Source organism: Anser anser (genome assembly GCF_964211835.1).
Source record: "Anser anser genome assembly, chromosome: 3".
Lineage (NCBI taxonomy): Eukaryota > Metazoa > Chordata > Aves > Anseriformes > Anatidae > Anser > Anser anser.
The window spans coordinates 17,129,217-17,417,574 of record NC_139722.1 but is presented as its reverse complement, the minus strand read 5'-3'; the positions used below and the strand labels follow the sequence as shown (position 1 = coordinate 17,417,574).

At 38.8% G+C, this 288,358-nt stretch overlaps 1 protein-coding gene and 1 long non-coding RNA gene across 5 annotated transcripts; one reads left to right on the top strand and one right to left on the bottom strand.

The window, feature by feature from the left end:
• Positions 1-94,203: 94,203 nt before the first annotated feature.
• LOC310896234 (uncharacterized protein) lies at positions 94,204-288,025 on the bottom strand. 4 transcript variants are annotated; one of them, XM_083828278.1, is made up of 5 exons: positions 287,890-288,025; positions 285,953-285,997; positions 280,972-281,066; positions 240,502-240,588; positions 233,994-238,253 (listed from the first exon to the last, which is right to left on the bottom strand). In XM_083828278.1, exons 1-4 carry the CDS (start codon positions 287,936-287,938, stop codon positions 240,532-240,534), a joined length of 246 nt encoding a protein of 81 aa, XP_083684404.1. In that variant the 5' UTR covers positions 287,939-288,025; the 3' UTR covers positions 233,994-238,253; positions 240,502-240,531. The 4 variants fall into 4 exon arrangements, with proteins under 4 accessions (XP_083684402.1, XP_083684404.1, XP_083684403.1 ...); XM_083828275.1 differs by lacking the exons at positions 233,994-238,253; positions 240,502-240,588 and adding exons at positions 254,269-260,654; positions 261,213-261,272; XM_083828276.1 differs by lacking the exons at positions 233,994-238,253; positions 240,502-240,588 and adding an exon at positions 94,204-97,758.
• LOC310896422 lies at positions 129,774-142,131 on the top strand. The gene is made up of 5 exons (XR_014581470.1): positions 129,774-129,941; positions 131,549-131,624; positions 134,751-137,702; positions 138,602-138,671; positions 138,837-142,131. It is a non-coding gene; the product is annotated as an uncharacterized lncRNA (long non-coding RNA).
• Positions 288,026-288,358: the final 333 nt, after the last annotated feature.

Below are 288,358 nucleotides of genomic sequence, written 5' to 3'. Positions count from 1 at the left end.
CTTAGCAAATAATAATTTTCCTGCCATGAAATTGTAATAAACTGACATTATGTATGAAAGACATGTATGTATGTATCACTGCTTCTGATACAGATGCAGTTTATGGATGAACCTGTTTTACAATATTGGGGTGGGGGGGGGGGGAAGCAGGGGGATAAATAATTTTTAAAAAATCACTAGTTTAAAGGTCTTTTTTCGTGGTTGAAATACAGAAAAAAAATCAATTCAAATTTACATTAAACGAAAATCATTTATAGATTTTAACATCCAGTCAGGTGAAAGTATGGCTCTCTTGGCTGAATTTGTATTTGTATTGGTTAGTTTGTTTGCAGTGAATGTTGAAGTGGATGAAATGTGCCTGTTTCTGAGAGAATGTCTCGATGTCTTGCTACATTTTTAGGAATTACGTATTCTGGAAGAGTGTCTTCTATCCAAATCCTAACCTAGGGGTTTTGGTGGGGTCTTTTAAAAATGTTTCACCATGGAATTACTATTCAGAAATGGCCAGATTTGTGGGCTGCAGTTAACTTCATTCTTCTAGCTTTTGAATTATCTGAGGATATTTTGATTTTAATTTAAAAATTGTAACTTTGGGCATTTTCAAAGCAGTGAAATGCTGTGCTATTTAGTTATGAGGAACTACATGTAAACAGTCCACAATTATCTAAATTATCTATATTAAGCCGGGGGAAATAAATTAATCTCTCTGCAAAAATGCAGTAAGTCAACCCACGACCAAAGCAGCCATGTTTGAAGGAGGCAGGTCAAATGATACTAATATTTTCTGCTAGATTTTCATAGATGACTGTTTTTATCCTAAATGTACAAAGGAAAGGTCAAAAAATATCTGTTAAACTGTGCGGATGATCACCATTTAGAATTAAGAATTTGGTTCCCGGAGTTCACCCACCAATTAAGGAAGATAAACAGAACCATCTACATAATAACAAGTGTATAGGGACAAAGATGAAATAAAAGAGTGGATGTTGGCTACGTTTTGTAGTGCAGGCTATAAAAGGCTACAGTATGATCTGAAAAGAAGTTGGATCTCCTTTCCTTGCTGTTTTTCTCTGAGCTTCATCTTTTACTGTTCTGTTTCTCATTGACACATTAGCTGCTGCACCAATACATCACATGCACACAGCTAAGTCAATCCTGAATTAGATGAGCCATGGAAAACCATAGAACCTGCCAACAGTGAAGAGATTTAGCCAAATATTTCTAAGTAAAGCTTGAGTATGCTCAAACTGCCAAAGAGCAGCATTTGCAAAGACAGCGGGGAGGTAGACGGACCCATTCTGCACTGATCTAATCAACTGATCTTAAACCTTTGCTAGTCTGACACTTCTGTCTCATAATACCATGGAAGAAAGATTACAGAAATGAGTTATGTTGAAAAACCAAAGACTTTAATGGCTAAAGAAACTAAAATGAAAGAAGGCCTTAGAGGCAAGTTTTGTATTTCTACTGATTACAGAACAGGCAGCGGTATTTTATCAGGTCTAAACAAACCAGAAAAAGTAATTGTTTTTTTGCTTTTGTTTTTTGATTGTTCTCATCCTGTCCTATGCAAGTGCTTCACTCATTTTTACTGCTAGCATAAGGTAAATGCGATATAACATGCAACTTTTTTTTGATCAACCACAAAGAAGTTTTCTAGCATCTATGAAGCTCAGCTAGTAAGCACAATTTATAAAACAATGAATGACTAACCCCTGTAACCATTTTAATGACCCTAAAATAAAGTGCTTAGAGCAACATCTGTCTCAGCAGCTGGGTTCTCTGCATGAGTGGGCAGAGCGACACATTGGGACAAATTCTGTTCTCCCTTTTGACAGAAACAATTGCAGCAGATCATTTTTATCGTAATCAATTTAGGTACAGTTTCTTGGAAACCATCTGTGTAGTGTTCATAGATTGTGCTTAAGAATTTAAATGTGTGTATTTTTGGTTGCTTGATGTAGCATCTGCTAATGACCACATAAGTTCCACTTTTTATGCATAAAGCTGTTTCCTTGTAAAGGGATTAGTAGAATGACTACTTGATTTTATCCTTTTAACTACCCAATAAGCTGTCGCAGCTTGAATGACATCCGCCACAGAGTGTAAGTTACAGAATTAATTGCATTTTTGAGCTGGAGTTGAAACCATAAGGATAACAAAGCATTAGCAAAACATTTTATTACATTTCTCTCTCAAGTTAGTAATTTAAAATTAATACAGGTTTTGTCTGAGCATTTTAAACTGAAGAGGAAAAAATGTCTTTTTAGATAACAGTTTTTCAATTCTTTACTGGTTTTCATGTTGTCCTTTATAAGCTTTTTTTAATTTAGTAACATTCTGAACAAGTGGAAGAGTGAAAGAATAAAAACATATTTTATTTCCCAGGGCTATTTGAGAACTGTATGAAAAGAGAATGATTTGGAAAATGCTGGGAGTGTACTGGGGAGGACGTGCTTTTTCAAAGGAAAATGGTTGTCTGCCCCACCTTTTGTAAAATGTCAAACTTTCAAAAAGAATAACAGTGAAACTCAGGTCTGATTCTTTTTCTAGTTTCACACAAAATGCAATACCTTATTATGCCATTATTATTGATGATGATTTCATATAAGTGTAGCACATCAGATCCACACACCAACCCTTCACTGTGTGGATGGATGCACAGGTGGTCCCTGTAACTGCACATGGGAGACTGGGCTTCAAAGAACTCTTGCTTAGAGTAGAATTAGTTAAGAGAAGCTTAGAGGAATTAAACAAAACACTTTATAGATATTTAAAATTTTCTCGCTTCAAAGACATTTTGTTGATGGGGTTCTGGGATGCTCATTCCCAAACTGGCCCATACAGGGCCCTTCTCAAAAGAATTAAAGGACAAACACATTTTCTCTCAAGGACTGAGGAAAAAAAAATCCTAATAGTTCTATGGAAATTTCCAACAGACCGGTGAGTGCAAAGCTCGAGAAGTGATGTATATATGTGTGTTTGTGAGACATATTAGCCATTTTATACTCAAAGTCCAAAGTAAGTGTAAACTACCAGTTAATTTAGCCTGCTTTGAAAAATGGACACAATCCCTGAGAAGAATACAGAAGTTTCAAGAGAGTACATTTACCACTGCTTGTGAAAATTCATTGGATACAATTCAGCTGTGAACAACAAGGAAAAGGTTGCAAAGTATTGTTATGCTTTCAAAAGTAGCTAAGAATCAGAAAGCAGGAGAGGCATGATAATAAACCACTAGCAACAGAAGGTTTTAAGGCCGCATCAGAGATTCAGAATGATTTAATGTATTTACTAATTATCCAGAAATGAGGTCAAGCAGTGAGATACTAAAGTTTACAGATAACATGAATTTATTTAGATTTTATTGAAATCCAGAGGGACAGTAAAGAATTTCAGAAAGGATAAGCCATTCTAAAATAATACAGTGGCAGATTAGCACACTTGATTAAATTTGAAGGCAGCCAACTGAAAATGCATAAGGGGGGGGGGGGGGGGGGCGGAGAAGAGCAGACAATGTGCAATTAAACTTCGTAAATCATTGACAATAGATACCACCAAGGCCAAAAGTTTAGCAAAAATCCATGGGGAATTGGGCATTTATATGAATGCTGAGAATACACCATGTTACGATAGTGAAAGCTAAAAATAGATGGTGAAAAGGAATGTAAAACCTCATGTTCATTGTTTTAAGCCAACTTCCAACTATTAGGAATAGAAAGAAGAGAGAATTTCTTAAATTAATGGGTGACCTCATGCTGATGACTGTGAGACCTGTTGTGCTGTAGTCCAAATGCAGGGCTAGACACCTGTGGAGAGGGCACAGAGAGAACGCTACCGGAAGCCTGATCCATCTTATGTATCCCTGAATCACAGCTCTCTGTGCTGCACTATGTCCCAGAACAAACCTTCTTCCCCAGGGTCTGGAGACACTAACTGTATTCTTCGAGAGTTCCTAGACAAACTGGCTTTACAATCGAACTTTTCAACTCTTAGGGAGCTCATCGAGTGGGGGGTGTGTTGTATGTTTTACAGGAGGAGGATTAAGGTGGTGAGTCCCCAGATGAGGGAGGATCTTCATGTAATTAAGACCCAGGCCAAACATGCACGAATAGCCCTGAATGACCTGATGAAGACTGTACATGAATCTCCTTCCAGAGCTGAACAAGACACTTCAGAGTGAACATTTTCCTAATTAGAAATGGCTGTGGTATCAAAAAGGCCATCTAGTCTGAGCTCCTAATAAGCCCATCTTCTATGTCCAGTTTTATTGTCTAGGTGAGTATGCATGACTGTATTTCTCTAAGGGTGCTATTATTGTTTTAATTATTCTTTTTGATCCTTTTTTTTATTTTCAACATAATGAGAAAATGCAGATAGAATGTTAACTGTTAGCAGCACAGGAGACTGATGGTATGGACAAACAATTAGGTTACTGAGAAGTAAAACATAGTCTGTGAGAATTACCTGTATACAAGGAAGCTTACTTTACTCTTCAATAAAAGCTGGGTGACCTACCTTGCCTTTGCTCTGTGGTAAGACCATGCACTGAAGCATCCACCAAAGCAACACTTGAAGCTGACAGGTTTTAAAATCATGCCATAGTTTAGCTTGCTGTAACTTTTGTCATGAACCAGTGCCCTAACTGTCCAGAAGTGACTGAAAAGCTTTTTATAACCGTGATCTGTATCGGGGAAATAAATTCAATCTCCTATCAGATTTCTGAGGTAGCACAGGATATGAATTTGATATACTCCTTATCTGAGCTGCTTTATTCATCTCTGCTGCATAATTATTGTCCTTTGTGCGAGGAACACAAGACTATCATGCAAAATATTCCCCTGATAAAAAACATAAAACGGTAACCAGCTGCAGAAATGTCTCAGAAGCATCTTCAGCTGGTAAATGGTTAGGCCAAATGCAACTATCATTTTAAACATTGCCTCCCATACACGCTGAATGCATGCAAACACACTGAGGTACAGAACCATTTATGATAGTCCTCCCTTGAATTTTTCCACTGCAAATTAGAGGGAGATTTTATTTTATTTTATTTTATTTTCCATTCAGCCTTACAACCCTGAAAGATTTCATTACAACCTGTTACCATTAGCTGGTATTTCCAGTGTATTCAAAATACCACAGCGTGTATGCTAGTACTGCAAAGCACTTTCTTCTATTCCTTGCGAGCATATCAATCTATTGCTCAACAAACAAGGAATTGTGCCAAAAAACACACATTAAAAGATGGATGCACAGCACTGGTAGGTACAGGACATCATCTGAAGTCAGACAAAGCAATAGTGTACTCAAGAGGATAAATGTTTTGTTTTAATAATAATAGCTGTATCCACAGATTAGAAACCTAATTTGGCATGAATCAACAGTAATGCTTAAACCATTCTCATGATCTCTCATTTGCTTTTCCTTATGAACAGTGCCTTGGAAACAGTGAATAATGACCTATGTTTTATACTTTAATGCACATTTTACTAGTGTTCATCCAAACAAGGGTAATTTTAGCTAGATCACCTGCACAAGCTTTTGATGAATCCAATAAAACCTTTGTTTTCTCAATGTTTTTAAGAGATAATTTTGCAGTTCACAGTGTTTTGCTTTATTCTTTGCTATATGTATTACAAAGTGTTATGAGCAATGGGTTATTACAATAAAGTTTCTGTGTCTTTCCCAGTAACGTGGATGATTTCTTCCAGGAGAAAAATTAACAAACAGTGTGGCTTGAGCTCCTCAGTCTTTTCCCTTTCTCATTCCCTTCAGCCACAATTCCTATATTTTGTGTCATGGACAGAGATGATTTAGTCCACTCTTCTCAGCATTTGATACCTTGTGTCCTCACATTTCCATTTCTATGGCTCTGTCTGATCGTGTTTTCCAAATTCCAGTGTGGCTACTCTCATCCCTCACTACTTTATCATAGCCTCTTTCTCCCTTTATCTTATAGTTCTTTCTTTTAGCAATAAAAATAAGCTTCACGTTTCTCCTTGTTTAATAAATTTTAATGCATATAAAAATAAATTTTAAAAACTGTCAAGTGAACTCCCCTGCTTCTCCAACTGTTATTCTGCCTCCTTTCAATTTTAAAAATACTAAATATATTCTCAACATTAACTGTGAAGAGTTGTTCTTTCATTTTCATCTCTCTTTCTCCTCTTTCCCTCTCCCCACTTCTTAGGCTTTACTGGGTCTGCTCTTAACAATGTTTCTAGTACTTTTGACATTTTAGTCTGTACTCCACTAGAGTATTTTCTTCTCATGCTGACCCAACATCAGCCCTCACCTTTCTTTCAACTGGTAATTACCTCTCCCAAAATGTTACCATCGGTTGACATCCAGGACTGTATTACTTAGTTTTACTCTTCCTGTGTTTTTTTTTGTTTGTTTTGTTTTTCCTTTAGAGCATCCCAGTGCAGTCACCTTCAGCCTCCTTTAGAGTCCAACAAGTCATTAGAAATCCCTTCCTCTCCTCTCCTCTCCTCTCCTCTCCTCTCCTCTCCTCTCCTCTCCTCTCCTCTCCTCTCCTCTCCTCTCCTCTCCTCTCCTCTCCTCTCCTCTCCTCTCCTCTCCTCTCCTCTCCTCTCCTCTCCTCTCCTCTCCTCTCCTCTCCTCTCCTCTCCTCTCCTCTCCTCTCCTCTCCTCTCCTCTCCTCTCCTCTCCTCTCCTCTCCTCTCCTCTCCTCTCCTCTCCTCTCCTCTCCCTCTCCTCATTCAAATACATATTCAACTGCTGTTTCTGTGCAAAGATCTGTGTCTCTCTTTCAGACCATTGTTTTTCTGTTCATGCTAAAATCTCATCCTGAACAGCTCTTCATGTATTCCTAGTCATCTATTCTGTTCAATGACAGTAAAAAAAAAAAAAAAAAAAAAAAAAAAAAAGGAGTTCTTTATCTTTCTTATTCTCCTACAAGGTCTTTCCACTTTTTTAAAAAGTCCTCTCAAAATTTGTTTAATGCAAATGTATTAAATATAACCTATTAAGCAGAATGTTGGTAGTGGAGAAACTATTTGTTAGTAAAAATCACCAGCAATATTTGGGATTAGTGCGGTGATCATAGGACATGAAGATGGAGTTGGATTTGTGACACACTACAGCTATGTTATCCAAAAGAAAGAGCTTATTGCTGTTCTGAATAGAAAATCTTGTTTGCTAACAGCTAGTCACAACAAATTTATCCCAGATTTTTGATTCTGTAAAAAAAAATAACTGTAATAAAAAGGCTTCAGAAATTCTTTACAGAAGCCTTCTGAAAAGAATAAACAGAAGAGCCACCAGTGCTCTCTACCAGAAAATCTGGACATGAACTTTGTTAATATTCATAATAAGCAAAAATAATTAGTGGAGTAGCATAGTTACATTGGGATTACTGTTAAGTGGAAATAATACACTTTTTTTCTTGAAGTTATATGCATACATTTTATAGCTAGAAAATATGCATGAGTGTTGTGCACAGACCCTCAGTACAAAACTGGGCAATTGTCTGTGCCTGCATTCATTTGTAGATAGTATAGCCAAGGGTCATTAGTTTAATAGGATATTGTTTTTTTCTGTCTCTCTAAAACGTCTGTTGAAACATCCTCCCAGGAGCCAAATTGAGGAGGTGAGGAAATAAACAGCAACTGACAGCTTTGATCACTGACAGCCAGAGATCCATTCAGTCCAGAAAGTACCATCATGTAGGAATCAGAAAAAGCACTCAGAGCAAGGAAGTAATGACTGTACAAATGATGATGTCCAGTGCCCGAGGTAAGCACACTCTGAACAGAGGGCACCTGGAAAGAAGACTCTACAAAGGATCACAGACAAAAAGGAATTAGGGGGAGTCAACCTGTAGGTCACACAACGAGAGAAATGGTACCCACAAGAGTAAATATCTGAGGTGTGGAGAGGTTAGAAACATTAAGAAGGAACTGCTGGGTTATATATATACATTGGGTAAAAAGTGAAGAAAGTATTTCAACAATAGCTCGCTTGCTTAAATGAGGGTAGTGGATAGTATATGAGTGATTTAATTTGGTATTTGATTTACCAGTCATCTTTTTGCAGCCAGCAACATAGTTTGAGCTCCAGTACAATGCCTATGTGTCTGTGGAGAGATATAAAGGGGATTGATTGTTGCAGAACTTGTTGCCTAACCTACAGTGATGTACTGAAGGGGAGATTTCAGGGACAGCTGGGAGCAATTTATGATTGTTATAATTTCATTGCCAAACTGAAGGTAAAATTGGGATGATTCCCCTTCCTCTGATACATTTCTAGCTTTGTCTAGATACTACTAAATAATCCCTGCCAGAGATGAGTTACGTCTCAGGGACACAAAACGTTTCTGAAGAACCTTCTCTGGATTTCAAAACGGATTGCTTTGCATTGATGATAGGTATTTCCAAAGTATTTTGGATAGGGATATAGCTGAAAGACTTCATCCAGTTTTATTCTCATCCCCAGTTCAAGACTTACAACCAGTGAGACTGAGGTATACAATAAATATATATCAAAATATATCAATAATATATCAAAAGTAGGCTTTTCTTCAAGTATTGACTTAAAGCCTAAGCATCTCAGACAAGTTCTGTTCACTCTTTTCTCCCTACTTTTAGGAGAAAGGGGTTTTGTTGGACCAGGAAAAGGGACCTAAAATTCAGGTTTATTTTTTTTTTCCCAAAAATTAAAGCCATTTCTTCCTCCTGAAATAATATTAAAGATTGAAGGAATGGTATTTTTTTTCTGTTGAAATCCTCTGTATTAAAACACCATTAGCATATCACAGTTTTTCTACGTTATACCTTCATGGGTGAATACTGATTTCCTGAAGAATAACATAGGTATCATTTAGATGTGATATTTTACATTGTTCTGTTTTGGTTTGCTCTGTTTTAGGAGATAGTCCTCAGATTGGTCTTCCACCTTCACAGTTTCAGTATAACTCTCAACGCAATACACTCAGCTCACAGTCTTCTTTTAATATCACATTTTTAGGAAGGACCTTTGGTCTTGTTACCTTGGTTACATGGTGGCCCACTGAACATCCTCATCTAAGGCAGAGTATTTTTTCCCTGGAAAAGCAGTGAAATCGGCGTTCATACATCAGAAGCAATGCAAACAGCTGAAAGATGTCTCCTGCTGCAGACACAGTCAGCACAAGGAGTAAAGCTGCTGATGTCACCTGTGGGAGGGAGTATAGGCACTTTTCCCTCACTTCCTCAAAAACAATTCCTTTCTCTTGCAGCAGCAACACCAACTGAATGTCAGTGCCAGACAATGTCAGAAGCTGCAGCTCTGAGGGAAAGAACATCACATGCTCAGTTGGAGGGCCCAGAAAGAAAGGTCCATCTGACCCTCATTGTTCCTAGGATTAGACCACCCATGATTTACATAATTAAAAGTAAAAACTTTTAAAAGTAAACTTATGAAGAAGCAGCATAAATAAACAAATGAATGTCTACATAGCATTCTATTTTGCTTCCAAATGCATTACTTTGACAGTATGCACCTACATTTACTTAAGGGTCTTCACATATATGAGATTGTAAATGACCTACTGGGGAGGATGAAATTTTACTTTGGTAGAATTAGGAAAAGAAATAGACCCCAAACACTAGCATCAAGCTTAGAAGCAATTACAAGAGTCACATAAGTATTATACGGTAAACTCCTTATTTCTGTTTTATCTTATCTTTTAATTAAAAAAAAGCAGCTTTCCATTATTTATCGGCAGTCCTGGCTATCAGGGGAGGTCCCAGTCAACTGGCGGCTAGCAAACGTGACGCCCATCTACAAGAAGGGTCGGAGGGTAGACCCGGGGAACTATAGGCCTGTTAGCTTGACCTCAGTGCCAGGGAAGCTCATGGAGCAGATTATCTTGAGTGTCATCACGCAGCACTTGCAGGGCAACCAGGCAATCAGGCCCAGTCAGCATGGGTTTATGAAAGGTAGGTCCTGCTTGACGAACCTGATCTCCTTCTATGACCAAGTGACGCGCTTGGTGGATGAGGGGAAGTCTGTGGATGTGATCTACCTTGACTTCAGTAAGGCTTTTGACACCGTTTCCCACAACATTCTCCTCAAGAAACTGGCTGCTCGTGGCTTGGACTGGCGTACGCTTTGTTGGGTTAAAAACTGGCTGGATGGCCGGGCCCAAAGAGTTGTGGTGAATGGAGCCAAATCCAGTTGGAGGCCAGTTACCAGTGGAGTCCCCCAGGGCTCAGTGCTGGGGCCAGTTCTCTTTAATATCTTTATCGATGATCTGGATGAGGGGATCGAGTGCACCCTCAGTAAGTTTGCAGGTGACACCAAGTTAGGTGCGTGTGTCGATCTGCTCAAGGGAAGGAAGGCTCTGCAGGAGGATCTGGATAGGCTGGACCGATGGGCTGAGGTCAACTGTATGAAGTTCAACAAGGCCAAGTGCCGGGTCCTGCACCTGGGGCGTAACAACCCCAAGCAGCGCTACAGGCTGGGAGATGAGTGGTTGGAAAGCTGCCTGGCAGAGAAGGACCTGGGAGTACTGGTTGATAGGCAGCTGAATATGAGCCAGCAGTGTGCTCAGGTGGCCAAGAAGGCCAACAGCATCCTGGCTTGCATAAGAAGCAGTGTGGCCAGCAGGTCTAGGGAGGTGATTGTCCCCCTGTACTCGGCTCTGGTGAGGCCACACCTCGAGTACTGTGTTCAGTTTTGGGCCCCTCACTACAAGAAGGACATGGAGGTGCTTGAGAGAGTCCAGAGAAGGGCAATGAAGCTGGTGAGGGGTTTGGAGAACAAGTCTTATGAGGAGCGGCTGAGGGAACTGCGGTTGTTTAGCCTGGAGAAGAGAAGGCTCAGGGGAGACCTCATCGCTCTCTATAGGTACCTTAAAGGAGGCTGTGGAGAGGTGGGGGTTGGTCTATTCTCCCACATGCCTGGTGACAGGACGAGGGGGAATGGGCTAACGTTGCGCCAGGGGAAGTTTAGGTTGGATGTTAGGAAGAACTTCTTTACTGAAAAGGTTGTTAGGCATTGGAATGGACTGCCCAGGGAAGTGGTTGAGTCGCCATCCCTGGAGGTCTTTAAAAGACGTTTAGATGTAGCCCTTAGTGATATGGTTTAGTGGAGGACTTGTTAGTGTTAGGATAGAGGTTGGACTAGATGATCTTGGAGGTCTCTTCCAACCTAGACGATTCTGTGATTCTGTGATTCTGTGAATTGCTTATGACTTTAAATATACTTAGTTTGTCTGCTTGATAGTTTTTACTGTTTGACATGTCTCTCCTTATTTGAGTTTTAACGTGATCTTGCCTGTCTCTGCTGGTCACTTCATTTTGCTCATGGAGGGAAGTCAACAATTATCCTATGATATAAATACCAAAATGAGCACCAACCTGGAAAACAGTAAGCCATCAACAGTTGCCTTACTTCTTATTATTTGGCTCATGTTTCTGTAAATGAAATAAAAATAACTCCTTTCTTAGCCACATTAAAGTGCAATATAGAGTGTGTTCACCAAACCCTCCCTTCTTGGCTGTGGTTTGGAGAAAGCAGCAGAGAACACAGATAATCCCCCACCTTGAAAGAGCTGGAGGGGAACCGTCCATCAGAGCCGTCCATTTACTGTTGTATTTACCACAACTCTGTCAGTGAGAAAACAGTTTCAGACTGCTGACATCCAGCAAAACTGCACTGCGTGTGCAATATGAATTGATCCTGAAAACGCAGAGCTGACGCTTGACTTTGCACACACCTGCATGTTCGGGGAACAGAAAGCCTTCCTGTCCTTGAGTGTGCCCACATCCTGTGCAGGTGCCTGGAGAGGAATGTGTACACAACTGATCTTCTCCAGGGAGACTGGAAAATTAGCTTTGACGGAGAAGTTTGTAGTTGATACCGCTGATCTTCAGCTGATAGAGCCATCTCATACACCCAGACTGTTTGGGGGATACCATCTCTTTCTTTTACCCTTCATGTAACACAGAAATGGTTTCCAGCTCTACTTATTTCAGAGCTCAACGTCAAAACGTAAAGTAAAAAGGCTGAAAGTCAATTACTTGATAATGTCTAAAATAATCCCTTTTCAGCTCCTGAGTTTGGGAAGGATTCCTGACTGTTAGCTATGGGAAATTGCAGGACTTAGGCTGACAAGGTTAAGACAGCCTTTTAGTCACTAAAGTCTGACAAAAAGCCACCTTTGCCATAAGAAGGGGACAACCTCATGGACATGAACCACCCTACTGATTTCCCTGTGTGTTACTCACATATAACCATGATGTACAGGAAACACCTGTGCACCATCTGTGTGAAATTCTGCCCCAAAAGAAAGGAATTTACTTTTTCTTGCTGCGCTAGCGAGCAGTGCTGGCCTTGTCTCCGTCTTCTACTCTGTTATCTCCACAGAATGAAGGTGACTTTAATGCTTTGGTAAGAACAAACAAAAAAACTTGATGCAATCTGATTTCTTGAAATAAGATCACCCATAACGTTCACTATGAAAACACCCAGAGGCGATGACCCACTCAAACTGCTAGTTATTATGCCACCATCGTTAGAGTGACTCATTATCTCCTGCTCAGTGCTGGATTGTTCAGAAGACAAAGTTTTCCCTGGGGAGTGCTTGTGTGCAAAATTCAGAAAGGGCTTTTCCCTACAGTAAGCAGGGATTCTCTCAAAAGAAACAATACTGTATTGTGTATCAGTCTGTAGTAATGACCAAGTAGCTGGTCAGCTCCTTGCCATTTTATCCGTGTCCTGAAGGCAGTGCCGTGTATCTCCATTCTGCTGGAGCTCATGACTTGCCAAGTCCAGCTTCCTGCAAAAGGAAGACACAACATGCCAGAGAGAAGGGAGATTATACGGATTTTTTCCAGGTCACTGAGAGTGTATTACTCACCTACCTGCTGTCTGCCACAGCTTCCCAAACACTGTACAGTTTGCACATATGGGTGCTTCTCTGGAACTGGGGTTCTTGTTCATGAAACCCCTTAAGCATGGGTAACTTTCAGAGGATGTTTGAACACTGCTGGTTTGAATGAGAATAAAGTGTACGCTGATGCTACCAACTTGGGTAAAGACTCCTGGTTCATCTGGGCCTTAGAGAAATGGGAGGACAAGGTAGTCCGTCACATTGCATAATCCTGACAGGGAACTTTCCACTCTCCCTGCATTATCTCTGTGCAGACCTGCAGCTCCCTGTAAGCCAAAGTGGGTCTGTGATGCTCTTAATTATTATATGCAGTTCCAGCAGGTCTTAAACACTACTACAACAAAGCCACTAAAATATTAGCATTTGTAGTATTTCTGCAAGTGCTTGAAGATAACTTCCTCCTGAAAAGTACTTCATAAAAATAAATGTTATTCTGCTTTACCCACTATCCATCTATTTTTGGCTTGTAACTGTAGATTATATGACTTCTACCTGACTCATTGTGGGGGTCATAATGAGAAGAAAACACTCTCTGACATACTTTTTAATATGCTCTTCACTTAATGTAGTATTTAGATTAACACACCATGACACAATACACCCTGTATAATTTCTTCCTTTTTTTTTTTTTTTCAGAAAGTGTTGAGAGGATGATAGGGAATAGAGTGAAGCTTATCATTAACAGAGCTAGCAAATGCCCCATATGAAACCCAGGTGGGTTTGGCAGATGGATATAAAGTAGTAAACGAAATATATCAGTAGAGTGTGCAAGCTGGTGAGAGCTAACTGCCTGAGTTATTTTTGTGCAGTTGAGCCGATTGCTATTTTCTATAACGATAAGTGAATTTTGTCTTCCAGATTTTAAATTGATATATTTTTCTGAATTTTCCTCATTTCTGAAAAAAATAAAAGAGCCATTTAGAAATTAATGTAACCAAGTCAGTGAAAAAAAAAAAGTGGAAAAGTATAAAAGGTTATTTTTATTGTACATAAAAAAAAAACGAATATTTAAAGCTGCAACATATTATGTATTTGTCAATATATAGTGTATAGACATTTTGTTATCATTTTTATAGATATGTTAGGAACTTTCAGTCTTGTGCAGAACAGTGGTGTAAAAAGTACAATCCACTTATACTGAAAAGAATCTCTGAAAGAGCAAATCATATTTTTTCCTTTTTTTTTTTTTCACACAGTGGTAATATTCAGCTTTTCAAACAGCAGTTTGCTTATATATCCAAAGCAAGTGTTATGGACATAACTGAAGTAGATTTCATATGAAAATTAAAAATAATAATAAAAATATAAATAATTTTTTAAATGTAAGTTTTTTGACATGCTCTATCTTTCTCTCTTGTTCTCAGCTCTGACACCTTCCTGTGCTCAGGTACCTGCTATTTTTATTTGTATGAGTTTGGTTTCGCCATATCCTAATGTGAAGAGTTATACCTCCAAGAAGTGGGCGTTGTCTGATTTATTAAAATGGTAGAGTCATTATGGCAGTTTAGAAGTAAAGACTTCAGATATAGGATAGGCATGCACTTACATGCATAGCCTTCTCAGGCTGGGGATTGGGAGAGCATGTAACCACATCCTAGTATTATCTGCTTCCTAGAATCATTCAGTTTCTGTTCAAAGTTCATTTGTTTTTCCCAACTCATGCCTGCCTCTACTCTGTGCTGCAAGGTACAAGCAGACCAACTGCAATGCATGTGTTTTTGGGAAGGGCTACTCTTGGATTTCTTCAGGGTCAGCAGAAAAGAGCAAAGGAAAGCCTAAGAGATTTGGATTGAGCCATCTGCTTATGCATATAATAAAATACTGTCCTGCACTTCAAATCCATCTTCTGACTGTTTGTTAAGCATTGAATGCCTAATATGTACTCTTCTTTGATGATGAAACCCGTGAAAACATTCTTACCATGTTCCAAGGCTGTTAGCACACTGATCTTATTGATATATACGTCATTGTTTCTGCACTGTCCAGTCAGCCAGCAAGCATGCATGAACTGCCAGTCTTGTACCAGTTGGGACCCGCTCCCCTTTCCCTACCCTGAGACAGTTGTTGGGTTTTAAGGCAATTAATACAGATTCCAAGAGTTCCTTTTGAAAAGTGGGAGAAGAGAACAATCCCCTATTAAATTCCAAAGTCTGTCACTGCTGGCGAGTGCCTTTGCCTCCTTTGTGCTCCCCTCTGAATTCATGCACAGCTTTTGTCTGTTCCAGGAGTCACTGAAGCATAGACTTCGCAGACTTCCAATCAGTGCATCTTGTGGCAAGTTATCTCCCACTGCAGCCTGAACAAGGAGATTTCTAGCCCTGCTTGAGTGACTAAATTGGCCATAGATTTTTCGTACTATACCTAACATTATTTCAAACTCCATTATAAACAAGCTAATCCCTAAAAATAAAGTTTTAGCAGTGTGCACACTATGACAACTATATATATGCATAGTATTTTGTTCTTTTTCAGCTAGAAACTGTTTTGGTTTTAGTTTGTTTGTTTGCTTTCGTGGTGGCGTAATTGTTAATGAGAAGGACATTTTAATTCAAACCTCAAAACATATTTTTTTTTTGTCCTACAACGAGATGTGTCTCTGTATCCATTGTGGACTCTGTCATAATTTTTCTAGCACTGAATTCTGCTTGTTATTTGATGGTGCATTTCATAAGAATACACACAAATCTGTGTGGGCATGAGGAAGAAATAACACTAGCATTGTTGGAGGTGGGTGATATGGAGCAAATAATTGCCATAGCAAAGCAGAAGTGCATGTGGTGTTTGTACAATTGCTTCAGCACACAAGAGGCACAAGAGACTCTTGAAAATTTCTGGAGATGGTGCTTCCAAAATTTGCAATGGGAAACAATGGAGCCCCTGATGATACTAAAGTATTCAGGATGAATAAACTGACTTCTTTACTTGAAAACAGAGACAATAAATCTTTAAAAATAAACACAAGCCAGTTTTTTTTCTTCCAAAAATATAAGACACTTAAAATAACCAGGCTCAGAAACAGAAGTCAGACCTTAATTATTATTATGGAACCTGCTATCTTTGTTCATAGTGTGACATTATTATAGATTCCCACAGGATAACAAGTTTTATGCCAATAGGATGCACTTCTTCCCAGCAGTGTCTCTACTCTGACATGAAACAAAACTGTAAATGTTTCTTATCAAACTTTCTTATCCTGCAGCAGTGCTCTACAAACCAGATGTGCACTGTCTCTGATTTCTTCTCTCAGATGAACCATTCTCCCTCCCTTGCATTGCTTGAACATGAAAGTGATATTCCAGCATTCAAGGCAAGAATATACTGAGTAATACTTTCAAATTTTGTGGTTTTCTTCCAGTAATTAATAGAACACAGACTAGAAATTTCACTTTGATTACTGAAATCTGCTACCCATGTGAGCTCTGGTTATTACACTGAAAAACTTGTGTTTTTCAGTGTTTGCATCCACAATCCACTGTGTAGAGTCCTCACCACTAATGGAAACCAACTAGCTCTATGCTGAAGACAAAAGCAGCCTCATCTGAGTGTGAGTCCTTAATAGGTCTGGAACCTCATGGTTCAATACCTCTCAATTTGTACGTCCATGCTTTAAGTCAGATAAATTTGATATAAATCTTTTGGTTTTCCTTTTACTTTCTTTTTAAGAGTTTTACATTATTTTGGCTCAAGAAAATCTGTAAATAGGTTGTATGCAACCCTGCCCCTGTGCACAGTACACCAGTACTTCAGCAATGGCATGTCATTTGTAGCTCATGTTGTGAGCTGGATTGATGAAGAATTCTGGCTTAAAAAAACAAACAAACAAACAAAAAAAAACTGTAACAGAAATTTTGAGGGGGGCCTTATTAAAGCTCGATCAGATAAAGAGATGACCTAAAGATAGGTCTTGCAAGCGATTATGTTAAAATGGGGACAGCACAACTCAGTGCAACCACTGAAGATAGCTCACTGGTGAAGGACCACCCAACAATAAAGATAAAAACTAAAATGTGAGCAATTAATTGAAATCTGATGTTCATTTCCAGAAATTGAACAATTCTTAAATTCATTTTTTAAAAATATTCACCTTGGTTTCTATACAGGGTGCCTGAGGATCAATGGAAGTATGCATCACTTTGAACAATTTACCAGCCTGTTGAATGGAGTTCAAGCCAGTTGGAGGCCAGTCACCAGTGGTGCTCTCCAGGACTCACTATTAGGGCCAGTTATGTTTAATATTTTTATCAACAATCTGGATGAGAAGATTGAGTGCACCCTCAGTAAGTTTGCAGATGATACCAATTTAGGTGGGACTGTTGATCAGCTTGAGGGTAAGATCTGGATAGGCTGGATCAATTGGCTGAGTCCAATAGCACATTTAATAAGACTAAGTGCTGGGTACCATACTGGGGTCATAACAACCCCATGCAGAGGTATAGGCTTGGGAAAGAGTGGCTGGAAAGTTGCCTGGCAGAAAATGACCTGTGGCTGATGGCTGACATCCAGCTGAACATAAGCCAGCAGTGTGCCCAGGCGGCCAAGAAGGCCAATGGCATCCTGGCCTGCATCAGAAACAGTGTGGCCAGCAGGTCTAGGGAAGGATTTTTCCCCTTGTATGCAGTACTAGTGAGACTGCACTACAAATATTGTGTTCCATTTGGGGCCCCTCACTACAAGAAGGATATGGTTAAGGATATGAAGAGAAGAGCAACAAAGTTAGTGAGGTGACTAGAAAACAAGACATATGAGAAGTGACTGAAGGATTTGGGTTTGTTTAGTCTGGAGAAAAGGCGGCTGAGGGGAGACCGCATCACTGTCTATAACTACCTGTAAGAAGATTGCAGCAAGGAGGATGTCAGTCTCTTTTCTTGGTTGAAAAATTGATAGGATGTGAGGAAATGGCTTCAAGTTGTACCATGAGAGGTTTAGATTGGATATTAAGAAGAATTTCTTCACAGAGAGGGTTGTCAAGCATTGGAATAGGCTGCACAGGGAAGTGCAAAGTCCCCATACTTGGAGGTATTTAAGAGATGCATGGGTATGGCACTAAGTGATATGACTTAGTGATGTGACTCGGTAGGTCAGGTTGATGTTTGGTCTTGATGATCTTGAAGGTCTTTTCCAACCTAGATGATTCTATGATTCTATGATTTTATGCTCAGATATTTTGACTCTGAGTGGTGCACAGATGTCTAAGACAGGCTATGTTTGTAGCACTTCCTTTCCAGGGTGTATTTAAGACTGAACATGCAGAAAACACAGTATATAAGAGCTCAGATAAATAAGCAGCACGGTTACCATCAGTATAGGTGCTCCTCCAAGTCTCTGTTTCTCTGAGAAAGATATTCAGTCTTGGATGTTTGACCCTTCTTTTGTACTAGTCAGATACATTACTGAAGCATCACTGAGTCCAATTTATACTTCGATTGACCTCATTTGAATTAATAAAATTACTTTGGAGATTGCTTTGGTTCATGTAGTTATTTATAGCTGTCAGGTTTTATGTGGAAAACCTATGCACTGTAAGAAACAGACCACCAGCAAAATAAATTTGCTAAGTATATTAAAAAGTTGTTTTCCCTTCCCCTGTGATAAAAAGAGGATTGCAGCCAAGAAGTCATAGAACAATCAGTCACTTACCATCTATCAGCCAATGATCATGAGTCTGTAATACTTTTTCAGAACACAGAGGAAAGGTACAGTATTCCCAGATATATGGGAACTGTTGGCAAAAGATACATTCTTAAGTGGTATATGTATGTTCCTTATTATAAATATTGCATCCAAATGTGGAAGAACATATAGAGCTGTTTGAACACATGGAATACATTTTAACACTTTCAGCCATCCAGAGCTGGATGCCTTAGCCAGGTACACCTTTTTCTCATAAAAAAAAAAAAAGAGAGAGAACAGAAGAGATCTTTATACCAGCATTTACAGCACTGAATCGGTATGTGGAAGGGTTCAGGTCTCAAGTTCAGCGTATCCTATCATTTTACAAAACAGAACAGTTTGTACAGGAGACAAAGACAGAGATTCATGTGAAGAATTGCCTGGTCTGGTTGATAAACACTCAGCTCAGATGTTAATGACTGACATTTGAATCTGTGCTTCAGATCATGTTCAAGTGAAATGTGAAGGAAAAAATAATAATAATAATAATATTTTGGCTTCCAGGTAAATGCCTTAACTTGTTTGTCAAATGGGTGATGGGTGGACACATCTTTTTCCTCATGCTTTTTCCTATGGTCCCAGCAGGTTAAGATGCTGTGAGGAAATCTCAGTGTTGAGACCACCCTGTTCTCTGGAACAGGGTGTCTGGCAAGTGTTTTGCCAGGGTTACAGTGGGAATAACTTAACCTCTCAAATGTTTTAATGGTTATGTATACATAAACTGGCAAACACTTAGCGCATAGGTTGAGTTACATAGTGGAAGGAATGTGCTTCACAACATACTCCTGAATTTCATCCAATGAACATCCAAGCTGGACAATCTGCTGGAACGTCTACTATTTCCTTCCTGGCATGGGACCCGTGTTTGTTCTGCAAGAAACCAGTTATGGGGGAGAGGTGTGAAAGAAGCAGACTCACGTGCCCCTCTGATGCAGCCACGATGCCCAGTCAGACGAAAGAAACATTCCCAGGTTTCACAATCTAGACATGGTTCTTGCCTTCAGGGGAAAGAAAAGACTGAGGGACTCAGTCTTGGTGACTAAACTCCTTAGCGGACTTAGTGTTAAGTTCCTTTCTCATGCAGGGAGCCTACAGTAGTGGCCCTGTATAATTTGTACCTGGGCATCCCAAATTACTGACTGCCACTCCACTGGCCACATCACATAGACTCAGCTTGTCCAGTCAAATCAGAGAAGTCCCAGCTGTAAATGAAATTGATAGCATAATCACACTGCTGAAATACCTTACTCACACTGGAATTTTTGTGGGTAGTGCCATTCTGTTAGACCTTCCCAGTTCATTCCAGGTATTTTAGCTCAGCTCTAGTCTTTTTATCTAATAGATAGTTAAAAATCAACTCTAAATATAGTGTAGTGTAACTGTGTAATGATATGTTTATGTTCAGCTAGGGGAAAAAAAGTAAGTGAAAAGAGTAACAGTTAACAGTGTCACCTCCTGTTGTGCCCAAACTGTGAGATGCAGAAACTGGAGACAGCCTGCATAAAATTAACAAATAGCTGATCTGCGGAACCATAGATTCAAACCTGTCTACAAAAGACTCCTCTCTCCCTGCTCTCCTGCTATATCAAGCTGTATTACAATTGAATCTGACAAAAATATTTTAACAATGTAAAGTAAATCCTGGAACTATTTAAAACAGGTAATTGTAAAGAAATTATTACCATCACAAATCCTGCTCGTTTTGACTACGATAATGCCATTAAAGAATAGCAACACAAGGATGGAGAAAGCTGCTTTGTTGCAGCTGTGTTAGAAAAATTAGTGGCTCCCCAGGGGTTAACAATTGATTTTGTTCCAGTCTGACTGAAGGGTGGTGCAGTTTGTGTTTTCTTTTCTTTCTTTCTCTCTCTTTTTTTTTTTTTTAAATTGGTTTGTCATTACACCAAGTATCTGTGAGTTTAATTTCTCACAATGCCTTCTGCAAACTGAACCAACAGAAAGCCAGAAATAGGTTCAAACCACAGACTTTGAATCTGGATTTCAGACACATGAAATCTCAATCTGGTGTTTTGATATAGACTTTGATACAGATAAAAAGATATTTCCAAAACTGATCTTCAGAGTACTTAGTTTTGTAACACTGACAGCCCCATAATCCAGGAGCATCTCAGTGCACAGACTTTGTTTAGTGGCTATTTCTGCCTTTCTGTGTCTTTTCTTTCTAAAGACCTTGTAAAGATGAGAACCAGTGGATAGCAGTCCAGAACCTGTCAATATTTTGATAATGGTATCTGCATTAGTAAGGAGTTACAATTCTTGGCCAAACAGTGTTCTGCACAAAATAAAAATAATAATAATAATAATAAAATAAAAATAAATTAAAAAAAAAAAAGAGATTAGAGGAAATAGGGTGGCCTGTTCTGATATTCTTATGCATTGCACAAATGTCTTTTGTGTGCTTTGCCATGAAATGAGCCAATGGAATCTCACTTATTAGAATATTTGAAGATTTGGAAGTAAGTAAAAGACCTCATATTCTGGAACCAATTGCCTGAAAAAAAATCAATTTTGTAATGCCATAGTTGAGCTGATCTGACATAAAGACTTGTGCACTCATATCTCTGATACAAATACATACAAATACAGAGCTAATGTAGGAAACAAAGAACAAATTTTCCCAAACTGAGCAGTCATCTTTTTGGTCAAGAACTGACATCCTTCTCAATAGCCAAATGATCTCTCTGTAAATCTGAAAGTGTTGAAACTAGTTGGCATCTAAATATTCTGTAGATTCTATTTATTTATTTATTTATTTATTTAAATCATGAGTTTTAGATTTCTATATCAGGAGTTTAGATGTGTTTGTACCTATAATTCACTGCCTTTTACTTAAAAACAATAGCTTGTTAATCCTTTAGACTGAAGACCTCCCTGTAGTTCTTTCGTGGCAATGGATCACTTAGAAATTTGTAAGTAGACAGGTGACGTGAACTTCTTTAGGCAATCACATGATTTGACATGCCATAAAATTTATGGGGTTAAATGAAATTGAAGAAGTGTCCCGTTTTCTCAGCAAAGACAATGCAAGCATCATTTGCCACATATATGACGCTAAGGTAGATGTTTCAAAGCTCTTCCACTTTGTGCAGTGCAGACGAGAAGTAACAACCAGTACTTCATTTATGCCTACAATGAGAAGCTTAAAACTCTTTGTCTGAGTTGGTAACTTCATAGACAGCCGTTTGTTGTAGTATGATATTACTCTAATCGATGTGGAAAATTCCCAACAAATTAAAAATTTTCACAAGTAATGAATATAATGTTTTGTGAAGTAAATTGCCCAGTCATATATTTTGAAGATACATTTGCCCTGTTCTGAACTTTCCATGTATGCTCAGTAATTTAATTTTTATTCACATTTTTGCACATTGCTGTGACTACGCTCTACCTAAGAATGACAAAGTACTGGAAGTCAAAATCTTTCTCAGAAGAGGTTTCCAATTCAGGTTGGACAATGCAGATTTGAGAACTGAGGATAAGCTCCTAATAACGTCCAGAACTTAGATATGTTTAATGTAAAACTACGTATTTTCTCAAGGATTAATCTCAGTCAAAAACACTTCAGTCGCTAGAAAACTTTAAATAAAACCAGCTGTTTTATTTTTGACTTGCTCTGTTACTAAAACTCAGCAGAAGATGCAACATGTCTTTACACAGCAGAGAATACTACCTCTGAATGGTTTTATTTGTGCTTCTGTTGGACAGTCCCGAGGCTGAATCTGACATATCTTGTGTTTGGTGGACTGGATCTCTTTGGTGGCTTGCCAGAGCGAGCAAGTCTTTGTGCTGGGTCAGAGGAGCAATTTGGCCAATTCACAAGGAGAGATGCAATGGGGTGAGCAGTTGACGATGTCTGTACATACCCCAGAATCTGCAGCGGCTGCTTCAGCACAACAACACGTCAAATGCTGATACCAGAGAGAAGGGCTCCGGCTTTCAGCGTCTGTGTTTTATGTGTATTTCCCTGAGAGTGCGTCCCCTCTTGCTCAGGCTGCATGCTGATTGAGTAGGATTAAGCTATATCTTCAATAAAGACTAATAATATTTCAACAGTATATTTTAAAATGGTTCAGTCAGCCTGCTTGAATTATCAGAATCAGATGTAGAGCCTGGAGTAACTGCGACAAAAGCACTGTTTGCTCTCGTGCACCTCAGTCACCTTCCAAGCCATGTTTTGTGAAATAAATTTTAGCTAATAGAGTTCTTGACCTTGCAGCTAGAATTTCTAATTAAGTGAAGTTAGTCAGTGAGCTTTTATTTTCCTAACATTGCATTCTCTGTGTGATGGCTGTTCAACTCACTACTCAGACATGTTGGTTATTTTAACTAAAAACTTGCTTTAATATACTCCACAGCACCTAGAACAAGAAGCACACACACTGTATATCCGTCATTTCCATCTCGATGAGGAGAAAACAAAGGGATAATTATAAACTGCATCTCATATTGTTACACTTACACTCGACATGTGCATCTATTTTTTTTTTTTCCACAGTAAAGTGATTCTGCTGTGGAGATAGCACCAGGTGCATGGGGGTGACCTCACACACACACCAAATCGGGAGCTGACATCCATCACACTTTGAAATTTTGGATTTCATCATTTCCTGATCTTTCTAAAGGGATCACAGCACCTGGCCCTCACAGCTGTAGTTCATTTAGAAAGCAATTTAAAAACCGAGAAAAAAGCAAATGACATCTTGCTGCCTCAGCCTTGTCATTAAGTATAGCAGAATGGCCTTCATTTATGAGACACATGGCTAAGAATTAATATCTTTCAGTGCTTTCTCAAGTCGAGATTACAAAAGGTTTGAAAGACCACTAAATAATTAGTAGTATGACTGAGGCAAGCAGGAAAAATAAAAAATAAAAAAATACAACCCCTCTTCTTCATTATGAAGAATATTGAGCATCACACTGACTTCAATGTGTTCCAAACGCTGCGGCCTTTGAGCATTGTGTCCTCACTATAGAGCAAACCTTCAGCTTTCATTTCCTTCCCCTTTTCATCCTCTATAGCACTGGAAGCTTTGTACGTGCATGGATACCTTCTCTGTACAGTTTAAATGCCTTGATGAACACAAACTGTTTCTCTGCATCTGCAGGAGCTGGACTTAAAACACTGAAGTTAAAATATTTTAAAGTTTTTCACAGTATTGTTTCTTGCCCTTCACTGCTCTGTTACATTGTGGTCCCCTTTTTTATTATTTTATTTATATTATGGCTGGCTTTAATGCTTACGAAACGAGTGGCTAATGACACTGGCTGGAGCCAGACCTCGTGCAGGCAGGTGCTGTGCAAGCTCTCCCCACACAGCCCTGCCAATGCGTCGCAGACGCCCAGCATCCTGCCTCCCTCCTCCCTGTGCCCCTGTGCTCACTCCACCCTGCCAAGCTGCACCAGGGCTTTTGGAAGGAGAGCTTGGAAGGTTTTGTTACCCTGAGCAGAATCTGGACTTTCAAGTGCTTAGCTGGTCCGAATGAAAGCCCCTAATCCTGGATGTGTGCCCATGCTATTGTCTGTGTGGTTCGAACCTAGGAGAAATCCTACCTAAGTTGTTTTGCTGGGAACCTTAATGTTGGGTTCAAATCTGGAAGTTCCTTCCATCCTTTTCTTTGGGTTAAAGACATCATTTTCTGGAAATGTGTGTAAACACAGGACTGGGATAGGTGTAAGCAGAGTTGTTTAACCCTTCAGGCAACGTAACTGGAGCAACGTAACTGGAGGCAACGTAACAAGTTAATATCTTTCAAGTGCCGCCTGATAACAGACGTCGTCTTTAATATTTACCCCATAGAGTTAATACGGCAGCAAAAATCTCATGTATTCTGTAGCATTTTGTTTGTTGACTCAGCATCCTTTGATGAGTTTGAAAAGATTGTACATGTAAATGAAAATAATTCACATAATTCAATAACTCAAATAATGACTAATATTTATTTTTCTTCTTTTGTAGCAACTCATTGCACTACTAGCTGTTATGATTAAGTGGCTCCTATTTCAGCTGAGGGAAGTGCAAAGTGGCACCCTGGGCTTCCAAAGTTACCTCTGGATCTTTCCCATGGGGAATGCCTGGGAGGTGAGTACTAAAGGTAATGTGAAGACCCTCAAGTTTTGGGTTCATCTCACTGGAGAGAGTAAAACACCATGTTTGCAGATAGGAACTGGATGCTGGAATTGCGTGTGTGTGTGAGAATGTGTGTGGGCTTAATAGCTCAGTACTGAATATCAGCCTCTTCGAAATGATACCTAAATGAATTCTTATTTAGCGTATCGCTAAAATCTTCTGGGACCGAATCCACTTACACTCAATTAATATTAAACTAAATAATTACAGCTGTATATTTAAAACCATTTTCACTGTGAGGTAAACATTTTGGGCCTAGAAGAAAGCCCACTGAAATCAATTAACCCTTCTGTGGATTTCAAAAGGATTTGTACCATTCCCTTTCCACTACTACCATGCTCTATTCTCCCGTCTCCAAGAAAATCCTCTGCCCAAAAGGTTGTGCTGCCTTTCAGTTAAACTATCCATTGCCTTAGGGCTCTGCTGATCAGAAATGCCTTTTCCTCTGGGCTTTCCTGGGCTGCCCTGCCTTGACACGTGGCTTCAGACAACAGCAGGACACATCCTTCTACTTGCCAAGTGGTATTTCTGTCTCCTCTCATAACTCATTTCCCAAAATGCCACAACCACACCCAGCTCTTTCCTCAGAGAGTCGTATCAGACCGACTCAGTGCACGCGGAGTTTTCACTAGTAAATAATCTCAGGGAGCCAAACGATGTGTTCAGGAGGGGGTAGTGCTCTCGGAGGCTATTGGCAGTCATTCAGATGACAACCAGCTGCAGAGAGCTTTAAGAACAGTGTTATACACATACACACGCACACAAAGAAAAGAAAGAAAGGGAAAATTGTTGACTGAAGTCATATTGCCCTTGGTTGAATAGTGAGGAACCTGCTGTCAAGAAAAGAGATATTTGGGAATTCTTAAAAAAAAAATAAAATTAAATTAAATAAAAATAAAAAGATTTGTCCATTTTACTGGGTGTGGATCAGCCTTCAATTGTCAGCCTTCAGTTGCCGAGGATAGACAATGGTGATTTCTGCTTGATTAGCCCCTCAGCTGACAAAAATTGCTTTTCCAATTGCCTGTTGATTTTGACTAGAGGACATTGTTGCTTGCAGTTTTGTGAGTGGAGAGCTCGCTATGGGGAGAGTAACTTGTGAGAGCTCCAGTTTTCATGGATCCCTGCAGAAGATACCGACACAAACAGCAGCAGGAAGGCTGCATGTCCTGACTATTCACTGTCTGCACAGTGGCCTTCCAATTTTTGATCACACAGTTTTACAAAGGTAGTTATGGTGCTAATATCTTTGATCAAAGTTCCACTACAGGTAACTGGTTTCTGAGTCCCTAGGAGAATAGGCCCTATAGTGTTTCTGTTTCCATTTGAAAGGGATGGCGATGAAATATAAATACAGCTGTATAACCTCTGTGTGGGACAAGTCGGTCCCTATCATTATGGGGAAAAGCCAAATGTTCCTCAGTGTTTCAAGAAAACAATACAAAATTGTTTTGCAAGAGGAACGGCTTAAAAATTAAGCAGAGAAACAGAAAACTCCCTAAATATACAGCGCATGCAAATAAAGCTATTTTTTATTGTTCCAGGCACTTCTGTGCAATCATCCTTTCAGGGTTATACCATCTTACTTTTTTTGTTTTCTAAGCTCCCATCCATCTCATTCCTGTAATGATAAGAAATAGTTTCCCTCTCCTGGATATTCTAGACAACGCTCTATCTGTGAGCTCATTTCCCAGCTGTTATTTGTGCATGTCACCATTTCTATGAACTCTTTGGGAAGGGAATGACAATTAGGATGAGGATTTAAGAGGTATCTGTCAGGTCTAGGCTCAACAAATAATCACATCAGCCCCTTGAAACACTGGAGCTGTCTACTGGAAGTGCTATCTCTGCTTCTGGACTGCCGACAAAGCCCAGAAAGATCTCAGAGATGAGTGAAGATACCCTTACGACTGGCATATAACCACGTTACCATAGTCTAAGTGAACAGCAGCCCAGCTGTTGTATTCACACTTGCTCTCAGAGTCTGCAAATGCAGCATGGTTGGAGCTACTTTATCCCGCAGTCAATACCAGTTGCAGTGAATCACATCATGTCATGCACACAACGTGGACGCTCACTGTCAGCAGCATGGGCCAGGGAGGAAAAGGATTCAAAGATTTTTCCTCACCTGAAGATATTTCAAGAATGTCAGCAGAGAAACAGAAACAGAGAAACAGAAATTTACCCAAATTTTGCTGAATCTGTACATCAGCAGAGGCCTGAGGAATGTCAGACTGTCATTTCCAAGAACACTATAATTTATTATGTTTAAAAAGGCCTTAATAACACTGTTTATATTCTGAAATATTTAAATTATGTACTAGCACAAAGAACAAACCTATCATAACACCCTGAAATGCAAAATTTGTCCCTGAAAATTCTTCTGCAACCCACAAGCTACTTAAATTCCTATCAGAAAAAAAGTTTAAGATTTTTTACACATACATATATATTTATACATGTATATATAAACACAGAGAACATATACTGATGTCCTTTTCAACTGTTGTGCTTTGCATATGCCTGCATTTAAAAAATGACAAGGTTTTATGTTTTTATCTCTGCATGTTTTCCATTTGAGTATCCATTTTACTGTGCTGTGAGAGTTAAACTATACAATAGTTAAAAGTTAATTTTCTTTCCTGCCCCCAAAAAACAAACAACAAGAAGGAATTTAACCTCATATCCTCACTCTGAAATTAGCTCTATTGTCAAAAGATGACAGCTGTATCCTGATTTCAAGAATTTCATGTTGGAATTAAGCAGCATTTTTGAAAGCATTGTGTTACTTCAAACAGATCCATAATGGTCCCTCAGCAAACCATTTTCAGAAGACTTGTGTAAGTAAGATAAAAAGACACCATTTCTGAAGAGATGCTTTTATGGGCTAGGTCAGAGTGCTCTTTCCATGTTGTTCATTCCCAGTCGAATTTCCTAATAGCCTATCTCCTCAGCTAACAGATGCCCAGCCTCATGTCGGAACCAGATCGAGCCACCACTGAGATGATATCCAGCTCCTTTCTTATTGAGCCGTTTCCCTAGCAGATGGTGCAATGCTGCAGGCACACTCCTTCCTGTTAATTACCAGCCTTCGCTACAGATGGAAATGTCAGTCAGCCTCACAGGTCCTGGTTCCTGCCATTGCCTCAGTCCATAGCCCTCTACCTAGGCAAGATGCTGCCAACACACACCATGTGTTTTGTGACTGCTGACTAGGCAGGCAACAAAAAACAACTTAGTTCATGAATATTCATGGAGGAATGTTTAGAGTTCTGTTCATCTGCAGTGCTTATAGATCTGTTTAAAGGAGATTGCACTTTCCGAAGAGCCCCGTGCCCCTTGTTTTACTATGGTGCGGGTAGATGAGTTATCAAAGTGGGTTGCTATAGTAACATATAAAGGACTATTAAATGTCTGTCGTTTGGAGACTTCTACAGGCACATCAATTTCTAACTGCCATTTTTTCCATACCTTAAGTGCCCTTTAATTATTCTTGTCCTGCAATAACAGACCAATAGTCACCAGGCTGAACTGATTATCTAATAACTGTTGATTTTCATTAAAGCCTGATTGCCTCATTATAAGTAACCAATATGAATTCCTTGATCTTTCCCAGTATCTAAGCATAGTAAATCCAGATAGATGAAATTCTCTGTAATCTTTTTAAATTCATTAGACACATTTATTTTAGCGGCTATAGAAAACCTGGTAGTAATCAAAAATACATTTTCAGAAAGATTTTACATAAAGTTTGACTTAGAAGATAAGGAAAATATCGACTGTGTCTTTTTGTGTGCGTGTGTGTGTGTGTGTCTGGAGGTAATTCATTCTCTTGTGAGAATCTGTGCAAGTGTAATGTGTAGATATTAAAATAGCAATATGACTCAGAACGTGCCAATAATATTCTTCAGTTTTTGACTCATGACTGTTCATGAAGTGAGAGTTTACATGTTCCAAATCAGAAAAGCAGGCATCTAGTTTATGTTAAGAACACACTTTTCAAGAAAAAGAGGGATTGTATTCCATTTCCAGCATGCAGAATGAGCAATATGTACAGAAGTAGGGTATGTTTAAACAACAGTATTTTAAATCTGCTCTGTACTGATTGTTGTCAGTTTGCTAATGCTTCAGAAACAGCGCAGAGCACCCAGAAATACCTGAAAAAGACACATGCTGTTTCTTTAAAAAAAGCTGCAAGCCTGACCAAAAAAAAAGGTTTCTACAAATCAATCATATGTACTTTTAGAGCACTGCTTTTTTCCTGCAGTTTTATCCCCACATGAGAGTTGACAGTGACTGCTGATTTTTTCTCTCTTTCTTGCTTTCCTTGTATTGTTTTAATGGTTAGGATTATACTGGCTATCAAACTGTTAACTGCTGATGAATAGTGGTTTTCAAGATGACAAAGTCCTCTTTTATAACCCTAAAGAAGGCAAAAACTAAGTGATATTTGTTCATCCTCTATATCTTGTCAGTGGTTTGTTTGTCTGTTTGTTTGTCTCTCACAAAAATATATTCTGATTTTATTTTTACCTTCATTACTATGAATCCAAAGAAGCAATGTAAGGTATTTCCAAGGTTTATTTTGATTTCTAAGTCCTACAACATTGTTTTATTTCAATAATAAATAATAAAATGTAATGCTATAACCTACTTATTTCTAAAATATATTTAGCTTTATCCCTCCAAGTTAAAACTACAAAACATATGCTACTACCAAATTTCTCTCAGCTGCACTGGGGAACTGAAATTGCAAAATAACAAAGAGTTCAAAAAGGGTACAAAAGTTTGGGGATTACATGATGTGCTTATAAAACTGAATCTTGACTTCATAAAGAATTATCTGAAACAATATATAAGCTACACATGCATAATATGACTACATGTTGCAAACTAATTATTGGGCTGTTAAAAAAAAAAAAACAACAACAAAAAACCTACAATATGAGAGGATATGACATTCCATAAGTTCAGGTCTTATGTGGAGCAATCACAGAATTATTAGGGCTTACAAGCTTATAAATAAATAGTTGTATATTAGTCTTCTTCTGTGCAAATTTGATAATATTCTACAATAAGATACAAAGGGCAGTGCTCACCTCAGTGTCCAACAGTTAGCTGGCTTTCAGCTATTCATCAGCTTCTGTACAGACAATCAATATTTTTACTCAATGGAAAGGGATTTCATCCCAAATTAATTTTCAGAGCCTTTCTCAACTCCTACTCTTAGAGGTACTTATTTCCATTTATAGGAAACACTTTTTTGATATTTTTTTTATTTTTTATTTTTAAAGGGCGAGGTATGACTTGCTGAGACTTAAACAGTGGACAACTTGAGTTAGTTGGAGCACAGCTGCTCCAAATGCCCAGCATATTGGGCTGTCCAATACACTGTGGGGCAAGTGCACTCAGTGGTGACTGTATGGGAGCCCTGCTAATGCATATGCTCTTCTCACGCTGACCAGGGCATGGGGATTGGTGGGGGTATCTTACTACAGTCTGTTGCATGGATAATTTATTCACAATAAGTTGAAAAACTATGCTCTAAGGGAATTCAGAGAACTGTGGGACAGTGGCAACACCATTATGGTTTGGCTAGTGGGATCTAGCAGGCTGTCAGAGTAACATCCTGATCTGGTGTGCCTATCTTGGTGCTGGCAAGCACACTGCCCAGCAGCAAAAGATTTTGCCAAGGGTTATAAAGCTCTTGTGGGGGCAGACCCCACAGTCCCCAGGAAGAGCATTGTCCCTGCTGTGGGTGCTGCAAGTACTATGAGAGTTTAAATGACAAAGTCAGCAAGTTCTACAGCAACACAAGGAAATCATTGCTAATAGTGTGGTTAGATGAATACAGAAAAGGTCTAAAAGCCAAATTACAACATTCATTCTAACAAAATGTTGCTCTTATTTTTACACTCCTAATCACTTGAGTAATTCTATTGACATAAGTGGGCTATTCAAATAAATGGGTTTTCAGACATTATTCCACATTACACCTTGTTATTTCTTATTTTCAGCAGAAACTGGGTTATATTCTTCATAGCTTCTTGGGGCCTAAATATCCTAATGTTTCTTTCATCATTAAGTGAAGATGGCAGGCTGAGGAGGATGACAAAGTTGCTCTGGTGTACAAAATCAAGATAAATATACAGATAGACAAAGTTATGCACATGTGGGTGGGCACGACATCACAACAATCATATTTTTGAAATTAGCCATGACACGTTTCAAATGTCATCTCATTTTATAAGCCCTAAATAATTCAAGTTATAACCACTGTTCAGCCACCTGCACAAGTGATCTGCATCTTAGCTAATGGGGAACATAACAGCCTCACATGGAAGTATTCAGGGACCATATACATCAACCTCTCATAATACAACCAAAAGAAAAGTAATTCTTGATCAGATCACTCCTGGTTATATGAAAAAAAAAAAAAAAGGAAAAAAACAAACAAAAAAAACCACAGTTGATGAATTGTGACATGCATGACCATTTTCATCCCATGACTTCCACATATCTGTTGGATATGACCTGTTAATACCTTACAATAGAGTGAATAAAATACAGCAGAGTTCTCAGAAAGAAAAGGAGAAAGAAATAGGTATTAGAACAATTCATATAGACAATTAATTGTACTTCCTGATTTAAGCTAGCCTACTAGCAACACATCCAATCCTACATCAGTCATATATCAAATAGCTGGGTTAGATCAAACTGCCACAACTATTTGTTCTGCTCTTCAAACTTTTTACAGCCCTCAGGGACTCTAGCTTCACGCCATCTCTTTGGTATGTTCTGAGTTGCATGGTTTGTTTGGCTGGAACTAGTGATGTAGGTATGCTAGTCTGTAGAATGTGGAGTTTATATTCTTTTTTTTTTTTTAAAGTATCTCCAAAAGCATTTGATTGCAAATACATTCAATAGGAGGGCACAGAATTAAAATTAGAAGCTATGAATAATCTGTCTCCCATCAGGATGTTTTTCTGCAAGGACTTGACTCTCCCTTGCATTGAAGCAGACCTGAAGCAACCTTTTTTTTTTTTTGATGAACTCTCAGGAAGATCAAAAGGAAAATTGTTGAACCTCTGAACCGCTGTTACCTGGTAATACTCATTTGTTACTCCAAGACACCTCCTCTGAGCTTATGTTACTCAAGGAAGAGAAATGAGGAGTCACAGCTTGCAATATACAGTGCTGAATAATAGATGGGTAGTAGAGAATGGGTATGTGCAATGAAGCAGGAGGATGCTCTGTAGAGTGGAGAAATGAGATCATGTTAAATGCTTGTGATCTCAGAGGTTAACAGCCCATTACCACAGGACCCATGCTGACACAGGGTTTAAAACTCTTTCCTAACCAAAGCTCCACAGCATCAGGGTTGAGTGCTTACACTATCCACCTAACTGCAGATAAACAGAATCCTACTTCTTTATAACTTGTTATTTTTGGCTGCCTTTGCCACCTTTTCTACTTATCCCCTTTCTCAGTCTAACTGCTGCCATGGCAACATACAACCTTACTCGTTCCCAGCTGGAATGGCGAAAGAGTAGGTTTTCTGGAGTCAGAAGGGACTTACTGCGTCAGCTGGTGTGAGCCTGTGGTCTACGAAAAAGGTGAACAGACTTTTAGCATGTACCCAAGAGTGCTTGAGTACTTTGATTCTTGTGCACTGTGGTTAAGAATCCTTAAGTACTGCAATTATGGGTATGGGTGTAGCACACAGTTTGTAAGGTCACTATCCTTTTTATTTTACCTGTCTTTTCCAAGAATTGTTACCGATAAGCATGCTAGTCAGACATACTTTCACACTAAATGGAAAATACACCTTCCTTTCTCTCACTATTGTAAACTTACACGAGCGTATAAGTGTGTGTGCATGCCTGTAATTAAAATACCAAACTAAAACAAAACAAAAATAACCGTAAAATGAAGTTGCTTGGGTTGTAAAGTCAATTAATTTTTAGGAAATGCCAAATATATGGGCATCCTAATTCTTTCTCTGGTATTTCTTCAAAATCCTGGGAAAGGTCAGATTTTCACATATATATACATAATCCACAGGACTTTGATTTTGCAACCTAAGCAATAATCTTTCAGGAGTATTTTTGCATAGATTCTGGTACAGAAAAGATAGAATTCAATACTGTTATATATCAGAGAAGCCTGATGGGACGGCACCACAGACTGCAAATACTTGAGCTACTGGACTCAAGTCCTCTGGACTGCATCTAGCTATCTATCAGGCAGCATGGAAAGGATGCAGCCTTAGGAAAAAGGCCCCAGAGGAGCAGGCAGCAGATCCTTGATTCAGAAGGTGGTAACGTAGCCTCCTGCCTCTCACACTCCCTTTATTCCCTCTCTGATACTTAGGGAAGAGACTCCTGATACTTGCTTGCAGTCCTTCCAGACCATATGGGTGTAGCAGGGATAGAAGACTATCAGTCAGTCATATGTCTGTCCAGGAGATCAGCCCTCTGTCCCTCAGCAGTAGGGTTCCTTTTCCAGAAATTTCTCCAAGGATGTGGTAATCATCCTGACACTACACAGCAGTTGAAAGATGTGAAGTCTGGGCCACTCTCTACCACGTATGACAACCACCCTTCCTCTTCAGTGTTCCCAGAACAGTGCTGTTGGCTGCAGTTGTCCAGGTGTATTTTTGGCACTGTCTTGCATGAGGTTCTCTGGAATGTTCCAGATTTTGGCAGTCAGCAGCATTTTCCTGTAAAAGCTAAGGACAGCAATCCTCAACACTATACAGCTCAGCCAATCCATGTAGAATTTCTTCTGAGAAAGAAAAGATATTTTTCTCACCTATGTAGCTATCACATGCCAAATAACAAAGCCTTGCTGCAAGCAGTGGAGGTACCACAATTTCTCAAAGCAAAGACCACAATAATTCCTTTAGGTGATCTGCAGAATGAGATTTCCTGGCAGCTCCTTCATTAATGATTAGTGAAAACTTCCCTTCTCCTGGCATCTCTAGCAAGCCCATCATATAAACTCACCCAGAAGCTGATCAAAGTTTATAATTATTTTGTGGTAACAGCTGAAGCTGTGGTTGAGAAAATTACAATTCTTTAATAAAAGCTTCTCCAATTTATCTCACAGATTATTAAAAGGTATGCAAATACATAGCAAAATGAAGATGAGGACAAGAACATGTCCAGAGATGATCAGCTTCAATAAAGGACTAAAGGTCTCTAGCACTAGGACTGTCCAACCTGCTCTGAGTTGTGTGATGGCAGAAAGACTCTTTAGTCCTGCAGCCTGTTCACCTTCTCCTTATGATAGCGTTTACCTGGTTTTCATGTATACAGTAGAAATATCAAATATGCTCACTTCTCTTGACAAATGCAAGAAGGCTGTGACGTCTTCTTTGTCCTTGGAGTCCCGTTTTATTTTGTGAATACCATTCACAATTTCAGTTTCTTAAATGAATTTCTGTAATTTCTTTCTCTATGATTCACCACTTTTCTCCAGGGTTCATTTTCCTCTCCATACTACTGGAGAACTGAGACTGTATTATCTGTGTTTTGTGTTTTTACATTCAGCTTGCCAACTACTAATTACTCTGAAGCCATTTTCTTGTATGTCTCCCACTTTTAGCATTAAGGCTTTTCTTCCTAGTATGTCCCAGGAAGCATCTCTTTCCAACCCAGCATAAGTATGAGTCAATAAGAAAACAGCTAGAAGGCTTTGCTGTTTCCAGCAAGCATTATTGATCTTGTTCTAAGTTTTCCACTCACTTCTGAAGAATATCAGTACAGTTTTGGTTAACATGATAGCCCACCAAGACATATAAAGTACCTTGCAAGACACTGCAAATGAATTGTGAAATTAGGATTTATAAGAACTCTTAAAAGTACAGTTGAAACAACAATTCTGCAGGGTCCCAGGATGTGCAAGCAAAGGGGGAAAAAAAAAAAAAAAAAAGAAAGAAAATAAAGTGTGACTAGATTCCTGAACAAATACTCCGACAGTTTGGGGTTAGCTCCTAATTTCCTAATTCCATCACAGACTTTCACTGAACCTTTGCATACAAGATTTATTTTCCATGCTTCATCCTCTCACTGTAAAATAGGAATAAAATTTCCTTTTGCCCACACTTTATTTCTCTTGTTCATGTTGAATGTATATTATCTGGGGAAAAGTGTATGGGGTTTTGATTCATAAGATTTAACTTCAGACATCTACAATGCTGATCAAAAGTAAAACTCGTCAATGGAAAGACAGGGTTCTTAGGGAAGTTGCTGGCTCATTATTACGGAACCCCCCTTTGGGAATAAGATGAATCACATACAAGAAATGCATACTGACTATATATACTGACTTCTACTTTTAGTTGTAACTAATTCTCTTCACTGTCCCAAACATGCATTTTTGTGCACGGTGGGGTATATATGTGTTTTTACTTAATTATAATCTAAACTGTTGTATGACTCATTGTAGTTAAGTCTACTTCAGGCAATAAGGTTCCTCAAGAGGAAACATGAAAACATCTTGACTCAAAAGTTTTTGATCTTTCCTTCCTTTTTTTTTTTTTTTTTAGACTTTTTTTAAAGCTGGAGGAGAAAATGACTGATTATGACTGTTAAAGTGCTTTGTCTGCTTGTGGTTAATTAGCAGGTGTCATTTCCCTGAAGTAGTGTGAATTATTCTAATGTAGGGGCAAAGCTTGAAAATAATGAAGTTATTCAACGTGTTTACATTCAGCGACAGACAAACTAACTTTGCCTAATTATGATTCTGCTTTTACAGGTCTGGGTTGAAAGTTCAATCCTAATGTTTCCTGGATTTATGTTTGGAGAAAAATGTACAGAATGAACAGATACCCTTTCCAAACTACAAGAAAAAAAAAATGCAAAAATAGACAAGCAGAGAAAGATTATAAGAATGAGCCAGGGAGGGAAGGAAAATAATAATTATATGAGTAAAACCCTACTAATAGAATTGTTCTAATAAAATACTCATTTTCCATCTTCTGAATGCAGTTGTTTTAAATTAATCAAATTTTTATCTTCTAAATGTATTAGCAATTATCTTTTTGAATACTGCATAATATAATATTTATCTGTGGCATAGCTTTGCATTTCTTTTAGTTGCACTATCTTCTCAAAATAAAAGAATATTTTTTGTTTAAATGACAAGAGGGTTGTTCAGAAACTTTGCAATCTTCTTCCTCAAGGTCAGAAACTCTCGAGATCTTTTGTTTATCCACCATTTAAGCTTTTCTTCTTCAATAATTTAATGGACTCAGTCACTCAATGACCATTTCTCTGGTCCCTCTTGTCAGAGCTGTATCTTCCTGAACTGACAGTCTCAATCTTACTGCCTTCTTCACTTTCATTGCTGCTGTTGGGATTTACTGTGATCCTTTCTCAGTGCATGAAATGATCTCCTGCAACAACTGAGGAGCTCTTTAGCTCTCTGCATATTTTTGCCAAGTTTATTGTTTATTGTATCAACAGATCAATATTAACATCTCCAGAGGTGAAAAAGGCTTTAATTATGCTACAGTAATCTCTATTACACCAAAAAGTTGTTTTAACTGTGCCATCAGGAATTACGTATGCTTTGGCAGATGCAGTCAGATATGGATGAGTTTTTTTTTTTCTGACCTGATTTAAGACAGGTTTGATTCTTTTTTCCTTTTTCTTTTTCTTTTTTTTCAATGATCAATCTTGCTTAGAGAGCATTAATGTGCTTTCACCCCTTCTTCCTCAGTGATGGTACCAGAGAGCTCCTCATGAAGCTTTTATCTTTCCCTGCATCAGTGTCCATCCTAGCTACTGCTCCTGTATTTGTGATCACAAGTTAATGTCTGTCTGATGCTTCCTTAGGATACATCAACTCTTTAAAGAATCCTAAAATATTATATTTATTCTGAAGGAAATGAGTACTGTACCAACACATAGGACAAGATTGCCTTGTGTCAGAAAACATCTCTGTCCAGACAAAACGTTGAACCAGTGTGACTTGTTGGAGACAACATAGCAAGTTAGGAGCAGAGAAAGAGAAAGGTGGAATTAATCTTAGTTAGCTTTAGGTGCCTGTATCTGAACAAGTTGACCAAAATTCATTTAGAGTTAACAGATAACAATAAGCACAGAATGGGACATAACTTAGCTGAGCTATAATAAATAGCTACTTTCAGATTAGAGGAATCAGACCTGGAAATGCCCATTTCTTTCTATAAGCAGTTAGAGTATTCTAGATAACTAGGATTCAGAAAGACTTTTTTATTCACCATGATTGTTTAAGTGAATCTCACCTGGTATTCTATTCCTTATGCCAGTGCTTTAATAAGAAAATCAGACTGCTTATGGTAAAAGATTTTGTAAACCTTTTATATATATGTTTTCCTTTCCTTTCCTTTCCTTTCCTTTCCTTTCCTTTCCTTTCCTTTCCTTTCCTTTCCTTTCCTTTCCTTTCCTTTCCTTTCCTTTCCTTTCCTTTCCTTTCCTTTCCTTTCCTTTCCTTTCCTTTCCTTTCCTTTCCTTTCCTTTCCTTTCCTTTCCTTTCCTTTCCCTCATCAAGAACCTTATTTTAAACTTATCAAAGGTCAATACTTCAATAACCTTTCAAGTAAGCCTTCTACTGAACTTAGAGCAGTAGTCAAACTAATCAAGCCAACATCTTACTGAATCTGCACAGATATTTCCTTTTCCATCTCCTGCTCCATTTCTAAAAAACAGGAATAAAAAGTATGCCGGCCACATAAATGAAAAAACTTTCAGCGGGATTTTTGTGAACATTTTTTAAACAACCAAATATTTGCCTTAAAATATCAGCAGAATTAGAAACAGTTTCTTAAAAAAAAAAAAAAAAAATTGGAAACGGCTCCTTAATAAAATAAACACCAAATTAATTTCACAAGAGGCCCTTTCTGTGTAAAGCTGCCTCTTTCGCTGTGGTGCTGGTGATAAGTATTCTTTTAACATGGAAATTACCACTGTGGAACTGCCAGTATGCGATCTCAGATCACTCTTTTGGCTTTGAAATTCAAACCTAATAGAAATCCTGCCAAGTTATTCAATGTTAGAATCCAAGAAAACTTAGCCCCATGTTAAGCTATTGCTAATCAAGAGCTATCCCTCGACACCTGAATGGGTGGATTCCACAAAGAAAAGAAAGGAGAGGTGTCTTTGCAACTTTGCTCAGTTTGCTGCCCAGCTGCAGCAATTTTGTTCTATAAGCAGTCAAAAAAAGAATAAAGTGAAGAAAGCAGCTGTATGGGATTATAGGCACATTTGCAAGATGCTCCATGTGTGGGTTTTTTCCCCCTTTAAATGCAGTGTGAGTGCAGTGTGACTAATTATACCAGAGAGGAAAGCAGAAGCTCTCTAGTTAAAGTATTTGGGTAATCATGTTTACTGCAGGGAAAGTATGTCTGCATTAAATAAGTCAAAACACGGTGCGTAAAATGTGGAATGACTTTGTAAGCACTGCAAGAAAGAGGAAGATGTAGAAATGATATAAGTCTCATTTGTCCAACTAGAAGCACTACCAAAAAAGATAAACCATCTGCTTCAACTAACTCAGCTCCACTTGAAAAATGCTAATTGTACAAGAGGAGGAGGTTTAAACTTATTTAAAAAAAAAAAAAAAAAAAGAACCAAAAACTTTGTCAGCTAGTGAGTAGCTAAGTGGTTTGACAAGAATGATATCCACAACTCAGTGACAAGGACTGGATCTACCCCTTCCATGTCTCAATTTCTATTTCATTGTTTAGGTAGGTACCATCTGCCCCAAATATACCAGACAGCAAATGCTTAGTCAGGGAAATAAATTCTTTCAGTTACTTATTGTCTTTCAAATCCATCTTAAAATTCTCCTTTTCCACGATGCCTGCCAGAGCTTGGCAATGGTTCGGCAGCAGCATGCCAAGATCACCATCTTCCCTGATGACCAATGTGGTTTCCTTGTGCTCTGCCTCTGCCTGCTTGTCTGTGTCCACCTGCTATCTTTTCTCTAGCACTTAGATCACTAGCTGTTCAGAAATGTTTTCTGCTAGCTGTTAATAAGGCAGAAGAGGCAAAGGGGTAGTAAACAAATTTGGTTTCTGTTTGGAGTGAAGTCGGATAGAACATGTGAACTATTTCCTAGTCCATTATCAGTTAGTACCTACCAAGTTTAAACACCTTTAAATTGATAGACTTAGTTTTAATTCTGTACCTAAGAGTCCTAAAAGAGCCAGGAAAACAACTTCTGGACTTGTTAATTTCTGCTGCATTTTTGAACAGAGACGAATTATGAGTAAAAAGGTTGGGGCAGTATTTAAAAGGGCAAATGAAATGACCTGGATAAGCATAAGCTGTCTTGCTGAATCTAATTCTGAGTTAAATAATGAAAACATATGTGGATACAACTGAGAGGGAATTAATTCATAGGTATACTATATTTATGATTTTATGTCAACATATTTTTATGGAAGACAATATATGAGAAAAAAAAGGATTTCATTATTTGAGTGAGGTTATAGTTTGGCTGATACAGACAACAGCATAAATGCAATATAGTTTCCTAATATATTTGGGATTTCTGATTTAACTTTCTGATATAAAAAATATTAAAAATAAATAGGTGTATGTTATGTATATTGGGAGCCAATATACCAAGAGCCAATGAAATTGTTGGATGTATGAAAGCGATGTCATGAGTAAATTAGTGGATTTATTTTACCTTGGAAAACAGAGCAAAACTAATGAATCAGTACTGCACCAAATTCTAGGTTTCATATTATCTACAAGACTATAGGACGACTTTAGACAATTTTACATCAATTTTAATTGTACATCATAAGCATGACCATTCTCCTCTGAAGTCTGCAGAGAATTCATTCAAGAGTTTGGTCTCATTTTTCAGAAGGAATGAGAGATGATGTGAATGCTATGTAGTAGTACATTGCTGGGTTAACAAAGTTCCAGATATCTCTAATTTCATTATTCCTTAAATTTCAGGTATTCTTAAAATTTCAAATTCTGTTATTATTTATCAAGAGAAGGAAAGGCCCAAATTGAAGCAACAGCTGGAATTTTGCATCACAGAATTTCCAGTTTGAAATCAGATACAAATCTTTAGGGGGAGAAAAATAATCATGGGAATAATATAACAGTTGATGAATCAACCATATGTCAATTCCCTGAAATCAAAACTACATGGAAGCTATGTTTTAATCATTTGTTTTTGTAGAGGGATAAATAGGTGAAAGTTTACAGCCTGTTTAATGCAGAATGCCAAACATAATACAAAATGGACTTTTATAAAACCAAAAGAAACACGAGTTCATTGTTATTTTCCAATAGAAATGGGGGTTTAAATACTACACGATTTGTGTGTCCTATAACCCCAAATTTCAGATATAAGCTTGCAAGCAATTTCATTATTTTCTGATACCAAGGTGTTGCATGTCATTCTTTTTTTGTAAAAGCTGCTTAAGTTTCTTCTCTTGCTAGTAAGGGTTAGCATATCATAGACTAAAATAAAATAAAATAAAATAAAATAAAATAAAATAAAAAATTCATAATGACAGGAAAGTGTTTCATATTAGTGAAATAAGAAAAAAAAATGTATTAGGGAGAAGATTAGTTTCTTGTACTCATTGAATGGATATTTCTCTTTTTGACCATAACTAAATTTAAGTTTTCAAGGACATTGACATATTTACAAACTGACAAAAAGAGAAACACTTTTTTTATCATTCCTTTAGTTCCTGTGTTTCCCACTCCTCACACAAGCATATCACATAGATTTTAGTTGAGAGCTAGGTCTTACAAAAAAGAAAATCCTGCTATAATGATTTTCACAGGCTGAAAATCATAACCCTGACCAGCTGTAGGGGGGACAGTAAATAACCTATGTGTGATCTTTAGGGAAAAAAATTCAGTGACGAATTTTCAGCCCCAGTCATTGTTTTACATCTGGCTATGTTTCCAAGGATATCTTTCTGTTTTAAAATAAATTCTTTACCAGTAATACCAGTTTCTTTTTTTTTCTCCTAAAAATAAGGCTTAATTTCCAAAAACATATGAGTGTGCATGATAAAATATCATATTATCATACTATATGCTAAAATTCACCAGATTGCACATTAATATCTCCTGTGGCTTATTTGGACAATGCATTTGGACAATGGTCTCTTGCAAAATGTTAAGAAAAATATTAGCATCTATGTCCAGACTTCAGCACAAACAGTTGGGCTCCAGCTCTGCAGCACATTTACAGCAAGAAAAATAAAGTTTCATGTATTTATAGATCAGGATATGTTCTCAAAGAACCTTCTTGTTAAACCTCCCTCATACCTTTTTGCTGACCTTACTCTTTGTGGTTTGATTATAAAAAAAAGAGGCCAGTTAAGGATGGGGTGGGGCAATAAAAGCTTTCTTCAAAGCTGTACTGAAAAATGCTATCAGGGACTTCTGCATATATAATGACCAGGCTCCCCAAATTATGACCACGTTGTTACAATGGTCCACTAGTATTATCAACAAGAAGCATACAGCTGGGAAAAAAAAAAAAAAAACACTCTCTGATGACATCTGGCACATGGATTTGCATGGAAAGTCAAGGCAAAGAGCAGTGCCAAGATTCTTAACAATACTTACTACGTCCGAATGAGAAAGCAGGAATACACATGAATAAAAGGATTAGCTTCCTTGCAATCTAGTTCTCAGCTAGCAATAAGGTTGTTCCTAGGCATTCAACCAGGAACACAATGCAAAATGACTCCAACAGCATGGAGTCAGAGTTTGGAAGTTTCACAGAGAAAAAATATACTCTATTTCACATTGAAAACATACTGTGCGAAAAAATCATGTACTTCTGCAGTGCACAGCACTGAAATCTGAAGCCCAATAGGAACTGTGACCTGGTTCCAAGAAAATGGGGGATGGAAAGAGGAAGGATTTACTGAACTGCATGTCTGCCTAAATGATGCAATAAGGATAGCATTCCTTTGCTATCTGCTGTGCTATTAAAATCATTTTTTTCCTTTTTTTCTTTCTTTTTTTTTTTTTTTTCAGTTCAACTCTATCAGATTGTATTACAGATTCTGTTTAAAATGTTGATTGCTTAACTGGCAAAACATAACCAGAAGATTGGAGACTTAGAGGGTGAAAAAAAATACGTTAAAATAAAAATGGTATGGTTGACATGAAGATAGGAAAAAAATGGACAATTTTTATGTATTTTTTTACTTAAAACCTATGGTATCTGTGTGGCAATGACCAGAAACTTTACTTCATGAGGAATTATTTTCTTATCTAGCTGGCAATCAAGAATTTCTTCTTACTACAAATTATTTTTGTAATTGTTTTCAAACTTCATCTGAAGAAAAACTGAGATTCGGGTTTCATGTTTATGTGGAAGAAACCTAAACGCAAGAAGCTATAGATTTGCACTCAGCTGAACTGCACTACAACTTCAGATTTCTGCCTTACCACATTCAAAGCAGAAATTTGAGCCTATGCCTTGCATATACTGAGACATGTAATCGCTTCATTTACAGGGTTCATCTTTCTACCTTGTTTCCAATTTACTTTCCTATTTTCTCATTTATGAAAAATACTATACCTCCTAAAGAACCAAAAGCAACCTAAAGTTTAGCACACTTTCCTGTGAGACCGTGACTTAGGGAGTGAAGCTGCATCACTGTGGCATTCTTCAGTCTCCACATGAGATCACAGTCATGTCAGAAAAGGGAGACAACTGTATAAATATCTGTATATCATAAACAAAACAGCTCACCTTGCACATATATACTTAGTAGGCAGACATGTTACTAGCAGATTGTTTTTGCAAGACTAGAAAGATAAAATAAATAAATAAATCAAAAGACTGCTTTTGTCCACATAGTTTTATACTTACCTCACACAGGCTTACTTATATAATCGTAAATCAAAGACTATTGTAGTTGCAAAGTTAACTTCTCAGCATGCAGAATGGACAAAAATCATTCAATGTACAGCTGTTTGATATGCTTTGCCCTTCTTACTGCGCTACTTCTTTATACTTCTTTTAACCTCCTTACTTTGACTATTTTGCCCTCCCTTTTCTGAGGGAACAAGCTGTGACAATTCAATATTTTTGCACATAATGCCTCACAGCCTCAAGCAGGCAAAGATGTGACGGAAGCAAGGTAGTGTTTGCCTGCTGCGTCTTAGGTCCCTGTTACAATCAACAGAAAAAAATAAGCACCTCCAAATCAATCTCATCCTTAGGTAGCTTAAAGACATATCTGCTCAAGGTGTCTGTCTTCACTGAATTAAACAGGCACCAGTAATGACTAACTTAGGTTTAGATGCCTAAATGTTTAAACCTCTAAAGTGAGTTGAAAAACAATCTCTTCTACAACAGCCACCCTTCGAGGGCTACTTTTAAATAACTTCCCTAGCACTGCAGGTCTTTTGGGATATTTCTATCACTACCGGATCTCTGGTCTGCTTTCTGCACTGACAGGGAGTGAGTCCTCATGGAAAAACAGTATGCCACCAAGCAGCTGCAGGCCAGGGCAAGCCTAGGGAGAAGCAAGTGAGTCAGGATCGCCTCAGAGCACAGCATCACAACAGCTGCTTTCATGTGTGGTTTCCTAATGCTCTGAAAAGCGAGTGGAATAGAAAGCAAAGCCGTCACGTGGCATTATTTTGACATTGCTATGAGTCAGCAGCTACTTGAAAACTTTATATCTGCTGCAGGGACCTCTTCTATGTGAAAAAAAGCTGCGGTAATTGAGAATGCATTGACTTACACTTTGTGGGTCTGTTCTTGTGCTCTTCCCTTGGCATTTACTGCTGGCTGTGGGAGGAGACAGGATATTGGGTTAGATGGTCTGACCCAGCGAGTCAGTCTGATGTACTTACCATTAACAGCAGCAAAAATGCAAGAGGTTTCATGAACATTGCTGGCAGCTGAGGAATGGTAGGCCTCAAGACTCACTGGCTTCGCTGCAGGCTTGACAGGAGTAAACGCTGACATGCACGGAGCTGCCTGACTCTTCTAGCTCTCCTCTGTCTCCCTGCCCAAGAGCCTTGTTCCAGCATGAGCCTCCAACCACAGCCAGTTCCAGTTACAATCTCCTACTCCCAACACTTATTGCTTCCACTGCTGGTTTCCCATCCAGACTTTAGCTCTAAGAAACTAATGCTAAGCTCCCAGTCCAAATTATCAGTCTTCACTCAGCCATTTTTCTTCTCATTTTTAGCTCCAGCACCTGGTCCAGAGGCTGTAAATGCTTCCTTATTGCTTTTAACAGACTGCTCCCACACCAGCAGCGTTCACAAAAAATAAGTCTAATACTTTTTACTGTTGTATACTAAGCTCTGCTGCAGAGGTTTCTTATGCATAGGTTTGTCAAGGATGAGTGAGAGACTCACAGTTAATGTATATTGGACACCATGGAGTCTTAAGCTGTGGACTAAGATTTCTTTAGTGGGAATATATGAACATAGTGTGAATGTGAGTCATTTTACTTGGTTGTCTGCAGTTCTCTGTGTGTTTCATGTTGTTTCTTTAGCAGGCTGTGACCACTTAGCTTGATTTAATTGCTCTGCTCTAGTTTGGGTGAAGTCCTCCATAGGGGGTGGAATATCTTGCTCCTCCTGAGACCATCCATGAGCAACCTCCACTTCGGGAACACACGGTGGGTCAGGCTCAGACATGCGGCAAACAAGGAGGGGGTAATATCTGGAAACAACAAGCACTGGACATGGCCTGGCCACAAAAGTGACAGGCAGGAAGAGATTTTTCATAAGGCAACTGGAGGAAGGAGACTGCAGGAACAGTGTAGGCAGGCTGGGATTTGTATCTCGCCCTTCTTTCTTTCTTTCTTTTTTTTTTTTTCCATCTGAGTTTCTCCACCATTAATTAGTGAAGTGTTTGTTCAAAATATCTAGCACCAGAATTTATCTTCTCCCCTCCCTTCTCCCCATGTTTTGGTTTGTTGTTTTTACCTTTGCTGTGTTTGCTCAAGGAAAAGCTGAAGACCAAAACCTCAAGGCTCTGGTCTCCTTAAGGCTCCATTACATTGACATTTTTTTCAAATACATATTTCTGGCTAAATCTGAAAGGTTCCTGTGAGGGCAGAAACTGTCACAGGTCTAATAACGCATCTCTTCTCCCTAGTCCTGCCTTACAATACTATTAGCTCCAGCTGATGTGAATTTGAGTGGTATTCCTAATGCATTACACTTTTTTTCATGGTAAATTTTTGTTGTTTTTAAGTAAATCTTGAAAAATAGCCAGATATTTTGATTAGACCTTTTCAAAATTCTCTATCTTAAGGATGTCTGAATACTCTGTATGAAAAATTTCAGACCAAATAATTCAATTTTCATAAATATATAAACAACCCAAGCCAGGGTCAGATAATGATAAATATCAGGCTTTCTTAACAGTCAAAATTACCAGCCACCACTATAATTATATGAGATAGGATTTGAAGCTGAGATTTTCGTTATAAACAATGTGATGAATAATCAGGTCTGAGAGGAAGAAAAGGAAATCACAATTGTTTCCTTGCTGGAACAGATCCACTCACGATAATTTATGCTTTATCCTTCATTTCATCCAGTCATATCAGCCTTCCATCAGTCCTATCCACCACAGCTTGAAAAATCCCATTTCAAGTGAATCCCATTCAAACCCAAATGGCAAGGCCAGGTGTTCATCTTAAGAGCAATGGCTTTAGAATTCCCGAATTTTCCTTTCAGAAAGCCCCACAGAAAACAGCCCAATTATTATTGTTGTTATTATTCAAAAACTAGTTCTGAGAAATACTTTAAATAACAGAGGAAAGCAAAAATGCTAATCCTCTTACATAACACAAATCCCAGATGGCCTTGTGCGGAGGGGAGGAAGATGCCATAATAGCAGTCACCATTATCAATTGTGCTTGGTGACAGATGTTAAAATGATGCAAGTGCTTGTGCTCACTCGCAGAACTTCAGTAAGTCTTTTTCTGTCATATTTCCCATAGAATAAAATCATAAATAAATAAAAAGTCAGGTGCAGTCAAGCACTAATCTTCACTGCAAGTGCGCAACTCATTCCAAATAATGTTTAAAGTAAAGCCTTTACAGTCTCTTCATTTGCAGTTCTGCTCCTTAGCTGGAGAAAAATGCCACAGTAGCAGTACTGTCCTGTACATCTTGATTCCTTTGCTCTCCACCACTCTATAATATAAATCAAAATATAACATTGATTACTAGTGATGTCTATACTAGTCCTGTCACCACCTACTACATCACAGACTATTTTATATTTACATGGAAGAAGCTTTCTTTCTTCACCTTGCATAAAGCCTGGCCCTAAACTACTTCAGATTAATGGCAGGTTCGTGTGACTTACAGGGTGCACAGGTATTCATTTTCTAAAGGGTTTTGTCACAGTGATCACCTTGTTGTTAAGGATAACGGGGCTGCAGGGGAAGGTGGAGGAGGTACCCATATGTCATGGGGTACCACCTGCTTTAATAAAGCATACTGACACCCCGTGTACAAATGCTCGTTTAGCAACCCTGATATTCAGGAATAGAAACATTTATATGTAATAGCTTCATTCTCCTGTTTCACTTGTCTTAGTTCAGATTGTGCAAGGAGCCAGGCTTGCTGAGAGCTTGCCAGCTCTCAGAGTCACGTCACCAAAAGTCACAGGGAACCAGGCACCAAACAAGAAGAACCTGTAGTATATGAAGTTGCTCACAAAAAACTCTGGGGACCATTTGAGGTCAACGCAAGAAACCTCCTTGTCCATCTCTCCTGGACATTCTCTTATTCCCATAACTCTACAACTGTGTTTCCTCTCCTCCCGGGGATTTGTGAGAATGACAGAAATTTCCCATCGCACTTCCCAGGCACTGGTGCAGCTGTAAAAGTGCTGGTCGCAGGAGTCAGTCTTTCACAGAGAACCAGGGAGGAGCTCTTGCCCTAAAAGCCAGTGCTATGTGTTTGCTCAGCAGCTGTCCCAGAAAAACTAGAAACCAGTTCATGGCTGTCCTGCTATTGCCCCTTAAGAATCATCTACTCAGTGTGTTACTCCTGATCCACTCCATCCCCCTACTAAAAAGAAAAATGTGGATATTTTATACCATGTGTATTAGGGGACAAAAAAAAATAAAATAAAAAAATAAAGTCCCTATTCCTCAACAGAGGCTGAAACCTCATACTTATTGCCCCTTTCTAGAACAAAAGGGATGTCAGACTTCCAGTCATGCCATTGGTCTACATCTGCATGTGTGCAGAGAGAAACATATTAAAATATGTCTCTGAGAATCTGTTCCAGTGGAGAAAAAAAAAAAATCCAGGAAAGCAGTCTGACTGATGCACGTGATTTGGGTTCCAGAAAGGAACCTCTCTTAGATTTAAATTATAGTCACTCCTTTGCCTGCCTGTAGCCATTATCATGAAACAAATATTCCCAAGCACCAAGTCACAAGCAGAATTTAAGAATTTAAGAAGAAGACAAAAAAAAGAAAAAAAAAAAAGATCCTGTTAGGGTATGCAGACTACAGCCCATTTGCTGCCCTTCTCTCGTCTCCCACTCTTCCACTTCTCTTTTTCCCTTGAATAGGTGCAGGCAGGCCAGTACCCCCTACATCATCTGGTCACATAGGAATTCCTGCAAAGGCACAGCAGGATGACAGCAGTGGGCTCCTTCCCCTGACCCCACTGCATCCCACTGAGGATCTGAGCTCTCCCAGCCAGGATGGAGATGTTGAGAAGCAAGGCCATACCCAGAAAGGAAATGAGAGGTCATCTCATTATTCCTCTGGCAAGCCCGGAGAAGGCTTTCTGCTTCACTTCATTTCATCTTCCCTTGCAGAGCAATCACTTATTCAAGCTCCAGTTCTAAATGTCTCCTCAAAGAGTTAACTTATTATAAATGATCATGAAAGAAAAATGCCCGTTTACACCCAAATTATAGAGAAGTCTCTTGTCTTTATCAAGTCTCAAGTGTATTTGCACTTAAAAGCTTCCCCCCCACACATGCTAGAAACAATAGTGCAGGTGCATTGCCCTTCAGTGTACAATGTATTTATCCTGGGAGGCAGGAAGTTGGTTTCACACCTGTTTCTTCTTTTTATTTGTTCTTGGCCTGGCTAATTTGCCGAATGTCATGATTGGTACAGCTGAGGCTGTCAGAAAGAATTACCACTTTGTAACATGACGGCCTAATTCTGGCAGTTCAGATTTTACAATGATTTGCCTTTTGTTCTTTCTTTCAGTAGCGGTCTGTTTTCTGTATTGTACACAAACGGAATCTGATCAGCAGCAAGAGAAAATGTAAAAGTAAGACAGGCTGCTTTATCAGATGATTGGACCTTTTTATTATTATTATTCTTAAAACTATTCTAAAGACTATGAAATTAATTCCCTGATATGGTGAGAGAGGATTTTGCCACTGGGTGAAAAAATATTATTTTGCAGGAATTCATGACCTAGACTGTGGAAATTTTTTGGTCAGAATTGAAGCACTACTGAAAATTGAGACATATTGTTTGCACACAAACTTTAAGGAAGTAACAAAATGTGGTTCATATATTTCTTCAGGTTTCAATTTTATTACCAGTCCTCCATTTTTTATATCTAAATTGAAGTGGGCACTTTTAGGAACCATGTTCTCATGTTGACACAACCATTTAGACTCTGCAGTTTACAGCTAGGAAGTTTTCTCTAAAAGCCAAGTCAACCTGAGAAAGAACAATTTATTATTCTTGATTTTAAAGATTTAAAGAAAGATTATTTTAATACAGCTCTCTTAACATCCTCTTCCCCTGTCCCCAATTTCTATTTTTTACCAGAAGTAAAGAAACATCAGACTATTGATAATTCTTATTGTCTATGCAGTTTTATTTCAAGGACTATCCCAATGAGGACACCCCTTCCCAGTTTTTTTGTGTTTTTTCTTTTTTTTTTTTTTTTTTTCCTATTTCTGTACTGCAGACCTCTAGGGAACCTCCACTGTGTTGCAGCATATCTGCACTTCATGGAGCATGGGCAGCCTTCAGGCACAACACCCACGACCCAACAGCCCAGTATACAGAAGACACCAGCCCTGGACTCACCCACACCATGTGTACCACCTGCACCAAGAAGTAGTCTGTGGTCTTAGGACTCGCACTAATCCTGTTAGGGTAGCAAAAAGTAGTAAACTACAGCCTGAGAGGATGAGGATGGAGAGTAAAGGGAGTAGGACTGGGTCATGGCAGGATTACCAAGATGAAGCCTTTTCTCATAAACCATGATGCCATGAACAGAGAGGTTGTCAGATGTTTCTCAGCTTCTCTGTAGAACAGAATCATGATCTAAACATTGGATGCTATCAATACCAGGATCAAGACACCTTTCTTTAACTTGTCCAGGGCATATATCATTGGCACTCACATGTGAAAAGACACCATCCTGTAGACACAAGGCTGATGGTTTCAGGCTGCAAAAGGCCACTCAGCTGGCTCTGTGCCAGGAACTGGTGACAGCTCTAGAGTAGCAACACACTATTCTGGAGCCTTAATAAGTTCATTAGCTTTATTAAAGTGACTGTATCAGACATCTATAGAGCTGAGGCTTAACAGTTCCAAGTTAGGAAATCTTTTATTGCTATCATTATCAAGGAGCTTCTGCAGGGCTCTTCTCCATCTGCTACATCCTTGACAAGATTTCTGATAGCTCAGGCATCATCGCCATGTTCCACAAGAATACCATATCCAGCCGCTCCAAGACTATCAACAGAACACACTACCCCCGCAGTATTCACTGAATCTATATGAATTTATTATAACCATACAGGGATGCTTCATGATTGTAGGCCAGTTGCATGCATCGTCTTCACCAGCTATGCTCATATTGCCAGTCTATTTCAAATCTCTGGCAACATTATCCTTCTGTGACTAAAAAAAAAATAAAAATAAAAATCAACATATCTTCTTATCTTAAGGAAGATACTAAATCTGCACCTCAAGCCAACCTCACTTAACCTCAACCAAGAATTTTTGCCTTCTGATTATGACCTTTTGACCATTGCACTCACAGAGAGGATACAATATTTTCAGCCTCTTCCAGACATTTGTCAGATGTGTGTTTGGTTATTTTAGGACTCTGACAGCGAGAATGGTTCAATGCTAGTGTGGAAAAGATCACCCAGATGCTTTCTGCACATTTAACATCAGAAAAATGGAGCCCTTACAACCTACGACGCTTCCAAGAAGATCACACAAAAGAAAGTGAGTGGGCCACTGGCACACCTGGTGGGGAGTAAGTTCATTTTTCCTACCAGACACAGTCAAGAGAACCATTATGTGCTATCAAAGGCCAAAATTTCTTGTTGCTGTCTAAGAAAAAAAATCTTTTAACATTCTCAAGCAAATACTTATTTGCTGTTTGTACAGCTATACTGGCCCTGTAGAGAGACTGCTGAGCAGGGAAATCTAAGAGCAGCAGTCTGTACTAGAAATGTCCACCTTTGCACACCTTTTATTGAAGGACAAGCTTACAGACCTGTCCTTTCTACAGAAACAAATTCATGAGGGGAGCAGTTCAGTCACAGTCCACCTACAGAGAAGATAACCTGCTCCTATCAGAACAGTCATAGCTTATTTGGGTCATTTAGAACAGATTAAGTGCACACAGAAGCCCTTTTAAGGCCACAGATGGGGGACAGATTACTCAAAGGAAGGCAGGCATTTCACAAACAATCTAGTATTAATGCATATCCATAAAAGGACAGTCTTCAAATTATGTACTGCCTTTCCATGTACTTGATAAAAGTATCTGGTCCATAAGCTGAATAAAAAGAAAATCAAAGAAAACAAACAAACACACAAACATACAGGCAAACAGGAATCCCAGTTTATCCCTGGTAAAAGTAAATACTGTCTCCTTCTAACCTTTCTCAGAAAAGTAGCCCAAACAGAAGAGAATTCTAGCAGATGAGAAATATCCAGTCCCATGTACTAGAATAATTTCCAGAAACTCTCTGCTTCAGTGATAGGCCAGTCACAGGTAGGTTCTTCTTGGTGATGTTGAGGGCACTGTGCTAATGCTTCTGACTTATTTTCAGCAGGTCCAATCAACCACCTTGGTGTGGACACACAATGATATCACAGGTCAGTTTGCTCCCTAGATGCCTGCCATTGTAGAAATGCCTGCCACTAAGGCAGGGGTCTATGACAGAATTATAGATGCCATGAAAATCTGGCAGTTTTGGTTATTGTTATTCACTGACAAAGATTATTTGTATCACCAGTCTTGTACCTCTTCCTATTCCCAGCTGGAGTCCTACAATGAGACTGGATATTCCTCATGGAATTGTTGTCAATCACTCCTCTTGGCCTTGTCTTTCATGATTTATGTTATCCCAGAACCTCCAGGTGGAAGACAGACCTTAACATCAAAAAAATGACAGGCTGCTGCCCCACTACTGGGGCATAGCAATGAGATGCTCCTGCACTGCCAGAACTAGAGACCTCAGCTGCTGAAGTGCTTACTTACTTTCAGAAGTAAGATTTTAGAAAATTGCAGCGATATAGCCTTGCATAATGGTGGAACTTCAGTACAAAGCTCAGTCTGTGAAAAAAAAAAAAATGTATATATAAATGTAAAGTGAACCAGAAATCCCATGAATATTGGTAGCATACATGGACTATATGGAAAGATTGGACATAAATGATTAAAAGAAATCATCACAGAGATTCACCAGAGATTTACGGGATGTTGAAAATAGAAATGATAAAAAAGTATTTTACTATATCTTAAATTCTTGTTCATAAATAATCTTTAAATGCCAGCTGAACACTCCAGCAGAGGGCTGTAGAGCAAAATAACTGCTTAATATAAAAAGCAGTACTGTTGCTAGAACCTGTTGAGGTCACTTTTGCACATGACCTGCAGAAATGGAAGTCCTTTAGACTAGTGTTATTTCAGAATTAGATTTTAGCAGCGTAAACTAAGTTGCATGAGATTATTTTGGAAAGGCAATAGCTGAGAATTTCATTGTGTGGACACAAGAAGGAAGGATTCAAATTCTTTTGAAAGAATGACTAATACTAATAATTGCAATCACCTTTCCTGAAATAATCAGAACCGGTGGAATTAAATCCTGTGATTCAGTCCCAAGGAAACAATTAACTGATTGCAAATTATTAAAGTCCATGGATTAGTTTAAGATAATTCTTGTATTCCGTATGCATTAGTGCCATAAAAAGCACAAGGGGTAAACACTTTTGTTTATTTAATGGAAAATAGCATTTACAAATGGCACAGATTCAGTGAATTTAGGGCTGGAGCAGACTGTTTTCATCCTGAGGTTTAACTTAGATAAAGCGGCCAAAGAATTTAACATTTCTGTCGTGAGGGAAATATTTTTTGACTGTATATATTTTATTTAAAGATATGAATAGTCTTTTAATGTTAAAAATGATTCTTCATGGCCATAATTATTTTAATAATATCTCATTTTTCTCTGAAAGAAATAAAAAAATGAAGTTCCCCAAGGATCTAGTGACTCTGAACTTTTAAATAGTAAGAAATGTCACACCTGCTAAGGACGTGGGTTAAAACAAAAGAGGTTTAGATAAAATGTTCATGGATTTGAGCTTTTCATGCTTCATCAGAGTTCATGCAGACTAAAAGTTTTCATGTAATTCAATGCTAGCAAAAGCTCAGCTGGCTATAGGTCAGCCAGCGCTCCATGCGGGTTCAAATCCAGGATTTGCTCTTCCAAGTTCTGTCTCCAAATTCTGAAGAGGTTCTGCCATATTCCATAAAGATATACAAGAAACCCTCTTCTTGTCTTGCAATCCTGTTTTATGACCACTAATTATAGATCATTACCATTTTAATTTCACAGTGTCACCTGCAGCTTGTTACCTCTGTTCCCTGAAACCATTCAGCCATACTAAACAGCAACCGTGACAGGGCTCATCCTCTAGTTTCCCTTCAGCTGTGTATTTGCTCCTTTTTTTAATACAATAAACCTGATGTTGGATGAGCAATTTATCACTCCTTTCTGACAAGGTGAGATGGAAACATCATTCACAAGGCTGTTTGACACCATTTCCATACACAATAGTTCCTTCCATTGTTTCTGAAGTACCTAAAAAGGTATGATGGGAATCCATAGGCCAGATACTCTTCAGAAATAATGAAGGTGTCTGAAAAAGGGAGGGTTTAGAGAGTTTTCTTATTTGTGCAGTGAAGTAGGAGTAGTTTTTCCATTGCATTCTCACTCTCCAATAGAACTGAGTGCAGACTACCTTCATCCCAAGACCTCTGTACAGTTTCTGCCTCAGGTAGGTTAGAGTCTTATTACTGTAGGCCGCTTCAACAATTCTTGCCTTTGATGTCTGTGCAACGTTTCTCTTTTTATTGAAGATTTTCAGCCCTGATACGCTGCTAACAGGCTTAAGAGACTCAGCTATGTGGTATATCTGCATATATCAAGGCCAGGTAGAGAATTTTTGAAGGGGAGAGATGCAAACAGTGATGTTTATATACAGAAGAATGGAGGATCAGATAAACGGCATGTTTGATGGCTCATAGATTCTGTCATAGTGAGGCTAGGGATGACACATTATTTGTTTTGACTTCTTGGTGTCAGGAGCTCTCTTTCTGACTAAGCCCTACCTAAGCTTCCTGTTCCTCACACCAACTTCCTTTGTGAAATCTGGTTTAAATGCATGAGGGGAGTAAAGCTTTAGGGCTGAAAATATGGCTCTGTTTTAAAAATTGACTTTATAAACAGCAGAATAAGGTTTCTCAATTGTTGTCTGTCAATAATGGTCATTTAAATGCATTCAGCTTACACGTAAAGAAATTACTTCTGAATATTATGTCTACAAACTCCAGCTGGACTTGGAAGATCATTGCCATTTGTAACAATATTAATGATGGCTTCAGAGCTCTGATGAGCCCCTTGAATACAATCAAGTAGTTTTTGATTAAGCTACAAGATTTTCCACTGCTTTTCACAGATTTCTGAAGATATAGAAAGGAACACTTTGGCTGAGCATCAGCACAAGAATACATCTTATTCTTTCTTAGGTACATTGTCTTTCCAAAGCTAACAGAACATTATTTGAAATGTATATGCTATCCTATAAGCTTTAGAAGATGTAAACAAAACCAGTTAAACCAAAACCAACAGAAATGCATTGCTTCATACTACCTGAAAAACTGTCTCACAATTTTCACTAACTCCAAACCACAAGTAAACAAAATCACGTGTTCTGTAATTGATGCAAAAATATATATATATTATGTGAAGTTGAAAAGAAAACTGGCATCATCTTTGTGTGGTCTTTTTGCATGCTAATGGTTTTCCTTACATTCACCATTCTTCCAGTTTTATGAAAAACACATCTGGCCTCTTATAAAACAATCAATTATTGTGATTAAGACATGTACACTGTTCCTTTAAAAAGAGAGAGAGAAAGAGAGAGAGATAAGGGAGTAACACAATGGTTCAACAGACACTTTTTACAGAATTCAAGTTTTTAGCATGTGAAGCCAGAAAGGTAACTCAATCTATCATGCTGAGATAACCATCTAAATAACCCCGTGCAGTACTGGAAAAGGTAAACAGTTCTTGAGAGCAGACAGGTGGCATAAAACCATAGCAACAGAAGGTCTGGACAATGCGGTACAAATGCAAACAGAACTCTCCATATGTATTGTTTTGTCCTCTGCCTTATGTAAAATTGTAGTTTAACTATAGAGTATTTCAAATTTGAATTTATTTCCTTGCACTTGCCATGTCGTCTTTTTCTTCTTTGCACCTATCTCCTTCTCATCTTTTGGTTTTGGTCAACTTTTGGTGATCAGGTACTATTCAGGTCTCCTCCCAGCATCTCAGCTCAAACTGTTTTTTTTTTTTATTTCCCTGCCATGTTATTCTCATAAAGAACAACTTAGCCCTGTTTTTAATCCCATCAGACCTGACACACACAGTTGTGTACTGCCAGAGTGGGTGCCAGGCTGCTAGATTTTCCTCACGTGTCCTGTATAATCAACAGGGAACGAGAAGTGCCTGTAAAGTCTTCCAGAGGAAAATCTTGTCCTCTTTAGTTCATCTATCAACTTGATCTGGCAGCTCTCAGAGATATGTACTTCTCACCACTTCCATCAGGATTTTAGGCAGTTATGTCAAGAGGACTGTTTCATTACAATTTTAAATTTTGTATGCAAAATGCCTGTCTTAGGTTTCGTTTACATTAGCATATTGGTTCAGAGCAGTTGTGCAGTCTTGAAATAACTCTTTCAGTCACCCCACTTACTGCACATTGGCTGACTTCATGGAGAGTTTTCAGTGTTTACAAACCAGATCCCTCTGGAGGCTGTGTGATAGGTGCACACCAAATGTGCCTTGGCCCTTCATGTGGATATAGGAGCTGCAACCAACTATTGGTCCTTTAGTTAACTTGGAAATACATTTGTTACAGGGATGTTCAGTACAGGGCACACCACTAAATCTAAGCTGAAGTAAAAGCCCCAGTCTGTATACAGTAGAGATATAAAGATCTCATACTTTTATCTTGTATTCTGTCAAATTCTTTGCTAATATAATCATATAGTCATATCTTTATGCCAATTGAATTCACTCAGACTTTCCTTCCCCGTTCTGCTGTTTTGCTACTTCTGCTTTTCTTCCATTGCTTCAAACACCTCCTTTGACATTACTTTTCCTGTAATAGCTCTCTATTATATTTTTCCCAACCCGGATCTTTCCATCTTAGTAATACAATCCATTAGCAGCTACACAGCACATCTTTGACCAGCAACAAAAGTAAATGTAGCTGTCTACAACTGAGCCATTGTCAAGACTCTCCTTATAGTCAATAGAAAGAAATAGGCACTTTTAGGGTATGATTCATCTTAACCCACAGTAGACACTGAATATAGGTCAGATGAATCATGTCTTTAAAGTGCCTACTTCTCCTTATTGACTATAAAGGGAGCCTAGCGCGACTAGATCAGATTTAGATCTCCACACTGCAGCCGTCTTAGATCAGCTGTTTTCCAGTCTGTCTTCTATCATTTCCAGCTTGTTTTTCCTTTAACATGAGTGACAGCAAAAGCCATGCAATCTGGATGAAACTAGATAAAACAAGAGCCCTCGGGGCCATGCCTTCCTGGGAAGAAGGGGGAGAACTGAGGAAACAGTACCCAAACATGGTTTCTGTAGTGGGAGCTTGAGTAGATTATCTTCCAAGTGATATATATTCTACATGGTTTTTGTACTCACCTATTCTGCCTGATTCAGATGAAAGAAGGAAAAGCTCACACTTACTTTGAACTGGTCTCATTTGAGAGGCAGCAAGGAGCAGCGTTTATATCCCACCCAGATTCAGTGCTGGCACCTTCGTAGATGAGACAGCTGCCTGGCTGTGTGAATAGTTGTCTTCCCTGTCTCTCTTCCAGTGGAGAAATAGATAAAATCAAGTAAAATCATTAGTGAACACCGCAATAATTAATCACTTAGAATCAGATTATTCACCTATTGACATAAAGGAATGACTTCACCTTTGCCCAGAGGTGAACCAGGGCACTATTTCGATGCAACTACCTCTCTATGAAATGTAAAGTGGGTAAAATGTGGGGTTTGGTTTCACATGCAGATTTCATTTACAGGGCATGTTTAGTACTTCAGTATTTAATAACAAAACAATTAGTTATTTACACAGAGGACAAAGAGACTCCTTTGGAAATATCCATCTCATTGTCATTAAAAGCAAATAAAGTGATTATGAACAGTGTAACCGTACAATTAACTGATTAAACCCACACTGCTCTCTATACCAGACCTGCTTTTCAATATGACTTTTATGATTAAAAAAATAGGCTAGTACATGGTGACGCATATGTAAGCCTTCTGAGCATAAGTGAAAATTTTAATTAAAAATGTATGTTTCAAGATAAAACAGCTTTCTCTAATGTAGGGTAATGAACAGTTCCTGACAGAGGTGTAGAGCCCACAAAAATGGCTTTGGAGAGAGGAGGAGGTAATTAAATGCCAAACAAAGCTTAAGCATTTGAAAATTTAAAAAAACATTTATTGTAAGGATACTCCCATTCTACAGATATGATTCCAATTATACTGCACAACAAAAGGCGGTCAACAAACTGCAGTGTTATGAAAAGGAAAGAAGGGAGAAAGCAACCATGTTTCCTGTTTCCTAGAGATTTCAAAATATTGTATTCTTCTTGCCTGTTGAATTTTCCATGATGCCATATTAGAAATATTCCAAACCTAACATTCTTCACAGTGAAATAAATTAGAAAATCTGTGATCATGTGATGACCACTCCAGACTGCAGGGAATTTTGACACAGAAGAAAATATGATGACTGGACAAAGGAATAGTCTGTCCTCTAGGCACCAATTATAGTTTTGGCTGCTGAACAGTAGGGTATTTCATTTTTCAAGTTCCTTAGTGTCAGTTTCCACATCGTGGTTAAAAGTTATTTTTTGTTCAAATGTACTTTGGTGTGAATAATGAAATTTATTTTCCTGATAAAGGCACCTAAGGAAAAATATATTTTATGGATATTACATATAAAGGCAAAGTATTCAATTTTTAACATATAAAGATCAAAATATCTCCCCATCAAACATTATAAAATATTATATTTCCCAACTAAATAGATGTTGACACTGAAAATCTGAAACTGGTTATACAGAACGCTGGGTTGATATAAAAGGAGTCTCATTCATGCAATGAGTTATTTTTATTTTCTCACATCTTACTGTATATATTAGTATAGAGATCAATCCAAATAAAGAATGAGAAACACCAGGGTTTGGAACATGCTAAAACCTAATGAGACATCAAACTTATCTACAGAGCGAATGAGAAACACATTCTAAGTCAGCTGCAGAGAGACTAAAGTTTTAGAGGTAATGCCATTTTCTTAGTGTATTCACAAAAGGAGAGTTTTGCAAATGTTTTGCACAGAAGCTTTGGGAATAATTAAATGCATTTCACTGAAAACAATCACCAAACCTAGCAAAGAAAGATGCAAGATGCAGAAAAAATCTATCTCTTGACAACACAGGATATTTTTTTCCAGAGGTATATTTTTCATGCACTAGTCAGTCTGTTTTAAATTTTACAAGTTGTAGTACTAGAGATTATCTGAAACTTATAAGTTTAGGAAAAGAAGAGCTAATAGCAAATTGTTTGGGGTGTCTGATAAAAAAAATAAATAAAAGACAGCTCAGGCTTTCTCTGTAGAGAAAGCAGGCCTGAATTCCCAAACAAAGTGAAATACATAAGTGGATTTTCAAAATGTGTGTCACAAGAATGTGTATTGGTTGAGGAATGAGAGAGGTTTAGCAAATATTCAGCTGAAAAGCAGTTAGTCTTGTTTTCTGATAAGCTGTCAGAAAACAGCTTTATATTTTGAGCTTGGATGGGCCTAATAGTTTAGTCACCATGTCAAGCATCAGTAAAACTTCATTCTGTCAGCAGCAGACTTGCAGTGTGCCACTACATTTTAAAATGAAGAGTTGGCGTGAACTCTGTTAACCATAACCTCAGGCTCTTCCTGGAACTGTGATACACCCACACCATGCAGCCTTCACTGAATATCATGTTAACACTCCTCCCCCATGCACGGCTGTTATACTGTATGTGAACAGCAACAGTCAAATATAAGACTAAGAACCAGCTGCACCCTATTATTCAGTTCACTTTCAGATTTGCATACTTACCAAATATTCCCTCAGTGGGATATTCATTATTTCTAGTATTTTACTTAGCACCAGTACAGAACTTCCCACTAAAACAGGTTTTCATCAGAGAAGACTTTTATTCCTTGATAAGGCATTGGATCACAGATATCTGTATTACTTCCAATGAATTTCCACTGAAGCAAAAGGGAATTTGGCCTAGAATTTCAAAGACTGCAGTTTCAAGGCAGATCCATCACGATCAACTCTTTAAGTTCAGGCACTTCAAGGCTTCAAGGGCACTTTTATGCAGAATTAAGAACCTGAATCCTAAAAGCCTCAACTCCCTCTTTTTTACCTAGTGAGCATGTTAGAATTTAAGCAGCAAAAGCTCACACGAAATTTTGAAGAAATTGTTCTGTCTGTTGAAAATCTGTGAAAATCCACATAAAAAAAAAAAAAAAGAGCAGGCTTCAACCTTCAGGAATGAAAATTCTTTGTTTGCATGACCTTTACTTCTAAACCAGGAAAAGATACATTCTCTGACTGGGACGGCTTAAACTGAAACTGAATTTTTCATTGAAATCCCTCAGAGACTGTCCCCTGGGAGCTACAAAGTTTGCTAGATTACATAGTTCAGTACACTTCCAGTAAAGCAACACTATATGCTAAATTATACAGTCAAGGTACTTCCTGTAGCAAAACAACAGTTTTATTTTGTCACAAATCAGAACAAAAGGAATCTTCAGATTCACTTTTTAGGCAGTGACATATCTTTCAGCACTGAGAGCAGCAGTAGTTGAGTTTACTTTTATGTGTTTGCTTCTTTTGGGGGGACTGTTAAAAATGGCCATATAGTGACAGGGTTGGAGGTCTCCTAAGCCATCAGCCTGGGCATGACATCGGCTCTTACAGCTACTATGACAGCTGGCAGGGTTCACAACAGAAGTAATCACCTTTAGATTGCATCTGCTGAAGCCCCATAGGACTTAATTTGACCACTGATACAGTTTGTGATTTTTCTTAGAAAGGCATTAGAAAATAAAGGAGCTGGGGAAAAGTGAAATTTAGAGGAAGGCAAGAAAAAGGTGAAGCCATGAAGCAACCAAAGAAGAAAAAGTGAGAGAAAAAGATCCGGAGGAAGAGAAAATGGATCCCAGTGAGAAAAAAAAAAAAAAGAAAAAAAAAAGTATTGTTTTAATTCATATCACCTACCTGTGACTCCATAATTGACAGGATAATCACATCTATTCCTACAGGTTCTGCCTTATTTTTAAAAGCTGGAGTTGGGCTTGATTAAGTTAATTGCTCTAGGGACTGAAATGAATGAAGGATATGAGTGGCTTGAGAGAAGTAAAAATAAGGATTCAGTATACTGCAGCACACTTATAGAGCAGGGAAAGGGCAAGAGGAGACTCCATGGTAACATCTGTAAGGGAACATTCACTTCACCAAGTGCTGCCAACAGGAAAGTCCTGGTCTCCTTTGACTTCTTGCTAAATGCAAACTTGGTAGAAAAAAGGTAAGGGCAGTGAGCTCTGTTGTACAGTCATCAGAATCATATCACGATGGTATCATCAGGTCAATGCATCAGTTATGTGAGATAGTGCAAAGAAATAGGAGGTGGTGGGATGAGTGAAATGGGATTATCTTAGTTCACAAATACGTTAGGAAAGCAGTGTAAAAGAATTCATCCTGAGACAGTGTGAGAGGCCTTCAGACCTTCATTTAAATCTGAATATAGCTTGAGCTTTGTAGAACACTCAGATACACATGCACACACACAACACATACAGCACACTGCTGGGAAACACGATTATGGGGTAAGCAAGTGCCACTTGGAATGCCACAGCTGACCAACTGTGGCCTCCAAAGGCCAGATCCAGAGAAGACACTCAAACTGTTTGAGCTAAAGTTCCTCTAAGTCAGGAAGGTGAAAAACGCCCTTCTAGAGAGAGAGTCAGACCTTGCATGGGCCAACTCAACCTCTGGACTTTTCTGTCTCTCCTCATTGACTGCAGAGGAAGCCTACCACCTAACAGATTGTTTTAGGGTTATTTTTTGTAAACAGCAAAGGCTTTATAGAAACCCTAGTCACAGAAGAAATCTTGCCCTGAGTAATGATAAGCTGATTCAGTTTAAATTAAACAAATCTACAGTTAAGATTTTTTAATTCAAGAAACAGACTGTGGGAAATTAAGGAAATTAGCAAGTGACGTCAACTGTGCTGAAGAGCTCAGAGGCTCATATGTGAGGCTTGGAATTTCTTTGACAAAGTTCTGCATTTGACTGTCATTCAATTTGCAAGCAAGGAGATAACGCTTTAGGTATAACTAGAGGAATATTTACCGTAGAAGGGATATTAAAGGTAAGCAAATTCTACAAGTGACTGAAAAAAAAATAAATAAAAAATAAAAAGAGTGAAAAGAAATGACAAATATATCCTGAAGGTGAGAAAGTGGAGGGACAATGTGAGAACTGCCACAGTACAGCTGAGTTACATATCACAGCAAAAAGTAAAACAAATTAAAACAAATACCCTCAGCCACATAGGCAAGAAGAGATGAAGCAAGAAGAAACAGTTCTCATCACTGAGGACAAGGGGTGAGATAGCAGAAGAGAAATTAAATAATCTAGATAAAGTCCAGGTATCAAAGGAATATTTTGTCCCAGTTTTCAATGAAATTAACACTGAATGGGAAGAGGTGAAGGCAAGAAGGCAAAGAGAAATGAAAGCATTCAAACAAAAATGAAATCTGAGGTAGACACAGAAGTCAGAGAGTTCAGGCTGAAGAAGGTATGGGAGGGGAAACATTTCAGAATATTGAAAAAGCCATCAGAGGAAATTGCAAGTCTTTCTTCAGGGATATTTACAGAATTGATCAAATCAAGTAATAAACGAGGAAAGATCTACAAATAAGCTACTAATATTTAAGAAGGGAAACATTAGGATTGCATTCATATTGTCTCAAGAATTTGCATTGTTCAGAACATAATTTGAAAGAAACAATAACTTGCCATAGAGTTACATTGCAAATAGGATAAGGCAGTAATAGATTTTCAAGAAATGTCTTTTAGTTGAGCAGTATATTTCTTCCTTGATTTTTATTATAAAAAGAAAATTTTTCTAAAACATGTATCTCATCTACCTGGACATTGCTAAGTCATTAAGCTTCTCTTACACTGCCAGTTAATACAGAAGCTAAGCATTAACGGAGAATTGTATTGTATGTTTAAAAAGGAGCCAACTATGAGATGGCAACAGTTTGTACTGAAGGTGACACTTGTATTTGAAGGACATTAATCTTAAAGTTTCTTTAAAAGCTGTGAGGGAGCAAATGATTGAAAGCTTTCATGAACAGCACAAAATATAGGAGCCTAAAAATTCAATCTGGGTGCTGACATAAAGCTGAGAGACACTGCCAGTATGGAGGAGAAATGGAATATAACACAGGAGAAGTGTTATATTAACCCTGAGGACCAGGCTAATAGAAATTCATGAATTACCTAATTAATACAACATATGGAAGCTCCTGCAATTACAGGTTCATAACAAGAATAATTCCTGTAAGTTAGAGGCTCTTAGGTGCTACTGACAGCAAAGAGGGAAGGTCAGGGTGATCATTTCAGTATTGATCAATCAGGAATTCATCTGACCTAACTTCAGGTGTCTACAGTGTAGACATATTTCCCCTTGCTGCTCAACCCAGCCTGCATTTGCAGTCAAAGGAGACAAATAGGCACTTCCAGACATTATTGATCTGACCTTTTTCAAACCTTTACTTCAGAATGAGATGAATCACTTATTTCTCTCTATTGATTATGAAAGAAGTCTAGACAACTCCATGAGTTTGGGATGTCTACATGGCAAATAGGCTGGCAATGAACTAGGTATGTAATGCAAATATGAAAAAGACAAATGCAATACCTTGATATGTTAGTCAAGATCTTTCTCTAAAGCAAAGCAATTATTAATGTTTTACTAAGCACCATGCAAAACTTTACCTGCAATACTCTGTAAAAGTTCAGTAATGCACATTTAGCAAGGTATATTAAAGCTGTTCATAAAGGAGGGATAATGGGATGATTTGGGCAAAGGGGAGATTGTTATTAGAGAGGAGACTAAAAGAGTCTGTATAATTTCATAACAAAACACAGCCTAAGAGGGAATATGATTGATTTCTACGAAAATTTGGTTATGGTGAAAACTAGCAAGGTAAATAATGATGCCAAAGCTAAAGGCTATGGTACAAAAATAGCCGGATAGCTCAGTTCCCCACTTCCCTCCTTTGCACTCATTGCCTGCTTATCTGCTGATATGTATTGCTTCACTTCCAGGATCTCTTTGGGAGGAAATCAACCAGTCACCACCAAAACAAAACTCAGGAATCCTCAAGAATTTGCAGCACATCCATGCCGTGGCTCAGAGCAAGAAACATCTAATCTGCAGTTCATACCACAGAAAAACTGTTCTGTGGGCTTGCAACACAGCCCTCACATTTTTAAATACAATGAACTGAACCACCCCCACAAACAAAAACAGACATGTTTTAGATGTATGTGAGCACCATATGGGCAACATGGCATGGCTGGGATTCATCTGCTCTGTAGAGGATTAGCCTTGAGTATCAGCCACTCTAGGCTACTTGGGTCACGGAACCAGATATCACTCTGTTGGGTGGACGTGCCTTGTAATGTGACTACAGCCAATGTTAAATATAGGTGGGTATGGAATGGCCATGAAAAGATTTCTGATAAATAGTTTCTAAACACCCCTGGAATGCAGCTAATAAACAGCTTTGCCTCTGCTGCTGCAAGGACAAGAAAGTAATCAGCTCCAAAAAGAAGCTGATGTGCTTTGTGATGCCTGCCACAGCAGAGGACGATTCTTAGGATGGGTCTGAGCTCCCATGTCTTGTCCATGAATCACCTACAGTTCCAGCAGATTATTTCTTTTATCTTACTCTAGTATATGCCAAATGACACCTCTGTGGAACTGTTCAAGTGCAAAACAGAGTCCAGTTTGCTTTTGCATTGTGCCCTTTGCAGTGAAGTATGTGTTCTTTCACTCTTGTTTTCCTCTGTAGTATGCTCCCACTTCCTAGGAAGTTTTACAAAGAACAGTCTTTTTTCTTTTTTAATGTGAAGAGTAGTCTGAGAGGTTCAAAGAGTCTCAAATGCCAAGAAATCAGCCCTCACCTAATTAAGAGCTCATTTACTCCAAACAGAATTGCCACAGTAAGCTACAGACTGTTTCTGATCTGATTGGAAAACACCTTTTCTGATGATGCCAGATGAAATACCATACAGAAGATATTTTTTTTCAAGCCACACTCTTGGTTCTCTTTCACATGTAATGAAGATAAAAGCTCTATCTGCACACAGGATTTCTGAATATCTAACCATATGCACTTGTCTACATCTATATACACAGAGACATGTATATACAGGCTACATTAGCAGTCCATGAAGAATGTGACCAAAATTAACATATTGTTCTTCCTTTTTCATTTGATCTCCTAATTTATTTCCTTTTCACCATCCTCTTCTTTATTTTCTTAGCTATGTTTCTTACAACCATGGGGTAACAAGACACTTAACAACACTCTTAACACTGTAAACCCACTTAGGTGCCCGGATCATGTATTCATGCAGAATATATATGCTGAATACATGCTTCTAAACACACACAGAGGTGCAAATCTTACAGGATAGGGTAAGGAACAATAGCCCTCCTCCTTCCTTCCCTTCTCCCCATTACCTATACCATCCTTCACAGCATGTTCCTATCAAAGCCATGCAGTAACGTGGAGGTATGACTTTCCCTGTTCACGTTGTAGCTGACTGAATAGTCAGCTTGAGAGTTATACGAGCAACCCTAGTCTTTGGGCTCAAACTGGTGTCAGAGCATCACAGTGCCTTATATGTACTGTTTGTAACACACACTTTCTGGGATTTACCTGTATCTGCCATAGACAAGCTTCTGCTAATGAAATCTGAGCTAGTGTCAAAAAGGAGAGGACTCCCTTAGTTTGTTTATCACCTCATTAGCAAAATTAATTAGCAAAAACACTTCACCATGACAATCACAAATGAATCCCCAGGATATCTACCTGTAGATTTGGGGATGAAACCTTTTCCAGAAGGACTATATTTTCTCAGAATCTGAAGCTAACACAAGCATTATCCCCTTTCATGTCTTCATTTCGTATGTGTTCACAAGGATGTAAGGAAGTTCTGAAAATAATTGGAAGTGTTTGATGTTTGTATATTGCAGTGTATTGCACTGTTTGAGATACATTGCAAAGGTTCTTTAGGATTGTGCATTTCAAACACAAGGATAACATTCAGCAGTATAAAACCTTCAGAAATAGTTAACTTATACTTTTTGCACTCAGAAAAATATGTACGATCCTCTATTGCATGAAAGATAGCATGATGCTAAAACCACAAACAAACGAACAAACAAACAATAGCAATATATAGATTATGTGTTTGCTGGCCACATTTAAAAGCAAAGCGTAATTACATTAATAAAATGAAAAGGAAACCTGAAAGTAAAGTCAGGACTCACACAGTAAAACAAAACAAAAAATGTGTTAATTAAATGCCAAATCAAACTGGTGCATTTTTAACAAGATTTTTGGTCTTGCAATGATTTGCTTATTCTGCTAAACAAAAGGGAAGGAGTTTCACAGCGTGGGAGCAGAGAAGAGAAACACCCTAAAACCGACATCATCTATTTAACAAACAGAGCTGGAAAAAGAATTGTTATTCAGCTAATAAATAGGTATTGTTTTCTTTAACTACTGGTAAATGTGCACCAGAAAGAAATCGAAAATATTTCAGTTTTACTGTCTTATTCTCAGCCCCTTGCCATTCTGCTCTGTTCCAAACATTTTGGCAGCTGCTAAGCAGCCAGCAAATGCAAGTGAGTGACGTTCCAGAGAACGGAATGACCTTGCCACCAGTAAATCCATGTGGACAGGTTGGAAGAAAGCTTGTGTCTACAGGGCAAGACAGACAGATGACAGTTTTTTCCCAGGGTAAGACAACTCACTTGGTGGACACAACAGACAATCTGGCTACTGCATCTGTAATCCAGATGGTCATTAGTATCTGAGAATGGCTCACTATTACTGAGCCCAGTCTAGTTCATTTAATGTAGATGACCTTCTTTGCATCACCTCCAAACCAGACAGTCACTTCTTGCCTAGAGGACCCCCAGCTTTAAACATGATGAGCATTAAAGAATACTCCTGCATGCAGACCCAGACATTCAGTTTGTGCTGGTATTTGTGCATTTTATAAAAGGCACGTCAGGAATAATACACTGTATTTTGAGCCATACCACCCCACTCCATGACATGTTTCCAGTATGCATAATTTGGGAATAGTGAAGTTTGGGGGATTGTTTGTTTTTGTGACAACATTTGAACTTCAGATTTTTAAGTGATAAGAGCGGGCAGAGTTTCTCTAAGGTTATCAGCTGAAGAGCTGAATCTTAAAGCTCTGTTTAAAAAGCACACAGAGAGGGCTTTCCGAGGTATGAAAGAATGTATACTAGAAGACTGGATGCAAAATAGATCTGTCTTTCCTTCGATTTTAGATCATTACTGCTTGAAATTAAAAACAAGTATTATGTTTTGGGTACGTAAGATATTGTTAAAATATTTGGGAAGAGATTAAAACAAAGTTTACCTCAAACTACTCCCTTAGTAGTTTTCTTTATTTGTTGATAAAGTTAGTTTACTAGTCAGAAACACATTTTGGAGACTAAACACATTTTGGAGACTAAAACTCTGTAATCCTTTTTTTTTTTTTTTTAGTTTTTAGTTTTTTGTTTGTTTTTAGTTTTTCACTGATCTTACAGTTCTTCTCAATAGTTCATATATTTCAGCAGATTTGAGAGGGTATCTCTAAACCTCTTCTTTATTCCTGAAAGAATTCATGCATGTCTTTCTTCATCCTAGAAATGGGAGCTAAGATTTTCAAAAAAGGCAAGTAATTGTAATTGGGTCAGTGTTTACAGCTCACAGTTTACAGTGTAAACAGATCAGAGGGATGTTTCAGTTGTCCAGAAGGGGATATTTATCCACCTATCACTGTTAGGTGAAATGTAAGGTGTCCTAGAATTGATACAGAAAAATTGAGATCCTTGTGTCTGCCATTTATTAAAAAAATGCTTCTCATTTAATTTATGTGAAGCACCATTTTGGGTTTAAGACTCTTGGGAAGAGTATGGATAATTCGTTTCCAGTTCTTACAGATTTTCATGATGACTTGGGACAGGCAACGTAAGTTAAGATATTGAAAGATATTTTGACACTTAAGATTTACTGTGGATTTACACAGGATTCAAGACACCTAAAAAACTAAGCTGCATCTCCAAGGATGTCTTTAGGCTGATCAGAAAGATTTTAGCATGACTCTAAGACTGTAAAACCTCAACCATTTGGATTATATGAGAAGTGAGTAAATGCCACGTTGTTCACTTGAGAAGGGAATAAACTCTCAGTTGCATCACTAGCTGTGATGTCTGCTCCATTGCGGTTCAGGAAAAAGCAACAGCTACATACAGCCTGCTGGAGTGCCAAAACAGCTATTTCAGCTGACACTTACACACCCTTGAAAATGACACAAAGCATCAAAATCAGCTTAAAATCAAGCTAGAGGTAGTCCTCTCCATTTTAAACATTGTTTACAAACTTTTACCTAGAAACTGGGTCACCTTCTCTTCAACCAAAAGACTTTCCAAACAATTTCTCTCCTTACCCAGAAGGAAATTCACCTGATTAGACAGGAGTCTCATTCTCTGTCCTTCCTGTTGAAAGTGGGCCACTGCATCCAAAAGCAGGCATGATTCGTGCAGAAAGAGGAAGCATAAATGAAATGAGACTGTTTTATAGCCCACTACCAGAAAAACCCTAGAAAAGGAATTGTCCTGAGTTCTGTTTCTTGCTTCAGGGGTGCCAAATGTATTTTCAAGTAAAGAGTCTTTGGATAAAATGCTTTTAAAATGTAGTATGAAGTCTGAGTGTTGTTCCATATCTCAGCTACCCCTCTATAGAGGGGGTAGGGCAGGGACAGCTCTTTGTAAAATGTGTGTGAGCTTTGCTCCACTTAATAAGGCGTGCTGTACACTGAGGAAGGACACCTTGTTCACAGCTGCAGACCCACATACCTCTTTCCACGTGACACCCAAGAACAACATCTCCTCCTATACCTTGTATCTGTTCTAGAAAACAAAACAAAACAAAAATGAAAAAGAAACTCCTTTCTGTAGTTACCTACCATGTTTACAGCCCCGTTCCTTGCCAAGCCATGCAGCGTGGAGGCACAGCTGCCACCTCCTGTGTCAGCTGGGCTCATTGTCAGGAGGGAATGCCCCAGGAGGCACAGCTGATGTTTGCACTCCTGCACAGATGGGCACTGCCCTTCCTGCCCCGCTGTACGCTGCAGTCTCTCCATAGGGTCTGCTGCAGGGTGGAGCTGAACCATGATGTCCCCCAGCCATCCTTGTCCTCCACTGTCCTTCTCCAGTGCCCTTCAGCTGGGGAGCTCCTCTCTCCATCCCCCCTGGACATCAGCACTAGGGTGAACTTTGCAGCCCTCAACCCTTTTGCAACAGGCACCAAAACCCCTGATATGTTCTTAAAACTTCAGTTCAGAAACCATCAGCAACAGCAAGGCAAGGACTGTTCCCCAGCTGTCAAGGTTGCAAATGAAAAAATAAAAATCCACAACTGATATAACAATGAAGTACTACAGTACCGATGGATTTCATTTCACTTCTCTTTACAGCCTTGACTAGTTCTCTGTCAGTGTTTGCAGAGTTTCAAGAGGGGGAGCTAGTCAGCTAACAGAGTCCAGATTGCTACAAAAACTTCCTTGACGGCGGCACATAGCTTTAAGATTTTAGGTGAAGCAGAATGAAAAGCGAGTTCACAGCTTCAGACTCATCCCCGAGAAGTACTTTGTATGGCATTGCTGCTCCTGCTTTCCCCATAAACCTGACTGATTATTGAACATATCACATAGACACAGCATGAAAGCTGATTATGTCTTGACAAGCAAAAAAACATAAACAGATTTTTTAATCATGAGACACACAAATGAGCTTGTAAAAAGCTTGAGAATGTATAATATACAGATCTAAATAACCAAGGGAATATAAACTTACATACAGAATGACCTGTGACTGAAATTCCTGCATCAAAGGATTTTAACACAGTGCAGAGTTTCACAGAAGGAGTGTCAGGGAAGAAAAGCGGCTCCCATCTATCCAGACGAGGTCTATCAGTCTTAGCGAGACAAAGTGCATTCAGTTGTCCTTAAGAAACGTGAAAGAGTCCTGGGCCTTTGCGAAATATTGTACCAATTTGCTCGTTACATGGGAACAGCAAGTAATTTTTACAGCTCTTGCTGTCTTTGAGTTTTCAGAACAAAGATCAAACAGGGCCCCTTTGTGTGGTTTCGCTCTTCACTCGGTATTCTTCCTCAGCTATAAACTCCCCACCCACGCACACACCTGTGTTCTTGCCTGCCCTCGAGGTGCTGTAAGTGGCAGAGCCCTGACTTCTGCTCCTCCCTGGGCAAACATTCGCCCCAGTGCATGGTATGTGTGGGGAAATGTTGCTAGCCCTGTAAGAGAGCATGCTGTGAAACGGCATTAAAGGTTTTGTGCAATATTCCTGTTCAGCTCTCCAAGTACAATATATATATATATATTTTTTAGGTATACTCTTTTAATTGAAAACAGTTTGGCAAAATTGTCAGTGGTTGCTTCAGTCTCTGGAAGTGTTCAGCAGGCTGCAAGTGTTATATTGCGTTTGTCCCATCCAACTCCGCTGAGCCAGGCAGTTCAAGTGGCGAATGACTTCTATAAGCCCTTCTTCCCACCAAGCTCTCGCTCTAAACGTCGAGACCTGGCAACAGTGGAGCTGTAAAAGGCCCATGTTGTGCTTTGGAAGTCACACGTGGCACCTCTTATTCTAAAATCGTATTTATTTCTCGTTCTCGCTACAAAGTGATATGATGACAGGTCAGGTCCCACTGCACATAACTGCTGCCAAACGCTGACTCCATTCCCCTTTACTCCATTCCTGACTCTAGCTCTTCTAAACAGCATTTCATGGCCAAAATCATTTGCTGAGCTAAACCAAGAATATCACACTGCTATTGTCAACGTCCCTTCACAGCTCTGTGAGGAAAATCTCCTGCAGGTCATATATTAGCTTTTGGTTTTTGTAGTACTACCTTCTGTGAGGTGACAAACCTTTTGTTTCATTGCAAAACTGATGCTATTTATGTGCGCCTCTTGCTAGGCACGTAGTGTTGAAATCAGTGGAATCATTGTCACTGGTTTCTCTCAAGTCTTGACATAGAATTGTAAAGATACAGGTTCTAGAAATATGGAAGAAATTGCATAAAACTCCAGAATTTCATACTCTGGAAACACAAACTCATTTTTCTTTTGTTTGCTTTATTTCATGTTTTCATTTTCATCCCTTTTTCTGAACCATACGATGAAATATAGTTGCTGCTTTACCGATCAACCTTCCTCACTGAGACACATTTAAGTAGAGTAAGAGACAACTGCTACTCACATATATGACAACATTTTTGGTATGCCTGTCATCAAATTCCACTCCTGATATACATGCCATAAAGAAGGAGATCAGATCAGAACAGTCTGGCCAAGGCTAGCCACTGTAGTCACTGCATCACAAATGCCTTTGTGGCTCTCCCCAGCTGAAAACATGAAAGGTGAGGAAGGTTCAATTACCCTTTGGTTCCTTCGTAAATGCTAATCACTAGGGAAGGATCTAATAATAATTGGAAAGGTGGGGAGGTGTGTAATATGCCCTCTACAAGAACTACAGTAAAGAAGATAGTAAAATTAATAAATTGCATTAGTAAATCAAAATAAATAATATTATTTTTTATAGTATTTTACCACTTGCACGTTATTCCTGGTGTCAAAGTAATTGTGGGCTTACAGAGACTACTCAATGATCAATGTCTGTTAAGCTAATCATGGTATGTTGCAAACCTGTAAGATGCAAAAACACTGATGCAGTTTTATTCAGGTATGATGCTTAAACTTGGGAGTGTTTAGGTCTCCTAATGGAGTAAACATAATCCTGTTCTTCTGTCTGTTGATAAAATTCACAGTCCTTTGTTGTTCATGGGAGCTTGCATAAGTGCTGCGGAAAAGGCAGAAGTCTACCACTATCCAGCAGACATACCCACCAGCCAGATGGATTGTATGACAATCTTTTTAAAGGCACCACAGGTACAGAAGCAGAGGGTAACATGGATAAGTTCTGAGCCCAAAGTGCAGCATGTATCAGCAGTCTTTGCAGATTACCTTTTGAGTAGATACACTTATTTTAATCATTTTTGCATGGCAAATTGCATCACTGTGTTTGCCCACCATGGCTTACAGTTAGGAGGCAAACACTCCCTGAGCTCTTTATGTTTTCAAAGTAGAGAAATGATCTGAATTGCTATTGTCTGAAACTTTTCTGAACCAGAATTTAGTATTGCTCCTATGAACATCAAGCTACTGGACTGAAACCAATGTGTTATTTCCCTCGTTGTTAAGGGTTTCCTACTCTGGGAGAATAATGTTCTCAATTTCAGCTGAATGGTTTCTTTTAAGATATAAGATAAGTCCAACCCTGTCACAGTGTTTTGTAATTATTTGGATTGTCTTTCCTGCTTTGATGGAGATACTGTAACTATGAAGTTAGCTGGTCGTAGAGGTAGAGATAGAGCTCATCATTTCTCCTTCATTCCTTCTCTCCATGGATGAAGCTGAGATGTCTCTAGGTTCTGAAAAAGGGCATTCAGAACATAAAACCTCAGGTGAATTTGCTTGGTACTCAGGAGACCAAAATCTTTCCATCCTTTGGGATGGGAAAGGCACATGAATATCTGGTCCTAAGATCCCCCTTTCCTGCCTGTAATGCTTGCTCTAGCCAAATACAGTAGTCACTTGGGGGACTAGAAATAAATAGTGTCTTTTGTTCATAATGTGGTATTTCAAGTTGCTGTCAACCCTGGCTTCAGAAAATAAAGCATGGTAAGGGAAAACATGACATATAGAAAAAAATAAATAAACTTTTGGATGTTTCTGTCTCCATCTTGCTATACAAAATGTTTCCTAAATTAATTCTCAGTCTGCATGGCAGTAGGAGAAGCATGAGTTCATAACAAAATCAGGCAGAGGAGCACTTTCTAAGGCCAGGTTGCTCCTTTCTGAGTCTGGTTCCCCCAGGAATACCTGGGTGGGGTCATGAGGAGAAGGCTGGAGTCCTCACTCCAGAGGTCTTCTAGGACAGACTGCCCCAGAGGTGCTCACTACCTGGTTCCTCACTCCTGCAGCACTTGCCACAACAGAGAGCAGGGTATCATAGCACATAGGTTACTGGTCTGATTCACTTCAGCAATTCCTAAATATTTACTGTATCTAGTCATCTGGTTAAAGATAATTATCTTGTCTTTTACCACTGCATTTTTTTTTTGTAAAAAAAAATACATAACTTAGAAGCAGAATTCAAGACACCCTGACAGTATCTTTTGTCCTGTATCAAGAGTTTTGTAACACTTTTTACTGTTTTCTTGTTTGTTTGTTTTTGTTTTTGTATTTATTTTATTTAGATGGCTTTTACAATTATATCAGAACAAGACCATCAGCTGAACAGCAAGGAACTTAGTAGCTGAAGCTACAAGCTTTGTAGGACTTGTTTACCAGGCTTGTGAATTCTGGCAGAGGCAGCTGTAGATTTTCAATTAAATTAACAGATTTACACAGAGCCCTAATACCTGACCTGAACTATGAGCTAGTAGGAAACTTACTGCATTCCTGTTTTAATTCCTTACCTTTCTCAGCTCTTAATAGATGCAGGTAAAACAACTGCTTTAAAACCCAAGGGCTACATTCCTTCCTCCCTTCTCCTGTTGTAAAATTTTTGTGATGTTCAGAAGTCTTTCTACAGAGCAGTATGCTTGACCATAAAGGAGCCATTTGGAAAATCCTGTCTAGAAAATCCAATTGATCTTCAGCGAACAACTCAGATATCAGGGAGGTAGATGTCATGTGTTCAGAGATCCAGACTCCTCTGTTTGGCCTTCTGGCAACCTTCTTCTGGCCTCTGGATCTGTGAATCTGTCAGGACATGATGCCTCTTAACTGTTTTGCCCGAGGACCTTCTCTGTATATCAAGTGTCTCCATGCAGATAAGGGATATTTTATTTTCCTTTTGGGATTTCTGTTGGTCTGGAGGAGTCACGACCCACCACATCCTTAATTACTTCATTGATGTGCTTATTTCTCCTGTGAGATGACTGAATTCCCCAAATAAGTAAAAAGCCCAGTTCTGTTCTGTGAAGTCCTTCCCACTGCGTGGATCCTAACAGAAGTGATTTGTGGGGCCAAGCCTTCAGCTGCAGTTCAAGCTGAGCGGTCCTAGAGGAGAGGAGGAAAATTCAACCCTTCAGATGACACTGACATGGTTACGACAAGACAAATGGACAGTCCTTTAGCACTTTCTGTATATGGAGTTCAGAAGGCAGCTGGCTATTACTGAAATGCCTCCTGGCTTGTGTTTGTAGGTAGAGTACCAAATTTCCAGCTGCCTGGGTGGCATTGCTCTAATTGCCAACTGGCATTGGGAATTTGTACGCAAAAGGTGTCCTGTGACTGCCTGTCAGTGATGTCACAGCTACGTCAATAACCTTTAGTAAATACACAGAGTTTGGCTTTTATCCTTTCCCTTACAGTTTCCATTACATAATACACAAAAAGACTCTCCAGGCATTGCATTTCTAAGGTGATTAGTGCATTTCTTGAGAAGCTAATGTCACTTGGACTCTGGCTGCATGCCTCAGAGCTCCACAACTGGTGCAAATATTAACCATCCAAATGGCCCTGCTTGTTGTGCCTGCTGTCTAATCAAACTGCTACATAAATGCCTTACACATAAATTGCTTTAGAGACACTCTAAATGCAGGAAAATACTGCAGAATGATTGGGAAAAAAAAGGATTTTCCCCCTTTGATCTTCTGATAAAGAACATGGGAAGCCTCCAAGCCAAAGTTAGTTTTCCTGAGAATTCACAATTAAAATCTTAAGTCTTCTCCGTGTGATAAAAAAAATACTTATTTTCTTTTTCATAGACTGGGATTAAATAGACCGTGTTTACTGTGTCTCCTTATAGACAGTACAAGCAGACCAGAATCTGGAGTGGCAATAGTAAAACCTCAGAATGAAATAATGTGTTCACTAACTGAAGTGCTGGATGACTCTCTGCGGTAGCAGAAAACAACATATTCCGTTTCATTTACTGCCAAAAATATGTACATAAAAGCAATGGGACTAGCATGCTGTTTCAGCTCAGTTATGGGGAAAATATCTGCAGTTTCCTCATCCTCACAGCCACCTTTCTGCCCTCAGTCTCAGCTAGCATTGGGTTTGCTGTGAGTTGTCTCGTCATGGGTGAGAGATTCACTGGGGCAAGAGGTGCAAGATGAGATTCACGCTGGCTGACTTTCGGGGACGCAGAGGTCTCATTGTCACTGGCAGCAGTTCTGAGGTAGAGGAAAACACAACGCATCATAACACCCCAGGTCTTGGAAAAGTGGATTTGAATGTATTATAGTACAAGAAGGCAGCTGGGGAATTTATTAACCATGATTTTAGAGAATTGAAATGGTTTTATAAGGTGTTGTTGTTGTTGTTGTTTTTTAATTTTTGTTTTAAAGAGTAAGTTAGATCTGAGTTTGGTGCTCACTGACTGAACCTTCATTATGAAATAGCAACATAATCTCCTCCTATAAAAGAAATGTTTTTTCATTCTCCTTCCACACCTCTGCTAGCTCCTGAATCTGAAGTATGAGCCTGAAGAACACAGGGGGTTTAGATGTGGAGGAAAAGAAATGAACACTGACCTTGAAAAAGAGTCTTCCACAGCATGCATTTTGAAACACCGATACTCTTTTTCCAGTGTGGTAATTTTCCTGATTCTGTCTTGGGGGTGGCAGTTTGTGTTTCACAGTGAGGATGTGATCGGTTATTTCAGCCCTTTCAGTCACTAAGAGCTACAACCAGCAATAACAACTGCCATTTTGTGAGGTAAAGCTGAGTGTCTCAACAAACAGGAAGGTGCTGAAGACTTTAACATTTTTAGTGGGAACTTCCCGAGGGTCTGTTTTTCTCCAGGCTCTTACAAAGCAGCACGTTGTGCTTGCTGTTCGGTGTAATGCCATTGATTTTAACTCACGGCAATATATGTATATAAGCATTACATTCAGTAGAAAAGGCTGAAAGGATCAGTCTTGCTTTCTAAATGAATGAACGTTTCAATCTGTTTGGGTTTTGGTCAATCATATTAAAAGAATTGTTCATTTGTATTTTATTTCCTTAATGCACTGCTTAAAAATTACATTATCCTCCAAGATAGTTCTATGATAAACCAATTTAAGATAATGAACCTAATTCTTCCTTTTGTTTAGCTACGCTTAATGCTCCTCTGCCAGAGATAATGCCATTTTGTAGGTGGCAGCTATTAAATATAGAGGCACAGGGATATGAAACAAAAAGAGCTGTCCTGTTGCTAGCTGCTGATATGATTCCTCTTCTGTCCTTTACTCAGAAGTTTTGCCACACAGATTTCCTATGGAATGCATTCAAGGAGCACACCGTTGCACTGGAAAGTTTATAATTCTCTTTTCATAATGTAAAAATATTTTTTTTTCTTTTTTGCTGTTGTTGTTGTTGTTGTTGTTCTGTGCAAGTGGGATATCCCAGCAGTTATAGATGCAGACGCCTTCCTGTCAGGCAGGCAGGCATGTAATATTGCTACGAAAGAAATAATTGCATTATTTGGAGGATAACTAGGACACTCTCACCACAAGGCAGTAAATTCCCACTTAGCTGAAAGGCAACTTTCACCCTATTATAAGGTTCAGTTGGTCAGAAAAATTCTGATCAAATAATTTTTCTTTTTTTTGAAACTTGCAATATTTCACAGAAAATAGTGAACTTCACTAAAGTCTGGTTGCCCTGCATCACCAAGACACCTGCATCACCTGCATCCTCTGTGCAGACTCCTTCCATCAACAGAGGAGCCCAACAATCCATTGACCCAGAATATCAGGGCAAGCATCCACACAAGCTGCCTTACTGCAGGTTGTTCAGGGCTTCCCACACAATCTCAGGCCTGTTCCTCATGTGAACTCCATAGTCCTGAAAGACAGGAAAGCAGACCTAGATGCCAGTTATACCACTTTCATTCCAGCTCGCTATGTAGACTCATCTTTCAAGGGTTTCTACATCTGTGTCACTCAGCCAGGAAAATGCAATTTTTTCATTATTTTCCCTTCTCCTTTTTTCTTTGATAGCTCTACCACAGACAAAAAACAAGCAGAATTAATTCTTGGTGGAAATCTAATGATCACGTTATGTTATGTTAAAAAAAAAAAAATAATAATAATCTTGCTAGCCTAATTTAGCTCATTTACTTTATGCTCTCCTCCACTTTGCTACTTTTCTGCAAATTAATATATACAATCTGAATATCCAAACATCCTTCAGTCCCTGTAACATTCTCTGCTGATAAATTAGGACATAATTCAAGAAACCTTTTTCTGCATAACAGCTAAAATAAGGCAACTGTGAGCAACAGCACATTGGTAAAGGTAATATCAGATCTCGTACGACATTTTGCAGAAACTGCCAACACAATTTGCATAGAAAGAGGAAATTATCTGTCCCTCTTAACCCTAGAAATATACATCTAAGTAGCAGTTTTCTAGGGAACATGGAAGACTTTGTCCCATATACATCACATGGTTTTCCATCTACACAGACCAGTTTCCTTATCAAAGAATAGGCTTGATCAATGTGTGAAATCGGAAGAGCTTGTCTCTAATTCCTTATGATTTAGCTATGGGGTTTCACTCTATTTTGATTACCCGAGTTATGTATTTTTCAGCTGACATAAGTACTATATTGGATGCAAAGAGCAGAGGCTAAATGTTAACTTCATCTGACATGTAACAAACAGAAAAGAATAAAGGGGAGGCAAGGGAAGGGGGATGGGAGGAGAGCATAATATGTGACGTATTTCTGCAATGTCCCTGAGAGCAGCTCACAGCTGCATATCACCAAAACATTCTACTTGGTTACAGCAGTTTCTGAACTGTACTAAACTAATCCCATATTTTTTATAGTTTAGCTTTCAGAATTCATTTTCAAAATCAGACACATGCATGGAAATATATTGCCCTGAAAGCACTTTACATAACTGTTTCAGTAATGACTGTAGGTAACTAAAGTGATATTCACGGTGACTCAAAGCAGCTAACAAGGAATCCATTTAGAATACCATCTTTCCAGTTTCACAGGCATCCATGGAGCTATAAAAAATCTGTACTGTAATATGCTTGTCAGGTGACTAATGACCAGAATTAATTTGTTTTCACATCCCAAGATTCCTTTTCTGTTTTATCAACATTTAATTAAAACAATTCAAAACCCTTTGTAGAGTGCAAGTTGCTCCACAAATTCAACTATTATAAAGACTGTGAAAACAAGTAATAATGAACCTTGCTGCACAGTGATGTTTGTCACAGCAACGAGATCTGGTCTTGATCTGAGCTTCTAGCTTTAGGCTTATCTCTGAAAACAGCAACATTTTTCGTGATAGACTTGAAGCATAGGTGAATTATCTTACTCAGGGATATAGTCAAACCAAAAACGATTGCTACCATCTCCAGTCCTAAAGAAATTGAAACTATTTCTGTACTCAATTTATACATATATATATATACATATATATATTTAAATTTATTTGGAAGCAATAGTTTCAGTTTAAAGAGAAAAGTGAGAAGAAAGAATAAACTGGTTAGTGGTAGTGGAGATCCCCTGCTTCCATTCAATAATCATCTATGCCATGAGGTTTATGGTGAAATTTGAATGTTTGCTGTGTAAATTCCCCCCCAGTGGTACTACTGAGGACATTGAATTAGCTCTCCAGAAAGCAGGAATTTCATACAGCTCTTACAATGCTAGATGTACTTGCTCTTGTACTACCAGCCATACTCTAGCAGCATGTATCTGTCCGCGTCAAGGAGGATCCTACTGTAATAATGTAGAGAGATGGCTTTTGTCCATTAGAATTTGTGATTCAGGGATGTAAAGAGAAATACTTCTCAAAAGCGGCTGAGTCAAAAGCATGAAAAAAGCTTTTTTCCAGTACATCATATCGAAAGACTATGATTAAGTGATGACCTATCACTTAGAGAAGATACCTGTTCAAAACGCTCTATTTGCTAGCATGCCATTAACATACAACACCATCTTTGTACAAAAGCATTAAAATGATCGACTGGTCAAGCACTCAGTCAGATACCCACTTTAAAATCTCCTTTCTGTTCTTTCAGCATTATGGGAAATGAGGGAGCCAAGCTCTAAGTCACTTGTGCATTTCTTAGGGTGTTCCCCAAGGAAGACAAATTGAGTATCATCACCTTATATCCATAAAGAGGCAAACTGAGATGAGATCAGTTCTCAAAGTTCATGCAGAAATGGAATGTCACCCAAATTTCACAAGTTCTCATCCAGAATCTCATCCTCCCATTTTATTTTAATGAATTAATATCTGAATGAGAAATTCCTTAAAAGTTCGTTTTTGTCTTCTTAATTATATGACATCACTTTGGAACTTCCTGATAACAGTATTATATAAAAACAGTGTAATATATATATATATATTATAATTATAATTATAATTATATATATAATTATATATATAATATATATAATATTATAATATATATTATTTATAATATATATAAATAAAAAACATCCAATTTTTAAGATTTTGTGCATGTATATATGCATATATACAATATGGGAAATTATATGAGTTAATTCAGACAGCCATAGCCAGTATTTATCTCATGAGATATTTATATTGGTTTTGTCTTGCACACATTGTTATAGTTCTGTATGATTATGCTTCCTACCAGAAATGGCATAAAGTCTCAAAAGATGCCAAATTTTTGCTTAAAATGTTGCACCAATTCCCAACATTTGCTCCCTGGAGACAGGGAAAAGTCTGGCATTATGTATTGCTGTCTTCTAAATACAAGCATCTTGAACAAAACAGTGTTTCTCTGTGATTGTTGTCATGTCTGTATAACTCATATTTCAGCATGAAGCAATAGGAGTTCCCAGTGTACAGATTAGGATTAGATTTATTTTAAAAAGATGAATACAAAGAAATATTCTTGAAACAGGAAAAAAACAGAGAAATATTGTTTTTTTTTTTAAGTTGGAGCACTCATATCTCTTTAAGTCACTGAAAATCATCAAGTAAAGTCAGGATATTCCAAAACTGACTCAGAACAGGAGAGAAATTTACAGTTTCTAGTCAAATTATCAATTTCATATCTTCTCTAAGGAAGAATAATATTTTCTTCTAATTCTAGATTAAATAAGAAAATTACCACTTAAGGAGACAATACATTTTACATTGCACAAATCAATCAATGCCATGAATGCTGAAGAGTGCTTGCAATCTAATTAGCAATTTTTCGCTATTCATTAACTCCTGTGCCTCTGAAAAAAACAACCACACCATTTAAGTGAAATTTTAATGTCTAAGTGCCTTCTGAAGCACAGCTCTCAGCTGTGTGAGACAGTTGTGAGAACCGTCCTCTCTCAGATGATCAGAATATCACCTTGAAGTGACACAAAGCAACAGCGGGAAAAATCTGTCCATCTGAAGAAAATGCAAGCTTCTAAAGAGACCTCAGCTGACATGAATTTTATTCCTAGTGCTTATTTTCTGCTTTCACATACAGAAACAAATCCAAACAAAAATAGAAAATAAAAACAAAAGAAAACATCTTTCTAGTCACAGTCAATTTAGCCTCAAAAATCATAATTATTGGCATAAAGTGTATTGTCTTCAAATAGAATAGGCACCGGTTTTCCAAAAAGCTCGGTCTGCACAGAAAATTGTAAATGGCTAATAACAATCATATTTTAAATAGTAAAATATTTATTTAAAAGTTCAAATGCCTTACTGGTGTTAATGGAAAAGCTCTTTCAGATTTTATCCACTATTTCATGTGGAACTTTTAGTGATCTCTAACTCAGCAACAATTTGATGTATTGCTTATTGCTTTCAAACACTGTAGAAACATTTACCTTTTCCCCTAGAGCAAACCTGGCAATTTGCAGGAAAAAAAAAAATATTTTTTTTTTCCCAACCTAAATTAAATAATGAGGAGGGCTAAATAAAACTTTACAATCATTACTTTGTTTCAGACCTTAACATTGGACAGATTGTTCCTCCTCTATAATCTACAGAAAAACCTATTCCGGTTTTCTTCGCTGGCATGTATCACTGTGTTTGATGTGGCATGCAGCAATGGTGTTATTTCTATAAAATAGAGCTGAACTTCATTGTCCACTGGACTCCAGTTGCTATATCATGTCAATTTCAGTAAAACTTCACACAGGTACTGGGTTCTTTCCTGGTGACTTTCTTTTTTCTTTTCTATGTCCTTTTCTATTCATTTATTATGTTACTAAGAGCATATCATAGAACTCATCTTTGTGCCTAGAAAATATATAACTAATGCTATTGATTGCTAACAAATTGTTAATCACAATCCACAAAAATAATTTAAAACTATATGTCACAATGAGCTGTACACTTCTGTGACTTGCAGACAGCACTGAAATAGAAATATTTTATTTCCCAAATATCTAATATTCCCCTAATTTCCTCCCAAATCCATGCATTATCTCCCTCCTGTAATATGAAATAGCATTTGCAAATGTAGTGGGAATATAAAACAGATTAAGAAGCGTCTTGAATTGTTCCCTGCAGTTCTGTAGGGCTGTCTTCACACGTAGGCTCTGTCATTTTATATCTCCCTTTGTGTCTGCAAGACTGCTCTCAGGCCAGGCTGCTGTGAAGGGAGGATGTTTTTGGGTGCCATTCTGCAGTAGGATTCTGCTCCCTCAAAGCCCTTGTATGATCCATGTACTTAGTTCACACACACTGATTAAGAACAATATCTTCTAGTCTGGGTAACTAGCGTTTGTCTTCACTCTATCAGATACTGATTTCAGCCAGTTAAGATTCCTCAGGATTTCTAAAAAACATTTAGTTTTGATCCATGTCCTATATAAATAGAAGAGCTTAAATCACTGGTCTACACATGGAAATGTTGCTTTAAGACAACTACAGAAGTATTATTAAAAAGAAAGGAAAAAAGAAATGAGTAATTAACCATGGAGACACCAAGGTTTTCCCACAGTGAGTTTTGTGACTTCTCATTAGGGGGTTATACAGAGGAGTGAAAACTGAAGTCATCACATTTTAACATTTTGTGTTCTTAATGTTCCCACATTAAGTACAGGAGCATAGATACTGCAGAAACAGCGCTGGCACAGTTCACAGATCTGTTTGTACTTTGGTCAAGCTTCAAGGTACTTTCAGAAATAATTCAGCATGGATAGAAATGTATCATAAGCATCTTGTGATAGATTAAAATTTCATTGCTAGAACTTTACCCTGTCACAAATACCATTTTTTTCAAAAGTGAAATTTTAACAGAAATTGTTTGGCATTCATTTTTAATTAATTTCTTCAAAATTTTTCTGCTATTTTCTACTGAAAGATTGTTAACCTTTGGAAATTCATTATTACTGGGTCTATTGAGCAGTGACTCCTTTTTAAGTTCACGTGATTGAAAATAAGTTGTTTCTAAATTGCAGGAAAATCTCAAAAACTAACAAACAATAAAAAGTGGCATGGAAAATAACATGACAAAAATGCTCACAACTCTGACATGTCTTTCCAGATGGTGGTTTTTCTTACGCGTGAGATAGACAAATATTAAGAGTTCTGATAGGCTTTAATATTCAGATTCATCAGCTTCCTGAGGGTTAGAGTCAACCTGATGCAGGAAGCAGTTACCAAGGAGAAACTGTGATGTCATTTATTGGTCTGCATGACCAACATGTCTCATCTGTTCTGAGCTTCTGCAGCAGAAATAGTAGTGAAGTGCACTTGGTTTTCAGAGGGTTTCACTGAGACAGCCCCAGAGCAGCTTCACAATGAGCCTGGCTAGGGAAGAAGTTGGATGTTAGGACAAGATATTCTGCTCTCAGCACAGCGATAGATTACAACTGCAGCTCTTATTAAAAAAACACTGCTGAATTGCTGAGATCTAAGCATTTTGCTTGTTCTGGCAAAAAGTCAATGGGTGAAAGTAAAATTGCACACACACGCCCTTCCATTGTTCTGTTTGGAAACCTTCCATTGCTTAACAACCCTTTTTCTATGAAAGGGGAGAAATGATGAAAACAATATCCCTATGTGAGGATTCAATAATACTCATTATTTAAACCTTTCCTCCGAAATATCTGTCTAATGTATAAGTCCAGGTGAAAATTCTTTTGTGAGATCTTTAGTGCTGCAATCATTATCGCAATAGCTTTTTAACACCCATCTGAAATACTGAAAGAACTACTAGTATTTTATGCTGAAAGTCTCTTTTACAGAGATCATTACAACTTACATATTAATGAACTAATTTGATAGAATTATTCTGTGCAGTAAGTCACACCATGGCTAACAGTCATATCAAAAGTGCTAACTTTTGTGTCTTTGATTATTTCGTAAAATCCTTAATCTTTGCCTGACAGGTTCACTGTAATTTTGCTTCTCCAGGGAAACCTTTATCTCCCGTACAAGTTCAGACTCCCCATTTTCATTATCTGTACAATGTGTTGACATATGATATAACCAGCAACCGCACAGAATAGTAACACTGAATGGCGGGAGAACGTCTCCCTGTTTATATTACATGAAGGTTGATTTGATGGGCTGCAGCAATTGCCTCTGAGAGCAGACATAAGAGCAGCCTGACTCTTTCAAGTTGACACTTTGCAAATACCATGCAGGGCTTGCCACGGCTGCATGCTTTTTATCAATTGCGCCAGGAGATACAGTAAATGTCACTCCCCAAAGCTGCACATTACCAAATTAGTCCTAGTGTCAATTGTTATCTGGCAGCGGTCAGTTGCCAAGCCGGCACTGTATTTTCAAGGGCTTGCTGTTTCACAATGAGAAAGCACAGGCCTGAGAGGGCTGAGGAACTACAGACGCTGGCGGCTGAACACGTGAGGATCGCCAAGCGGCACTATTTCCTTTTGTGCTGCCTAATAAGGCAGCCCATGTCATTCCCCGGGTGCTTGCTTACAAACAGAGGACCAAATTTGTCCCTCTGTTGTACTCTTCTATAAGCACCGCTGAGTGTAACCAGTGGCAGAACCTGGTCCAAAGGGTATAACTGCAAAAGCAAATACAGTGTGACACAGCCCAGAGAAAAGACATATTTTTCCTGATGAGGAGAGTGCTGTGAAGCGCTAAAGCCCCATCTCTGTTGCTTCAAGAAAAAAAGTGAGATACAGCTTGGGGGGGGGGGGTTATTCTTTTGGACTTCAGCTATTGCAGCAAATAAAGTCGTCAGAGAGCCATGCACAAAAACCCACCTTATTACACATTTCACATATAGAATATTATTTGAAAGAGACACACACACAAAAGAAATCACTGACATGTTTGAATGCTGTTTTCACATTTCCTTTGTGAGCACACAAAATGGTCCATAGAAAAGAAATGAAAAAAAAAAATACTACTTTACATGAGTTGCCTTACTAGAAAATCTCTCTTAGTTTGTTTTAAAATTAATTCCAATTGACATCTTGTTTATTTCATATTGTCTTAATCTTCTTCCACACACTACGTCTTCATTGTCCCACATAATAGCTAACTACAGCTTCAGCTTAACAGCTGGACGTACACAGGTGACTTACAAGACACTTTCAGAAAATTTACCCTAATGCCTTGTCTTTACTGAACATTTTTACAAGAATGTAGAAACAGTCCTAGACTCAGACACAGGGCCCTCTAATTCAGCATGGTGTAAAATTCCTCCTGTAGGCATGCATAGGATAATATCTTTCCTCCATTACATCCCAACATGGTTGTATACTTACAATTAGGTTTAAGTTCTCAAATATGAACTTTGAAAATTCATAAAGATAAATTCAAAATGTATCTTTACACCGGGAGTGGGAAAGTTCTTGCTTCCTCTGTAAAAGCACTACCCTTCAAAGAATCTTCAAGATGACTTAGCAGCCTACTAGGAAATCACAGAGGTACAATTCCACTCACTGATTTAGACAGAAGATAAAGGGTGGTTGAAATTCAAAGCCGGGCAGCTGGGTTTAGAGCCCTGAAGTGATGGTCCTTTAGAAGGGGCTCATTTGTTTGCTTGGTGTCTCACTAGCAAAGGAGGCAAGGAAATAGTAATCCCATTCCTCTCTTACCTGGTGTAAATCTGTATTTACTGATGCCAGATAGAGTACTCCAAATGTGCATTAGAGCCACCAAGTCAAATTTTACTTTATTTTTTAAATACAATGAAAGAAAAATGTCCTGCAGGTAGATAACTTTTTTTTCTTTTTTTTTTTTTTCCAAGGTTGTTAAAAAACAGCTTATAAAATATCACACCTAAACAACAATATCTTTCAGATGTTTATGTAAAATAGAAAACCCTTGCAGAACAAAACATCAGAGTGCTACAAATCTTCAGGGACACCCACAGCCTTCTTTCTGGAGCTGCTTCTGCTGTCTTATCTCAATGCTAGGTTTTGTGACTGATACTTGCCAGGGTGCCAGTCTAACATGGGCATACCCTTGTCAAGGAAAAGAGATTAAATTAGTGGTATTATGAGGACTTATGCCAAGATGCAAATGTCCTAAGCAAAAGGATACTTACAGAGGTGGTATAAACAGCCAAATGGCTTGGTTAAACGACACCACTACTCTCTGTCTTTCCAGACACTTTCTCTTTACATATTTTCAACTAACCATACTTTAATATACTACAAAATCTCATTTTCTTTTGCAACATACTTTCATTGTAAATAGGTGGTAGGAAATCTCTCTCTGCCACAACACAATGAGTTAACTTTCTGAAATTAAGTTAGGCACATATTGTATGTAAATACAGAACGGAGTGACCAGCTTTATCTATTTCTTGGTGAAGATAAGGGGAGTCTTTTAATAAACATTAGTAAGCATTATACCTACCCTATTATTCCTCCTCAGTGAGCACTCAACAGAAAGTTTCCTAGCCTTTTTTTGTTTGTTTGTTTTGTATTATTTTAGAACTATTCCCACATCAAACTCCTGTACATTTCTTAGCAAGTTGCATAGCATACCCTTTCCCTTGTATTCCCTCAAGCAATACAGAGAATGTTTAGAAGGGGTAAAAAAAAAAAAAAAAAGATTTTTGTTGCTTAATTCAAAGTATCTAGGTCCCCTGGGTCTTTAAAATCTCATTTGATTTCTCAGAGATACAGGTTTTCAGAAAGTTTCATTTCAGAAACTGTGCACTGAGACATAGACTGAACTTTCAGGATAGTACTTTTTTTTTTTTTTTTTTTTTTTAAGCTGTATTGCAGGACGTGGGCACTAGAGAGGAGAAATCCAGCTTCTTGAAGGAGCCCTTATCCCAATAATTTCACCTCAGAAATGTAAACCCATATCAGAAACTTCTGGACCTCTCAAGTCTGTAAAGATTACAAATTGTATTTCAGCAAGTTTGTCCTGCACTCTGTCCTGCACTCTGCAGTTTTCCTTCAGAAAACTTGTTTTCTTGTGAGATCCCTGTGAGATAACACTATCCTACCTTTGTGGATGAGGAAGAAGTGGTGAACACAGGGGTTAAATACTCATGTCACATTAGAAGCTAGGATTTTGTGGTAGAGCTTGGAATATAAACCAGGCCTCTCAACAGCCAACACTTCTCTTTAGCCACATGTTCACTCTTACATGGATTGGGTGGCCAAAATAGCATGCAATATTTCTCACTACTTAATTTGGCAGTCATGGGCTGTGGAAAGGAGTAAAGCAGAAGAGTATTTGGTATTCTCTCTGGACAGTTTAAAGGCATTTATTTCCATGAAATTATTCCTAATTCATCCTGATGCAGCTAACAGAAGATCGCGCTCAATTATGACAGGGATATTTCAACTAATCTTTACAAATCAGTATAAAGTATATATCATATGTAGGGATACGGTATCTTTAGAGACTAGCAGGGGTTTCCATTTCTCTTTGTTCCTTAGCAAAATTTCAGACTTTTTGGTTTGCTTCTTTAGCTATACAACTTAAATCACAGCCAGTTTGGCTTTCCAATTCTCAGCCAACAGTGATAAAAAGGTTTTTACACTTTTTCAGTTTCCCTGCTGACTTACAATGTTATTAAACTAGCAAAATAATATCCCACTTCCCCTTTAATTATTCTTGTCCTGTCTAGTGCTATGAAAGAATACAACATGCAAACCTAGCCTCAGCATTACAAATCTACGTACTATTTATGAACACACACTAAACCAACATGCCAAAATACACATACAGTAGTAAAAGGGAGCAAAGCAGTCCTTGAATTGCCAAGATACACATAGAAGCGTGTACTTTGTAAGTCATTCATCATTACTAATATGTATATATAAGCATGCAGGAAAACAGCCCACCTCGTTAGTAGTGATGCTCTGCTACCAGCTTCTTGCACCAAAACAGCGTACTGGAACAGGTATGTTTCTACCAAAAGATGTCTACATAAAACATTCTGCTAATGAGACTGCCTCAATGAATATATATACTTGGGGCACTTTTAATAAAATTTTAGGGTTCAGACACTGATTCAGCGGTGAGTAACAGAAAGTCCCAAATCACAGAATATTCAACATTCTTCAATTTGCACATCTCCGTAACATCAAGGAAAAAAAAAAAAAAAGGGTTCACATATTTCAGTGTTTGTTCCCATTCAGTTTTGGTGGATATGAGGATAGTCAGCATCTTTGTCATGTAGTAAAATTCTGCTGTCTTTTCCAGTTCTTCAGTTTTTATTTATTTTTCCCAATGAATCAAAAACTAATCTACAATCCAACCCTTGAGATACTAGCTATCCAATCCACAGTTTTCATGATGTATCACCTAGGTCAGAGCAACATTCAGCTCCAAACAATGTTATCTAAACTCATTAAATGAATAAACTCAATAAATGCTTTCTTAGTTCATCATATTTAAAACATACCCTATAAATGACATAGGTCTGTCTATTAACCTGGAATTTTGGGGCTAGCTTAATGATGTGATTTGTACTTATACAGACAGCTGGCATAGGAGCATACACTGTGAAGGCTTGTGTTGTTTCTTACTTAATCGCATGCATTCAAATATTTAAGTAGTTCCTCAGTATTCTACGTTCAGGCAGAAGTACTTTAAGTGAATAAACCACTCTTTTAGATGAATGCCAAATAAAATAATTTCAATGATACTGAGTCATCAGTAATGCAGATCATAAACCACCTTTTAGAAAGTAACAAGTACTTAGAAAGTAATCGTGTTAGTTCTGTATTTTCTCTGCTAGCCTCTCAGAAGTATGTTCATTCCTTATAGCTGAACAATGATTGTATCTCTGATTGGACATAATTCACCTCTCTCTCATAAGAAAGTATTTGGCTTTCTTCCATACAATTACATGTAGTCTATGGATTATGTTTTGCCATATTTGGGAAAAATATCACAAAAATGCCAGAGCACTTCTAAGAATTTCCTTCCTTCTCCCCATTCCTTCTTTCCTCTTTTTTTTTTTTTTCAGTTGAAAAGTGGTCTTTCACTGCCAAAGTTGCAGAAGCTTACTCACAGAATGAGCTTCCTGAGGAAGAAGAAAGGAATGACTATTGGTAGCTTTGGCCTAATTGTGCTTCATTCCTGATCTTTTCCTTTTATGATGGGTATCGCTTTTCATTTAATAAACCACTATTTAATCCACAATGCAGAATCCTTTACTCAAAGTATAAGTAATCTTTGGAAAAAAGAAAATTGCAGTCGTAAATTCAATCAAAATCAGGAAATCAGGAAGGCTCCATAACCCAATTTTCATTTACACTTTCCATAGGGAGACAAACTCCTTCAGTAAAAGCACTCTTTCCACAGCTTGCAAGAGGGTGTATTAGTTAGGCTATACCAGCTCAATAAAAGTGATACAACTTTTGTGTATGGATAAGGTTCAAGGACAGCCAACACACTTCTGACAAATCATAAATATTTAAAAATGAACATAAGACTATGCATGAGAGTTCAGGCTGCAAACTGCTTTACTATTTGCAGGCAGCAGCATCTTGTTGCTTGTTCCTGCTGGAGACTGCATCTCCACCAGTGAAGTTCATGCAAGCAGTTCAGACAAAGACATTCAGGCATTGGCTTAAATAACTGATGAAGGGCTCTATGCTAATCTAGATGACTCTGCACCAGATGGATTAAGGGATAGTCAATATTATCTCATCTGTTGACAGGGCTATAAAAGAGTAACTTCCAACTGAAGACTGATATTATCTTCAGAAGATGTAACCAGATGATGACTGTCGTGTATGTTCACCCTTACAATGACCAAGAATCAGAACCATTATTTCTTCTTCCTGATAACTTTAGTAAAGGTTTGCTCTTCTGCAATGAGGACTGATAGATAAATCCCAGTCTGCTGGTAGAGCACATTAGACCCCTCCAGCAGGTAGCTCATCTGAAGGCCCGTGAAAGTGAAGGATCTTGTAGACATCCAGGACAGGGAGGACACTCCAACACCTAGATGAGTTCTATCTTCATCTATAACACTATCAATGTAGTAATCAGCTAATCTCCACAGAGTCAAGAGCTTGTAACTCACTGACCACCACACCAGAAATTCAAGGAAAACCATTGTTATCTCCAGACCAATTAATCTGCAGAGAACTAGTAACTAACTTCAAGGCCTCACCAGTGGTTGTCTCTTCATGAGGCAAAAGAAAAGTGAAGCAAGAAGCCAGTTCATGAGCTAAAACAGAAGAATTCAGGCTCAGCACTCTATGCAGCTGGTATTAACTTTGGAAAAAAAAAAATCCCACATGGAGTTAGATCCATTACATGCTTAAAGATTATCCACACCCAATTAGTCATTTAGACAGTAAGTAGCAAACAAGACATAGGTATGTGCAAACGTTCACAGCCATACTTAACTAACCTAACTCTTGCTGAAATTAATGGAATGAAGAAACTACGCTTTTGCAAATCTTTTAGCATATACTTTACCTTAGAAAAATCTTTTAGCATATACTTTTCTTATTAAACACCTGTTGAAACCTGGCTTAAAATACCTGAAGTACAACAGAACTGCTTGTCAGAGGGATAATAATGTTCTATATATTACAAGACACTGTTCTATCCTGGAACAAATGTATACAAACCTGAGAAATGATGGCATTTCTAATGTACATTGATTCACACATTCTATGAATATAGAGTATCTTCCATTTTGTGTAACCAGAATATTGCACTGCAAAGTAATAAATATATATGGGCCTTTTAAAAGAAAAAGCATCCCAACCTTAAACCCTAACTATCCAGAAATATCAAATGAAATATTGGAAGCATTAACAAAAAATTGACATTTTCAGAGTGCTTTGTTCTAATGATCTTACTTCCAAAGCCACAATTCCACAACCACGAACATAAAAACAAATGAAGGGTTTAACTGATAAAATTCCTGAATACAGACATAGTAAAATTATTGCAACCAGTTCTGGGACTCACTCTTCAAACAAGACAGGGACAAGGAACATATTGTACGAGACAAGGCTCAGGGAACGCTCTCTGTGCCACAGTAAATAGAAGTGATTTGATCAGTGATATTTGCTAAGGGAAAAGGTGTCTGAGGAAAAGGGAAAGAATTTTGCTGTCAAAGAAAAACCTACAACAAATAGCTGAGTACTGAATTTAGAGAAACGATACATTTTCCTACAAGTTAGGGTATTTAACGGTAATCGCTACAGAAATGTATCAATGTTTGGAACAAATCATACAAATGTTTGGAACTAATCATATATATATATAAATGTATAATGTATATATATTATATTTTAATATCTATATATTATTTTTTAAGATATAAGCTTTTGATTCAAATACTGCTTTAGCAAGGAAGGGCATCCAGGAGGGTGAAGCTCTTCTCAATTAACATCAGCTCCTTCAGCATGTACGTCTACATTCTATAAGGCAAAGTGGCCAAATTTTCTTCATTCACTACTGAAATTTTACTGGTATCGAAGGATGTAATCATCACACGTCCTTCCCACCACTCAGATTTAATCTAGTTTTATGAGAACCTCTACAGCCTGTATACACAGAAATCCCAGTCAAGATGGTCATAGTGATTCTTTCTGACGGTAGAGGTCTACAAAGACAGTGCAGTTCACTGTCCTTTTTCATTAGCTAGTCCATACTCAATGGGGCACAACTTGCACAACTTCACTGCTGCCTGTCTGTGGTGGAGCAGATCCTTTAGCTTCAGCCAGTAGTCACCTGTACTTTGAGATATCATGCTTAGCCCCAGTAGACAACCCTATCAAAAATTTTAGTTCATGAACTTGTTTAATTTTATGACAATCTCCCAAGTTTATACCTCAGCAGGTGGGAATATCTGTCAGATAACTCCCTGTCCCCAGAGATGAATAAAGAGTAACAGCTAGAAATAGGAGTGAGGAAAAAGCACAAGCACTGAATTATGCAATGTTATGCAAGAAACTAATCTAATGTACTGGAAGCAATTTTGCAGTAACACAAAAACAACATTCATGGGAAATTTTTTTCTACCCAGGGCTTCATTTAATTTAATTTTGGAAGATGTTCCTTTTAGAAAGTTCAAAACATATGAAAATTGTATGAAATTGACTTAAAGGACTGATTTTATTTCCAAAAGATTCCATTTAAAAACCTTACATATGCTCTACTTTATTGCTTTAACTTGTAAAAAAGGAGGAATTTGAATCTATGGAATTATAATTGTTCTGAAAAAAAGTCTGTATGGAGACTATTTCCTCAATGTATTAAACTTGTTTAGACGCTTCAAAGAACAGAAAGCTATATATCAAGAACTGCCCAAAGATAAATTAAGATTATTCTTATTTCACTTTATCTCTGGCCAGAATAATCTCTTCAGATCCACAAGTCATTTACAAAGATTTCTGGAGTCAGTGTCTGCTATGCAGGCAACGTTGTTCTGTCTTTACATAAAACAGTTTAAAAAGGCAGAGTAATCATGTTACAACCCCATTCTTTTTTATTGTTAATTGTCGTGTTTCTTTTGGGTTGGTTGGTTGGTTTGGGTGGTTCATTGTTGTTGTTGTTGTTGTTTTATTTTCATTGCTGCTTAAATTTCTGAGATTAAAGACTAAAAAGTAATGCTTTTCCACAACTCATGGAAAAACTTTAAATATGCAACAAATGATGCTTTGAAAGTTTATAATCTGATTTCACAGCACATCCAAGTGAAAAATTGTACAGTACAATGAGGTTGGTATTTCAGGCATTCAAACTGCAAAGGGCACAGTATTAAAGACTGTGTCCAGTGTAGTGGGTTAACCTTGGCTAAGACCCAAACGCCAGCTGCTTGCCCACTCCCTAGAAACCCACAGCAGGACCAGGGGAGAAAATAGGAAGAAGAGGAATAAGAAAGCTAGTAGGTCAAGAGAGAATCGTAGAATCACCTAGATTGGAAAAGACTTTTAATCAAGTCCAACCCTCAACCTGACCTACTGAGTCCCATCACTAAACCATATCTCATGACCCTTAGTGGCACATGTCCCTTAGTGCCAAACAAAGGCAAGGAAATTGATTATCAATTACTATTTTGTTAAATTAACTTGGGGAAAGTTAACTTAATTTGTAGCCAACAAAAACAAAAGTGTAATTACTAATTTTTATAGTGGGAAACAAAGATACAAACATTAAAAGCAACACCTTCCCATTCCCACGCTCCACTTCAGCCCTTCACTGCAGACTCCTCTACCTCCCTGAGCACTGCATGGGGATGGGGCTTGTGGGAGGTTATCCCATCCTCTCTGCCACACCTTTTCCCTGCTCCAGTGTGGCTTCGCAATGGACTGCTCTGTTCTGCTATGTTCCTCCTCTTCCTCTGATCTTGGTTCTCCCTGCGCTGTTTCTCACTCTTTTTTGTTCCCTGCTCTTCTGCCTGTCTGTATTTGGCTTATGTGGCAAGGTTTTGGTAGTGGGGAGAGAGCAGGGGTGCCTTCTGTGAGCAGAGCCCAGTAGCCGCCCCATGTTAGATCAGAGACAGCTCAGTTGTCTCCAAAAATGACCCACTGCTGGCCAAAGTCGAGACAGTGAGACATTGTCTCCCAACATTGGTTGGGCCTCTGGGAGAGCAGATTGAAGAAAGGAGGGAAAAAATGCTGTGCAACTGCAGCTGGGAAAGAGAGAAGTGAAAAATATGAAAGAGACAGCCCTGCAGCCCCCAAGATCAGTGCAGAAGGAGGGCAGGAGGCAATCCAGGCACGGAGCGCAAGTTCCCCTGTGGCCTGTGGAGAGGCCCCTGGTGGAGCAGGCTGTCCCCCTGCAGCCCACGGGTCCCACATGGAGCAGATCTCCACGCTGCAGCCCGTGGAGGAGCCCCCGGTGGAGCAGGTGGATGTGGCCTGGAGGAGGCTGCGGCCCATGGAGAGCCCCCGCAGGAGCAGGCCCCGGGCCGGAGCTGCAGCCCGTGGAGAGGAGCCCACGCAGGAGCAGGGGGTCTGGGGGGAGCTGCCGCCCGTGGGGGACCCGTGCTGGAGCAGTTTGCTCCTGGGGGATGGACCCCGTGGTACGGAGCCGTGTGGGAGCAGTTCTTGAAGAGCTGCTGCCTGTGGGCAGCCCCCGCAGGCTCAGTTCGGGAAGGACGGCATCCCGTGGGAGGGACCCCACGGGGAGCAGGGGCAGAGAGTGACCGTGAAGGAGTGGCGGAGACAAAGCGGCAGGGACTGACCACAGCCCCCATTTGCTGTTCCCCTGCACTTCTTCAGGGGAGGAGGTACGAGAGGGTAAATGGGGGAAGGTGGTTTTAGTTTGCTTTTTGGTTTCTCACTGTTCTAGTCTGCTAGTGGTAGGCAATAAATTATACTAATCTCCCTACGCTGATTCTGTTTTGCCCATGATGGTAACTGGTGGGTGATCGCCCTGTCCTTATCTTAATCCTTGAGCCCTTTCCATCATATTTTCTCCCCCTTTATCTTTGAGGAGGGGGAGTGAGAAAGCGGTTATGGTGTAGTTCAGCTGCCTAGCAAAGTAAAACCACCACATTGTCCAGCATTTTATGCTGCTTCTTAAGTACATTTTGTCAGAGGCACCACCATTTTGGTTGCTGTGCCCAACTATGCCCTGAAGTGGGGCCGTTGGAGCCAGCTGGAACTGGCATGGGGCAGCCCCAGCGTCTCCTCTCAGAGGCCACCCCTTCAGGTCCGCACTGCCAACACCCAGACAAAAGACCCAGACCCAGTACACCAAAAGATTTTAGTCTTCAACAGTTTTTAACTGTCATTTGCTTTCATTAACTCTCTACTCTCTCTTTTCATAACTCTCATTCCTAAAATTTTATTTCCGTTGGAACTTCACAGGAATTCAGCCTTTTCAAAATGAGAATGATCTGTCCTTTAGTATTTTAAGGACTTAAATGACTCGACTCCACTGCTTTTGACTACCCACAGTTCAGTCAGCACCACTATTTTCTCTTCTTGCTTATAGATATGTGTGAGCCTTTTTATAGTATTAAAACCACTATTCATTTTATTTATTCCTATAGTAATTGTTTTCACTGCACTGCACCACTAAAATTGGCCCTAATTCAGCAAAATGTAGCTGTTCCAGAAGGGTGGATAAGTATATGCTGAACATTTAAGCACGCACATAAATCACACGGAAGTCATAAGGTGCCGCCCTGTGTTCAGATGCTGGTCTGACCTGGGTCCCCATTTACATGAAGATTGTCCTACCTGCCTAGTATCTGTAGGTAATAATAATATTGTTTATTAAACAGAATAAATAAATAAATAAATAAATAAGTCTTCTGTCCAGGTGTTTTATACATTTAGGTCTTTTTATTCTTTAAACAGAGTTTTAGAATATCCCAAGAGGACGAAACTCCCTTATTTCCTCATAAGTGAAATTCTGCTGGCATCCAAGGATATAATAACCACACTTTAACTTAATGCAATACAGAGTTAACATCATATCAAAAAAGATTGCTATGAAGAGCTATAATTTTATTCTTATCACTGCCATTGAGGCATGCAAACTGGATCTCAATGTGCTCGTCAAGGGGCCACTCTAATTATTGGACCTATAACCTTTGCTCAGGAAAGAAGGTAACAGAGCAGCTTTGATTTGTGAACATCCAAACCACACAATGGCATTTAGCGTGATCATTACTGTGGGCAGACATGCAGTGCTTAAAATGACTTTCTACTAGACCAACAGAGAAGTGAAACTATGAGCCATCTAAGCTAGAAGGAATTTGATGGAAAATTAAAAAATCACAGGAAATTAAGCTCAACAATATTGTATATTTTCCCTTCAGTGCAAATAGGATACTACTATTGATATTCATAGAGGCTGCCTGAGTGCTTATGTCTGAGGATGAAGGTGCAAAAGCCATCAGGACCTAATTCTTTGGGACATTTAAACAGTTCATGGGTTAAAGTTTACCAGAGGGAGACAAAAGTGACCATAGACTTCCCCTACTAGCACAGCCAAATAGGGCATAAATTCCCTGAGATCTCTTCTGCAGCTCAAGTCATCATCTCGTTACTGCTGAATCATGAAATAGCTCTTTCACACGGATGTGGCAGGTGATGAACTGTGGAAAATCAGGGACAAAACTGACATTTATCTGATTAAAGGAGCTGTAAATATTGCTAGTTTTTTACAATAAACCATTTCTTGCCCAGGGTATCCAAAATAAACTTGAAAACTTGTAATCCAAACTATTTCTAACTGTTTTGATTACAACCAGAACACAAAGAGACTAGTTCTGTTACAGATCTATATGTTTGGGCAGATTAATAACAAAATTTAAAGTAAGCAAATGTTGCTCTTGTGGGACTAAGGGATCTTAACATTTTAGTTTTCAGCTCTGAGTTCTAATCACTTTTCCTTTACTATTATCAAAAAAATGTTGCACCTGTGCAATTTTTACAAAAGGAAAAATTTTTTGTTCTTCTATTCTCTTCATGCTTAAAAATAACTAAATTCTTTTTAATTTTCAAATGCCTAAAGAAAATCATGCTCAAGGAAAGGGTGGGCATGGTTAAATCCCATTTAAAAAGTTATTTGGGAATATATTACTGAAAACAAGAGTGATTAGCCACTGAATGAAAAATAGCTTCTGAACAGGAATGAAAGCTGTTAAGCAAGACCAGTAATATGGTAGGGGAAATAAGTATAAAAGGAACAATGGTATAAAGAAAGAGTACAAAGTGGAGAGGGCAATAAAAAAGGATAGATTAATAGTGGTCTTGTAATGCATTCCTTTCCAACCATTTCGGTCCGTAGCTTTGCATACATTCCCTGGTTAGGCTTCAATCCCACAGATAGGTGTGAGAATAAAAATTGACTTATGATCAGCTCAACAGGAATGCATTTATGCTTACACTTCATTACAGCTTCAGGATCTGAAGAAGTGGGAGTGACCTACTTCTTACTGTTTGTAAATAGTTGCGGTTCATGAGCGGTAAAACTTAAAGTGAAAATGTATGATTATACGGATGGCCAGAATCTAGAGTCAGAACAGCTAATGCAGCTCTTGAAGGCATTTCTTCAAAGCTTTATCTAACCTCCAATATTGATTAGAAGGCCTTAATATAGCATATACTATATTCTCCATGTAATTGTTTTGGGTCATGTTCTAAAGCTTTCAAAAACACAAGTTTTGGTCAAATGACTCGGTGCCTGATCCAGTGTAATACTTTTGGGGAGCTAATCACCTACAGTATTTCTAACCATGTTTTCAAAGATGCTGAGCACCTGCAATTACCACTGAAGTAAGAAGAGTCAATATTTGGAGACTCATTTCAAACCCATTTCAAACTGAGTCAATGCTAAAAAATAAGCTACTACGTGCAAAATGCAGAAATCTAATTCTTTGTGTAGGCAGCAAAGGTCATGTTCATCTGGTTAAGATCTTCAGTGGATTGTCTATGGCCCAATGTGTTTTAAACCTTCTTACTGCTTGGGAAGGGAGTTGGCAGTATACCTGTCTCATGTTTTGCAGAACATTAGAAATTAAATGCAAAAGTTAAGTCCTATTCTAAAATCCTAACATCCCCTGTGTGAGCTGACCCATTTACACTTTTCCTGTGTTCTGCCAGAGCTGGAAAAGTCCTTTCTTGTCATGTTGTATCACCACCTCCAAGGTGTTCAACTCAGCAGGCAGGTGATGTAAAGGAGAGAATGAAGAGAGTGGGAGCCCAAGCATGTGTTAACACTGTGTAGTTATAGATCTGACACATTCCCTCTCAGAAATTCTCATTTCTGAAATGTTCATTAGGCAGACTCATCCTTTGGACTCTTATAGTTGCATAGGTTTATTTGCACATAGTCAGGCTCTTTGAACTACCTTTCAGCACTGAACAAAAACATTTTTTAGTTTAAAAGGTAAGAAATACACTTGGAAACAGGTAACAAAGCCTTTACTTTTTCTATAAAATTTGCACTGGAAATCATCCCTCTTGAAGTGCTGTGCCACTGGTCAATGCAGTGGTGTTTAATAGACATGTTTACCTTTGAGAAATGAGTATCTTCCCGAGAACTTACACATTGTTCCCCATAACAGTAAGTAGAGAGTTCTCTTGTCGATAAATCTTAAAAGATCCTTCCTAAGAGGGGAAGATCCTTATGTTTATGCTTCAAAATAATGAAATATCTGTTGTTGCATTTTATTGCAGTGCAGCACTTTTAGGTTTGAAGCTAAAAAAAATCCTTTGTAGATGGGATGTTAAGTTTGATATCATCTTAGAAAAGTTAAATCCCTCCCATGTCCTCCCACACATAGTCTTCTTCACACCCACAAAGGCATGTGACGTACCTGCACTCACTCAGCTTGTCAGTGCCACCACTCACCTTATTGCCTCCCTCGATTTCTACATTTTCAACATCTTTTGAACCTTCACAGAAGGACTTGACTTTGCAAAATACTGAAAAAACTTTGATGTGGTGATTTAGCGTGCATTCTCATCAGGGTTTAACTGCCATGCATGCCTTTCCCCCAGATCCTGACACAAGAGAAACAATCAGAAACAATAAAATGGAAGACATCTCATCCATGAAGCAGAGTTGTGTAAACTTGACTAGACTTTTAGCTAAAGGAAATGTTTCTAACCTCACACTTGTCTTACTGTTATCTCTTTTGGCTGTATCATTGGCATCTCTATTCTGGACATATTTAACCCATTCATGTAGATTTCTGCAAAGCTTTAAAGGCTACTCCAAAGCTCAGAGTAGTGAATAACAACAGTCGGTTTCAGTTTTCCCATTAACATTTTCCGGAGCAGAGTTCTTGTAAGACCCGATGCCCTCCATGACTCTTGGCTGCTGGATATTAGTAACCTGACATCCTAACTCACCAGTTTAAAGTCCTACCATTTATATTTCATACCAATAGTGAGAAAGGTGTAAATTCTCAAAGGTCCATGAGGTCCTTTATACAACCAAGATTAATGAAGCCAATAGTTGTATATTGCTTCACCTACTTAAAGTGACCAAGTACACATTATATGGTCTTCAAGGATAAGGAAATTACTTCATTTGAATGTATGTCAGCTGTGCTCCCTGATCTCTAAGGAAATACTGAAGAAAACATAAATATGCCTGCAGTGTCTGATGTCAGCCATGATCTGTTCTCCCTGTTTCTGATTTCTGTATTTCATTTGAATTCACACTGCATTAACAATATGTGAGGGGAGCATTGTGTGAGGATTTAGGTGTTGCTTATCCTTCTTCTTCTTTAGTACTGCGTTAATCCTATATTTTATATCACTGAAGTTCTTCTGCCTTTTTGTGATTGCTCCATATTCATATGAATGCAAAGAGCTAAATAATTGGTCAGTGCCTATACTGACTTTTTTGTCTTAGGCCACAGTCTCAACATTTTGTTAACCTACAAAACACACCCAATTATTATTTTTATTAAGCACCCAGTCTTCAACATGTGTCCTGATGTCTGACTGTATGTTCAAACCAAAAAATTTTCTCGATTTACCAGATTTCAGCAGCCAGCCTACCAATTGTTTCTGCTCATGGACGATCATCTTCAGCCTTGATGTTCCACATGAGACAGACTGGCATAGGTTCAGTGAAGTCAGAGACCTGCTCTTGGTTCTTCCAAACCTCTGTGCTTCTGCTGCTCACCTGTACAAGAGAGGGGAGCAGGGGCTGTCTCTCCCAGAACCCCTTCAGCAGGGCAGCCGAGCCATGCAAACTTATATTCATTTACACACAGTGCATGATTATCTTTCCCAAGGGCCAACGGTCAAGCAGAAGTTGAATCATTTTCTGAATTGTAGTTCTTTTTTCCATTTCTAAAGTACAGTATTTCTCACCAGTTGTACTGTGGTAAAATGGCAGTCTTGTCCTAAGATGATTTTGTAACAAAATAGGAGCAGAGTTAGAAAACACAAAGGTATCCTTATAGAGAGAAGAAAAAGATACGTAATTAGAAGGGTTACACAATTATACAAGTGACAAGAAATCATTTCAAGATTCTTTTATTGATTTTTTTTGCTCTTTCACAGCCCAAGATAATTGTCTCATATTAACTACTTTCATTGTATTTCCTGCTAGACTGCGTGCACTTATGTAATATATTTGCAGTAAAGCAACAGTGGACAATTAAATTCTGAAGAAGAGATGGTTTTAATATTATTGGGAGAATACATTATGTTTCCATGTGTGTCTACATGAGTACTTCTTGAAATTCGCCGGTGTTTCACTTTCACTTAAATAAATAAATAAATAAATAAATAAATAAATAAGCAAGTGGAGGACACGGTTTAGACTATCCTATTTCTGTGTGTATGAATCACATATGAGGGCTTCCTATTTGTTTACTTCAAAAATTTGCTATGTATGTTGCACACTACAAAAAAAAAAATCTGAAAAATATTTTAATGCTGTTTAAACAGAAGGCTTTGAAAGAAATATAACAGCTTGTATTTTTTTTCCTTCAGAAAGAAATTTGAAATTGTCATGTCTTGTGCTGATTGTGAAGTAAGCCAGGTTTTGAAATCATTAAATGCAACATTCCTGCCCCTGGCACCAGATTTGTAATGAATTTCTGCTTGATTCAGCTTTTGTTGCTGCTGACCACAGAGGGCTATACTGACCTGCACCTAATGCCCTCTAGCAAATTATTCTACTGCAGTGTTTTTAACTTGGTAAATTCAAGTTCCTGCTCATTACTGTTCAGTTATTCTTTTGGCTGAGCATTACATAGAAATGTAGAGAACAGGACTCTTTTAATTCTTTTTTCCCCTTTCCAGTCAGATGGCTGCCTTAAAGCAATACGTTTTGATGAAAAACAGGATTGCTTTTAAGATATGAGTTTCTCTTTTTTTCCCTCCCATAATTTTTGATGGCACCTGGGGTAGGGAGGCCTGTTGCATGCAAGAAGGAATGTTATATATGTGGTGCTTGTGAGTGAGGCAGCATCACGGGAATGGAATGTGGAAAACTGTCTTGTCTTGTTTTTCCTTTTTCCAGTTGCCTGTTTGTCTCTACAGCCTTTTTCTTCCCTCATTTTTTTTGTTTTGTTTTTGTTTTTTTTTCTTATTTCCTTCTTTCTTTCTTTCCTACTTTTTAAACAAACTTTTAGGAAAGTCAGCTTGATTTATACTAGCGATTATCCCCGAGGGGCAGGAACTAATTGCTCTAATTATTACTCGAGGGTCATATGGGGAGATTTAGAGCCTGAGGCCAACTATCAAGGAGAAGGTAAAAAATTATTTTTCTTGAGTTTGAGAGACAGTTGGTAACTCCTGGTGTTGCAATGTTCTTAATTATTGGGGGACAACCTGATAGAAAAGGCAGAGGAAATGGAAGATAAATATGTTTTTCCTTCTATTTGCCTGATTTTTCAACAGGATAAACTAATGAGACATGTTTGTAATGAGATTCTTTGTTTAGAGAAATAATTTTTATGAGTAAGATTACCCCATGAGAGTACTGTTACCTATAAGAGAGAAAAGAACCAGTTACTACCAGTGCTGTAGCAAGGTTGTTGGGCTTACTTAAGCAGAACCAATTGTAAGATTAGGTAATGAAAGTAATCTGAATGACCAAAAGTAGAAATCAGTACTTACTGATATGATAATTCAGTAATTCATATGACATATTTGCTACAGTTTGGCAACTGTGTCCAGAACTGAAGTTTTGTTTTGGTGAAGTTTTAATATCTTATCTGCTCGAGGGAAGGAAGGCTCTGCAGGAGGATCTGGATAGGCTGGACCGATGGGCTGAGGTCAACTGTATGAAGTTCAACAAGGCCAAGTGCTGGGTCCTGCATCTGGGGCGTAACAACCCCAAGCAGCGCTACAGGCTGGGAGAAGAGTGGTTGGAAAGCTGCCTGGTGGAGAAGGACCTGGGAGTACTGGTTGATAGGCAGCTGAATATGAGCCAGCAGTGTGCTCAGGTGGCCAAGAAGGCCAACAGCATCCTGGCTTGCATAAGAAGCAGTGTGGCCAGCAGGTCTAAGGAGGTGATTGTCCCCCTGTACTCAGCTCTGGTGAGGCTGCACCTTGAGTACTGTGTTCAGTTTTGGTCCCCTCGCTACAAGAAGGACATGGAGGTGCTCGAGAGAGTCCAGAGAAGGGCAACGAAGCTGGTGAGGGGTCTGGAGAACAAGTCTTATGAGGAGCGGCTGAGGGAGCTGGGGTTGTTTAGCCTGGAGAAGAGGAGGCTCAGGGGCGACCTTATCGCACTCTATAGGTACCTTAAAGGAGGCTGTAGAGAGGTAGGGGTTGGTCTATTCTCCCATGTGCCTGGTGACAGGACGAGGGGGAATGGGCTAAAGTTGCGCCAGGGGTGGTTTAGGTTGGATGTTAGGAAGAATTTCTTTACTGAAAGGGTTGTTAGGCACTGGGATGGACTGCCCAGGGAGGTGGTTGAGTCACCATCCCTGGAGGTCTTTAAAAGACGTTTAGATGTAGCCCTTAGTGATATGGTTTAGTGTAGGACTTGTTAGTGTTAGGGCTGAGGTTGGACTAGATGATCTTGGAGGTCTCTTCCAACCTAGACGATTCTGTGATTCTGTGATTCTATGATCTTAAGGTTTTTAAACCTTTCTAAAGTCTTTGTAGAAGAAAAGTCTTTCTAGATGTTGGAATAATATCCACTACAAATGAAAACCTGTTTAGAGATTCTTCTTGTGGACTTTTTAGCTGCAATACAAATACTCATAATCATTACAGAGCTGAAATATGGCCTTTGAGAGACCCCTGTTTACCATTCAACAGTAAAATCTCAACCAAGTCTCAAATAGTAAGAAGAGAGAGAGAGAAAGAGAAAAAAAATAGAGCAGGTAAGAACTTGTTTTAGTTATTCATGCTTGGACTTGTTTGTTCATTCTTATCTGGACAAGGTCTAAAGATGGGTTTACACCAATTTTGATTAATAGATGAAAACACATCCTGGTTTTCATGCCAGTCTTCCCTTGTGTTAAGTGACAGAATGCATCCTGACCTGGCAATAGGTTGCATATGTGTAACGTGAAGGAAAATTTATTTTTCAGATTCTAATCCCTACTGTAAATCTTGTAAGCACATGTATTCAGCAGGGATTTTGTGTATATACATATATACAAAGAGAGAAAAAGAAGTTTTAGCTGGTACTAGCAGGTACCAGAAAATGTAGTTTAGTTTACAGTCACCTCGTTCATTGATAGCTGACTGTAATGGTGGGCAGTGGGCATGAGATTCTAACGATGGGAAGGCAGATTGTCTGTCTTGTCAAGGTTTAGGAAATGAGTGAGATCTTAGTCAAAAGTGTAACAGAAAAGCTGTTATGTAGGTTATGTATAATCTCCAGGCTTTGTCAGGTGTTGACGTAGGTTGTGCTCAAGACTTCGTCTCATATAAAATGATGCTCACACCTTTAGTAAGGACACTTGATTTAAAATGCTATAAACAGAGAATTCTGCAGGAAAACAGAGGCTAAAGCAGCAGGAGGCATTAGAAGCAGCCAATGGCAAACTCTGAGGGTGTTTTCTAAGGGTCGGAAGAAATCACTTTTAAGTTACTCCATCTTTGCCATAAACATGGAAAGGATATTTCAACATTTCAGTTGAAAGAGGCAAAAACAGCAACCAAACAAGACATCTGTCAGAAATGCAAGTGACACTTTCCTGTCACCAAAACATTCCCCTAAATTTTCAGGCATCTTGGAGTCTTGAGACTGGTGGTAAATGAAAATAGCCTCACTGAGAATCTGAGTTGTTTGTTTTCACAAGTCACACAAAGGGACATGGTGGAGTCAACCTATCCGTTAACCCCTTTCCCTCAGAAACCAAGAGTTGCTCTAGCTACACCAGACTGACAGAGACTTTCAAGGGAAGCTTCTACACTGAGGCAGAAGAATCCCAAGCAGAGATTTGCAGCTCTCAGTAAAACCTTCTGAGTCTACTCCTGCTGTGCTAAGCACAAGCAATACACATGCTAGTTCCATGCCTGGCACCAAATCCCTTGGGGTGATTTCACTGGCTTTCCCCAGGCTCACAAAGACAGGCAAGTGTCACCTTAAGCTATGTATAACAAGCTGTGCACAGGAGAAATTTATACGGTTCTTTACAAATAAGTGGTAAGTTTATTTTAATGTTTTCTATCATATAACAGTTGAATATTACCATAATAAGTATTGTCTCAGTAATAGATAATCTATAAGGTTCTTGCTTTATAAGAATTTGTTCTTTTTAACCTCTGTTTTGTGCATGCACATATGTACATACATAAATACACACACACAAGTTACAACAAAAATTTCAGTTGAAATGCCGCTGAAAAGCATTAAAGAGACCACTGGACATCCGTGCAAGCTGTTCTTAAAAACCTCCAGTTTCAAAGATCCCACGACCCTCCCAGTCAACTGATGCTACTGACTATCCTTTCTATTATAAAGTCTTCTCTGATGTCATATTTTCAATAGCAAAGTTCATTTTAATAGTCAAGCTCAATTTAATAGCAATTAAAAGTTTCTCTGTATCAAGATGGGCCTTGAATGCCTCCAGAGAAGGAGACCCCACAACCTCCCTGGGCAGCCTGTTCCAGTGCTCCGTCACCCTCACCACGAAGAAGTTCTTTCTCATGTTGGTACAGAACTTCCTGTGATCCATTTTCCTGTCCATTGTCCTGTCCCCACAGGCCATTGAAAAGAGGTTGGCCATATCCCTCTGTCTCCCACACTTCAGGTATTTATAAACATTGATAAGATCCCCTCTCAGTCTTCTTTTCTCAAGGCTGAACAGACCAAGGTCTCTCAGCCTTTCCTCAGAGGGGAGATGCTCCAGGCCCCGTATCATCTTTGTGGCCCTCCGTTGGACTCTTTTCCAATGTAGTTTTAATACATTTTGAAATGTTAATTGTTAATTTAAACATCAAAGTATAAAACATTAAATGAATAATTAAATAGGTTTTAATGCTTTTAACAGAACAAGCCCAGGTGGGCCAACAACTAACTAAATTAGAAAAGATTCAGACAGAGTTGGTCCCCTTTCCAGATATGAGTCAGATTTTATTGCCAGTCTTGATAGCGCAGCCTTGTAGAAGGAGCCAGGTGATTCTAGACTTCTATGACTTCCATGTGGCCTTCAAAACAAATTTGCCTGTTTCCTTTGTTCACCTGGTGTCTGCCCCATTTGTACATACTGCAAGCTCTTCAAAGCACAAGTACCTTCTCTTAGACTTTCTGTAGTGATTAGAAAAATGTAGTTTCTGCTTTCCATAGGTATCTATAGAAGATTCAGGAAATATGGGGGATGTACAGCCAAGCCCGTGATTTAATGTTAGATGATCTGTGGTTGTATGATTTCTTTCCACATAACAGTTGGATAACAGAAAGGTGTATGACCTGCCAAACCTGCTGGAGACGTGTTCTCAGTTACAAAATGTTTTCTCATGTGAGTTGTAGAGATACCAACAATAATTTATAGGCACATCATTCCACCCATCAGAAAAATGTTTTGATTGCCAGCATAGTGTGACTGGCCACACACAAAATCCTAGCTGGACTGGAGGACAGGATGCACAGTAGCATCAGAGTTAGTAAATTTCCAAAGAAAATTAAATTGTGTAAGGTTTAGATGGAGAGTCCATAAACACAAAACAATTCTAACAAATTCCAGCTGGTCTGAGAATGCAGGCTGAATGCACACAGTAACAGGATAATTTTATTTTGAGCTAGTTCTAGGTTTCACTCCAGCCTTCACCACAGATTGATGTGGGCTTGGCATATACACTCCTAACTGTACTTTTAACTTGAAAAGGGGATAATGATCAATTAAAGGATCCCATACTGCTGTGAGAAGACAGGGACAGAGGGTTGTGGGCAAGGTGCTAAGTAGTCCTCGCTTCAGCAACCAGCATCAATGGCAGTCGCAAGCACTATGCTGTGCCTCTGTGGACTGAACCTGAGAAAAGAGAAGAGTAGAGGAAAAGTCCACAAGCTCATGGATCTTTATTAACATGGAGCTTATGTAAATTGCACATTAAATAGGTTACAATACTGCCACTTGGCAAGAAGAGAGCCAACCATCTGGACTGATGTGATTAGCAATGTTCATTCTAATATTCTTTGACTAAAAAGCACATCGTTTTCTGGACACAGATATACATGAGAAAAAAATGGAGGATTTCTTTAAGCTGTATTAATAGTGGAAGTTGCGCTGTGTAATTCCAATTCATTTGGGTAATGAGGTGTGCTAATTTTCAGACTCAGTCCAGTTTAGACACACAGCATGCATATGCCCTGTAATAGGAGTGTTTATTAATTATATTTAATTGTCATCGTATTTCTTAATGATAGTTGTGTTCACCCCCGTTCATTTTGTTTCTGAAATGGCGATTAGCAAGAACAGGGAACATGGTTGAATAGGCAGCTGGAACTAAGGAACCATGGGTGGCTGCAGCAGAAAAATCGGCCCTCAGCAAGCCAGCCATCAGCACAGTTGTCCGGGCCCTCATGCTCCAGTGACTGGGAAAGCAAAGCTTGCCCAACCTGATTGCTGCTCTCCAGTGGCAAGCAGGCCAGTCGTATAGAGAAGCTGAGTGTCTTTCATGTGTGGATGTCTGTACCATGAGCAGAGGCTTAATTAGAATTTTCCAATTAGCTGATTGCACATTTTTATGGGGTTAACTAGTGGCAACCTCCACATCACTCATAGCAAGGGCATTGGGGTTTTCAGGCCTTAAAAATGCCACCAGCAGGTGGAGAACTAGTGACATGAATCACACACACATGAGCACACATGCACTCAATCTTGAGACATTGCTGTAACTTGCAGAGTTGCATTTTGTCACTGGAATACCAGTTCCCAAATCCTTTCCACTTGTAACTTAAATGTGGTTGCAAACTGAACTTCTGGCTTAGCATTAGAAACAGAATTGCCATCATGACTCTTCATGAGGTCACAGCCTTGTATGTTTGGAAGAGCTGTGTTAGAAAATAATATATCCTCTACATATACTTCTGCCAATCTGAGTTGGTTATATATTTAAATGCAGCTTCCATGTGCACTACATAAGTTATGCCTGAGGTGGTATTTCTAGCTTCAAAATGTTATGAAATTATTGCCAATATTTGTACAATATACTGGTAAGCACAAGACCCTTGAATTCTGTGTATGGCAGTGAAGAGCTAACTAATGTTACATGCATCTAACATGGCTTTGTGCATTCACTTGTGGTTTTGTGGTGCATTGTGATATATTGAGAAATGCCTCCCAGTTTCATGAGATACAATCATGGCAGAGCAAGACTGTTGTGAAGGCTCTTTGTTGCATGCTTGTCTTGGTGCTGGACTTCATAAATTTGTTATGCATATGAATACAAAGATGAACAATTTAACTTTGCTAATCATCCTATGGGACAAACATTTCTTGAAATCTAGCTAGGTCTGTTAATTTTTTTAAAGTAGCAAACATTTTCCTGTCAGAATGCCTGACACTGGCCACATCAAGGGTTCTTCATTTCTGAACCACGTCCATAGGTATTATTTCCCTTTCTCTTTTTCCAGAGCCATCCTGGAATCTATGTGAATAAGGAAAACAAAACAAAACAAAACAAAAAAGCCATATCTGAAAATTAATAACTAGAACATGGGATATAGATAGATAGATAAGTATTAAGACATATTTACCACAAATATTTCAAAAGAGTTATAAGAGATGGGTCACTAAGAAAAGAGGGACTATATCTGTCCCTCTGCATGCTCAGCCAGACCCACCAGCCAGGACAAGGGAGCGCTTGTGCCAACAATGTGTAATTCCATCCTCCTCTCTAGCTGAACGTTTGCACATCTCTTGCAGCCTTCACTAGATACAGCCCTCTTTCCCTGTTCTTCAAATAATTTTAATCAGAAAAATGGTGGGTTGGTGGGTAATGAGGGTAATTGGTTTTTCGCAATTGAGATGTACTCCTGCCTTTGTTCTTCAGTCAGCAGCATCCTGTTAACTGTAGGCATGATGACTTGCTTCACATTCCAATTGGGACGTCTATTTCCTTTGTTACAGCTTTCTGCTGAAGTCTGGGACCACATGCCTTATCATATGCAATTGGGAAGCTGTCACATATATCAGCCAACAAAAGCGTGGTGCCCCAGGAGAACTCCAGACACACTGCACACCCATGCTACCAGAAGCCTCCAGCACACTCCTAAAAGAGCAGCTCCACATTTCAGGAAGTAACACATTACAGAATGATTCTCCTATTAAGATTTATGCTTAAAATAGAGGAGCCACAACCTCGTGCATCAGCAGAGTTTTCATCAGCTGATTAAGCATGACAGATGAAGCAGGCTCCTGACCTTTCTGAGGCTGAGGGGAAAAAGGAGAAAAAAGAAAAAAAAAAAAAGAGAGAGAGAGAGAAGAGAAATGGCCTCTCTTTCACCTCTGTATTCAATGGTGCACTTCCTCAAACAAATAAAAAGACACTTTTGCAGCTGAACAAGAGGCCATGCAGTTAGCCATGGGCCCCTAAAGTTGTTCAGTCAAGAAGGAACATGATACTATATGATTTGTCTGTTCATTGCTCCCGGGGTGGGCCATTGCTCCTAAGTGAAGAATAATAGCTGTCAATTATGTTCAGATCACTGTAAGGGCCCTGGAATTCTTAGGCAACCTGTTATTAAACCGTTAGCTTTCTGATGTCTACCTTATTACTTTAAACATGCATACCAGACTGACTTTAAATACACACACTGAAAAGACTAATTAATCTTTCCTAACACTGGAAATTTGATTTGGTGAGCACAATCAAAAGTTTGGGACATGCCCATACCCTTTAATTTAATTTTATTTTTTCACTTTGTGAAGAGTTCTGAATGTGTAAGTTGCAATCAGTGACATCATACCATATATACATACATACATTCATTGCATATAATGTGATCCTATCTTGGAAGTCTCCTGGAGCTGAGCATGTCTGTTGCAGAGAACAGGAGCTAATGTCTGTGCAGAAGGAGTTGTTCTGATTTCTTTAAAAAATAAATAAATAAATAAATAAATAAATAAAATTAAATTGAATTAAAATTAAAAAATAAAATAAAATAAAATAAAATAAAATAAAATAAAATAAAATAAAATAAAATAAAATAAAATAAAATAAAATATGGGGTTGAAAACAAAGAGAAATATATTTCAGGTACACTTTTTTATTTGGATTTGGTCTACAGTAGCATTTAAGGAACTGAATAGAGATTGGTGCACTTGTGTGATAGCAGATGTAGCATATTTTATCTTTACTAAATTGGCCTTAATTTTTTAGCATAATGTAGCCCCAAGCCTGTTATTTAAGAATTGCTAAATAAATTATTGAGATTAGATTCTTTTCTACAAGCTATACTCTAGTTCAAGCAATAATTAATTCAGGGAAGTCCAACGTCCAAAGTTCTGAAGCAAGTCATCCTAGAGCACTACAGTAATTTCTTTAGGGCTTGTAATTTAAAAATCTGTGATGATATGTCCATTTTTTCTTATGCTTACAGAAGCAGCAGTTAATTAGAGTTATATGTTAATGAAAAAAAGAAGTATTAATCTACCTTATAGACTTCCTGATTTTACACCTGAAAATTTGCTGTTTAGATATTGCAGTCTTTGTTACACCATCTTCTACCTTGCTTGCAGGGAAAGTAGTCTGGATATATTATTTCTGATTGTTGTGTGGATGCAAAAAAATGTTTTAAGAAAGAAAAATTATGATGATGGTGTACATTCTGAAATTTTGCAAGAAATGAGAATACAAAGAGAGAGAAAAAAAAAAGAGTGTTTAGATTGAACATGCTCACCTCCATAGATTTCCTAATCCTTTGTGAGTTCCATAGCCCAAATCCAGCTCTGTGAAAGTTTCTGATTCATCAGCTTGTTCTTAGCCAGAAGCAGTTTTCCCAGTGGCAAGTACTCACCAAAGGCTCTTATTGTCATGTATAAGTAAACCCTCAGAAAGAGAAAAATGACTCACATAAAGTCTTAGCAGCAGACAGAAAATTCGACTCAAACTTTGGGATTCTAGGGAACTGGCAGAAAATGAAGCAGGAAAGCTCTGTGTTCACACTGACTCACATTTTACCTTTCATTATTTCCCAAATCAGTGTATTCTTTTAGTCACAGTGTGCTTGTTCAGAGCAGGGATTTTAACATAAATCCCTTACCTCATGCTTCATTTTCTTTCCCTTCTGTTCTCTACCAAAACACTTTATGAAATCCCTGATCATCCCAAAGGAGAATGAAAAACAGAGAAACATATCCCAAGAGTTTTACTAGATGGGAAGAGTATTTCTTGTGCAGCTCTACCTTGAATTTTAGGCAGAGGGCAACGTGGAATTGTCTCATCTATGTGAAGGCTTCTTTCTGAGACATAGATTAAGAGTTTAGTTAGTCCGAGTTTTTCTGGAGGCAATAACAAAAAGTAGTCACCAGCAGAACAGAAGTCATGCAAGAGACAGTATCTCTTCAGTGCTTACACTGAGCGAACACAGGGACGAGAACATCCAATTAGGTCTGTACTTTCATTAAGGAATCCTGTGATTCCCCTCTCAGGAGAGCTCAGCCCTCACTTTAGCTCTTCACTTGCTCTAGAGAACCAACGTCATCTATCAGTATTTATCTACAGGGAAAGTAAGCACTTGACTCAGAAAGTAAACAGAGCACATTTACTCTTTGCCAGCCAATATCAAATCTATTTAAAAATACAGTATTTCAGGTAAATATTTTCAGATGTTTTTTAATATGTGCTGGTTTATTCTATTACGTGGACTTTTCCAGACTGTTTCAATTTTAAATGTAAAAAATGAATCTAAATAATCAAAAAGTATACATAATTGTTAGCAGGTCTGCATTTGGTAAATAAGAATAGATTTTTTTATTTTGCAGGATATTTACCAACCCATCACAGATACAAAATGACAAAAAATGCTTAATTAATGTCTTTAATGCAAACAAAATTGTATAATTTACAAAACTTAAATACAGCATAACAATATTACTTCACTTAGATATTTAAGTTTAGTTTATTGAACTGAATCACAACGTTTTACTTTGCCTCCATTTAAGAATTAATTGTACCTGGACTACTTACTGCAGTACCCAGTACTTTTCATGTTCTATTTTCCACCACAAATCTCCAGATATTCAGAAATATCTGAAACAAATCTTTGAGAAGGCAACTTGGCAGGTCAGGAGAAAATAAAGAAAAGCAAAAATAGCCCAAAATTAAATGTTGCAGTTTCAATTCAGATTTTCTTATCCCAAAATGTTTTGCTAGTTTTCCCTAAGAATCCCAGAATTTTTTGCAAAGTCAGAATTTCACCACAAGAATTGCTGTCTGTGCCATATATAAATCTGAAGCCAGACAGACGTCTAAGGAGAAACTGAAGTGACAGCAATGGCACTTAGGTGCCTCTTAGTTGCCTTATGTACAAAAGAAATAGTCTGAATGGCTGTTTTTGAGACCCATATTGTCCAGGGATTCATCCAGGGATTCTTTTTTTTTTTTTTTTTTCAGTGATCAGTTTTGGAGCATTAGAGGCTTTAGCTCGTTGTTTGCAGGGGTCTCAAGTACTCAATGAGGTTTTTACTGTCCAGGAAGGACAGAGGTCAGAGTCACAGTTGGAGGCGTAGCCTGATGACAATGCTTTTGTGACAGTGTGGGAATGGGCTGAGCAGCAAAAAGAGGACATTGTGTCTGTGTCTATTCTCAACTTAAAAAAAAAAAAAAAAGTCATCTTGTAAGGCTATCTCAGATGTTTGTACAATAAGATAATTAATTGTATTGCAAAAATATGCCTGATCAGGGGCAACCTGGATTCACAGAGTCACTTGTGGTACAGAAATATTCTCTGCAGTGTAACTTTGTTCCTCCTCAAAGCTGTAGCAACCCAAAGGAAAGATCACCTTGCTCTTATTTTGTTTCAGGGAGTCACAGCAAATAGTTCCTTATGCCTAATGAAATACCAAAAGACTCTGAGTAGGCCCTTGTGTTAAATGTCTTTTCCTCTTTTGGTAGAAACAGTCAAACTTCACTAAATAGTCATGTAAAAATTGATAGTACTTAAAGCAAGAACTTCCCACTCCAAAATAAATATTTTCTATTGTCATCACACCAGGGAGAGCCCATCCTCTCCTGCTGCACTTTCCTTGCTTGATCTGAGAAAGGAGTGGAATAAGGCCTTTCTCATAACAGGACACAGGTGACTCCTCAATACTTATGACAATCTACATCTGCTCCATTCTGTAAAATCACATGTATCCACAATCTTCTGAATTGCTTTTCAGTAGAAATGAAACAGTCTTGTTCTCTCCTCTCCCCTCATATCAGCCACCAAAGAGAGCTGAGCAATCTTTCTGTACCTTGGGATTGCCCAAAGAGATGGTTCCATCCTCATGAGAGATGACCTTTCTTGTTGGTCCCTGCAGCTCAAATATCTCATGTATCCTAAATAGAAAGGAAGTTTAAGTCCTAAGGACCAGAACCTGGAAAAACATTTTTGTTTCCCTGTTCCACTACAGACTTCCTGTGTGACATTAGACAAGCCATGGAGACTTGCTTTGCCCCAGTTTCACATCTATGAAATAAGTGGTACAGTAAGTACAACAGAAGGAAGGGATGCCATCCAAAGGGACCTGGACAAGTTAGGTAAGTGGGGCCATTTGAAGTTAATGAAGTTCAACATGTCCAAGTGCAAGATGCTACATCTGGGTTGGGGCAATCCCAGACAGCCTAGGTGAAGAACTCATTCAGAGCAGCACTGCAGAGAAGGATTTGGGGGTTCTGTTTGACAAAATCTTGATATGAGCCAGCAGCGTGCGCTTGCAGACCAGAAGACCAACCGGATCCTGGGCTGCATCAACAGAGGAGTGGCCAGCAGGCTGAAGGAGGTGATTTTTCCCCTCTGCTCTGCCCTTGTGAGGCTCCACTTGGAATACTGTGTTCAGCTCTGGGATTCCCAGCACAAGAAGGGTATGGACCTTTTGGAGCGGGTCCAGAAGAGTGCCACAAAGATGATCAGAGGGCTGGAGCACCTCTCCTGTGAAGAAAGGCTGAGAGCTAAGGATGTTCATCCTGGAGAAGAGAAGGCTTTGGGCAGGATCATTGCAGCTTTCCAATACTTAAAGGCGGCTTATAAAAAAGATTTAGAGTGACTTTTTACTCTGGGAGATAATGAAAGGACAAGGGTGAATGGTTTTAAACTAAAAGAGGGAAGATTTAAATTAGATGTTATGAGGAAATTCTTCACTCAGAGGGTGGTGAGGCATTGGAAAAGGTTGCCCAGAGAAGCTGTGAATGCATGTATTACATTTATGTGACAAGGTTTTGGTAGCAAGGCGGCCTCTGTGAGAAAAAGCTGCCCCATGTTAGATAAGGGCCAGTTTCAGCTGGCTCCAAAGGGACCTGCCACTGTCCAGAGCCGAGCCAGTAAGTGATGTTGTTTGCACCTCTGTGAGAGAAGATTTAAGAAAAGGAAAAAAGCTGCCGCACCACAGTAGCTGGGAGAGTAAGGAGTGAGAACCAGCCCTGCAGCCCCCAAGGTCAGTGCAGAAGGAGAGGAAAAAGGTGTTCCAAGCATGGAGCACAAGTTCTCCTGCAGCATGTGGAGAGGCCCCTGGTGGAGCAGGCTGTCCCCCTGCAGCCCACGGGTCCCACACGGAGCAGATCTCCACGCTGCAGCCCGTGGAGGAGCCCCCGGTGGAGCAGGTGGATGTGGCCTGGAGGAGGCTGCGGCCCATGGAGAGCCCCCGCAGGAGCAGGCCCCGGGCCGGAGCTGCAGCCCGTGGAGAGGAGCCCACGCAGGAGCAGGGGGTCTGGGGGGAGCTGCCGCCCATGTGGGACCCATGCTGGAGCAGCCATGGCAGGGGGGTTGTAACTAGACGATCTGGGTCCCTTTCAACCCAAGCCATTCTATGATTCTATGAAATGAGAAAATTGTCCTTGCCCCTCTCAGAAGTTTTAAAAATTTTGAGGTGTTCACATACTGAAGTAACAGGGCACACCAACCCCTAACTTATGGAGATAGTCCCCGATTTTGGACAGGTTGGCCAGGGAATCTGGCCCTCCATCAACACAATCAGAAGGGAAGGAAATAAACCCAGTTGTTGCCTAAGTTTTTCAGTGATTATGGAAATCAACAAACAGCTACTTAATATATGCCCATTTCAGACAGACTTCGGGATCTCATTTTATGACTAGTGAAGGGAAGTTGTCTGGTCTATAAGCCTTTTGCATTCGTGATTCTTCCTACCAGCAAGTCACAAATATTATATAGAATTAATCCAAAAATGCTGTTCATCCCATCAGAATTCTCTGCTTAACATACATTCAATCTTAGGGAGAAGAAGTGATCATTACATTGCCTGCCAGGTAGGAAAGCAGGAAATTGTGAAGGCAAATGAGAACATTTGTTATCAGTTAACAACCATAACTATTTGCTCTTCATCACTCTTCTTTCTGCCTCTCATGGAATTTTCAAGCATCTGATGAGAGGGTCAAAAATAACTCCAGAAACTTTAGTGATATGTTACATGTTGTTAGTGTGAACAAGTGAAAATGATCAATGTTTGAACATGCCATGAGATGGTAATTGATACAACAACGAAAGCCTTTACCCATACTGAATAATTAAGAATAATCAATACATTGGCAGGACTGATTCACTGGTGATTCACAGAAAAAGCAAAAAAGCCATATTCCCTGGATGATTTATTTACCATGACTAGTTCTGTCATATCAAACTGTAGTGCTGCAATATCACTTTATAAATGAGCATTGATTTCCATCAAGCATTTAATGAAAGTTTACAGCATAGTTAGGCTGCAGATGTGTTGCTTCAGAAATAAAGCCTAATGCCTGTTTTTCAGGTTGCAGTCACAAATGCCATCTTCCAGCTGGAACAATGGACCTAGGTATAGAAACAACATGCCAAAAAGCAACAGTTTTCAATGTAGTGCAAGACAACTGTGTGACTATGCAGCCCATATGCCTGCCTCTATTGGTGGATTTTCTTGATTTATTACAAGTTCAGAGAAGATGAATAGCACATTTCACTGAATTGCATGTTAAAATATATAGTTGGCCATATATAATACAGATCTTTGGCAGAATATATTCATTATAAAACACAAGCTTGTCTGTGGTTTCCTTGCTTTCAGGTGTTCTGTTTTTCCTCCTTGCTGACCGTTTTGACATTCCTCTCAGCTTTCTCCAGATTAAACATCACATTTAATCTAAAGGGCAGTGTTTGGTGTCATCTGGGTAAACTATCTTTTATGTTTCTTTTTCATAGATACATTACTGATTAAACAAATCCTTGTAAGAGAAGTTCCTTTCTCTTCTTCATTTGCACTGCTGTACTTAGCACAATCCATTTCCTAATCACTGTTGTCATTTATCTCTTCGTTTTACCTTGTCACCTACTTAATTCCACTAGAGGCATTTCTAACATCTCTGTCTAATAATCTCTGCTAACAATGCAGAACACTATTAGCATAATAAGCATTTCCCATCTGCACAAATGAGACTCCTTCTCATCAGTCTGAAAACTAACTACTGTACATAAAAATAGCCAGGAATTGTTAGAACTGAAGAGAGAACACATTCCCCTGCAAACAAGCTTCTTCCTTCTCTTCTCCTGGTGGTAATAACTTCAGCTGTCTTCCTTACAGTAAAGTGTGCAAGGCCAGGACAGACGTTTGAGCACAAGGCCTCAGTCACCCCTACTGTTTAATATTAGTACAAAACATTACACAGCTTTGAGCCAGGACAAGTTGTCAACAATGCCCAAACTCAGTTTAGGGATTTAGCACAAACCATGAGCTCATCTCAGTAAGCAGTGTAAGGAGTCACACTGTTCCACGAGTGAACACAGTTTGGCTGTATGGACCATGCATACCTCTACACCTCTGAGCATGACCCAAAGCATATGGAGTTGTTGGGGAACTTTCCAGTGAATGTACTTGGACGTTGGACCTAGCATCTCTTCTGCATGTAAACCTGCAAAGATGAGTTAGGTGCAAGTAAAAGGAGATGTTATATTTCTGCACCTAGAATCTTTAGAAGCTTTTCCATCAAAAGCAGAGGCATAGGTGTTGGAAGACTCCTATAGCTGTGTCTTCTAAGTCAAATTAATTTTATCTTCACAGCATCAGATTCAGGTAACCGTTGTCAGCCATCACCAGTCTCAACTCAGTCCATCTTGACCTGGACCTTTAATTTGGTGAAACGCTTAATTATTTATCCAAACAGTATTGTGATGGATCCTTTGTTGCCATTGTTTTGGGAGGGCCTGGATTGTTCAAGAAGAAGCCTTTCACCCTCAAAACATGCCTGAGAAAACCTACCATTTTTGACCATAGGCATCTATAATTTCAATAGCATCTCAGAAATTAAGGGAGAGTGCTGGTAACTGAGTAACCAGAAACTCAAACTGGCTCCTTATTAAACCCAAACCAGTCATCATGACTGTACAAAACAGCTGGTTGTGCAATATAGTCTCTATTTAATTATTATTTTTTTTTGAATGCAAGATAACTTTTGCTACTAAAAACTTTTGCCCATATTAAGGGTAAAAACAGGTTTCTAGCTACTACCAAACAAATGAAGAAAATTTCAGAATTTGTCATTAGATTTGTCAAACCACGGCTTTATGTTTGTCTTCATGTAAGGACAAAGAAACAGATTACTGTTTTCTGCATGACGTATTCTACTTTGTTTACAGGACTAGCTAGCACTTCTCTCTAAGTTTCAAAGTACTGGCAGTCTTTCATTGCTATAAGGTCTTTAATGAAAAAAATGCAAGGATCACAGAAAATCACATCTCTGGGCAACTCCAGTGCTCTGTCACCCACACAGTAAAGAAGTGCTTCCTGACGTTCAGACAGAACCTCTTCCCCTGTTCCAGCTTGTGTCCATTGCCTCTTGTCCTGGCACTGGGCACCACTGAAAAGAGCCTGGTTCTGTCTTCTTTGCAACCTCCCTTCGGGTATTTATAGACATTGATAAGATCCCCACAGAGCCTCCTCATCTCCAGGCAGAACAGTTGCAGCTCTCTCAGCTTCTCCTCATAGGAGAAGTCTCCCAAGTCCCTTGATCATCATGGTAGCCCTTTGTTGGACTTCCTCTAGTATGTCCAGGTCCGTCTTGTACTGGGGGCCCAGAACTGGACCCAGTACTCCAGGTGTGGCCTCTACAATGCTGAGTAGAGCAGAAGGATCACCTCTTTTGACCAGCTGGTGATACTTTGCCTAATACAGCCAAGAATACTGTTAGCCTTCTTAGCAGCAAGCTGACTCATGTTGAACTTTGTGTATATCAGGACTCCTAAGTCCTTTGTGGAGCTGCTTTCCAGGATGGTGCTTCTGTGTTTAAATGACATAACATCCAGCAAAAATGAAAAAGTTGTGGAAAGGCTGGTTTTAATCCCCTAGTTCTTTGATCCACTTCACTGAATGTCTGCGCAGAAAATTGCCACAATGGAGTTGTTGGGAGAGAATGGCCAGGAATGAGGACTAGGGTCTAGGGCAAAAACAGGGTTACTTTAGCCAGCCTGCAGGTTAGAAACAGCACTTTCCAAACATATAACCACAAATTTCAAAAGTTAAATTGTAGACCTCTATGATGGATCTCAGTTTTGGTTACCTTCCTCTAATCTGGAGTTGTCTCGTAACACCCTTCTAGTGCTTGCTATGAGGTGGTATGTGTATCAACTCTAATTATTTCATTCTAGTTGTTGTCCTCACATTTCACCAGAAAAGCCCACACCAAACTAAAGACAGCATTAGTCATGATAGAATAGCATTATTTTTACCACAACCACTCCAGCACACAGTTGCAGAGAAGACTAAGAATTTTTTTGTTGTTCTTCTTTGGTGGTCGTGGTGGTGGTGATGGTCTCTGTAAATAAAAGACTTCCATAAACAAAGAGGTCATCCTGAGGGAAAAGAAAACTTTGTCTTGTGCTGCATCCTTCTTCATCCACGCATAAGTGGAACACCTATTATTTTTCTTAGCTCTGCCCAGGCTAAGAAACAATTAGGAACACAGGAGGATTTCAAAAATAATAAGAAAATGCAAAAAGTGATAATGGTATGAGGGCACTGAGTAATCTATGAGTATTTCAACACATGTCATTAGAGTGTCATTTGTGGCTGTCTGCTTGCCTCCATTTAAGGGCACAGAGAGGAGAAAACAGTTTCTTAAAAATGTTGCAGTTGTATTGGTAATTAAAAACACAAATGTCTTTGGGTGAGGCTGAGGGCCTTGCAGAGGAACTGAGACTGGGGCCTGTAGGCTGACAGAAAGGAATGGCAACAACCTTTCAGCTTCTCTGAACCCACAAAGGATCCTTCTGCACATCTACCATTTGTACTTGTTCTTATGCAGCCTTCACTGGCCAGACACTGGTGAGTTGCGTGGCAGTCTTCAGTGGTTCATGGAACAAGTCTGATTGTTTTCAAGAACTTTAGAAGATCTTACTTGGCCATTTTGAAGCAATTGTTTCTGATGTAGTAGATTTTCTAATTATATTTATTCATATTAGCAGGAAACATCAGAAAAAGCACATTAAGAAAAAAAAAGTTTTGCCCATGTGGGCAGCTAGGACTGGAGAATGTAAGCACCAATATATGTTCATCTCTACTGGTTTAGTCCACTCTCCGGAAAAGACCAGGTACAGTTTGAGGAAAAAGTAAGCTCAAGGGCCTATTGGCAGTCAGGATGAGGCCACCCTTCTGTGGAGCAGACAGTTTAGCCATGCTGGTTGTCCATAAGACCAAAGAAGAGTCCCTAACCTGTTTTATTTGCTACTGTTGACGTAGTTAAAGGCATGTGGATACCTGACCACATCTGAATTTGCATCTGAGACCTGCTCCTGATGCTTCTGGTGCTCAAGATGCATGTAATAGAGACAAACTTGGCTCTGCTAGCCCTTCGGCCTGATCTTCCCCCAGAATATTCAGCTCAGGAGCCATTGCAATACATATCATTACAAGAAGTATCACTACATAATATTTGCAGATTATTAAGGCACTAGAAATCACGATTGTTGATAAACTAGAGGTTTGTCATATGCCACACATTTTCAGACTGAACGAACAAATTTTAACTAAAGAGACTCTTCAAACAGTAGGTAGAAAACACAAGGATAAAAATCAGGAATTGGATAATGCTAAGCAGCTTTCATCTATTTTAGAGATAATGTTTTTCTTAATCATAAAATTGAATTTACAGAAATCAATTTTAAAGTGTAAATTTTGTAATACTAAGGAAAAAAAAAATTACAGAATCACAGAGTGGTTGAGGTTAGAAAGGACCTCTGGAGGTCAATTTGCCCAATATCCCTGCTCAAGCAGGGCTACCTAGAGCCACTTGCCCAGGACCATGTCCCAAGGGCTTCTGAGTATAGCCTGGCTCTGTTTTCTTTTTACCCTCCTTTTAGGTATTTACAGACATTGATAAGATCCCCCAAAGCCTCCTCTTCTCTAGGCTAAAGAGTCCCAGATTTCTCAGCCTTTACCCATAGGAGAGATATTCCAGTCCATTCAGCATATTTGTGGCCCTTTGTTGGACTCTCCCCAGTATATCCAAGTCTCTGTTTTACTAAGGAGCCCAGGACTGGACACCTCCCTCAGCCTGCCAAAATTCTTTGCCTAATGCAGACAAGGACACCTTTATCCTTCTTTGCTGCAAGGGCACTTTGCTGGCTCACGTTCAGCTTGGTGTCCACTAGGACACCCAGGTCCTTTTCTGCCAAGCTGCTTTTCAGCTAGTCAGTGCTCAGCAGATACAGGGATTGTTCCTTCCCAGATACCTCCCCTTGTTGAACTTCAGGATGTTTCCTTTATATATTTTCTTTTTATATATTCAGAACATTTCCAGGTTATATGACCTGAAAGAAAATTTCTTCATGACTATGTTGTGACCTCCATCTCAGTTTGGAAATAACTGACTAATTTTATTCCTAGCAAAGAAACAAACAAACAAATCCTATTAATTAGCAAGGATCCATCACTTACTTATTATGAAAAATTGTCGATTTCTGTATCAGCTGTCATCATGTTTAGATATCGTTACACAAACATTGAATTTTTTTTTACATACACTTATCTACAATACATGATGAAAAAAATCATTTTTCTCTTAACATATAAAACAAAGACTACCACATTGGTTGTCAAAATTGTACTGAAAACACCATATCCTTGTCACTTTGCTTATAGTCAGACTAAAGTGTTTCTTTATTTGAATTTACCTGACCTTTAAAATACTGAAGAACAAGTTTTGGTTTCTAAATAAAATAATTTAGAAATACCTACAGGTTTTAGACACATAGTCCTTATAGTGTTTGTCTGTTGTGTATGTGCTCATGTACAGAAGAGCACCATGAATTTTCCTGTATCTTAGTCATATATGAGACTAGTGAGAGTACTTCCTATGATAAATACATATTTTTTGTGTCTATGTGCATATGCACATTTGTATTTGTACTCAGACAATTGTTTTCTTTTTCACGTGTTTTGCTTTTCAAGTACTGAGCTATTTGGATGCCAGGTCAAAGCCCTGGCTGATATGGTAACACCTACTAGTATGCAGACTGGCTGCAAAGGAGATGGTTGCCTGGGAAAATAAAGCCAAAGGATATCTTGAAATACTTTAAAGCATTTGTTTTTTTTTTTTTAAAAAAAAGGCATTCAGCACACATTTTCCTTTGTGTCACCCTGATACAGTCATGCAATGAAATTATACAGCTACTTTAAGAGTCACTAGAGTCACTGGTATAATTCCTCTAAATATATTCTTGTTAAATAACTACTGATGCTGAACGTTCTCCCAACATTTTTACCCGCTCATTTCCAATACTGCCTAATGGAACAACTTCGAATGTTTGTGATGTAATAACATTCAGTTTTACCAGAGTAGAATATTCAGCTTTTTACCTACCGCATATAATAATGTATCTTACATACATTTGTTTTACAGATATATATATATATACACACACACACAATATTTATATATATATGTATGTATGTACAATTTTAGGTCATCCATAGGATTTAACTTTTCATGGGGTTTTACTTTGAAAAATCATCAATCCCAGGATTTTGAATAGCAAGATACACACAAAAAGTAGATGTCTAAGGACTTCTAAAAAAGAGCTATAAATTAAACTGGGTGATGTGAGAAAATTTCTGGATAAATGCAGGGTTTAACATGTTGAATGGTGTTTTGTGTTTCAACATTATCTTCCCCATAGGTTGATAATGCTTGTTTACGTATCAGAGATTTTTTTAGTTACATGTGCCCTGAAAAGGGAGAATAATTTCATGGCTTTGCACGGTAGACCTCCACCCCCTCATTTATAATCACTGAGATGGAATGTGGTGATATTGACTTCAGTGATATTTGGATCAGGCCCTCAGCCTGTAATTGGACACGCTGATATCTTTGCTAAAAAAGTTCCTTAAGGCAAATGATGCACTTCAGAGGACATGACCTAAATATGGCTTATAGGGCTTTTAGGAAAGCAGAAGTTTGGATAAGAGAGCTTCTAAGACACATGCCTTTCTTCTTCCTGAACAATGTGAACATTTAATTTTTCCTGCACATCTCCTCCTCTTCTACTGCCTGTCAGATAAAAAAAGGCTCACAGATGGTTTTGTGGGGGAGATAAAAGACCCTTTTTAACCTCTACCCCACCCCCCAAATAACTGCATATCCACTGTGAATTTATCAGAAGCCTTATGTGAGTTTCAAAACTTTTGCCAAGTCCACATTTTCTGTTTTACCAAAAATCTAATTTCAGATTTCATTCTTTTAATTAACAGATCACAGATACTACTTTAATTAATTATGTTCTACCAAATTAAATCAGCTAGATGTGGGTGCTTGCTTTTCTGCTGAGCTCAGATGGAATTACACTATCAGCACAAATGTTCACTGATGGAGAGGACCTGTCCGATCTTATGATGTAGGGGATCATTCTTTTGAGCATTGTGTTGGGTTTAGCTGGCCAGATCTCTCCCAGGCTCCCATAAGGACAAGGAAACTTTCCTAATGAGTTTCACAGGTAAAAGTGCCTAATCCAGCTCTACTAATCTCAAAAAACTTTTGCCACTGATTTCAGTCAACGAAGGATCAAGCTCCCCCACAGCCCAACTTCCTATCTGTGCATGTTGTCCTTCAAGCAAACAGAACAAATGTCAGGTTCAAAATACTGAATATGCCCCCAAAATTTCAGCAACATACAGCATTACAATGTCACACTACATAAGGTACAGAGAGCTCATCCTTCCCTCGGGACTCTTGTCTGTGTATTTTTCTTGTGTATTTTTCTTGTATTACCCCAAAGCCAGGCTTATGTGTCCAATTTAATACACAGTAAGTCAGAAGCGTCTTTTTTCGTGACCTAATGAAAACATTAACATTTAATCTTGTCCTGTGCAATTGGTTTCACTCCCAACTGTCCAACTTTGAGAAAGGCTCCAGAATCTGAGACAAAGGGAATCCCAAACTAAGCAATGATGTCAACTGTAGAAATAATTCTTGGCCCACAGCAAATTAGTTGAAAAGCATGGAAGCACTTCAGTTCAGAAATGAAGTGCTGCATGGAGAACAAGAAAAGAACCATAGTATAGTAAAAGCAGTTTAGGTTGGAAGGGACTTCTCGAGGCCATCTAATCCAACATAGCAGGGCCAGCTAGAACAGACTGATCACAGATTCACAGATTCACAGATTTCTCTAGGTTGGAAGAGACCTCAAGATCATCGAGTCCAACCTCCGACCTAACACTAAGTACTCCACTAAACCATATCCCTAAGCTCTACATCTAAACGTCTTTTAAAGACCTCCAGGGATGGTGACTCCACCACCTCCCTGGGCAGCCCGTTCCAATGCTTAATAACCCTTTCGGTAAAGAAGTACTTCCTAACATCCAACCTAAAACTCCCCTGTCGCAACTTTAGCCCATTCCCCCTCGTCCTGTCACTAGGCACGTGGGAGAATAGACCAACCCCCACCTCTCTACAGCCTCCTTTCAGGTAACTGTAGAGAGCGATGAGGTCGCCCCTGAGCCTCCTCTTCAAACCTTGTCTAGGCCAGTTCTGAATCTCCGAGAAAGGAGATACAACAGCTTTTCCATGGAAAGTGAACTTTCTAGGACTGTATGGCTGTTCACTGAACCAAAGCGCAAGGACCTAGAAAGACCTAGGACACTGGTGATACCCTTGATCTCACCTTCTCCGTTTCCTGTAGCCCATCACAGTCTTTTATGTCATTTGATATTTGATCTTAAAGGTTCTAGTATGGTACCAGTTTTGTGCCATACTGCGTGCCAGAAAACGGCACTGTCTTATGCTTCTCTTGACTGCACTCATGGCAACTAGACCTGATGACCCAGATGGTCTCCCGCAGGTCTCTGTTCCTAAGATGAAACTGTAAATATTAACTGCACAAGTAAAGCACTACTTTCATGAATGACAGCTTGTTTTTCATAGTCTACAACAGCATATTTTTGCATGTGAAATTACCTGCTTGTGACAGCATAGGCATGTTTCACATGCATATTTTATGAGAGTTGCCTTTGAAAGATGGTCTTTGGATAACCCATACAGTCCTCCTGGAAATCCATATAAATGAATTCTGTTGCAAGGGTAAATATATTCAAATGAAACAAAGAGGTCCCACCCTTCCTACAAAATTTCAGCTTCACACATGTCAATCCAAAAGATGCATTTTGTGCATCTGCTTATTAGAGGGACCACAAAAAAAATTGAAGGAGTGGAACATGCCACCTGCCAGCTCATTTTCTATACAGACTTGCAAGAGATAGAACAGAAAAGACTGTCCAATCCTTCACCAGCAATTAAGATCTGAGAGGATTAGGCCGCACCTGCGCAAATTTGTTTCTATCCACAGTTCTGTTGTCTACTATAAATTATTTAGACTGCTAAGGAATTGAGAAACGGTGTGAAAGAGGAATGTGCAAGAAATCAGGAAGATAAATTAAGAAGAAGTTACAGAGTAAGCATAGTATTTGGCAAGACATACACCCTTTGTGCCTTAACCTACTTCCCAGGCCCCCATCTTAACGTGACTTTGCAAGCGCTGATGACTCTTGTTTTACTGTGGTCCATGTAGATAGTAAATGGGAATGGATGGGAGATGCTGCCAGGTGATGAAGGCACTCACTGGCAAGAGGAAAATGATAAAAGAAAACAAAGTGTTTATGTCCCTCAGCCCTACACTGAGATCCTTCATAGCTTCTGAATTTTGCATAAAAGGTTATGCTAGCCTTTCCAGGTACTCAGAATCTACTTGTCAAGTGACTAAAAGAAGTATAACATCACCAGAGATCTCCACAAAGAGTACTGTAGTGCGGATGCACACTATCTGATAAGTGTCACAACCCTCCAGTAACGCATGGAAAGTTTGAATGTGATTTCTTCATAAGAAAGATGGCCAGGAACAAGTCTCCCAAGCTTTCCACTCCCCAGTTCTGCACCTAAAAGATACCAATACCTAATTGAGAGATGTAAAGACAAACTACTGATCACAGTAATTACAAGTTCCCTTTTAATTTTGTTAAAGGGTAAAAAAATTTTGATCTGTATTCATTATCTGAAGAATAAAAAAAAAAAACTTTTCAGATTAAAGGTAAAAACTGTTAGTAACATTCCCCCCCATCTTTCACCACATTGTACATACCTTTCATACTCTGAACAAGTTTGCAGTGGCAGGCAAGCCTTGCCTTTCCCTGGCCAGGGAGCAGATGTTCAGTGTCACCTCCTCAGTTACCTTCTTGGGGTGCTCTACTATTTGCTGCTTCTCTCAGTAGAAGAGGAAGGGAAAATGTAGTGCAAAGGTAAGACTCCAATCAAAATCTGCTTTGCTCTCCAAACCAATTTCTTAGCATGTCTCCGCTGCAGCTAAGAGCTTTCTACAGTCTGAGATACAGCAGCAGGGAAAAGGTGCTCTCTTCACACAGGATGGCAACCTGCACTTGCACAAGCAAGATGAGTATCGTGAGTAGTCCCACTGACTCCTGAGAGAGAGCTCGGATGGCTGAGGATGTTAACTTTAAACAAATTGAGAGCATGAGTACAGTTTGCTGGTATAAGCAGGAATTGCAGAAGTATGAATTTGGAGGCGTAGTTCAAAATAGTAATCATAGTAGGTCAAAAGAGAAACTGTTCCTTATTTTGACATTAGTTCTACTCCACGTTTGTATTAATACATAGAAATTCACTGCTTACATTAACTCTGCATTTCAACAGCTAAGTATTGCAGTTTTCTCAGTCAAGTGGCTAACTATAGTGCAACGGAGTCACAGCCTTGATAAATATTTGTTAATACAAAGCAGAGTGTTACAGATGTCTGGATTAAATAATTAACCATAAAGGAGAAAGAGAGAACCTGAATGATGAGGAGTACAAACCTACATCAGAAAAACTTGTTCCATCTCTTCCCTGATTCTTCTGCCAAGATTTGTCTGTGAGGAAAGAAATGCCTTACAGTGCCTCAGATCAGTGTACCAGCTTTAAAACATTTTATCTACCACAATCACAATAGCAGCAGTGGACAGGGTTTCCAGAACCCCCTTGACCTCTGTGAATGACACTATTCAGTGTCATTCTACTATGTGAAATCCACTATTCTTATTGTGCCCAAACTGTTCGTGAGCATCCTGCTGATGGTTGTGCTTGAGAAGCTATGACTTAACCTCCTGAATGGCCCAATCCAGCATCCACCGAAATCAAAGAAATCTCTTTAGCCAGGGATGCTAACAGTGCTAAAGGAACAGAGAGGACAGAGAGACTGACTCCAACCACTCTGCAATAGTTCTGTGGCAATGCTATGTTAAACGTAGCATGCTTTGCCATTTTTAAGTACATTCATGATCTTGAGGACTGACCAAGCAGCATTTGTTCAGATACTTTACAGATGTTCATGGCATGCCTTCTCAGGAACAATGAGATCAAACTTCAGCTCATATTCAACACAGGAAGTATTTCATATAGCACAGGAATTTTTAAGCATGACTGTACTCTGCTACAGCTCCTTTCAATGCAGTTTTAACCTCAGATGAGCATTTAAATACAACAAGCAACAAGCAAATCCTGCGCTAATACTGGAATTCTGAAGAAAAATACCATAATTCTTCTGGAATGGAATTCTGATGAAGAATCATTTAGGTTGGAAAAGACCTCTGTGATCATCTAGTCCAACCTTTAACCTAGCACTGCCATGTCCATCATTAAGCCATGTCCCTAAGCTCTACATCTACATGTTTTTGGAAGACCTCTACGGATAGTGACTCAACTACTTCCCCAGGCATCCTGTTCCAATACTTCACCACCCTTTCATTGAATATATTTTTCCTAATAGCCAACCTAAACCTCCCCTGGCACAACTTAAGGCAATTTCCTCATCTAATCACTTGGTGCTTGGGAGAAGAGACTGATCCCCACCTCACTATAGAATCATAGAATCATTTAGCGTGGAAAAGTCTTCTAAGATCATCAAGTCCAACTGTTAACCTAGCACTGCCAAGTCTACTACTAAACTATGTCCCGGTGCATACTGCACAAGGGACTTGATATCATCTATAACAAAATGTCTGGTCAACATAAAATCATTATTTTGATATCTCCCATGAAAGAATATCCTACCGAAAGACCCCCATTGCTATCATTGTTAACAACATATACATGCAGGGGTGAATGCTGCCTTGATTTAAACCTGTGAGAATTCATGGGGCCTAATTCTGCTCTCAGTTCCAGTGGTGAATTTTGGGGCAGCTCCTCTGCATTCTTTAAGGTAATTAGAAAGTGCAATAAGGTCTCTCCTGAACCTCCTTTTCTCCAAGCTAAACAACTCCAGCTCCCTCAGCCACTCCTCATAAGACTTGTTCTCTAGACCCTTCACCTCCCTCAACCTGCTGGTAATACTTTGTATAATGCAGCCCAGGACACCATTACCCTCCTTTGCTGCAAGGGCATGTTACTGGCTCATGTTAAGCTTGGTGTCCATAGGGACCCCCAGGTCCTTTTCTGATGTTTTCCAGCTGGGTAGCCCCCAACATGTCCTGGTGCCTCGGGTTGTTCCTTCCCAGGTGCAGGTCTTTGTACTTCACCTTGTTGAATTTAATGAGTTTCTTGTCTGTCCATTTCTCCAGGTGGTGTCTTCAGCTGGAGATACCTCCACAAACAACTAAACTAGATTTTGATTCATTATGATTAAGGAAGCCATTAATTTATGTACAAATGTTTTATGTTTGGGAACTACAAACTCTTCTACAGAAAAAAAAAAAGTATATGTAAACAGGTAAATAGAGGACAGAGATCCAATTTTTCTTCTTCAAACACAGCCAAATAAAATTAGGAAACATTTACTGAATCTAAAATATATCAGCTTGCTAATGATATTCCAAATGTCACTAAATGAATTTACGTTAATACAAAGCAGAAATTGTAAATAAATACTGAAGGCCACATAAGATGTCACATCTGTGAGGGTGGTCAAACACAGGAACGGGCTTCCTAGAGAGGTGGCTGATGCCCCATACCTGTCAGCATTCAAGAGGCATTTGGGTAATGTCCTCATTAATTTGCTTTAATTTTTGGTTAGCCCTGAAGTGGTCAGGCAGCTGGATTAGATGATCTTTGAAGGTCCCTTCCAATTGAACTATTCTATTCTATCTTATTCTATCCTATCCTATCCAGCCTTCAATCCAACCACGAACAAAATAATCCCAAAAGCAGTTATCTACAATTTATGAAGTCTGACTTCTGGTGTTCCTCTCCTATATAGATTATCTACTTGTAACAGATAAACCTTTTAGCTCTCATTTCTTTGTCAGCATCTCTTTCAGACTTCCTATTTTCATTAACCTTGCAGCAACATCTTTGAAACCTGTTTTGCAGTCAAATACAATTCAGATTGAATAATAAATTTAAATGTTATTGTATGATACATAGTCACACTTAAAACACATTAACAAGCACAAGGTAAAGAAGCAAAGCTGCTCTGAGTGCCATTTCCTTAAACCTATAGCCAGAGAAATTGTATATATAAGATTTTCCCAATAGGTACAAAAGCGGTAAAGCAAAAACTCTTGCTTACTAATTCAAGCTGACACCACAAAAACTAGTTCTCTCTGTAATCTGTTGCAGCAACGATGTAAGCCAAGTAACACTAAACATGCTTTAGCTGTAAGCAGTTGTGTTTCATAGCACTACAGCTAACTTAGGGAAATCCAACATATTGATTTAATCATGCTAATAAAGCATCTGGGCAATGCTGACATAGATATAAGCCTTGTTCAGGGCTAAGGTTTACTTAAAATGGCTGAAGATAGAGCTTTTCCTGATTAGTGATTTTTAGGAAAAGCAAAAATATCTGTGGCAATAGCTAACATTCGTTCCCCGTCTGCTCAGTCAGAATACAAATGAGCTGACCTACAAGGCAAGAAAGATATGCATGTTTATCCAGACTCCTGCCTGTAAAGGTATTAGATGAAAGATGTCTCATATTTAAATGATGGTGTGCTGCAGGACTTCCAACTTATGGTATTTGTTAGGAGCAATTAATTCTAGGATCATCTGCTTCCTGACAGTCTCTGGCAGTTTGTTATGAATTTTTGGTATTAATATATATTTTAAAGGTTGAAAAGTCATGCAATAGGTGCACATATGATAAATGTGTGGATATATATTTAAAAATAAAAATTAAAAAAAAAAAAGAGAGTGGAAAATAATAGCAAAGTAAGGATGGTAAGGATGTAACAAAGGGAAAAAAAAAAGGCAGAACAAAGGAAACCGCCTTTTTTGCTTTTGTGTTCTCTACTTCTGCCATCTTTATTTATTTCTATTTAGTTTTCCAGGCCTGGTTCATGAGTTGCTAGGAAGAAAGCATATCACTAATTTGTATGTTTATAAAGACTTAGAAAGGATGAAGATTTGGATTCCAGAAAGACAAATCGCACACAATTATTTGGAAGGAACGATTGCATGTTTATAGAGATACGTCTAAAACATAACCAGCTTGTAAAAATAGACTTAATTAAAGAGCATTCCTATGCTTTAATGTCTTACTCAATTTATGTATGTTACTTAATTATTCTACATAAATTGCATTTTGTATCTGTTTCTCGAAACCTTATATTATGCACTGGACAACAATTGTGTGTCACTACTCACAATGAATTTAAAAATAAAAATTACTTAGTGAAAGGAAAACAGATTTTTCTCTCTAGTTTGCTATGCCTTCTTGTGATATAGCTTCAGTTGGAAAAAAAAATCAGACCAAATTTGAAGAAACAAGACTGCAAACTAGGCTAAGATTTCTCTTCATGTGTGTGTGGTTGAGGGAACTCGTAAGTAGGGTAAGGCTCAGCTTTGGTTTTATAGTGATGGGATTTGCAAGTCTGTTTAATAGAGGAAGCTAAAAGCACCCCTGTATGGATTTAAATGGCACTCATCTGTTCTACAGAAATACACCTTTCTTACTACTGTGATTTTGATCACCTGCTGTTCTCCAATTAAACTATGAACAAGTAAAAGGAACACAATATATTTGCATGTGAAATGCAGCATAGTAACAAACAGCTTTTTTAGGAAAAGATCAATTTGGGAAGAACAATGTGTGCCTGTAGTGTATGGCAAAAAAATCCTTTATTCTTCCAAATTGAGAAAACAAACTGTTGGGATATCTGTTTTCTTAATTAATGGATTATAGGATGATTTACACCCACCTGGGACTTTGAGTGACATAGTGAGTGGAAGGTAGAGTATCTGTAGTAGAAATGGCTTAAAAAGCTGTTGATATGAGAAAATTATAAGGCATAAGGCCGAGTATATAACCTATGCGTGTGGAACAAGAAATGCCACTTCATGTGTGTGTCTCAGTCCTCACATCTGTTAAATAAGGATTTTCTTTGTTTTGCAAGCTACTTTGGTCTAGAAGTGCAGGAAGCTCTTACTGCTTTCTTTCCATGGTTTATGGAGAAGTTGCACTGTTCTTAACATGCACCTCTTTTGTTTCACAAGTTCAACATTTAACATGCATTTACAACTCAGAAAGCTAGAAAGAGGTGCATGGAAATACCATCCTCATTTTTTCCCCCTCGCTTACAGGGAAGTAAGCTGCAAGGAAGCAAGGCAATTCTCAGCAGCCATCTCACGTAGCAGCTGGACAGTCAAAAATGGCAGCCAGGTCCCCTGGCATCCAATAAATGCCCTGATCCATTAAATCTTATCTCTGTCATGTAATTGTAACATAGCTCTAACACAAATTAATGCACAGAAGGGGATTCAGTCTCATCGCAGTCCTGTTTTCGTTCAGATAAAATAATTATCTGCGCTTTCAGTGCTGCAGTTCACAGAGAAGAAAGAAAGAAGGAAGGAAAACTTAGAGTCATAGAATATCCCGAGTTGGAAGGGAACCATAAGGATCGTCGAGTCCAACTCCTGGCACCACACAGGTCTACCCAAAAAACTTTGAAAAGCCACAATATTTGCAAAAAAAAAAAAAAAAATTAAGGAGCACAGGAAAGAAAGTACCCAAAAAGCTATGAGATAAAACCTTCAGGGTAAGTAGTAAGCCAGGGGCTCCCTGAAGAAGCTGGGCAGGGCCTAGCAGCTGAGACCCTTCACACCACCCCAGCCAGGAGCAGGGCAGCCAAGGGCATCTCCCCTGGGACAGCGACAGGCCAAGGCCAGGCCAAAATGTGGGCCTGCAAGTGGGCCTGGTTCAGTGGGGGCCATGTCCAGGCAAGGCAGGGCTGTGGGGAGTTGGAGACTAGCCCTGCTGCAGCCTTATCGGGCCAGGGGCTGACAGCTCCAGGGGCCGACAAAGGGTCCTGGGCAGGGTGGGGGGTACCTGGGGTGGGGGCTGGTCACAGGTATTACAGCCTAGCGCTGCCGTCAGGACCCTGATAGAAATATCAATGTGAGGTGGTTTCCTGTGAACCCAGCACTGACAAAATGCTGTGCTGAAATGCAAAGGTGAGTTCTTCCATATCTGCCACGTTTATTAGATGCAATACATTAGTCTCATTTGTATTTTAAACCCCTTATTCTAGAATTTCTGAGTGCAATTTGCTATTATATTTGCTGTTCACGAATGAGATAATACAGGTTTCTGTTGCCTTTTCCCCTAGGATTGAGATTTTATTAGAACCTTAAACTTGCCTCTCCAAAGATTAGAAAGGCAGGTTAAAATATACAGCCATTTCAGACATTTTATGAAATCATACAGCCTACAAAATCACTAATTTTTCAGGCTCAAGGCATTTCCCTTGCCAGCTGGTCTGCAAATTCAGTGCTGGATTCAGAGGGTAATAACACTGAATGCCAGCAGTGCTGGAATGACTTCTATGAAAATGGAAGTAAAGCTGGAAAATTTCAGCCCTGAGAAGCAATCCAGTAATGACCACTAATGTCTTAGGGCACAGTGAAAAGGAAGAAATACCAGGCTGGATCAGTGCTTACAGGTTTTACTTCCATAAGCCCCAGAGCACAGGGTTTAGATGCAAGCTTTTAGGGTCAAGCAGGGGCTGAGACCCTTCTCTGCACCTGAGCCACACAACCACCGTGGTTCATCTAGCATGGGCTGACCTTCAACAGGTGCTTTTAAACAGGTGTCCTGGATTTGGTGTGGGTATCCCAGCACAAGTACAAGCAACAACCTTGTGCATGAACAAGAGCAGACTCTACTAAATGAGAGAAGGAGGCTGATGGATGTCTAATTCTACAGTCCCTCAACTACCTTCTTGCAGCAGATCTCTGCTACTAAAATGTGTATTTTTTTGCATACTACCTCAATGAACAACAGCAAAAAGTCAAGTAAGTGCTGACCAGATCTCAGCAATGTATCTCTTGCAAGAAAACGTTTGAACGCTCAACAACTGCAGAAAATGTAATTTCCTTGTGTAATCTAGCAGTTTACATTCTCGCCCATTGAAATCGATGAGAATTTTATCATTGATTTCAAAAGAAGAGTTTTGTCAGAATTAGCACTTTTGGAGAGTGCAGTAATATCATTATGTTTCTAATCACAGGGACAACATTTTGTTCTGAAATAATAGTTTCAGTTACATCTGGTTAAAAATCCTCCAATAGGTAATTGCTCATCAACAAATTACAGATTTTTCAGAAGTCAAATGTTATTTTTACATGCCAATTCTGACAAATATCATTCTGAAAGCAAAATTGGCATTTTTGAATAAGAAAATTCCATTTTTACTTCCAGATTATTATTTTTTTAAGTAAGCTGGTCAATTATGGATGACATATTCAGCATTTCATTACCAGAGAAATTTCAGAGATTTTTTCTGTATTCTTTTCATTAATTTTCAGAAGAAAGAAAAATACGGATCCAAATAATTTTACGATTTTTTTTTTATTATTATTATTTCTACCTAACCAGTGATTCAAGTAATTTTAGTTGCTCTCGCTGAAAGTAGAGCATCAGCCAGCATCAGAATTACCTTCAGTGGACTGAAAGCACGTGGTAGCCTTCTGTATGATTCCATGTAGCATTATATAAAAAAGCCACACTTCAGACAGCTGAAACCACACCGTCTCATGCTTGTGCTGTTATAGTACCTGTGCTGGCTTCTCTCTTTATTCTTATTTATAACCTCCATAATATTGCTGGATTCCCAGAGCAGCCAGAATAGTGTCATTTTGTGGTGAAATGTGGTTTAAGCTGCATACCAGAGATGAAAAACTTACATCCACCATAAATATATTGCAAACCTTCCCCCTGTAAATCTGCATTTCTGATTTTGTTCTGTTGAAAAATGCATGGTGTTTGCAGCAGTTACCTGACAACTGAATCTGTTTGGCTCCAGTGTGGTTAGTTTTATTTCAGGATCCTAAACCTAGTTACATATTTTTTTGCTCATTGTTATGTTTGGAACGGTTCACTTCTCAGTCAGCTATTAGTATCCTAGTGTATACAAGCATAAAATAAAGTGTTTTCAGCTTGTTATGTTTTCAGTCCTAGATGAGTTTCTTCTTTTTGAAGGTTAAAATTGATCATTTGAAGGAAACAGTTGTGTGTTTTGTCAGAGAAAAAAAAAAAAGTAGGCTATAACTTTGAGAAAACATTCAGGTGTTGTTACTACCTGCAAATATATGCATTTCTAGATGAGAGAATAAGTAATGAGTGAAGACTCTGGTAGGAATAATAGACATACTATTCAAAGATTTAAGTAGAATAAATTAAATAGATAAGTAATGCAGTATTCCACTTATTATCTTAAGCGATGCTTGTACATCGGCGTATGATTTATCCATCTGTAAAAATACATATTAGCTGACAAGTTAGCAATTCCATTTTTAAGAGGCATTCAGTCAAGTCATTCTATACAAACTCCAAATTGGTTATTTGCAAACATAACTCAGAGAAATAACCTGAATTACATATATGGTTTTCATCTCTCTAGAAAGATCTGGTAATTCAGCTCCACAGCCAAGCCATGGAGGCTTCCAGAAACAACCAAGAACTTGATTTATAACCAGGTATGCCTCATACAGACAGCTTTGTTGCCATTGCAGTCTCCAGCTAGTACAGTCCATATCTGTGTCTTGGAATAAGAGGACCTTTTATTTTCTGTCTTTGTCATTGCCATCAGACTCTCTGACATTGATATGGTGCCTACAGTGCCAAAACAGATCACTTAGCATCAGGCTACAAGCCATTTTGGTTGTGAAAGTATTCCCTCTCCTTTTCAACCTTCTTACTCCTGCTCCATAAACCCAATGATGCCATGTTTCAAGATCCTTCTCACTGAACAGGGAATTTAAATTCCCTGAGGACCCTAGGCACCCACTCTCCCAACTAGGCCTCTAGCAAAAAATGTGCAGTACCATCACAATTTGCTGAGTGAAGTGGTTTGTATAATGCAGGCGAATGTTGCCCCAAACTCTTTATTCTCTACGGCCTTTGATAGTTTTGCCAATTTAAAATAAACTTTACCAGCCAGAGGAACAGCTTTGTTTTTCAGAAACAAACAGAAAGGGCACACTTTTAATTATAGGATTGCTTGGTTGTTACATATCTCAGTCTTCTTTAAAAATAAATAAATAGAGAACCAGAAATAATGGCTAATCTAATAAAACAATTCTTTGGCTGGCAGAGTTTATGGGAAGTTTGTCTGTAGGTGTCCACATCAAACAATACCTGTTTTCTCTTTACTCTTTATTCAGTGATACATCCAATCCCTGTAACTTACCTCTGTCCATGCACACAAGCCCTTTGCTTACTGAATGCTTTTACTAACATGAATACATGAACGAAATATGTTCTGCCTGACACCTGCACATGGCCAAGGCATAAATACAATAATAAAAAAGTAAATTTATTTACTTTGAGTCTTTAAAAGTTTTTGTTTGTTTGTTTTTAAAAAGGAAAAAAGCTTGATTTTCATTCAATTTTCCCACGTATTATTTGCACTACAAGTAAAATTTCTCACTGGAGATTTGAAGAGTGAAAAATGATACCGCGCTCAGTTTGTTCATTTCTGCCAATGTTTCTTCTAGCTATGACATTGTTATTGTACACTGCTTCAACACAAATATACTACCAAAAATAATGCCAGATACCAAAATATGCTAACATAAGAAGAAAAGAATGATCATTTCAGCTTAGACAGCAGGTCCATTTAGCACAATAATTTGTCACCATCATCAGCCTATAGAGCCTGAGAAAGAACCGATGAGGGTAAACGCGAGCTGGTGCAGTCTCACCTTACTTTTGCACCTTCCAGCAATAAGGCATTCAAAGACTTAAAGTAGGAATAAACACCTTTTGTGTTTAAGTGTTCTGCTAAGCATTTCTTTCATGAATTTGTCTAACTGCTTTTTTGAACCCAGGCACTAAATATTTTACGTCCATTTATTATATGTTTCAAAGGCTTTCAGAGCAACAGAATTAATGCAACTTACACAGTGCTGTTTTTAATCAAGCCTAGAAGCTGATACTAACTTGGGAGGAGCTGTTGACTCCCCAGAGAGTAAAGAGGTATTGCAGGGAGCTCTTGATAGATTAGAGGGCTGCACAATTACCAGCCATATGAAATTTAAGAATAGCAAATGACAGATTCTGCACCAGGGGCAGGGCAACTCTGGATATATGTACACAATGGGGAACAAGAGGCCAGAGAGCAGCCCCAAGGAAAGAGACCTGGGTGTTCTGCTTGAAGGCAATTCAAATTTGAGTCAACAGTGTGCCCTGGCAGCCAAAAGGGCCAACTGTGTCCTGGGGTGCATCAGGCACAGCACTGCTAGCCAGTCAAGGGAAAGGCTTGTCCTGCTCTGTGCTGCTGCTGCCTCACCTCAAGCAGTGTGCAGTTTTAGGTGCCACAATGTAAGAAGGACATAAAACCATTACAGTGTCCAAAGGAGGGCTACAAAGATGGTGAGGAGTCTGGAGGGGAAGGTGTATGAGGAATGGCTGAGGCCACTTGATTTGTTCAGCCTAGAGAAGAGGAGAGAGGCCTGCAGCTCCCCCACGAGGGGAGCGGAGGGGCAGGCGCTGAGCTCTGCTCTCTGGGGACAGCGACAGGACCCAAGGGAATGGCATGGAGCTGGGACAGGGGAGGGTCAGGCTGGATATCTGGAAAAGGTTCTTCACTGAGAGTGTGGTCAGGAACCAAAACAGGCTCCCCAGGGAGGTGGACATGGCTCCAAGCCTGCCAGATTTCAAGAGTGGTTGGACAACACTCTCAGTCAGACATATCGTTTAATTTTTGGGTAGTCCTGTGTGGAGCCAGAATTTGGACTTGATGGTCCTTGTAGCCCCTTCCAGCTCAGAATATTCTGTTTTCTGTGGTCAAATTTTATACTCTGTATAAAAAGCATAGTAATTATAGAATAGTATGTGTGTATATATATATGCACATGCACACACACTACATATTGACACAAGACAACTCACCAGAACTCAGCTCCCTGCTCTGGATCACATCCACACATAGCTTAGCTCCTGTTTGTGCACCATCCAGAGGACTGCCTCACAGGCAGTCATTGAGAAACAGGTCCAAATCTGAGTCAAGCTCCCCCTCAAAGTTCATCACACCCACTTTTCTAGGCTGGCATGGTGTCACATTGGATCAGTTCCGCAAAAAATACCAGCAGCTGGGTTTCGATCATGATCTTTCACCACTACAACACATACTACTTCTGCCACTGGACTTAACACAGCAGTAAGAAATCAAGTCAACAGAAATGATACATGTACACACAGGCATATATCTAGATACCCTAAGGACAGCATTAATATATGGGCTCAGTGCATGGACAAGTAATAAGCAGTATTTCTGTTAGCTGACATGATTATAGCTTACTTTTGTAAAAAAAATAGAAAAAAATTATATATATATATTATTTTTTTTTCTGCTGAGCATCAAAAACAAGCAGACATGTGGGGTTTTCCTGATTTTCTTTTCCTTAAAACCATAGACATTCAAGACCTGAAATATTTTGAGTAGAAAGGAAGGTCTCAAATCAGCATAGACAGTTGTGAAATGTTTGTCTACTTTATCTCACAGGATAGGCTTTCTCTGTATTCAGGGGTCCCAGACGATTTTTGACATTTCCAGTGACTTCCTGCTTATTACTGAGACACAGTGTTTTCATGCTTTTCAGGAAATTATGGAACTGAAGAGCTCTCACAGGCAACCACTTGGATTCATTTGGGGAGAAGAAAAAAAAAAAAAAAAGGCAGGCCAAAAAAGCAAGATCCACAAAATATACTGGAGAAAAGATAGAAATCATCTTAAGTTTTCATTTAAAAAAATAAGTATTGCATATTTTTAAAGCATCCACTAATTTTACAACACTTAGCCCCATGTACAATAGCCCCAACAATATTGTTGCCTGTTATCGTAGTATAATACTGTATTTTTAAGGATGATAATGGACACACTATAATTATCAACACAATTCCACTCACAGCAAGGCCAGCATTTTCCCCTTCCTTTAACAAGCAGCTCCTCATCCTCCTTTCAAACAGTACAACTCTTTACTGTAGGCTCCTAGACATGAGGGACCACACATAAAGGATTCATCAGGAAGCTTGCCAAAGTATTGTAATGGGAGGTAAAAGCCTAATTACCTCACAGGTGAATGCCTCCAGTAAGGATCTAAGCTACAATGTCTTTAAAAGAACTCAATCAGTTGTTTTAATGCCATTATGTTTCAAATTTTAAGTGCAGACACTTAAGGAAAAGAATTCCCCAGTTCAGGTCTATCAAGTAGCTCTTTATGTTTGAATGACTGACACCTGTTAACTTAATTAGGTAATTAGTTTACTTTGAATTATTAAGGGAAAGATCCGAAATGATAAAACTATAATAGAGCTGGAGGGCTGTATTATTTTTTTCTTTCATTTCTGGTTTAGCTGAAAAGATAAAGAACAAATGCACAGAAACATATGGTTCTAACCTCCTTGAAGATAGGCCTATCGGGTATTTTTCCAGGTCTGTGAAGTCAGCTCCAGAGTGAAGTTATCCATTTTCAAACATTTTCTTTCCCTGTTTAACATTTTGAGTTTTCACAGACTTCTTACTTTTGTTGGTTTTGATAAAAAAACAGTTATTGATTTATTAAGGCATTTTAAGAAAAGACCATTCTATTGGTATTTTCAGTTCAGCCAAAACTGGGATAATACTGCAATTCTCATAAGCAGAAAACCTATTCTCATGAGATTTTCTAACTCATTTTCATAACAAAGAAGCTACTTAAAAACTTTTTTTTTTTTTTTGTGGTGTCTGAATCAAACCTTTTGAGATTCACCCTCTTGTAGAGACCTTTTGCTTTTTACAAGTTCCCACTGATATGCATAGCGAAGATGGTCTCTGTGCACTGAGAGCAGCTTGCAATACAATGGGTTTTGAGAGCTGGTAGCTTCCCAAGCTTTGAAGCACCTGGCATAATAATGGCTGTGCTGATGGATGACCTGATGTGTTATACAGAGTACAGCCTATCAGCATCATACTGATGGATTCTTTCCCATACCTAAAGGGAGAAGATTTTGAAAGGGAGACCTATTTCAACATTAAGGGAAAAACAACAGGGTTGGAGAGCTGTGGTGGAGTGATGTATTGCTATACTATAGCTTCTACTTCTGCATATAGCTATTAGAGTTTGAATGTTTCCTTTTCTCAAATAAGCATTTTCAAAGGTTGCTAAGATGGAAGGCGGGAAGACTGACACTGTACTAGGTGGTCTTAGGGGCACAATTATATTGAGCAGAATAATAAGTTAGGTGAGTTGCTCTGTTGCAACTCTTCAGTGTTTGTGCAAGATGAAGCAAACATGCTGTAAGGGATACATCAACATCACTTTCACTTTGGAAAATTAGGAATACAAACCACAGAATTCCTTATGAAACATGACTACCAGTAGCATAGTGTACATGAAGCAGCAGTGATGTTATTTCTCAGTAAGCTACATTTATGATGTAAATTGCAAAAACTTCGGATAACATTTCTGAGAACCCTGATACCATTGCTAATGAGGCCTCTTAAGAAAAAGTAAGTACAGAAATCCTTGCAGGTGGTGGATGTCATATTCACTAACTACAGGTATCAGGTATCACAGGGCACTTTTCTACATGAGCAGGTTGCAACCAGCTCACTCAGAGCGGAGTAAAGATGACTTGACATTTCTGTTCTGGTCACAAATCTGGTCACACAGAAGTAGCACAGCCTAGTGCCCAGGTAGTAAGCATTGTTAAAAGCAGGTTTTACTAGTTTGGACATTAACTGCATTTACAAATTATAGGCAAAGCTGAAAGCATGGGCAGAATGTGTCTGTCTGTTTTCATCAATGTAAACATATATAAGTGTCTGTGCATCATTTTCTCTGCTTTTTGTTGCACTACCTTACATGAACTGAAATGCAAAGTGCCATTATTTCTTGTACTGCAAAAAGTAATTGTATTTCTCCATCTCTCAGATATACTGAAAACCTTGATCAGTGCTAATCACACAGGCAGGGGGGTTCATTCAAAAGGTGCAATGTTTTGTTTGTTCTCAGAATGAGGCAGCACTGAAATTGCTCTGTATCAGCTTTTACACAAAACTTAAATGATCATGAAAATTCTGATTCTGTAATTACTAGTGAGGGAACAAAGGCCTAGACAACACGAGCTCTTTTGGAAAGGAAGAAGGAAGGTTTGGGAGATCCCTAGCCACAGGAGTTTTGAGAGGATCATGCAGTAGGTAGATAATTACATTCATGGGAAACACCTCACTCCTTCTGGTTTCTTAAGTAATTCAGTCATCTAATTAGAACCAACCACAGAGCGCTGATAACAAAGGGGAGCCCATATGATATATGACAGTTATTTAACTTGCCTTGGAGTCAGACAAGAAACATTACGTCTCTGGCTTCAGGCAACTGAAACAAGAAAACCACGATTAGAGAGCTGTGTAAGAAAAAAAAAGTCGTGTGTGGCAAGGGAAAGGATTCTTTGGTACTATTGTGATAGACACAGGTGACACCAAGTATGTCAATGTCTTAAAAAATCATTGTCATTTATATACGCTTCCCCCTAATTTGCACTTCAGAGACTTACTGAGGACAAAAGAAGCTGTGAGTATGACTTGCTGTGTAAAGCACTATATTTTTGTATGGCAAGTCTGAAGGGGAAAGATCTTTTCTGCCTAGGCTTAAAATAGTAATGACCATCTTCTCAGACTAGGAGTCTGACAAAAAGAAAAAAAGAAAGGAAAAAGAAAAAAAAAGAATGAGTGAGCTGCCTTTTAAAATCAATAAAGAATAATATAGAAAGAACTTTATTTGCACGGTGTGCAGTTCTATAGGGACGCATGGGATCATATACAAGTGGCTGTAAGTGCAGCATTTTCCTCCTGCACAGATTCAGGGCCTGTTAGCCTGTCCATCTGCCCTTTTACGAGAGAAATACTCTGTTAGTATTTAAATGAAGGTCAGGAAGAGACAAGTAAAGAAACAGATGCAGCGTTAAGGCATGGTGTATCAATGAAGGTACAGCCTTGTTTTCATTTATGCCAGCTGCATAATGGCCAGAGAACTGAAAATGCATCCAGAGGTTGACATGACAGAAGGACAACATGGACTGGACATACCAGCTACAACTTTGGAGGCAAGAGGCAGAACATTACACAGGCATTATGCTCACTATAGTATTTTTCACATGGAATCCTCCATTAGCTACTATATGGGCTTTAAGGTCACATTGCACTACCAGTGTTGGATATTGCAGTGACAGCAGGTGATGAGTCTGAAACCTTTGCTGGGAGCAAAAGAAGCTATGTAAAAGACTCACCATATAAAATGTGATGGTTTTTATATGGCAAGTTTCAATTTGGTGTCAATATTTAACACCATTACATCTCATATTGAGAATGTGAGAGCGTGGCACATAGTCATGTTCAAGAGATAAATGTTTATCAGCCATGGCTAACTGCAGCATGTAAATTAGCATGAGGTTTTGTCTTGCTTACTCACAGTGCATAAGCTCTCCTGTAGTTCCACTGAAATGAACAGGAGCAGTTGAGAGCGAGTTACCACCAAGAATGGGTGAGTAAATTAGAATCTAGTTTTTAATCATTTAAAACTCCAGATTTTGTGCTCTCTAGCCAATCAATAGATCAGCCATTTTTTCACTGTTTTCCTGACCCATATGTTCTCAGTGAAAATTTTTCCCATCTCCTTATTTCTTTTTTGTTCCCTTGTATTTGGTAGAGCTTTCTAAAACTGCAGCTGTCAAACCAGTTCATCGGAATGAGGCATGGAACAATGAAAAGCTTCAAAGCCCAGGGAGCTTGGTGACAAACAGTGCTTTGGTGAAAGCCTTCCACTTTTTCACAGCCTTCATGGCCAGAAAGACTTTTGACCTCAGAAGCTCTCTCAAAAGGAACATTTATCCAGAGAATGAATGCAGGGGAAAGTTATCTGAGCCACTCAGCAAGTGATCCATCACCTGGGACCATTTCTCTCACATTCACTGTGGAGCTTCAGGAGAACTTTTCAGTGGAAACCTTCTGCCACCATTAATCAGAATCAATCATTTCATTAATGAACATACAGATTTTAGTAGATGTTTTATTTTTACAGTAATCCAGGTATTTAATTAGTTTTGCTTTAAGCTTCACTTTAGGATGTTAAGGGATAGATCTGAAAAGCAGCTGAGAAGCACTAATCAAATCCAGAGTTGCGGGGAATATATGCTTGCATATTTGATGCATGTTTCACCAAAATAAATGGTGGCTTTTCAGAAAGTCTCCAAAACAGTGGGCTTCAGTTACATCTGTCTGTGACATTTGCCACATTCTGCTTTTGAGTTGTCTTCTGTTTGTTCCAATTAGATATATCTATACTGACCCTGCAAAATAGATGTGACAAGGATCATCTTATGACCTTGAGGCCAAAGGGCACACACAGGTGCCATCTACATCACATTGTGCTTAGTCCAGAGGCTTCTTGAAAGTCAAGGTGGTTTTAGGACACAGTTACTGCATGTTGTACATGCCTGTGTTTAAGGGTCTGAAACAATGCAAGGAGCCTAAAACTAAGGAAAAGTAAAAGGTCAGGATATATTGCAATAAGGCAAAGAGTTTGAACACATACAGCCTGCAAAGATATTGATGGAGGGATGTATAGAATGGAGGGACACAAGCATCCATGACTGCCCGGAGAAGCTGCGGATGCCCCATCCCTGGAAGTGTTCAAGGCCAGGTTGGATGGGGCTTTGAGCAACCTGGTCTGGTGGGAGGTGTCCCTGCCCATGGCAGGGCGGTTGGAACTAGGTGATCTTTAAGGTCCCTTCCAACCCAAACTATTCTGTGATTCTATAATTCTTGCATGTGATATGATGTTTTCCATCTTCAGATTTCTAGTCACAGTAGTGCAGTCTAAGCTATTTTTCTGTCCTTTAAAAATATGAGTATTTCCACCAGCATTCCAGCTGTGCTATTCATACCATTCAGTGTCCATGATAGTTGTACAGTCTTGGGCCTTTTACCTTCGGAGGGATAATCTGTGAGGCACAGCTAGACAATTCTAGGTGCCTTACACACATGAAATTTTATGTAATGTAAATCACTTTGTCATGAAAAAGGTAACAACACTAACACAGTAATGTGGGATCCAAATCTCCTAATGTGCATTACACAGACCAGCAATAAAAAAATAAATAAATAAAATACCAGTTTTGGCCTCTAGAATAGTCTCATCTTCTAGCTTTGCATTTTCCTGAACTCACAGAAATAGCACAAGCTCAATATTTGCTTAGTTAGTGTATACATGTGTACATATGGACCAAAATAGAAGCACAGAAAAAGAAATAGCAGATTACTTTGCTAATGCCTGTATGTATTAAGAAACCAGTTTTAGGAACAAAGCTAGTGTATATTTTACTGATATCAAAGGTCACATTTTCTTTAGCTAGTGATTAGTGTATTACTTAAAATATTCCCTCGGAAAGTTCATTCTCAGGATTTTTTGAGCCCAGTGAATGTCAAGCGTCATTGGAGAAACATATTACCTGACACTAATAGGGTTTTAAAAAGAAGCAGACAGTGTTACTAATATCCCTATTCTGGTCCCATAGATAAGGAGCCTTTTTAATGCTTTGCTTTGTAGTAAGTGAAATTTCTCATCCTTATTTCAGATAAAATGTCAGTGGTTACTGAAAGCACATCCGAGCCTTCAGTTTAACAATTTATTAATGGAGTGGGGTGCACTACACACTTTCCAGTATCCCTTTTATTTATTCTAAATTTTAGCCAACAGCTATGATACCTGTTACATTCCTTGCTGACTCAATGGTCTATATACCAAATACGTTGCTTCACAGTAAAGCTGGAAACAAGTACTGAAATAATACAGAACTTATTTCTTGCCATGACCAGTCTCTGCTTAAGCTAATTAAACACACAGTTCCCAGATCTGAAAACGTGAATCTAACTTCATGGGTACATTCAGTGTACCACATGGCGAAGTGCTCTTGTATGCTATATCTGCCATATCACCTTTTGTTTGAAACAGTCAAAAAAAAAAAAGAAAAAAAAAAAAAAAGAGCATATAAACCACGAACCATAATCATAAGATCTGAAAGATCCAACGACATTCTTCTGCATGGTTAAATACCAGCATAGATCACCAGAGACTTTTTTGGTATTTTTAGGTTTAGGGTGTTTTTTTGTGTGTGTGTTTGTTGTTGTTTTTGGTGGTGGTGGTGGTGGTTGGTTGGTTGGTCGGTTGGTTTGGTTTGGTTTGGTTTGTCGGCATTATTCTGTCCTATAGGCTTTCACTAATGAATTGTCAAATTCTACTCAATTAGTTTAAAATTCAAGAATATCCCTGTCAATATCCTCTTGTTGACATGCAGAAATCTCTACCTGTGTGGCAATGATTCAGAAAAAAGCTAAGACAGCATAATATTTGAATTGACACAGCGTGTAAGATTATCACAGAATCACAGAATGGTTAAAGTGGGATGGGACCATTGGAGGCCATCTGGTCCAACCCCTTGCTCAAGCAGGGCCACCCAGCAGAGCAGGTTGCCCAGGACCATGTCAAGGCAGCTTTTGAAGATCTCCAAGGAGGGAGACTCTATCACCTCTCTGGGCAACCTGTGCTAGTGCTGCATCACACACATGGCACAGAAGTGCTTCCTGACGTTCAGACAGAACCTCCTCCCATGTTCCAGCTTGTGTCCATTGCCTCTTGTCCTGGCACTGGACACCACTGAAAAGAGCCTGGTTCTGTCCTCTTTGCAACCTCCCTTCAGGTATTTATAGACATTGATAAGATCCCCACAGAGCCTCCTCATCTCCAGGCAGAACAGTTCCAGCTCTCTCAGCTTCTCCTCATAGGAGAGATGTTCCAAGTCCCTTGATCATCTTGATAGCCCTTTGTTGGACTTTCTCTAATACATCCAGGTCCGTCTTGTACTGGGGTGTCCAGAACTGGACTCAGTACACCAGCTGCAGCCTCTACAATGCTGAGTAGAACAGAAGGATCACCTCTCTTGACCAGCTGGTGATACTTTGCCTAATGCAGCCAGAACTGTTAGCCTTCTTAGCAGCAACGGGATGTTGCTGACTTGTGTTCAACTTGGTGTGTACAAGGTACTCATAGGTGCTTTTCTGACAAGCTGCTTTCTAGCTGGATGGCCATCTGTATGTCCTGGTGCCTGGGATTGGTCCTCCCCAGGTGCAGGACGCTGCACTTCTCCTTGTTGAACTTCATGAGGTTTTTGTAAGTCCACCTGTCAAAGTCTCTCTGGATGGCTGCATGGCCCTCTGGTGCACCAGCCAGTCCCCCTAGTTTTGTGTCATGCCCTCTACACCTGCAGTATATCCAAGCTGGTTTTCTTCCACCCTGGTCATGTCTGATAACATCCAGGACAGCATTCAGCTAGCTGGACTAGCACTGAAGGCAAAGCTCTATATTGTGAATATTGTTAAGAAAACATCCAAAAACCTGTAGTGCCAGGAGCAAATAACTGAATAAACTGAAAGTTAGTCACAGATCACACCTACTTGTCCAGTAGCTGGGTCAGATATCCATATCCATCACCAGACAAAGCAAAGAATCACCTGTTGGAGAGAGCTTACCAACATCCCTGTGGTGGAGAGAAAAGAACAGGTTCAATGCCATCTGATTGTCATGAAAACTTTTTTTATTTTTTCACTGAAAGTATTGGAAAAATTCCTTAAAGAGAAGACTCAGATGGAATTCTGAGATAAACCCGTGGCCATGGTCTCCCTGAGAGTCTGTAGTATTGAATCTTCACTGCAGTCATCAATAATACTCCAATAATTTGTCCTTACATGAGTCCTTGCTTTAACTCTTCAAAAATTCTTGTAACATTTTTTGTTCCTTAGCTACAGATGATTAAATGTAAATTGTGAACAGTCCTTGAATTTTAACAGGCAGAAATACATTTATTCACAGAAGGATGGAGGCTTGAGGAAGACTTATTACTTAAGATTAGTTTCTGGAGGGAAAGTGCTGAAATGTCACAGTTGAAACACTGAAAATAATCTAGGTACAATCACTGGGACTGTTTTTTGCTTATTTTTTAGACATTTTTGAAAAAAAAAATCAGGAAGCTTTGTAAAGCCTGAATGTTTTATTATGTTCCATATCAATGCTGTAAAATGTATTTCTTCCTTTACCTTCCATCAAGTAGTAGGAATTTCTGTTCTCTAACTTGGGTGATTTCTGATAACTGTTCACTTATGGCATAACTTCTTCGGATGTACCAATCTGTACTTAGGTAGGGGTGATAAATCAATAAGATGCAATATAACTATGCATTGAAAGACATGAATTTTGCTATAATTACAGATATATCTTCTGTACCTGCACAAGAAGAACTTGCTGAAAGATGCTCTTAAATGTGTATATCATACTGATTCATAAATAATGAAATGTGAGAAAAATGACACAGGAATCAAAATAGTAGTTACAGATTAAAAAAAAAAAAGTATACTATTTTTATTGTTTTACTGGATAACATTTCCCAGAATTAATCTGAGTTTATGCTATATTTCAAATCCAGCCATTCCTAAATATACATATCAATCCATATTGCTGACACTGTGCTTCTTTTAGGCTGCCAGCAGATTACATCCTCACCGTGGTTTCACCACTGGCAAGAAGCCTAGGAGAGAAGTTTGCAGATGGAAAGGGATGGAGAAATTCCCAAATAATCTGTTCTGTTCTGGTCAGGTTCTTATACCATGCCCACCGCCATTGCATCTGGGACCTTGCTGAGCTGATACATTGGGGCCCTGCTTGCAAAGCACAAGATCTCAGGTCTGAAATAATGATGGATGAACATAAGGTTTTGGTTCAGTTACAGGTCTGGGAAAAATTAAGAACAGTTCTCATTTTATCAGAATGAATTCACCCATCCCTAATATAGAGCTGGCGAGGTATTTTTTGCAGCATTAGAATACTGTTGCATAAGCATAGTGACTAAATGATAAATGCCTCTAATGGGGGTGGAGTAATGGGCTTGAACTACTGTAGACAACTCCACTGGAACTGCTGTTCATCACTCACAGAACTGCTAACTTCAGCTTTGTGGTATACTAGTAAGATAGACATTATTTTCCCTCCTCACCTTCTATGGTTGCTGAAGTGCTGTTAAAGGAAATGTCATTAAAAATAGAATCACAGGGACTAGGTATATATTAGAGTGCTGCATTAGAACATACCCTGTCTCTCTGAACTCTTCATGCTGACCTGACCATCTCTTTTTCCAGAGTTTATTGACGCTCTACATTGAAAATACTTATCACAAAAAAAAGCCTTGATTACTGATGGTACAAATATATTTATTTATTATTAAGTGAATTACAATTAGCTTGGATTTTAACATCTATTCATAATGTTAGCAGAGGGCAACTTGCAGCAGAATAAGGGTTGTAAGCTTTCCACTTACCAATGAAATCTATTATCAAACGCTAAGAAAAAAAAAAAAGTGCCTGCCAGCTGTGGCTTTATTATGTTTTCCCAGAACTAATAATGGGAAAGCTGTGAAAGTTTTTCTTTTTTCACTTTGTGTGTGTGTGTGTGTTAGCCAACAACAACAATGAAAACCACAATCTTTTGTTTCTCTCAGAAATATTTTTTTCAGAAGGTGATCTAACCAGAACAGTAGTGTTATTACAACTAAAATTAGGGACCTCAGTTTTAAGCTGAAACTTCCTTCCAGCAAAGCACTCCTGAGGTGTCAGGAGCAGTTATTTCTCTGACATGATGTAGATGCAAAGATAAGGTGAACTGATTTGGATGAGTGACTGTGCAGCACAAAACAAATGTGTTTACCCATCTACTGCTGGCATTTTCCTACCTTTGCATCAAACATCACACAGTGAGCCACACTGTATTCCAGCTATTTGGTGAATTGACCACAGACAAGTTTAAGTGAAGGAAAAGCTTCCACTTACCTCAGTGCCCTCTATAATCTCTTTTATGATTATCCAGCTGTGTGCTGCAAGAAGCACATCAATGCCAACAATTTGTTTCTGACTGAGATGGCAATATCAAAACCCCTGATTTGAAATCCTTCAGACATGAATCAAACTTCATAAAGCTGTAATAGTTTTACCCTTCTTACTGCTCACTTAAAGGTCAGTTTTAAATGGACTCAAATAGTGGGCTCTCAGGCAACTTTTGACTGAACATAGAATTTTAACCAATTTCAGTTCCATCATTTTCTTCACAGGGTGAATTTTATTCTGCTTCTTAATAAGTGAATTTTATTTCAATAAAACCCTGAATTGAATTTAGCTAAGCTCCTGGTTCAGCAAACTGAAAAGGACTACTTACTTCTCTAGGTCAGGCCTTAGGCAAAGAAATAATGAAATGACCTTTTCTGCTTCTTTTACAACTAATGAAATTTCCTCACTGAAAGAATAATTAGACTGTGGAACTCATAGCGGTGGGATGCCACCTAGGTTAATTCAAATAAGGATTTATAGAATAACAATGTCCAAATGTATAACGTTTCATGCTAAGAAAAAAGAAATGTAGCAACTAGAAAACTTTGTTTATTATAGTTTGAAATGCACTTTATTTCAGGAGGTTAAAATGAAACCTTCTTGAAAAAATCATTACCATTTCATGAGACTTCTAATATATTCTTCTGAATCATCTGGTACTAGCCATTCTCAGCATCAGAATAAGAAGATGGACAGATTACTATCTGGTGCATTGAAATCTGTCCAAATATATCAATTCTACTGAAGCAAGTTGTGTGTGTAGATATTTTAGTAACCCATGGTGATGGAGGTTGGACATGGACAAGAGACAGGGAAGTAGGCAGTAACCCATACCCTGTTGTTACTTTATTACATTTAGTTGTTAAGTGTGATACTGAAAAGTGTACGCTGACATATATTTTAGATTTATTATTCAAAGCTGTTGCAGTTGTAAAATACTTTTTGATTAATATAGAAGAATATTGAGACATGCCATCCTTATTAGTTTGTCCCAATACTTGACAGACTATTGAAGATTAACTATTGATTACCTGCACCCTGATTTGGAACTGTAAGTAAGGGTCATTCCAGCTGATTGTATTCCTGGTATCCCTTTAGAGCTTAGCAGTCACAGATACCACACTGTTTTGCGTATACTGAACATCACACTCGATGTTTTACATTCATTTTATAATAACATACATGTATTTTATAGCACAGTCTTGAAATGACACAGGGTTGTCCTTAGAAATGTTAGTCAAGAAACTGACCTGGTTTTGTCCTCTCTGAATGCAAACTCTTAATGTAAACATACCATAGAACTATATTTGTAAGTCGAGAAATACTTGTTTTTTAGCATTAGACATCAGAAAGAAGCATCTATAGGAATTCATCCAGTTGGAATAGTGTCTAGTATTCTTAACCATTGTAATAATCATTAGAGTTCCATGACAATACAATTTCTTCAGCTGCTTTCTTTGACAAGTTTGTTACATAATTTGCAGATAAATTGGCTCTGGTCTGATGAAGTAAGCTGTAGGACTCATTAGACTTTTATCTTCATTTGGAATCTGTTTGGTTTCCAATCAGGACTTTTTTTTTTTTTTTCTTTTTTTTTTTTACCATTTTTTCCAGGTTCCATACAGATCTGGCCCAGAAACAGAACTTCAGCTCCAGAAAAGAGATAAGGTTTTGAAAAGGAAATTATTGCAAATCAAGTCAGTAACTCCTCCCAGACAGACAATGTTTTTATAGAGCTGCAATTCCACAATATTTGGTTCGAGAAACAAAACAGCATCACTGCTACAGGGACAGATTCATCTTTCCAAATCAAAATGTGCTCCGTATGTCCACCTTGTGATGGCACGTGCAGCTGGTGCAGAGCTCCAGAGCTACAGCTTGCTGACCCTAGCCAGTTAGCTGCCCCATAGCCAAATAACCCACCCACCAGAAAGGCATCTGGTCAGAAGTGGTCTCCCAGGGAAGTCTTCACTTGCTGTTGAGGCAACTGTGTGAATTACGTGTAACAGCCTTTGTCCAAACCTACTGTATGAGTTAAGCTAGAGATAAGCTCACATGAAGCCCAGAAGAGAATTCCTGTCAAATCTACAAAGCTGCTTACTTCAGTCAAACCCTACTGTCTTATTCACATGCTCAGAACAGAGATAATGAAGAGTAATTTAAATTATAAACCAAGCTATTATTCATGTATCTAGCCTATGGTAAATTGCTACTGCAGGATTTGGGTTATTCAGTTGGTTGAGTATTTACAAAATAGATTCTAGTGTCATTACACTACTTTAATGTGCACATCTAACTTGAAAGATCTCGTGGCTTTTTCTGTAGTGGACTTCATCTTTGCTGTCCAGACAGAATGATGTGGACAGGCATCTTCCACACAGAGAATTGCCAAGCAGATGTCCTTCCTCAAACCACCTTTTACAAACAGCCTTGCAGAGTAAGGTGAGATGGTGGAAGCTCTAGTTTTTTATCTTTTCAGGAAGTAATCAGTAGGGAATAAAAAAGCAATCAGAAAAAAACACAGTAAAAGGAAAAATTCAGGCAAAAACAAACAAGCAAACAAACAGAAAACTAAAAGACTCCCAACTGATTTACAATACCCAGGAAGAAGCAAAGGGTGTGAATGCAGTCATTTGAAGTAATATATATATATATTTATATATATATATATATAATTGTCTCTATTAGAATTGCTGTCAAAGAGAATTTATTAAATAATGAGATAAAAGCTAATACAAAATGCCCTCAAAATGCCTTTCAAGCTCTATCTCTTCCTTCTTGCTTCCCCAAAGGTTAAAAAGTGTCTAATGTTTCCGTTCTGGCCAAACACCTGTCAAATTCCTATTTCAGTTAGATTTTAATTAGGAGCAGGAACTAATACCCTATTAATTAATTGAGCATCTTCCTTTCCCAATTCCTCTGCTGCCTCTTCTTCTACTAAGATAACCCACCAAATAGGATTGCTGTACAGCCATGAAATTCCCTAAAATAAGACTATGAAGATAATAAACAGTCAAACACTCAAAAAACTAATATATTCAAATTTATTCACACATTCTTAATTAATCATTAAAATTTTGTTGGAACTGAATATCTTGAAAGAAACTGATTTAAACAGCATGTTTTCATGTGTCTGATAACATAGTTGCTATCAGTTGTTATCAGTTGCTATCAGCCCATTGCATATGAATTCCTTGAATGAAAGCAGAAGTGGATCTCCTGCTCCTTTAATGTGGACAGTCTTTTTATTCATCTTAGATTGTTCTGCTGATATAAGGGTATGATTTCAATGTGCTTTGCTCTCAAAGCACTTGTTTGCAGCTCAGCAGACTGTTTTCTATAAACTTAATTCCAGTGACCACAGAAATTGTATGGTTCATTTCAGTTAGGGAACTATAGCTGATCTGTTCTCCAAAGCTCTTCTCTCTTGCATCACACTTTATGTTCAGTATTAAATGAAAGACTTGCTTCAAAGAGAGGTGAAAGAGAACTACAAAGTGTGCTTCATAAACAAAAAAGTAGCTACTTAAAAAAGTAACTGATCCCATCCTTAAGTAGAAAGCGGACAGAGGTTGTAAACGTAGAAAAAAATAAATTTGTTTTACTTTTCTAAATTAATCCACTTCCACCACCACCACCCAGACTCTTATTAGGAAAAAACAAAACAAAACAAAAAAATCTGTTTCTTCTGGAAGCACTTAGCCTAGAATAGGAGATCTGTGTATTTACAGACTAGATACTCAGTAGCATTGTTCCTATCTTGAGCATGATCAACTGCGTTATATTGCCATGCTAGCAAAATAAATGTCCATAGCCATCACACTGTGCTCCTTTCAAGAGATAGCAATATCAGTTCTGGAAGCTGACAAGTACCTAAACAGAACTTCCCTGGATCCAATAACTTTTGTCATCATCTAGAAACTTTGCTCTGCTGTCAGAGAGTTACCTATCATAAACCTGTGATTAATCTATCTTATTTTAATAACAGGCTAGATTTTATCAGCTATTTTATCCTAGTTATTGACCCAGCTTTATGGTAAATTGGTAAGATGCTGCAAAGGCTTCCAGTGACTTCCTGCTGTTAGGTTGTCCTTTGAAAAAAATAAAGGAAGCAGAGCCTTATGTAGCTACACAGATATCTTCTACTAAATGCTAGTTGTGGCATTTAAGCAGCTGTACATACTAGTGAGAGCCTACACCTAAAAATGCTTTTCTCAGTCACATCAATACCTTGTTGGCTTGGACCATCACCAAGGTATTGATATGACGGAAGTTTCTTCATCATTGATTTTGCACTTGGTTCTTTAATGGGCAGTTCTTCCAGTTGAAGGCCTGGCATCTACCAGAGTCGCAAAGGGAAGAAAACAATGAGTTGTCATGTGGGAAGGCTGAAGACAAATGAATTTAAAGATTTTTTAATATCATGTTCTTAAATTCTGAACCAAGTGTCTGTCATGGGCCTTGCACTGGAGACTGGATGTTGGCCCCAAGCCAGTTGGAGATCTGACCCAATTTAAAGTAGCCAAACTTACACTATGCTCTTTATTTTACATAAGGATATATTATTATACAGTACTTAATCTATACTTAATTTATTTTAGCCTGCGGGAAAATGTGCGTAATGGCCACCCATATTTAAATAAAGATAGAACTTTTCCAGCTTTCAATGCAGAAAATGTTAGGATTTTATTAATATGCTGACACGTGTATTTGCATTATATTCTATAAAGTGATCTCAATCTCTGCTAGGGTGAAAGTAATTTAAAAGCTACTTCTCCATAAAATAGTTTTACAGACTTATTAAAGTAATTAAATATCTCTATAAGAGAGACAGAATTGCTCTTACACTAAAGTCTGAAGCACATTATAGCTGTATTTCTTAACCAGAATAGTGCTTTAAATCAATTACATCCTGTTATAATGATCTTTTTGCTAAAATACATGATTTGTGGCATTTCTGTAAGAGCAATTAATAGTAGCCTTTTAACACAGACCGTATACATTCTGCATACTGTATATGTGAATGTGTGAAACATACCACACCTTTATGAAGCATTTTAAACTCGCTTAATTGCTGCCATAAATCATTTAAATGAATCTTAGTCTGAGTAATTACTTTTGATTGGTTCAGTGTGCTGTTTTACTTAATACATTGTGTTTTTCTAATTGGCCAAGATTTTAATAACAAATTACAAAAGGGTGTGGGGGAGGATGGGTAGTACAACTAGCAGTTTTAATATATGTGGTGTCCTGAACTCAGTTAATTAATCCAAACAGCAGCGTTTGAAATGGCATCTGCTTGATGCAACTGGAAGTGCTTTTATAATCCTAAAATGCTCTTTAACTAATCTGCTCAGGCTTCTTAAATCTGTATTTTTAATTACTGTTATTATATGAAAAAAAAAAAAGAAACACATTCGGTTAAAGAAGTCTATGGTGAGTGGTGTCTTCAGGGTACATTCTGCTTACACTTTTTAAATGTAATTTGTAATTCTTCCTCCTTAAAGAATTTGGGGAAATATTGTGATTTGACATTCTATCTTGAGGAAAAGAGCAAGCTTGCGGCTAGTGTCCTTTGAGCAGATCTGCTCCACGAAATCACTGTGACACCGAGGGCTGGACTGGTCAGGGATGCTGTTCTACTATAATTATACCAATTCTATTCCTTTTTTCAGATAGCCTGTTCTCAAATAATTTCTTCCAGAATAAGTAGTCTCTGATGAAAGCAAAGAATCAACTGGTGTCTGCAGAGGTGAAACTAATTGGGAGTTACTGGAAATTGGTTTATTAACTGTTCTAGCTTAGCTGTTCCAGGTGGACACTTCTTTATCAAATGAAAAGTGGATTTATCTTGGCATGAAAGAAGGGACTTCCGTAACAGGGAAAGCTCACTATGCTAACACTATTTCCACTCAGGATCTTGAACTGAGACCACTCTATAGGAAAAAGATACCAATTCCATTATTTTTGGATCTTTGTGTAAATTCAGCCTCTGCACTCTGCAGAACTGACAATAGGTCTTTTGCCTCCATATAAGCACAGCTGGCAGATAAAACAAAGGATGTATATCCCCTGCAAGTTCCATTTGGCCTCTCTTTAAGATATGGTCAGAAGTGATCACTGTGGCAAAAAGGTGACAACAACATCTTTTCAAAGATTCTTCCCAGATATCAAATGCCACTGCCCCATGAGCAATGCCATCCAAGAAATAGAGGCTATATTCAGGATGTTAGAAGCAGCCACAGCATGGTTATCTCCTGAAAACAGAACACAGCTGGGAAAGTTCTTTTAATACTTTTTATTTTAAAATCCCAGAGTTATATTTTAAAAATAAATAACATGAGTAGCAACAGTGTTCAAAGTTCAGAAAATTAATTCAAAATAAAATTTAATAGGTAAAATTGAAATTTGAAATTCACACTCCTCTTCCCCAGCTTTAAAACGTGTATAATGCTATTTCTGTTTCAAATTAATTTAATTTAAAAACTGGAAAAACTCCAAAAAATATTTCAGACATGTCCTGGTTCCAGTTAGGACAGAGTTAATTTTTCCTCATAGTAGCTGGTAGGGTGCTGTGTTTTGGATTAGGATGAGAAGAGCGCTGATAACATGCTGATGTTTTAATTGTTGCAGAGCAGTGTTTACACCAGGCCAAGGACTTTTCGGCTTCTTGCTCTGTCCTGCCAGCGAGCAGGCTGGGGGTGCAGCAGGAGCTGGGAGGGGACAGACCCAGGACAGCTGACCCAAACTGGCCAAAGGGGTATTCCATACCATCTGACGTCATGCTAAACAATATATAGGGGTGGCTGGCCGGGGTGGGGGGGCCGGCTGCTCGGGAATAGGCTGGGCATCGGTCAGCGGGTGGTGAGCAATTGCATTGTGCATCACTTGTTTCATACACATTATTATTATTAATACTATTATCATTATCACTATTATTATTATTATTGTTATTATTATATTCCTGTCTTAATAAACTGTCTTTATCTCAACTCACCAGCTTCACTTTCCCGTTTCTCTCCCCCATCCCAGAGAGGGAGGGGGGAGGGTGAGCGAACGGCTGTGTGGTGTTTAGCTGCCAGCCAGGTTAAACCACAACAAGACAAAATTCTTATATTTCAACAAAAATACCCCTTTTTAACATGTAAAAGTTCTGACCAGAGATCAGGGCAGCAGTCTTTATGTTACAGCTTTAACCTTGTTTTCTGTTTGCTGCAAGACTAGACTTTAGATAAATCACATAGCATAACGGTGGTGTAAGGTGCTGACGGGGGCTTCAAAAAGCATCTAAGGAAGTATGAATAGGTAGGTACTAAAATAGATTTAAAATTAGTTCTATGTTCCCAGTGTCTTCAACTATACTTTAGAAGAGTGCTATAAGGGTAGTTGAAATCAAGATCACCACCTGTTCATTTACAGTCCTCGTGGGTATCACCAACACCATCAATGTCATGTGGTATTTGGTACCATAAACACTATATCTATTGAGGGATCTTGTTCTCAGGCAAACCTCTTCACACCTTGGTGGTTTGGGTGTCTCTTTAATGAGAGACGACACAGTACTTGAAATCCCAGCTGCCCTTCATATGCAGTGCTGCTGTCCCTACCTCTGCATAGGGCAAAGAGGAGTCTCCTTGAAAAGCCCTGAGTGGACCTATATCCTTCCAGTCCGTGTCATGCAGTTTATTTTTAGATGCTAACAATTACCAGAGAATTTCAGAGTAAGGATGTCTCACTCCACCCGCAACTCTCTCAGGGCCTAGTTATTTGTAAGGTTCTCAGAAAAGGCTGTGATCTGATATAATGGGGCTATCCAGAACAGGGACTTCAGTCTGAGTGGAAGTCTTGGTTCAGGATTTTCTGGCTTTTCTTAGTTTACAGTCAGCTGGTTAGTGTTACTCAATAAAGTTTATGTGTGTGAGTTGTTATCAGACTCTCGCTCCTATTTTGTTGCTCTGTACAGTATTGTTGTTTGTTGTAATAATTACAGGCTAATGTTGTAATTATAGACTTCTTAATTTTAATTTATTTTCATGGCAACAGCTCTGGTGAGGTTTTTAATTTAAAAAGCAGATACAAATTATAATGAAAATAATGTGTAATTTGAGGGAATCTGTTGAAACAGATCAGTAAAACACCAAGTGAATGGCACAGGTAAAAAACAAACAAAGACGTGGAACAACCTCTCCAGGTTGGAGAACAGCTGAAAACAACAACAATGATCTCCTCTTCCCACCAAAGGTTTCAACATTTGGACAGAAGTAGTTCTTTGTATGTCTGCAAACAGGCAACTCAGCTCCCTCCACTTTCACAAGGCTAAAGCATGGGACAGCATCAAGTGGGACTGGGCACTCAACCCCTTGTTCTGATCTTTCCAAGATCTTTTTCTCTGGGGAAATGCTTTAGCAGACCACAGCTCAGTGATTACGGCAGGAGTAATAGGAAATGAACAAAAGAGCTTCCCTGAAAAAATAGAGGTAACATGTTAAATACCCCAAAAGGGGGGATTACTGACTTACTAACAGTGCAACATCCATTCAGAAAAGATGTGTATAAGTACTGTATAAGTACTGTCATAAGTTTTATGTGCTTTGTCATGAGTATTTGCTCAGTCCATGAGACCTGAGTTATATCTACAGTAGCCTGTTTCCATTGACTGTACAGGAATCCAAAATTTATCATTACTGAATAGTGGGCCAAATCACTCACACACCTGAAGAGAGCTGGATGGAATGGGACAAAGGTCACTGCATCAGCCAACCACAGATATACCTCCTCCATGTACCAACCGCCAGCCTCAGAGGATTGTGTTATCACAAGGTGGATCACTGACCTAGGTAAATTGAATTTTTAACTGCTTGTCTCTGTGAAAGGCCATACCAAACCAACTGCTTTCTCAAACTTTATAGGAGATGCATCTGAGAATGTATTTAAGAGTATAACTGGACTCAACAGGTTAGCTTGTGTTTATCTCTAATATGGTAACAGGTTGGAACCTCAAAAAGGGCTTTCACCTGTTACATTTTATTTTATTCTCTGAGGGTTCTTGGCCAGTCGCCTTTACCATAACTGAGAATCTTCCACTAAGCCTGTAAGTGATAGGATTAGCTATCTTCTGTTTTTGATGGGCTCGTGTTTTTTTCTTTAGAATGGCTATTTGTGAATAAATTATTTAAAACATACTATGTCTGTACCCTTCTCTGCTCATCCATCTTCCATGTTCTGTCTCTTCATGCTCATAAGAAATGAATACAGAAATAGTTTCTCAGCTGAATGTGTCTTCCACTATTTTGTGGGTGTTGACATTCAATACACACTATATCATTTGATTTTAAAAGTATAAACTAAAATAAATAATGTAAATGGTACATTCAACTACCCATCTGAAAAAGTATTTTCTTAGTAGAACTACTTTGTGTGAAACTGAGCATTCCAAGACATGAAAGACTTAGATTACATTCTAACATGATCTTGCATTAAAGCATAAGTCTGCAAGTACTTTGTAGACTTAACAAATTATTAATGCTATATACAAAAATCAGTTCTTCTGCTTCAAAAAGTGCAAACACATCTAGGGTGCCAGAGGCAGTTGTCTCCCAACACACGATAATACTACACACAGGTTTAGGGAAGAAATTAAAAATAACATCAAATTGAAACAGCCAAGGGAATTTAGGTAGGCAGAACATAATTACTCAAGCTGGAATTTGGCCAAGACACTGGGGCTAACACTCTTTCCCTTTTGAAAAGTGCCAGGAGATCTTTAATGAGAACAAGTAACCAGGGATCTCTAATGAGAACAAGGTCAGGACCTTCATTTGATATCTCAGCTGAAACACAGCAATCTCAGCAGCACCATACTACCTAACACAAGGCTGGGGCATAAGTTCAGATCTGACTCAGAAGAAGAGTGACAGCAAAAGCATCACCACCACCTTCTTCTTTTGTACCTTGCTCTCTGTGCTTTTTTCCCACTCCACTGCATAGCAAAGTGCTGTTTGTCAGGTGCGGAGCAGCACATAGGAAGACTGATATTTCTTTTTAAATGTATTTGGCTCAACCATTGTTGTTCCCATTTGGTATTTTCTGCTGGGTAAATCTGTAAATGGATACTGGCTGGCTATGAATGCTAAGCTAACCAAGGACAGTAAAGTGGAGACTACTCTTGACACGAGAGAACATAATTATGACCAGAAACACAAAAGCAGAAAGTGTACCATTCTAGTAATTTTAATCACTTGCATTTGTTAGTAAAAGACCTTAAAATAGTTCTCCAATGACAGTTTTAGATTGTCAGAAGAGTCTTCTATTTAGTAAAACATTTCAATATTTATTTTTTCAGTCCAAATACTGTCTTTCTGACATTTCCAATTCTTTGGGTTATAGAGGTGAGAATTTGGCTATTTCTGTTAGTATTTCCATGGTTCAGATATGACATTCTAATCTACTTGCATATTGTTATCTAATTGTTTCCAAAGCAGACACACACATACACACACACAAAAATCAAAGGAAAGGAAAAAGTGAGTGTAATTTTCAAATGCTACTGAATTCAACCCCACATGTTAATAAATAGTCCCGTTTTCAGAGGCACTGAGCACACTCAGATTCTGTTTATTTCAGTTTATTCCTACTGATGACACATGATCTCATACTAAAAATGTGCTTGGCAGTATTAGGCCCCAAGCTGAAACAAACTAATTTGAAAACACTTCACTAGTTCTCGCAAAGGCAGCATATATATATAATCACACAAAAGGCAGTTTCTCTCCTATTTGTCTTCCATTTATTCTTATTGGGTCAACAACTAGCACAGCTGGTCCCACAGGGTCCATGGCTTGCACAGCTAGAGAACACTTTCCTGATTTTATTGATCAAGCTACAAGAAACCCCAGTGTTACAGGTGGCAAAGTGTGTCCTCACAATCCAAACAGTACAGGTACTGCCATAAAAAAGGCTTAATTGAGCTTGTCAAACTGTCCTTTTTCATACTGTTTTCTGCTCACCATCTATATACCTGTGAGATGATCCTCAAAATAACACCAAAGAAAAGTATCCCTGATGTTTCTGCACCAAATGGAAAGACAACTTTGCCCGTCTGGACAAGCCACACAGCCCATACACTCTGTGTAGCTCACAATTACATCAGTCTCTTGATGGACTTAATGTACTGTAGTATAACAGCATAAAAGCATACTTCAGCTTTGACTTCTCTCCATGCCTAGAAGATCCTAAAGATACTATTTCTGCATTATTGAAACTACATGCTGTCTTCCTTCAGACTAACTTCTTTGTCAGTAGCATCTTCTCTTGAGAAAAAACTGCAAAGCAACAAAGTCAGGAAATGCAAGTGAACCATATCTTTCTTGGCATAACAGCATGATTTTGAGCAATGTATTCAGAACACAAAATAATTTGTACGGTGTGTATGGCACTCATGCAGGAACCTGAGAGACAGAATAATTTGTCTCAAAGGTCTCATTTGCTATGATATTTGCAATTATTGTCTTTTATCTAACATCTTGATAACAACAACATACCTCATCATACCCGATAAAAAATTATTGCAAATTGTTTTAAAAATTCAGCACTCCAAAGGCTTCAATATGAAAGGATTCAAGTGGGATCCACCACGCATGAGGGTGCTTAGTATTGTGAGGAGCCAGAACATGACACAGGGACAATTGGAAATGAGACCATGCAAGCCACACCGATACTTCCTCTTCACCTGACTACAAAAGACGGTACTACTTCCTATGGCTGGTTAGACTAGGAAAGAGTTGAGCTTCCTTCACCCACCTTTCCTCCACATAAATCTGCCCCTGTTTATAAGCACTGAAAATCAGCATGAACAAGATCCTTTGTCTAAAGTCCAGGAGGCAGTTCACTGAAGTCAGGCAACTGGCTTGAAAACTATGTGACTTCATTTGTCTTACCTAAATTTTGAGCCAGTGAACTTTGTTACTTATTCTTTTCATCCACCTATTACTGCCTCACTATGTGACGACAAGAAGACTTTTGAGACCCTCTTGAAAATTAGCAGCCTGAATTTTAGAGTATATATACATGTGTGCATACGTCCAGTTAACCAAGAAGATGTAAATGAAGATCTAAGTATCTAGATGTTTTGTTGTCTCCATGTTCTCATTATTCAACCTTTTTTTCATGCTGCACTGTGTACCCAAACAGTCACTACATATTTTGTATTCATTTCATAAGAGCATGAAGCTGTTGGCTAGGACAGCACCCAAATTTAACCAAAAACCTGTCAGTGACTGGACAAGTGCTTGCATACCTGAACCATTACAGCTGACTTCATTAACAATGCAGCAGACTTTCTTATTTGTAAGACAATATCTCTCAGACAGGCATTTATATTCTCAACTTGCCCCTGAGTAGGTTTAGATAGCTAATAGATCACATATAAGTATATATTTGTACTTTCCAAACTCACGTGAAAGTTAAACCTAAAAATGTTAAGAGGCATAGTTTGAACTACCAAAGAAAAGCCCAAAAGAGGCAGGACTAATTAGGGAGCAAAAAAACCCCCCAAAAAAAAAAAAAAAAACAAAAAAAACAATGTACAGCAGTTACAGTTAATTGCCTGGTTGAGAACCTTGTAACACAGCAAGGTCCTGCTTCATGCTAGGCCCGCATCCCGCTCCACAGGACAACACCTCATCACTGCCCATTCCCCCAGGGGCTCATTCAGCAGGCTGATGGGGATGAACACACCTTTCAGGTTATCAACCTTCTGTGGGCAAGCATTTTCCATGATGCATGCTTGTGCCTAACTTTTGTAGGTGGTTTCTCTCACCCAAGTTTAGGATAGGTCCAAGACAACTTTGTTTCCAAGACTAGAGGCAGCAACCCAGCATGGCCAAGACCTCAGAAGATACCAAAGACATAAAATTAAAAATAAACTTGCTGAAATATTTAGTAATCACTTAGCCACTACTAATTAAAGTCTAAATTCAGTCTCACTTCCCTCTCCTGGCCACTAACCAGGAAACCAGGGAACTTTCTATCTATGGCAAACCAGGAGGCTGTGCAGACAGCAGCACATAATGTGTCCAGCTCCTGGACTTGGTTAAGAAAAGGAATTTACCAGAGTTCACATTCAGCATAATATTGACTTTGCTTCATGGTGAGGTCCTTTATAACTTTTTTACAAGCCAGCTGACCAGAGATAAGAACAAATATGCATGTTGTTACCTGCCTTCTAGATGAGATCAGTGACCAATAAACCCCAGAAGTGCTGAGTCTGTCGCAGATAACCCCTGAAAAATTGGTAAGAATATCTGAAGTTTGCTAGAACTGCTATAAGTTCTTGGATCTGCAAAATCAGTCCTGAGGTGTTGTGAGTACAAGGTGCAAAAGCCTATTGGTGGGGAAAAAATAAAAAACGAGGACAAAGATAACATTTCAGAGTCTTCTAAAATATCTAGTTATGGCAATTTACAAAGGGTTAAAGGAAAAGAGGGTTTATATTTTATGAACATTGCCTCACCCATTCTTTGTCAAGATACTGACTAAGCCTCAATATGACAGAAAAGAAACTGAAGAGGTCTTTGCTTGGCAGTGGGTCGAGAACAGCTGTGAAAATAAATGATGACTAGAGAGAGAGAGAAAATATATGAGGTACCAGTATGCCTTACTGTACTTTTAAATTTATGCTGCAGATGGTGGAGTGGTTTTGAATCTCAGCATTCTGAATAACTAACCTGGCAGGTGCACACCTGGTGGACTTCTAAGGGGAGACATCCAACCATTATTATCATAGAACATCCAGTTGTTAAAGCTGAAGAACTGCATGGCCATGCAGTTTTGTTTTGTTTTGTTTTTTATTTAACTGCATGCCAAATCTACATATCAAACCACAGGCAGAGATTAAAATCTGCATAAACATTCATACAACATTCATACAAACACATACATATACTTTTCCTTGTTCACGTGCATTTCATGTGTATGTACCTTTGTGAATACCGGGAGTTAAAGGGAGATTAGAACATTCCAAACATTTTTTTTTCCATTTTTTATTTCCTTTTTTTTTTTTTTTGCATGTTATTATGACAAGTACTGATAGCAGGAAGGAGTCTCTACCTCCAGTTACAAAAAAAAAAAAAAATTTAAACATCCCTCAACCGATGTGATTTTTTTCAACATCTGCCTCTTTTCTTCTCTTTCATAGAAAACATGCATGAATAATCAGACCACAGTGCTGCTGTTAATTGTAAAAATCATTAGTAAACTTCCAGGTGCTGTTTACTATATAACCATTGTAATTTTCTATCCTAAAATCAGCATCTCACCAACATCATTGTCTGCCCTGGGGCATGGGGATTGTGCAGCTTTTACATTGTCAAAGGCAGTTGCAACCCCATTTGCTAGCAATGAAAGAAATGGATCCACACCTGCAGCGTTTGAGGCAATAATTCCTAATATTAGCCAGACCTCATGAGGAGAGGGCTTTTTTGCCAATCCTTTATGATTCAACACTTTACAATCCATTTGAAATCATTTAAATATTCTTTTATTTTGTTACTCCTACCCCATGTTTATTCTTCCCTTCATTTCTCCCTCCTTCTGAAATAGACCTATGCGTAAGTGATAGGCAGTATACCATACCATACCGATGCAGCTAAAGAAACTGAAGAATTAAAAATCACCTCTTACTTTAGAACACGAATTATTAGACCTATCCAAGAAAACGGTGGAGAGATATTCTACAATATAGTACGACTAAGTACAGATGAAATCCAAATCTGTCTTGAAAATAACACCAAGTTTCTAACAAAACAAACAAACAAACAAAAAAAAACATAACCACCTTATTTCAAAGTCTGAATGTCAGTCAAACTGAATCTCTTGCCCAGAACAAACTACATTTCATAAACCAAACTACAGATAGCAAGACCTCAGCTGGTTTGAATCAGAATATTTTCCCTGACTTCAAGAGGGCTGCACCTGTTCACACCTACCAGGGCTCTGCCCTTCTGTGTTCTCAGCTGTAAGGTACCAAACTTCCATGTCTCTGGTCCTCTCAAAAATTACTTTGGAATTGGCATTTTTCTCATATTTATATGTGTCCCTGAAATGCCTCCTGAACTGTCATGTTCAGTTTCCCCAAAGAGACTCTGCTCAGATCAATTCTTTCAAAGAGAACAAACCTTCTCAACCATAATATTGTTTCTGAGAAATTTCAAATAGTGCTGGCTGCCAATCCAACACTTGCTCGAGATTTAATACAGCAAGTTTCACCTTCAGCATCATATACATAGCATTACTAGACTAAAATGAATACTAAAAATAACCATTCTGGTTAGTTTTATCAAAGCATACTCCTGCCGGGATTTGTCCTGGGTAGCTGTTCTTAAATACAAATTTATGTTTTGTAGGATAGACAAAAGGAGACAAACCACCTGAATGCACTTAATTAGATGCACTATAAAAAAAAAAAAAAAAAAAAAACAACTTGATTTAGAAAACCCTTACTTATAAAGAGTTGGCTTGGAAACCAGCAGTATCACTGGGGAGGATTAAAGGCTGCAGCACTGTAGCCGAAGGAAAGCAGTGGTGGCCCTGACTTTAATAGTACTTAGTCCCCATAAAACTGAGTCCTAAGAAGTGGTGAACTCAGCCAATCTGAGAAGAAAAATAGACTGAGAAAAGAAAACTAGAAGAATTTTTTAACATGAGCAAGAGGGGAGAAGGCCGATAAGTAAAGGATGTATTGTTGGGGCTTCATTCATAGCATGCTTTAAAATCAGCACTGTTCAGTAAAGCATTTAAGTATTGATTTAATGGTTAATGCTTGATTAAGATTAAATCACTGGCACATAAACCTTTTCAGACTTAAAGGTTGACACACTCTGAAGCGCTTTGTTGAACTGAGGCCCAAGTAATACTGACTCAATTAGGAAGCAATTTTTAAAAATCTAAAATATTTCAGTGTCTTTGTAACAGATTGTATTATCTTCCATAATGAAGAAGGTTATGGAGTTTCATCAAATAAACAATGAACTGTCTGGTAACATTTTCATCATAGACATTTTCTATGACATTTGGTTTTCAAGAATTCATTCCCATAAACTTCATTCTGATAACATGGAGAACTGACCATATAAATATGTTATTTGAAAATACATTTTAAGTTTTTAGAAACATTTTTTCATAAAATATTATCTAAAGGATAGGACTAAAATGCACAAGAGCCCATGCAGGGTAACTATCATCCACATCATTGAGGACAGTATTTCCATCTTTTTCTACTTCAGGAGTCTTACTCGTGACCTTAAGCCTAAAACACCTAGAAATTAAAAAAAAAAAAAATTGTGTTTCAAAACATTTAAATCCTGAATCACCTTAAGGCAAAGACCAAGTATTTTTCAGTCAATGGTAAAATGCCTTGAAAAGTAGGCTGAACTTCTCTGGGAAGCCTAAGACCCCAGTGCATCTGTGAAGGCTTTAATCCTGCTTCTCAAACTGTAAGTCTGATTCCAAGGACTTTGAAGTAAATGGAAAAAAAAGAAAAAATAATAATAATAGACACCTGTAGGTTTGATTCAGACCCACTGGGTCTTCAGAGAACCTTTTTTGGAATGGACAGGCTATTGTGTTGTTCACCTTTAATACTGACTGTCTTTTGCATTACTAGAAATTTATTTAAAATCTGCTCCATAAATAATCTGGTATTTACAATAAGTAATATACAGTATCGTTTCCCTCCTTGGCTTCCACATACCATTATTCCAGATACTCGACTGGAAGTTTTTAGCTGGTTTAATTTTCATAACTCTATGAAGTTTGTTCCAAGATTTCCAGGTGTGTCTGATCACTGAGTTATTTGTCTTTAAATCTTTCAGGGTGAATTCTTGGTAGGTGCCAACCTTGCATGTGTCTGTTAATTGATGCTCTGTTTTCACCCATGGCAATTGCACTTCATCAGCCTGCCAGACTCTGAAAGCTTGAGCCAAATTAAAAGCCCACTGCTAGAGCTTTACATTTGGTAATTTTAAACCTCCATATTTAAGGTTGGCAAAATGTTTTGTACTTCCCATCTTCTGATAGATACAGCCTTAGTCACTTGCATATAAGCTGTGCAAAAGCCCTCTTGCAAATGCACAACTAATTTGTGGAGCTGAGATGATTTTAAACGTGAACTTGGACAGATCCAGGTGCCTGAGATCTTCTTCTATATTCTGATTTATGTTTATAAGCCTGATGATTTAAAAACTTTCCATCTGAAAGTATTTTTATATCTTCTATGCATTAAAAGGAGATGAAGGTCTCACGTGCTAAGCTTAAGTTTCCATTTCAGACCACTTTTTGTGGTATCTTGATATGTGGCTGAAATCAAACACCACATTCAGATCGTTCAAATGTATGGAAGTGTATGGCCACAGTGCTCCACAAAACTAGCTGCCTTCATGAGTCTCTCTGTTGTTTTAGATTTTTTTTGCTATATCACATTCTGTAGATCTCTGTATAAATGAGAAGTTATCATATCCAAAGGACAGCACTTAGTTTATCTTAATCTGCATGGAAAAAATATGGTGAGCAAACAAACAGTTATCCCAAGAAAACATTGACCTCATTTTATTTTTGTATGGATAAAAGTTCTGAGTTAAAGCATATATTTGTTTTTATCATTTATCCCTCATCCTTCAGATGTCACTTCCCCTGCTAATCTTGGAAAAGGTCATTTTCTGTTGGGCTGTGTGGGTGGTACAGGGATATAAATATTACTACTAATAATAAATGCATGACACTTCTTCACCATACACCAGTAAAGCAAGCATCCATTCAAAATCTGCCAGGGCCCTGAGGACACTCCCAGGCCTTATGTCCCTGACCAGGCCGCTGCCTGTCCCCCACCCTGCCCATGTCCCAGGACCCCATTTGCAGCCCCTGGGGCCATCAGCCCCATCTCAGCAAGGCCACAGCACAGCCGGTCTCAAGCCCTGTCCTCATCCCATCTCCTTTTGTTCCTGGCTGTCACCCCGGCTGTGCACTGGCCCTGGTTCATCACCTACCATGTCACGGGCTGTTGAAGGACCCCATTATGAGCCCCATGGGACTGTGCACCATGCACGAGGCCAAGCCTGGCTCAGCCTTGGCTCCACAACCCCAAGGGAGCCTCCAACCTGCGCTGCTCCCTGGCATAATTGTAAAATACACAATGGAGATTTAATTTATGCATTTTCTGATCTGATCCTACAAATAAGAAAGCACACCTTACTCTCCAAACTCCACCAAGGGTAACACCATTCTTTTGGGAAAGCAGGCCCTGATGTCTACACTGATACTTTTTTCATCAAGTTACATTTTCAGTCAGCTGAAAAAACAGTAATGATACACCCCTGCAGGCTGAACATGTTTACAAATAGTTTCATGTCAATTTTATGTCTGAACTCTGTAAGGGACAGAAGAATATTCCCTTTTTTGCACCTTATGAAAACAGCAATGCCCTGAAGAACATCACTAGGAATGCAACAGCATTAGACTCCCCTACAGTCAGTTAAGACAGCTCTAAAAAGCACTTCTTAAGGCAACTGAACTTATTTTCTAAAAGGACTGGGTTTTGCAGGAGGAAAGTTAGTTATACCATACTATAACCACTACTATAACTGCAGAAAGCAAGTGATGTCCAAAAGGGCTCTGTTTTCAGGTGATCCATCACTGCTTAGGTGAACTTTCTTTAGAGGCACAGAGACAATAGACAGGTGCCAACTATCACTGCCTCTTCCAAAACATTAACCAAAAGCTTTCAAATAAGGTATCAGGTGAGAGATTCAGGAAAAACAACAGCAGGTTGTTCTTCCCACAATGTGTGGCTGACCTGAGTAGCTCCCCTCTGCATGAATGTAACCTGCTGCAGACTGTAGACTGCAGCTGTTAGAGGTAACCAAATGCAGAAGCTTTGGCAGTCATGAGGTTGCCTCCTGTACGATGATCCCTCCTGTCCCTCATGGGTGCCAAGTGCACTGCACCCAGGTCCAGCCAGTAGCAAGGAGGCTGGGCACATATTCCCAACAGGCACATGCATACACAGACACGTGGCCAGTCATGTGGAGCAGAACAGTGCCTTTACTAACACACACGTGCACACACACCCTCCAAACATGAATAGCACAGAAGGCCAGTCCTGCTCCTCTCCAGCTGAGCAGCTGAGCAGATTCCATCCACTGATGGAATATATGCACACATGGCTTGGGTCTCTCCAGTATCTGTTCCTAGACACTTGGTCTACCCAGAAACACCCCAGCTCTTTCAATGAGACCTATGAGACCCATAGGTTGACAGTCAGTCCTTAGGCTGACAGCCTCTCATTCCAGTGGCTGGCACTGAAACCTCTCCTACTTACCAGCCAGTCCAGCTTGAACTTTACTGGCAATCACAAACACAAGCTCAGAATAAAGAGTGCACCCACACAGAATGTAGTTATAAATAGGATTTAATAAGGATATATGATAGATTGTAGTGAGCAAACAAATTTGTCTGACACTCAGACAAATGTACTGCCCACCCACATGCTTAACCTTAACCAGACCCTTTTATCCCACTTATTTTCTATTTTCCCCTGCTTTTTCCTCTCCAGTCTATCTGGATCCCTCCCTTTCCCCACCTTTAGTCCCTTCCCTAGACAGTCCCTAGTAAGTCTTTCAATCCACTTAAAACACCCCGTTATAAATTTTGCATAATCCCCCAAATCTCCTCCCCCTACAACCCATAATAAGTCTATGAGTCTTTAGGCAATGACCCTCTTTAGTTTGCATGGTGTTGTAAGGAAACAGTGTCTGTTGCTGGCCTATCTTTCTCTGGTTGGTTTCGTATTAGGGGCCATGGTCTCACCTTTCTCATTGGATGGCCTCAGGAATAGCTAAAGTTTATATACATTCAGAGGAGGAACGGTCAAGCTAATGGCAGCTAAATTCGTTGAAGATTAGCATATATATCCAGCTCTCAAAGCCCCTGGGCTGCAAATGATTGAAGGCTAGGAGAATACTAAAAGAAGTACCATATATACTTGTTCTGTTAAACTCTTTCCTCAACAGCTGCTTTTGATTACTGTCCTAAACAAGATTCTGGGGAGATGAATCTGTAGTCCTCTCTACGATGGCTGTTCTTAGGAGGCATCACTCCAGCTTTAAGGACAGTGCAGGTCTGTCCCTTTCCAACACAACAGAAAGGCTTGGCTGCTATTGTAATGATTATTCATCTCTGTCATGTCTTTCTCTACTTTAGCCCTGTTTCATGACCCCAAATGAAATTACAGAATGGCAGGAAGGAGGAGTCATTTATCACATGAAGATACTGGCAGAAACAAGGAGCAACAGTGAGTCAGAGGGCAGGTAAGACACATAAACTGATTTGGGGAACATTCCCTGTGTTGCAGATTTAAGATCCATCAGTCTAAGCTCTCCTTTGTATGAACAAAAGTCCAAGATTGGTTATTTAGCACATTATTTGCCATATCTTTTGCAAAACTTATTTTAGCCATTTTTTATCTGAGGACAGACCACGACAACATAGAAAACAAGGTAGAGCAGAACAGGGAAGGTAACTTATTCTGCAGCCCCTAGATTTGTTATCACAAGCTGTTTCTTCATTTAACATCTCCACTGTGCCTTTTTCCATAAAGCATTATGTTTTTGCTCTGAATTAAAACTGAACTATTTGCTGTTTGATGTGAAGGCTTTTTTTTACAGATTATTTAAGGCACAATTTCTGTTTATGGTCCCAGGGTACATTCTAATCACCTTTGTTTACCTCATATTCCTTTCCTAATTAACTGACAACCTATTAGCATACTTTTTTTTTCCCAGGAGTATTAATTATACATAATTTATATCATAAGCATTTATTCCTTATCAGTCAGCTGAATAAAACATTTACCTGTTTATAGCTACTTGAGGTTAACACTTTTATACAAAAAACTCACCTGAGACTTCCAATCAAATTATCAGATTTTTAATTTTCTGTTACATAATGATACTGTATTAGTCATTGTAGTATTTTATTCCACTCTAGGCTAAACAATCATTTAGTGGAGCAGAGTGTTGGCAGCATTAATTAACCAATAATACATGCTCAGTTGAACAATAAGCTGCAAATAATAAAAGTGCAAGATGAGATAATGTATAGACCTTCTGCGTTAATTGTATGCTGGAGAGCAGTACCAAACCCTGCCCTCAACTGTACACATGTAGCTCAGTGAGAGCTATGCATCTGAGGGTAGACTCTGGCTGACAAGGACTGGACTGTCACGCTCAGGCTGCAAAATTCATTGCATGGATTTTACCTTTACCCAGTAACACTAAGCCATACCTGAATGCAAACTGCAGAGGGTCCAGGTGGAAAAATAGACTATTTTCTCACCTCAGGAAAATTGGTTGGTAAACATACCATGGCAAGAAGCTTTGCATAAATGCCCCCACCCCACCCCACATCCTTCTCCCCCCCCCCCCCCAAAAACAAAAAAAAAAAGAGAAAATGCAAACAGTCCAGTAAGCTTGATAGCCCTCAGTACAGTACTCTGTGTTCTTACAGGACTGCAGTCAATTAATTTATCCTAAGCCAAATACGCTCCCTGTCTTCAATCAGTATCATGCCTTGGTTGTCCTGTTTGCCTCTTTTTGCCTCTCACCCCTCATCATTTCATGTTTTCTTCCAAGTGTTTGTTTTGTTATATTTTTAAATCCTTATGTGGCTTTCTGAAATAATTCCATGGTATTCACCTTCCGTTCTTAATTTCATTAAGTATCTCTATTCTCATTCAGTTTTTGTTTTCCATTCCTATCCCACCCCTGTGACTTTTTACTCTGTCTCTAGTGTATTTCTCACTGCCTCTCCTGGTTCTTTCTCCCCTTTTCTTCTTTGTTTCTGGTCTTCTCTCGTATCACTGTCCATATATTCCCCTCTCCCTCACCATAGTTCTTTATTTACTTAGCTCTTACTTAATTTACTATTCATTATTCCTCTCTTCTTTGTCCTACCATTGTGCTTTGGAGCTCTGGCCATGAGGTAGACTCCATTGTACTAGGCACTATAGAAACTCAAAGCAAATCATGTTTCTCTGACCGAAGCAGCCACATATAAGAGAAGAAACTAGAGAAGATGACTGCTGAATCAAAAGAAAACCTTCTCCTTTCACCCTGCAATTTATGATCCTTCAATTTATTTTAGAAGAAGGAGAATAAGGACAGTATTGTTAAACAAAACTAGTCAGGATTGCAAGCACATGAGCATTGGAGGAAAACAGAAAGTGAATAACTCAGAAAAAAAATTGAAATATGTGGGCAAGAAATTTCCTTGTTGGGAGATCTTCAAGTGCATAGGAGAACAGTGAAAAGTCCACACCTCATGCACAACACACAGATGAAGTGAGACATACAGTGACTCACATAGACCAATTCTGTCTTGGAGTCAGGATTAATTTCACTGACATCTAAAATCTGAGTTAGTTTCTAGATTACTTCTATAGTCAACCAGCAAAAGGAGCTTCTGTACTGCAATTTATCACTAAAGTAAATGTCTAAAAAATGCTGAGATTGACTGCATCTTAAAACTGTGTCCACCTTTCCCTTTTTACTGGAAATGAGCCTGAGTAGTTCATGTATTGACACTGTGGAACATTAAAGCTAGGCAAGATGAACTCTGCAGACTTATCCAGACTTGTTAATAAGCTGGCCTGAGTCCTAATTTTGCCCTGTCATTTTCTTCTGTGAGACCAGCAGCAGAAAGCCAAGGTGCTGCTGGGCAAGTTGATGTGAAACTTCAGAAGCTGTGGCTTCTGAAACAGACTGCTGAGGCCACCAGAAGATGACAAAAAATGTCTCTCACTTCCAGCAGCGTCTTAGAACAGCAAGCTGGGTATGGGTGCCTGCTCCGGAAACTCCTCTCCTTCTTTCTCCATAAAACAGTATGATAATGGGTTCATTTCTGACCCTGTGGCTTCCGAGCTGTGCTCTGTGTACCACTATCAGGTCATGAGGTTGTGGTAATGATCAGCAGAAGCCTGCTGAAGCATAATAATCAGCTGTATCATGTTGCCTTTGTGTTCAGTAAAACCATACACAAATGGGATACTGGGTGGCCCACAGGAATGCCTCATGGTTGGCAAAAATGCTTCCTGGTTCACCAGAAATGTTGAGGGTTGAACAGTAGCTTCGTGGTCTGAAAAGTGAGAAATTCTGTTTCAAGCTCTACAAGAGTTTTAAATTGCATCAGATAGCACATAAAATCACAATTTATCACTGAACAGTTTTGCTGCCTTCATCTTTTTAGCTCTCTCTGCCTACTTTGTTGATGACAGTAAAGCTTCCAGGACATTTCACTCCTAGTCCTTCTGATCCAACTGAAGTTTTATTTCTCCTGCTGTAGCAACCATGTCTTTAAAGTTGGAAATGCTTGGCCCTGCCCAGGCAAACCTACTGAAAACACTGAGGCTGTAGCAATACCACTGGCTCTTGAGTACCTTTGATACAGAAAAAGGAAAGAAGCTACCAGCATCCCTGATCCCAGAGAGAGTTCACAAGATGATACCTTGAAAAATACCTTTTCCATATGCATGTAGTAGATTTAATGCATAAAATCATTTCAAGACCATCAATATGCAATATCAATAATTTATTCTCAGATGCTTAATACTGCACAGTCCCTCTTAAGGTTTTTGATCCATGCTTTTGCAAGATTTGTGGAATTGTCTTTCAGAAACCATGAATGAAAGCAATACAGAGCAGAACAACATCCTCTTGTTCAATGGAAGTCACAAGGTCAACTTTTCCAATTTCAGCAGCTTAAAATTAAGCATCTTTCACTACAGTGAGGTATTTAGGTGGCTTCATTATTACTGAGGTGCATCCCATAAAGCAGCCAAGATTAAAAAAATAAACTATCCTGGCTCAAGTCCTGCTAAGGCAGGAGAAAAACTCCTAAGCAGTTTTATTTTCAGGGCTGGAAGAGGGCTAGCTGATGGAAAGCTCCAGAATTTTTTTTTGCACTGCTCCTTTACAAAAGTGAAGCTGCATTCCCTGTGGTCCCATCTCCCATCTCCTGGGTCCAAGGTCTCCCCGCCAGAAGGCGAGGCGATGCCTTCCCGCTTCCCCCTGCCCTGGCATTTAGGAGTTGCCATAGACTCTTTTGCTATATCCACCCCTCCTATGTTCATCTCCAGGAGTGTGGACTCCATTGCTATTTCCTCCAGCTGAGAAAAAGCCAAAGGCAAGCTATGCTTCTGTGGAATTAGCCGATATTCGGGGTGTCTCAAATATTAAATAACTCTTAAAGAGTAAAAGAGAGGCTGAGACTTGGGCATGTACCTCTGGATACCCAAGTCTGTGCAAAGACTGTGACTCTGTGCTTCCTACTACAGACCTCTTAAAAAACTAAACCACAAAAAAAAAAAAGAAAAAAATATCATTTTCATCCTTCAAAGGTCAGAGCCCAGAAATAGAGGAACCCCATACTGTTGGTTACTTGAATCATTGCAACCAACTCTTCAGCAGCATACAGAACTTGTGTTAGTTTGTGCTCCGCTGAGCTTAGACACAATGTTTTGTCTTTTGCTGTCAAAGCCAGAAATTCAAATCCCTTCAGAAAACTCAAAGAGCAAATAAAGATCTCCTGAAAGAAGAAAATCCAAGCCTTAAATAAGAAGGTCTACTCACTGAGATGACAACTCTGACCCAAGTCATAGTATATTAGAAACCTGCGTTGGTTCAGATTAACTTGACCCCCTTCAGTGAACACAGACATACAAAATAGGATATAGAGATAAGGGATAGGAAGGATTTTGCTTCCCATTTTTACTGTTCCCTAATGTTCTGTGTAGTAAAACAAATATTTTTGTTCCAGAATCAAAGCCAAATTTCAGAAAGCATCCTGCAAATTAAACAGTCTTTCAGAATTACAGCACAATATTAATTAACTCAGACTATATTTAATGCTGGGACATGCCATTATATGGAGTGTTGAAATACCTTATGTTATTCTGGGCGTTCTGATCATATTTATGATTGAAGGACTTTATTATGTCTTGTATTAAAATCAGCTTCACTTAAAATGGGTGAAGGAAGCATTTAATTCCTTTTGCCTTAAGCAACTAAACTCTTCCAAGTCAGTATTTAGGATATGAAGTGTAGCTGTAGCAGGAAACCTATCTTACATGACCAAGAAATAAAAACAGCAGTTGTCACAGGAAATGATCAGTTAATAAGGGGCTGTCCACAAAATGTATGCAGCAACTTGAGATGTCTTCAAAAGTCAAGAGAGTGTTGTGCAATTCATGAATTTACTATGAATACTGAAATATTTGTCATTTCTCTTCAGAAAGTAACTTCTGAAGTAATACTGCTTAAGTGGAAGACTCAATTTCCAATTAAAAAAAAAAAAAAAAAAACAGAAGCTGTATAGCCCTCACAGTTGTGACAAACAGATTTCATTGTACCACATGAACAGAAATCAGAAAATAAAATTTTAAAAGGTATCTCCCACTTCTTAAGTTCCATTATTACTGAGGGCTTGAGGCTGATAATATTACATAATCCCTGCCTCTGATAACATTATTTCCCTGGAAAATACTGTGGAAGGTACACAAGGGAATTACAAAAATTTAACACAGAGTGCGTAGTCTTATTATAAATAGCTTATTGGGCACATTTATGAAAAAAGAGATCACAGATGCAATAGCCGCAGAACAGAGGAAGGTGATGCTAATCCACAGCATGCTAATTTTCAGCAGAAAACCTCTGCTGTGTTATACAGCCTACAGAAAAAATGAAGCCGTTTAAGAACTTCACCGCTTTACTCTTTGGCTGTTCCGTGCACTATGAAATCTGATTAGGGTAGTATATTTCCGTAATAACAGAAGATTTAAGGTAGAACATGCTCAGAACATCCAGTTCTGGGAAGCAGCAAAGCTTCCACCTGAGGACCTAGCAGTCCTGTTCACCCACCTTTTGTTATTCATCTCTGTATATAATTTTGTCCATTCTTCTTCTTCCTCTCACAGATTTCATATTCTTCTTCTTCTCTTGATCTTTGCTTTCAACTCTTATCTTTGCATAACTGGCAATTCTTGTGTCCTTTGGTGAATCATTTAAAAATTCCCCATCCCAACAGCAGCTTTTCTCTTTCTGATAGCTGCTGCATCCAGAAGTTGGCAGCAGAGCAATCTAGATGAAACAGTTGCTTTCAGACAGGCCCTTTTGGATTCTGCTCATGCAGGAAGGGAATCCCAGTAGCCTCTCTGGAAACTCTGTGGGCCTTTCCAATTCCCAATGAAATCTATGAAGAGACTCCTAAGCCTAATCCATCAGAAATTCATGTTAGCAGCTGCTGGACCACAAATGTTTGGCTGCTCTACGGACCACATATGGTAGCTGATGCTCCGATAATGAGTGAGAGACCTCTTGTCCACATCAGCTGTACAAAGCTTAATTATATTCTACCTTGCCACTTTCCCAGAAATAGGTCAGCTACACAGAAGATAAAGTAGTATCTCTCTGGACGAAGGATGATGGAAAAGCATTTAGTCATTGCACATATTACTAGAAACAAGGAGAAAAGATCAGTTTCTAGTCAAAAGCTTTTTCTGATATTACGTCCTCTGATGAATAGGAAAAGGGGTGTCTTTCAACCACTCGGTTGTTTTTTTGTTTGCTGCTTTTTTTTTTTCAGCATTCTCTGGGTAATATATATTTCCATGTTGTTTAAACAGAAAACATATTTTCCTGTTTCTTGAAAAGTCACACAATTTACACCGGGAATTTCTGCCTATCCTGATTTCTGTTCCAGAACCACTCAAATTGAGCAAGCTGAGTACATTCCTTTGTATGAATGTATATGAAGCTAAACTAGGGTATTATGAAAAACAGTTCACAAAGCCAGTAGAAAGCTATATATAAAATGACATTCTCATTTCAGATGAAGCCTGAGACAAAAGGGATATAGGTAAACACAGCTGCAACATTTTTAGGCATATAATCAAATGCACAAAAAAATATTGGAAAACTATGCTAATTATTGTAATTAAATTGTGAACAGTATTGATAGAAAAATATCTTTAAAGCATATGAAATCAAAATGAATCTTACAATGTATAAGAATTTATTCTAGAGGAAAGATGTGCCAGGACAAAAGGACCAGCTACCTACTTGCTGCTTGCTGCTAGCAGAAGGTAAAACGTAAGAGAGAAACAAGAAAAGAAGAAATGTTCTTCAGTTCTGGTTCACTGAATCCCACAGTTTATGAAGAAATATAAAACTAGCATCAAAACAGTAACAGGTTTTTTTTGTTTTTGTTTTTTGTTTTTTGTTTTTAATGTTCTGTTAAGACACTTCTCTCTTCATCTGCAGCTCCAATTCTTATATTATTATTCCCTTCTCATATTATGTTTCTGTATCATTTTCTTTTCTTTCCTTCCTTTGGAGCCTGATCTTTCCTTGTTCCCTATAGATATTTTCTCTTTTTTTTATTCCCAGTGTTGCAGAAAGTAAGTACACACTCAACTTTCAGCTGGACTTGCTTCCACTGGGCTTAAACACAATCTTAAAACTGGATTTGGTAGTGTAACAACATGAAGCTCCTTGTGCAGTCTGGAGAAAGGCAAGCTCTCACTGAATGCATTCAGATTCAGAGTAGAAGCCAATCTAGGTGGTTTTGTCTTTCAAAATATGCCATGACTGTGTAGGCAACCTAAGGCAACCAGGCACTTGAAGGAGGTCTCCATCAGAGCTTGGTTATTACATGGAAGGTTATAGAAGCTCCACAGCAGAACCTTCCACTGCTTTGTCTTCCTCAGCTTTATGCATTTTTTCTAATATATATCACCAACAGTTTGCTCTCCAGGGCCCTTCTATTCAACAGAATCCTCTAGAATAAATTTAAAAATAAAAAGGAGGAGGAATAATCTTTAAATCCCAGTATGTTAGTCAGCATACACCCACCTAAGGATATTCCAGTACTATAAGGACTAAAATAGCCTACATGCTACTCTATTGTCTACCTCCTGTCATGACTTCATCCATCCAGGTATAACAGAGGCCAGCTTACTCCCCTTCAAACTGGAGAATGGATGCAGTGGCCTTGCAAGTGGCTTGCAAGTACAGCTGGACTGCCATGGTGCAGAGAATGTGCTGCCTTCAGCACAGTCCTCAAGCAATGTTCGATGGCTGGATGGATCAGAGGACGTCATCCATCCAGCGCTGGATGGCTCAGACTGTGTGCTGGCCTTCAGCACAGCCTTGGTCCTGCTGCCCACTACTCAGCAGAGCAAAGGACAGGCTCAGAGGGGAGACTGTGCCTCTCAGGGAGCACCCTTCACTCCATGCTTGCCTTGAAGCCTCAGTAGCCCTGAGTTCAGTGTGAGGATTGGAATTAGATATCCACTCTGGATGCAAGAAGGCAATGATAGCTCCACAGATCCGAATAGCTACCAGGTAACTGTTGTGCTTTGTCTGTTTTTACATTCAAAAACTATTTGTCTTGATTTATCATTTGGAGGGAGACTTGACATCTTCCTTCCACAGAGAACCATTTATTCTTAAGGTAATTTGCATATAATACTTTGCTTTTGCTTTGCTCCAAATGGAACAATTTCCCATTAGGATAAAGCAAGGCTGAGCAGACTGCAGCCACTGAACAGAGTGTGCTGGCAGAGCAGAGCAATAGTATAATGACATTAAGACTCAGATTTTTTAAACATTCAAAAAATAAATCAAATTACAAAAGAAAAAAATAGGCCAAAATTGTCTGAGCAGCAGAGTCACTTGGAGGTCCTTCACAAATGCAGAACTATTGGCTTCACCTACAGCCCTTAACTGTTCCAGCTGGTCATTACCTGACCACTAAAGCCCTTTGGATGAGTCAGTAACATTTAAATAATCCACATCCAGACACTGTCTTACACCTTCCTTAGAGGACTGCAGTGCAAATGCATGGTACAATTAATTAACACTGGGACCAAAACCAGAGTCTCCAGTTTCCAAAACAAATGCTCAGCCATGTAGCCAAAAGCACAGCTCCAATGGCATAAGCCAATTTACTCTCTGTTTTATTAACTTCCACAGTGTTTAGAATCACTAAGTCACAGTGGGTCTGGCACTTTATGTGATGAACCTTGATGAGCATTTCCGTACCCACCCAGACACAGTTGTGAGCCTGTATTGCTAATTTCCCTATCTGAGGTATGTCTGTTTTACTGAAAATTATATGTAATGATGTGAAATTTGGCAACGTACGTAACAGTGCCTGAGCCCAATGTAAGATGTGTCTGCCCGTATGTATGTTTGCATATACTTTCCTTCCAAAAGTTTTATTTTTTAAATTATTATTATTATTATTGTTATTATTATTTTGTATATGTGTTTCTCATAGCACTTCTTGAGAGTACTCTTACTGTGCAGGCCTCCAGCTAAAGATAGCTGTAGTCATCTTGGCTTTCTAGTCGGGATTCACCCTTGTCTACTTTCAGTCATCTCAAAGTTAAGATTCAAACATGAGCTGATTGTCTGGGTATCCTATATATTCAACAGACTGAAGCAGGCACTTGCAGAAGGCATTTTGTCCTGCCCTTGGTCTAATTGTAAAAGCAAAAGAAGGTAATTGACTCTCAGGTGGCCCGCCTCTCTCTCTGGAGAATTGATGCAGTCCAGACACCACCTTACAATTAGACATTTTCTTTTTTCAAATAGCTTAAATTACCTGAGAAGCATTCCATTCCTACATACTATTTGGCTTCCAAATAACATCTTGGTTTTGTAATTTCATATTCATTTCCCTTTTATAAATGGGGGGAGATTGAAGAAACTGAGGACATTTTAGGATATATAGGCTTAGGATATTAGCTTCAAATATTGTATAAAATTTAAGGAAAACAGCTACAGGTAAATTCTAGAGCCAATCCAAAAGTTTACCTTTTTAGCCTTCTGTCGATGTTGACTACAGAATAAATTTTATTGAAATACTTGTTTGAACTCAATATGGCCAGAGTTTCAATGCCTCATATAAGATAATTGCTGTTGTTAGAAGGTCCTGGAGCAGGCTTCGTCACAAAGCCACAGGCTCCTTCCCAGTGTTCTCTATACCTTAGGGAGAACTAGCATCTGGTCCTCCACATACTGGAAAAACTAAGGCAATAAGTTAAAAGGATATCAGTTAAGACACTTATTGGCTTATTTTAGCTCTTCTAGTTCCTTCAATGGGATGGAAAAATAATTATTCCACTGAGAGTTCTGTATTCTGCAAGAACAAGCTTAGAGAACTAACGATTTTACCTGTGTAAATTGATCAAAAGAGTGTCTGTAGGAAGGTGGGAAATTAACATTATGTTTATTATTCTTTAGATTTCAACACCAGCTTAGTCACCCTGAGCTCCCTTTGTATCCATTCAGTAGAGAGTAATAAGCACTTTTATAGTGTGATTCATCTAACATCCTTTAGACTGAGATGAAACAGCCTTTGGAAGGGCACATTTCTTTCTGTTGATTACAAATGAAACTTATGGTGCCAAAGTCAGTTACTGAGATCTTAAACATACCAACATTTTACCAAATGAGTCTGGTGGCCAAGGGGTAGGATCAATGTATTTCAGATTTACCCACTTCCTAAATGGATTAAGGCAAATGAAAATAATAGTAACCAGACAAAGGGTTTTCTCAAACAGCCACTGTGATTTAAGTTGCCACTGTTCTTAAATAAACATTCAGCTCACATAATGTGACTATCTATGTACTTCAGGTAGAGCTGAAAGCACTTTGCTTTTTGCACTTTAGTGGCTAAATTGCTATTTAGGTTGCATTGCCCTTATTGTTCGTATCACCACCATCCCCATGGGAGCTCAGATACCTACCTCATATGTGGACAGTATGCTGAAGGAACTAGATCCAAAACCAACCATGTATTGTTGAAAGTTCAAATTTTGTAGCACATAAACACAATTTCAGTAGGCCTAAAAGACCAAATCCTTGGTGTTATCTGGGATAGCATAATATCATTTTATATCAGATCATCTGTATCAAGAACTTCACAAGATGCAGTTTTCAATTTATAATACACACACTGGCAGGAGAGCAATTTTTTCACCAAGCATGAACTGGATCTCTGAACATTTTGGATCATCCTGCCTTCCTAAAGAACCAGCCCTATAAAGAACCCTTTCTAGACTTGTAAACTAAAGATGTGACTCTTAATTCCCACATATTTAGAATTTTACAGGTTATTGAAATAGCATAAGCTGGCAATAATTGCGGTCAGCTGGCATACTGCAATAATTCCGTTTTAGTTCATTTCTAGCCTGTACTTGTTTATAAAGCATCTTGTTGTTTTAACATCTGCTGCTTTCTAGATATAATTATCACTTCAGATTTCTATTTTGTTTCAAAATAATTTTGCACAAACAGAGGTTATTTGTTTGCCCTCCTTTTCCATTCATAGCTGTAGGTGAGTGATAGCAAAGCAAATTCTTTTCCATTATCTGTCCTCACCTAAGCAAGATCCTCTGGTTGCCCTAGTCTGAAAGAACAACAAAATCTAAGTCTTTGTTTCTTCTGTAAAACTTGCCAGGTGCACTGTCCTGACTTATTCATAAGGCTTGGTTTTCTCTTTTAAGTAGTTCTACCATACCTTCTATGACAGTATTTATATATGGTATTTAATGTTTCTTTAAAAAGTTTATATTCACAAAAAATGATATTAAATTTTTCCTAGTAGAAGACACATCTTTCCTAATAGAGGTGTCCTGTTGCTTTACACTGGCAAACACTGGCAAACTCATTTTATGGTAAATGCACTTTGCATAGGAAATGTTTCAAAGGTTTCACTGGCACTCCCATCCTTAAAACTGCTTTGATGGAATTCCTGGAAGTTGTGTTATGGCACCTGCAGAAAGCAAGGGGGAGAGACAGAGAGAGAGGGAGAGCAAGTGAGAGAGGGAGAAAGGGAGGGATTTGTCTGGATTTCTAGCTAGTACCTACCCTAAAGCCCTGAAAGCTTCCACCTGTGTCCAGATTTCTTGAGAACATGAGACATTCTTGGAGCGAATAGAGGACATTTGGCTCATCACGTCTCATTCCCTTTTCCTTCTACACCATGATGTCTTCTAATTGTTTCTTTAATGACCTCCGTGTTTTTGCCTTAACTATCTTGCCTAGTAAGCCATTCCACACATTTATGATTCGCTGCTTGAAAAAAAATGCTTCCTGACATCTGTTCTGAATTTGTTTTTCTTTAATTTTCATTTATGCCCTCTCGTTCTATCATCTGTGTTGGGCTGAAAATAGGAACCCATGTTGACATTTTCTGAACCGTTTAAATTTTATGTTCTTTAATTAAAACTCCCTTTTAACTAGACAGAAGTCTAACCTGGTGGTAGAGAATATAATATTATATTTTAAACAAAATATTACTTTTATAAACATAAAAAAATCATGGACATGTATACTTAATATTTTGTAAGTTCTAAAGAAAAGGTAGGAAATTCTCCTAAAGAGAAGATCCCTACCTTTGCTAACATTCATTCACAGGGGACATTAAATATACTAACAGCTCTAAAATGCACCAGGATCTAAGTTTTTATTTATTTATTTTTCCGATTTTTGTCTATGATATATATTGATTTTATGGTGTTATTCTTCTTAAGATGTCCTAATGTTATAAGTATCATTGGAACTACATGTCTCCCTCTGTCAGATCTCGTTATTAAAGATCCACTTGTCAAAAATGCTGAGCCTCCTACCATTTCAAAAGGAGGTGTTTTTTTTTTTTTTATGATATCTCAATTTGGACTGCCAGAGATTGGAACATCTTTCCAGCCCCTTTTAAAGGAATGAAATAATTACATAGTTTGAGAGTTATCAATAACTTAAATCACTAGCATCTTGTTGATGTTAGTTGGCCGTTACAAGCTCATAGCTTTTACACTGTAAGCTTCTCTAGTTAGTGAATGCTGTGAATTTATTTAGGATCATATTGTTCAGCATGTGTTTACTTCCTTCCATTAATTCCTTCATTACTTTTTTACTCATGATTTTTTCTCCTTTACTTTTGCAAAACAATGACAGAAGAGCCACGATGACCACAATACTCTAAAATTTCACTCACCACAGCCAAGAATGGTATTAGCACTAACAGTGATTTTATTTTCAACCATTTGATGTAATTAATGAACAAACATCTCATTGTCAGTTCTTCCACTTGGTACCCTCAAATGAGCTTTTCCTGCCATAGGTCCTCAGGAGCATTGCCGGGTCTTGCTTGTTGTGCAAGCAGCCTTCTTGGAAGGACATTATCAATAACCCAAACTATATCTGTGAAAAAATATGGATGATACTGACAGAAGTCCTCTACTCAACTCAGTGGCATTTTGATATCTCTGAATGCTATTAAGAAGCAATACACCACTAGATAGATTCCAAAACAAAAATTTCACTTGCTAAAAACACTGTTCTTTTTACCATGTCGAATACAGAAAGAAGAAAGAAAAAAAAAAAAAGTAAAGATTGGAAGCTTCAAAAAATTTAATGAGAAATTTGACCGAGTAATTTTTTTCTGTTAGTGGTTATCCAAATGCCAATTTTAGATCCCATGCATGTAAGTAATATGTCCAGATAGTTTGAAATCTGAAGGAATTTAATCGATTTCTCAGAGAGCAATTAGGTCCTGGCACTTCTCTGAGCCTGTACGCAAGAGGGAAAAGAAGCCCTTGTTCTTTCTATGTAGATTAGAAGTAGTTCCCCCCAAAAAAGGCAAAGGACAAGACGTGCTATTTGCTTTGACCTGAAGGTGGTAGGTGAGCAAAAGGGCAAACATTAACCCCTCCCAACTAGTTTAAGCAATAACCTTTTTCTGATTAATTCTGGCACCTTTCTAATTAGATCTTGGCATTCTTCTGCCAAACTCATATAGCCTTTCTTTTTTATCTTCTTACCAATACTCTCTGATCTTTTCTGCCAATGTTCTCAATGTGTGTTCTGATGAGGTCATGTGTTATTTCCCAAGCAAATAATAGGACCCGTGAGTTTCTGTGTGCCATGTTTGAATGCCTTATATCCTCTGGAATTTTGCAGTTTCTGCTGCTTTTGGGGCCAAGTGCCTCAACTGAGTTTGTATCAGTGGAATTCAGAGCAGTTTCAGAAACTTACATGGAAACAAAGAAATGTAGAATCAGTTTAACAGAATGAGAAGCGATAACCATCTCGACAATTTTCCAGGGTAATTTGGCTTGGTGCTTATGCCTAAAATTCATTTTGTTAGAGTGACTGATCTTCAGTAGAACTGTGTAATGAATGGACAGCTAGGTTAATGTCAAAGTGCTGTTAGAGGCAGAAGCCAAAAATTCTCTTTAATGTTGTCTCATTAGGAAGCCCCCGTGTAAGCATCTTTCCCGGAATACTGTGAGAATCTGTGCGCCAGAGCTGGTGGGAGGGATCCTCCACCAGCTGCCAAACATGACATTTCTGGACAGGCTGCTGAACCCTCAGCAGGTGACATCTGTGAAGCAGCCTTTCATCTTCCTGTCTCTCAATGGCTGGATACCTGCATGGGGCAGGGATCCCAGAGAGGCTCTATGAATGCAGCCTGTCTCTTTCTCCCAGCTGGGCTTCCACAGCCACAGGCTGAGGATCCCAGAATTCGAGCTTCCAGTGTCAACATCTGCTCTCAGAGCCTCTTTTGTCCATTTCTCTCTTTATGTGCTGACAGCTAAAGCCCTGTCCAGCCAATATAAACTGTCTGTAATCAACAGAACACAATCTACTGACTGTTTACAGCTTACAAGCAATAGGTATATTTTTTCACTTCTTTGGTGTATTTAACTGAATAGGAGAGTGATGAACCAGCAAAATGGATTGAGCAGTTTAGAAATTTTTCAATTGCTATATAAAAAAAGGAAAGCTTCAAAACATGATCTAAGTAAAAATTTACTTGTAGATGATAATAACCTCAGAAGCATTTAAAATTTTAAAGCATTGATGCACAACTTCTGGTTTTCTTGCCTAGGCTCTGCTGCTAAATTAACTGTTTTCTGAGATGGGAAAAATAACACAAAATGGAAAAAATAGAAGAGTGCTTTATTTTTCCCTTTGCACAAAGGCACCAAAAAGGCAAGCGTTCTTTTCACAAAATTCTAAGTGATGCTGCTAAATGTAATTTATTCATCACAATTAATGTTATCGCAATGAATACCAAATGAATTGCTAATCATTGGCCACCCTGTTTTAAAGTGTTACCTATCCATCTGTCTGTTTTGCTAAAGGTACTTTTCACAACATATGTTTCTTTTGGCTCTTTGAGTGCCACTAGCAAAGGCATAGTCACCCATCAGAAGGACATTCAAATAAATAATAAGCATAAAATTGCTTAAGAGAATTTATTAGTCTTTGCTAGATACATCTGATTTATTTTCCTTTATGAAGGAAGCAAGGATTTACTTCAGTGGTGGATAAATGCAGGTGAAAAAATTATTTCTTGTGGCAAGCTATAGGGAAAAGAAACATGAGTTCAAGATACTGTTCTTATTTCTGAGTTGAGTCAGAATGATCTTGAATCTTGAATGATCTGAATGATCTTGAGTCCTTCAGAAAAGAAAGAGAAACTAAGTATTTAGAAGTTGAAATATCACCCGTTTCAACGCCTGACCGCTCTTTCTGAGAAGAAATGTCTCCACATTTCCAAACTGAACCTCCCCTGACGCAACTTGAGGCCATTCCCTCTAGTCCTATCACTAGTTACCTGTGAGAAGAGTCCGACCCCCAGCTCCCCACAGCTTCCTTTCAGGTAGTTGTAAAGAGCAATAAGGTCTCCCCTGAGCCTTCTCTTCCCCAGACTAAACAACCCCAGTTCCCTCAGCCGCTCCTCACAGGACTTAAGTTCCAGGCCCTTCACCAGCTTCATAGCCCTTCTCCGGACACGCTCCAGGGTCTCAATGTCCTTCTTGTAGTGAGGGGCCCAAAACTGAACACAGTACTGAGGTGCGGCCTCACCAGAGTGGAGTACAGGGGGACAATCACCTCCCTGGTCCTGCTGGCTACACTATTCCTGATATAAAACAGGATGCCATTGGCCTTCTTGGCCACCTGGGTACACTGCTGGCTCATGTTCAGGCAAGTGTAGACCAGCACCTTTTTCCTTTGCACAGCTTTCCAGACGCTCTGCCCCGTGCCTGTAGCATTGTATGGAGTTGTTGTGACCAAAGTACAGGACCCAGCACTTAGCCATGTTGAACCTCATCCCATTGGCCTCTGCCCATCGACCCTTCCTGGATGATGTACACAATATGAATAAAAAGGAGGTATGATGTGACCAGACTTGTAATCCTAGCAATTATTTAGTTTTATGTTGTAGCTAGAACAATCACAAAGATATTCACAGTAAAAATATTTAAATATGTGAATATAAGTATTCAGAAATTAATTCAAAATTGCAAGGACCTCTCAGTACCTACTTTCATAGGTCATGAGCATTTCTGAATAAGCACTGAGTCTTTCTATGTGTGCATACTGCATGGCAAGGGTAGGAGTTGGACAGTGTGTTCTGCATACTACAGTATTGTAAACACAAATAATAAAGTAATAGCTACACACTTAGCTGCTTAGTTTTAACTTGAGACCATTATAATTAGGCAGCAATCTGCCAGCTAGAATTTGGGTATAATGGGTATATGGGTATAATTTGGGTATAATAATTTGGGTATAATTTGATCCTGAGAAAATTTCCAAAGAACTGTGAATGAGTAAAAGAGCTGCAAAATCGTGGATTTTCACCACCCTAGAAAGTCATTATTGCTTACAGTATAGCAAGCCCAAATAACTCAGAAGGAAACACAGCCACTGTCTGGATCATCATTCTGCACCTTCTCAGGGGCATTTGCTGTCAAACTGTCAAACTGGGGGAGGGGGACGGCGGGGGGAGAGAGAAAAGCAGTGGATGTTTCTAACTCCAGTACTGTGGAGAACATGTACCTTAAAGGATAAACCTATAATGATGCCTTCTTTAGCAATTATAATATATAAAAAAATAATAAAAGTGTTTTTCTCATAAACCTTGCTAAATTATGCTGAGGAATCAGCTAATGAATACTAATCAATACTAATGAATAAATATCATCCTTCGTAAATGCACACACCCCATTCATGTCTTGCATCTGTACTTGCGTTAAGCCTCCTATTCAATCCCACTTATCTTTTACATTTTCAGTTCACAAATTTGATATCCTGGTAAAGCATATTCTCAATGAACAGATTTTCTAGAGAGCACTGGCAGTCTTTTGCTTGGTGCTCACCAACATGAAGTCAGGGGAACCACTTGTTTACGCCTGGAACTCTACTTTTTGAACACTGTGGCTTAAAATTACGTCATCTCCAGTTCTTAGAGATTCTTGGATTCAAAGTACTCTAATTGCTCACAGATTTATTTTCCTAATGGTATTTAATTATTTTGTCACTGTGAAGTGCAAAACATCAGTACTTTAAAAAAAATGGAGAGAAAAATTAAGAACAAAATTATCAAGTGTCCAGGATATTAATAAACTACTTTTCAAAAGTGGTGGTTAGTGAAGAACATTCTCTGGCCAAGGACAACAAAGAGATACTTCAGCTGGGGACAAAACTTATCCATATCTTTCAATTTATTGGCCAAATGCATACACATTTTAAAATAAATAAATAGATAAATAAGTTATCATAAAGGAATTAATTTGCATGATAATCTTTGTGGAAATAATGATACTTCCATCTGATTCTAATTTACTGTCAGAAAAATGTCAAGGAAGGAAGGGTAGAATCTTTCAATGTTTATTTCGTCTGTTTGAAAATGCTCTAAAAAAGGCTCTAAGACTCTAGTGGGGGCCCTTTGATGGAAGTTTTTATGAAGTTAATGTTGCAGAGAGATGTTCAGAAGCCCCCAACAAGTGGACTGTGGCGTGTCGAATGGTCAAACGATTCCATCTGTAGTTAAATCTGCTACTGGAAGCATTTATCAACCTCCCAGTTGTTTAATTTGGGATCCTGCTGCTCCCACACTCTATCTGGATTTTGTCATTGACTAGGGCAGCAATCAGTTTAGAAACACAAGCAAAATCATACAAGTGTTTCAGCTGCTTCAGATACTCTCTTCAGAAACCAGAAATACTGAAAAACTCAATATTCTCATTACCTTCTCCATATACTCCTATCATCTTTTTATACAAGTAAGGGGGTTTTGAGTGAGGGATTCCTAGGAAACTTTACTAGCAATGTTAAGTAAACATCTCTAACTTCATTCTAAGCCCGATTCTTTTTATTAGAGGGATTCAAAGCTGAACTGCAAATGGGAGCCATCCTCCTTTGATCTTGTAAAAATCTAAATCTCAGTTTTATAGCTTCATCCTTCTTCTCCAAACAGCTAAATCCAGCATCTTAAGTTAGAATACTTAACACTTTGTCCTCCCCTCCCTTGCTTTCATCTATACCTTTCTTTGCCAGTTCCAATGAAAGCCTTTCATAGCTCTTAAAACAAGGGGATCTAAGAATTTCTTCTCTCAGACCATTTCTTCTCTATGCCTATCAACATACTACAAGACTGCAGCTGAGACATAAAACCTGTTGAACTGAATAGAGTGTAACAAACAAGGGAGTCTAGAGCCACAGAGAGCACAGTCTAGGATTCCTTTTCTATTGCAATGGTCCTTCTCCTTTATGATATTTTGATCCTTCAGCAACCTGTCTGCAAATTCTCTCTCTGTCACCACAACCTACCACTCCAGTCATAGAATCATAGATTCACAGCATTATTTAGGATGGAAAAGACCTCTAAGATCAAGTGCAACTGTTAACCTAGCATTGCCAGGTCTACCACTAAACCATGTCCCTAAGCACCATATCTATATGTCTCTTAAATATCCCCAGGGATGGTGACTCATCTACATCCCTGGGCAGCCTGTTTTAATACTTCACCTTTTAGTGAAGAAATTTTTCCTAATATCCAACCTAAACCTCCCCTAGCACAACTTAAGGCCATTTCCTCTTGCCCTATCCCATGTTGCTTGGGAGATGAGACCAACCCCCACCTCGCTACATCCTCCTTTGGGGTAGTTATAGAGAGCTGTAAGGTCTCCCCGAACCTCCTGTTCTCTAGGCTAAATAACTCCAGCTCCCGCAGCTACTCTGTCTAAGACTTATTCTATAATGCTGCAGGACCCCTTCCAAAGGGTTTTATCACCATTTGTCTTTCATTCTTCTTCTGAAAGAAGGAAAGGGGCACCATACAGAGCTCTTAACCAAGAGGAGGGTGAGCAGCTATCAGGGGCACATAGAGGTGAAAGGATCCAAATCCTACTAGTAATCATCTCAGCCAATAATTAAACACTATCATGTGACTGGAATCAACACTTCCAGAGGTGCTGAACTGGCAGTGCTGTAGGGGAGTGCAGAGGCCAGCAACAGAAGAAAGATGAACATATCACCCCAAAAATGGCAGTTGAATGAGAAAGAAGGAAACACAGTGAAGGAGGAAGTAAACTAGAAAAAAGTATAAAATGCAAGTCCATTTATATAATCCCGATGTTCCCACCATAGTGAGTATGTTGGATCAATAGCTTTTTAGAACAAGGAGTTCTCTTTTTCATTCCAGTGCTGGCAGTCTGGTTAGAATATCCCATTGCTTAATGAGATCTGGGCACCAATATTTTACTGTTGGAAGTATCTACAATAGGACCAGTTTCATAATAATTCTTTTATTGTGGAACTGATAGAAGCAAGGATTCCTTGCAAGAACAATAATTCACCTTAATGACAACTATATTTAAGACACTTCTTCCATTTGAGCCATTATGAAGTCAAAGAAAATAAGATGAAAGAGTGAGAGGTGGGAAAAAAAAAAAGAGAGGGAAAAATAATAATAACATTCCTTCTTGTGGTGGATTGGCCCCAGCTAGCAGCCAAGCACCCACACAGCCACTTCTCATTTACCCGTCCACCCCCACCCTGGCAGGACTGCAGGACAAAGCAGAAGAATTAAAAATTTTGTGGGTCAAAGTAAAGACAGGGAAAATCAGTTAGCAAGTACGTCTGTGAGAAAAATAATAAAATAAAATAAAATAAAATAAAATAAAATAAAATAAAATAAAATAAAATAAAATAAAATAAAATAAAATAAAATAAAATAAAATAAATAAAATAAAATAAAATAAAATAAAATAAAATATAAAATAACCACCTCAGCTTGGGTTATTTAACTTATTTTTTTGTCAATTTCCATAAATATTTCATTACTAATTCAGCACAGGAGGTTCGGGTCAGTGCATAGCAGTTTTGCTCTGACACTCCTTGTTTCTCACTTTCCCTATGTCCCAGCATGAGTCCTTCACAGTCCATTCAGATGTGTACCTGTCCTGCCACAGAGCTCCTCCTCCAAGCCTGGTGTTCCCTCTACTGTTCCTCACATTTTTGTTCCCTCCACCTCTTCCTGTGTCTTCTGGCCTTTCTCAAATCTATTTTCACAGAGGTGCCACCAAGTCAGGTTCATCTCTGTCCCACATTGTGTCCATTTTGCCACCAGCTGGAACTGCCTGTGTCCGGCACGGGGCAGGCCTTGGCCTTTTCCCACAAAGGCCACCCAACACACATGCACGTGTGCACACACACCACACTGTCTAAACTTTGCTATTTACACCCAATACACTTCTGAAGAAAATGAACTTTTCTAAGTTGACCATAAGAAAGTCAGACATATACTTCCACTGACTCATTTAATGGGAGTGTTAAACAGTGTCTCAAATGAGAGGAGATCCAGCCCACACTATACATTATCTGTGTGTGCACAGAGGCAAAGAAGGCACAGGGCCTACCAGTTCCCAGCCATCTCTTACGAATGGGTAATTCCCTTCCTTCCAAATCAGTCTCTTTCCCCTAAGGTGTAAGAATTTCTTTCAATTAATACAAGACCTAATGGTAATTTGCCCTTTTTGCAGTTACTCAGAGCTGGCCATGTGTGGAAAAAGACTAACAATTTTATAGAGCCTAGTATTTCAGTCTTGTAAACCCAGTGAGGTTAAGCGTGAAAGTCATCAGCGCTAGATGAATGCTTTTATTTACTTCGATCCCCAGATCCTGTTGGTTATATTACTAAAACAAGCCCATGAAGACCAACGCCAACTTCTATATTAGAAATGTTCCTCCGGGGCTCTTTTCTTCCATACCTCTGTTGCATCCTCTTTCAACTCCTATTTGTTGTATGCAATGTGTATACCGTAGTAACTGAGCTGGTTCCCCATGAGTCTAGCAGGTCTACTGATCTCACTGTACTTCAGAGTGGGCTGTGAGTTTGCTTTTTTTGACTTTCAAACATGGGAATGACTAGAAAAACAGTTAGCAATAAACCCTGAAGTTATTTGAATATGCTAGCATATTTATGATACCTGTATTTAGCTTACTGGCCTAACACTAGGACCCTGGTTTAATGGTACGATACCATCATTAGTTCAAACTCAGGTTAAGGAAGGGCATGGAAATGAAGACCCACTCCCAGCATTTTTTTAAATTAAAGCATTAGCACTATTGCAAATAGACATTATTACAGCTTTGTAGCTGTGGGAAGAGCAATATAGTGTAAAAGCTAAATAGACCATATATTAGGTGCCCCAAGACAGAACCAATAAGTGGTATAAATGCATTCTGTATGGCCCGTTGTAATTAGTAATGAAATGCCTGAAATAAATCCAAAGCTTTGCAAGAAGTCAGCTTTCCCTAGAAAACCTGTTTTCAAATGGTATCATACTTCAGCATTCTTCAACTTTGTGAGTTCACAGCATCTGCTGCTTAAATATAACAGCACATATGGCAGCATCATTTTGGAAAGCAATGTAAAAAAAGACTGAAGAAACTATTACGAGGACTGCTGTCATGCTCTTGGGGCACAATTGCAATCTTGTGTTCCCATACGGCACCACTGGAGAAAGAATTTGAAGTTTTAGTAGGGTAGATAGGGTCAAATACAGTATAATAAACTGACTCAAATCATCCCTTTTTGTACTTACTTTTTATTAGTTCCAAATGAAATACACAATACAATTTAGGTCCTGACTTTTTACTTGGGACTAAAGTAGGTGCTTCAACTCTAGCATGAGAGCAAGTGCTGTTTTGAAGCCTAAATCAGCATTCATGCAAATCCCATCAAATGCTGACATTCTATCTCTGGCATTTCAAGTGTATAATTAATTTGTAGGTCAACATAACCCACTTTTGTGAACTGGTGTTGACATCTAACTAGTCTGCCACTGGGTAAATGTGGCTTTTATCAATGATTTTTTTTTTTTTCCCATCTGACTGTACTGAGGAGTCACGTCTCTCAGGAGTTAGCACATTCAACTGGAATTCCACTGATGCTTTATTGTTGAGGGAGTTTTATAACATGAAAACAATGAGGGCACAATTATGCTTTTAGGACACAGCCTCCACCCAAAGGGACAATTACGCCCAAGGGATTTAGGAAGATGTACTTCTTTCATAATTTCCTGGAAACTTGATTTCCCTTAAGTGATATTAAAGCATGGTATTAGCTCCTTTTGAGGGGATGTGTATCTTTGGGAGAATGGGGAGGAAATTCACCCATCTCTCTTGTGCAAATATGAATATCTATGGCCACTGCAAAAGGACAATGCATCCTTTCAGTCACTAAACACCAAAATTGATCTTTAGGTTTGGGGGGTAAACTTTTGAAGGAGGACAATAAGTTGAGGTTCAGGGTCCCAAATAATCTGAGCACTGTGAATCTTCACTGGGACTGAGCATAAAGAGTCCATCCCCTCTGTTGGTCTGTGGAACTTCATTTGAGTTGCCCTGTGATGGCTGATAACACTTGTGTTCTGCCACAGCAAATGTGTGCACAAAGAAAGTAATTAGTGGCAAGCAACCAGCATAAAGAAAGTAACTAAGAGAGTCATGTAATCATGTACCTTCTCACATGTTACTCATTCCTTGGAAATTCAATAGTGGGCCAGTGGAATTCCATGTCAAAAAGTATTAGTGAGCTTAGCAAGCTTCTCAAAAAGAATTGGAAACCAGTAAATTCTAGTGGCAACTATTTTTCCTCGTTTTGACTTTTTCCCTTGCAAGCATCCTAAAACTACACTTTTTCACTCATTCTTAGATTATTTTAGGCTATTATTAAGGGTTTTTTTTGTTGTTGTTTTTTGAGAGACAAAAACCCCAGAGCAGCAGAACAACACTTCATGTAATTACTGGCATGTTCATCTTCAAACCATGCTGTATTCCCTTGTCTTTTTGAAACAGAATTGCATTAGGAAAAACAGCCTCCCCACTGCTGCCTAAGAGTCCTAGTTTTTACCACTACAAATGCTGTACTTGACATATGTTTTCCTTAAGAACTAATCCATCTTACTGGTCATCCTCAGGTTGAAGCACTAAAGATTTGTCTCAAACTGACATTTTTAGCTGCATCTGTAACACGTAAACTCATTCAGGAAACAAGTATTTATCCCACAGCATAAGACATAGAGCTGAGCTGATCTTTAGTTTGTAAACAAAAATCACCCAAACAATCCACTTTGAAGATTCAGATTGCACTGAAATTGGTCCAAAATTTGGTCTGCTATGCAGGAGACCTACAAATTACAGTCTTATTTAAAAGAAGTGTGTACCCAGTGATTTCTTTCTTTACACATTGTACTTAGATGAGGAACTCTAGACCTAAAACATTTAAAGTTATCAGGATCATCTTATGATACCATATATTTGTTTGAATGCCATCATCCATTAAGCTCTTGATCACATATAGGTAGAGGAGGATGAATTCAATGTCTTTGTCCAGCTTTGCTATATAAATCTGTACTCACTTGAGAACTTCTCAAGAGCACAGGGCTTTGGACCATCTTTGATAGAAAAAAATCCTGTAAAACTGGAACTCTTTCACTAATTTGTCTTCAGAAGATGAGCTTAGAGCAGTTATTAGCACAGCACTGACTGAATAGTTTTGTTTCAATACTGGTCAGAAGAAATCATACCACATCTTAAAAGATCTCAGTATGTTTTTGAGAAACATCAAGAGCTGAGAATATTTTAGACTGCTTTTCTTTTTTTTCTTTTTTACTACTTCACACCTCCTTCCTTTGATATATAGAGTTTGTTTTTTATGAATACAAAAACAGGAATTTCATGCTGTGACCCAGATTTCTATCCCATCACATACATTCCCCTGTGCATCAAGTTTAAAAGCTAAAAAGACACAGAGTTTTGCATGAAATTTGCAGCTTGCTTGGATTATATTTTTTCAACTTTTGGATTTTCTGAAAATGAGTCATTTTGCAGCAAAGGAAAAAGTTTCTGGGGAAAAAATGATCCTTTTACAAGAAAAGCATCTACAGAAAAATGTCAAGAGAAGTTGTGTGTTGCAGACAAGGAAAAACAGCTATCTATGTACCTAATGTGGTAAAGAAAGCTTTATCCTCCCTTCTTTGCAAAGCTCCTTAATTTCACTGGGTTTTAAGTTAAAATCTGAATAAGTTAAAATACCACTATACTCCATTGCACTGTTCCAGAGTAGATGGAGACTTTGGGACTGTGTTCAATAAGGTAAAGAGATTTAAAGCAACTTCAAACTCTGACAGCAGAAGAGGCAATAATTTAACACAAAATAAAAATATTTATACAGCAAGTGGTTGGAGAGATTGTGGTTTTGAACTGTCCTGCACCTCTGCTTTTTCCCTAGCAGTTTCCTTTCTTCTGGGCTCTTGTTTTGATTTTTTTTTTCTTTCTACTTGCAGTTGGACTAGATGATCTTTGAAAGTCCCTTCCCACTGAGCTGTTCTATTCTATCTTATTCTATGTTTTGTGAATGGCTGTACTCACCATCAAGCCAGGAGGACATGGGCTTCAGAAGATGCTTACCACCTTGTTGGTAATCAGTTTCTCATGACAGTTTTTATGTGTTAAATAATTTTGCTTCTAAATGGTAAGCTCTGCAAAGATTTTCAACTGACTTTTCAGAAATAGGCATGTGAAATAGCAGTCTTAATACATAAAGCTCTATATGGTCTTATCCTAAAAGGCACTAAATGCCTAAACATGGAATCAAATTTTATTCGAAGGGTCTTAGAATAGCAATCTCATGTTTATCTCTGTGTTTATCTTTAGCTCAGAATATGTACAGTGATGATGACTGAATAAAAATCTCAGGCACTCCTTCAACAGCTAGAGTCTGTACCTTCAACCATGAAAGAATGAAAAAAAAAATAAAAGATTTTTTTCTTCAAACCGAAATAATACATTCTGTCCTTATTTTTAAGAGATAGAGATTGTTCTATGTTTAGAAAGAAAATTTCCCTCTCTCCTGCTTTTTTTTTTTGGCTTTCCTTTTGGATAACAAACATCTTGGTAGGTTTCTTTAAGGTTAGCTTTCTTTAAGGTAATAAAGGTTGGACTCCCATGATATGTCAGTTTTCCTAATTTCACAGTCAGAATCTATCTTTTCAAATTTGCAGAAAAGAAAGTGAGGTTTGAATCTGTGAGTCAAATGAGAGTCACATTGCCTCCAAGACAACTGCTAAAGATGCTCAGCAATTTAGGAACAACATTAGGTACATATAGAAATTGGTCCCAATCTGTAACTTTACTAGTTACCAGATTTTAGCTCTCTGCACAACTGAGATTCTTACATAGTCATGCATTTTTGTCTTTAAGCTTAATCTCTGTTTACTGCAAATGTCCATAAGTTTGCTTTATGTACTACACCCATATAATACGCTGATGAGCACATTGTAAGAATTCATACAAAATAAATTTGATTTCAAATTTGCTGGGCTAGGCTTTTTTTTTTCCACCTTAGGTAAAAGAATAAGTATAAAATAAATAATTGTTTCTCAGGACTGAAAAACATACATAGCTACAGTCTGAAATGCTTCAAGGCTGTTAGTGAGAGAATGCCATAGCAGCGTTCTGCTAGGAAAGAAATCTACATCCTGCTTGTTTGGGTAATAGTTCTTCCATTAGAGGCAATATTAGAATTTCAGCTTTTAATCTCTCCTTGTGGACCCCTTAAAATCCAAGCTGTGAAACAGCAGCTGATGCTTTACATACTATCACAACAGCCAGCAATATATGAAACCTGGAAACGGCATGCAAGGGAAATTAATGATGGGCTGTTAAGGGATATACAGTAACTCACATTTGCATTACACAACATACAACAAATTAAAGCTGCCTTGCCTTTGTTGTGTTGGTGATAGAACAAATAAACATCATGCAGCAATGCAGAATGGCAGTATCTGAGATCACTTTTAATTGCTAGAAAGCCAGGGAAAAAAAGGATATTTTTATCAATAGTGCAGAACAAGCTCAGAAAGTTACACTGATCAGTAGACAGAAAATGAGCTCTGCGTCACCATTGCTAGCTTGAATAATAGCATATGGTACAGCAGATCCATAACAGCAACAGCCAGAGCTAGATTCTGAAACACTCATTTGTCAAATTAACAATTGCTAAAAGCACAACAGTAACATTAATGTATTTGTTCCATCTTCTTCTTCTTCTTCTTCTTCTTCTTCTTCTTCTTCTTCTTCTTCTTCTTCTTCTTCTTCTTCTTCTTCTTCTTCTTCTTCTTCTTCTTCTTTTTTGTGATTTTGTTGTACTTTTGCATATGAGTACAAAGAAGTAGCCATAAATGACGTTTTTATTTCACAGGGGATATCCTGTGTGCATTTTGTCTTAATGTAAATGAATCCATTTACCTAAAGGACCAGGAGTTCATAAGTAAAATGCAGAAAGTATACATTTGGGGGTTCAGTATTTATTATACTTAATATATCATAGGTTACACATTGTTTGTGCTAAGTGTGGTATTTCAATTTATCTTTGACAATAAACATTTAGTAATTTGTGCTTAATATTTTATTGTTGTTAGGTGCTTTCAAGCTGAATGCGAATTAGGGAAAATTTCTGTAGATACTCTATAAAATGTGAGAGCTCTTAAGTTAGTTTGTCTAAGTGTACAGTCAATTTCTATTGCATGATTATATCTTTATATCAAGTATCAGACACAAATGTTTATTTAAAAAATACAAAAAAAAAAAACCTTTTCCACCTAACCCCCAAAGCAATAGAATCTGTAGCCCTTCTTTAAAGTAAATTAGTATTTTTTGGGTGAGGTCTTTTGTAACCTTCCCTATTGACTTGCCTTAGCTTCCACTCACCTCAACAGATGTATAATTAGACACAGATGAAGGTTCTCTCACAAAAATCTCAACCCCAGTGATGGAGATGTATGAATCAAGAAGCCTCAGAATTCAAGTGGAAGGGAGTGTTATTAATATTCTTATTACTATTATAATAACTGCTCTGTAATTTTTTTAATTCAAAAAAAAGGTAGATAAGAGCTAAAAGTTCTTATAAAGGTTGCGCTGCTGCAGCAGCCATGAGACAGAAAATGCTATACGTTTTTTTTCTGAACAATGTCACAGCATGACCGTGAATGAAAAGTGTTTTAAGTCTGCCAAATGAGGGCTAGAAAATGTTTCTATTCCACACCAGGCTTTCTGCAAAAAATTTTGATGTACAAATCAAAGGGTAGGAGGGAGAGGATGGGACACAGTATTGCATACATGTATATAAGCAAAAATCCTGCTCCTATCTACCTGAGCCCCTGTATCACCCACCACTGCATCTTGTTGGGCAACACTGGTAATGGTAACACCTCACCATGTTAGCAGGACATGTAGGTTTAGGCGTAACACCATGTAAATGGTAATCATACCTGGCTACCTAAGGTGGGCTCAGAGCACTAGGAGAGGAGCCAGGCTCAGCCAGGGCCATCTCCTACATGCGCTCCCTAATTCCTTCGTTTAGTCTGTCACTAGAGGTTGGATGCTAAGACCATCCACATACCTCCTCCTGGTGGAGTTCCTGCCAGAGCTACCCAAGGTATCTGCAAACTAGGCCAATTTCAGAACAGCTAACTGCGCTGGTGGGGTTCCTCACTTAATGCTGATAACCTGTTTGAGAAGTGGTTCTTATCACCTTGGATAGCCAAGTTAATAAAATTACACTTCTTCCACATCCAGGAAGGTATCTTCTCACTTGACTGTCTGTCTCCTGTCCCACAGCTCAGCAGATGCATATGCAGGTTAGGGTTATCTAGGGCAGCAGGCTCTGTCAATATTTTGTCTCTCCAGTAGATATTAAAGCACCCAGGAAATTTTACTGGCTGAAATTGTGTGTCTCAAAAGATGGGTGACAGCTGAAACAGAAGGATGAAGGCAAGAGCTGAGAATATGAAGTTTTACTTCTGTGCCTAAATTGGCAAATAAATACCTATGTCTTTCTCTGGATTTACTCCTTTGTGTGTAATCTTTCTGCTCCCTGTTCTTAACCTTTGTCATACTCAGGCTGGAAAAACCCTACCCTGAGAACCCTTGGCTACCAGTTATTTTATGCCGCATTTGTAATCTACCTATCATAGTGTATTTCCATAGCTCAGGTTTCATAGATAGATTAAATATATATATAAGCTGTGTCTAAAGCTTTATGTTTAATATACAACCATCAGTACAATAAATCTGTCAGAATCAACACTTGACACTACTGCTGCATTAAAAAAAAAAAAAACAAAAAAAAAACTATCCTACTCTAAATGATATTCAAACAGACTAAATGATCCTTTTCCTGTTTCAGAGCAGGAATTCAAACCTTATTTGTTCAGGATGTCAAATTGCTGGCAAAGAGTACTTGGCTTGGCACACTCTAAATCCTGTACTTAAATTGAATCTGATACCTTTTGAGTGAAAACACTGCCAATTTTTAAGGCATACACAACTGGGATAAGAGACACTAATGGTGCATTACCTAAAGGTGTCACTAGTCACAGAAGAAAAGCAAAACCACACTCAGATGATTTTAAAGGGCTGCAGACTGATCTGAGACATTAGGGCATTAAGACTAGTTTGGACATTATGATCCCCATGTACAGCCACTGTGCAATATCCAGACATTTATCATATAGTATAAATGGTTCAAAGCCGTATCTTTATCTTCCTCTTCATGCAGTTCAGACTTGTTCAATGCTAGTCTTCTCCAGGAGCAGCAATAAGCTCCCTACTCTTGCCACCTCCCAGTTTTAGATATTACCATAAGCAAAAATGATCCAAACACCCTGTTCTTGTGCACATACACATACACACATATTGCTGCACCAAGAACATTTACAGTTATATTCTGAATTACTCCAAAAAATGTCAGCTAAGATTTTTCTTAAACAAAATATAGAAAAAAATGCTTAACTTTAGACTTCTGCACTGCCAGTAGTCTGCATAAGAACTAGTCCTCTTAAGATATATCAACTTGAGTTTTCTACATAGCCAATGGAAATAAATAGACATTTTTAATGGTGCAGTTTATCCAATCTGCTCTAGATGTCTTTGTGAGGGTGAGATGAATCACATCCCAGAAGTACCTTTTCTTTTCTACTGCTTACTAAGGAATTAGTGCACATGTAGATGGTGGATGAGGTGAATCCTACTTCAAATTTGTTGTGTTACAGATATTTATAACTGATAAGATGAATCCTATCTTTAATGTCTCAGTCTTACATGCAAAGCTTTATGTCCTAAATATTACAGAAGTAAGAAAGAGCAAATTGGAGGAATCTTTTCTCACCTACATCCTTGTTTGCTTGCTCTTCCAGGTGCTGCTCCTACCTGCATCTCCAGCTACACTTCCTACTCCACACTCATGTACTCGGTCTAATACTGGATTCCTACCTCTAATAATAGCAAATGGCTCATATGCTTTCATCCTTCTTGAAGGGCCTCCTCCATTCTTTCACAAGGGCCTTCAGTCATGCCCCCCCCGTTGGACTTTGCTTCCAAATCCTTGATAATGGGCAGTTTTATAAAGAATTTCTTTCTTCCTTGTGAACATTAAACTATCTCAGCTACAATAACTTCTGCAGCTTCTCTTAATGTAGCATGAAGTAAATTCGTGTAAAGAGAGCCACAGCCAGGTCTATGCATCACTTCAGATGCTGAATAGGCCTTGTGCTGGCTCTGCGAAATGAAGTTCAGCCTTTGGGAGGAATTTCTCTCAAGTCAGAAGAGAACAGAAGGGAACTCTGTTCTCTCTCTCCATGGAACTATATTCCCCTTATAAACAAACTTAGAATGTGAGACGCTCTGTATTACCAAGGCTTCCACTTTTATCACAAGCCCAACTACAGTGGACTTTTTTTTTTCCTATTAAATCCCAGCTCCTGGAGTCATGTGAATACACAAGGAATTTCAGTTGTCTTATAAAAAGATTGCATTTCTGGCCCACACAGATGCAGAGGAAACCCTGCAAATGTGACCCCATTGCACCCTAAACACTCAAAACCAGAAGGCAAATAAAAAGAAGCCAAGTACATTCAGTTGCATGATTTTCAGGCCAATCTCATGATTATTTCAAGCCTGATTCAAGATTTTTGGATGGTTTGGGTTGGCAGCACTGAAGACTTCATTATAGTTTCAAAGACTATAAAAAGAAAAAAAGTTTCCAAGCTGTATAATTATCAAAATGATGGAGAGTCTGAAATACAGCAGAAATGACAGGCACACTTGGGCCAGCATTTTCAAATGGGGCCTGATAGAGCATGCTTCAGCTATTTCAATGCCACATCCAGACACAGTGGACCTGATTAGCCTAAATATAGCTCTCACTGGAAATCAATTGGCTTAGGCAGGAGTTCGGTGACACAGGTCTTGTTCTTGACAACTGCCAGAGGTGAATTTCACCCTGAGAAAATCAAACAAGAGGAGGGAAGGATTGCTGACCTTACTCAAACTGTGTCTTGAGAAAGCAATTTGTAAAATACAGGACAGAGATTTATTCAAAAACATGTGGAAGTGATTTATGGATTCTATTGAAGGTTTCTGGTATTAAAGCCTGGAAATAAGTGCTACTCCTATATTTTGGTTGTAAGAAGGGTTGTATTGTGATGTTTCATCCTTAAACTGGCATACTAGCTTCTTAAATTCCCTTGTCTTTTTACTTTTCTTTTCTGTTTTCCTGCATTTCCTTGATTTTTCTTGCTGGTAATCTAAGATTTGGTTAAAAGGTTAAATCTTCAGAGATTATGGAAGTGCAAGCTCTGTATATATTTATTTGGTGGGAACTTTCTGTCCTTCCATATGTTCAGCAGTATATTGTTCCACAAGCAGTCCCACTGATGTTAGCAGGCACCTCCTAATGCCAGTGTGGGCACAAAATGGAAGAAGAAAAGGAGGGTGAAACAGGCAAAGAGAGCCAGGAGGTAATTTAAAGGATGTAATAAGACAAACAAAAGCTTGTAATCTTTCCATGTTTTTTTCCCTGGTGACTTACTCCTTCTTTTATTTAACTCAGTGGGAAAATTCCTCAATAGGAATAGGCAATGTTTCCTTCAGCTTGTAACCATAATTATGAAATTGCATTGTTATATTGAAGTTTCCTATATATAAAAGCATTCTTGAGTCTTTAACTCTGACTTTAATATGACAAATTCTATACTGCAGACCAAATTCATCCCGGTGTTCATACTCACCCTAAACTTTAAGCACACGAGCAGGATGACTTACATTAATGAAGCACACAAATGAATAAAGCATTAATACAAAGTCAGCCCTAGCCATCACCAAATTGGAATGTTTTATGTTTATTTAAAATAAAGATATGTGCACAAGCTATTCCCTCAGCCTCATCAGCACAGTACTGGAAAGTATACCCCACAGCAAAATCACTCGTGGTGGCACCCCAAGTGACAGGTTTGCTTATCACCAGTGAGTGAAAAAAAATGTAAAGACAGAGGAGTTCATGACTTTCCAGGACCAAAATTTAACATCAGTTACTTAATACCATGCACAGAGGAAGGTCTCTTCAGTTATTTATTTATTTTGGGGGAAGGAGGAGGGGGGTGGAGGGCTCCTTCAGAAAACCTACAGGCAGAAGGCCCCACGTGGTGGAGAGAGAGGGGGGTATTTCACTTACAGGCATCCTGGTAGCTATTCTACCTCCTTGAAACATTTTCCTGACAATCTTCAAAAGCAAAGTCCCAATTTGCATTTTTAATACTGAAATGTAATACGCTGTTACCGGGAGACACCCCTGAGTGTTATTACTTATCACTGGGCCATTATAAACAATCATGAAAGATTACAGTTGATCTGCCTGGCCAGATGCATTCTTGAAAACCCAGAAAGAGGGTTAAATGAGAACCAACATATGTAAAAGATTCACAATGCTATATTTCAAATAAGAAGCATGTCGGGAGCGGGGGAAAAAAAAAAAAAAAAAAAAAAGCCAAAGAGCATGGTGGTTAAAGAAAAACTGAAAGAAAAACACATAATTGCTTTTAGTCTGTCATTTCCCCCCACAGAGTAGTAAATAAGAGCTTTGATACATAAAAGCCGTTATCAAACAGTAACAAATTAGTTCTTCACCATCTGTGATCCACGCAAGGGGGGTGACAGTTATAGGCAAGATTTTAAAATATGAAATCAACTATTTATGAACTGGTTTCAGAGTCTTGCTGTCTACTTTGCCTCTTAAAACGTGGCCACAAGAAAGAGATGGGGTTTTCAAAGCTAACAAAAAACAGCAGTTGTGGTTCCACTCTTTAAATGACGCTAATTGCTGGCTGACATTTGTAAACAAGATGTTTCCTTTAGTACCACTGCCTACCATAGCTCAGCGTCACTTTCAAGAACAATATCTCACTGGAAAAAAAATAAAATAAAATCATGACCCTGACCTTACAAAATCTTATTACTTTGAGCTCCTTTACACTACACATGAATGGCCAATTATTTCATGCTGGATCCACTGCTTCAGAAATATTGCAACTTAGATTGAATCTCTTTCTTTCTTTTCCTTCCTTTCTTTCTTTCTTTTTCTGTCTCTCATGCAGGCATGTTTTCTCAGTTTCATGCTTTCTCTGTCTGTCTTTTTATATCTTTCTGACTTTCCTTCTCTCTCTCTCTTTCTTCCTCTCTCTCTCCCCCCTTTTTCTTTCCTCCTTTCTTTCTTCCTTTCTTCCTTTCTTTCTGCAAAAGCACTTCATTTTGGAATTCTGTAGGTGAACAGAGATTTCAGTTCCTGATTTTAACAAAGGAAATACTGACTTCTTCATGATGTACAAATTACTGTATATTAACTGACAAGTACCCCCAAGTTAATTTAGGAGAAGGAAAGAACAACTCAGAACCACTCATTCCTTACTGATTCATCTAGCATTTCTTCTTTTGCTTCATTCCTTTTTTGCAAAAAGAGTGTTTTTTGGAGTAAAAGCAATTAAATCTCACAGAGATGGAGGTAATTTGTTTCTGCTTGGAAAGTGAGTACATTTGAAAAATGAGTTTGAATTGATCTAGGGTTTTTTCCATCTCATCAGTGGAAGAAACAAAACAGAATTAAAAGCCTGAAATGTTAGGAGATTCCATTACATAGAAACTCGTGAGAATGATTATTATTATTTTTTGTTTTCAAACTGTTTTAAAACATTGCAGTTCTTGCAGTTTGGGGCAATATGAAAAGAAACAAAAATGCGTTAACATGCTGTGGATTGTTGTATTCCATGGGACAATTCAATGCCTTTGAAATGTGTCATTTTTACTTTCAGTGAAATACAATGGACATTTCAGCAGGAATACAAAAGTGAAAAAGGATTGGCCATTTATTCCCACAGTCCCACATCCATTGACTGCAGTGCCAAGAGATCTTTCAGTTAGATTAAGAGGCTTTGACTGACAACAGTACATTTCTCTGCTGTCATCAGTTTCATCCAAGACAATAAAATATGTTCATGTGGTAAATCAAAAAGACTATGCAAAGAGGCAAATGTAGATACATCTGTTTAGGTCCTTGAAAAGTGGAAAAAGTACATGCAGGCTTGGGTGCCCCAGGGTGATTTGGTAATTGAATTATGTGAATTATATGAAGTAAGTTGAATTTCTCACAAAGATTTCAGCATCTGTAGTGGCATTCATCTGGCCAAATGTAAGCATCTATAATGCACAATATGCATAGGAGCTGGCTGTCTAAACCCAATAGAAACAGGTTTTATCAGATGATACAGAAGTTTAACACATCTATATCACTGAATCTGTGACTGATAGGAAAACAGCAAGTCAGTGGAAAGAAATAGGTACTTCTAACTTTATTCACCTCAAACAAAAATAGGTGCTAAAACAGGCTAGATGAATTAACTGTGTTCTTTCATCAAAAGGGGAGTGTGGGGTCAGTACTCATTGGAAAAGTGGATGTCCAGCATTCAGTGAGATTAATCCTACCTTGCAGTGGCATTAGGCAAAGCCTACCTGACCTCAGTCAGTAGCAGTAATGACCAAGATTTTTCGTATCCAGGATTTTTAAAAGTAATAATTGCACAATCACTTTGCTGGGTTCTGAAAAATGTTCAGCAAACATTAATATGATCAAAGTCTTTACAGCACCAGTAGTAAAGTAATGTCAATATTAAAATGTAACCCTTTCAATTCCATTCTGATACCTTTAATGTGTTGCTATCATGCCATAATTTATCTGAGGTTAATATATTTCTGAGATTATAACATTTTGCCAGCAAGGTGTAATTTCAGTTCATTGCATACCTTGTTAGGCTACTCATGACTCAGAAGTGAAAAGGCTGGCTAGGCTGCAATCTCAGCTGGAAGCAAGTTGTACTGGTCATTCCAGTGCTCCTGTTATTTATAACAATGTTTCTGAAAAGGATATAGCCTAACCTATTCTTGCCTCGTAAAATAATATTAATATTAATATTATTAAGATGATGATGATGATGATGATGATGATACCAGGGTTTTAACTTTTCCTCCACTTTCAAGAGCTACCCGGGATGTCTCTAGTAATTCAAGTAAATCTCACAGATTCCTTCAGTACCATTCATTCTCCATTTTTACAATACATGACCATGGCTCTACTGAGGCAGTAATGATTTTTGCTGGCCCCCAGCTGTTCTTGTTTGGTCTCAGGTGGCCTGGCTACCAGCCTGGACAGCAGTTTTCTACGTCTGTCATAACATGCCTGTTTCTTTTGCCTTTCAGCTAGATTTGGAAACTTGGTATTTGCTCAAGTTTGACTCTTGTGAAAAGAATAGCCAATTAACATCTGTTCAGGAGTAGGCAGTCTTAGTTCATTTCTTATATTCAGCAATGTAAAGGAGAAATATTCATCTCTGCATTTAGCTTCATATGTAACTGAATAATAGCGCTCAATGGGACAAAGCCAGCAAAAAGCTTATGCATGTGCCTAACTTCAGCACAAGAATAGCTATATTAACTTCAACACTTACTATTATTTCCCTGTTTTAAAACCCTTATGGCTCTAAAAAAAAAATAAAAACTTTATACCTTCCCACACAGGCAAGTTTTCACTTCACTTCCAACTAAAGCTTCTTTAGAGAAAGCTATAGCAGTAGATAGGCACTTTACTCAGTCCTGCTGGTCCTGGTCTCTCATTTGTTTTAAAACTACTTAGGAAATAAAACCAGACAAAAGTTAGTTTATCGGATACTGTGGCTCATTTCTATAGGTTGATCTGTATTGTATGTCTTGCATATTGTACTGTCATATAAATGATTATCATTCTAAATCTTGTATTAATTTTGAAATCATACACAATGATTTTTATAAGCTTCTGAATGAAAATCTTTTTTCAGAAATATTGATTCTGTCACTATTTTTTGTAGTGTTTCTTCAGAAAGAAATTTACATCTTTATTTGAAAACTTGCTTTTGGCTAGAACAAAACAAAGAAATCAGGATTCTTCAGAAGGCTTTGTCCTTAGTAGACTGTAAGTTAAGACTTTTCAGTTATTGAAAGTATTCATCTTTGATTCTCCTTTGTGAACATGGGATCTTTGGAAGAAAACAGAAATATCAATTGTTTTAATAATGTGGATTTCCTTGGAAAAGACCTACTTTAAGAGAAGACAATCTTTTCCTTCTGAAATATAATGCATATTTGATATGTCCTGAGGGCTCTCAAAGCCCCTTCAGTTACATAGGCAGTGTATACAGAGGGCTACAACATAAAACCACTTTTCATGAGCACAAATAGATGCTTTGGCAAGCACTTTAAGATTTAATCAGGGTGCCAAGCTGAAGCAGGATCATTCATTGATGAGAATATATTGAAACTCCTTAATTAATCTGTTATTTGAACCACATGCAGATTGTATCAGATCATGTATTTATAGATAACAATAACTAAATATATCTTCAAAGAAGCAAGGAAAGTCCTAAAACTTTTGAAGGAATCGTAATAAGTAATCTGAATATTCTTACATCAGTGCTAGCAATGGATTACCAAGTTATTCTTGTAAATAAAATAAATTTATTGCTGTTAGTAAATAAAAGCTCAGGCTTTTATTTAGCTTTCAACACTGCAAGGGTTTAATCTGGGGTCCACAAGGACTCCCTGGTACTTTTTTGTAGATCTTGTTAAAAGATAGTCATTCTCCAGTTTGTACTTGTGCCTATGCTTACTTTTTTTTCCCTAAATGCAGGACTTCACATTTGCTTCTGTTGAACTTCATGAAGTTGTTTGTTTGTTTTTTCTTTTAGCCTGCTTAGGTCCCTCTGTATGGTAGCCCTGTCTTCCATTTTATGAGTCTCACTCCTTAGACTGGTGTTGTTTACAGACTTGTATGAAGACTTTACCAGCCCTGGTATCCAACTCAAAGTAATGTTAGCCAGCTCCCTCAACATGCTTGGATGCCTCTTGTCAGGTCCCATGGATTATGTGTAAAGCCAGATCACCTAAGTAGTCCCTAGTGTAAGTGGTCCCTAACTAAGCAGTCCCTCTTTCTTCCCTGTGAGTAGTTCATCCCCTCTGCAAATTTTGTTGCTTGGCATGGAGGCTTGTGAGGCCTGAGAAAATATGTTTCTGGAAAAGGCTCTGAGTATCTCAGTCTTCTCTTTGCCCTTTGCATGAGGTTGTCTTCCTTCTTCATCATTAGCCCTACATTTTCCCTGCTGCTTCCTTCCCAGATATGATACCCAGTAGAAGCCATTTATATTATTTGTAACCCTCACTGATTTCCACTCTAGACAAGGTCTGACTTTCCCAACTCCATTCCACAGTGTCTGTGTTATGCTAAATTTCGCCTTGGTTGCCTGTTCCTGTTTTCACTTTCCAGCTCTTCATTTCTGCTTTTGAATTCAGTTTAAGTTCCCCATTCATTCTTCTACATTAGGGTGGATTGTTCTTGGGCTTTGAGGAGGTTTTCTTTAAGTCAACAAGCTCTAAACATATGATCCACTGATCTTCAGAGATCAGTTATTTCATTGGATAACTTAATCTTTTAGACATGTGAGGCTTAGCAATTTGGTAGCCAAAATTTCTTGCACCAATGAATTTGCAGCCAGTTCTGGGAGATTTGGCTCATTTCCAGGGTAAATAAATGAGCTTCACAGGTATCTCAATGGGAGTTGCTTTTCTCCTGTTTTCTCCATCATGTAGCAGAAATTCTGTGTGTCGTAATTGCTCAAAAATTCTGATAATTTCAAAGCTTTTTTATGTGAATTTTAAATTTTTCATTCTTACATGCAAAAAGTAGAGAAATCTTTTCTGCTCTGCCAGCATAATTGGCATGTCTTTATGAATTCCTTACCATTTACCATTCCATATGGTGATTACTTTTTTCTGTTTCAGCATTAAAAGTTGGAATCCATGTGAAGGTAAAGGCAAAATATTTTAAACAAAATTCAGCTGCCTAATGATCTGTTTGGACACATGAGTTTTTCTCCCTTCATGTATGCAGATAGAAGTTAACCACACCCAGTCATCAAGATCTGCTTTCCAGCCTTTCATAACAGTCTTTCCAACTAGCTAAATCCTGACCTACTGAGTTGGTGAACTCTGGATTAGGGCCTTAATACACAGTCACCAAATACTCCTTCTCTCCTTCAGATAGATTTTTTTTTTCCTGTCAAGGGAACGATCTTGGTTCAATAAATAATATTTCTGTGTGTTTTTGCCAAAACACCTGTTTAGCCAAAATATGCCTTATTTCAGCTACTCACTGAAAGACAAACACTAAACCTTCCAAATCAAAATATTAAAACCATAGTAAGAGTTAGAGTGACTTGATTTGAGTGGGATCTGTAGCTACACAAAAATGCTGAGCCATGCAGGTCATTTTAAGATAAGTGTTTAAAGAGGATACTTATACTTCTTGTGCTATACTTTTTGCAGTGTTTACCATTGGTTACCATTTGGTTAAGAAATAAAGCAAATTCTGTAAGGAAGAAAAACACCATTGTGTGATAAACAACCAACATTTATGATCATTCACTTACTTTGAAAAAGTTACTTGGTTCTTAGAAAAATATAGAGTAATGATCCAAAAGAGTGTAATCTTGTTAGACCACAAATGTCAAATGCTGAGGTGTGTGTTAAGGGCTCGATCTATTTACAGATGTTTGTATATACATATGTTGACTCTTTATCCAGCATTCTCATAAATATACTTTTTAAAAGGTTTCTGTATACAGTCTATTGTTTCTGTAAGCCAATATAAAATGCGCCTCACAAGGGTAATGCTGAGAGCTTAGACCTAGTCTAATTCAACATTTATTATAATGGAGTTTTATTGATTACATGGTACCAATATAGAATTGTCTCTTTGTTGATCTCTTTATTGGCTGTAAGTAGGTAATTTCTAATGTTTTCACATTTGGGTTCAGTTCAGAGGAGCACCAATCAGCTTGGATGCTTATCTGAATGCTCGTGTGTTTGAAAATTTAACTGGAAATCTTAAAATAATCTAAATACTTCCTGCTCTAAATCAAGCCTGAAATATCTTGAGCACTGTCTTTGTTGTGGTATTTTGGTACTTAGGTTTCTAGTCTCAGACAGAAACCAGAAGTGCAGAAGCTTGTAAAAACTAGAAGAATGGAAAAAAGGTTAACCAAACATCTCAGAACACTCAAAAATGTATGACTATTTGGAGGTCTGAGGTACACAGTTTAGGGTATTAGCCATTTATCTCTGAAAGAAATATCCAAAGCTATTGTATTTCAGAGATTTATCATCTTCTGTGCAGTGTATTATGCCATATTATATATGTATGTCTGTATATAGCTGTAAATGATAAGTGACTGGGGTCCGTCATGTCTACATTGTATTTATTTACAAACATTATGTTTACTACTTGAAATAATGTGGGTCACCAAAAGGTTAGTTTACTGACAACACTCACCATTACTGTTAGAAAGGAGAAAGACAGAAGAAACATGGTGAGAGAAAAATGTGTTTCTAGAAATGTTTCTTGCAGCCTGAATTTGAACTTGTTGTATAGTGGCAAATTAATACAGATTTTGAAGTCTGTTCCTTGTCTGTATTCAGTGGACAACTGGTCTCAGCTTCTAGTTCTACCAGACTAGCCAAGCAACACATCATACATGTGAAGACAGTGTTAACCAAATAGCTGAAGAAAGTAGCAAGCGTAAGACTTCCGAAGCATTGCTGTCTGTTCATAATGAGTTTAGAATGAACTTTACCCAGAAGCACACATATTAAGAACTACCATGACTCTATAAATATATATATATTTGTTGGGAAGCCATTAGCATATATTCACAAATATAGCCACATATAAGAAAACAAAATCTCCAATATTAGAGGAAAAAAATCAGAATTTTTAATGTGAAAAGACGCACATATTTTGACGATCATTTATTACAGAATAAAGGGAGCAACAAATAAGCTGCAGCTGAAGTTACATAAACCAACACAGCAAGCTCAGTGCTTCTGTCCTCTTATATTTTGGAAAAGATTAAAACTTCACTTTCTACAGACTTATGTTGGTATTTACTATGACTTATCATTGTGAAAAAAATTTACTTTTCACATACTAATAAATAAAGAGTTTGTTTTTAAACAACTGGTTTAGTTAAAGGATATATTTATAAAATTCATATTGAAATGAAATTAATTATGAGAATTTATAACTTGTTGTGAGAAATTAACTCCTGTAAGAAATTATAATACCTATATCACCAAATTACCTAGCGTGAAAGTCCAATATTAAAAGACCAGTAGTGTCAATGAATTCAACTTCCCTAATTGCAAACTTATTAATTATTAAAATATTAAACTATATTAAGATTTATATGTCCAGTGTTTATCAACTGTTAATAATTTGGATACTTAGGTCTTTGCAAAGATTTTCTGAGGTTTTGTGTCAGGGTTCCTTTGGATCAAACCAACTCTGTTTTAATTTTTTACTTGTTATTTTGTCTTTCAAACCTATGACACAAATTCTCAGTTCTTCACCTATGTTGTCTGTAAAGTAGTGTAGCATAGACCTACTACAAGCTGGTGCAATAGGAAGCATGGTCAACAAGCATGGTCAGTTTGTTCTAGGAAAAGAAACAGACTTTCCTTAATCTTCTGCAAATTGGTCTTAGTGAGCCGCTGAATAGGGCAAAGCTTGAAAAAGCCATAGCTATTCATTGCTTCTGAACAAATCCTGTCTCTTCCCACTAATTGTTCCAGTATTATAGAGGGTCAGGAAGAACTGGAAAATCCTGAAGAACTTGGGGGGGGGGGGGGGGGGGGGGGGAAGAGAAAAAGACATCAAGAATAAAAGTGATTTATTTTAACACCTAAGAACAAGAAGAAGGGAAAGAATGGTGACACTGTCTAGTGTCCTATAGATAGTATGAGAGAAAGAATGGAAGAGAGGAAGAAGTGTTTTTCATAGAAAATTTCTGAAAAGTTACTGGAACAACCAACTACATATTAGTGCCTATTGCTCTGTTGAAGAGATGAAGGAATATCTGGAGAGCAGTGCACTGACAATACCATAATGGCACTGCTCTCCTGTGTGCATTCACAGAGGTTCTGTCTGTGCATTAGCAGAGGCTCAGGCTCTACCGTAATGGATGAGGATGAGCAACACTCCCACCATAGATATGGACACAGCACACCAGGCTGTACAGTCATGGTCACTAAGGCTTACTTTACAGCCCTACCTGCCTGTTTTGCTAGTGTGAGCTCTGGACAGACCTCCCTTTGCTGTTTTGCAGCTACACTCAGGATCCAGCGTCAAGAGGCAATTGGCACAAACTGAAATACAGAAGATGCCATAGGAAACCAAGGAAACATTTCTTTATTGAGAGCGTGACTGAGCATGTGGACAGGCTGTTCAGAGAGGTCACGGAACCTCCCTCCGTGGAGATACTCAGAAGCTGTCTGGACATGTGTTTGACAGCCTGCTCTAGGCATCCCTGCTGGAAAGCTGGCCTCCAAAGGTCCCTTCCAACCTTTGCCATTCTGTCATTCAGTGACATGATCCTTCCCTGGGGCTTCTTCCAACTTGGAGTGAGGATGTTGGCTGAACACATACCAGACTCAAGAGTTAGGAAGCACTGTGAAGTCCCAAAGTTTCAATATAAGCAGAGTCTGTCATTTCCGTTCAGAACATTGTCCTCCAAGTCTTCTCTGTGAGACAGATGAACCCTGTTGCTGTCACTAACAAAGCAAGGGGACAGGATTTTACCCTTCTATCTTCTTTGAAGCAAGGTCAGGTTTTTAGGGAGGTTGGTGTCATAAGATTTAAGTAAAAACTAATGAAGTAATGAACTTGGGTAATAACTAAAAAGGTATTATTTAGCCTAACAAGAAGCAACTTGAAAGTTAATATTGCATTTAACTTAATGATCATTGCACTCAGGATTTTACATAAATTTCTCTCCCTTAAAGGAATAAGAATAGTTTTGAAAGAAACAATTTCATTGTTCTCCAACTGTCTTGCAATCCAATTTCCTGTCATCAAAAGTTTTTACATATACAAGAGAGAGACTACATAATATTGATTGTCCCTTGCTGTTGCAAGAACAGTTTCTAAACTAGGAAAAAATCCCTATATTCAGCATTTCCACCTCTTTCTCTTCTATATTTACATAGATTTCCATGATGTATGACATCTCCCTTTTCAAAAAGATAAAACAAATATTTCATCTCATGTTCATTTTGGGTTCTGCTCCTTCCTGCACATCTGCCATTTTCTGAAAGAAAATTTCAAAGGTAACTGCTATCTTTTTCTTTAAGATTCTAAAAGACATTCATATCTAATTCATTTCTGGACAAAATCTAGAAACCATGAGGAGCTCATTGTGTTCAATCAGTAGAAAATGAATAACTGATAGAATTTCAAATGTAAAATTCCATTAAGAGTTCAAGTGTCAACATTGCTGTAACATATGTCCCATATTACTGACTTGTGTTTTACATCTACTGCAGGGTTCAGATTTTTTTTTAATTATTGCAATTTTGTACAAACATAGCAAAATCCACGGATTATGTAAATTAGGGTGTTTTGTATTTAGTCACTGAGGAAAGTCAAAATTGAACTATATAATTTTGTCCAGATATTTTTTTTTTTTTTTTCCTTTATTTTCATGGTTGTTCTTCATGCAGCGTGTTTACTTTGTTGTTCTACTCAGAACCTTAACTGAACACGTTAAATGGTAACTCATTTCAAAAGCAATATAACTTTGTTGTAATTGCCATACTAATTCAACAAAGAATTTCTACTACACATATCGTTCTTCCATCAGAATATATACAGCTAAAGGAGTCTAAGATGAAGAAAGAAATGCAAAGTAAATATCTCTTCTGCTACTGTTATGAGCAAAACTAAAAATGCCATGGTTCATTTTGGGCCTCAGGTTTAGAAAGTATACTTTCAGTCCCTACAGCAGCATAATATAGTGGTAGAAACACTATATCCCTTTTTCATTCACAATAAAATATTATTTTTCTCAATCAAAATAAATAAGAGTAGGTGGATTATTTTGTTAGAGAGCAAGGATTTGGGACTAGGACCTCTTACCAGTATAAATGCTACCATTGCAAAGGGAATCCTGATGGAAAATTCTATACAGTAAAGCATAGGGTTGATAAAAAAATGCATTTCAGTCATTTTTGATAGAAAGTGGAACTTTGATGAAACGTTTACCAAAGAAGTCTTGTTTTTCAAAGAACTATCAGGCAGACTCTAGGCTAGAGCTGATCCAACAGTATGTGCAGCGTATTGTAGATACTAAATCTTGGCGACAGAAATCTTTGTGATAGAATTTATAGTTCTTGAGCAATACATCCCACGATGCTCTTTGACACTGGAGTTTATTTAATAGGATCAGTCCCAGACTCATTCTTTCAGACTCTCCTATTTCATTGCTCACAGTGGGTTCTTAGAAGTTCATTTTCTTACATGTGACTTCTTCATAAATATGAGACAGAAAGGTCTTATTTTATTCACCATCTGTTTATACTCCTTCAGTGTTCCTTTCCTACATTAACTTCCACATCTGGTTCCATACTTTCTATAGCAGGCCAAAATTATGGCCACATCCACTATCTTCACAAGCCCCTCTCCATTTCATCTATGTATCTACAGTGAAAATTGCCAGAGTAACAATGTAAGCTGAAGTCTTTGGGGAAGCACATTCCTTTACAATGCTTTTACTTCAAGTTTCTCTTCACTTTTGCCAGGGTGAGCAAAAATCCAGAATACAATATTTACTTCTAGGAGTTACCATTCTAGTATTGTCCCTGTGAATACACTTAGACTGTGTGGTGGATGCCAAGTGCCATGTGCTGTCCATTGTGGTGGTAAACTCAAGTACACAAAGATTAACCCACAGAAATTTACTCTGACTCATTTCATGTCTGAGAATAAACAAATCTTACACAGCTATGATTTTCCACCCTTCTTAGCTTAGCCAGTTTTGCAATGGTGGCCTAGAAATAAGCGTGCCTACTATGCCATGCCAATCAAGTTTGAAAGTCACTTCTTCCCTCTCCCACCATTCATTATGATTGTTTTGGATTCTTTCAACTTTGATCAAATGAGACCATTAAACATTGTGCAATTTGACTGCTCATTGTTATTCTTTTAAAAGTATTCATTTGGGTTAGAGTTTTATTCTAATCCTCGTTTCCTTAAAACTAAATGCTGTTCATCCAAGTCCCTGCTAGCTCCCTCCCACTAACCTCTAACCTTGTGTGGCTCACCCAACAGTTGCTCATACCACCTGTAGAAAAGAAACAACAATTGGTATGAAACTGATGTGAGAACATCAGGACAAGTTCTTCAATGGAATAACTTGACTGAAGGCAGTCAGCTGCAACAGCAGGATACCTCAGACAAAGACCATGTTCTCTATCCATTCTCTTTGTGGCTCCTGAATCCTGTCCAAACATTTGAGAGAGCTGCAGATATACTACCTGAGCAAACTCTTTGAAGACAGAACACAAGGGATCCTATAACCAAGTGGTTATTCCTGAGGAAATGTTATTTACTATTTTCTGGTTTAGTCTTTTAATTTTAGTGATTTCATGTCATCCCTACATTTATGGGATAACTCTAACTCCCTTTTTCTTAAGAGAGACTCTTTTTGGAAGTTGCAAAGCAAGGTAACTTTTCATTGCTACACCAAATGTCCAGTGTATATTTTCTAGTAGGTCCTCCTTTCTAGTAGGTCCTCGGTGTGAATTTCTAGATTTCTCAGTTTAATTTTTATTAATGCCAGAACAGGTTACCAGACTTTTCAGAGTCAGTTGTACTCTAGGTGTCAATCAAAAGTTGTTTGCTTGTTTGTTTGTTTGTTTTTTTTAAAAAAAAAGGTTTAAAAAGGTTAAAAAAAATTTGCATGTTGAAATGAGAACTGCAGCATATCCATGACAAAATTTGACCCCATTTTCAGTGTAAAGCACAACAAATCTTACCATGAAATCTTTTGAAAAATTTGCCTTCACACTTTGCAAGGTATATTTTCCCCTCCCCAAGGAGATTCTGAGGGATCCTGCACATATATGATCTTCTAACAACTCCATTCGATGTGTGTCCAAAAACAACAACATATTTCACTCTTTTATGACTTTCTTTATCATAGGACAAGGGGGAGGAAAATTAAAGTCAAAAGTTGGTATTTTCAAAAGAAAAGCAAATGTAATGTTATTCATAACATCTAGGAAAATGGGGAGCATGTAAGTCCTCCATTCGCTCAAAGCCAGTAAAGCTGGTTTTGATCATGAAAGTTTTTCAAACTTGCCCCTAGCAACAAGAATAGATACAGGAAAATCATGAGAATGAGTGGATTGATAGCTCTACTTCCACAGAGCACTTCTGGTCAGATACTACTGTTGATACATTTTACGTGTGACACTATTAACACCATCAGCAATGCCTGGGGAAACAGAGATGATAAAGTAAAAAGACCAATTCTAAATACATTTCTCCCTGTTTTCTAGTGGCAACCAAATTTCTTCTACCCTATTCTAGCATTTTTTTTCAGTAATACTAAAATTGTCTTAGGCAATGAGCCTTTCTCATTGTTTCACAATAATTTGAGATTCTTATCACAGGCAAGTTTTGTGAACTGAACCATATTTCTTCTCCTAGCTCTACACTTTATCATATATCATGTAAAGCTATGTGTGCATCAGTTTAAAGAAAATAATTTCTAGCTATTCTACTTTCCCTTTCTGTAATTTTTTGAGTGCCTCCTTAATGCACCCAAGTGGAATAATCATGGAAATTCATAGAAATATTGTGATGCTATGATATATGATAAAAACATGCTCGAGTAATTTCTGGGTATTATATTTTTGCAAACTAATCTCTTGTATCATAATGGGAGCAATTTTCACCATTTTTATTCAAGCAAATATTACATCCAAGAGCCATGATATATGATCTGAATTAAATTTTCTCTTTTACTGAGAATCCAGCTAGCTTTGTTTTGTTGGTGGCTCCAAACCAATGTGTTTGACAGGAAAACTCAAACCTGATATACAGATCTTTTATAGACCTGATAATCTGTGGCCCTCAACTTTGAAAACAAAGTCATTTTATTAAAAAAGTGTATTTTGAAAAATGGTACTTTTAAAGTGATGTTGTGGCATTTTTCAAAAATACTTAGCATTAGCTAAATTCTGCTCCAATTAAAGTCAAAAGATATATTAACACTGTCTCCAGCATATACTGAATTGAGCCAACATTACTCAGTTTTCAAAATTTTCTTTAGAGTTCACAAAAAAAAAAAAAGTATCTTTGAAAAAATACAAATATTGCCTGCTCTGCCAACTATTCTGCAGATTTCAGTCAAACAGGGTTGTTTCTGATTTTTGCCACATCATCAGTACCAGAATACTTTGCCAGCCCTTTTTAAACTCATTAACTCTTACACAGCTCCATTACATTGAAGACAATGGCACAAATCTTAGGGATGTTGGCAGAATTTAGCCCAGCATTTAAAGCTTAATTTTCCATTTTGTTGATGATGTGAAAAACAGTAGACTGTCTAGCACACTCCTCCCCTTTAACAAAATTGTGTTTGTTCCCATTCAAGCTCCAAGTATATGCACAAGAGATGATGTTTACTGATAAAAGTGTGATTGTATAAATTGGTCTGTTATTCTTCTCTGTGAACAGAATTCCTCTTAGTGTTCATAGGACCTATTTGCACATCATGGAATGTTTTGTACTTATAAATATTTGCTCATTGTTTTAAGAGCCACAGTAATATACCTTAACTCATTGCTTAAGAGTGTGTTATAAATGCCATACAGTGCCAATCCACAGAAGATATAATGTGTTACCTCCCCCTTGCCAGTGGTCTGAGTGTTTAGCTCAAGCTGTCCATGTCTCCTCATGATAAAGCCGTGGTGGTGCACCGGGCCACTTCTCGACCTGACTCAAGAAGTTGGCCTCACATTTATATGTGATCCTCTTTGTATGTATTGTTAACAGAATAGTTCCTACTCTTGTGACTGTTTCATTTTGCAAAGAGTGATGAAAAGAAAATCCCATCATCCAGTTTTAAAGAAGCATTAGTGAAGCATTCTTATATAATGCTTTTTATCCCAAAACATCCTGACTCATATGCAAACACACACACACACAAAAACTGCCTCACACATTACAGAAATTCAGGTGTTTCAGGGTTGTCATGAGAAAAAAATTATTGTCACAGCAAACTCCTATGGCTACATATTGTATTATGAGACAATTTCTAAGCTTTTTTCAGTCCCATCCTTGAGGTAAACAGCAGTATTCAGAAAAATAAAAAAGAAAAGAAAAAAAAAGTTAGTACACTCTCTAGCCTTAAATTCCTAGGGGTTTAAGCACACATTTTTAATTAGGGGAAAAAAATAATACAAAGGAAGTTTTAAAGAATGTAGAGCACACCTCCCTTTGCACCAAGAGATTTTTCTGTTTCTAGCATATTTTTTGCAGCCCCCTCCTCTACTAGACAAAGGTACCCCACTAAAGCAAGTCCCACAGAGCTGGCGAACAGCACTGGTACACCAATAACACTAAAGTTTATCAGTGTGAGGGATTTTCTTCCCCCTCCTCTCCTGTTGTGTGTGCCAGAGGTCCCCTACTTCCTGTCTCCAGCTGATAACGGTGGGACGGCGGAGGGTCAGGGAGGAGGGGAGGGGGCCTGTCCCTCGGTGGCGAGGGGGGAACAGGAGGCTCGCGGTGTCTGACAGCTGAAACAGATGATGCCGCACACCACCTATGTAAACAGAAATAGGCGCTGGGGCTGATGTAGCGCAGAGATATGACCCTGCCCATAGAGCCGCTGAGTCTAGACTCCAGATGTGTTCTCACTGTTACCAGGCCAATTCAGATCCAACTGGTAAATATTTCTACCAGATGACAGTGGGCTCGGTTACAGAAATGAGGACAAAGGACAAAAATAGGCAGAAAATGAGTACTGGGCATTATTGCCGCTTAGAAAAATACTCTGCATAGTTTTAGAGATGTTAAGGGGTAATTATTTAAATAGATCATATACATTCTTTTATTTTCTTACCATGTTCAGCTGAAAAAGTTCCAAGGCAAACTGAAAGTTCTTTAGGCAAATTAGTCACTTAAAGTGAACTGAAACAGAGGTTTGTAAAGGATAAAATAAAGTTTATACTGGGACTTTACCATATGGAGATAAAGAAATGAGGAAAAACCATGGTGTTGATAACCTAAGGCCGGTAAATACCAGTTTATTGGGAAGTGAGTGTTGTGTGATTTATTTACAGAAATAAGTGATTATAGAACAAGGCCACGCTAAAGAAACAAAATGCAGGAGAGAATCCCCTGTCTGCTGGTGTTTCATCTCCCCAGATGTAGGATTGCGACTCCCAGTCCATGTGGTGTTCAGAGTGTCGTAAAATGTGTCAATTAAGTAGCAGCAGAGCACCACGGATGCAATCAAGGCTCCGACAAGTTTTAAGAGATTACTGGTTTGCATCTGGCTCAGATGGCTAGAATGAAGCAACAGAGATGTGCAGTGATCCAGGCTCTTTTCTTATGTCTTTTTCTTAATATATGGTGTAGTGCCACAAAACAGCAGAGAAAAAAATCATCTTTGCAGACAGATGCAATCCTAGATATATATGCCAAGGGACAGTAAGCACAGGAGAACATTGTCTACAGTTTTTGCGAAGATATTGGTAATTTGCGTACATATTGTATGACCCTCCCTTTGAGATCCATGTTTGCAAGATGACTGCCCATAGGCGATCCTAGCAGCAGATATGTGGATGGAAGACACATGACTTCAGATGATCTTATTTGCTAATACTGATTGGGAAATTGAGTCCTACTTTCTGAATTTCACAATAAGCCTTCCTGAGACAAATTGTCTGGCTGATGAGTAGAACAAAAATCACAGTATATAATCCTAGGTAGTATATGGAATTTCAGCTATAAAATGAAATTAATAAACAAACCCTAAAAAAATAAATCTTTCACATAATCAGAAGTTTGTATGAATGTTTTTATATTGTTTCCAAAATATTTATTGAAATAAAGATGGCTCATAGTATGTCTAACACTGAATGCATCAGTGGGAAATGTATAATCTCAGCTTTGTAACAGTTTTTAGGGAAAGATTTTGTCCTCAACACAGTAATTGGTAGCCAAATAGTGACTTTTATGACACACACATATGGGTAAGCAAAAGAGCATTCAGATCAGCACAGACTGGAGCCATGCTAGCTATAAAAGCAAAGTTAGAAATGGCTTAGCTATTAAAATGATCGCATTAAACAAGGAATAGCTTGGTTCCTCACTTTGGACTCATAAACCAGCAGCAGGAGCTTTGAACTGAAGAAGAAAGGCTAGCCTAATCTAAATGTTCCTTGAGATGACCTTTTAAGTAGTTAACCTTCTAGTTATGTTATAACTGCAGCTTTTTCTGTGCACACCTGTGAAGCCATTACTCTGTGTTCAAGAGACAGAGTGAGTTTACTTACTAATTGGCTCTGGTTGCACTGTTCCCTTGCTTTTTCTTTTCCCTCTCATCTTCCCTTTGTGTTTGAGACTCTGTAGCCAAATGTTAAATATTCCTAAGGAGAAGTTTGCAAGCACTGGTACAAATGGTTTGGCTGAGTACTCAGAGAATATCGATATACACTCTCTGGTAAGCGGTAGTGTACTGTTAAATTGCTGCATTTAATTGGGTTACAGCTGCTGATCATTTTGTGCAGCTATACTGGGGTTTTACTGACAGATTCTCTGACTTGTCACAGCTTCTTTTTCTCAGGCCTTTTCACCCTTATGTAGAGGAAAGAAGGCACAAGTCTGAAGAAACGTGAACCTAGACAAGAGAGAGAGAGTTCTGCCTTCATACAAAAGTACACTGCTTCATTTTTTCCATGGGGAGCACACTTATAGCATCTATTTGCTTACTGTGTTGACACCAAGTTTTCTGGTACCAAAACAAACATTAATAATGCAAATAAATTAGATGTATAAGTCCTGAAGGCACTAATGACACACACAAAAAAAAAAAAAAAAAAAAAAGTTTTGATTTTGGAGGAGAATAAAGACTGCACAGACCCTAAAATAAAATTAAAAAAAAAAAAAAAAACCCTCTTGGTTTCATTTACCAGACGATCCCTTCTCTTCCATCACTGTCTGTTCTCAACAGGATGAGCATCTAAGAACTGACCCCCGTCTCCATGCTTTTTTCTCCTAAGAAGAGGTTTTTAAGCTGTGGGTAGCACTTTGATCTGCTGGCTTCCTGTAGTTATTCACACCATGGTTATTCAGCAACTTCACCTCACTGACCAGGTCAATGAGCATACATTAGCAATATCACATAGTACTATGTACAGAAAAACTATAATAGACTTTCATGTCCCACAGCCTGCATCTCAGAAAATCTGCTGAGTTCTCAGACTCCACCCCCATCAAACATGGAAGAATCACCTATTTTCAGTAGATAGGGTGTAGGTGACGACCTTCATCTCACACGAATCCAGCTTCAAGAACAGAATGATAAATCCCATGTCTTCTCTATTAAGGGAAATGCTAAATGTTTTCAGCTTCAGGCTTAGTTATCTTGTTGATATCTGTTGTATACAAACCAGCAAAATCTGATCTCTAGAAAATAATAAATAAATAAATAAATAAATAAGCCTGTAAATTATAGGATAAGAGAAAGAGATAAAAATGTGTGAGCTAGCTCAAAGCTAAGAAGAACAAATGGGGACATATTGGCACTTTTAGGTACTCTGAATACATTGCCAAGAACATCCAAATTGCCACAAAGGCTATAAATATGTTTAAATCAAACAGTGGTCATAATGCAAGGAGATATTCACAAACACCTCTTTTCTGTCTTTTTTTTTTTTGTTTGTTTCTTTGCTTGCTTGTTTTTTTTCGTTGTTGTTGTTTTGTTTTGTTTATTGTGGTTGGTTGGTTGGTTGGTTTTGTTTTGTTTTTCCCCAGGGAATTTTAACCTAAAATATGGAGAAAGTAAATTTTATTCAAAGTTACTATTGATAACCATGATGAATCAGATTTTTGAAAACCTGACTGAAATATAATCAATGTTTTTTATGGTTTTTTTTTCAGTTCTGCACATGAATGTTTGCCTATACTATCTAGACTGTGTAAAAGAACTACTTTTGTCTGTTATGAGTTCTCTCATCTCTCCCTCTCCCTTTGCTTTTCCTTTTCCATCTCCCTTTCATTCTCCTTTTCCTTCTCTGTTTCCCTTCCCTTTCCCTTTCCATTTCCCTGTCTCTTTCTCTTCCCTTTTCCTTTTCCATTTTTTTTTCTGTTTTAGTCCTTTTTAAACAGCCCCAGAGACCCTTAATTGAACTTTTAAACTTTAAAATATATTTTTATATCTGGCTATGTGCTCAAGTACAACATTAATGGTCTCAAACTTCATCAGGGGAGATTTAGATTGGATATTAGGAAGAATTTCTTCATGAGGACAGTGGTTAAGCATTGGAATGGGCTGCCCAGGGAAGTGGTGTAGTTCCCATCCTTGAAGGTATTTCAGAGACCAGTGGATGTGACACTAAGGAACAGAGTGATAGGACTCGGTAGGTCAGGTTGATGGTTGGACTTGACGATCTTGAAAGTCTTTCCAACCTAGATGGTTCTTTGATTCTATTCTATGGTTCAGTTCAATACCCCGAACACATGTGGATTTGTATCCCAATTACTATAACATTTTTTTTCCAGTCTTTGATATCCGATTTTCGTCAGGACATCAGAAGATAATTCACAAAATAATTGTATGTTTGAGTTTGGGGAAGGAAAAAACTTGCATACATGTTCTCATCCCCCATATAAAATAAATAAATAAATAAACAAATATAAATAATAAATGCATGTTCATTTTAGCTGGAGTGGTTTCTGTTTTCAAATAAAGGTTGTAAAGGTAGTACTGCATATATCTGCAGATATTTTTTGTCAGGGTTAAGACATTTTTTGATTCTTTTTAAAACAGTTACAATTTTCTAAGGATTAAAAAAGGATGAGAACCACTGCTCCAGAAAATACTCACCAGACCAAGAGGCACAATAGAAGGTAATTAATGGCTACATTTATTAGATAGGTAGTATGCAAAGGAGTAAGCCTAAATCAGGAAGTCACTTAACTGGCAAGGAAAAAAAATGCAAAATTTCCAGAGGGAAAACAAAGAAACCATGGCACCAGCAGGGACCTATAAAATAGGGCTACAGAAGAAGTTTCTGGGCAGAGCACAGGAAGAAAAAGGAATTCAATCATCCATGGAGGAGCGAGAAGAGAGCATGAGCTCACTGAGGAACCAGCCAAATTCAAGACAAGTTGTCTTAATTCAGAGATAAAAAAGTCTGTGATTCTGGAAAAAACTCATGCAAGTGAAGGATCATGGTCTCCAAAGAGCCTCCAAGAATTCTCTAGCATAAATCACAGAACCATAGAGCGGTTTGGGTTGGAAGAGACCTTTAAAGATCTTCTAGTTCTGACCCATCTGCCATGGGCAGGGATACCTTCCACTAGATTACTAGACCAGGTTGCTCAAAGCCCCATCCAACCTGACTTTGAACACTTCCAGGGATGGAGCATCCACAGCTTCTCTGGGCAACCTGTTCCAGTGCCTCACCACCCTCTGAGTGAAAAATTTCTTCCTTTTATCTAATCTAAACTTACCCTTCTTTTTAGTTTTACACTGTTACCCTTTATCCTGTCACTACATTCCCTGACAGGGAGTCCCTCCCCAGCTTTCCTGTAGGCCTCCTCTAGGTACTGGAAGGTTGCTATAAGGTCTCCCCAGAGCCTTCTCTAGGCTAAATAACTACAACTCTCTCAGCCTTTCATGGGAGAGGTGCTCCAGCCCTTTGATCATTGTGGCCCTCCTCTGGACCCACTCTAACAGGTTTATATCTTTCTTGTGCTGGGAGCACCGGAGATGAACACAATAATCCAGGTGGGGTCTCACAAAAGCTGAAGAATAATCCAGACCATTAAAATGTTGGGAAATGAGTGTAGGGATTGGGATTTTGCTTTCATTTTTCAGACTTTTTAACTATGTCAATACAATTTTTCCTTTATATTTCAATTAGAGAAAACAATGCTTTAAAAACAAAACACAGGTATGCATGGGTAAATCTATACTTACACATTTTACAGTGCTGAGAATTGTTCTCAAGAGCTGGCAATTGATCGCTTACAGTGTTAAACTGTCAAAACAGTCTCATCATATTTCCAGCCCAGGCTAACAAGCCTCATCCAACACAATTCTTGGGTATGGTGCAGGAGCCCAAGCACTGGCCAAGGACCATGCCAGTAGACAGCTGGGTTGGGGCCATCCTGATCGGAAGGTGGGAAAGTAGAACAGTGTGAATGCTGATCCTTTCATTCCAGTTTGACTCAGTGCCAGAGAGCAGCATGGTTAATTTGCTAGCATATAGACTGTATGTGCATGTGCTGTGTTTATCATGGAGTCCTAAAGACGTAAATTAGAAACTGGCAATCTCGGGCCCTTCAGTAGGATCGTGGAAGCTATATGCAAACTGCAAGATGTATGGTATTTTATTCCAGGGCTAAAACATCACTACCACAAGAAGGAAAAGATGTTGTCCTTGACTGTTGGAATACTCCCTTAAATCAGCTTTACAGAGTCACAGAAGAGTTGAAGCTGGAAGGCACCTTTGGAGATCGTTTTATCCTACCCCATGCTCAAAGCATGATCAAATAGAGCAGCTTCCCAGAATCATAAAATCATAGAATTGTGTAGGTTGGAAAAGACCTTCAAGATCACCAAGTCCAACCATCAACCTGACCTACCGAGTCCCATCAGTATATTCTTTAGTGCCTCTTCCATAGGTCTCTGAAATACCTCCAGGAACGGGAACTCCATCACTTCCCTGGGCAGCCCATTCCAATGCTTAACCACTGTCCCCATGAAGAAATTCTTCCTAATATCCAATCTAAATCTCCCCTGATGCAACTTGAGACTGTATCCTCACATACTATTACTTGTCACCTGAGAAAAGAGACCAACACCCTCCTTGCTGCAACTTCCTTTCAGGTAGTTGTAGAGAGTGATGAGGTCTACCAGGACCATCTCCAATCAGGTTTTGAATAATTACAAGATGGAGACTCTGCAACTTCTCTGGGCAATCTGTCCCACTGCTCAACCACCCTTACAGTAAAAAAGTTTTTCTGATATTTAAAATGAATTCCCTTATTTCCAGTTATGCCCATTGCTTTTCATCCTTTGACTGGACACCACTGAGAAGGGTCTGGCTCTAGGCTGAGCAGTCCCAGCTCTCTCAGCCTCTCCTTATATATCAGATGATCCAATTTCTTCATTTTCTTTATGACCCTTTACTGGACTCACTCCAGCATGTCCATGTCTCCATTGGACTGTTGAGTCCAGCAAATGATCCAGCACTCCAGACTTATTTCACCAGGGCTCAGCTGAGAGGAAGGATCACACCCCTCAACTTACTGACAAAACATCAAAAGAGCAAAATAAATTTCAGAAGAATTATCTAGTGATTTCTAGGTCCTTCCACAGAATTATATCAAAAACTACATTAAATCAGTTCACAATGTACTTCTCAATCTACTTCAAGGCCTATTGTGATTCTTTTTTTAGTGGAAGTATTTCTGGTTTTGCACCTAAGATACCTCATTAGGTATCCTACATTCCAATAATAGGAAAATAAAAATATATCGAAAAAATTATATATAATAAGGAACACTTTTGCAATATTAATTGAATTATGCTAGTATATTAGGAGGATAAAACCTGATTTATATTAAGACTAGTTCTAGAGGAGAACTTAAGTCATTTGAAACCACAGTTCTACTTTTCTGTCTAGTCTATAGTCTATACAAATCACGGAAACCAATTACTAATGTTTACTACAGTACAGTCTGTATTTGTCTGGAGCTATGTTAAGCTTAATTAAGGCTTCCATATATAAAACTTGGTTTTGATTGAATCAAGTGTTACATAGACACGTTTTTGGTTCATCTTTTCAGTTACTGTTGACAAAAGCACTGCAGGATGTTCAATATTTTAAAAGTATAAATATTTTTAAACAAGTACATAGATCGCCTCTAGCAATGTTCAGAATCATTTAGAAATAATCTGAATGTTGAAAAATTGGTTCACTGACAACATCCGCTTCCTCTCAACTTTTAATTTGACACATTTTATTAATAATGTCAGACTAACACATTATCACTGGCACATGGTAACTGGATTATAATTATCTCTGGAGGCCATGGCTGTAAGGCTCTGTCTTTACTGTGGGGACCCCACAGTGCAGCCCTCATATCCTGGTAGGCCAGATCATGAAATTTTGTTAGAGGTCACCATGACTTCTTTCCATCAGGTTTTGTCTCTGCTATAGCCCCAGCGTGGATAGCGGGGGAATATGGTATGCACACAGGTCTTGCCTCATAAAAACTCACAATGCAGAAATAAGATGTCTCCAGCCCTGGGAGCTGGGAACTACTCTTGGTAAACACAATATAAACATAATTCAACATACAAACAATGTTGGGTTATGAAACCCTTGTCCACTTGTCTAAATATTCTTTTTTGGCAGTACTGGAATACTCAGGGTTTCACTAGCACAGATATAACTCCTTCCTGAACCTATCATCAGTATTTTTCCATTGCAAGTTGGCTTTCTGAAGGGAGGACAAGGAAGATAAGATGTCTAGGGCTGCACACACCTCAGTGTGTGGCTCGTGCTCCCACCCACATGGCCAGGAGTGCACTGAGAGCAGGGCAATGCCTCAGACATTTTGCTACATCTACAACAGTAAATTAAATCAGGCCAAAGGCATCATCTATCATTTCAGAATGCAGGCTCATCCCTGTAACAATTTTGATCCACGCCTAACTGGCACCCCCATTAGGAATCCCCAGCCACCATTTAGTGCCAGGGATCATTGTCAGGAGGCAGTCTGGCCGAGGCTACAGAATTCAGCAACACAAACACCAACCTTGGTCCTGCTTTGTGCCCTAGTAAAGACAGAGGAAGAAGCAACATCCAGCCTTGTTCCACACCAGACATTTACATAAAGGATAAACTTGTATAAAATGACCCTCCTAGAAGCTGCTATTGATCAGATATATAATGGTGGTGAAGGATTAGAAAACCTGCTATTAACCTCTTTTTTTTTTCTTTTTTCTAAGTGCCCTTTTCTACTGTGTTGTTGTGCAGCATCTAGAGCTGCACAACATCTAGCACAACTGGGGCATGATCTTAATTTGGGATTATTGGAATCTACAATACAAATATGCACACAGATCAAGCCTAACTCTTAACTTGGTCCTCTGTTTTAATAGCACTGCATTTCAGATGGCTAAGAGTTTTTTTGGTTTTTTTTGTTTGTTTGTTTGTTTTTTTAATGTGAAAGCTAAATAGATCTACATCTGACTTGGGATTTTCCCAAGTAACATTCCCTGCTTTTCTTGCAAATTAAGACAAAACTTAAGCTTGCAATTTATAGTATCTGTTACTTTTTGATTAACTGACATCTCCTAAGGTAAAATAAGTAAACTTTACAGTTTCCATCTATCTCTAAAGTACAGAACATAACAGCTACAACCTTTAGTAATTCTGTTTTAAGTCATATTGATAGATTTGTCTCTTTCAAGTGAACGTTTGTTCACAGGACTGTTCTACAAAATAGCTGAAATCCTTCCAGGTACTATCTTTCTTTCTCTCATTTCCCCATTAGTTTTTCTTTTGTATTGCTCAAAAGTCTTCATATCATATGTCCTCAGGCACAACCTCATTACATGGTAATTACAACTGTATATTAGCAGTCATCTTTGTACAAAGAAAAACATAGTTCATTTGCACAAGGAAGGCCATTGAATTTTGCTTAAAGATTAGCAGAGAACATGACATGGAAAGTCCAAGCCCAGACATTTAGTATATGGGCAGCCTGAACAGGCCAGTAGTGATCTGACTGTAATTTGTGAATGCTCAATGACTCCCACAATGCTTCTCCTGCCTTTGGTAATCATTTCTGTATTGTGACTGAAAACCTTCAACAGAAACTGGACACCGTTGTACTAGCCCCTCTTCATACAACCAGGCTCTGAAAAAGTTAAATAGGCAGAGAAGAGAGGAGAAAGAGAGAGAGAGAGAGAGATGTATCCCTTTTCTAAAGGGATGTATTCCAAAGTGGGATCATTTTTCAATCTGAGAAGGAGTGTCCTGATTGCCTTTTTCTACAGCAGTAGTGCATCCAGTGTAGAGCCTGCCTTCTGAATGCCATTTGAAAATGCTTTAAACAAATTTCAGTGATATGAGGATGGCTTTAATTCATTGTATTCTCACTTCTTTATGTTATTGTATTGCAGTAATATCTGGAGGATTCATTCAGATGCATATGCACTGTAAAAAACACAGATTATTTCCTGCCCCACAGGTTTACAGTTAACAGTGAATAACTGATCTGAATTATTTATCATTCAGAGTCATAGCTAGAAGTGGAACTTTCTGTTTTGGAAAAGAAATAATCCACCATGTGTTCAAGGATGTTTCAAAAAGAATGAGCTAATGTGTAGCCAAGGGTGAATAAAAGCCCTAAAATATTGTGTCCATTTTATAAAGACATGTATTTTTCAGTCACAGAAGAATTTTGGTGATAATAGTAACTTCTGATTCATATTAATAAACAATTGAATCTGCAAAAGAATTCTCAGTAAAAGAAGGACTATTGACCCGTCTCTCTTTTCCCATTAAACCATCTAAAATAGAGGTCAGGTATACAAAGTATAGTCTGATGGAGAATTATACTTAATTCTTTTTGACTGAATTTAGTTGTTTTCAACTAAAGCGTTAAAGCATTATCTTCCCCATGATGTGCATTCACTGGAATCAGTTTATACAGACTCATCTATTAAAAACACATGCAAACCCAGGTCACACCCAGTATGCTGTTGCATACAACCCGCTAACAGACTTAAACATCTGCTTTTGCAACCTGCATTTTGGTCAAGTTGTGTGCATATGTGCCATTAGCAAATCCACAATATCAGATTCTTGGTCTGTATACTGTTAAATCTCCAGAAGAGTTTTTGGTTTGAAAGTTGCAATTGCAAAAGCAATCATTTCCAGAAGCCCATATGCAAAACTCTGTTCATGTATGGCTCTACAGACTAACATTTCCTGCTACATTGAAGAATCACTGAGTGCGATAGGGTGTGGTGCACAATTAAGCATACTGTTTTCTTAAAATAATTGTCTAACATCCATCAAATAAAGAAGAAAACCTAAATTGTTTCCTGTGACCTGCAGGAACTGGTGGCTCTAATATTAATAAATATATTTACCAAAAAAACAGAAAGTGACTCTTTCTCTGTGTTTTTTTTTTCTTGTTGTTATTTTGGTTTGCTGTTGTTTTGTTTCATTTTGTGTTTTGTTTTGTTTTTTTGGGGGGGAAGGGGGTAGTTTTATTTGTGTTGTATTCATTGTTGGTTCGTTGTTGTTGTTGCTTTTTTTTTTGGGGGGGGGGGGCAGTCCTTCCTTTTCCATTCTCCTAGAGAGAATGGAAACATTGATTACTACATAATAGTATTTGCTAACAACCTGAGCTCTCAAAAACACATAAGCAATCTCTAAATCCCTAAGGACTGTCTCAAGACTTTCTTCAAGACTGCACTGCTTTTAGGTCACCTAACTGAGGAATGGAACTTGGAATAGAACTTCAGAGTGGAGAACAAACTAATCCACATAAGCCTATACAGGATTATTATTTTCCTTCCTTATTTTCCTGTGCTGCCTACTAGCAGACAGTAAAATCCACATGTATTACTTTTCCTCCTGTAAGTTTAGTGGTTAGAGCCCTGCAACCACAGTGCATTAACCAAGTCAAATTCCTGCACTGGCGTCATGAGAAACTTGAGTTGTACCACTTAGGGTACCACTATAACCACACCCCCCCACCTCCCCACCAAATACCTTTTTCCCTTGATACAAAGTGACAAGCAATTAAATGCGACTGTAATTTTTGAGGTCACAGGGATTAAAGAAAGGCAGGATATCTAGGGCATCTAAGAGCTAAAAAGTTAGCATAACCTTCTTTAGCCTTGACTCTGAAAAGGTCAGTAAGACATCAGCTGAGACTCTCCCTCAGCTATCAGTGTTGTCTGGTACGCCCTTTTATATGATGCAGGTAGAAACACCATCAAAAACATAACATTGCTACTGCCACGGGCAGATCTAGGATCTGAAACTGACTACAGTTTCAGGTCTTCCAGGTTATCTGGCAGATGAAAGAGCACTACAAGGCACCCAATTTTTATGACACCATTTTAGGTGTATTCCTGAAAAAAATAGGAAGTAGTTCTTCTGTGTCAGTGCCTGAATTCCTAGTACAGCCAATGAAAGGCTGTAATTTCCCTTGAAAGCTATTAACAGTGGTCACATAGGTGATTAAGATCGTTTTCTCCTTTTATTCACTAAAGAGGGCACTTATGCACTTACTAAGGAAACACTGCCAACAGCTTAGGTACACAGATTAGATACATCAGTCCAACCTAGAGCTCTTCTGGGCGGTTCTGTCATTATTGCCATTCCATTCACCATTGCATTTTCAGCATTAATTCTAATGGCATTTTATTACAGTTCACGTAAGCTTTAATATATTTTTGCTAAGTTTGTTTCTGTAATTTTCATAGAATCATAGAATATCCCGAGTTGGAAGGGACCCATAAGGATCATCAAGTCCAACTCCTGGCACCGCACAGGTCTACCCAAAAGTTTAGACCATGTGAATAAGTGCACAGTCCAATCGCTTCTTAAATTCAGACAGGCTTGGTGCAGTGACTACTTCACTGGGGAGCCTGTTCCAGTGTGCAACCACCCTTTCGGTGAAGAACCTCTTCCTGATGTCCAGCCTAAGCTTCCCCTGCCTCAACTTGACACCATTCCTGTGGGTCCTATCACTGGTGATTACGGAGAATAGGTCACCTGCCTCTCCACTCCCCCTCGCGAGGAAGTTGTAGACCGCGAGGAGGTCCCCCCTCAGCCTCCTCTTCTCCAGGCTGAACAGGCCAAGTGACCTCAGCCGCTCCTCATATGCCTTCCCCTCTAGGCCCTTCACCATCTTCGTCGCCCTCCTCTGGACACTCTCCAACCGTTTAATGTCCTTCTTGTACTGTGGTGCCCAGAACTGCACACAGTACTTGAGGTAAGGCCGCACCAGTGCAGAGTAGAGCAGGACAATCACTTCCCTCGACCGACTAGCAATGCCGTGCTTGATGCATCCCAGGATACGGTTGGCCCTCCTGGCTGCCAGGGCACACTGTTGGCTCATATTCAACTTGCTGTCAACCACAACCCCCAGATCCCTCTCTGTGGAGCTGCTCTCCAGCGTCTCGTCACCCAGTCTGTATGTATAGCCAGGGTTGCCCCATCCCAGGTGCAGGACCCGGCACTTGCTTTTGTTAAACTTCATGTGGTTGGTGACGTCAGCCAGCTCTTTAAGCACCCTGGGATGAATCCCATCCGGACCCACGGACTTATATGGATCCAGGTGGAGCAGCAAATCCCGCACACGTTCAGGGTCAGTTGGGAGTTTGTCATTCCCACTGTCATGGTCCTCCAGATCAGGGCACCCTGGGTCCTGAAGCCCATCATCAGTGTTGAAGACAGAGGTGAAGAAGACATTAAACGTCTCTGCTTTGCCTATGTCATTGTCTGTGAATAGACCTTCCCCATCAAGTAGCGGACCTATGTTTTCTTTTGTTCTCCTTTTTCTGTTCACATATCTAAAAAAACCTTTTTTGTTGTCTCCCACAGACATGGCCAGCTTCAACTCTAGTTGGGATTTGGCCACACGATTTTTCTCCCTACAAATACGAACAGCAGCCCTGTATTCCTTCCTCGTCGCCTGACCCTCCTTCCAGCAGCCGTACACTTTCTTTTTTTCGCCTAAGCTCCAGTAGAAGATCCCTGGTCAGCCAGGCCGGCCTTCTGCCCCGCCTGCCTGACTTCTGATATTTTGGAATTGCCTGATCTTGTGCTTTTAGGAGGCAGTGCTTAAAGATTGACCAGCACTGATGGATGCCAATGCCTTCAAAAGCAGTTTCCCAGGGGACCTTGCTGACTAGTTCCTGAGCAGCCTGAAGTCTGCTTTCCCCATATCCAGGGCTGAAGTTTTGGTGACAGTTTTCCTTCTGTCACCATAAATTCTAAACTCAACCATTTCATGGTCACTATGACCGAGACGGCTGCCAATTGCCACGTCTCCCACAAGACCTTCTCTGTTCTCCAGCAAAAGATCTAGGAGGGCACCTTTCCTAGTTGGCTCCCTTAGCACCTGAACTGCTCTTCTGAGCAGTTCTCTCATTATTGCCATTCCATTCACCATTGCATTTTCAGCATTAATTCTAATGGCATTTTATTACAGTTCACGTAATCTTTAATATATTTTTGCTGTTTGCTTCTGTAATTTTCTGTAACAATATTTGTTATAATATTAAAAAAGAGAGTAAAGATGCAATGATGCTGTGAAACAAGAAATTATATTCCACTATACTCTCAAAGGAACTGATAGTTTTTGACGTAAGACTCTTCTAGTCAAACTAGAAGATGGAAAATGGAAGATACATGAATAAAGAGATTATTGAAGGGAAATAAAATAATGAAAAGTAGCTGAAAAGAGGAAGACACAAGTCACACCATTTACAAATCTGGAAAAACAAACAAACAAAGAAACAGAGAAACAAAAACTAGGGTAGAGAATTAATTGTTAAATGGATGATTATTTTTTTTTACATAAGACAAATTTTTAGTCCTCTGTGTATGTCTTTGTACAGGACATAACATAGGTCTAAAGACTTATCCTCTTCAGTAAATATGCAGTCCTCCGGGGAAAGTCCTGAAGCATTTGGAACCTATTAAAATACAGTTCATCATATCGCAAACTTTCACTGACCTTCTCTTCTTTAGCATCTTCTAGTGGGTAGCACCCTAAAAACTATTCTCCGGATATGTTAAGCCTTTACAAGGCATCTGTGGGCCTTTCGTACAGTGAAGATGTGATTCTTCGGCACTCTTTCAGCAGTCTACATGTTCTAAATATGCCTGGAGCAGAGGAGGAAGAAAGAGTATTTGATTGAATGCTACTGGAAGACAGAAAGCTAAAGAACAAAGCAGGACGACTGAAGTATTTTTCTTTAGAACACAACCATTTCTTCCTTGAGAAAGGCATTCCCATATTAGAGTGATTTGCAATGGTGACCATGCTGATACAGATTCTACTATGATAAATCATCACAAAAGGTCTCCAGCCCTAATATTTCTTATTTTTTAACATTAGATATGACAGTCACTGCGTGACTAGCTTTTTATCCAAGGTGCACTTCTGCCTGTAGCAAAAAAGGTACAATGCAGCTTGTAATAAATATAAACCATTATAATCAGTGGATTTTGAAATGTTCACTTTAGATGTGATTTATAAAGATAACAGGCTATACATCATGGTTCATAGAAACAATATAGAAAAGGCGATTATTAGAGCTAATTAAAAATTCACACATCTGGGACTATGGAAAAACATTTCAAGGTAACTATTTATCTATCCAAATTGATATCAGATGCAGTGAGAGTACAAGAAAGACAGATGGACGCTGTGTTTCTGGGAACATATAGTCTGCTATCTGGTAAAATGGTAGATGTGTTTTTCTCATATCTACATCACTATTTTGGAAAAAAAAAAAACTCAGGTTCTAATATAGAATGAAACAAAATATAACCTGTTTGTGCAATTGAGAAGACCTCACATATGTTAAATTGACTACAACATGGCATCAGTCACTGAGGGCATTTGGTTAATGCATTTTATTTAGCACAGTAATTGCTGTATCAGACCAAACAAATTGTCAAGCTATTTCTTCTGTGTTTAAGAATGGTTATTTTCCTTTCTTTTGGTATGTGCTATTTTTATTTTCTTCTTTGCTCTCTCCTTTATTTTAAGGAAATTTTCTGTGACCCTAGTAAAGTATACTTTAGACTTTATTCCACACTCAAATATAGCAAAGTGTTCATTTCTGACTGTAGAGTTTCTTAAGCTGATGAGGTTGACTGGATTATCTGAGTTATCCTGTGTCTCTCCTGTTTAATTTGATTCTTGACTTAACTTGCTTATTTGTTAGAGTCAAATCAGCAGATGCGTTTTCCAATCACATTAGTCAGGCCAAAAGAAATGTTCCAAAGTAACAACAATTTGTTTCATTAATATTTATCCCATTAAAACATTTTTTTCTGAGATATTTATGAACAGCTGAAAGTAATAAGTAGTTCTGCAAATGCTTCATAACGAGGATGAATATGTAAAGTCACCTACCTGAGCTCTCTGGCTCTTTTGCAGTCAATAGGATCATTTATCACGGTTATTATTTATACTATATATCACTACAGAAACTATGAAAGTACGTCATGGTATATTATGGGTTGAGCAAAGATGGAAAAATATAAGTTACCTTCTCTAGAGTTGACAATACAAAGAAAAAATATTATAAATACCTGAATCAAAATAACAGAAAATAATAGGATAAAAAGAATTAACATAGGAAACTAATCATACAATCATAGAATCATAGATCAATAAGGTTGGAAAAGACCTCCAAGATCATCTGGTCCAACTGTACCCCTACCACCAATATTACCCACTAAACCATGTTCCTAAGCACCATGTCCAACCTTTCCTTAAACAACTCTGGGGATGGTGACTCCACCACTTTCCTGGGCAACCCGTTCCAGTGCCTGACCGCTCTTTCTGAGAAGAAATTCTTCCTAATTTCCAACGTGAACCTCCCTTGGTGCAATTTGAGACCATTCCCTCTAGTCTATCACTAGTTATCTGCAAGAAGAGGTCGATCCCCAGCTCCCCACAGCTTCCTTTTAGGTAGTTGTAGAGAGCAATAAGGTCTCCCCTGAGCCTCCTCCAGACTAAACAACCCCAGTTCCCTCAACTGCTCCTCATAAGACTTGTGTTCCAGACCCTTCACCAGCTTTGTAGCCCTTCTCTGGACATGCTCCAGAGTCTCAACGCCTTTGTTGTACTGAGAGGCCCAAAACTGAACACAGTACTCAAGGTGTGGCCTCACCAGAGCAGAGCACAGGGAGACGATCACCTCCCCAGCGCTGCTGGCTACACTATTCCTGATACAAGCCAGGATGCCACTGGCCTTCCTGGCCACCTGGGCACACTGCCAGCTCATGTTCAAGTGAACACCAATCAGCATCCCAGATCCTTTTCCACTCACAGCTTCCCAGCCACTCTACCCCAAGCCTGTAGCATTGCATGTGGTTGTTGTGACCAAAGTACAGGACCCAGCACTTAGCCATGTTGAACCTCATCCCATTGACCTCTGCCCATTGACCCAACCTGTCCAAGTCCCTTTGCAGGGCCTTCCTACCCTCCAGCAGATCAACACCTCCCCCCAGCTTGATGTCCTCTGCAAACTTACTGAGGATGCACTCAATTCCCTCATCCAAATCATCAATAAAGATATTAAAGAGGAAGAGCACTGATACCGACCCCTGGGGAACATCCATCACTCATGACTGGTTGCCAGCTGGATTTAACTCCATTCACCACCATTCTCTGGGCCTAGCCATTCAGCCAGTTTTTAACCCAGCAAAGAGTGTACCTGTCCAATACACAGGCTGCCAGCTTCTCCAGAAGAATACTGTGGGAGACCATGTCAAAGGTTTTGCTGAAGTCTAGGTAGACGACATTAACAGCCTTTCCCTCATCTACCAGGTAGGTTACCTGTTCATAGAAGGTCGGTCAGGCAGGACTTGCTTTTCATGAACCCATTCCAGCTGGGCCTGATCCCCTGGCTGCCCTACACATGCTGTGTGATTGCACTCAAGATTATTTGTTCCATAACTTTCCCTGGGGCCAAGGTCAGGCTGACAAGCTTGTAGTTCTCTGGGTCCTCATTATGACCCTTCTTATAGATGGGCATCACATTAGCAAGTCTCCAGTCATCTGGGACCTCTCCAGTTGACCACCACCACTAGTAAATGATGAAAAGCGGCTCAGCAATCATGTCCACAAGCTCCCTCAGCACCCCCAGGTATACAATATACAATCCTATGTATATTCACTAGGTTTTATACATCTATGACATCTGCAAAGGAATTGTCTGTTTGCTTTCCTTCACCACCGGTGTAGGGAGATACTTGTGAACTTGAGGAGGAGATAAATCCATGACTCCTGTCTGACTTGACTACTGAGAGAATCAGAACTAGTTCAGATGTAGCTTCTATATAAGAACCATCAACATTTGAGCAGGTGAATCCCAGTCAAGATGCCAAAATATTTCTATGTTTCTTCTAGGTTTCTCAGCAGAAAAAAAAAAAAAGTTTTACAGAGAATTTTTGGAGGTGGATAAGGAGGTAGCACTATGGATGATCATAGGCTTTTCCTCCATGAAAGAAGATGTCCTTAGGAGAAGACACAAATTCAAACAGGGAGAATAAAAATATTGTCATCAAGTGCTGACTAAGGCCAGGAATCAACATCTCAAAGCAAACAAGAATGGAGAGGAGAGAAGTTGTGAAGGGCTTTGACAATCAAGATAGTGATTGATTCAACAACAACAACAACCAACCAAACAAACAAGCAAACAAAACCACTGAACTGTTACATAATTAACTTGACATGGTCAAAAAGAAAAAGAAACTATAGAAATTATCTTTACGGCAGAAGAGAAACAATAGATATTGAAGGGGTAAAATTGTATCTCTGTAGTGATGTTGAAATTAATCAGGAGTGATGATGTAAGGAAAAGGACAAAACTCTTCACAGTGTGGAAAAATAAGAAAGAACCTATCATTACGTACCTTAAAGATGTTCTAGAAAAGCATCTGAAAAACGCCATAGCCTGGATGGAAGAACATGGAAAGACATCTAAGTGAAAAATGACACTGAATTATATCAGTGACAAGCAGGATGATGTCATAGTGATGAAGAAAAAAAAATGTGGATAGTAAGAGTGAGAATTTGGTTTTACTTAGGTTGGCCTTTAAAATTATTTGTAGGCATCCACAAAGACATAATGTAATAGCTGGGATTTTTCTGTTGGTGAGAGAGAGAAAAAAAATCTGAAGGAAAGCTCTCTTTGTGAATCATCTCCAAAGAACAGGCAATTGATTTTGCACGTGTTACTCAGAGGCTCAATACAGAAGGAAAGGAGAAAGAGAAAAAGGATTTAGTCTTATTAAGAGATAATCAGTCAGAAGGACCTATCAAAGGAAAGACTCATGGAATTATCAGAAATGTCAGAGGAAAAAACAACAGATGTTGACACCTCAGAAACCTCAGGGAATGATGGGATTTTAAGAGCATAGTTGGTTATGTCAAAGACAGATGACAGGTTTGAGAGAACAGCGTACTGAGTATAAGATTTGGCTAAGAAAAGGGCATTTGAGATTGACAGGAGTGATTTCAACTGAACAACAAGGGCAGAAACAAAACTGAAGTGGTCTATGCTGTGTTTGGGGAAGAAAAATTAAGTGACAGGGCACAGGACACACAGGAGTATAATGCAAAGCATGGCAGTAACTGGAAAGAGAAATGGGGTCAAGGGTGAATTGTTTCAATACAAGATGTTAACACAAGGTTCACAAGAAGAATAAAGGAGGATACATCACTGTCTTTGTTTCTTCAACAAGTCAAAAGTTTCTGTACTTCTCCTCCCATCTGGTCCCTTGCTACCAAATGTATAGAACGAGGATAAATGACTAAATAATTAAGAAGGCACACAGCAGAGAGAGCATAGAATGGCTTGGGTTGGAAGGGACCTTAAAGACCACCTAGTTCCAACCCCCCTGCCATGGTCAGGGACACCTTCCACTAGACCAGGTTGCCCAGGGACTCATCCAACCTGGTCTTGAACACTTCTAGACATGGGGCATCCACCTCTTTGGGCAACCTGTTGTAGTGCCTCAGTACCCTCTGAGTGAAGAATTTTCTCCTAACCTCTAATCTAAATCTCCCCTCTTTTAGTATAAAACCTTTCCCCCTTGTCCTGTTATTATATGATTGAGTAAAAAGTCTCTCTCCAACTTTTTTTTTTCTTTCTAAAATGTCTTTAACAAGAATCCCCATTTTGTTAGCCATACTACTTTATCACACTAACAGCATAAGAAAGGGATGTCCCAGTATTCCACTGTCAGATTGCAAGGCCCTTCTTCACAGAGATCTAGGCAGTGCAGTAGCATACTTTTGACTACAGATTGCCAGCTAGCACTTTCTGACAGTCAAATATGTCCCTCTTTTAGGGATTATATGAATCTAACCTGTCCCCATCCTCCTTCAAGCCAGAGGTGTCTCTCCCGGTCAGCAAGCTTCTGGCTCTCTAGCCACAGATGGTCTCTCTGGTAGTATGGCTACTGACTCTGATTTTTATTGATCAGCAGCATACAAACCTCGCTGTGCACACAAGCTCAACAGCTGCTATTTCTTGAGCAGTTCATAATTCATGCTTGCTAACTTACTTTACCTATAGCACGCTGGCAAAACTGTACTTAGCTTTTGTTGAAATCAGAAGAGATGGCAACAGTACTGATGGCACAGGAAACCATGAAAAGCAGACAAATTACGTGAGTGGAAAGGTGGAAGAGTCATGTAGAGTAAGACTAGGTGATGGTCAAATCAGATGAATTCTGAAATAGCCTTTTTTATATAATCAAAGGCCAAAAGGAAACACTTGAAGACCAGGTCATGTGAATGGCCCTTTGGCAAGCTGGAGAGTTGTACCAAAGATAAGGGTTGAATGAAGAGCTGAATAAAGAAATACAGATAAGGCATTAGATGGTTCATGAGTATGAAAGTTAATGTCAGTGAGGTTACAAAATAGAAGACCATGAAAGAAGGAAGAACAAGGTGTCAAAATTAAGTGGCAATGAAAATGGGTAGAATAAGGTAGAGAGCCAAAGACATTAACATATCACAGCAATTACAAGAGTTGCAACAAGAGTCAAAGGCATTGTACAAGGGATGGAACATAGTGGTATAAATCTATTAATAATGTACAACATTCAACACTGTATTTGGGATTTGGTCTTCAAATCCTACCAGTGCTGAAACATGGTACTTTATATGAGGGAAGTCTATGCTATTTACACGATCTCAGTTCTCCCTCCAGGATATCAAGGATTAACATAGTTTATTGGGTTTCATCCTTCAGCTATATAACAGCACAATGGTAAACCCACCCTCTCTTTTTGGTTAGGGTCTTTTCTTGTCAAGTTTTTGTTTGTTTGTTTGTGTTTTTTTTTTTTTTTTAATAAAGATAATTAATAGGTTTATTAAGTTTCTTTGTCCCTGTATTGGTTCTCATGTTTCCTTTCTGATATCACTCTTTGCGCAGATTTTACCTTCAGTACCCTTAGCAGTGTCTGTTCTATTAAATTAGGCCTGAATCTGGCCAAATTCAGGAATGACTGAGAATTATTGCCATTCTGATGGGTGCTTAATGACCTTTTTAAAATAAGCTGTGGTCCTGGTCTGCGTCATGGTGGATGGCCCACATCTCCCCAACAGAGTAACAGCTGGCACAAATTGGCACCCTTGTTCTCAGTCTTAGTAGTCAGGTTAAGGACCAGATTGTGTAATGAATTATTCTCCCACTGCTGGGTGTCATCTCCCTACATCAAAATTGAAGCAGAATACAGAGGCAAGGAAGGAAAGCCCAAGTAATTGCTGTTTGTGCTGTACCTTCACTGTGACTTAAGTCACTAGGGCTTTTCAGATTTCATGGTCTCCAAGGTAAACGTAAAACAAAGTCACTTCGGAGATGTCCTTGAAAAAGTATTTCTGGACCATTTTTATAATTCTGCAGTGACTGATAGTGATCCGAATGCTAACACAATAACAGGTTGGCAGAAACAGTTTATTACCTTAATTGTGGATGAGAAGTAATTCTGCAAAAAGAAAGAGGGAACTTGTCATCCCACGCTTCAGTGGGATTCTCAGACATATTCGGATAGAAGCCGAGTGCTATGGATGTCAGATGGTGGGTCCCCCAGGCTCCCTGGCAACCTGCAAGCGACTAAGAAAGAGGCAACAGCTTGCTTCAAGTATCCTTCGTAGAGATGACATAGTTAGATAAACCCAACAGGGAGCATAGCACGTGGAGGGAGCAGTCTGGTAAGAGGAAACCATTCCCTGTGGGACTGGCTCCATATTGCCACATGAAATGTTCAAAACACTGCTAGCCAGGAAAGTTGAATTTATTGCTTAATGAGCAGAGGACCCGGAAAAGATCATTGACAACTGCAGTGTAAACACAGCCACTTAATAGGGTGTTATTGAATGCCAAGAGGAAATTAAAAAAATCTGTCCTACAAGCAGCACTTTCTACCGTATAGAATATGATTGGAATAAATACAGAACACAGAAAGCAGCTGTAGAGCACAGATGAGATATTAGATATGGTAGAAAGAAGAGAAGAACTGAAATCCAGAGGGCATTTTTCAGACTGTCTTGAGTATGAGTCGTGAAAAAGAAACGATGAAGAAAGATAAGTTAGCATAACAGCAGCAGAGTGACAGAGGTAACACAAAATGACACTGTGACATTATTAAGAGGCTCAGCAACACACTCGACCTCCATCACAATGTCATCAGGACAGATGGCAACAATTGGCAAAGACAAGGCACAGCATGTCTGGATAGCAATAAGAGCCTATAGAAGAAAAAATAATATGAGCAGCTATGGAAAACACAAGAGAGTACTACAGATTTTTCTAGAGCTAAACAATTTACCCTTCACCCTATGCATATTTGTCACAACTGCCTGATGGTTATGATATCTTTTCCCACTTTGTCAAAGCTTTATGAAGAATTGGAGCTTTCAAGGAACTTATTATTACCATTTATTATTTCTGTTAGTACCTATGAGACCTATTGTGAAGGACTGCATCATGCTAGGCACTTACCTAAAACAGAATTAAAAAATGGTCCCTGACAAGTGAGCTTACAATCAAAACGTAGCATGAAACAAAACACTTGGGTGCAGATATGAGGGGGTATAATAAAAGAGGCTTGTCTTCTAGGAATGTCAGCAAAGGTCATAGAGAAATGACAAAAGGAAGAAAATGAGGCTATGAAGAGTAAGAAAGTACAGTTATTTGTTCACAAAGATCTCGCTTTTAAAATTAGTGGATAAAAAAACAGGGTGTCCAAGGTACACGTGAAGAACAAGAATATAAGAAATAAAAAACCTCACGTAGGAAGTAAAAACACTAGGAAAAAAATGCCAAATTATACCTGTGGTAACTAATAACAGAATAGAAAAGAGAAATACCCAAGGCAGGGAAAGTGCTATGTAGATAAATTTTTGAGTTATAGACAAAACACTATTTCAGCCAGAGCTGGTTTCAGCTAGTCCTTCCTGCAGTAGCAGTGCTGGCCAGGAGGTCAACTCAGTATCACTGAGCAATGCTACCAAGAATTGAGCCTCCACATGTTGAGCTCTTGCTGGGGGAGGAAGTTAATCTATGGCTAACTGAGAAAATGTCATAAAAAACTTTAGCCAGTAGGACAGTGGGTGCAATAGGGTAGAAGGAGATCTTTCACTAGCCAGAATTACAAGGATTTTGGCAAGCCACCTTGTGGTTGGGAAGGGCTAACTTCTCTTGGTAGAAATTTGAGTTGTTTATTTCTGCCTCTGTGTTTTTGCACAAAGACACATTTTGAACATGAGTTAAGGGAAATTTACAGAAAGGTAGAGAGCAGCAATACATAAAAAAGCAATGTGAGAAGCCGTATGTGGCACTAGGCCCTGCTGTTCATTTCCATGTGTGTTGGGTATTTGCTTGACCCTTCCCAGCTGTTGTGTACTTCCTGATCCCCCAGATGATATGAGCCCCTTGCCTGATCAGCTTCCAGATGCTATACTGTTCCCAATTCCTCCTGATCGTAAGTCTCAACGCCAACTCAGTTCCAGCTGCCATAACTCTCATCCTTCCTCACCGAAGAGCTCCCTACCCAACAGTTCCCCCAAATGTCATAACCTGCCTGACCCTCCCCAGCTGTTGCAATCCTCCTGATCCCACACTGTAAAACCTCTTTGAATTTGTCCCTTTCCCAGCTGCTCTGCCCATTACCACTGAAGGCTGTGGTCCAGATCCTATCTCCTTGAAGTGTCCTACAAGTGCAAAAACGTACAATTGTAGCTCACAGATTCCTAGGTGAAACAGTTTTCTTTACAGGATATATCTTTTCAGCCAGGTTTCAGACAAATCTGCTGCAGTAGCTTTACAGTAGTAAAAATCTGATTTTGTGTAGATTTATCAGCATTTGGGACATTACATAGATTATTTTATGGTGGAATACATACCATATTGTATAGTATGGTATCAATATTACATCATAATGATTGTATATTATATAGACAATATAAAATATTAATATTAAAGTATAATATAAATTAACAAATAAATACAACTATTGTAATATGCACAGTATAACACAATCAATGTCTTTAAGGTTTTCTTTTATGCATGGCAAGGTAAAGGAAACACTGCATAGAAAACTGAGGCTCCCTTTACTTAAAAGCCAACCCCAAAATATAGTCCAAATTTAATTGCCTTCAGGCTTCTTTATCCCATTCTACCAGCATATTCTAAATTCTTTGAAACTTGTGTCCATCTCACATTGCAAAACTGACACAATGAAGTATGGGCATAAATAGAATTCAGAGGTCCACAGAGCTTAAAACTGGGGTTCAGATTTTACTTTGGATACAAATAAACTACAAATCGGGAAAAAAAAAATGTTTTTCAAATAAAATTACTAAATACAATAGGAGAACAAGTTCATTGTGTGCATGATTTCAGTATCTGTTGGATATTCATAAAAGTGTTCACAGTTTGATACCATTTTGCACTAATTGGTTTCTCCAGAACCACTAAAGAGTTCATTATACATCATTTTAACACTCATCTTTTAAAATGTTCAGTTATTTATTTAGAGGTAGAGGAGTAAATAAAGAAAAGAAGACAAAATGTATGACTTAGATCACCACTCCTGCAACTTCTGCAATCTATATTGAGTATATGGAGAATGTACCTACACTTTAATTAATTTGTCTAAGTCAGCGGTACAAAAAAAAAAAAAGAGTAGTCAACATAATAAGGTCCTCAATTTATCAGTACAAGGGCTATTTCTTCTCTATGTACAATATCCCTATCATCCTGCATGCACTGTTAAATGCACCTTGATAGTTTTGTTAGCTTTCCTACCATGTTTCCTCTCATTCCATATTATGACCCCTAAGCACATACCCTGCCTAAGGACTAGTACCTGTTATGGCAGGTCACAAGATGTGTACATGACAATCTTCTGCAATGTATGACTCATAGGAACAGCTGTAGATATCAGGAATACCTGTATAGAATAGTGAATCCAGTCACAGCCTTAGAAGCACACCTATGACATCAGCTGTATTTTATATTGATGCCAGATTCAACTACACGGAATCAACCAAGAAACTGATACCTGAAATCATTATTAATGGCAATTCTAACAAAAAAATTAGACAGGTCTATACATGAGGAGCTGTTATTTCTGAAAAACTGTTTTTCTATGATACAGGGAAATAGAGTGACATATCTTTCAGTGTTATGAAGGGATTTTCATTTGCTTTGTTTTGGTAAGATTTGCTAATGTCCTTGCACACCAGTATGCCTAAGTGGTAAAGGACCTTGTGTGACTTCTGTTAAAGGAAACAATATAATTCAGAAACCATATAGGCTTTTCTGCCTCCATGCCCCTTTGTGCATCCTCAGAACAAATAGTAGGTTTACCTTAGAAGAATTCCCTTTTATTTCAAAAATCTCTACACCTGTAGAACTGGTCTGATAATCTCATTAAAGATATTTCATAGAATCATAAGATCGTAGAATGGTTTGGGTTGGAAGGGATCTTTAAAGACCATCTAATTCCAACCCCCTGCCATTGGCAGGGACACCTCTCACTAGACCAGGTTGCTCAAAGCCCCATCCAACCTGGCCTTGAACACTTCCAGGGATGGGGCATCCACAGCTTCTCTGGGCAACCTGTGCCAGTGCCTCACAGCCCTCTGAGTAAAGAATTTCTTCCTTATATCTAATCTAAATCTACCCTCTTTTAGTTTAAAACCATTACCCCAGAGCTGAACACAGTACTCCAACTGGAGTTTCACAGCAGCAGAGTACAGGGGGAGAATCACCTCCCTCGACCTGCTGGTCACGCTTCTTTTGAGGCAGCCATTTCTGAAATGTTTCCATTTCTCTTAAGCCATCATCATCACCAAGGTAAGAAAACAACTTGGGAGACTGGAAAAAAAAATGACAGCAACACATTTTGAGTCAGACACAGTTAAGGTTTCTTCAGAGCTGACACATTAGGTTGTCCTATAACTCTGAATTTGTAGCAAACTATAAAGCAGCTTGCTCAAGGCTTTTTTTTTTTTTTTCCCCCAGTAACATACTAAGGTAAACTAAATTATGTTCAGGATGTAACAGAATGAAAGAGCCAATGAAACCATGCAGCAATATCTCTGTGTCAGTTTACAGAGGCAAATATGGAGGGCTGTGAAAAATAGCTAATAATTCTCATTCAGTGAAAGAGGCTCATGGACCTTTCACGTATATCCAAGTTCAAATACAGTGTTTTCTACTTTATTCTGTTATAGGGAAATGGGCTAGCTGTTAAATAGTTTCTTTTAATTTGTAGGCAAGGGAAGCCTTTAACACCTTCACTGTACAAATTACACCCATATACATCTTCTTCTCAGAAGAAAAGGGCTGACAAGAACAACGAAGAGCAAGCAAAAAGGTGAGGGTGGAAATGCAAAGAAATACTGCAGGTGCTCCTCACAGCTGGGAGGTTAAATGATTACCACAAACTTGGCAAACTCTATTAACAGCCATGTGGATGCTAATGTGGTTGGCATTTTTGTATCTGAAGGAATCTCAGCTCAAAAACTTAGAGCACATGTACAGAACTGAAGTTTTGCACAGGAGCCTAAAGTTAAGAAACCTCCAGTCTGTGTGTGAGAGAGGGAAAGAGATCTAAAGTAAATAATAGCTCTGTGCCTCAGTTTCTCATTCACAAAAGACAAACAATAGGGTAATTTGTCTTCATTTCACAAGAGTGTACCGTTTTGGATCTATGAATATTTGCCATTGCCTTTCTCACACAGTGCATTTTTTCGGTATAAAACTGCAAAGGATCATAGAATCACAGAATACCCTGAATTGGAAAGGACCCACAAGTATCACTGAATCCAACTTCAGGCTCCACACAGGACCACCCAAAAATTAGAACCTATGTCTGAAAGCATTGTCCAAACCCCTCTTGAACTCCAGAAGGCTCGGTGCCATGACCACTGCCCTGGGGAGCCTGTCCCAGTGCCCAACCACTCTCTGGGTGCAGACCCTTTCCCTAACACCCAGCCTGACCCTCCCCTGTCCCAGCTCCATGCCATTCCCTCGGGTCCTGGCGCTGTCCCCAGAGAGCAGAGCTCAGCACTTGCCCCTCCACTCCCCTCGTGAGGGACTTGCAGGCCGCCATGAGGCCTCTCCTCAGTCTGCTCTGCTCTGGGCCAAACAAACTAAGGGACCTCAGCTGCTCCTCACATGACTTGCCCTCCAGTCCCTTCATCATCTTTGTAGCCCTCCTTTGGACGTCTCTAATAGTTTTATGTCCTTCTGATATTGTGGTGCCAAAACTGCACACAGTGCTCGAGGTGAGGCCCCACCTGCTCAGAGCAGAGCAGGACAACCCCTTCCCTCAACCGACTAGTAATGCATGCCTGATGCACCCCAGGATATGGTTGACCCTTGTAGCTGCCAGGTCGCAGTATTGACTTGTATTCAACTTCTTGTCAACCAGAACTAACAGATCCCTTTCTGCAGGGCTGTTCCCCAGCCTCTCATCCCCCAGCCTATTACGTATATTCAGGGTTGCCCTTTCCCAGGTGCAGAATCTGTCATTTGCTGTTGTTAAATTGTATATGGTTTGTGATTGCCCAGCACTCTAATTTGCCAAGACCTCTCTGCAAGGCCTCTCTACCCTGTAGGTAGTCAACAGTTCCTCCTAATTTAATGCTGTCTGCAAATTTACCTAGTATAAACTCAAGACCTGCATCTAGATCATTTTTAAAATGTTGAAGAGACTTGGCCCTAAAATCAAGCCCTGTGGAACCCCACTAGTAACTGGCAGCCAGCCTGATGTAACCCCATTTACTATAGTCCTTTGAGCCCGACCTGTCAGCCAATTGTTCACCCATTGTATTATATATTTGTTTAACTGTATGCTGGATGTTTTGTCCAGAAGGTTACTGTGATAATATTAAAAGCTTTGCTGAAATCCAAAAAGATTTCATCAACTGGCTTCCCTTGATCAACCAGGTGGGTAACCTTGTCATAAAACAAGATTAAGTTTGTTAAAAGGGAATTTCCTCTTGTGAACCCATGTTGGCTGTGACCAATGACTGCATTGTCTTTCAAGTGTATTTCAGAATAATCTTCTCCATAATTTTACCAGGCACTGAAGTGAGACTGACAGGCCTGTAATTACCAGGGTCTTCTCTCTTGCCCTTCTTGAAAATTAGGACAACATTTGCCAGCTTCCAGTTGACTGGGACCTCCCAGATTCCCAAGAACACTGAAAAATAATTGAGAGAGTTATTATTCATTTTGTTAATAGAATGTGTTTCTGTGGCAGCAAGTGCTCCATCAGTTTTAATCTCAGTTCCTATATTTGAGTAACAGCTGAATACTTCTTTTCTGGCAAAGTGCAATGCCTTCTGTTTCTGTCTTTTTCCTTCCCCAATATGTAGTCAAGTTACAGTGAGTCCCTTGGGGACAGAAGAGACCAGAAAGCCAGGTTGATTTGTTAGGCCCCAAGGCTTGGCCTCAGGCACAAGTATGTACAGTCTGCAAGCTTCATTCTCATCCTCAGTGCATACGTAATCTCTCCATTATTGTTAATGGAAATGATGCAAGTCCATTGAAAGACCAGATATTTCTTTCCTTCTTACTCTATTAAAGAATGCTGTAAATACAGAGGAAAATTAACAAAACAGACTAGAAAATCTCTGTCCCGTATGTGTTTTGCACAGGAAAAATCTGGGATGAGAATTACAATATGTTTTTTAACCAACGTGCTTGATGTGCACTAGCAGCAAAAGCTTCTTCCAAAACCTTGAGCAGTGACAGTGAACTGTACCAAGGTAACCACAGCAGTCAGGTCATAGTGTGGTAGATGAAGTTAATGTTGACACAGTGAAGTTGTTCAGAAGAGAGCAGAAGGAATTAATGTTGTTTACACCTCTAGCCAGTAAGTCAGCTTCATCAGTGCCCAGCTGAAATGTCTCCATGCTAATGTATGTAGCATGGGGAATAAACAAAAGGAGTTAGAGATGTACGCATGCCTGCAGGGCTATGAACTCATTGGCATTATGGAGACATGGTGGGATGGCTCTCATAACTAGTGTCAGCAAGGAAGGATACAGGCTTTTTAGGAAGGATCAGCAAGGGAGGTGAGGAGGGGGCATCATCCTCTGTGTCAGCCCTGGTTCTCATGGGGGACTTCAACCACCCCAATATCTGTTGGAAGGACAACACAGCAGGGCAGAGGCAATCCAAGAGGTTCCTGGAATGCATTGATGACAACTTCCTTCTCCAAGTGATAGAGGAGCAAATGAGGAGAGGTGCTATGCTGGACTTTGTTTGCACCAAGGAGAGGCTGGTAGGGAATGTGAAGCTCAAGGGAAGCCTTGCCGCAGTGATCATGAAATGGTGCAGTTTTGTATTCAAAGGGCAGTGAGGAGGGAGCACAGCCAGCTCACTACCCAGGACTTTGGGAGAGCAGACTTTGCCCTCTTCAGGGATGTGCTTGGTAGAGTACCATGGGACAAAGCTCTGGAGGGAAGAGGGGCCCAAGAAAGCAGGGATCACCTCCTTCAAACTCAGGAGTGATGCATCCTAACAAAGAGGAAGTCAGGTAAAAATAAGCCAAACTCAAACAGAAAAAGAAGGCCTAGTGGAAGCAAGGACAGCCTGGGAGTGATACAGAGACATTGTCCAAGCAGTTAGGGATCAGATTAGGAAAGTCAAAGCCTTTTTAGCATTAAATTTGACCATGGACATCAAGGGCAGTAAGGGTTCTATAGGTACATCAGTGATAAAAGGAAGACTAGGGAAATTGGGGACGCTCTCTGGAAGGAAATGGGGGGCCTGGTCACCCAGGATATGGAGAAGGCTGAGGTACTTAATGACTATTTTGCCTCATTCTTCATCGACAAGAGCTCCAGCCACATGGTCCAGGACAAGAAGGCAAAGGCAGGGACTGGAAGGATGATGAACTGCAGAATGTAGGAGAAGGTCAGGTTTGAGACCACCTGAGGAACCTAAAGGTGCACAAGTCCATGAGACCTGATGAGATGCATCTGCAGGTCCTTAGGGAACTGCAGATGAAGTTTCTAAGCCACTATCCATCATATTTGAGATGGATGGCAGTCCAGTGAAGTTCCTATTGACTGGAAGATGGGAAACATATTTCTCATTTTTACGAAGGGAAAAAAGGAAGACCCAGGGAACTACAGACCAGTCAGTCTCACCTCTGTGCCTGGCAAGATTGTGGAACAGATCCTCCTGGAAACTATGCTAAGGCACATGGAAAATAAGGAGGTGATTGCTGACAGCCAACATGGCTTCACTAAGGGTAGATCATACCTGACAACTCTGGTGGCCTTCTATGCTGGTGTTAAAGCATTGGTGGATAGAGGAAGAACAACAGACATCACCTACCTGGACTCCTGCAAAGCATTTGACACTGTCTTGCATGAAATCCTTGTCTCTAAAATGGAGAGACATGGATTTGAAGGATGGACCACTCGGTGGGTAAGGAATTGGCTGGGTGGTTGCACTCAAAGAGTTGCAGTCAACAGCTCAATGTCCAGGTGGAGATCAGTAACAAGTGGTGTTCCTTAGGGGTCAATATTGGGACAGGGGCTGTTTAATATCTTTGTCAGTGACATTTAGAGTGGGATCTAGTGCCCCTTCAACAAGTTTGCCAATGACACCAAGCTGTGTGGTGCAGTTGACGCACTGGAAGGAAGGGATGCCATCCAGAGTAATCTGGAAAGACTTGAGAGGTGGGCCTATGCAAACCCCATGAGGGTCAACAACTCCAAGTGCAATGTCCTGCATCTGGGCCAGGGCAATCCCAAGCACAAATAAAGGCTGAAAGGAGAATGGATTGAAAGCTGCCCGGAGGAAAAGGACCTGGGAGGTCTTGGTTGACAAGAAGCTCAACATGAGTCGGCAATGTGTGCTTCCAGCCCAGAAGGCCAACTGTATCCTGGGCTGCATCAAAAGCAGCATGGCCAGCAGGGTGAGGGAGGTGATTTTCCCCCTCTACTCTGCTTTTGTGAGACCCTACCTGGAGTTTTGTGTTCAGATCTGGGGCCCCCAGCACAAAAAGGACATGGACCTATTAGCATGAGTCCAGAGGAGGACCATGAGGATGATCAAAAGGCACCTCTCCTACAAAGACAGGCTGAGGGAGTTGGGGTTGTTCAGCCTGGAGAAGAGAAGGCTCCAGGGAGACCTTATAGAGGCCTTCCAGTACATAAAGGGGGCCTGCTGGAAAGCTGGGGAGGGACTCTTTGTCAGGGGGTATGGTCATAGGACAAGGGGTAATGGATTTAAACTAAAAGAGGGTAGATTTAGATTAGATATAAGGAAGAAATTCTTTACTCTGAGGGTGGTGAGGCGCTGGCACAGGTTGCCCAGAGAAGCTGTGGATGTCCCATCCCTGGAAGTGTTTAAGGCCAGGCTGGATGGGGCTTTGAGCAACCTGGTCTAGTGAAAGGTGTCCCTGCCCGTGGCAAGGGGTTGGAATTAGATGATCTTTAAAGATCCCTTCCAGCCCAAACCATTCTATGTTTCTATGATTCTGTGATCTTGAGGGGAATCACACTGAAATAGATTCAGCTTCCTATGCTTGAGCTCCCATTGCCTGTAAAAGACATCTAGTCTTCATTCTGTATATACAGGTGAGGCTACCAAAGATAGCTTGTTTGCCATCAAAGGGGGAAGGTAAAACAAATTAATACAGGCTATCTAAAGTCACTATAAAAACCTGATCTTTTGAAATCAATGGATTCCTTTTAAACCAAATCCCTGATATTTCATTGTTTTAATGCCCATGTTCCATTTCTGTAACTTTAACAAGACACATAAGTTTATGTGTGAAACAGGAATATCAAGAGTGTTAATGGCTCAGTTCAAATCAGTCACCCACAACAGTTTGTTTTGCTTCACCTCCACATTTTAAGGTAGCCCAGTTATATACTCTCCATTCAGCCCTGCAGACTGAGGCACGAGCGAGGAAGAGTAAGATGGGCAGACTAGCAACACCAAATGCTGACTCTCCAGCCCACGTGCTGTGGGTGAAGTGAGATTATGATGGGCTGGAAACTGTGATTCCAAGGCATACCTTAGTTTGTAGTAGTTTATCCTGGAGTAAACTGGCTGTTTCTAATTCACGAGCCTGCCAAGCAGACATACCTATCTGGTTTGCATTATTGTAAGATAACTGGGACAGAAACTGACTCATCTGGTGAGTTACTAAAGGTGGCACAAACAAGGGCCGATCTGGATGGCAGCTCCTCTGAATTGAGTACTACAGGCTTGGATCAACACATACACATACACATTTACTGCTAGTAATGAAAGGGAGGGGGGGGGGAGGAAGCCTGTGGTTTGACCAAAAGATGGATTTGTCTGAAGAATCTCATTCCATTGGAAATAGGATTCAGTCACTTTACTAGTTCTTGTCTACAGAAAAAAAAATATATATATATATATATATTCTAATATTACTGTCTCTTTATTTCACTGACAGGGTTTAAATAATTTAAGAATGCATGCAGAACCAATGAGGGCAGACAGACAGGGAATATTTGTATGCAAATGACCCTAAACTTTGTGGCTCCATGAGTTTCATCAATACCTAACAAAGTACTGCAGAATAAAAGTCCAGCATATTATGGCTACTACTCCTTAGAGACAAGCTACGAAAGTTATTTTTTAGCCTCTTAATGGTTCAGGAAGAAATATATTTACCATGAGAGAGGGCAACTGTACATGGTTTTAAGATTATTATTGTTATTGTTGTTGCTATTGATATTTTTATTATTTATATTTTGTACCCAAAGTGAACTGCCCATCACATTTGGCAGTTTAGGCCACATTTGGGCTAAACCTCACCAGTTAGAAAAACCTTCTTCTTTTGTATATTCAGAACAAGTTTCATGAGAAGTATCTCCGAAACATCTGCCTTCATTATAATTATATTTCTATTTCAGCTGCACCAAGCTATTTACAGATGAGCCTGTTCATAAAGAGCTTTATAATTAAGCAAACAGAAATATCTTTTTATAGGATGCAGATCTAGGGGTGATAATCACACACAAAATACACAGCAACAGTTGCAAATAGAGTGTTCAATGCTAGTTATACAGTTAGTGATGTGCTCAATAAAGCCTGACATGTCTTTGTTCCTAAATGTAAGAAAATATGGTCTTTGCTACACAACAATGTAAACTGCCTTTTTCATGTACAAAAAGTCCATATATTTCAGGGGGTATTGCCTGAAAGCCAGCATGAAAACAAGCCCAAATTTCTCCAATGTAACACGATTACCAAGCTCTTGGGTGGATAAAGGAGCTGACAGCATATTTATGAATTTCAGAAGTGTGACCTATCTTCTCCACAGATGGACACCGAAAGACAGAGAAGCAAAACGAGCACGTATTGGAAAAAAAAAAAAAGACAACCTATTATAAAGCAAAATTACTGTCTAAGGTCTTTTCACGGCATATGTGCACCAGAAATCCATCCTCATCTCTTCTTAAGAACATCTTTGTCACTTACTTCTTCAAGATTGCAAACTTGCTCTTTTGCAGCACTTTCTTAGATTTTTATAACCAATTGTAGCCCAACAAGTGGGTTTGTAAACTGAACTGCTGTTATACACCATATGAAACCCAAGTCTGAGCAACATGCCAAAGAAAACCACACAAAGATTAAATTAAACTATATATGACACCTCATATTTCAAAAACAAGATTTTGTTTATGGGAATTTCTATGTTGTTTTTTTTTTCCTTCTTCACATTTAAATCATCCAAAATAGATGTCTGAAAGAAGACAGCAGAGAGCAGGCCCCTATATATAACCTAAAAAAAGCTATAAACAGAAGGAGTGAAGTGAGTAGAATAACATCTTTGCTAAGATCTTTGCTAAAATCATGTGGAATCACTTTAGTCTATTCCAGGTAAACCAAATAGTCTAATTTGGCTTAGAATTTGCTATTAATTTATGTTCTTTTTATATCCTTGGACAGATAAAGATATTATTGTAAAATATTCCTAGAAGGATTTGAAAGGGAACTATGTAGTAGATTTCAGTATTTGTCAATATCCTTTTCATGTAAGTTCTTACAAATGTTAATCACACTCTCTACTTCAGGATGTTTTTACACATTCAACATGCATGTGTTGCTTTTCTGGAGGACCTTTCCTTTGTCCCTAGACTATACAGAGTGCCTCTGGAGGCAAAGCTACAGATCAGCAATGTATTTACTCTTCCATTCAACTGCACCACCTCTAGAGTGATTTCTTCATTGCTATATCATGTATTTCAGAAAACGTTAAGTAGTTCTTATAACCATGTTAGACAAATATGAGTCTTAAACTCAGTGATGAGAATTACAAAAGTGTTCTAATGCCTGATGTGTACTACTATTTAACTTGAAACTGTCTCACAGTAAACATCCAAAAATTGCTTCGTTACTTTCCTTAAAACCAAAGATTTGATGGCTGGGTAAACTGTGGCGTTCCCTTATATTCCCCATCATGCCAATCAGTATTTCATTCTAACTTCTCTGAGCTTCTCTGTCATTTCTCTGAGCTTCTCTGTCTTTACCTTATTACTTATTACCTCATTAACCTTATATTTCAATTGCAAGCTCTTGGAGACAAAGATCATCTTCCTGTTCTGTTAATGTAATGAAGCATAATGGAGCCAAGAATTGGCACTATTAGGTGCCACAATGATTCAAATAATAAACAAAGAGTATTGTTTTTCTATTATGTTTTTATACAGTAAAAGCAAGCATGTCCTTTCAGTATCAAATGCTTTCTGGTTAAATTACAGGGGAAGGAGAAAAAAGTATCAGTGAGTATATCACACAATCTCCTGTATCACACAATCTCCTGATGACCAAAATGATTGATTCCTGAATGCTGGCTGGGTGCATGACACCTATTTAAGATGCAGGAATGTGCAAAAATTGGCAGCCCTGAAATCTCAAGTCTCACACACACAAAACAGAAAGCACCATTGCTTTCTGTTCCAGGTTCATTCGAATTGTGGCTTCCTAGCATCATTGTCCCTGTCAGACAGACCCAAATTGAACTGATATTTCTAAAATTAGAGCTGCATTTCATTAACTTTTTAGTCTGCCGCTTGTGAGACTAAGAACATGGTCTACACTTTGTGTGATATTCCCAACTCAATAAAGTGTGGAAAAAAGAAATGCTAAAGAAGAAATTCAAATTGAACTTATTGAAGGTTTCCATCATCTCTCTCCCTCCCCCAGTATGAAGTTGGAAGCAATGTAAATGCAGCACATCTGATTCTTGAAGTCTTTACTCCCAGAGGTTCTGGTTCTGGGATAAGCCCTGACTTTCTGGCTCACTCCCAGCCTGCTATCAACTCACATTACTGCACTGCTCCAGACCAAAATACAATTCCACAAAGGAATGTTAAAAGTTAGAATTGGAGGAATTATAATGGAGCAGCTTTCTATCAATCTCTTTTGATTGTGGCTGACAGCTGAATTTACATAACTTCTGGTGAGCATCAGTTACTGGTGACTACTGGATAGTGTTTCCAGTTAAAAAAGTAATACAGATAAGAGTGTGCACGTCGGGTAGCCTAAAGATTCCATCATAACCACAAAGCTAAAAATGAAGACCTGTGTACAGTATTAAGACTGAAATGCTGGTAAAGCATGTAAGAGACACAGTGCTGATACTGTTAGTGCTGTCCCAGGGCCAGCAGCATGGCAGGGGGTTTTACGTATTGTCTTGACACTCACGTGTCAAATCTTCTGCTCTGTGTTGTCCTTATGATGTGGTCAGAGCCTTATAGAACTCTCCGATACACTCCAGCATGGTCTGGATGAAAGAATAATTTGTAGTAGAAGAATATACAGCCTCTTAACAAGGGTTGTGATGTGTTCTGTGTGGGATATGTTTCATCAGCATATTCATAGCATGCGCCTCTGACAGATCCAAGTTTGATTCTCAAGGTGTGAAAGTGTCAAGCTATCATCAAGTCCCATTTTTCCATACATCAACTTTCTCATGTTTATCAGGAGAGGAGAGACATAAAGCTCCTCAGAATGGGTATCTCCAACTGTGACTGTAAAAAGAAGGATGAGTAGCTGCCTGTATCAGCCTTCTTCTTAGTCAAACAAGAGGTTTTCACTTCCATCTTTGTGCAAGAAGAGCCTGGCAATGTAACATTGCTCCTGATTTCCTGTTGTTAGTATCAGAAGGAAAGGGGTCCAGTTTTCTCCATATTTCCTGGAATGATAGGAAAGCCTTACAGCAGGAAAAACAGAATGGAAGGAATTATGTTGGATAATTCACACTGTTAACAGGCTATTATGTACATTATTAGTATTGCTTGTGATATCTCCAATAACTGAACTGCGAGAATAACAGCAGTATTGCAAAAATAATATTTTTGTATTGTATCTATCTCATGGAATGCTTTGAAGATGGTTTTTAAACTATCCTCACCAGAGAAAAATTAGCTAATTAAGGTTTCTGCAGCAGACTTGGAGAAGGTGAGAAGTAGGGAGAGTCAGAATGTGAGAATGAAAGATAGCCAAGTCAAAATAACTCTTAAAACCAAATTTGGCTTATGAGCTGTCAAAATTGTATTGCCATTGGCTAAGAAAAAAAAATGTGAGTTATCTGAATATGTTGCTCTTGACTAACTGTAAGGAAATGTAATTAAACAAGCAAAAGAGGGGGAGGAAGGAAAGGGCAGAAAACCTGTCACCCTGAAAGGGAAAGATGAGCTCAGAGGGAAAGCCCATCAGGCCCCCTTACTACCTTTAAATCAAGATCTTGGGAAGGTCTAGCTTTGAAAGACAACAATCAGATCATGAGGTGAACAGCTGAGACACAACTTAAGATGAGGGAGACTAAACAAATAAGAGCAAACCTTATTATGCATGTATTCTACAACTGAACTGATGTTTTATTTACTTTTTATAAATGTCTTTCCAACTTTTTACTTAAGAGCTTAACCTATTGCCTGACTAGAATAAACTTGTATTCCTTTCATTCTTATGCATGTTTGGTTTAATAGGCAAGTCCACGTGAAACCAGAAAATAGGATAAATAATAAATGATCACTGCAGGCAATACTCATTTAAGTTGAGGCAGCCACAGGATAGGTGAGTACAGGAGGAGACAAGGGGGTGATGCCCCACTGTTCCAAGAACAGCCACTTTTGCCATTGCCTAACATACTTGGTTAGACAGTGAGTGTTCCAAGATCACTGTCAATCCTGTCACTGGTACCTTTGCTGTTACATCAGGATATACTTACTCACAAAGTTAGCAGTGCTAGAGCATAAGCATGAACAAGGGAACTAAAAGTCCTTTGACTCTGCCTGCCAACTGCTAGGGCAATCATTGGTGTGGTTTCAGCAAAAGCCAGCTAACACTCCCCAGGCAGTGCCTGGGCATAATTTGGGAGCTAGCATGGGCCAGAGACAATTCCCAGTGAGTGCTATGCATGTAGCCATGCTATTTGGGAGGTAAGAGAATTTAAATATGGAGATGGTTAAGTGGTGCCAGCTGGACTCAGGGTCAGAAAAAACAAGCCTTGGCACTGCTTTGCTTAGTAGTTTGTATGAACTCATCTGTCATCCTGTACCCACTTGCTGTCTCTTTTCCCATATTTCAGTTCTAACTTCTTTGTGCAGAAGAACATCTTTTTGTTCTTCCCTTGTACATTAACTACCAGCACAAAGATGTTCTAGCACCCATCACAGACTTCAAAGTGCTAAATTAACAGAATAAATAAATAATTAAGCAACACCTGGGCAGAATTTTAGCTAGCAGTCAGAAGCCAGATCAACCATGACTAAGCCCCTCAATTATCCATTATACCTCCAATGAAACTTATTTGCCTGCTACTCAACCTCCTCCATGACTTATTCTGAAGTACTTACAGGTAAGCTTGGAGCAGCATCAGCCTCCCTGTTATTTTGTAAAAAGAAGCAAAGAATGCTCCCATGCTCCCCAGGTTGGCTCATTGGCTGAAATGTCACTTCACCCCTGACATTTGGAGTTCCAGGCTTTTGGGACCAACCATGCAGTAATCAGACTGCAGGTTTTGATCTATACATCTGCTCATATGCAACCCAACTCCCTCCCATGACCACCTCAGCTCTATTTTCTGGCATAATTTCTGGCAGTGCCATAGCAGGACAGTCCTATGTAACGCTTGTTCCATCCCATGGACAGAAATCTGGAGACACGGTTCATTTCCCCCATGGCCCCCATATTCCCCCATAGATTCAACCCCCAGTGAACCCTACACATGAATGACTCATGAGTCGAGCAGCCAGAACCCCACTGACATCAAGACAGAGCAAGCTGTAAGCTTAACAGACAAGGAAGAAGTTCCATAAAGCTGGACAAAATAGCTTTCCTGGACTGTATTAGCCAGTATCCTTTGTGAAAGAATTGATTTATAACAGCTGCATCTGTACTGGAGAAAATAAAATCCTGTTTTATCTATATATATTTGTTTTAAAAGAGCAGAAGGCTATTCAAAGCCGAGTCAATAGTGGCATTACTGGAACTCATTTGGAATGGACAATGTTTGGCCTATTGTGTTAAATTCCTGAGGGTTTGCCTATTTTTGTATCATATTACAGCTTTATTAGGTACAACTGTTTTTACATTGCATTTTTGTGATTAATGATGCTAAAAGGATTTTGGCATTTCAAATGTTGTACACAAACCTAATGGGCAAAATCTTCTGTAAACTTCTTCTAAGCTCTTGGCAAACTTTCCTCGGGAGCAAATATTAACTCCAGATAGTGTTTATTAGCTTTTATAAAATAATCACTGTAATAGTGGCATGTAATTGCTGGAGGTAAAAGCACATCCAGGCCAAGAATTAATCAAGTTTGAGCTCCTTAATAGAAACAGGTCAGGAACAATTTATTTCTTGCCCAGCTTGTATTTAAAGTAATATAATTTTCTTCTGATTTTGTGTCATATTCCAAGAGTGATTTCATACACAACATTCCCTGAACAAACTGTGTTTTTAACTAGAGACAGGTCTGAACTGCAAAGTTCAAGACCCACTTTATACTCTGACAAAGTATGGAGGCTTTGGGGCTTTAAGCTTTAATTTGCACATTACTTGGGATAGAACAAGCAAAACATTCAGATCTGAATCCAACCCCACTGCCTTTTTAACCCGCTGACCAAAGTTTGAATGTGTCTGTACACAGGGTTTTATTTGAGGATGTCCTGTCAACATCAGACAAATGGGAAACAAATATTCTTCTTCAAAGAGATCAGACTCAGTATGCCAAACTCATTAAGCTTTTACTTGCAGTCAGTCATATGTTACAATTGATCCAATATTAAGAAAAAAAAAAAAAACCAGCAGGGAGAATACAGCCCTGACTTCTTGTATATGGCACCTTCCACGCAGTAGGCATCAAAGTCTCTTGAAATTTCCCTTTAGAAAGTCAGTAAAGCCTTCCTGTTGAACCACTGCATGCCATGTAATCCCTTGATTGTTTTGACAAGAGACATGCAAGAAATAGATAAAGCATGCCTATGTCATAAGAATAAACATATCTAAGAGAGCACCATGTGAAAAAAAAATAATAAATCAAGAAGTGGGAGTCCCAACAAAAAGGACTTAACCTGAGTTCAGTCCAGCATAAATAACACTCTATTGCCTCAAAGTTGATGATTTACCACTTACCACCAACCAGTTTTGATGTTACCTTAGGCACTTCTGAAAACCATTCTATGTGCAGTGAAGCTATTTGCTGTGAATAGCTGTTGGACATGGATTTTCTTTGAAGTTAAAGCTGTGGTGCAGGGTGTGTATCAGGAGATGTGATCTCTCAGGCATATCAAGCTGCATCGAGGCATCCTAGTACATTTTTAACACAGGAGACGAGTTCTCATTAGCGCAGCTGATATCTACAAAATCAAACATGCACAGGATGTTTCTCTAGCATTGAGGACAATAAACTTGGAATGGTCTGTGTCCATATTCATCTCTCTTGCCTTCAACAGCAAGGCAGTTGCATCTAAAATGCTTTCTGAATAAAGTGTATGGCCCATGCCAACTCCCTGTTCCTGTCTGGAAATTGTCTGGGAGAGTGCCAGTCAGAACAGGCAAATAACATGCCTGTGACCAGCCTAATAATTTGACAGTACAGATAACTGAGTTCTCATACCTGGTTTGTACACTGGAGCTGTTTAATTTTCTAGGAAACAAAGACAAAGTTTCATGTACACTATGTCACGCAGGATTTCTAAGCCTGTTTGTTCTGGGAAGCAAACCTGTCCTTCATCATGGGCCAGTCCTGTAATCTTTCATTTTTCTGTTTGTAAGGAAAGTGAGAGACACCATGGAAGTTTTAAGGCAAGAATCTCATCACCAACAAACAGCATGAACTGTTCTGCCAGGATAATCAGGAATAAAAGGCACAATATCCACATTGCAGAAATCCATCCATTTTCCACTGCTAGAATGCATATTTCTATTCAAAAAAGATCACAGAAGCTAGTCCATTCTCCTTTTATAATCTGTTGAACATTAGCCGTCAATCATATTTAATGTATATAAACACCTCTGCACGAAATCTTAGGGGATTCTAATTCAAATAAAACCATTAACTGTAAGCTTTGAAAAGCCTCTTTTTTTTTCTTTTCTTTTTTTTCTTTTTTCTTTTTTTAAATCATAAGATTTGCCTTTAGGTATATACTGATCAAATCAAAGATTATTTCAATGTTATTATTTTCCTAACCCTAACCTTCTAGTGTATACTGTGAAATCACAGTGTTGTACAGAGAAACACTGTAAATGGATAATGGCTCGCAGTTGTTATGCATTACATCATGGAAAGCAATGTTTTTCCACTTCTTGGTACTGGAGCTTCACTTTAGAAACCCATCCATTTCAGTGCCTCATGGGGCTCCCCAGTTCCACGGGTGTCATAGCCTTCTATTTACCTAAATCACTTTTGCTATCAGCTGTGGAAAAGGTAATATTAAAACTAAATATGTAAGCCTGTCCAGACTTGGACCTCATCCAGCTCCATGCAGACCCATGCAGGTGTCTCTGAATGCTGATCTCCAGGGCTCCAAGGGTATACAGAACAGAAAATCCCACACTGACCCTGTCCAAAGCATGCAGAGGCTACAGATTAGTTGATTTGCTTTGCCTCTACATCCAGTGATTACTCTGCACGATGCATCTCAAAGGACAGAATGATAAATTTTAATAATCTTTTACTTTTGATGGTAACTTTGGAGGGCTAAGCTTGGACACCTAACTTCTATTCAAAACCATATTCAAGAGCCTGATACTTACATAGGAAAAATGTGGAATAATTCCCAGGAGTTATTCTTCTTTCCGATTCATGAAAATATACATCTCTTTCTTTTTACCTAGATTTAAAATCCCAGTATAGAACTCAGTGGAGTTTCCATGGGTTAATTCAGAATCCATTGGTTCACATTTACAACTCTATTCCAGCTCAGCCAGAAGAAAAATTGTGAAGTTACAAAACCAAACTGACTTCTGTGCTGGAAATGAAATCCTAGCTGAGATGAGATGAACCTAGTTGTGAAGGAACTAGATGAACCAACATGCGAAGGAACTTCTTCACGGTGAGGGTGACGGAGCACTGGAACAGGCTGCCCAGGGAGGTTGTGGACTCTTCTTCTCTGGAGATATTCAAGGCCCGTCTGGATGCCTACCTGGGCAGCCTGCTGTAAGGAACCTGCTTTGGCAGGGGGGTTGGACTTGACGATCTCTCGAGGTCCCTTCCAACCCCTACAATTCTGTGATTCTGTGATTCTAGTTTTGGTCAGGAGCTCCACTGCAAGCAATTTTTATAGAGGCCCTATAGCTAGAATGAGGAAAGACAGCAAAACTCAGCAAGTGGTATTCACAAAAGTCCAATTCTTTTGTGTTCTGCAGGAAAAAAATAAAAAAATAAAAAAAAAATAACAGGCCTGAGAATAAACAAAAGGAGTTTTCTTCTTGCTCTTCACAAACTGGCTAGCCACAATTGCAGATTAAGTAAAGAATTTACCTTCAGGTAAGAATTCCCTCAAGAGAATTGAAAAACACAAGCAAGTGTCCCCCCTTGTAGCAGAGCAAGCAGCCATTTTGGGCATTAGGACCACAGCAAAGCTAGTAGTATGTGGCAGAGAAGTTCCATACTGAGTTCTTGCTTTGCCATATATATCATCACCCAAAGTAAAGAGCTCATAGTCATACCAAATTATAGCCCCAGAGAGAATGGATGCAACAGATTTTATTGCTATACAATTTTTATATTATGTGTACAAAAATACACTGCTCACTATACAGTCATGCAAAGCTAAAATTCCTACATAGCAAATCCATGTAATCTTGTCTTTGAGAGGACAGGACAAATATGAATCATGAATAAAACAGAGGGGAGAAGAGCAGAAAAATGGCAAAGGAGGCATTCATTAGATGAGGTATTAACTTGAACAGAGATTGTTTTTTATTCAGCAAAAATTACAGCTTTCACCCATTTCTGGTCACTTACTACATGCTTGTGGCAAAATAGCTTTTAGAAAGAAAACAGATATCTCAAAATTAAAGAGTTTTCTTACTGTAACAGGCTGCACAGAAGAAAGCACAGAGGTGTAACCCAGAAATACTTAGGAAGTTTTCTTCATGTGTAAAAACATGACCCATGGAGAATTAGGAGGCCTTTTTTCAACCCAGAATCATCCCTGAGACCATTTTTTGGAAACCCTGGAACAGACCTATGCCTGCTGGTGTATGTGCCTCTGCATCTTCACTTCTGGCAATAAATTATGAAAACAAAAAGGCCTGACTCAATTTCCAGGCCCTAAGGACCAGGTGTGGACATAGTGAGGCACAGCAAGCACCTCTTGAGTGTGTTTCCAGAGGGTCATGCAAAGCAGGCTTGCACATTGATTTGCACACACACATAAAAGCCACATTTCTGGAATTAGGCCAACTCACTTCTAACTGTCAGGCAGCACTTCTGTGTGTTGCCTTTGCAACTGTGGTGTCAAATATGTCCATTTCAGATGTACAATGAAACACAGGATGAAGGTATAGCTATAATTTTATTATCACTCATTCAGAAGCATATTGTTTGGTGAGTGTGACACTTACTCCAGCAGGAAAATACTGTTTATAAAATATTTTTTCTACATATGTATTATCTACATAGCACTGAGCATTTTATGGATGACTAAGAATCAAAATCCTTCCCATAAAAGGTCTTTAATATAAATAGAAATTGCAAACTCATTATAAGTAAAATGATGTAAGAAGTAAGGCAGTAAGCAAAATAGTAATAATAATAATAAGTGTAGCACACAGCTCTTCAGGTCTGGCACTTTTTAGAGAAAGATTAAACTCAAGATTTCCTGAAGAAAATAATCCAACCTATTAAAGCCACAATAGGAAAGCCTTTTGGAATATGACGCTTTTCTCAGTCATGTTCTTTTGGGGTCTATTTTCATCTACTTTTTGCAGAGTTTTCAGCCTGTGACTGAACTGAAAACAGCCAATCTCTCTTTCTGGTTCATGTATATTAGCTCAGTGCTGTTAGGTTTGTTACTCCAAAACAGCAGGGAGCTGGGATTTTTTAAAGGTTTCCACAGAAATTAAGAGGAGAGGGATATAATACCTTCAACTCAAAATTTATTTCTTTTAATTCATTTTATATGCACTTGGGGCCTAAATAACTCAGGAGTAATTACTGAAAAGTAGCCTATTGTGTGACTTGCACCCCTTTGTGAACAACTATTGCCTTAACTCCAGATGCAGAGTATTTCGTAACATGACTACACACCATATTCCCTTTGTGGAGCCTACAGACAAGTAGTGGATCCATTTTTCACTTGCGTGGCAGAATAGCTAACCATATGTGTACAGTTGTATGTGCACACAAAGGCCAGCAATCAATTACTACTACTAGAAGTTCATACAAATCAGGAGACAGATGTAATGCCTCCAAATTTTCTCCCTACGTATTAATGCCCCATAAACCAAATCCTGTAAAAGATTAAAGTTACTCCTGACAACGCAACATGGTCCTTAATATTTGACTAATAAGCCCCAACCTCTGAAAATGTGGTCTGAAGTAACAATAACAATGACAAGCAAGACATTTTAAGCATTCATTCAAGTTGCTGTCTCTGTCCAAATTATAACCAGTCATAGTGTATCTTGAAAACTTTAATACACAAGTTCATTTGAACCATTTACTTTGTATAGAGCAAGCAAGACAACTCACACACACAAAAAGAATCCATCAGCTGTACAACATACAGTCATATCATTATTTCAGGTCTCCGGGGCCTGTGTGAAATACAAATGAATGTGTAAGGTGTTATCAGTATGAAAGGAGAAAAATGAAGAAAATCTGGAGCCAGCTAGCCACATTTCACTGGGCTAGATAACTACATCTTTCCTCTCCTCATTTTTCCTCTCTATTACAAGCATCTGGGAAAAAATGAAAAAGGTGTGTGGGGAGAGGACTTATGTCTGAAACTTTTTTTTTTCTTCAGTAAGCTGGAAATCTCAGGATCATTAATGGCTGAGAGATTTTTTCTCCCTCACTCCAAAGAAAAAGGGCAGATTTGGGGTTTTCTTTTCCTCCTTAGCCCAAAGATTTTTATTTTTTCATACAAAGACTAACACTTCTTTTGCTTAGACATTTTCTTTGAACAAAAAGCATTACTTGTTTTGGCATTAGATTTTAGAGAAAAGCATTAAACTGGTAACTATTCTTGTGATGTTTTAAGTTTAGATTTGCCATGTACTCATTAAGAAAATGTAATTCTGAATCTACACAACATTATGTAATGTAAATGGACATACATCTGGCTGAACACACATATATAGAATCATAGAATCATTAAGGTTGGAAAAGACCTTCAAAATCATCCCCCTACCGCCAATATCACCCACTAAACCATGTCCCCAAGCACCACGTCCAACCTTTCTTTGAATACCCCCAGGGACGGTGACTCCACCACCTCCCTGGGAAACCCGTTCCAATGCCAATGTACTGTAATGTAGGTTTGGAATGAAATTTTCTTTATGGGTACATTCAAATACACACAAGACATTAGTATTACAAAACCTACCACTCAAAGAATAGCAAACGACTGAATTAATGTTGTCTTTTAAGCCTTAATTCATCCCCCTTTAGGAATATATATCATGAGGTGATACAGGATGAATCATGGCATATCTGTAGCACCTCCTATTGTTGCACAAGACCTTGACTCATTCTTCACTTTCTCTTTGCTTTCTTCACTCAATATGTGAAGATAATGTAGTACAAATTCCTTATGGGCTTTTTGTCCAGCCTGTCACCAGAGCAACTGAATTATTCCCAAACTTAGATGCATATATCTCTGCCTGATACCTCTAGGACATTATCAACTTTTTTTTTTTTAAATATGTTAGGAATAAATTAAAAATTAAAGTTAAAATTTTCAGTTTAGAAGTGTTTGCCAACTGAAGATCCTAGTTTGAGACATCTAGAACCAGATGTCTCAGAATAACTGATGTTTTTAAGATCTTCATGTATCTTAAAACACAGCAACAATTGGCATTGGTTGTATGTTAGCAGTCAGCATTCCTGTAAATCTGTAACAGCATCCTATGTTAAGCTCCCTGTAAGCAAGGAAGGCACAGTTTGTGGTCAAGAGTAAGATTTAAATAATGTTTGCCTAGTCACAAAAGAACTCTGTCGAGAACTGCCGTCACAGAGAAAATTTGTACCAGAAACAGAAAACTGTTCTTCCCCTTCCTTCAGCTCCCCAGCTCATTCTCTGTGCACAGTCATAGAGACAAGGGCCTTATGCTCTTTACCGAAACAGAATGCTCTTTACCCAAACACCCTTCATGCAAGCGCACTTTCTGTCCGATGCACTGAATAAAAGTGACTCTGAAGCAAAAATGAAATATATATACATATTTACATACTTGTTTAAATAAAAAGCAGAGGTGAGAGTATTTTTAAAATGAAATATACAAATAGTCTGTAATTAAAAATGATCATGTCGTATCAATTATGGGGAAAAAAAATCCACTGGGAAAGAGGCATGTTTTAACTCTAAACATATTGTCTATAATATCCTGTGTATTTTAGCACTGTAGAATCAAATTTATCTTTGCAACTTTGTAAGGAACAGTCATTTAGTTTCTAGCAAGCACTGCTACAGACTGTTATAGTTAATGTATGCAAAGAGACAGAATTAAAACTAGGTAGATAACCTTAAAAATGGTGTTTTCATCCTTTTCAGTCCTTCTATTTATGATGCTAAAGTTCTTCCTCTCTCCCGTCCCATAGATAAAACTGCAACCAATAACACTATTGTAAGTATATATACTGTTTGCCAATGTGTTCTTTGGCAAGTCCACAGCACCATTTCTTTTTCTTCATTTGATCCAAACAGGTAACCCAGCACAAAGGTAAGTAATTATCCTCCGTATAAATATTATACACATTTTGCAAGAGCAAGGTTTTCAGAGCAAAGGAGTGTATAGTTTCAGCAAGTCACATTTTCAGAGGAAAATATCCTGTCTCTCTGTCCATCTATTCAACCCTCCATTCTTGCAGTCTTCTACCCTTGGTTCCTTCAGTGGTGCACACCACTGACAGCATTGGAGCCAGGGCTCCATTTCTCCTCCCAGCTACTCTTCTGGGGAAATGAAAGGTAGCTGCATACACCTGCCCTTTCGTATGTTCCCATGTGCTGAATTTAATATCCATTTAGAGATAAGACATATATCCCTTGCTGATGAGTATGTTCCAAATCCCCTTGGAGTGCGTATGTCTGCATTACTATGTTTCAGTTTGAGAAGAAAGGCTACCAGTCTCTCCCTGTGATGCTGATATTTCCTTTTACTGAACAATAGTACCTTTAGGGCTTTGTAGCTCAGTTCCTAGTAACTATTAAAAAAAAAAAAAAAAAAAAAGACTGGGAATATTCTGAAAAATTAAGGGCTGAAGGGCTCAATGGAATATAGGTACTGTACATCTCTTCTTCCAGAATTCTTTGTCTAACACCAAAGCCTGTTTGGCAGCAAACAACTTTGTCTGAAACTTCAGGAGAACAGAGAAACATAAAGAAAATGCCACTTTTAATCCTAAAAGTCCCTCTAACAAAGTAGCATATTTTACGTATTTCTTCTCAAGACTGAACATTTGCTCAAACACAGAAAAGTAACTTGGCACGCTATATAGAATAGCACCACCTACTGATTTTCTGCAAGCACCATGTGCTACTCCAGCACAGGTATTAAAATATTAAAATTACATGAGACAGAAGCACCTCAAAATATTTAAACAGTGATGCTAATATATATTCAAATATTGTACATCTTAAATTATTTGTAAATGGTTTCAAAAATATTCTTAGAATAATGTGTTCTTTCAGTGATTCATGAACAATATCACAGGACATGAAGAATTTTTTGCAACAGAACTGAAAGCATTGGAAACAATTTTTTGCATTACTAAGATATTTGTAAATGCTTAACCATTTTAAGGGAAGGTGATTTTTTTGTCTACTTGAAAATATACCATTTTTGTTCCAAATAATCCCTCAGACCAAAAAGACTGATTTCATTGAAAAATTTATATAGTTAAGGGAAATCTGGCCTGCTTCTGATCAAAGAAGTATTTGCAATTATGTGTGTTCTGTGAATGTAACAAATACTAAGACTGTACATAAAACAAAGTTCCCAGGTTGCCAAATATTGTCAGAAGTACAGAAACAAACAAAAAACAACAATAACAACAACAACAAAATGCTTTCTGAGTATGTCACAACCACAAATATTGAGATACCTTAGCTATTCCTTGAGGGTTTTTTTGTTGCTGTTTTTTCTATATGCAGAATGCTATAAGTAAGCATATTAGTAAGCAACTTCTACTCAATACAGGACTAATTCTGAGTATATCCTTACGAATATAAGTAATTCAGATGCTCCAAAACTTGTTCATGTATAAAATATGTACAATTTAAACGTCAAAAAAAAAATATGTCCTCAAAGAACTTGAAGATTAGAGAGGATCTAAGTTCTTGTCCTCCCCTGCTAAATTCAATGAAAAACATTAATTAATTGAACAATGTCCCAAAAATGCACATATGTATATGTGTACATGTGTGTATACATATACGTACCTATGGATATATATTTTTTTTCCATATGCATGTGTATATAAGTGCAGATTGACCTTAGAGGAAAGCAGGTCCTTTTAAAATGGTATGATGATAGTTACACAATGGCCTTCTTTGTTTCTCCAGAGTTATGAATATGTCAACTTCCTAAAAACACAAAAAATAATTAAGATGATCCTTTAAAAATCAAAAAAAAAAAGGAAAGAAAAAAAAATACAGAAGTGCCTAAACCCTGATCCTCCTTAATGGCAATTCTAAACCTCATCAAAGATAAATCAATCTGCAACAGTGGCAGGCAGCTACTTAAGGCCAGCGGATGGGGCCAGAGCCATGGTAAGTGCAGGACTGTAGCTGTCACATTGCCAGTCACTGCATTTCCATGCTCAGGACTGCACCATTTCTTGTGAGCAAGACTGCCATCAGTTTGACTCTTCATCTCTTTATCACCATTTGACATCTTCTTGTACATAGTTCTCAATTATTCCCCCTGCATTTGTGCATTATTTTAAGAGCTTTGTTTTGATTTTATTTTAAGTTTGAATCCAAAGATTCATTGGAAATTCCCTATGACAAGAGCCAGAACATGAGCAGGATGAATGGCTATCTGAAGTGCATATGATGGTGTCTCCTCCCTGACTGGATAACTTCTCTTTAATAAGACATAAGACATAGTTAAAGTGTGCCATCAAGCCAGGACAAAGCTACCTGAGCTAATATTGCTCTAATATGAAATTTCCTTCGGTGCAGCATAGTTCTGTGCTTCATCTGAAAGAAGAAAAACAGAATCAATGCCACACAACTTGGTTTACCTGCTAATCCCAAACCAACACAGCACTGACTTTGCTCTGGGAAGCTACCTTGGACTCCACCGCTTCAGCTGTACCTGCACTATGGTCTGGCTTGGGGTGTGAGCATATATTTCTGTACAATCAAATTGTCTCCACTCAGATGTCATTCAGGAGTTTTATTTCCTTTCAAAAAGAAAAATTGCCGTTACTACTGCAATTTGTTCCCTTTGTGTGACACCTACAGGAGCAGGTTCAGCTGGCCAGCGGCTGGCTGTCACTGCAAGAGGTCAGCGTCGCTCTTCACCCCGCAGCTGAGCACCACCAGGACAGGACGTGATCGTTTCCTCTGTGACCACAGGACTCAGTGCTTGGACACTGGAGTCAAGGTGTGAACTTCACAGAGAGTTGTGTAGGTTTCTGCTCTGTGCAGACACAGCTTTTTGGTTGTTCTTTTTCACGTAACTACAGGCCCTACCAACTGCAATTTGATACTAGAGTACAGGGAAATTGTAAACGTGGAGATGCATTTTTCTACTACTTTTCTGTGGCGTATCTCTCACTCACATTCTGTTGTCATCTACATTTTCTACACTCTGTTTTCACAACTCATTTTCACCTTCCCACATGAAGGATATCTCCGGCAGGGGACATTTATATTGTAAGTAACCTAAACATTTCAGTTTGTGCTTACTGAAACTGGCAGTAGTCTTTGAGCAATGGAGAAATGCAGGCCCCTGCATGGTCTTGAAAACACAACGTATTGTACACAGTCCTACATGCCCTTAAACTCCCCACAGACACAATCCTGCTATTCTCTACTTTCCCAGTTGCTCATAAAACTTAACCTTCTATTCTCTTCCTCAGAAAAGGCTTGAAATGTAAATGAAGGGCTGGAAAAGAGCTGAGGTCTGTCTGCACGATTCAGTGGTAGCTTCAAGGAAGAGAGCTGTCCTATTTTAAGATAGGAGAGAAGCAAAAATGTTGCTTAGTCTTGCCACCTGTTTTGATCAGGGAAGCAGCTTGATTCTATTGTGGCACTACTTTGCATGTTTCCCTTTGAATTGAAAAAAAAAAAAAAAAAAGCAAGTAGGGAAAGACCTAAAAGAGGTTTGGGCTCAGCAGTGAGAAAGGCTGCTGGGGAAATCCAGTAACTTACAATGTATGTTTAACAAAAAGGATTCTACTTAAGAAAAAGAGAAGTTGCTGTACTCTGCTTGGGCACTTCCCTGAGGACCCCAAACAAACCATGGCAGATGAAATGCAGACTCATGTATGAGACTCAGTAGATGGCACTCCTCCCCCTGAGCCAACGAAAGGGCTCAGCTTTGGATCAGAAGCTGATCTTTCAAGGGGAACAGGGTGAAATCTCTTCTATAAGATACAGAATTCAATGTATAAGTACGAATACAAATATTTGACTTGTAAATATCTGTAAAACTTAAACAGTCTCGGACCCAGCTTGCTCAGAGATTACCCCTCTCTGTATGTCCTACTGTGACTGATTGCTCCTAATTCCAGACATGGCAGTTGTGGTAACAGATGCTATGGGTCATGGCACAAACCAGAGAAGCAGACATCAGGCCATTGCAATATGAAATTGCCTTGGAGTATGAGAGGAGTCTGTCCAATCCTCCTGCGTTCATGGGATGGGACAAATGCTCTTCTTTAGTTGCCCTGCTTGGAAATTTTCTGTTTGAAAATATAAAATCATCCACTTGTTCTACCTAGGACATGATTGAAATACGTGGATAGATAATTCCTATATCTGTACAGAATTGGTAAATTCTTCTATGATCTTTCAAATATAAGTAGTTGCTTATTAGGGTATACAGAGAAAATAAAACATTAAAAGCTAGCTAAATCAGTCCCAATGCCAATAACATTAATTTACACTGCAGTTCCTTCATCATGGATTTTCCATATATTTTATTCTACAGAACAACATTTTCTTAATACTTGCTGAAGCACTTACCAATCCAAAACCGCATACCTCTATACTATCTTCCAAATCAGAGTTTAGAAGTAAATTGCAAAGTGAAATGACAACTAATCAGAAGAGAGAAAAGTAAGACGATCTAGAAAATAAAGAAGTGTTGGAACAGATATTAGAATTTTCCATTGCAAATTATCACCACTAACCGGCTGTCTGGGAAACACTCCAACCTGATGTTGGGTTCTCTTTGATAACGTGGTGTTTCTAAGCAACATTTCTAGTCAGCCCATGTGTATGAGTGGTCAGCCACTGCTCCGCAACTTCAAAACATGAATTTCTTTTGTTAGATGCAGATCCAATTTGCTATTTGGTTTTTATACGAAAAATGCAGCAGGCGTTTTAAGATACAGTTTAAAAAAAAAAAAAAAAAGAAGCAGTGCTAAATATTGTAACACATTTCAACACATAGCTGTGTGACTAATTTATTCAATACTACATTAATGAACCCCTTTTTTTTGTTCTTAAACTAAGCAGATGGGTATTCAGGTAGCATGTGTTAAAGTTGTCAAGAATTTATGTTCTAATTCCATTCACATAAGCAGCCAAAGGCATTTCTTACATAAGAATGACAGCGATAACCATTAGCTGGTCTCTTCACTCAATATGTTTCTACTATAATCCCAGATGAAAAATTTTTCAGGATTTGGATCTGCTGAGCTAGAATTTCTAAAGTTCATTCCTTTCAAACCTTGTATGTGAAAAAGATGTGAATTCCACTCCCTCAGAGTCCATGGGCTGCCCATCCAGCTTGGATCTATGCTTTGCACAAGTTCAAATACAAGGTGTATATAATGATTACATAACTCATAATTGAATCGGGAAGTTGTTCCTATCTCACACAAAAATAATTTTAGTTTGATATGTAGAGATTCATATCCTTGATAAATAAAGGAGAAGAATGATCCTGTGAAGTGAGAGGTACCAGTTGTACAACAGACAGGATCTCTCACGCTGGTGGTACTGGACCCATTCTTGGCTGATGGACATTGAGCTACACAAAGTTCTGCAGACTGGTGGCAGAGAAGTGGATATGGTGGAGCCACAGGAGATCAATGTGTTCAGTGAAGTTAGGTACCATTTTCCGAGGCTGTGCTTGCATCTCAATGAGTCTGACTTCAGATCGCTGGCAAAGACAGTTGCATTCCATGCTTAGGCAGAAAATATTTTAGATTTCTATAAAATCATCCTATCAAAATGAATATATTTTATCAACTCAGATCTGGAATATATGCATCCTACTAGTGCTAATTATAATGAGACATATGGTTAAACAGCACTTCAGATTGAGACAGTTTGGGGAATTTCTCTACCTATGATTTCTTTTTGACACTGGAATCTTTCTTATGGACATCTGTCAGTATGCAAGTTCCAGCAGGAATGTGGCACACTCGGTTCCTTCTTCCAATCCTGTGCTTCCATATTGACATAAAACCCACAGTAGGTGACAGAAAAGTTGCTTGCACCTGGCTCTTGGATAAAAATAGTGAGCCATTAAATTTTGATGATCCTCCATTTAAATGGAGCGCATTTGGATAAAAGATGGCAACTATCCAGAGCAAACGGTTATTTCAAGTGTGATTCCCAGGAAAGATAATAATTGAACTACAGATTAGTTACTGAGAAATAGATCATCTGATAAACCTTATCTAACAATCACCTGAGGTATAGGAAAGGGGCTTATAGAAGTTGTTTCCTCTGAGATCACATCAGAAGAAAGAAAGAGGGAACAGACAGCTAGCTGCAGGACTGAGAAAGACTCAGTGATTCAGGCCTGAAACTAGAGAAACATCATGGACAACCCAGAAAATTTTGACCCAAGAACAGAAACAAACCAAGCTAATGAGGAAACTGAAGCAAAAGGCTGAATGTGGAAACGTTTATGCACAGATGTGTACTTCTAATGCTAGCTGAAGTAAGACATGACTGCTTTTCAACCCATCTGTTCATCTCAGCTATCCCATGCCTTTGAGAGGGAAAATTGCAAGTGCATGTTGATAACATTGTGGAGTTTTGGGAAAAGATGCACATGGAGAAGTAGGGGAGGAAATGATGGGCTATAGCAGTCTTGCTTCCCTGAAACAGTAATAGATAATATCCATATCAAAGAACTCTGCCAGAAAGGGAGGCTAAATCTAACAGAGACATAAGAAAGCTAAAAACACTTAGATACCTTGTAACATTACCCAAACACAGCATCTTGGAGCGTACAAAGAGAACAGAGTTTTATCAAGGCTGTGACACAAACAGTCCTGGAAAAATTAATTCATCTAGCCTGCAGCTATGTGTTCCTTTCTTAGCATACTGGCTCCTCTTGTTATAGACATGAGAGTAACTCTGTCACGTGCTCTCCCTTTTATGACAGGCAGTCTTCGTGTAGGCCTGAATTTTGGCTGATTGCGTGGATCATGCCAATGCACAAAATGTGCAGGGGTCTTTCTGACCTCTAAAGCATCCAGAAGGGGCTCAGGTGGTATATGGACTACCTAAGCACAGTGGGGAAAGTAGCTAGGGCATCTTGTGCCATTACAGGGCCAGAGAAAAACGTGACCAGATGAATCGGGAGTGCAGGTACCATCACTCCCTCAGTCTGGTTGTGGGTACTGGGGACACCTTGCACAACAGCACTAGTGGAATAGGGTTGTATGGCTTTCTCCACCAGGGCTACCTAAGGCGTTTTGCCTGCAACCTCTCTGAGCAGGCAGATGGTCTACTAGTTTTCAGCCCTTCTCCACTGTTGCTACAGATGTGAACACGACCACCTTTAGCTCCCTCCCAGCTGCTGTCGACCCAAAAGTACAGAGCTGAGGAGACCTGAGATTCAGCTATGGTAAATGCAACTGTCTAACTGAGTCATTGACGTTAAAAGCACAATACCCTGGGGTTCCCTGTATCTTCACAGAGAACGACAGTTACCTCTGGAGGCTTGCTGAAACCACTGAAGATCAACATCATGCAGTCAACATGTCTATCTTTCAGCATTCAGCATAAGCAGAACCTAGGTGACATAGCCCATAACACAGAAACCTCATTTAAATTCCTGAAATTAAAAATAAGAAAAAAAAAAATCAGCTTAATTATATCCAGTAGGTAAGCATATAAATATAGCCCCTGGAAAATACGGGAGCTTGAGCAATAGAACTCATGAAACAAATTCATCTGTAGAAAATTTGTCACAAAGAAACAGAGTGCAGTCAGTGTGGAGCTGAAGGAAGCATTCCTAGCAAACTACTAATCTGTATAAATTAATCTTTTATTTTTGTTAAGCTTGTGCTGAATTTCATGACTTGTGGGAATTGCCCACAAATATGTTTGTCACTAAATTCTGTGAAGAGATCTGTGTGACTGGGCATTCCCATGACTGACCTTGAGAAACACAGCACAAAGGTCAAACCAAAAGGTCCATCTAAGCAGTGTCTTTAAACAGAGGTGAAAGTAGATGCTTAAAGAAAGGATATGAAAATAGTATATTTTGTCTGCTGTATCACCCCAGCTTCTAGCACTGTGTGGATAAGTGACTTCATAAGCCAGATGTTGTAACTTTGTGGTTAGTACTGCTTGACTGATTTTCCGTACATGAATTTAACCGGTCACTACATCTGCGGTTCAGACCATGGGCTCATTTCATTTCCTTCTCTCATGAGCATTTCCATGCTTTCTACCATGCAGGCCACTACACTTGAAGTAACTTTTACCTATTACTTCATCTGATTCTCCCTATCTTAAAACTCACCACTGCTCCAGAAAACCTCTGGGAAAGTAGAATGAAAAGATTAATGAATGTAACATTCAAATTGTGTCTATCTTCTACAGCTTAATTGAAAATCCCATTGCTGACTAAACAAAAAACAATGTTGATTTGAGTCAGATTCACACTACTGCCAATGTGTTTTTGTTGTGAGAGGTGCCAAAAAGTCTCAGGGTGCTTGAAAGCTCAAAAGTCATAAACTGGGATTGAACATTAGATCCTCTATTACTGGGTTTTGTGTCCTGATTTCATTCAGGTAATAGTGTTTTCCTTGCAAATATAAACAGTTGTGAATTTAACAATGACATTTGAAATTATTGCTACACAATGTGAATAAAATATTTTTGCTCCTTAACATGCATGGTGAATATTCACAAAAATCCAGTATATAGAACAGAGTTCAGTATTACAGTGCCAATAAACGCTACAGTCCCTTTTGACAAGCTTCATCATTTTCACCAAAAGTCTCAACACAAAGCCATTTTCTCTGTCTGCATCCTTTGCCCCAGCATGTTCTTTAACACAGCATCTTAAGTACCAACTCTTTCTGTTGGTCCTCATAGTTCCTTTTAGGCTTTCTTATTTAAGGATTCACTGCAGACCTTCCCATGATTATCTTCTCTACTACGTCAGAGTCTCCACCATGATGTTTTCCCACCTCTCTCCAGGACCAGGTAAGAATTAAGCCCTTCAGCAGCTCTTTGTAATCTGCTATAGGAAGTCTAAGTGGAAGTCAACATGCTAGATATTCTTTCTTCTGCTTTTCCACTCTTCTAGTGAGAAGCCTGCAAGCAAACTGTCTTCTTATTCTCCTGCCCAAAGCCTTTTCCTGCAGCTAACTGTCCTATTCTGATCTTTGCCTTAGTTCACCTTTCAAGGTTTTATTCATCCTCTTCCCTTTATTCCTACCCTGCTCTCCCAGCTATCAGCTTTTGCTAAAATATCTTCTGAGATCTCCATAGGGTCCCCTCACCAGTTAACTAACTTCTCCAAAGAACCTCTGCAAGCCTGTGACTGCTCCTGCCCCTCTTTTTCCAGTTATTAGATTCAAACCTTCCTAATCAGTTCCAGTTGAGGTGCAGATGCTCAACCACAGGAAATTACACTTTGGTTTATTTGGCATCCCTCTGACAAACACTCCTCTACTTCACAGGATTGTACAGGCTGAGTCCCTCCAGGATCAGAACACTTTCTGAAGTGTTGGTTTGATTACCCAAAATATTTCAGGGTGCAAAACGGTCCTGTTCTTTTAGAAACCAAGACACGCGTTTTTTGAATCTTCTACCTCAGTAATCAAGAGATGTGTCCTAAACACCTTGTGAGAGATACTTGAAGCTCTTTATCTGCATAGAGTCAATTAGAGCATGAGCAAGAAGGGCTCAGCACCTTGGGGCTCTCTTTGCAGTAATGAGGTGGTACGTGCCCTGACAGTACCTTTGTGAATTACACTGCTTTTCCTGCATGGCATTTAAAAAACAACAATAAATCCATTGCAGGCTTGGCCCTTCAACGTGCTTAACGTAAATAGTTTAACTGATGTGAAAGAAATTGCCTACATGCCTACACATGTGATTAAATGCTTTGCTGGATCAGGCCAGAATGCTGAACCCACTGTTGAATCGAGCAGTGAGTGTGTATATAAACAAGATCTTTACAAACTGACACAAACATAGCACTTGCATTTCTTTAAGACACTCATAACTGAGTTCAGCCCTGGCCTAAATCCATTGACCTTATTACAAAAAGGCCAGCAAAGAAATTAACCTTCCTTTTTGTTGTTGTTGTTGTTGTTATAATAACGAATTGCTTAGGTAAAATTCCCTGGTTCTAATTTCATTATTTAAAGACATATTTTCAACTGTTGCTACACAATCTCATGTGGTGATTTACAGTATTGACAATATGCAAAAAACTTTCAAAATATTTGGATTTCTATTTTTACCAAGCCCCAATTGCTTTCATGAAGTATGGTGTTTGTGTTATTGGCCACTAGAGCCCAGCTAAGAACATCGGAACATTATCCTGCCCTGCCCCTGCAAGTAATGAACTCTTTTCCAGTCTGTAAAATGTTGGTGTTTTGTGGTTTCTTGGAAGGGAGATAGCAACTAGCGGTGCCTGCTCCCACTGAACATGATGTCAGACTTGTCAGTTTGTATCGGAGGTTTCAGCGCCAGCCCCCCTGCAGGCATTAGTGCAGAATTAGGGGAAAAACTATTTCTTACCTTTCTTACTTTTATTTTGCCATCAAGATTACACCACTGCAAGTAATCTCCAGCTGGTATAGCTCCAGTAAGAGCCAGTCTATTAGCCACAATTCCATGCGTGAGCATAAGCAGCAATGGTGCTTTTATAACATCAAAAGTAAACAGGGATTTATAAATACTATTTCAGTCTTGATCCTATTCCAGTTTTTAGAAGTTTAATTATTTTTAATAGTTGCCATGAATTTTCTTAAAACTTATAGTATGTCTTTCTTTGCTCCTAGTTCTGTGTTGAAACATATCACAAGCCATCTTAAATAGGATTAAACTAGTCCTCCTAAAAGCCTCCCGGTAGAATTGCTAAAGGTTTAATTTCCTACTTTAATCAGTCATTTATTCTGCAGTTTCAGAAGTTTCTGTGAAGATAGAGCTTCCATTGATTGCAATAAATTCACATAACTGGGATTATTTGTGTAGGCTAAGCAAACTGATAAAAAAAAAAAAGTGACTATTTATTTTTGTAGATGGTTTCGGACATATTGCAACTTCTCCAGGGTTCATCTCCTATCAACAAGTGGAGGATCTGTGTGCTTTAAACCCGCTAGCATTAATGAGAATGATCTTTGCAAATGTGCTGCATGTAGCTGGGAAGGGAAGAGACTCTGATGCTCTTGCTTGTTAACATTCTCCTTTGTTTTTGCCCTCTCCAACTCAAACGCTTTCTAGCTGTTTTGCTGGCAGCTTTAGCAGCATTAATACATTCCAAACTAGAAAAGTTTCTACTTTAATATCTTACAACTAGCTCAATATGTACTGACCTCAAACCCAGGATAGTAGTAATTTGATATTGCAGCTCATTATTGTTACTCCCAGCAAGTTTCCCCTTGAAAGTGCCTGATGCTTCCCCCTCCCTCTCACACGCACCCTCCCACCCTCCATTCAGAATTTGTTTTTAATTGTTGAGGAGAGAAAATTCAGACTGTGAGCCAACAATATATTTCCAGGGGGTACAAGATATTAATAGAGCTACATCGTGGCCCCATATATTGTAATAAACTGTGCTGTAATTTGTTTACCCACCGTAGACAGTAACTAACATTCAGATAAATGGAGTTGGCGCCTGTAAGATTTATGATATACTTCTGTGCTTAGCAATGTTTAATCAGGGAGTTAAAATATTACAGTGTAAAATCCTTTACAAGCATGCACAAACAGAGAACTACCATTAGAGGCTTGGCAGACATACTCGGTGTCAAATAGTACCTCCAGACACTCTCAAAACACAAAGAGGAATATTCAAAGCAGCTACTAACTGACTAGCATTATTTGAGAACCACGTCAGAGCTCATTTTTTTAGGGGGACTTGCTTTTGAAGTGACAGAATGATAGGCAGGGACAAGTGGGCTTGTCTGCAGAGCCCATCAAGCTGAAAGAAGTTGGGCTGGGTGGAAAGCATAGAGGTGGGGGGGTTGGGGGGAGAGGTGAATTTTGGTCAAAAAGGTGGTAGATGCCTGTCACAGAGCTTAGTGTGTTTGGATAAGACAGGCTAGCATGTGGGGGGATCAGCATGAAGCATCACACCTGGAGGAAAAGACAACTAGCTCCAGCCTCAGTGCCATAAGCCTGGCTCCACGAAGTCTAGCCAACATCTGGAATGGATATCAAGAGACACAGTGCAGCCCTGACTGGCGCTGTACTCTACCTTTGTACTTTTCACTGCAAATTGAAAAGCAAAACAGACATCAAGGATATATTTATATAACTGTCTTCAAGCTGCATTTTCTACTCCCATCTGCTGCACATGATAAGTTTCAAGTGTTTTCTAATAAAGAAAGGATTTTTTTTTTTACTCCTTGTTCGGTATACAGACTGACCTTTTTTTTTTTTTTTATTCTCAGTTTTAAAGGAACAGTAAATATTTTACAGCCAGAGGAAGTGTCAGCACTGTAAGGCTTTCTGCTATTGACATTATTTAACCATGCTGGCTATTGAGCCAAATGTGACAGCACGTGAGTTTGTGCGTGTGCACACATATTGCGTTCATTTGAGTTTGTACACGAGCTCACTTGTGTGCATTTGGATATGCACATATGCCTTGGAGAGGAACATTCCTGGGAGTTTTTCAATTTATTTTCACATCATGTTGTTGTTATGTCGCAAAGGGGGAGGACAGCCCTATATGTACAAACAGGAGACTCTGTGGTAAACCACTCTCCAGGAGGCATACACAGAAGGAATGCAGCCACCATATCAGAAGGGCTCTGTTTTTTCTCTCTGCTTTCTAGCTACGTAGCTGATGAGATCAGATCAGCCTCCTAGTCAGATTGATTAATTGTGAAGAAAATAACCAGAATGAGAAATGCATATATTTGACTGTGAAACTAATAACTTCATTCTCAAACCAAAAAGCATTAAAATGGGCTGGGCTATAGGTGGGTTTCTACAGAGACATAGAGAGCATGGCCCAGTATGCTCTTTGGCAAAAGCCAGCTAGACTCAGTTAATCCAAAATACATTGTAGACCACATGGTTAATGACATGTAGGAGTAGCCACAAAAAAAGTGCAGTTATCTCAGGGAGTAAACATCAGCCAGTGAGAGACACTAGGAACCAGAGATATTTGTCTAGTCCTAAGAAATAATCTCCTCTTGGTATAGAGTAGTGGGCCTGATTCTTGTCTAGCTCCTGTGTTGGTAAAAATTAGGGATAGCTGCATTAGTGGAAGTTATGGCAGAGTATAAATGTGAAGAAAAGTGCTCTTTGAATCCACGGGTGAAACGTGTTTCACCAACTCTAATAACATGAATAACAATCCTATAGAAACTAGCTGGAACATCAAAATTGTATTCACTATTACCTTTTGATCTCGTGAGAAAGCAGAATCGTACTGGAAAAGGCTCCAGTTGCTCTCCCTCATATTGTGAAGTACTATTTTTTGGCTGATTTAGTGCTGTGAACAGGAGCTGGGGATGCAAAATCTATACTTCTCTTCTGACTGCACCAATTCACCTTAAAAGCCTAAAGAACTAGTAATATCTCTGCTTACTCTTTCATAAAATACCTATAATTCACCCATTAAGGGTAGACTATGTCTTAAATAATGGTTCTAATTAAGATAATCCCAAATTTTGTGTTGGAAATTTATTGCTGTGTTGCAGCTGTTCACTGAAGTGGAAATATGCTTTTTTTTTTTGTCTTCATGGGAAACAGTACCTTTTTTCCTCAAGACAGACTTCAAAGGAAAAAAAAAAAGATCTATTTTTATAACAAAAAATATTTTCAAAAGTGAAAAAGACTGTTTTCGCCAAAATTTCGTATGTGAAAACCCCCATCATTCCTAATTCATCCTATTTGTAATATGCTTCAGCTATTTCAAAGAAAAAGCACACTATGAGAGCAAATGCTATATTTATAGTATAGTAGTAGAAGTTACACACCCTATGTTGTGAGAGCTGGTGGATTTCAAAAGAGCCAAAAGAGGTTCGTAGCAGGTTTTTTTTTTTAAAGAAATATCAAAATAAGTGCAATCTGAAAAGTGGATCATTTCATAACATATGCTGAAAATCATTGTGTTAGCTAAGGAAACATATTTGTCCTCTTCCATAACATGCAGGCAAATACAAATATCTGTTTTTCACTTGCTGCTATGTTATCAGCAGCACTTATTTTGTGTGGTCATTTTTTTCCAATTAAAAAGCTACAACTTCATTAAAACCTCCCAAATTTTATTTTGGAAAAAAGGGTGACACAGGATCTGTGAAGTGAAACTCACAGTGTCGGTAAAGTTGATGAGAAGTTACAAAAAGGAGAAGCCTTTTCTTTGGTTGAAACCAGTCGCTCTGCATGAATCAGGCAAATTTCACAGACATAAATAAATAAAATTGTTTGCTCTTCTAATTCTGAAAAAAATAATTTCTCTTTGAAATCTTACTGGCAAACCATGCATCTTTCCAATGTAATATTAGAGTTTTAGAGAACTTCTAAAGCTATGCTCCCAAGTGAAGTTACCACAGAGAAAGCAGCTTACGAAAAAAGATTTACACATGCTTGTCAATATGGAAGGTTTGTGGAAAGAAACTCTAGGACAGTGTTTGGACATAAAAAAGTACTTTCTCCTTTCCACCTAGACTATTTCACAGCACTCCTTGATATGTGTTTTACTATGCATAGCTATTCGAAATAAAAGCTCCATGAGTTTGCTTTCTGGAGAGTAGAAAGGAGAGTAGAAACCTTGTCTACCTGCCTTTAAAGAGGGATCACAGATCAAAGCAAAAGCAGCCACGTGGGTCAGGGGCAAACACCAGCATTTCCTGACCCACCCCTTACTTGTTTACATATAAGAACCAAAAAAAATAAAAATAAAAAAATCTGATGTGTGTGTGAGAGTGAGAAGGAAAAGGAACTGAACTAATCTGAAGAAATAGGAGTATATGTAGTTTAAATTTTATAATTCTTGCGTTTATTTAGTAGTAAATGTTTCTACAGTGACTTAGTATACATTCAATGTTATGTATCTATTATATACTAGTGTCTCATTTGTTAAATTTGGCTGGATGGAGTTGTTCTCTACAGAAGGTCCAAAGAAGCCAGAAAGTCATCTGTACTTAGTTCGTAGCGAGAGGGTTGGTCTGCAGCAGACCCCGCTACCAGGCCATCCTGTACAATGCAGAAAGTAATTAAATTAGCACTCCATCGAGTTGCACATCCCACGCTGAAAGGCCCTGTCTGCAGATTTGGTATCAAGATTACATTAAACCCCTGAAATATGCTGGGTGAGGTTCAGTTTCTTAGCTTGTTCCTCCCTCACATTTCATGTGGTGTATTTCTCAAACAGGGAACCTGCTCATTCTCTCTGTTTACCAGTATCTGTCTGATAAAGTAGAACTGAAAACACTGTTGTAGTGGAACGTTGGAGTTCAAAACAATTGCTAGCTACAAAAATAAAGGAAGGCCTTTCCTATGAAATCTATGAACTCGAAACAGGGATACAGAACTAGTCGTTGCCAATAACTTTAACTTCATTTATCTATATTTGGCAAAAATTGTGCTGCAGCTGGAGATGAAATGCTGAGCTAAATAACTGCAGCGACGTGAGCTCCAAAACAGCAATTACTAAGCCGTGCTGCCTTGTGTAAGATTTTACTTTTATTTATTGTATTTAAAGCAACTCTCTAGCTATGTACAGTACAACAAGAATTGCCTGATCAAATAATGTGTGAGTGCAAGGCATCTCTGTTCCACTGTCAGTATTGTTAAGTGTTTAGCAAGGCAAACATATCTTTCGTGAAGCTAGATTAAAGAGGTGTGCATGGCAGTTTTACCATTCCACATACCTTTTTATTGTCTCTAATTGCAAGGAATGACTCATTTTAAACCTAAACTTTGCTTATCACAAACACTGAATATATTACATTTATTTTTTCTTCTAAAACTAGAAACACTATTGATAGTTTTAAAAGGCTGAAGGAAAGGGGCACACAATCCCTACCCATTGCCATAGAGAAAACCTCCATCTCAGAGGGTGGGGCTGTCTAACCTCTCTTCGTGGTTACGAGAATGAATGAATAAATAAATAAATAAAGGTGTTGGAGTAACAGCTCACCAACATGGTTTCTATCATCTACCCTTTTAAAAAGAAGGGAAAGTTTTGGGTTTTTCCAGTGTTGTCTTCCTTACTGGTGGATGTCATTGTTCTCAAGTGTGAAGCCCAAGTAATAGTAATTGCGAGTGTTCTCCAGTATTCATAACTACCTACATGTACCCAGTGTACACAGACTCATCTGTCTCAAGCACAAAGAATACTGAACAAATTTCATCATGCATAAACAACTTCATCTATGTAAATGTTGATCTTTCTGAGAAAGAAAAGGAGAAAAGGAAGTGACTTATGACTAATTGCTTTGATTCCAAAGGTGACATAATTTTTCCAAGCTGGCATAGTCTTATTACCAGCATTTGGTACCTCAAGCAGTTGTCTTAGTCCCTGTTTGCCATTCTTCTAACTCTGTCTTCTCTCTTTTTTTCTTTACATCCACATACAGGAATTCTGATACAGAGCATTCCCCTTCATTCATGAGCTTTTTAACCCAAACCAGCATAAAGTCGTAACTGCCTCAGTCATTTTCTAGATGCAGAGAGCAGCACTTCATTGGGACATGCTGTCCTTCAGCTGTTGGTTCACAAACATTTAGGACCGATCATCCATTGCTGTCACTCAAATTAAAAAAAAAAAAATAATTCCTCATTCTTATAATATAACTTTTACTTAAAGATAATACTGAAAATAATTCTTAATATAGTTCCAGTTTTCAACTGCAGACCACCTACCATTGATCACTATTAGTCATCGGTGAAAACAAAACTGCTGATCTATTGTACCCAGAATTGGTAACATTTGTTCCTTGTTATCTACATCCTGGACACAGCTATGTCAGAAGAAGCAGTTACCTAGAGAAAAGTTGGTCATATTTCTCATTTTCTTTTAAATTGTCTTTCAGTTGCTCTTTCAACTGCATCCAAGGAGAAGCAATGTTTGATTCTTTCTGTGCTTAGGAAGCACCAAGAAGACTGCTTATATCTCCTGGAATGTTTCTCCTCATTTATTCCAAGGCTCTGAATCTTCCTGGCAGAGGTAGCCGTGGGAAGCATGCTTCTTGTCACCTTCCCTCAACTTCAGAGCCTGCCTCTTTGAAATGGACAAACTTCAGTCCAGCTCTACTCACACAAACCTGTTGTTTGCTCTGATTTTGTGATTACAGCCTCTGCTAAATTGCTTGATTGGTTGGTGAAAAGGAAAGCAAAGCAAAGTGAAGCAAAGCAGAAGAAAGAGAAGGCAAGGCAGGGAAGTATGCAAGTCCTGTAAGAAACTTCAGAATTCTTGGTGGAACTCGTTACTGGATATAGACTGTGAAAGCTTGGCTTCTGTCTTTATTTATTTGTCCACCTTGTGGGTTACTCATGTGGTACCGTAGGCACAATGTAGAAATATTTCAACATGTAACCTACAACTATGTCATCACCACAGTCACCAAAAAGCTTCACATAGTACTTGTTACTATAGAAGATCTTTCAAAATGGAAATGAAGAATCACTAAGCACATGCGTTTAGCAGCTATTTACATCCATAGACCAGCTGTTTTCCTGATTGAGAGGCTAATACCAAAGTTGATATTCCAGTCTGAAAAGATTGGTGACCACCTGCAGTTTGCAGCCAGGTCTTTGCACCTTAAAGGACATGAAAATCGTATCATGGTTTATTTTTCCTTTGCAGAGTCACTAAAAGATGGCACAGCTAAATATTTCTATTGCCATCATTTGGTAAACCAAACGAGCCGAAGCATTCCAGCATCATTGCTAGTGCATTTAAAGTACAGTTCCTGTTTCCTGTTTTTACATCAGAAAGCTTATACTTGATATTCAACTCCCTACTCAAAGAGAGAGACTGCATACATACTTCTAGGGTAATCTAACTTATACCAGAGACTGCTAGAGATTAACTGACTGGGTGTTGCTGATGCTGACACTGTGATATATGACTGCCTGCTTCTTCTTTAATAACTTAGGGCCATTGCATATGCTGAATGTTGTATTGGCTGTGGTGCTTCAACATAACATGAAGCAGCAACAACAGCAACATATAATTTACAATGGAGTGCCTATATTTTATTTTCACACATAGAACTTAGATATAATTCTTCCTTTTAAAATAAAGCTCCCTTTTCTATTCACCACATACTGCCAATCACTACCACTTAAGCGTCTTAGAGAAAATAATGTACCATGTATCAGAAAAACTGACAGGGCAAACGACTGAAATTTAACACATCCATACAAATTGGGAAGAAACTGATGGACTGTTATGCAGCAAAAAATAATAGCAGCCACATTTCTTGTCTTAAAAAAAAGGAATAATTCTCCTGCAATTTATAACAGTATGGTATTTATACACCTCTATAAGTCTTCAAACAACTCCTGAGTGATTCTGAGGCCTAAGGCATTGGTTCTGTTGTTTTGGAAAGATCAACAGTTAGTCAATGTGCATAACAAAATACGATCCTGATGAACCACTTGTACTAAGCAAGATAATGGCATTCAGGAATCTCCTTGCTATCAAGATTAAATTCTCTGTGAGAAAGACTTACGTGCACACAGATCTCTGATTGCATTGACTCTTTGCATTGAGATCTGTTCTCCATTATCCAATTCACCACCCTTTATGTCTTATATTCAGTTTGTAGGTACTAAATAAGAAACTCTCGTGCTTTGAAACTTACGTTAATGTACATGATTACCATGGTAATGGGTACAGTCAATATCTTCTTCAAATTCCAGATATGTATTGGCTGCCCTTTGTATGATGAACTGTTCTTCTCTTTTTGGCTACATGGTCACCTCTTTTGTTACCAGCCTCTCTGCAGTAGACTGGGCATAAAATTCTATGTCCAGAACCAGTAAGATATAGACCCCAGAGAACACTAATCCTGCTAAAATAAGGGATTTCTTCTGGAGTTAAAAGTATTTCAGCTGAAAGCCAAGAGGTAAGGTAAATGCACCACATAGTTTGTCCCACCTCTGAGGCAAACATCTTGGTCTAAACCAAACAAACATCATGGTCTAAGCTTTTGGGCACACCTGTGCGGTGCCAGGAGTTGGACTTGATGATCCTTATGGGTCCCTTCCAACTCAGGATATTCTATGATTCTATGATTCTATGATCTTGCTTTGCCCTCTTAGAGACATGCAGCTTCCCATGGGGTACCTTCTTTTCCCAGCATATCTGCAGTGCAGGTAAATTACTGTCACAGCAGTAAAGTAATTCCTGTTTACACATGCTCCTAATCTGCCTCTGCCTCATGTTCAATTAGGCTCTTTATACTGATTTCTAGACAGTAATTTTTTCCTCTGTATGCCAGCTGAGGGACAGGCTCCACCAGCGTCTGAGCATATGGCTTATGATCTCTGTGAAACCCATGCTCCTTTTTGGTTTTACCACAGAATTCACCTGTTTTATCATAACAAATCTAAAAGAATGACTTATCGCTCCCATTCTAGTATGACTCTAAAGTAAATGACTACTCAGGTAGATGGATCTTTTACACCCTTGTACAAGGGTGTGCATTATTTATGACTTGCAATCATTTAAAAAGCTCAGCAAAATCATACTGGATATCAAGAACTGTGACTTCAGACAAGGAAATAACTAAGTAGCCCATATTCTTTGATAGCAAATGTTTTCTGAAGGCAAGCTATTGTACTAAACTTTCTAAATAAGAAAAGAGATGGAGAACAATTTATAAGGTTCTTACTAGACTCAAGGTCCTCATTTTTTATTTGTTTGGTTGGCCTGTTGGGATTTTTTGTTTGTTATGGAGATATTTTCTTTCTTTATACAGAATGCAATATTGTTCAAAACAAAGGGTATGCTGGTGTTAGTAGATCTGGCCTGAATATCATTCAACTAACATTAGTTATTAGGTCAGAAATAAAACTTACCTTGTTATTAAATCCATATTCTAGCATAAATACTTCGCTAGTAAGACAACACATTTCTTTATATGGTAGACAAGAGCTGAAGAGAGGGATAATAACTGTGGAATCTCACTTATCCTAAAACATTGCATAAAAGTTAGGCTGCATTTTTCCTCTGCCTTATTGAATTGTTTTCCTTTAAATTCCCAGGAGTAGCCAGGTGAATCAGGAAAGCATGAGAATGAAGATTAAACAGATTTCCTTTCCTACACTTCCACTCAGGTGAGGGGGAAGGATTCAAAAACAGTAGGGTTTTTAACTGTATTTTTGCATGGAAAGAAATAAAATTTGGAGACAGTGACATTTCATTTACAGATTATTAGCAACTTTTGCTGGAGAGAATAGTGCAATCATGGGTCTGCCAAAATAGCTGAGATTATTTGACAAAAAAAAAAAAAAAAAAAAGGAGAAAAATGGAAAGTAAAGGAATGAAGATCTTAGATAATACAGAATATTTCACTGAAGCCAAAAGAGCCAAGGATGAAATGTAGGGTGCATAGTTTCCAATTTATTGTTTCCTGTATTTCACACATTGCCTAATAAAAGTGCCATTACAAGAAACTCAATAGGCACTGTGGGGAGATTACCTTAAACATCATGACCAGGTGAAATAATACTGAAAGCCTGCCAAAAATTTTAATTTCAGTAATCCCAAAATTATTTCTGGATTTGCATTGAACAAGTGGAATAAGGGTTTGAGAGCTAGATGCTGATAATACTGCTATCTATCACCCTGGTTTCATACTGTCTCCCAGTAATTGTGGACCTGCACAAACATGTGAGACTGGCCCAGCTCTGCCTTTGACTAATCACAGTTTGAACCGAAGACACTTCTCCAAAGAGACTTCTCTAGACACTGAACTAGGCATTCAGAGTAATCAGACAGACTGTGTATTATTTTATATACCTTGAGTTGACAAGAAAAGAGCCCGGTATCCTAGTGGCTACCAAGATTGTAGACTACCTTGGTTTCAGGAACAGTTCTGAACCAGTCATAACATGACTTGAACATGGTTCTTGCATTTCTGAAGCAAATGTCTTGACAACAAATTGTCTGTCAATCTAAGCACTAGCTTCCTCAACCTGCTTCTGGTGGTGTTTCACAATAAATGGTTATTCTTTAATCCTGTGAGTAAATCACAGTTTAGCCCAATGGTTAGAGCAGTAGTCTATGAAACATGACAAGTGGCTCCTCATCCCTCCTCCACTGATTGCTTAAGTCACTTATGCAACTGAAACAGCAATGACTTAGACGCATTATTTACCAGGATATCCTAAACAGATGGCTCATGTTTTCTACTAGGAGTGAGACACCGGATTCTTTCATCATTAGGTGGAAAGGGGGACTGTCTCCCCCTCTGAATAAATGCTCAGTGCTCAAGACAGACAAAGCGTGGGAGGAAAGGGGGCAAAAGTAGGTAATGATGGAGAGCGACTGTCTCTTTTCAAACAGACAATAATGATAAAAGTGGGATTAAAATTCAGCCCTCTGGCAGCCAGGACACAGCCTCAGTTACCAGATGGCCTTGCCTGACCTCACTTCCTTGGCTGCTGTTTTTCCTGACTTGTCAGGACACACTCCTCAAGTCACTCCATCTCATCTGGGTTTAGAGCCCAAGTGTGGGTTGAAGAAGTGTCCCTATGCTCTATTTCTGACCAGTGGAGAGCTCCCTTACTCTCATCTTGGTGCAGGTGATGAGATAGCCAAGATGAACCATCCCCTGAAACTGCAAAATATTTGGCTTTAAGAGGGACCTAAAGTGATGAGACTAGACTGGTATGACGACATTTCATCCTGATCTAGACAAGACGAACCTCTATGATTCAGCTTCTCTGCCCAGGCACTACACCTGTTTGCCTTACAGAGATACCATGAAATGTATAAGATAGTTGTTGCACATTCCAAATTCCTCAGGAAAAAAAAATGTATTAAGTGCACATTATTTTTACCATCTTTTCCATCTTTGCAGACACATTCAATTTGTTAGCTGCTCACTCTTCAACTATTAACAAACCCATACGATATTTTTATAAAAGTTTGAGGAAACAATGGATATAAGATCCTTCAACACAGTAACTATACCTAACAGCTAGCTGTTTTAATGATATGCAATGAAAAGAGTAGGAAATGTTGTCAGTAATGCTGATGAAGAAGGTGTGCCAACTAATAAGAGAAAGGGAAAAGTACTACACAGCTAAGCATACTCACCAGCAGGATAAGGCAGCAGACAGGTGCAAAACAGCCATTTTGGGGTTCAAGCTGGTTTTCTCTGTATTCCAAAAGACCAAAACCAGAACAGCTTTCTGTGAAGAAAGACAAATTGAGAGCGATAGTCCAGAAGTGACTAGTCAATGAAAAGGGACAGTATCTCAACTCCCACATTTTTAAGGATTAGGCCCCTCACACACACGTGCTGTTTTTCAACATTGTTCTCTGCAATAAAAACTGAGATTGTTTTCTGAACAGGATGCCAGCTGCTTCCTGTTCATGCTACTAATACATAACACTGCCATTGTATCAAATCAAGGGATCCTCACTCTGATCATCAGCCAGCAGAACAAATGCACTATATTAAGTAAATCCTTATAAAAGGCTACAGCTTCGATTGGTGGAATTCAGTGCAGTCACAATGACTTCAGCAACATTTTACTCCTGTTTAGGACCTAATCTCCATTTAAATGTATCTTTCACATAATTAGCTAATATATTGTACAACATATTAGGGTATAGCAAGTACCTTGTGTAATGCGTGCACACATACACAGGAAATACATTTCTATATGCTAGGCACATAGTATAGGCCCCATAGTTAAGCACACTTGCTAGTTACAACCTCTCAGGCACATTGCAGTGAAAACAAATACAAACAACACAGAGCTCCCTGTAGCATGAGCTGAGTACTACTCTCTTTTGCCACAAAGAAGCATTCTCCGACCTTCGGCAACTCTTACTGTAAGCATCCCCTTCTCTCCCAAGAGGCGATCTTCCCCAAGAAGCCACTGCTTCATTCCATGCAACTCAAATCTGCTGTTACCATGGTTAATATTTCTGACTTGATTGGCACCACTAGTAATTGAACTGCAGTCTCTTGAGTGCAGCAAGCTCTATTCATTAGCCCCTATTGTGTTAGGACACTGCATCAACCCACATTATTCTTCTGTGTAAAGGGGAAAAAAATCAGCCATGAATACAAACTTATGTTGCCATACAAGATCATGCAGTTGTGTTCTTGGATTAATTTTCTGAAATGAAATAAAATATTGCACATACATTTTATTTATATCAAAAGCAGTGCAATATGGGATGAGGCACCTTCGCTTTGACTGCGTAATGTTATGTGTATCTAAAACCTTAAATAGCTCAGTATCAGCTTTATAAGAAGAGTTCTAATTTACTCATCATAGTAGCAAATATTGCCACATTTTTTCTCATTTTCTCCACTTTATACAGACTACAAAAACTTTCTACAAAGTTGTTGATTTGAGTCTATATATGTCAGTATGCTATATAAGCAATCAAGAATCCTATACCAGAAGGTTTCCTGTATAAGGAAAAGAACAGATAAGCTTCATATTGCAACATCCAATAACATCCAATTGCCTGTTTAGATCAAGATTTTGTATATATTATGTATCTCTTAGTAGATATTATGAAAGACTCCATAGTATATGTAAGTGATTTAGACTAATTAAGAATTACTTCATAAATCTTAGTAATTTTGAGCTGTCAAATTTAATAGAAGTAGCCAAAATATAAGAAATATTTTGTATCCTGATCCCATAAAGTCTTCCACAAATGAGTAAACTCTGACATCAAGGAGATGACCATACCAGCAAGGCGTTCCAGAGAGATCCTTTTGTTCAACCTGATGCATTTTTACTGTAATAAATACCCTTCTGCTTTCATCTTTGCAAAAGTTTCCATGCGTTGTTTGCTTTATTCCTTTTTTCCTTTCCCCTTTACACAGGCCATTTAAAGAGGCCTAAGTAATATTTGCCTCAAAAATTCTTTCCCATGGAGAAAATAAAAAAATAATAAGAAGAAAGGAAGATAAAAGAAAAACGGGTTCCAAAGTACAGTGTTCTGCATTGCTCCATTAACCTGCCTTGGCATTGTGAGATGGAGCTTAAAGCACAAGGATCTTGTGGGGCTACAGGAATGTGAGTTTGAGAAAGGTGGGTGGGAGGGAGACACACTGTGAGATACCAACAATAGACAAACTGTCTGTCATCATAGCTTGCTATCAAGTAGAGTAAACCGTTCTTCATGCTCTCAGTGTAAGAGCAGTGCCAAGATTCTCACCTTTCCACAATTTCCACTCTGTGTTGAAAATGCAGTAATATATTCCCTATTACTTCAGCTTCCAGATTCATCTGAGGCCACTGCATTATGTGGAGTCAAATAGGTTTACAAGGAGTGAGGCAAGCCACATCAAACAACACATAGGAAACACACTCACACAACACAAGTGCAAAAGAGCAGTGCTGTGAGATGTGTACCACTGAGTCCACAGGATGGATGGCCTGTCAGTAGTCCTGACTTGCCTCAGCTCTGAGAGCTGCCAGTTCTTGGCACATCAGAAAAATCTAATTGTGTTCCGTTTTATACAAAAGATTATTAAGGCAAACAGAACTGGTGGCTCTGTGTTTACATCCTCTCCCATAGCATGCAGACCATAACACTCAGCTCTCCTTTTATCACTGCAAAGCTTGCTAAGTACTTGTGAGGTACTCAGTTGCCGGAAGAAGGTCCATGATGCTATAAAAATTCCTTGTCTGGTGTTTGCCTGCTGCTGGAACAGCATTGTGAGGAGCATGGTGAGTCCACTAGACTTGAAGTCATCAGAGAGAAAAGTGGCCAGCAGACAATAACAAGATCATTTCTTAAAAAAACAAGGTTAAAAATAAAAATAATATTAAAATTTAAAAAAAAAACAACATTGATCACCTGTCTCATTCAGCAATCTCTGTCCATGCCATTCAATAAACAAAGTAGGGACCCCATGGAAAAACACTGTATGTGATCATGTAGGAGTTCTCACAGTATGTGTACTAATAGGTATGCCTGTAGGCATCAGATTAAGGCACACAGCTGCCCTAATACTGACATATTCACATTTCTGATTACCTTGTTTTACAACTGTAATTTATGTTTAATCTTCTTTTAATTTATCTTTGGGTGTGCATCAAACACATGCATAATCCACCCAGTTACATGCCTTCTTGTACTTATTCTGCATGTGTAGATTAAACTGGTAAATTTGTGTGCCAGCCCACACTCTGTGCTACCAGCTACATTTCCAGAGAAAAGCCACATGGGCTCCTGCAGTGCCCTGATTTCTTTTTCTCCTTTCTCAGCCACACCACCAGGTGGGATTTGTAGCATGAAGTAGCCCCACAACTGGTCATCTCTGGCATGCATTAACTGTGCGCCCTTTGTTTCATGATTTACACAGTCCTCTTCAAGCTCCTGCTGAGACCACAGCAAGCAAGACTCATGTACAAGCAGCCTGGTTATTTTCATGCCCGTCAGCTTTCATTCTTTTTGTTGGCCAACATGCCTGCTACATAAATAATCATGGTTTAAGAATAGAGATAATTCTATTCCTCTGTTTGACATACTGAACTAACTGCAAATATTCTCAGCTCAGCTTTTTAGAGCAGTTTGTAAACAACACAAAAAACAGATGTGACTCGGAAAGGACACTCTCATGTAAATATAAAAAGACATAATTCAAAGTACAACCGTAAGTCTCAGTAATTCACACCCGTTTGAACTTTACACTTTGATGGCAACAACCCTGACCTGACAAATACTGCTGGGCACATTTGTATAAAATCAAGTACATTACAGGATCTTAAAACCATGTTCACATTACAATAATAGTAATGGACTTTTTCTTGAGCCCAGTACATACACACAAGATTCTCTTAAGCACCTAAGGAATGTAGGTGCATAAGCACTGCTGAAGGTCAGTGGGATTTCTGTAGCTAAATCCCTAAGGCATGTTGGAATCAGTCCCTTACAATCACTAATTCAGGTACAAAATACTGTTATTTACTTCTATATTTTAACGTTCACCTTGGATAGAATAACAGGCCACATTTGGACTGATCCTGAGTCACACCTGCCTGCATACCTTTCCAGTGAGGCAGCTTGTGTCTGTTAAGTCATCTCCAATGAGGAAAAGAGCATCTGAATCTGGCTGTTGCTGTTTATTTCTATTATCTCTGGTTCTATTCTCTTGCTTTATTCTCTTTATGTTCAGCATCTCTCATTCTCAACCTAATTTCCTCCGTGTGTGTTTTGATATACAAGGTGGTTTTCTTCTTGGCCACACACTCTTTTTTCTCTGCACCGCCAGGCTGAATTCAGAATGGATTGGTGACATAGCTCCCTCCCTCTCCAAGCTGTATTTATGATGATGACAGCACTTGGGTTAACTCCTTCTTGTTTTCTGACAGAACAGAAGCAAAATTAAATGTATTTTTTGGCCAGACAGCTACACTAGCGAAGTTTTTGGAGTTAGAGGTATGTCTGTGGTAGCAGAAAGCTGTCGAGCAAAAGAGACATAGCCATACAACCCCTCCCTACACTCCCTATAGCACTGCCTCCCTAACTTTTCATATTCACTCTCCTTCCCATTCTCACATACAGAAGTGGAATACTACCTTGGACAATCTTGCTGCCCCTGGCTGAGCAGCAGTGTCCATTAAATTTCAACAGCTCTACCCATTAGAGCACACTACTCATCAGGAAAGGAGCAAACCCCTCACACATCACACAAGGCAATATTGTACCTGTGCTGCTGCAGGATAATGGTCCTGGGGCAAACATCAAGTGCTGGGGGAGAAGCTGCACATGAGGGCTTCTCCATGTGAGCCCTAGGCATGGAAACAGCACAGTTGCAGATGGGCTTCACAGAAGGACATGCACCAGTCAGCAGCTGCTTGACCACGGTGCTCAGCACTGGGTTTTGGATCCCAGAGGAAAGAAATGGTCTCTGTTTTACTCCACGAATGTGAGAGGCAAATGCAAGACACAGGGTCCAGGTGTATGAGTGTTGTTCACTGCACTGATACTGAACAGGCTTTGAGTATTCAAACAAAACAAAACAAAACAAAAATCAAAAGCCATTTTGGTAAAATATGGCCTTAATATTTGGACCCAGATCCCCCAGAATACTCACCATTTGAGGATCGAAGACTTGGGGTGTGTTCAAGATCTTTCACCACTGGAATGCAATGAGATTTAATTATTTTATGACTGGAAGATGGATACCATTCCCTATAAGAAACTGCAAGTAGTATTGCAAAAGATTAGCCTTATTTGGTTTTGTTTTCTTTTACAGAGAGTAACATAGCTGCTGAATCATTATTAATAATTGTTTATGTTATAGTAATGCCTTAAGCAACCCTCCAGGACAAATACTAAAAAGGATAAACCTTGTACATTAGCTCAAGCAGAGCAAGGGGGATTTTGTTTTCGCTGAACCCTGAACCACTTGTACCTGCAGCTGGGCTGCTCACCAAGTTATACAGCTACACTCATTTTGCAGGTCCTGAGCTACATATGCTATGTGGGGTGCTGCTAATCAGGTGGGGCTACAGTCCCCAGTCTGCTCCTGAAACCTACTTACCCCTAAGCTCCATCTCTCCCCAAGAAATCTAACAAGGAAAATAAAACAAGCCTGGCATGCACTCAGCTATGTTAGTCAATCTGAATAATTCCCGAGCTTTGGTATCAGGCACCATGCAGCTCCCACTCACCTCAGTAGGAGGGAACTGGCCCTGTGCATTGCCCAATTTATCAACATGATACATGAAATCTGTCTGGAAGATAAACAAGAGGACATATTGCGGTGACATACGAACTCTTTTCAAGTTGTGCATCCTAGTAGATAGATTACATGATGCAGTGTGTCTTTTCCAGCTCATGCTTCTGAGCTGAACTGTGATGTCCTTCCTGAGGACAAGCTGCATTTCATCCCACAGATAAAGCTGGCTTCCCTATCTTGGGTTCAGAATTTAGTTGCTTGTGGTATTTGGCAGGTGCATTAGAAGAAATGCATAACCCTTTGCCTAATGAGATTTTTTGTTGTCTTTCTGTTTGGGGAGAGGTGAAGAAGTATGTTTGTAGAAAGAGAAATGCAAAGAAAATGGAACAATTCTTATGGTATAAAACTGTCCCTGTCCCTATCTCCTCCCATCAAAGCTTACTGCAGAGGATGTTTGAGTCCAGCTCCTTCCTTGCTTTCTCTCTAATTCACCATCACTTAAGAGAGAGGCAAGAGCAGCCAACAGGCAGTAATTTTTAAATGGCATTAGGACTAATATTATGACAAACAAGTCAGCAGCAATTCAACACCTCCAAACACAGAATGGCAGAACTGTGCCTGTCAATGCACAGCTACAGAACAATTTGTGGTCTTGCCATCCCTACTGCAAGTACAAAGGTGAGAAATCTCCAGAGGCTTAAAAGACATATAAGGACAACGTCCCCTATCCCACTGAATAGACCTGGGGACAATTGCACTCCCTCTGCATTTGAAAAATGCCCTCTTTGAATGTAGATTATGTTAGAGTTATTAAATCTGCATATAGCTGGACTGAGGTATTGCTGAAAACAGTCTATCTGGAAAGATAAACTTCTAATATTTTTTTCAAACAAACCGTTCTCCTATTGCTATTGATACGCTTAAAATTCATTACAAACATTGATGTTAAGCTTGAGTCACCTGACAGGGTAAACAGATTGGCATGGGGGTTTTTAAGAGAGACATTGACAAAAACATGTCCTTTTAGTAGATATGTTAGTATGTGTGCAAAAACAAAAAGCTGTGCTAACAATGATGTTGGCACTGGCTATACACTTACACTATGATCAAGTAAAGTGTGAATTGAATATAATTAAAATGTTAGGTGCCACAATCCAGCCACTTTCCTCCACACCACTTACTCAAAGGCTACATTGAGCTTGTGCCTGATCTGCTCAATCCCAGAAACAGGTTGAAGCCTGTTTCTTGAGACCTTCAACTCACTTCAGTGCTGCCTACAGCTCCCTTGCTCCCTGGTGCTCTTCAAGGCTGGGGCCTCTCTAGGAAGGACGTTTCAGCTGGTGCCTTACCGTCACTCAGGCAGTAGGTTGACTTGATGGTGCATCCAGAAGTGCCCATGTGGCATATCTCTGTGTCCTAAAGAATACAGTTCAGCTCCTCAACAGTTTAGCTCCTCAACAGTAGCCACTGGTTTACCTGGGGGACTCCAGGTTCATTCCCAAGTTTGGCCGTAGAGGGCTTCAAGGAAAAAACAGCGGGGATTAGTGGTGATCAGGGTGATTATTCCTGATCCAGCCTCATGGCTGCTGCTACACAGCTGCATCTATACTATGCTACAACTATAATAATACACAGAGCTAACTGGAGATCACTTTTAGTTTCTGGAGCCAAATGCTATGGCCCAGCCTGTAGTCATACATGCTCATGTCCCTCCAAACCAGGATGGCCATATCCCAGATATCTTTTTGTAAATAGTTCTTGTTGTGTGTTCCATTCCCATCCATCCCTAGATGAAATAATGTGCTGATTAAATCCATT

Excerpts from the sequence above, each read along its gene's own strand:
- LOC310896234 (XM_083828275.1), bottom strand. The coding sequence starts at position 287,938 with ATGGGCACTTCTGGATGCACCATCAAGTCAACCTACTGCCTGAGTGAC. Across the intron at positions 285,998-287,889 it reads AACCTACTGCCTGAGTGACG|TGGTGAAAGATCTTGAACAC; the intron begins GTAAGGCACCAG and ends ATTGCATTCCAG. Across the intron at positions 260,655-261,212 it reads TTAGAGCAATATTAGCTCAG|GAAGTTGACATATTCATAAC; the intron begins GTAGCTTTGTCC and ends TTGTGTTTTTAG.